Here is a 288,358-nt window from a genome sequence, read left to right as displayed (position 1 = left end):
TTGTACTAGAACAGCTTGGCTAGGGGTGCGGCAAGTTCTGGAGCACAAGTCTTCAGTACTATTGCCGGAATATTGTCAAGGCCCATAGCCTTTCCACTTTCCAGAGTCTTCAGCCGCTTCTTGGTATCACATGGAGTGAATTGAATTGGCTGAAGGCTGGCATCTCTAATGCTAGAGATCTCTGGAGGAGGCTGAGATGGATCGCCCACTTAGTATTTCTGGCTAAAGATTGTAGCAAATGCTTCAGCCTTATTTTTTGCACTGATGTGTTGGTCTCCTCCATCATTGAGGATGGGGATATTTGTGGACCCTCCTCCTCCAGTGAGTTGCTTAATTATCCACGAAGCCTGGATGTGGCATGACTGCAGAGCATAGATCTGATTTGTTGGTTGTGGGATCTCTTAGCCCTGTCAATCACTTGCTGCATACAAGTAGTCCTGTGTTATTGCTTCACCAGGTTGACACCTCATTTTTAGGTATGCCTGGTGCTGCTCCTGGCATTCCCTCCTGCACTCCTCATTGAACCAGGGTTGATCCCCTGACTTGATGGTAGTGGTAGAGTGGGGGATATGCCAGGCCATGAGGTTACAGATTGTGTTCGAGTACAATTCTGCTGCTGGTGATGGCCCACAGTGCCTACTGAATGTCAGTCTTGAGTTGTTCGATTTGTTCGAAATCTATCCTTTTTAGCATGGTGGTAGTGCCACACAATGTGATGGAGGGTATCCTCAATGTGAAGGCAGGACTTTGTCTCCACAATGACTCCTACTGATATGTCATGGACTTTTATTCCCTCACCACAGGATTCAAACCCAGTTCCCAGAGCATTACCCTGGGTCTCTGGATTACTAGTGCAGCGACAATACCACTTATGCCATTGCCTCCCCCCACTACCTCCTCCCTTCTGACTTCGATTTCACAGATGCCTCTTCCACAGCAGTCCTTCCACTGCCAGGAACTCAGCTGAACCTGCCTCCTTCTGCTGCGAAAATGTGCCCATGCCGTGACCACCAAATTATATACATCTAGGTCCCACTGAGGTGCATGTCTCTGCACTGGTGGAGGGTGTCGGTAGGCACTGTGATGGGTCGTCCGAGCTGTTTATTTCCAGGTCTTCAATGGAGGAGGTGTCCTCTTGGCTGTAGATGGGGATGTGGATGGAGCTAAGGGACTGGTTGGTTGAGGGTGTTGGTCGCTTGGCAGAGCTCCCTATGAACCAAAGTGGAGATAATTAGTGCATCGCAGCAGAGTCAAAAGCAGGAGAGGTTCTTACAGTTGCTTTGAGAGAGGAATGGTAGGTGCAGGATACTCATGTGGGTGTGAGGAGGATACATAGCATTGTGTGCAATGTTTGTGTGGTGAACGGAGACATGGAACAGATGAGGATGCAGGCTCGAGAGGATATGAACCTCATGGAGATGTGAGGGTGTGTGTGAGAGTTAGAGGTGCTGTCCATTGAGGTGTGAGATCCCTGTGGATGTGCGACGGGTTTGGGAGTGTCTGTTGAGAGTGATAAGGCAATTTACTTATCCTAGCAGAACGGTTGGGAGCATTCATCCTCTTCCTGCACTGGATGCTGACTTCCTCTGTGCTCCAGTGGTGCTGACTGCCCCTGCCAGCATCTCCTAGGCCGGATTGGTGACTCTGGTGGACCTCCTATGGCCAGACCGGGGGTAGAAGATATCGCAGTTTCCTACCACTGCATCCAGCAGGTGCCCCAGAGAGGCGTCACTAAACTTGGGGGCTGCCATCTTCTTTGTTTCCGGGGCCATCTGTCACCAGGAGCAATTCTGGTCTGAAGACATGAAGTAGACATGAGCTCTGGTGCGCTTTAAATATGGTACCTGGAGCGAGAAAGCGCTGAGGTTATGGCATGGCGGGCAGATCTGAGCCCACCGGCCAGTGATCTGGCATGTTTCCTGTGAATAATTTATTAATGAGGCGGGCGTGCCGGGAATGGGACAATACGGAGCGAAAAGCCACCATAGCGGCCGATGGGTAAAACGTCCTTTTTTCCTGCTGGCTACTGCACTTTTTACAAATCTGGGGTGATTCCATCCCTGATTGAATGCAAAAATGAACCTAGCCAGGTCTAAAAAAAGAAGACTGAGCAAAATTAAAAAATGACAAAAAAGGTTGAAAGACAGCAAAAGAATCCATTGTGCAGATGAAAAGCCGGGCCTGATTGGACGTCGAGACAGGGTCAAAGGACCTGGCCAAATCACGAGAAGGCTGAGCAAAACTAAAAAAGGAAAAAGGGCTGAAACAAAATATTGCACGGTGCAGATGAAAATCCAGTCCTGAGTGAAAGCAGAGTCAACAGGGTCTAGCCAAATCAGAAGAAAGTGGAGCAAAAAAACAGTAAAAATGCTGAACTTACTTTTGAATAGGCAGTCATCAGGGAGTGTAGAAAAAAATATGTTTTTTAGAAGAAAAAGCTGCAGGCAGAATTTAAAAATCGTCTTCCAGCAGATTCCTCTACTTTAAAAATCCTATAGCCGGCCAAAACTACTATTTTAAAGAGTTCTAAGTGCAATGAGAGCATGCCAGAACCTGACGAAGCATGGGAAGAACACAAAGAGACAAAAAAAAAAATGCTAGCAGCTGGGATGACATCTTGGAGAGAGAAAAATCTGGTTACTGCACAGATATTCTTAAAAGGGCAACACTTGAAGCTGTAACTACAGGAAAAATCAAACAACCATGGACAGGAAATTGAAACTACCAGGCACAAGTCAGGAGTGTGATGGAACTCCCTCCGCTTCCCTGCATGAGTGCAGCTCCAACAACACTCAAACAGCTCGATGCCATCTGGGCCAAAGCAGCTCACTTGATAAGCACCCCAGCCACAATCATAAATATTCACTCCTCCACCAGTGGCACACAGTGACGGCAGTGTGTAACATCTACAGGGATCACTGCAGCAACTTGCCGAGATTCCTTCGACAGCTCCTTCCAAAATGCGATTTTTACCACCTAGAAGGACAAGGGCACAATGAGAAGACCACCACTTGGAAATTCCTCTCCAAGTCACACACCATCCTGACTTGGAAATATATCACCGCTCCTTCACTGTCTCTGGGTCAAAATCCAGGAAATCACTTCCTAACAGTATTGTGGGTGTACCTACACCACATTGACTGCAGCGGTTCAAGAAGGTGGCTCACCCATCTTCTGTTGGGCGATTGAGAATAGGCAGTAAATGCTAGCAGCAACATCTACATCCCATGAATGATTTTTAACAACATTCACTTATTTAAATTAAGTCCTTTAGCCCTGCTTACCCTTACTTGAAAGTAATGATCTGAGCCCAAGCCTGATTTATTTTGCATAATGTTCTTCTTGGGATCTTCTCCAAACAGCTGAACAGTTAATCCAACCTGCACGATAAGCACCAATAATAGAATGATGTACTATCTTAAATGGGAATAGCTGCAATTTAGTATCAGGATAGCAAAACTGCACTTATCCACCTCAATGTTCCATATGTCAGAAAATTCTGTGCCTTGATCCAGGATTCTCTGGCCATTAGTTCGAAAATTGCTGACTGGGATGAGGAATTCCCTGATTTGTGTTTCCAGTATATCCAATATGCATTAACATCACCTTCATAGGAACAGATGACTTTGGAGCAGGAGTAAGTGATTTAGCCCTTTGAACCTGCTCCACCATTCTATAGGATCATGGCTGATCTGGTTATGGCTCAACTCCACTTGCTGTCTGTCACCCATAACCCCTGATTCCCTTGTCAATCAAAAATATGTCTAACAGTGCCTTTTCTAAATTTAATGTTTCAACCACCACTGCTTTCTGGGGAAGAGGATTCCATATACTAATGACCCTTTGAGAGAAAAAATTTCTCCTCATCTCTGTCTTAAGTTGTACACCTCCTATTCTTCATCTGTGCCCCCTGATTCTAGTCTCTCCCACAAGTGGAAACATCCCCCCTGTATAAGACCACAAGACTAAAAGACGTGGGAGCAGAAGTAGGCAATTCGGCCCATCAAGTCTGCTCCAACATTCAGTGAGATCATGGCTGATCTGATAATCCTCAACTCCACTTTCCTGCTTTTTCCCCATAGCCCTTGATACCCTTATTAATTAAAAATCTGTCTATCTCAACCTTGAATATAGCTAATGACCCAGTCTCTACAGCCCTCTGTGGTAATGAATTCCAAAGGTTCACCAACCTCTGAGAGAAGAAACTCCTCCTCATCTCTGCTTTAAATGGGCAATCCCTTACTCTAAGATGATGCCCTCTGGTCCTGGACTCTCCCAGAAAGGGAAACAGCTTCTCAGCATCTATCTTTTCAAGCCCCCCCAAGAATTTTGTATGTTTCAATAAGGCCGCCTCTCTTCTAATTCTTCTAAACTCCAATGGGTACAGGCCCAACCCATCAACCTCTCCTCATAAGAAAATCCCTCCATACCTGGGATCGACCTAGTGAATCTTCTCTGGACTGCCTCCAATGCCAGTATATCTGGTACTATTAGAATATAAAGTAAGGATATAATGTTGGAATTGTATAAAACACTGGTGAGCCCACAACTGGAGTATTGTGTGCAGGTCTGGTCACCACATTATAGGAAGGATGTAATAGCTCTGGAGGGAGTGCAGAGGAGGTTTACAAGAATGTTGCCAGGTTAAAAAAGTGTAGCTATGAGGAGAGATTGGATAGGTTGGGGTTATTTTCCTTAGAACAAAAAGGCTGAGAGGTGACTTGATTGAGGTGTACAAAATTATGAGGGGAATAGATAGAGTGGACAGGATAAAATTGTTTCCCTTGGTGGAGAATTCTAGAACCAGGGGACATAGATTTAAGATAAGTGGCAGAAAGTGTAGGGGGGACATGAGGAAGAACTTTTTTATGCAGAGGGTAGTGGGTGTCTGGAAGTTGCTGCCCAAGTTGGTGGTAGATGTAGAAACTCTAAACTCTTTTAAGAAGTACCTGGATCTGCATCTTAAGTGCTGTAAGCTGCAGGGCTATGGGCCGGGTGCAGGAAGGTGGGATTAGAAAGGGCACCTGGGTGTCCTCGGGTTGGCATGGACAAGATGTGCTGAATGGCCTCCTTCTGTGCTGTAACTTTTCCATGGTTCTATGGTTCTATCTTTACTTAGATAAGGGGACCAAAACTGTTCACAGTATTCTAGGTGTGGTCTAACTAGTGCTTTGTATAGTTTTAGCAAGACTTCCCTATTTTTATACTCCATTCCCTATGAAATAAAGGCCAACATTCTATTTGCCATAACCATTACCTGCTGAACTTGATTGTTAGCTTTTTGTGATTCATGCCCGAGGACCACCAATTCCCTAAGTGCTGCAGCTTTCTGCAGTCTGTCTCCATTTAAATAATATTCAGCTCCTCTATTCTTCCTGCCAAAGTGCATAACCTCACATTTTCCCACATTATATTCCATTTGTCAAGTTTTTTCTCACTCACTTAACCTGTCTATATCCCTCTATAGACCTTGTGTCATCCACACCACTTGCCTTCCCATCTATTTTTGTGTAATCCGCAAACTTGGTGATAGTACATTCACTTCCCTCATCCAAGTCATTAATGTATATTGTAAATAATTGTGGCCCCCAGCATTGATTCCTGTGGCACTCTAGTTGTTACAAGTTACCATCCTGAAAATGACCCCCTTATCCCAACTCTCTGTCTCCTATTAGTTAGCCAATCCTCTGTCCATGCTAATATACCACCCCCAACACCATGGGCTCTTAGTTTTTTAGTTGCCTTATGTGTGGTACCTCATCAAACACCTTTTGGAAATCCAAATATATTACATCTACTGGTTCCCCTTTATCTATCCTGCTCAAAGAATTCTAATAAATTTGTCAGACATGATTTCCCCTTCATGAAGCCATGCTGAATCTGTTTGATTATATTATGCATTTCTAAATGCTCTGCTGTTACATCTTTTATAATAGACTCTAACATTTTCCCAGTGACTGATGTTAAGCTAACTGGCCTATAGTTAACTGTTTTTTTTGTCTCCCTCCCTTTTTGAATAACAATGAAAGTTTTCTAATCCTCTGGGACGTTTCCAGAATCTAAAGATTCTTGGGAGGTTACCACCAGTGCATCCACTATCTCTGTAGCTGCTGCTTTAATATCCCAGGATGCAACCCATCAGGTCCAGGGTTTTAGCCCCATTAGTTTCCCTAATACTTTTTCTCTAGTGATAGTTATTGTATTTAATTCGTCCCCCTCTTTTGCCCCTTGATTATTTAGTATTGGAATGCTATTAGTGTCTTCTACTGTGAAGTCTGATGCAAAGTATTTATTCAACTCCCCCTGCCATTTCCTGGTTCCCATTATTATTTCCCCAGCCTCATTCTCTAAGGGGCCTATGTTCACTTTGACCTCTCTTTTCTTTTTTATATGTTTAAAGAAGTTCTTATTGTCTGTTTATTTTATTAATTGCTAGTTTACCCTCAATGTTTATTTTCTCCATTTTTATTGCTTTTTTGGTCATCTCTGGTTGGTTTATAAACCTTTCCCAACCCTTTGGCTTACCACTAACCTTTGACACATTGTACATGTATTCTTTCAATTTGGTACTATCCTTAACTTCTTTGGTTAAGCTTGTTTGGTTTACCCCCTTCATAGTATTCTTCTTCCTCATTGGGATATATCTTTGTTGTGGGACATGAACTATTTTCTTAAACGTTTATAATTTTTCAACAACCGTCTTTTCTGCTAAACTCCTTTCCCAGTCCACTCCAGCCAACTCTACCCTCATTTCTCTGTAATTACCCTTATTTAAGTTTAGCACAGTTGTTTCTGACCCAAGTTTCTCACTTTCACACTGAGTGCTAAATTCTACCATGTTATGGTCACTGTTTCCTAGGGAATCTTTTGCTCTGAGATCATTTCTTGAACTTGCCTCATTACACATTACCAGATCCAAAATAGCCAGATCCCTGTTTGAATCCACAACATATTGTTCTAGGAAGCTGTCCTGAATACACCCTATGAATTCTTGCTCGTGGCTACCTCTGCCAATTTGATTTTCCCAATCTGCATGAAGATTAAAGTCACTCATGATTAATGTACTGTCTTTTTTACACACCCACATTAGCTCCTGATTATACGCTGTCCTACAGTATAGCTACTGTAAGGGGTCCTATAGACTATTCCCACCAATTTCTTCTTTCCCTTGTTATTTCTTACCTCCACCCATATGGATTTTATATCTTCCAGTCCAAGATCATTTCTTGCTATCATACTTATTCCATCTCGTATTAACAGAGCTACCCCAACACCCTTTCCTTCCTGCCTGTCCTTTTGAAAGGTCACATACCCCTGAATATTTAATTTCCAGCTTCAATCTCCTTGTAACTACATCTCTGTAGTGGCTATAATAGCATACCCATTAACCCCAGTTTGTGACATTAATTCATATATTTTGTTCTGAATACTGCATGCATTTATGTAAAGAGCCATTAGTTTTATCTTTTTACCATTTTCCCCCCCTTTGACCCTTTTTGCTGCTTTTTTTTATGTTTGTACACTCTGTCCCTTCTTGTCACACTCTTGGTATCATTACCTAAATACCTGCCCTGCAAAGCTGCCATATCCTTTTGCCTTTTAAGCGTATGTATCCCCTCTCTAGAACCCTCCCCTCTTCTATTTATTTAAAGCCCTTTCTTAGTTCTTCAATTCACCAGGACACTGGTCTCAGCACGATTCAAGTAAAGCCTGTTCCACCAGAACAGCTCCCTTCTACCCCAGCACTGATGCCAGTGCCTCTTGAACTGAAACCCATTCCTCCTAGTCCAATCTTTGAGCCACACATTTATCTCCTTGACTCTATTTACCCTATGCCAGTTTGCCTGTGGCTCAGGTATTAATCCCAAGGTTATTACCTTGGAGGTTCTGCTTTTTAATTTAGCTTCTAACTATTCAAATTCTTTCAGCAGAACCTCCTTTCTAGTCCTATCAATGTTGTTGGTGCCAACTTGGATGATGACAAATGGATCTCTCCCCTCCCACTCCAAGTTCCACTCCAGCCCTGAGGAGATGCCTTTAACCCTGGCACCAGGCAGGCAACACAGCTTTCGGAACTCATATTCACGGCTGAAGAGAACAGTATCTATCCACCAAATCATTCTCCCCTACCATTACTACGTTCCTATTTCCTCCCCCCACTTGAATGGCCTCCTGTACCTTGGTGCCATTTTAAGTTCGCTCATCCTCCCTGCAGTTCCCACCCTCAACCACACAGCTTTGAAGAACCTTGTAACCGTTGGACAATTTTAGGGGCTGAGGTTCCTCAAATGCTATCCCTTGGGTCCCCATTTCTGCCTCACCTGCAGTCACACCCCCCTTTCTCTGATCACAGTCCAAGTTTGAATTACCTAATCTGAGGGGCGTGACTGCCTCCTGGAGCAAAGTGTCCAGCTAACTTACCCCATCCCTAGTGAGGTGCAATGTATGCAGCTTGGCTTCCAGTTCCTCATCTTGGATCCGAAGTTCCTTGAGTTACAAACACTTGCTACAGATCTGTTCACTTCTGGATCACCTTGGTGTCCGGCAGACCCACATGCTGCAGCAGCAACACATCACCCGTCCTACCACCACTACTGTATTTTATTCAATTTATTAATTAATTACTCTAGTATCCCTGCTCTTTACTCTTGAAGAATCCCCTGCTCTTTACAATTTATTGTAATGAATTTTTACACTAGCATCAATCTTATGCTTAACAAGCTGCTTTTAGGAAAGAAAAAGTAAAGACTAGAGACCTAAACACAAAACTAAACACCTTAATTTTACTTTAAAGACCAGAAATAGTCACCATTCCTACTCACCAATCTGCTGCTCTCCACGTGCTTTTTAAAATGAACTCCCCTGACTCTCCACGCTCTTTTTAAATTGAACTCCCCTCACTCTCCGCGCTCTTTTTAAAATGAACTCCTCTCGCTCACCACACTCTTTTTAACATGCCTTGTATCTGCCCTACACCCGGATTCTTCTGTACCACTGAGTTCTGCACTGTCTCTCCATGTAAATAGTATACTGCTTTTCTATTCTTCCTGCCATAGTGGACAAATTCACAGTTTCCCACCTCATGCTCTTATTTTTTGCTCACTCACTTAACCTGTCTATATTCCTTTGCAGAATCTCCACCTCACCTTGGCAGTTAACTTTCCTACCTATATTTGTGTCATCCGCGAATTTAGCTACCATACATTTGGTCCCTTCATCCAAGTCATTGATATAGATTATAAATATTTGAGGCCCTAGCACTGATCCCTGTAGCACTACACTAGTCACAGCTTGCCACCCCAAAAAAGACCCATTATCCCTACTCTGCTTCCTGGTAACTAACCAATCCTTTATCCATGTTAATATGTTACCCGCTACACCATGTAATCTTATTTTGCATATTAACCTTTGACGTGGCACCTTATCAAATGCCAAGTACACCACATCCACAGGCTTTACCCTGTCCACAGCCTTTACCCACCTTGTTAAATTCTCAAATGAACTGAGATAAATTAGTTAAACACAATTTCTCTTTCATAAAGCCATGATGACTCTGCCTGATCAAATTATGATTTTCCAAACATAACCTATACAATACCTATATCCTTAACAAAAGATTAGAGCAATTTCCAGGTATTACATTAACTGGCCTGTAGTTTCCTGCTTCCAGTATCCCTCCTTTCTTAAGTAAAGGTGTAACATTAGTTATTTGCAAATTCACTGGAACCTTTCCAGAATCTAAGGAATTTTGGAAGGTTATAGCCAATGCATCTACTATCTCTGCAGCCACTTCTTTTAAAACCCTAGGATGCAAGCCATCTGGTCCTGGGAACTTGTCACCCTTTAGACCTAATAGTTTTGCTAGCATTTTTTCCCTATTGATGGTGATTATTTTAAGTTTCAACGGTCTGTTCACCTCTTGATTTTCAAGTATCTTTGGGAAGTTTTCTAAGTCTTCTACACTGAAGACAGAGACAAAATACTTGTTTAATGTTTCCGCCTTTTCCTTGTTTTCCATTATCAACTCCCCGGACTCATTTCCCAGAGGACCATCACAACTTAAAGTACTTTTTCCTATTTAATACATGTAGAAACTCTTACTGCATGTTTATATTACTAGCTAGCTTTCTCTCATACTCTTCTTTTTCCTTCTTTATATTTTTTTAGTAATTTTTTTGCTGCTTCTTAAAATTTGATCAACTGTCTGACCTACCACTAATCTTTGCATGTTTGTACATTGTCTCTTTCAGTTGGGCACAATCCTTAACTTTCTTATTCAGCCATGAGTGATGAATCCTTCTTAAAGATTCCTTCTTTTTCACTGGGATAATTTTTTTGCTGAGAGTTATTAAATGTCTCCTTAAAAGTCTGACAGTGTAACTCTACTGCTTTACCTTTTAACCTAGTTTCACAATTCACTTCAGCTAGATCCACTTTCATATACTTTATTCAGGTTTAAAACACTGGTCCTTGGTTCACACTTCTTCCCTTCAAACTGAACAAGAAATTCTATCATGTTATGATTGCTGTCACCTAGAGGCTCCTTTGCTATAAGGTTATTGATTGATCATGTCTCATTACTCATTAACAGGTCCAGAATAGCCTACTCCCTGGTTGGCTCAAAAATGTACTGCTCTAAGAAAGAGTGTATAAGATCTATGGACTCATGTTCTTGAACTGGAATGGGACCAACATCCTTGCGGGGAGGTTTACTAGTGCTATTGGGGGAAGCGCTTAAACTAATTTGGCAGGGGGCTGTGATACAGAGTGGAGGTACAGTAAGAGGTGATGCACAGCCAAATATGGAAGAGAAACTAAGTCAGTCTGGAAGTCAGAGCAAATATAGACCTGTTAAGGCGCAAGGGAATAATGCAAGGCTGGGTTGCATCTATTTTACCGCAAGGCATCTTACAAGTAAGGCAGATGAATTGAGGGCATTGATTAACACATGGGAATATGATATTGTTGCTATCATAGAAACATGGTTGAGAGAAGGGCGGGACTGGCAGCTCAATATTCCAGGGTATGTAATCTTCAGGTGTGACAGTTGTGGGGGGGGGAGGGTATTGTAAAAGAGGAGGTGGCATTGCACTATTGATCCAAGGGGTCAATTACCGCAGGAAGGAGGGATGGTATCTTAGAAGGTTCCTCAAATGAGGCCATATGGGTAGAACTTAAAAACAAGAAGGGAGAGTGTACAATACACTTTCCTGGGAGTGTACTATGGGCCTCCAAACAGTCAGGGGCAAATGGAGGAGCAGATATGTAGGCAAATCTCAGAGAAGTGTAAAAATAATAGAGTAATAATAATAGGAAATTTCAACTTCCCTAATATTGAAAAGGATTTTCTGCCCCCATTGCGGGTGGGACCCGCCGCAGGTGAGGCAGTGCCCCAGCCAAAGGTCAATTAACTTGTGGCAGGGCTGGAAGATACCGGCGGCATTGGGGGGGCTGCTGTGGAAAAACCCACCCAATAAAAGGGATAGTCTTAGTGTGAAAGGCTTAGAGGGGGCAGAGTTCTTAAATTGCATCCAGGAGAGCCAGCATGTAGAAACTCCAACAAGAGAAGGGGCGATACTGGACCTAATCTTAGGGAATGAAGCCGTGCAAGTGGTAGAAGTGTCAGTGGGGAGGGTATTTCAGGGATAGTGACCACAGCTCTGTAAGATTTAAGGTAGTTAAAGAAAAGGGCAAAGATGGAGTGGAAATAAAGGTCCTGAATTGGGGGAAGGCTGATTTCAGCTGGGAGCTGGTACTTGTAGGAAAGTCTACATCAGACCAATGGGAGTCATTCAAAAAGGAAATAGAGAGAGTTCAGGACCTACATGTTCCTGTAAAAGTGAAGGGTAGGCCCAATAAGTCCAGGGAATCCTGGATGACAAGGGATTTTGAGGATTGGATAAGGAAAAAAAAGAGGCTTATGGCAGATGCAGAGGGCTGAAAACAGCAGAAGCCCTAGAGGAGTAAAGAAAGTGGGGGGCACTAAAAAAAATAATTAGAAGAGAGAAGAGGGGGTCTGAAAAAAATGCAGACAGGCAAGATAAGAGAAAATCCTAAGGCATTTTATAAATATATTAATGGCAAGAGGATAACCAGGGAAAGAGTGGGGACCATTCGGGACCAAAGTGCAATCTGGGGCCTCGGGCACCTGTAGGGAGGAGGAGTGACAGCCGGACACCCCTGGGTCATCCACTCAGGAATGTCAGAAGATGTCCGCTCCCTCTGAGTCCCCTTTGCCTGTGAGCCCCTCAACCTCATCCTCTGCCTCCACAGAGAGAATAGCTGGCCCACAGGAGGACAGCCAAAGCAAGCTGCAGGTGTCAGGGCAGCACCTAGAAGAAATGGTGGGCCTAGAAAAGTTAATAAATTCTGATTAGAAGTGGTTGCATGGGTGAACAAATTTTGTCACTTTATAATCTGAAAATGTATTCACTTTCATTGAATCACGTGTAAACTTGTCTTTCAGCTTCATTTAGAAACTTCATGAGATCTTCCCTTGCATCCGCCATCCCCCCATTAGCAGTTCAGCTGCACGCAGCTGGACCATGAGTGATTCTGGAGGGAGAGGTGCTTGTGGCAGGGCCTTTTGGAGACCTGTGCAAGCACTGTCCCGTGCATGCGGAGCCTTCATCCACCACACTCATCTCACTGTCCTGAACATTTGCAATGTTGTCTGCTGGGGTTCTCTTTCAGTTGTCCATCTGAGCCGACCTGCACCTCCGCCCACCCACTGATCACACTCCCATGAAACACCTGTGCCCGTCCAACATGGGGCTCCGCTTACTTTTGATTTCTGAAAAATGCTAGTTGTCAACTACTCGTAGACTCCCCCGTCCTTTCCCCTCCCCCAGTTACCCATGTCCTTCCCCCATCACTGTGGGACCCCCGACATCACCTTCCACCTCCCCACCGTCACCTGCCAGCCTGAACACTTGCCATTCCAGGATGTCCAGTTGAATGTGCACATTCCCTACCTTCCTGAAAATGCCATCCCCATCACGTTAACCTCCCCGACATCCTCCTTTCCCACACTCTGGGCCCGTGTCTGCCTCCGATTCCCTACCAACCACCCTCGCCATCCCTTCTACTGTTAACGATGCACCCTTGCCCTCCCAGCGGTTCCCTCTGCCCCCTCTCACACTCACCATTTCCTCCTACCATGCCCACCCTCAATTCGCTCCCCAGGAGGCAGTCATTGACCCACAGATCCTTCCCTTGCATGTTCATCTGGACATCTCCTCCTTTCTCCCTCCTCCACCCTTATTACCCCCTCCACTTACTTCGTCCTTCATCCTTACTTCCCCCCCACCCCCCGACACCTTCACCCCTCCCAACTTCTTACTCTCCCTGGATACTTTCCCCTTTCCAAACTCCCACCTCTCCCTGCGCACCTTCCCCTCTCCAAATTCCCTCCTCTCCCTGGATGGCTTCCCCCTCCTAACGCCCTCCCTTACGTCTTCCTCCCCACTTGCAGCATTCTCCCCCGTTACACCCTCCTCCCTCCATACTTCCTCCTTCCCTGAGACACCCTCCTTCCCCCTCCCAACCTTACCACCTGCGACATCTTCGTCCGCTCACTCCCAACCTCATCCTTCTCGGTACACCTTGCCAATCATCCATAGCAGCCTATGGCCAAGACCGTGATGTTCTGAAGCAGGACTGAAGCATCAACAGAGACCTCCCACTTTCCCAGAGCTGCTTCGCTGCGGAGCCATGTCTGTGAGAATCCACCCAGCATGCGATGCATGCGTTCCTCCAGGGTCTGGCAGCTGTAGGGCTCCAGCACGTTCTTCTCCTCGGATGTCCATGATCTGAACCAGTCCCTACTTCTACACGTCACACTTGTGCATATGCATTCTGGTTCGGTATATTTTCCTGCCAGTGTAATGGTCAATCGGCATGGAGGGATGAATCTGGTCAGGCTTCGCTTCACATTCCATTAGCGGGATGCAAATCCTGTTCACACCCGTCCCCAGTGGAATTTGTGTTCCCGCTATGATTTCACACTGTGATTTCAAGACAAATTCTCACCCCCTGCCTGCCGCCAATGGGACTTGGTGATTCCGCCCTCTAGCTTTTTACCATTTTTGCACTTGCTGACCTTATTTCCTGGTGTGCTCCTAACTTTGTACTCACTGCCATGCTCTGATTATCATTACCCAAATTGCTAATCTGCTCCATTACCTCATTGCTACCCTTTGGCTTACTACATCTCCTTTCACATGATCCTTTCTCCCCACTATTTCGTTTAAAGCTATCTCTACCATCCTAGTTATATGACACACCAGAACACTGGTCGTAGCATAGCTCAGGTTAAGACTGTCCCAAAAGCTCCCACTTTCCCCAGTACTGGTGCCATTTCTCTCACATCAGTGTTTGAGCCACGCATTCATCTCTCTAATATTATTAGCCAATTTGCTTGTGGCTCAGGTGATATTCCAGAGATTATTACTTTTGAGGTCCTACTTTTTTAATTTGGCCCCTTGCTGTTCATAATCCCTAAACAGAACCTCTTTCACAGCCCTTTCCTATGTCTTTGGAGCTACTTAGACCATGACAACAGGGTCCTCCCCCTCCCACTGCAAGTTCCTCTCCTGGCACCTTGCAGACAACACAGCCTTCTGGACTCACGCGCTCGGCTGCAGAGAACTGTGTCTATCCTCTGACTATACAATCCCCTACACTACCACTACATTCCTATTAACTGCCCCTGCTTCAATAGCTTCCTGTACTACAGTGCCATGGTCAGCTTGCTCCACTCTGCAGCTCTCACTTTCAGCCATACAAGCTGCAGGAACCTCATAACTGCTGGAAAATTGCAAGGGCTGAGGCTCCTCCACTTCTACCTTCTGGGTCTCCATACCTGCCTGACTCACAGTCATACCGAGCAAATTGTTGGGGCTGCGGGCTGACAAATCCCCAGGTCCAGATGAACTTCACCCTAACGTTTTGAAAGAAGTGGCTAGTGAGATAGTTGATGCACTGGTTTTAATTTTCTAAAATTCCTTGAATTTGGGGAAGGTTCCATTAGATTGGAAAATAGTGAATATAACTCCTTTATTCAAAAAGGGAGGGAGACAGAAAGCAGGAAACTATAGGTCAGTTAGCCTAACATCTGTCATAGGGAAAATGGTAGAAGCTATTATTAAAGATGGTAAAGCGGGGCACTTAGAAAAATTGAAGGTAACCAGGCAGAATCAACATTGTTTTGTAAAAGGGAAATCATGTTTAATCAATTTATTGGAGTTCTTTGAAAGACTCACATGTGCTGTGGATAAAGGGGAACTGGTGGATGTACTGTACTTAGATTTCCAGAAGGTATTTGATAAAGTGCCACGTCAAAGATTATTGTAGAATATAAAAGCTCCTGGTGTAGGGGGTAACATATTGGTATGGGTAGAAGACTGGCTAGCTAACAGGAAGCAGACAGTTGGCACAAATGGGTTTTTTTCTGGTTGGCAGGATGTGACCAGTGGTGTACCACAGGGATCAGTTCTGGGGCCTCAACATTTTAAAATTTATATAAATGACTTGGATGAAGGAACTGAAGAAATGGTGGTTAAATTTGCTGATGACACAAAGATAGGTAGGAAGATGATGTAAGGCGGTTACAAAGTGACATAGATAGGTTAAGCGAAAGGGCGAATATCTGGCAAATGGAGTATAATGTGGACAAATGTGAAATTGTTCATTTTGGCATGAAGAATTAAAAAGGAGCTTATTATCTAAATGGTGAGAGATTGCAGAGCTCTGAGATTTAAAGGGACCTGGACGTCCTAGTGCATGAATCGCAAAAGGTTAGTATGCAGGTACAGCAAGTGATTAGGAAAGCTAATAGAATGTTATAACTTATTGTGAGGGAGATTAATTACAAAAGCAGGGAGGTTATGCTTCAGTTGTCCAGGGCATTGGTGAGACCACATCTGGAGTATTGTGTATAGGGCTGGTCTCCTTATTTAAAGAAAGATGTAAATGCATTGGAAGCAGTTCAGAGAAGGTTTACTCGGCTAATACCAGGAATGGGTGGGTTGTCTTATGAGGAAAGACTGGACAGGTTGGGCTTGTATCCACTGGAATTTAGAAGGGTAAGTTGCAGCTTAATTGAAACCTTTAAGATCCTGTGGGGTCTTGACAGGGTGGATGTGGAGAAGATGTTTCCTTTTGTGGGACCATCTAGTACCAGGGGTCACTGTTTAAAAATAAAGGGTCGCTCATTTAAGACAGGGATGAGGAGAAATTTTTTCTCTCAGAGGGTTGTGAGTCTTTGGAACCCTCTTCCTCAAAAGGTTGTGGAAGCAGTCTTTGGATATATTTAAGGCAGAACTGGTAGATTCTTGATTAACAAGGCATGAAAGGTTATCGGGGATAGGCAGGAATGTGGGGTTGATGTTACATTCAGATCAGCCATGATCTTATTGAATGGTGGAATAGCCGTGAGGGGCCTAGTGTCCTACTCCTGCTCCTAATTTGTGTTTGTATGTTCGTATACCCTGCTGTCCCTGACCACTGACCAAATCAGAAGACCCTATCCTAAGCAGAGTGACCACCTTCTGGAATAAAATGCCTATGTACCTTTCCCTCTCCCTGGTGTATCGCAGTCTCTGCATCTCAGCCTCCAACTCAATGACTCTGAGCCAAAGCTCCTCAAGCCACAGATATTTGCTGCAGATGTGTTTGCTCTGGATCACACAGATGTCTAGGCATTCCCACATTCTTCAGTCGTAACACATCATCTGCCCTGCCATCTTTTTTGTGTGCTAATTAATTTATTTTCTAAATTAATTTATAACTAACATACTCTTCTACTCCCAAAATGCTTTACTACTAATACGAATAAAACCTTACAATTGCTCATACATTTTATGCATTTCAAAGAAAAAGAAACAAAATAAGAAAAAGTAGTCACAAGTAATCATTTACTTGCTTCCCTGTGACATTAGACTGATTTTTTTCAGAACTTGATCAGTCCACAGAGTGGCTATATGCTTTGCTGCTTTTTCTCACTCTCTCTCTCCCCTCTCTCATGCCACATTATTTCTCGCTGCTCTCTCACTCTCCGTCTCTCCCGTCTCAGGATATTCCACAATTCTCGTTATCTTGACTCCCTTCTCTCTCCCCTTGTCCAGTCCCTTTCCACCTACATCCGTGATTCCTCTGACACCTTACGTCACATCAATAATTTCCAGTTCCCTGGCCCCAACCGCTTCCTCTTCACCATGGACGTTCAATCCCTCTACACCTCCATCCCCCACCAGGATGGTCTGAGGGTCCTTAGCTTCTTCCTCGAACAGAGGCCCGAACAAACCCCATCCACCACTACTCTCCTCCGTCTGGCTGAACTTGTTCTCACACTGAACAATTTCTCCTTTAACTCCTCTCACTTCCTCCAAATAAAAGGTGTGGCTATGGGTACCCGCATGGGCCTCAGCTATGCCTGTCTCTTTATGGGGTATGTGGAACATTCCTTGTTCCAGTCCTACTCCAGCCCCCTCCCACAATTCTTTCTCCGGTACATCGATGATTACTTCGGTGCTGCTTCATGCTCTCGTCGGGACTTGGAAAAATGTATTAATTTTGCTTCCAATCTCCACCCCTCCATTATTTGCACATGGTCCATCTCTAACACTTCCCTTCCCTTCCTTGACCTCTCTGTCTCAATTTCTGGTGATAGTCTGTCCACCAATATCCATTAGAAACCTACCGACTCCCACAGCTACCTCGACTACAGCTCCTCACACCCCGCTTCCTGTAAGGGCTCCATCCCATTCACTCACTTCCTTCGCCTCCATCGCATCTGTTCTGATGATGCTACCTTCAAAAACAGTTCCTCTGACATGTCCTCCTTCTTCCTTAACCAAGGTTTACCACCCACGATCGTTGACAAGGCCCTCAACCGTGTCCGGCCTTCTCCCGCGCATCTGCACTCTCGCCTTCTCCACCTTCCCAGAAACATGATAGGGTCCCCCTTGTCCTCACTTATCACCCCACCAGCCTCCGCATTCAAAGGATCATCCTCCGCCATTTCCGCCAACTCCAGCATGATGCCACCACCAAACACATCTTCCCTTCACCCCCCGGCGGCATTCCGTAGGGATCGTTCCCTCCGGGACACCCTGGTCCACTCCTCCATCACCCTCTACTCCTCAACCCCTACCTTTGGCACCTCCCCATGCCCACGCAAAAGATGCAACACCTGCCCCTTCACTTCCTCTCTCCTCACCGTCCAAGTGCCCAAACACTCCTTTCAAGTAAAGCACTTCACTTGCATTTCCCCCAACTTAGTCTACTGCATTTGTTGCTCCCAATGCGGTCTCCTCTACATTGGAGAGACCAAACGTAAACTGGGGGACCACTTTGCAGAACATCTGCGGTCTGTCCGCAAGAAAGACCCAAACCTCTCTGTCGCTTGCCATTTTAACACTCCACCCTGCTCTCTTGCCCACATGTCTGCCCTTGGCTTGCTGCATTGTTCCAGTGAAGCCCAACGCAAACTGGAGGAACAGCACCTCATCTTCCGATTGGCACTTTACAGCCTTCCAGACTGAATATTGAATTCAACAACTTTAGATATTGAACTCCCTCCTACTTTCCCACCCCCTTTCTGTTTCTTCCCCCTTCCTTTTGTTTTTTTCCAATAATTTTTATAGATTTTTCTTTTCCCACCTATTTCCATTATTTTTAAATCTTTTATGCCCTGCTAGTCTTTCCACCCACCCCCACTAGAGCTGTACCTTGAGTGCCCTGCCATCCATTCTTAATTAGCACATTTGTTTAGATAATATCACCACCTTCAGCACCTCTTTGTTCCTTTGTCTGTGACATCTTTTGATTATCTGCTCCTATCACTGCTTGCTTGTCCCTACAACCACCCCAACCCCCCCCCACTTCTCTCTCCCCACCCCACCACTCCCCCCCCACCTTAAACCAGCTTATATTTCACCCCTCTCCTAATATTCACTCAGTTCTGTTGAAGGTTCATGAGGATTCGAAACGTCAACTCTTTTCTTCCCTGCCGATGCCGCCAGACCTGCTGTTGAGTTTTTCCAGGTAATTCTGTTTTTATACCACAATAGACTTTGATTTAAAGTGGTTCAAAGGTGGAAATGTAATCCTTTTTCTTTGTTCATGGGAAGTGGGCTTCACTGGCTGGTCCAACATTTATTGCCCATCCCTTGTTGCCCTTGAGAAGATGACAGTGAGCAGATGTGTTTGCTCTGGATCACACAGGTGATCTTGAACCTCTGCAGTCCATGTGATGTAGGTACGCCCACAGTACTGCTAGGAAGGAAGTTCCAGGGTTTGATGCAGCGACAGTGAAGGAACGGTGATATATTTCCAAGTCAGGATGGTGAGTGGCTTGGAGGGGACCTTCCAGGTGGTGGTGTTCCCATCTATCTGCTGCCCTTGTCCTTCTAAATGGTAGTACTCATGGGTTTGGAAGGCGTTGTCTGTGGAGCCTCGGTGAGTTACTGCAGTGCATCTTGTAGATGGTACACACTGCTGCTACTGTGCGTCGGTGGTGGAGTGAGCAAATGTTTGAGGATGTAGTGCCAATCAAGCGGGCTGCTTTGCCCTGGATGGTGTTGAGCTTCTTGATTGTTGTGGGAGCTGCACTTATCCAGGCAAGTGGGGAGTATTCCATTGCACTCCTGACTTGTGCCTTGTAAATTGTGGACAGGCTTTGGGGAGTCAGGAGGTGCGTTACTCATTGCACAATTCCTAGCCTCTGACCTGCTCTTGTAGCTACAGTATTTATATGGCTAGTCCGGTTCAGTTTCTGGTCAGTGGTAACCTCCAGCATTTGATAGTGGGGGATTCAGTGATAGTAAAGCCAATGAACATCAAGGAGTGAAGGTTAGATTCTCGCTTGTTGGAGATGGTCATTGTCTGGCACTTGTGTGGTGCGAATGTTACTTGCCACTTGTCAGTCCAAGCCTGGATATTTTGTAGGTTTTACTGCATTTCAACATGGACTGCTTCAGTATCTGAGGAGTCGCGAATGGTGCTGAACATTGTGCATTTATCAGCAAACATCCACACTTCTGACCTCATACCAGAAGGAATGTCATTGATGAAGCAGCTGAAAATGGTTGGGTCGAGGACACTACCCTGCAGTGATGTCTTGGAACTGAAATGACTGACCTCCAATAACCACAACCTCTGATTCCCATTGACTCCAGTTTTGCTAGGACCCCTTGATGCCACACTCCATTAAATGCTGCCTTGATGTCAAGGGCAGTCACTGTCACCTCACCTCAGGAGTTAAACTCTTTTGTGCGTGTTTGAACCAAGGTTGTAATGAGGTCAGGAGCTGAGCGGCCCTGGCGCGACCCAAACTGGGCATCAGTGAGCAGGTTATTGCTAAGCAAGTGGCACTAGATAGTACTGTTGATGACCCCTTCCATTAATTTACTGATGATTGAGTAGACTGATGTGATGGTAATTGGCTGGGTTGGATTTGTCCTGCTTTTTGTATACAGGACACACAAGCAATTTTCCACATAGCCAGGTAGATGCCAGTTTTGTAGCTGTACTGGAACAGCTTGGCTAGCTGCACAGCAAGTTCTGGAGCATAAGTCTTCAGAACCATTGCCGGAATATTGTCAGGGTCCATAACCTTTGCAGTATCCACTGTCTTCAGCCATTTCTTGATATTTCACGGTGTGAAGCAAATTGGCTGAAGACTGGAGTCTGTGATGCTGGAGACCTACAGAACTGGCCGAGATGGATCATCCACTCAGCACTTCTGGCTGAAGATTGTAGCAAATGCTTCAGTCTTAACTTTTCCACTGAGGTGCTGGGCTTCCCCATCATTGAGGATGGGGATATTTGTGGAGACTCCTCCTCCAGTGAGTTGTTTACTTATCCACCACCATTCATGACTGGATGTGGCAGGACTGCAGAGCTTAGATCTGATAAGTTGGTTGTGGGATTGCTTAGCTCTGTCTATCACTTGCTGCTTATGCAGTTTGGCATGCAAGCAAGTAGTCCTGTGTTATTGCTTCACTAGGTTGGCACCTCATTTTTAGGTATGCCTAGTGCTGCTCCTGGCAAGCTCTCCTGAACTCTTTATTCAACCAGGGTTGATCCCCTGACTTGATGGTAATGGTATAGTGGGGGATATGCCGGGCCATGAGGTTACAGATTGTTTTCGAGCATAATTCTGCTGCTGCTGATGGCCCACAATGCCTTATGGATGCCCAGTCTTGATTTGCTAGATCTGTTTGAAATCTCTCCCATTTAGCATGGTGGTAGTGCCACACAACATGATGTAGGGTATCCTCAATGTGAAGGTGGGACTCCACCTCCACAACGGCTGTGCGGTGGTCATTCCTCCCGATGCTGCCATGGACAGATGCATCTGCGACAGACAGGTTGGTGAGGATGAGGTCAAGTGTGTATTTCCCTCTTGTTGGTTCCCTCACCACCTGCCGCAGACCCAGTCTAGCAGCTATGTCCTTTAGGACTCAGCCAGCTTGGTCAGTACTGGTGCTACTGAGCCACTCTTGGTGATGGATATTGAAGTCCCCCATCAAGAGTATATTCTGTACCCTTGCCACACTCAGTGCTTCCTCCAAGTGGTGTTCAACATGGAGGGGCACTGATTCATCAGCTGAGGGAGGTTGGTACATGATTATCAGCAGGAGGTTTCCTTGCCCATATTTGACCTGATCCCTTCATGGGGTCCGTAGTCAACGTTGAGTCCCATGGCAACTCCATCCCGAGTGTATACCACTGGCCGCCACCTCTGCTAGGTCTGTCCTGCCGGTGGGACAGGACATACCCAAGGATGGTGATGGTGGTGGCTGGAATGTTGTCTTTAAGATATGATTCTGTGAGGATGACTATGTTATGCTGTTTCTTGACTAGTCTATGAAACAGGTCTCCCAATTTTGGCGCTAGCCCCAAGATTTTAGTGAGGAGGACTTTGCAGGGTCGACAGGGCTGAAATTGCCGTTGTCGTTTCTGGTGCCTAGGTCGATGCCGAGTGGTCCATCCGGTTTCATTCCCTTTTTGCAATTTTACAGCAGTTTGACACAACTGAGTAGCTTGCTAGGCCATTTCAGAGGGCCTTTAAGAGCCAACCATATTGCTGTGGGTCTGGAGTAACATGTAGGCCAGACCAGGTAAGGACAACAGATTTCCTTCCCTAAAGGACATTTGTGAACAAGATGAGTTTTTACAAAACAATCAACAATGGTTTCATTGTCATCATCAGACTTTTAATTCCAGATTTTTATTGAATTCAAATTCCACCATCTGCTGTGGTGGGATTTGAACCCAGCATTACCCTGGGTCTCTGGAATACCATTACGCCATTGCGTTATACAAGGAAGAATACAGGAAACTGGTGTTTATATCACCTTAGCAAGGCAATGGTAAATTGTAAGTTACCACGGCCTAGCAATGGATGACCTTAAGGATACCCCTAAAACACATGTCAGCTGAATTCTCGAAACTGGGTGACCACCATCTGCACCTCTCAGTATACTCTTTGTTTGAAGGATGTTAACTAAAACAAAGGATGTTGACTAGAAAAAAGGATGTTATCCAGCATGTGTGCTCAACATGCTTCCTGCTTGTTCAGCTCTTTTATGGTATAAATATAGGAATCACACAGTAGGTTTTTTAGATTCGTTGGATTCACTCCAGTGTCTCTCAAGGTAACATTACGGCTGCTGTAGTGCAGTGATGATAGTTCCCCCCTTAATTGGGATTAGGGTATCTCGCCAGGCTCAGCAGCTTTCTACAGGGATTTAAGGTAAATACTACTGTAAATGTTCATGGATATCTTAAACATGTCTCAGTGATGTTATTAAGATGCGAATTCCCGAACAGAAATAAAATTATGCTTACTTTTGCCAGAACCATCAATGTTGCAATTCACATCAAACGTGAATTGCATGTTCGATTCTTTAATAAACTTTGATAAAATTTAGAAAATATATTGTCTCATACAGTTTTCTATAGCCAAACTCAGGAACCCAGCTCTGTACGCTTTTCAGTGGAGAGGTACATTGTTGAGGAGAGATGTCCGGACCCTTATAAGAATCATAGAGGCACAGAAGGAGGCCACTTGGCCCATCGTGTCTGCACCAGCTGAAAAATAAATCACCCAGCACTTGAGGTGCACATCCAGACACCTTTTAAATGAGTTGAGGGCTTTTGCCTCTGCTGCTCTTTCAGGCAGTGAGTTCCAGACGCCACAACCCTTTTGGCAAAAAGATTTTTCCTCATCATCCCTCTAATCTTTCTACCAATCACTTTAAATCTATGCCCCCTAGTCACTGACCTCTCTGCTAAAGTAAATAGGCCCTTTCCATCCACTCTATACAGGCCCCTCACAATTTTGTACACCTCAATCAAATCCCCCCTCAGCCTCCTCTGTTCCAAGGAGAACAACGCCAGCCTATCCAACCTTTCCTCATAGCTGCAATTTTCCAGTCCTGGCAACATCCTCATAAACTTAAAAGCAAAATACTGCAGATGCTAGAAATCTGAAACAAAAACAAAACTGGCTGAAAAGACTCAGCAGGTCTGACAGCATCTGCGGAGAGGAATATAGTTAACATTTCGTGTCCACATGACTCTTCATCATAAACTTCCTCTGTACCCTCTCGATTGCAATTACATCCTTTCTGTAATGAGGTGACCAGAACTGCACGCAGTACTCAGGTTGTGGCCTAAATAATGCTTTATATAGTTCCAGCATAAACTCTTATATTCTATGCCTTGGCTAATAAATTAAAGGGGACTCGACCTTCTTAACCACCTTATCACCCTGTCCTGCTACCTTCAGGGATCTGTGGGCATTCACTCCAAGGTCTCTCACTTCCTCTACACCTCTCAGTATCCTCCCACTTATTGTGTAGTCCTTTGCCTTGTTTGACCTCCCTAAATGCATCACCTCACATTTCTCTGGGTTGAATTCCATTTGCCAATTTTCTGCCCACCTGATCAGTCCATTGATATCTTCCTGCAATCTACAGCAATCCTCCTCATCATCTACCACATGGCCAATTTTTGGGTTGTCTGCAAACTTCTTGATCATTCTCCTACATTTACATCCAAATTATTACCCTATACCACAAAAAGCAGGGGATCTAGTACTGAGCCCTGTGGAACGCCACTGGAAACAGCCTTCCAGTCACAAAAACATTCATCAATGATTACCCTTCGTTTCCTGCCACTGAGCCAATTTATATTTATATTTTTGATCAGTCTGCCATGTGGGACCTTGCCAAAAGCCTTCCTAATATCCATGTAGACCACATCAACTACACTACCCTCATCAATCCTCCTTGTTACTTCCTCAAAAAAAATCAGTCAAGTTTGTCAGACACAATATAAAAGCAAAATACTGCGGATACTAGAAATCTGTAATATAAACAGATAATGCTGGAAAAACTCAACAGGTCTGACAGCATCTGTGGAGAGGGAAATGGAGTTAATGTTGAGACTCTTCTCCCAGTTGTTATCTTTGTTTCTTTCTCCACAGATGCTGCCAGACATGCTGAGCTTTTCCAGCCTTTTCTGTTTTTATTTTGTCAGATATGACCTTCCCTGAACAAATCCATGCTGACTGTCCTTGATTAATCCATGCCTTTCTAAGTGACAGTTTACCCTGTCCCTCAGGATTGATTCCAATAATTTGCCTACTAAATAGTCCAGAGTGACAGGCCTCTAATTATTCGGTCTACCCCTCGCTCTCTTTTTAAACAAAGGTACAACTTTAGCAGACCTCCAAGCCTCCGGCACCTCACCTGTATCCAGTGATGATTGGAAAATGATGGTTTCTTTAAACAGCCTAGGGTACATTTCTTCCCTGCATTGGTGATTTATCCACTTTCAAGGATGCTAATATCCTTAATACTTCCTCTCTCCCTTTGTTTATCACATCCAATGCATCACACTCCCCCTCCTTAACTACAATGTCTTCATTGTTCCTCTCTTATGTAAAGACAGATGGAAAGTATTAATTAAGAACTATACCCACATCCTTCACCTCCCCACATAGGTTACCTTTTTGCTCTTCTATGGGCCCTACTCGTTCCTTAATTACCCTCTTACTCTGGGTGCATTGATAAAACATCTTTGGGTTTGCCTTGATTTTTCTTGCCAATATTCTTTCATGCCCCCTCTTCGCTTTTTTAATTTCTCTATTGATTTCACCTTTCCACTTTCTACAGTCCTCTGGGCTTTCTGTAGTATTGAATTCCCAGTGTCTGAGATAAGCTTCCCTCTTCAGGCTTATCTTACCCTGGAAGCTCCTTGTCATTCTGGGGGCTCTAGATTTGGCCGTCCCACCCTTTTACTTAGTGGGAACATATTTACTCTGAACCTCTTGAATCTCCCCTTTGAATGCCTCCCATTGTTCTGACACTGATTTACTTCAAGTAGCTGTTTCCAGTCCACTTTTGCTGAATCACTCCTCAGCTTAGTAAAATTGGCCTTGTCCCAATTTAAAACATTAACTCCTGTTTTATCTTTATCCTTTTCCATAATTATGTTAAAACTAACAGAATTATGATCACTACCACTAAAATGCTCTCCCACTGTCACTCATTCCACCTGCCCAGTTTCATTTACTAAAACTAAGTCCAGAACCGCACCCTCTCTTGTTGAACTTACTACATATTGGCCAAAAGAATTCTCCTGAATGCACTTTAAGAATTCTGTTCCCTCCATCTGGTTAACCTGGGGGTTAAACCTTGTTAAAGAGGCTACCTAGAAGATGGTAATATTCTCTGGTGGTTCCTTTCCTTCAGGGAGAATTAGATCAGTTCTTAAGGCTGTTTAAGTGTTTGAGGCCTGTCTTTCTCAACCTTAAGTGAGAGTGATCACTCACGGAGTATACCTCATCCAGACTAGTTTCAAAAAGGGGTTAGGATTATAATCCACTTCAATGAGGGGGAAGCTGGTTAGAGGGAGTGGGGAACCAATTGCCAAGGTGTGGGGGCTTGTATGGGGGAGGGGTCCAATTGTGTAGGAGTCCAATTGCGGATCCTGGGGTGGGGGCTTCTAATAAGTGGGAACCAACAATGTCCAACCATGATGGGTGAGATATCCCAAAAGGGTGGGTCCACTTAATGGAGGTGCTAATCATGGTGTAGTGAGCACCCTAAAATGGGATTGTGGGGGCCTAATTGCTGACTGGGGTGGGGTTCTGATTGTGGTGGATACCTATTGTATCTGAGGTTTGCAGTTAGAGTCAAAGAGTCATAGAGGTCCACTGCACAGAAAAAGGCCCTTCAGTTCAGCCTATCAAGTCTGCGCTGGTCAAACAAGTACCTAACTATTCTAACCCCATATTTCAGCACTAGGCCCATATCCTTGTATGCCAGGGCATCGTAAGTGCACATCCAAATATTTTTTAAATGTTATGAGGGTTTCTGCCTCTACCATCCTTTCAGGCAGTGAGTTCCAGATTCCCACCACTCTATGGGTGAAAAAATTCTTCCTAACACCCCCTCTAAACCTCCTGCCCCTTATCTTAAATCCATGCCCCCTGGTTATTGATCCCTTCTCCAAGGGAAAATGTTACTTCCTGTCTACCTTATCGATGCCCCTCATAATTTTATACACATCAATCATGTCCCCCTTCAATCTCCTCTGCTCCAAGGAAAATAACCTCAGTCTATCCAATCTCTACTCATAACTTAAACCCTCCAGCCCAGGCTGCATCCTGTTAAATCTCCTCTGCACTATCTCTAGTGCAATCACATCCTTCCTATAACGCAGATTCCAGAACTGCAGACAATACTCTAGCTGTGGCCTAACCAGCATTTTATACAGTTCCAGCACAACCTCCCTGCTCTTATGTTCTAAGCCTCGGCTAATAAAGGAAAGTATCCCATAGGCCTTCTTAACCACCTTATCTACCTGTCCCACTACCTTAAGGAACTGGTGGACATGCACACCAAGGTCCCTCTGATCCTTGGTACTTCTCAGGGTCCTACCATTCATCTTGTATTCCCGTGCCTTGTTTGTCCTGCCCAAGCGCATCACCTCACACTTATCTGGATTAAATTCCATTTGCCACTGATCAGCCCATCTGACCACCCCGTCTATATCCTCCTGTAATCTAAGGCTATCCGCCTCACTATTTACCACCCCACCAATTTTTGTGTCATCCGTGAACTTACTGATCAACCCTCCTATGTTCAAGGCTAAATTGTTTATATATACCACAAACATCAAGGGACCCAACACCAAGCCCTGTGGAATCCCACTGAACACAGACATCCAGTCACAAAAACACCCCTCAACCATCACCCTCTGCTTCCTGCTACTCAGCCAATTCTAGATCCAATTTGCCAAATTGCCTTGGATCCCATGGGCTCTTACCTTCATTATTAGTCTGCCATGCGGGACTTTATAAAAGGCCTTGTTGAAATCCAAGTAGACTACATCAAATGCATTACCTTCATCTACACACCTGATCATCTCTTCAAAAAATTCAATCAAATTGGTCAGACATGACCTCCCCTTAATAAAACCACGCTGACTGTCCTTGATTAACCCCTGCATCTGCAAGTGTCCCTCAGAATTGTTGTAGCATAATGGGCCATTCCTAAAGGAAAACTTACCGACTGGGACATGGAGATGGTAGTGAATGGTCACTTAGAGGGCTGTCCACCACAGTATAACACTGACAGAGGGAGTGATAACACACAATGAAGCAGGTGAAGATGGTACAATGAGGACATGGCAGTCATTCCAGAAGTTTCAGGGGGTGGGAAATTCCAAAAGGATCCAACCATCCATTATGTTCTGTCCAGTGGCAAGTTGTAGTCAAGCATCACACATGGGATTCTTGAGACAGTTGAGAGGCTGAGGTGGAGAATGATTGTGTGGTAACAGAGAATTTAATACAAGTGAAAAAGCATTTAATACCACATAGTAATTATCCAAGTAGAGACTTGTGACTTTTTTATTTGTTTGTGGGATAAGGGTGTGCTGGCTGGGTCAGCATTCATTATCCATCCCTAGTTACCCTTGAGAAGATGGTAGTGGGAGGCCTTCTTGAACTGCTGCAGTCCATGTGGTGTAGGTACATCCGCAGTGCTGTTAGGGAGGGAGTTCCAGGGTTTTGACCCAGCGACAGTGAAGGAACAGCAATATGTTTCTAAGTCAGGATGGTGAGTGACTTGCAGGGGAACTTACAGGTGATGGTGTTCCCATGCATCTGCTGCCATGGTCCTTCTAGGTGGTAGAGGTCGATGGTTTAGAAGGTGTTGTCAAAGGAGCCTTGGTGAGTTCATACAGTGCATCTTGTAGATGGTACACATTGTGCGTCGGTGTCGGAGGGAGTGAATATTTAAGATGGTGGATGAGGTCTCAGTCAAGCAAGCTGCTTTGTCCTGGTTAGTGTTGAGTTTCTTGAGTGTTGGTGGAGCTTCACTCATTCAGGTAAGTGGAGAGTATTCCATCAGACTCCTGACTTGAGCCTTGGGGAGTCAGGAGGGGAGTTACTCTCTTTGTAGCTACAGTATTTATATGGCTAGTCCAGTTCACTTTCTGGTCAATGGTAATACTTGCCTTCACTCACTGGTCAATGGTAACCCCCAGGATGTTGACAGTGGGGGATTCAGTGATGGTAATGCCATTGAATGTCATGGGGAGATGGTTAGGTTCTCTCTTGTTGGAGATGGTCATTGCCTGGCATGTGCCTGCCACTTATGAGCCCAGGTCTGAATATTATCCAGGTCTTGCTGCATATGGACACAGCCTGATACAGTATCCGAATTTTCGCGACTGGTGCTAAACATTGTGCAATCATCGGCGAACATCTCCACTTCTGACCTTATGATGGAGGGAAGCATCTTAAGATGATTAGACTGAGGACATTACCCTGAGGGACACCTGCAGCAATGTTCCAGGACTGAGATGATTGACCTCCATTTACCACAACCATCTTCCTTTGTGCTAGGTATGACTCCAACCAGTGGAGTTTTCTGCCTGATTCCCTTTGACTTCAGCTTTGCTAGGCTCCTTGATGCCACACTCAGTCAAATACTGGCTTCATTTCAAGGACAGTCACTCTCACCTCATGTTGGGAGTTCAGCTCTTTTTTCCATGTTTGGACCAAGGCTGTAATGAGGTGAGAAGCTGAGCAGCCTTGGTGAAATCCAAACTGAACTTCAGTGAGTAGGTTATTGCTGAGTAAGTGCTACTTGATAGCACTGTCAACATCTCCTTCCATCACTTTGCTGATGATCGTGAGTAAGCTGATGGGGCAGTAACTGGCCAGTTTGGATTTGTCTGCTTTTTGTGCACAGGACATACCTGGGCAATTTTCCACCTTGCCGGGTAGATGCCAGTATTGCAATTGTACTGGAACAGCTTGGCTAGGGGCGTGGCTAGTCCTGGAGCATAAGACTTCAATACTATTGTCAGAATGTGTCAGGGCCCATTACCTTTGCAGTATCCAGTGCCTTCAGCTGTTTCTTCATACAAGAGGAGTGAATCGATTCGGCTGAAGACTGGCATCTGTAACGATGGGGAACCCTGGAAGAGGACAAGATGGATTATCCAACACTTCTGGGTGAAGCTTTACAAATGCTTTGCATTGATATGCTGGGCTCCCCCATCATTGAGGATGGTGATCTTTGTGGAGCCTCCTCCTCCACTTTTGAAGCCAAAGTATTCTTGAGTGTTGCAGGAATGACAACACCCAGCAAAAAGGGTTGCATAGGCCCCTGATGCGAGGTCTATGTCAAAATCTCATGCTGATGACAGAAATCATTTCTTACGTCACTCTGTTTGAAGAATTAAAGAATCCTTACTTGGTGACAATTCTGAACATATGTTGACTGCCTGTGTAAACAACCCTGTGCCAAAATACACAGAATTTATCAATGGAGAGCTTAAATCTTACTTTCCCAGGGGCATTCTTAAACAATTAGGTTGGATGCTCTTCTATGAAATGTGTTCTGGGTTCATCCCTAACATAGCCATTCTGCAATTACTACCATTTCCATTGTAATACCATATCATATCTTTAATACATATGTTTGCAATCAAACAAGATCATTTAAACTATTTAACAATGCAAGCATAATGCTCTTCTGGGAGACTTTAAACCCTAATGGTAAGTGCCTATCATTCATTTAGGTGTTAGTTGAGGTTTAAGGTTAACACTCTTGCCTCTGAGTAAACTGTCAAGGGTTCAGATCCAGAGATGAAATTGAAGCTGACAATCTAAGGGGAGGTGGTGGCATAATGGTATTGTCTCTGGAATACTAATTCAGAGACCCAGCCTAATGCCCTGGGGACTCAGGTTTAAATCCCACCACGGCAGATGTTGTAATTTGAATTCAATAAAAATTTTGGAATTAAAAATATGATGATGACTGTAAAGCCATTGTTGTTTGTTGTAAAAACCCATCTGCTGTCCTTGCCTGGTCTGGCCTACATGTGACTCTAGACCAACAGCAATGGCCCAGCAAGTTGTATCAAACCAAGTCTAAAAGGAATGAAACCAGATGGATCACTCAGCATACATGGACTGCGGCAGTTCAAGCTAGCAGCTCACCTTCGACTTTTTAATTAGGGATGGACAATAAATGCTGGCCTAGCTAAAGACATTCACATCCCACGATTGAATAAAAAAAAAACTGAAGGAACCCTGCACTGTCAGGGACATTAATCTGAGATGCCTCTGCCCTCTGCGGAGGGATCTAGGAACCTGGTACACAAATCAGGATAAATTAGTTTGCAGGTACAACGAGTAATTAGAAAGGCAAATGGAATGCTGTCGTTTATAGCAATAAAAGTAAGGATGTTTTCCTACTGCTGTATGGGCATTGATGAGACCACATCTTGAGTACTGTGTACAGTTTTGGTCTCCTTAAGTTAGAAGCAGTTCCGAGAAGGTTTACTCAGTTGCTATAGGAAAGGTTGGACAGGCTGGGTCTGTATCCATTGGAGTTTAGAAAATTGAGAGGTGATCTTATTGAAACATACAAGATCCTAAGGGGGCTTGACAGGGTGGATGCTGAAAGGATGTTTCCCCTTGTGGGAGAGACTAGAACTAGGGGACAAGGTTAAAAAATAGGGGATCTCCCATTTAAAACAGAGATGAGAAGAAATTTTTTCTCTCAGATGATTGTGAGTCTTTGGATCTCTCTTCCCCAGAGAGCGATGGAGGCAAGGTCAGTGAATATTTTTAAGTAAAGGATAGGTAGATTTTTGACTAACAAGGGTGTCAAAGTTTATCGGGGGTAGGCAGAATGTGGAGTTGAGGCCACAATGAAAGCAATTATGATCTTATTGAATGATGGAGCAGGCTCGAGGGACTGAATGGCCTCCTGCTTCTAAGCCGTATGTTCTGACAGAAAAAGATCCCATGGCACTTTTTCAAAGAAGAGGAGGGAAGTTCTTCCTGGTTTATCAGCCAAAATTTGTCAACAAAACATCACTAAACAGGTTATCTGGTCATTATCAGAATTGTGGAATTTTGCTGTGCGAAAATTGGTTGCAGCAGTTCCAATGTTAGAACAATGATTACAATTCGAAAGTACTTCATTGGCTGTAAGCGCTTTGGGATGTCCTGAGATGCTGAAGAGTGCTATATAAATGCGCAGTTTTTTTTTCTCTTTAACCCTAATGTTTTACTGAACACCATTAAAAGTTGAAGCTAAGTCAACAATATTTTGGATTTCAACTGTGTTTTAAGTGCATCACAAGCTGGCCAGTAGCAAAAGCAAATGTTTCTTATTCATTTTTGCTTAACTTTGAGAACCTGTAAGCCATTAAGAGATAGAGCTTGGCTGGGCTCACAATGCTGGATCTCTGAGCTTAAGGGGGAATCCTCAGCGCTGCCAGAATCTTGGTTTGCTTATCCTTGGGTCCGTAGGGCCACTTTTACTTGGCTTTCTTTCAAACCAATTTCAGACTAATACCTGGTCTTAGTCAGATGAGTCAACCATTTTATTTGTATCAGGTGGCAGATGCTGTTGACAGGAGAAAATACAAATTAGACTTCTTTCAATGAATAACCTTTTAAGGATCCGGCATAAGGATAATTTGAGTCTGCACTTAGTGTAATGTGCCCAGGAGAAGCAGCTGACTTTGGATCTATAATTACGAATTGCCTCTGGGGTTTCCTCCCCTCATGTCTGGGTCTGTTGTAGGGTTAATTAATAGAAATTGATTGCTAGATTAGTCAACTATCATTGAATCATATGACCGCCAGAATGGTAGAAGGAAAATGAGGTAGGCCTCAGTGACTTTTCATTTAGCAGTTTTATGGGCAAGATTTTTCAGATGGCGGGCTTTCCCACCTGCCAGCTGAAGGGTCGGCGAGGAATGCATCTGTGCTGGTACCAGCTGCCCCGCAGCCATTTAATTTTCAGCGGGGTGTTAATTGGCTCAGGATGTGATTTCTTCCCCCATCCAGGGAGGCAGTGCCGCCCTAGAGAGCTGCAGTGTCATTCCATCCAAGTGAGTGACCAGTGTGGTGACCACTGTGGAGACTACAGCCAGAACCCGAAGAAGTGGAGGTTATGGAGGCCAAACTGAAAGTAACTCCAGGATATCAATGGTGCCTGGTTGGCAGGCCCTAGCCAGAGAGGTTAATTGGTTGCGGGGGGAGGGGTGGGGTGGGTTTGAGGGGCTGGAGAGGGAGCTTTAAAAGGAGTATGACCTGGCGGGGTGCCTCCGCTGGGCACAGGGATGATCTCCCTCCTTGCCTGTCACCAACTCAGCCAGTAAAAGGTGCCTGGCTACCCACTTGGCATGGGCCTCTCCCTGCCAGAGGTAAAATAATGGCAGGGTTGGGATGAGGCACTCAGACTGCAATTAATTGGCCACTGAACAGCTCAATAGACTCTAGGGCCTCCATTGCCCGCTGTAAAATTGGAGACAGATTGGGGGCAAGCGAGTAGGTGATGGGGAGGTCTCGCATATGAGGCCCAGGCCCCCCCATTGCCTTCAAACCTGCTGGTGGGGAACCGTAATATTCTACTCATAATATGCTTGGTTGCCTAGGTTCAGACAGCACTAGCAGCGGAGACAGCCTGGCCATAATCCACACCAACAACCTTTTGTGGAAGCTAAGGGTCACATCCAGCTGCTGGTTATAGGCAGGGTTGCCCTGCTGTCGGTGCTGCCCGGCAGGATACCAGTCACGTGTGCTAATTTTCTGCCTGCTAGAGGCAATTGTTGGGCTTCATTGAAATGCCACCAGGCCATTCGGTGCCCAACATATATAGGAAAAGGGCACAGAGGGACTGCACACAGGGGAGGATCAGGTCACCTGCTGATTTGTAGGTAAAGACTGCATGAGAGGGAAAGGGCAATTGAGCAATTGGAGGCTGCAACGTTCCTAGTGGAGGCCTAGCAGAAGAAAACTGTTCCCTCTGGCTCCACAAAGAAAAGGTTTCCATTTACTGTTTGGCTCTCTTCTAATTCCCAACACTTCAGCTGCCATGCATCCCCTTTCCAAGCCTTTTTATGGTATGGAATGAACCAGTGGCATTTAAACGAGGCCTGGCAGTGAAAATTACTGCTGGCGTGAAAAATTAACACATCTTGGAGGAAGCCCGCTCAGTGCTAAAATCCACCCCATTGATTCATAGAAGTTGCTATGTGACGAGTGTGAAGGTAGTCTTGAGCCAGCTGTGAAATAACTTCTCTAATCTCAACTGCACTGAAATTGGAAAACTCCTCTAGCTTCTCCAGCCATGAATTAGCTACAGTTAAAACAGACATGTACTTTCCTTACGCAATTTCAACAGACCGACTTGAGATGAATTGTCCACAAGAGCCAGCTGCTTGTTTGTATTGGTAATCACCCAGGAACTTTCTTGCTGGTTCTTATTAAATCTTGTTAAATTAAGTCAACACTTTGCCCATGTGCGCAATGATGGGGCTACATGGAATTACCAGCATGCTAACCATTCGTATGTACCTGTGCCATTATTAAAGCCCAGGAGCCTTTCAACTGTTTAACTACAGGAGAATTATTTACTGACTGATATTTCCAGGGCCTTTGATGTGCACTATTAGCAGAATGTTGCAGATATTTGTACCAGGTTTCCATTCCATTTGAGCAGTCTTGAGGTCCCCTGTAGGTATTTGTTTCTGTTTTAGATTCAGTACTGCCCAGAAAAGAAAGAAGTCATTTGGACCATCGTGACTGTGCCCGCTTTTTAAAAAGAGCTATCCACTTAGTCCCGCTCCCCTTCCCTTTCCCCATTACCCTGCAAGTACTTCCTTTTGAAATATATATCGAATTCCATGTATCAAATTCCAGTTTGAAAGTCACGATTGCATCTACTTCCACCCCTTTTTTTAGGCAATGCATTCCAGATCATAACAATTCACTGCATAACTCTCTTTCTCGACACTCCTTTCTGATTCTTTTGTTAATTATCCTTCACCTTATTGGGACTCATTGGAAAGATTTTTCAAAGAGCCAGCACAGACACAATAGGCCAAATGGCTTCATTCAACGCTATGAAATGAGCTTGGCATAAAGGAGATGGAATTAGCAGGATGTATGATGTCCTTTCTGCTACCTCTGGTTCATGCAAGAAGCAAGCATACTGTACTCGAAAGAAGGTCAAAGTGTACGTGGCCCACCAGGTTATGAAAAGTCGGTTTCCCATACAGCCTCTGTAAAGTGATCAGCTGTTGTAAGGATCCATTTCTCCTGGAATCGTCCTTTCTTACTTCAGACCTGCCGCGGTTTGGCCTCAAGCTGCTAGTCAATGCCAGTATCCTCCTGCCCCCAGTAGGTACCTTTGTCCCCGTGATCTAAAGTGCTTGGCCATGAAGTCTCAACGTGGGGGATGTGGCTCTTCGCTTGTTATAGTGGCTGGGCTGGAATTTAGAGTTTGGTCTCAAACTCCATAGGAAGAAGTTGAGAAAGTCCACTGACATTACATAAAACTAACAACACAGAAACAGGCCATTCAACTCAACCAGTCCAAGTTGGTTTTTAAGCTTTACACAAGTCTCGTCCCATCCGTCTTCATTTAATGTCATTGACATATTTCCCATATGGCACTGCCATGTGAAAGATTATGACCCAAAAGTCTTGTCACTTATCAAATGGTATAGTACATAGTGTAGGTTTTCCATTTTCTATTTGAACAGAACATATGAAATATGAACATGTGTAGGCCAAGCCACCCCTTGAACCTGCTCCCACATTCATTAAGATCCTGCTGATCATTGACTCAACTAAAGACCATAAGACATAGGAACAGAAATTAGGCCATTCGGCCCATTGAGTCTGCTCCACCATTCAATCATGGCTGATAAGTTTTTCAACCCCATTCTCCCACCTTCTCCCTGTAACCTTTGATCTCCTTACCAATCAAGAACCTATCTATCTCGGTCTTAAATACATCCAATGATCTGGCCTCCACAGCCTTTTGTGGCAATGAATTCCATAGATTTACCACTCTCTGGCTAAAGAAGTTTCTCCTCATCTCTGTTCTAAAAGGTTTTCCCTTTACTCTGAGGCTGTGCCCTCAGGTCCTAGTCTCTCCTACTAATGGAAACATCTTCCTCACATCCACTCTATCCAGGCCTTTCAGTATTCTGTAAGTTTCAATCAGATCCCCCCTCATCCTTCTAAACTCCATCAAGTATAGACCCAGAGTCCTCAAATGTTCCTCATATGTTAAGCCTTTCATTCCTGGGATCATTCTCGTGAACCTCCTCTGGACCCTCTCCAGGGCCAGCACATCCTTCCTGAGATACGGGGCCCAAAATTGCTCACAATATTCTAAATGTGGTCTGACCAGAGCCTTATAAAACCTCAGCAGCACATTCCTGCTTTTATATTCTAGCCCACTCAAAATAAATGCCAACATTGCATTTGGCTTCCTAACTACCGACTCAACCTGTAAGTTAACCTTAAGAGAATCCTGGACTAGGAGTCCCAAGTCCCTTTGCACTCCAGATTTCTGAATTCTCTCCCCATTTAGAAAATAGTCTATGCCTCTATTCTTCCTACCAAAGTGCATGACCTCACACTTCCCCACGTTATATTCCATCTGCTACTTCTTTGCCCATTCTCCTAACCTGTCTAAATCCTCCTTGCTTTCTCAATACTACCTGTCCCTCCACCTATCTTTGTATCATCTGCAAACTTAACCAGAATACCCTCAGTTCCTTCATCTAGATCATTAATGTATAAAGTGAAAAATTGTGGTTCCAACACTGACCCTTGTGGTCACTGGCCACCATCCTGAGAAGGACCCCCGTATACCCACTTTCTGCCTCCTGCCAGACAGCCAATCTTCTATCCATGCTAGTACCTTGCCTCTAACGCCATGGGCTCTTATCTTACTGAGCAGCCTCCTGTGCGGCACCTTGTCAAAGGCCTTCTGGAAGTCCAAGTAGATAACATCCATTGGCTCTCCTTTGTCTAACCTACTCATTAACTCCTCAAAGAATTCTAACAGATTTGTCAGGCATGACCTCCCCTTGATGAAACCATGCTGACTTTGCCCTTTTTTACCATGCACTTCCAAGTATTCTGAAATCTTATCCTTAATAATGGACTCTAAAATCTTACCAACGACTGAGGTCAGGCTAATCAGCCTGTAATTTCCTGTCTTTTGCCTCACTCCCTTCTTAAATAAGGGGGTTACTTTAGCGATTTTCCAGTCCTCTGGGAGCCTCCCTGACTCCAGCAATTCCTGAAAGATCACCACTAACGCCTCCACTATCTTTTCAGCTATCTCCTTCAGAACTCTGGGGTGTAATCCATCTGGTCCAGGTGATTTATCCACCTTCAGACCTTTCAGTTTTCCTAGCACCTTCTCCTTGGTAATGGTCCTCGACTCTCTTGAATTTTGGGGTTGTTACTCGTGTCTTCCTCCGTGAAGACTGATGCAAAGTACCTATTCAGTTCCTCCGCCTTTTCTTTGTTCCCCATTATAACTTCTCCAGCGGTCCAATATCCACTTTTGCCTCTCTCTTACCTTTTATATATACAAAAAAAACTCTTGCAATCTTCTTTTATATTACTGGATAGTTTACCCTCATATTTAATCTTCTCCCTCCTTATTTATTTTTTAGTTGGCCTCTGTTGGTCTTTGTAGGCTTCCTAATCCCCTGGCTTCCCACTGCTCTTTGCCGCATTGTATGCTTTCTCTTTAGCTTTTATTGCTGTCCCTTGTCAGCCATGGTTACCTTGTCCTCCCTTTAGTATGCTTCTTCTTCCTAGGGATGAATTTTTGCTGTTTCTCCCAAATTACTCCCAGAAACTCCTGCCATTGCTGTTCCACTGTCTTTCCTGCTAGGCTCAACTCCCAGTTCTCCCAGTCAATTCTGGCCAGGTCCTTCCTCATGCCTCTGTTTTTACCTTTATTCAACTGTAATGCCGTTACATCTGATCCAGCCTTTTCCTCTCAAATTGCAGGGTAAATTCTATCATATTATGGTCACTTCCTCCTAAAGATTCCTTCACCTTAAGCTCCCTTATTAAATCTGCCTCATTACACATCACTAAATCTAGAATTGCCTGTTACCTAGTGGGCTCCACCACAAGCTGCTCCAAAAAGCCATCTCATAGACATTTCACAAATTCCTTTTCTTGGGATCCACTACCAACCTGATTTTCCCAGTCTACTCTTATCCCTGCTCCCTTGATTCTCTTTGAGTCTAAATATCAATTGATCTCAGACTTGAATATATTCAAAGACTGGGTTTTTCAAAGTCTTCGGGGGTAGACAATTCCAAAATCTTCGCCTCATCTCAATCCTACATGGCCAACTCGATAGCTTGAGGCTATGCCAGGAGGAACAGCCTTTCAGCATCTACCCCGTCCTTTAAGAATTTTATGCATTTCAATGAGATCATCTGTCATTCTCCTAAACTCCAGAGAGTATAGGCTCATTCTACTAAATCACTCCTCACAGAACAACCCTGTCATCCCAGGAATCAAACTAAAGTATCTTTGTTGACACCTAAAGCAGGTATGTACTTCCTTAGGTAAGTAGATCAAAGGTGTACACAGTCCTCGAGGAGCTGGATTATACACACCCCTGCCAGCAGTTTTGATGGTGACTGGCAGAATAAACAGGGAAGTGGTGCCTTAGTGGTACTGTCACTGGACTAGCATTCCATAGATCCAGTGTAAAGTTCTGGGGACCTGGGTTCGAATCCCACCATGGCAGATGGTGGAATTTTGAGTTCAATGAAAAAAATTTGGAATTAAAATTCTAATGATGGCCATGAAACCATTGTTGATTGTTGTAAAAACCCTTCTGGTTCACTCATGGAAATCTGCCGTCTTTACCTAGTCTGCCTACACGTGACTCCAGGCCCACAGTTGTGGTTGACTCTTAAATGCCTGCTGAACATGGGCAATAAATGCTGGCCTAACCAGTGATGCCCACATCCCATGAACAAATAAAAAAAAATGCTGTCATCTAAGAGCAAATACAAGAAACACCAGGTTAACACTGAAACCTGCTTTGTTGGGTTGTTGCTACTCCTGGTGTGCACTGCTTAGATACCATTAAGTAGTCTTATAGAAATTACCAAGAAGTCTTTATGAATGTTACTGAACTATGTACATATTTATAGTAGAAGGTACAGGCATGGAGAGGACTCCATGGCATGTCCTTATAGGTTGCTATCTAGCTCTGCACTGCTGATCTAAGTTCTAGGTCAGATGCCTTTTTACATAACCAGTGGGCAGTACTGCACTCAGTCCCAGATTAACCCTTAATTTACTGGATCCTTCTACTACAAGAAAACCTGCAGAGAAAATTAGACAAAATGGGGGGCAGAGTAAACAGTCTGAAATTGTTGAACTGAATGTTGAGTCCAGAAGGCTGTAAAGTACCCACTCAGAGGACAAGATGCTGTTCCTGGAGCTTACATTGAGCTCAACTGGAACACTGCAGCAGACCAATGACAGATGTGTCAGTGTGAGAGCAAGTTGGGGTGAAATGACCACCATTCCAGTTTAATTCTTAATTTCTTGGTGTATCTGAATATTGGCAGTTTTTTAAAAGTAACATTTACACCTGTCATTTATATCTTCCCAGGGCCCATCTTTTGTTCCTCTACTTGCCTCATTTCTACTTCCTTTGGCTATTTCCACTAACTTTTCTGACAATTTCTCCCATTTTCCACTCTATTACAGGCCCACACTTGAGTTTTGTTTTTCTCCATTCTCTCCTATTTCAATTACTTAAAATCTATTTCATTCTAATGTTGCCCAGCCCTTATGAAATGACCTGAAATGTTGGACAGACCTTAATGGCCTACCTTCTGCCCCTAACCCCCCACCCCCGCACTAAGTGAATTGGGAGGTGGGGGGGGGGGGGCATGTGATCAGGCAAGAGATTGTGGGGTACAGATCCTAATGCCTTCTTGTCTCCCTCCAATTCAGCCTGGGGCAGGAAGACTTGTGGGTGGCCTTTCTGCCCTGAGTCCAATTGAATCTCTTAAATGGTGACTTAAGGGCCTTATTCCACCACCATGGCATTCAGTGGCAGGGGGTGGCATGGCGGGGGGCAGGGGGGGGGTTTGTGGTGGAGGGGGTGAGTGCAGAATGTGCCATGGGGAAGGGTCTCACCATCTAGGGGGAGGGGGGGGGGTGCGGGGGCTGCCTAGCAAACACTGTAGAGTTTGCCATCAACATACCTGTGCCCAATCGAGGGACCCAGTAATGAGAAGGTGGAGCCCTATAGGAAGCCACCTCCTGCCCTTGCTTTTGACGCTCTCCCCCTCCTCGCCAGCAGCCCCCTCTCCATGACCCCCATCTGCCCAACCGATGCTGCCCAGGCAAGTGCCTGATTGGAATTAAATAGTGATGAGATGCCCCGAGAAAACAATATGGGTCTCCAGGTGGGCGGGTACCCCTGTTGCCCAGATTAAATCCCAGCCATTATCTGTTTCCCCCTCCACAGATGCTGCCAGACCTGCCGAGTATCTCCACCATTTTCTGTTTTTATTGCAGCAGGACTTCCTTACTTTGGTACTCTAACGCCCTTACAATTGAGGCCAACTTATTACATTTAAGTTTTATAATCACATTAGCCTTCTTTGCCTCAGTGCTCCTACTTATTATTCAACTCATTAACTAAATAGGTCAGCTTGAGCTTGTACAGTTTAGCCTGTATTCTGTGTGGTATTTTCTACCATTTGAAGGAGTCAGGAAGAGGGGACCAGCTGATGGCATCTAAAAATGATTACAATTTGAGTTTAACTTTTCATTTCATGGTGGATGCTAATTTTGGTTGTTTTTTAAAAGTCGCATTTCTGCAGTGAAGACAGAATTGAACTGTTAACACCTACCGTATTTATCAGAAATAGCTGAACAAACTGGGGCTCTTTCCTGAAGGGGGAGAAGGCTGAGAGTGACCCAATAGAGGTCTTGAAGACTATGTAAGGATTTGACAGGGTGGATGTGGGAGGAAAAAATTCCACTTGTGGGGGGAATTCAAAACCAGAGAACATAAATGTATGATTGTATCTACTAAATCCAATAGGGAATTCAGGAGAAACTTATTTACCCAGAGAATGTGGAGCATCTTACTACAGGAACTAGTTGAGGTAAATAGTGTAGATACATTTAAAGGGAAGCTAGATAAGCACAAGAGGAATGGCAGAAGGATCTGATAAAGTATAGATGAAGAGGAGTGGGAGGAAACTTGTATCCAGTATAAGTGCCAGCATGGACCAGTTGAGCTGCAAACCCTGCCTATTGTGCTGTAGACTTGATGTAATGAAATCAGGTGAACAGTACCTCTTCTGAACCTCAAAGAGGAGCTCTGAGCTAATCCAAGGCAGGTGCTGCTTTTCCCATACTCCTTACTGATTGGCTAATAGTTATCAGGTTTTTTTGTGCACTTGTAGGTTGGTTGTTCAGTATTATTTGCTGTTTTTGGAGGTCTTTGCTGAGTTTTACTCGATGTATTGTTACATTTTAGTAAGCCTTTCCTGATAACCTTACCTGTTATTTCATAACTGCTTTTTTTTTCTCTCTCTCCAAGTCATTTAAGCCTTTGCAAGGGAGGTTTTGTGGCCCAGGGGTAGAGTCCCTACCTCTCGGTTACAACTCCAGATTCAACTAGGACTTAAAAACAAAAAAACTGCGGATGCTGGAAATCCAAAACAAAAACAGAATTACCTGGAAAAACTCAGCAGGTCTGGCAGCATCGGCGGAGAAGAAAAGAGTTGACGTTTCGAGTCCTCATGACCCTTCGACAGAACTTGAGTTCGAGTCCAGGAAAGAGCTGAAATATAAGCTGAAATAAGCTTATATTTCAGCTCTTTCCTGGACTCGAACTCAAGTTCTGTCGAAGGGTCATGAGGACTCGAAACGTCAACTCTCAACTAGGACTTGCTGGCCACAGAAGGTGTTTGCATGCCCATAATCATCCTGGGAGTCCTTCCTTACACCCCTAAAGGGGAAAAAATGTGTGCTTGAAAAGACGCTTTAAAAAAAATCCCTTTGCATCACACTACTGCATCTTACAAGCTTCAGGTTACAATAATTGAGTTTATTATGCGCTCCCAAAAGATTGAAATCCATGCAAGAATTACTAACGGCTTTCGTTATTAACTATGCTGCAACATCTTATTTCAAGGTGACTGTAGCTCCTAGTTTAGAAACTACTCTCGATGCAGAGTACTCAAGAAAACATCTCCTCATGTTTGAAAAAATTAAAACCAAAATATACAAGATTTAAGAAAAACATTTAGATTTCTTTCCATGCAAAACTATTTCTTTTTGCTCTTTCTGTTGCAATTTACTCTGTAAGCAATTACCATGAAGACGGAGTAAGCTACAGATGTTGTTTGCTCACTCCATCAAATCGCAATTTACACCTATTTCTATGTGAAATTTTGCTTCCCTGCACTGATTATTGAAAACCTATCTTCATTCATCTGCACCTAAGTTTTAGTATACATTTGCTTCAAACTCTAGGGGTTCCCTTTTTCCCTCTCCACAGTCAAGTTCGTGACACCAGATTCACAAGTGTGTGGCTTGAACGAAACGACTGGCGAGACAAGTTTCTTCTGATAATTCACAATTGCTTTATTGAATCACCCACAATTCCACAGTACAAAACCCAAAATTTAAAACAACCTATTCCCAGAACCCGACACAAAATCACCATGACTTGGTTAAAACTTACAAAAACACAGGCAAAACACCAGGTCCTGTCCTGAAACCTTAAGAAAAAATCCCTCAGACCAATATCACCAAGATCTGGCTGAAACAAATTACAAGGTATTGGCAAAAAAACACCACGTTTTCGCCCCAAACCTTCACAAAACCCTCAGATCAATATCACTATGACTTGGCTGAAACTTACAACCCCCAACATGGCTGGTCTGTTCGGTGTTGACTGTAGGCCTGAGTCAAGGTGACAAAACTCAACTCTTCTTCTAACTGCAGCCCAAAACCTTCAGGCCAGTATCACCATGATATGGCTGAAAACACTTACAATCCCCAACACGGCTGTTCCTTCCAGTGAGAACTGTAGGTCCGTGAGTCAGGTTGACCCTCCTTCCTGACTGCCGTGCTAAACCCTTTGCTCTTGTCCTTTTTATGATGATCCTTATCGAAATATCATGAAAACACTTCCTGAGGCCATCATGCTGGATGGTTAGTGCTTAGCACCTTCTTTGACCCTTCAAGTATGTTCCAGACAGACCTACTCAGTGCTAATAAAAGCAAAAAACTGCGGATGCTGGAAATCCAAAACAAAAATAAAAATAACTGGAAAAACTCAGCAGGTCTGGCAGCATCTGCGGAGAGGAACACAGTTAATGTTTTGAGTTCGTATGACTCTTCAACAGAACTAAGTAAAAATAGAAAAGAGCTGAAATATAACAAGGTAAAAGAGAGATACAGAAATCCTGTTGGAGAGAAGAGCAATACTTCTTCAAGGTAGACATTCCTTGAAGAGACGTGGCAGTCAATTAAACACATAGATAAGAGCAAAAAAACTGTGGATGCTGGAAATCTAAAACAAAAATAAAAACACCTGGAAAAGCTCAGCAGGTCTGGCAGCATCTGCAGAGAGGAACACAGTTAACGTTTCAAGTCCGTATGTTGCTGATGTTGTTTCCACAACTGAAAACAATGAATCCCACCAAGGTGAGGTATCCCCTGGCTCCAAAGCTGATCTTTATGTGAAAGGTTTCTCTCCTTCTGTGACAAGAGTGAATGATGTTGTCTGGGGCCCTTTGGTTGTGACAATGTCCTCCTTCATTTCTTAATTAGATTACATGAGGATGGTTATCCTGTGTTCACTACTGTGGTGATGTCTTAAATTCCAGCCCTTTTGAGAGTATAAGTTCTGTTGTGATGTTGTAATGTTTGAGATTAACCCCTGCCCCACAATGTAGTCTGCTTCGGTGTGTTTTGTTTGGAGGCTGGGCTTGCATTCACATTATTTGTGTCTGTAGGGGTTTTGGGGTTCTTCCATCACATTTTATACAGTCCAGTTACGGGGGATTCCGATCTCACAAAACTTCCGATGCAACCCTCTCGGTGTCACACCTTGGTGGTAGTTTTGACATTGTGCGTTATGTAAAATGTGAACTATATTTAAACTGATTGACAAAAGGAGAAATGGTGACATGGTTAGGACCTGGAATGCACTGCCTGAAATTGCACTGGAGGCAAATTCAATCATGGCTTTCAAAAGGGAATTGGATAACTCCTAGAGGAGAAAAAAAACTGTGGGCTATTAGGAAAAGGCAGGGGAGTGCAACTAGCTAAGATGCTCTTGCAAAGAGCCGGTGTGGACATGATGTTCTGAATGTCCTCCTCCTGTGCTGTAACTGAGTCACGAGGCAGTACAGAACTTGAATATGGCTGAAAAGAGATACATCTTACTGACGCTTTTCATCTTGCACTCATCAGGACAAATGCAAAAAAGCCAAATTTCAAACAATCACAACAACTTATACTATGGGAGAAGTAGGGTGCTGACTGGTTGACAAAGCAACTCTGATTGGTTGAGGTATTGTCATGGAGAAAGCAACAGGAAATTATAGGCTCCCCATGCTTCTAGGAAATTCACAAAAGAAGCAAGGCTTGAACATATTCCTTTTGTTTGCAGACAACATGTCCCAGTGTATGAATGTATGTCACTTCTAGCAAGTATAAATGAGTCACGTTATGAGCTCAACTGATTATCTTCAATTGGTTGTTAGTGAAACTATTAGTGCAATCAGGATTGTTCAGCAAGTGCTGCCCAATCAGTCTGCTTGTAATAGACAAAGTGCAGACTGTACTTAAGTGTTGAGGACAGGTGGTGGCATAGTGGTAATGTCAGCAGACTGGTAATTCAGAGACCCAGGCTAATGGTCTGGGGACATGGGTTCAAATCCCACCATGGCAGATGGTGGAATTTAAATTCAGTTAATAAATCTTGAATTAAAAAGCTAATCATGGTAATAGTGACCATTGATTGCCGTTAAAAACCCACCTGGTTCACTAATGCTCCTTTAGGGAAGGAAATCTGCTGTCCTTATCTGGTCTGGCCTACATGTGACTCCAGACCCACAGCAATGTGCTAAACTCTTAACCACCCTTTGAAATGGCCTAGCAAGCTGCTACAAAGACTTCAGAATGGAATAAAACAGACAGATCACCTGACATTGACCATAGCATTGGAAACAACAACGGCGAACCCTGCAAAGTCCTCCTTACTAACATATGGAGGCTTGTGCCAAAGTTGGGAGGGCTGTCTCACAGACTAGTCTGAAATAGTCACACTTATGGAACCACACCTTACAGTCAATGTCCCAGGCAAAACCATCATCATCCCTGAATATGTACTGTCCCACCGGCAGGTCAGACCCAGCAGAGGTAGTGTCACAGCAGTATAGGAACAGGAATAGGCTGCTTGAGCCTGCTCCATCATTCAATAAGATCATGGCTCATCTGTTTACGTTTCGAATTCCACATTTCCATCCAGCCCCGATAACCCTTACTTCCTTTGCCTAATATGAATCTATCTACCTGCCTTCAAAGGCATAGAGTTCTAAAGTCACAAAACCCTCTGAGTTTAACTCCGAAGTTTGGAGAGCAGTCAAGAGGAAGTTGGCTTGGGAGTTCTCAACATCGACTCTGGACCCCATGAAGTGTCATGGCATCAGGACAAACATGGGCAAAGAAATCTCCTATAGATTATCATGTACTGCCCTCCCTCAGCTGATGAGACAGTACTCCTGTTGATCGCTGCTTGGCCTCCTCCTGAGGTCACCAGCATCACAAAATGCCAGTCTTCAGCCAATTTAATTCACTCCACGCAATGTCAAGAAAAGCTGAAGGTATGTGATTCTGCAAAGGTTATGGACCTTGACAATATTCCGGCAATAGTATTGAAGACTTGTGCTCCAGAACTAGTTGTGTTCTTAGCCAAGCTGTTCCAGTACAGCTACAATGCTAACATCCAACCGACAATGTGGAAAATTGCCTGCCCATATAAAACAGGGCAAATCCAACCAATCCAATTACCGCCCCATCAGTCTACCCTCGATCATTAGCAGAGTGATGGAAGGGGTCGTTGCCAATGCTTTCAGCATAAGAACATACGAGCATAAGAAATAGGAGCAGGACTAGGCTATTCAGCACCTCAAGCCTGCCCTGCCATTCAATAAGATCATGGCTGATCTGCCCCAGGCCTCAACTCCTCTTTCATGCCAGCTCCTCATAGCTCTCAACTCCCCGATATTTCAAAAACTTTCTCCCTCCTCTTTAAATACTTTCAGTGATCTAGCCTCCACAACTCTGTGGGGTAGAGAATTCCAGACATTCACTACCCTCTGAGAGAAGAAATTCCTTCGTATCTCAGTTTTAAATGAGTGTCCCCTTATTCTGTAACTATGTCCCCTAGTTCGAGATTCCCCCATTCGTGGAAACATGTTCTTAACATCTTCCCTGTCAAGCCCCCTCAGAACCTTGTACGTTTCAATAAGATCATCCCTCATTCTTCTAAACTCTAATGAATAAAGGCCTAACCTGCTTAGCCATTCTTGATAAGCCAACCCCTTCATCCCAGGAATCAGCTGAGTGAATCTCTTTTGAACTGCCTCTAATGCCAATATATCCTTTCTTAAATATGGAGACCAAACCTGTACACAGTACTCCAGGTGCAGCCTCACTAACACTCTGTATAGTTGTAACAAGACTTTCCGATTTTTAAACTCCAACCCCCCAAGCAATACAAGCCAAAATTCCATTTACCTTCTTAATTACTTGCTGAACCTGTATGCTAACTTTATTTTTCATGCACAAGAACACCCAGATCTCTTTGTGCTGCAATTTTTTGGAGTCTCTCTCCATTTAAATAATAGTCTGCCTTTTAATTCTTCCTACCAAAGCACAAGACCTCACACTTTTTTACATTAAACTCCATCTGCCAAGTTTTTGCGCACCCACTCATCCTATCTACAGCCTCTTGTAGATTCCTTATGTCTTCATCAGAACATGCCCTCCCACCTATTTTTGTATCATCAGCAAATCTGGATACATTACACTCTTCCCCCTCTTCCAAGTCATTAATATAGATAGTAAGTAATTGAGGCCCTCAGACTGATCCTTGTGGTACTCCAGTAATTATGTCTTTCCAACCTGAAAAAGACCCATTAATCCCGACTCTCTGTCTTCTGTGTGTTAACCAATCCTCAATCCGGCACTTAGTCACAACCTGCTCACTAACGCTCAGTTTGGGTTCCACCAGGGCCACCCAGTTCTTCATCTCATTACAGCCTTAGTTCAAATATGGACAAGAGAGCAGAACTCTTGAGGTGATGTGAGAATGATTTCCCTCGACATCAGGATGGCTTTGACTGAGTGTGGCATCAAGGAGCCCTAGCAAAACTGAACTCAATGGGAATGAAGGGGAAAACTTTGCACTGGCTGGTGTCATACCTAGCACAAAGGAAGATGGTTGCCATTGCTGGAGATCAATCATCTCAATTCCAAGACATCACCGTAGGAGTTCCTCAGGGTAGTGTCCTAGGCATAGCTATCTTCAGCTGCTTTATCAATGACCTTCCCTCCATCATAAAGTCAGAAGTGTAGATATTAGCTGATAATTGCACAATATTCAGCATCATTTGCGACTCCTCAAATACTGAAACAGTCTGTGTCCGTATGCAGTAAGACCTTGACAAGATTCAGGATTGGGCTGATAAATGGCAAGTAATGTTTGTGCCAAAGAAGTGCTAGGCTATGACCATCTCCAACAAGAGCAAATCTAACCAACGCTCCTTGACATTCAATGGCATCACCATTGCTGAATTCCACGCTATCAACATCCTGGTGGTTACCATTGACCAGAAACTGAACTAGACTAGTCTGTTGTACAAGAGCAGGTCAGAGGCTAGAAATTCTGTGTCGAGTAACTCATTTCCTGACTCCCTGAAGTCTGTCCGCCATCTACAAGGCACAAGTCAGGAGTGTGATGGAATACTCTCTACTTATCTGGATGAGTACAGATCCAACATCACTCAAGAAGTTTGACATCATTCAGGACAAAGCAGTTCGCTTGATTGGCATCCCGTCCACCACTTGCAACATCCACTCCCTCTACCACCGACACACAGAGCATGAGTATGTACCATCTACAAAATGCATTTCAGCAACTCATAAAGGCTCCTACGACAGCACCTTCCAATTCTGTGACCTCGACCACCTCGAAGGACAAGGGCAACAGATGCATGGGAACATCAGCTGCAAGTTCCCCTCCAAGCCACTCACCATCCAAACTTGGAACTATATCGCTGTTCCTTCACTGTCGCTGGGTCAAAATCCTGGAACTTGCTCCAAACAGCACTATGGAAATACCTACATCAAATGAACTGCAGTGGCTCAAGAAGGCAGTTCACCACCGCCTGCTTCAGGGCAATTAGGGACAGACAATAAAAAGGCTGGCCCAGCCACTAACATCCATGTCCCATGAAAGAAAAAAAAAGCAGCCCACGCTTGCAAATGCCAAAACAAAATGTCCACTGTTAGATGTGATTCTGCTATTGGGCAGCACTTGCTGAGCAAGCCTGAGTACGCTGTGATCTGCTCGAAATGTCATTAAACAATCCTCCTGGTCTTTGTTTCTGTGGATATAAAAACTAATGGGCTTCAGAAGGTGGCTGAGCCGATGTTGCTTGCTTTACGTTACACCACAACGTCAAGTTCACGAAGCCTGTCCCTTTCTCTGAGAATGATGCCATAATAATATGACTCATATCATACACTGATACACACAATTTCTAGAAAACTTTAATCATTAACAGTAAGACAGTACTTAGCCTGCCCAGTGTAAAATTAGCAATAAAAAATGAACAGCCAAACTACTGAAAGATCAGTGAAATTCATTGGCATTCATTTTTTTTGAATGCAACTTGAATGAACAAAGCAAAGCATCTTCTCTTTATATTTTTCTGAGGTAATTTCCTCCCCCTCCCCCCCCCCAAAAAAGCCCTTCTTTAAAACATATAACTTGTAGGGTAAAATGAACTTTAAACATTCATATATTGTAAAGTGTTCTACTATAGCCTCCTGACTTTGTTTATATAAAAGCTCAACAACAACAATTTGAATTTAAACAAGTTAAGTCAGAAAAGCAGACACTTGGATAGGATTCATTTGGTTAAATTAAAGAGGCTCTTAAAAGAGGAGAAAGAATGATAGATAAAAGGCTTCAGGGAGAGGTCTCAGAACATGACTGTAAATAACATGGCAAAAGGATGAGGATGCGTAATAGGCCAGAATTAAGGGCACAGAGAAAGGGACAGTCTTCGTGAACTTGACGTTGTGGTGTAACGTAAAGCAAGCAACATCAGCTCAGCCACCTTCTGAAGCCCACTAGTTTTTATATCCACAGAAACAAACACCAGGAGGATTGTTTAATGACATATTGAGCAGATCACAGTGCACTCAGGCTTGCTCAACAAGTGCTGCCCAATAGCGGAATGACATCTAACAGTGGACATTTTGTTTTGGGATTTGCAAGCGTGGGCTGCTTTTTTTTTTCTTTCATGGGATGTGGACGTCAGTGGCTGGGCCAGGCTGTGGGAATAGTTATAGAGCTAGAGAAAGTTACAGGGATCAAGAAAGGTGAGGTTATGGAGGATGGCCCACGTTTTCCCAAATATCACTGGCCATATTGGGCCGGGTTTTTCCTCCCTAGTCAGGTTGCTTGAGTCATGAAATTTCCAGCCTTGTCGCAGCCACCTCAGGACAAAATGGTGTGAAATTCCCTCTGGGGCGGTAGGTGCAAGATGGAGTCAGGCCCGCTGCCCCTGGATACATGTCGGAGGTGGCCACATGGGCTATCGAATGCCGATGTGAGTTCGTTAAAAGACTTTCCTTGGTTCTTTGGGGCTTTCCCCAGTTGTTTTGTTAAATATTAGGACCTCTAGCCCTCACCCCTCTCACTCTACCCACTCCCTAATCCCTATCCATGCTAACTCATACCAATCATGTCCCACTCATCCCCATAACCTCATAACCTCTTGTAGCCCCTTTGCCAATTTAGTATCAACTCATGTTCCCCAGCCACACCCTTTGCCCTTACACCTTCCATGCCAAATAATCCAGTATTCACCATAGGCTGTCCTCAGGAGACATGCTGAGATGAAATAAAGGAAAAGATCTAAATATCTACTGGAATTCGCGAAATAAAGAGGTTCCATGCATGAAAGCCCATTCAATACATTTAAATCCCCTCAGTACTTAGTCCCTTATAAAAACAAATATTTCTATTTGTAACCTGACTTCAAAGACAGCTAATCTTTTAATAACTTTAATTTTAAAGGACAGGGTATTTAAATATCTTAACAGCTTGACAGTTGTACATACCTTCTTTGCCCTTCAAGAGTATTTACATCACTGCCATAAAGTTGTGGAACACATACTCTAGGTCCAGGCCATTCCTAGAGTGAAAATTGGGTCTGCTTTCCCTGTGCACTGAGTTTAAACAGTCCAGTGGATTTGTAATTCACGCTTGTGCGCTTGATATCCTGCCCCCTTTCACCGATCAGTGAAAATGGGATCTGCCATAAATGGGGTGGAGCTTCCATTTCCGAATCCTGTCTGCCATTTTTAAACCGCGGATTCTCAATGACTCCGTGAAAATCCTGCCCATTGTAGTCAGATGCAAATGAGGATACAACGTATACATACAAAGTTTTTTTCCACCATTTGTATCATAACAATGCTGGACTCTGGGAATGCCATGTGTTCCAGGTGTACATGTGACCATCTGGACGAGTTTCAATCACTTGAAGTGCTGAGAGAGAGCTTTTCCTAGCCCTGGGTTTTTATCTGTTTTGTTGCCTCTTGCAGGAGCTGACATGGCTTCAGAAGCCAGGTGGAATAGAGGTGTCAAGTCTTGGTTCTTCAGCCATTATGGTGTGTGGACCAGCTGCCCCTCTTTTTGGAGGTTTGTACTGCTATGTTGTGGTGCCCCAAGGGATTGCGAAGTGATTGATTCTTTCAAAACGTCCCAGTCCCTAATCATGAATAAAAGTCTTCAGCTGCCGCAGAGACATTCAGCTACCCTGTGCCGCTGCAGGCATTCAAGGTCTGCAGCAGTCACTTCCCGCTATTTGAGAGCTGAATTCTTTGGGGGATGTTGCAAATGGCAAAACAAAAATCTTCCGACCTGCCGTCGGCCCATCTGTGCCCACCCCTGCCCCCGCACACACACAATGGCCCCAAATCTGTCCCTTTAACTCTTTACTTCCAACCTCAGCTCCACAAGAGGATTGGAGAGCGGTCTGCGACAATATAGAAACGAGGCCTGACTGGGAAAATGTGTCAGGCTTCAGGCTGATTCCATCAGGCAAGCAGCCAGCTTGCACTGCCTGCTATCCAATGGGACTGATCACCCAAAAACTACAACCTACCTCCACACGCAAGTCTACAGTTGAGAACTGTGGGCTAGCAGGAGATACACTGCAATGGTGAAGGCTATCAAGATTTTTGCTAGTAGAGCTACCAAATGGTTGAACCTCATACTTTGTATCTTTATTGTAGCATTCTTGGCAGAAGTTGATAAAGGTCATATGGCCCATCGAGCCTCCACCGCTATTCAAAAAGATAATGGCTGCATTTCTACATCTGTGGCACTTATCTGTCCTTTCCCCATGTCCCTTGATTCCCTTAGTGCCCAAAAATGCATAGATCTCAGTCTTGAATATTCTCATCAATTGACCATCCACTGCTCTCTGGGTTAGAGAATTTTACAACCCTGACTAAAGAAATTCTCCTCAACTCAGGCCAAAATGGCTGACTCCTTATGCTGAGCCAATGACCCCTCGTTCTAGACTCTCCAGTCAGGGGAAACAGTCTCTCAGACCAGGATTTTCTGGTCCTGCCTGTGACATGCCTTCTACTAGCACGAGTGGAAAATCCCGCCACCAGTATCTAGCCTCCCAAGCCCATTAGTTTCTTGTTTCCCTGTCCATCTGCAGTCAGGAGCCTTTTTTTTTCCCCACTTTCCCCATTTTTCCATTGGAATAAGTGGTAACTTCAACTCGCAAAATTGGGTTAATCCTACAATGGATACGTGTTGTACAATACACTTTTGCCATTTATTTTAAAGATATTTTACATGATATAAAAATACTGATCACAGTGAACTCTTACAGTTGTTAACTGTTATGAACAGGAATGTTGCACAACATTTTGGTGGCAATAAATTAGATATAGATTCATTATCTTAAAAACAAAAATTAGCTTGAAAAGATCTAGACCTTTTGGACATCAGTGTGTCACATGAAGCCCGGGCAAGTTCTCTGCATGACTTGTAGCCTCCAGGCAAGTTTCTACATTGTACGTCTGCATTTTTTTTTTGAAACGTGCAGTATTGGGATTGCTTCGGGCCCTCCTGCGTCTCTGGTGCACTGCTGAATCCAAGATGTAGATAGTATGCATCTTTTTTTTTACACAATGTTCTCCCTCTCGGTAGTAGCATCCATGTGAAAGTCTGACAATGGTTCTTTTGTCACCAAATGACAGTCACCGTCAATAATAGTCAGTGTGCGGTCTTCTCCAATATGTAGGGACACAGCGACATACCTCCTTGCTAAAGTAAAAGCCTTGGCTGCAGCGTCTTGTCCGGACTACACAGGGTGGCCTGTGGCAACTGTGGAATATAAAAGAATCAAGATTATTGCCTTAATTAATCTATTGAAAAAGTTAATAACTCTCATGTTGGGAGGTTTCAATTAGTGCATGAGGACTACACTATATCAGCAATTTCAGGACTGAATGCAATTATTTTATCACAGGGCATGCAGGCACCTTGATCTCGCAAGCTGCATAACAACAGCAATCAAGTATTACCTTTAAGAAAACATCCCAAGGCACTTCAAAGGAACATTATCAAACAAAATTTTATATTGAGTCACATGAGGAGATATTAGGACAGCTTGTCAAAGCGATAGGTTTTCAGAAGCATTTTTAGGAAGAGAGAGAGAGGAAGAGAAAAACAAAGTGGTTTAGAGAGGGAGGTCCAGAGTACAGGCACTCTGCAGCTAATGGTGAGTTTTGAAATTGGGAGGTTTCAGAGGCCAGGAGCGCAGGCACCTTTTACAGAGATTGGGAAGGATGATAACTGAGGGATTTGAAAATAAGAATTAGAATAAATGGAGTCCAAACCGCCACAAAATTGCGATAGGGCTAACCAACAAATATGAGACAGAGCGCAGAGTAGGACTCAGTTACTTGTGCCACAAGGGCTGGATCATTTGGGCAATATAACACCATGTATTACAATTTAGACATTCCTGTTCAATTGCATATCTCTACCTTTGTTCCCTTTATTTAAGGAAATGTCTTTAAACTATCGAAGTGACAAGTGGGTAGGAATGGTCCATCATGGAGACATAGCCAAAATACTCATCTTATTCCCTTACCAAATCACTGTTGGTATAGCAATGATCCCAACATGATTTTATATAGAAAGGAAAAGAATGTGGTTTGGATGCACCACTTTCAAAAGAATATGATAAGCAGAAAATTGGGGTACTTCTGTCCTCACTTTCATTGCTTGAGTCATTAAAATAAAACCACATTAAGAAAATAATAGATCAATGAAATTTGAAATTATACTATCCTGCGATAGTTATCAACACTTAATCCATTTGTCACATTTTTAATGAAGCCTTTATCTATGGTTAATGCTTGTGCAACAGTGACCCTTACGGTGACATGTCTAGGCCAATGACACTGATAGTCTGTTTACTTGTTCACAGACAGCAGATAATTGGTGTTTCATTGCGAAAGCTGCCTGCACAGTATCCCATTCAGAGATGGATGATAGGCAAGCTTGCTTCAGATCCAAATACAGCAAATCATTTTATTTTCCATAAACAAAGTTTCTATCCCTCCAGCGGTGGAGATGATAATATACGTAATTAATCAAGCAAAATATACAAGGGTTTTTCCAAATGTTGTAGTGGGTTAAATAACCAAAAACAGTGGTGCACTGCAATAGGATGTGAGCAATGGGGAAATATGAAATTCATGAAAGGAAGCCTCGTGCTGGCTTTATTCATAATACAGCACTTGACCTGCTTTAAACACTCCACCTTCGTTTGTGCTAGAAACTGCTCCCATTGAGACTTTGCTCCTGTAATGATTGTATGTTTACAGAGAAATCCATTTATGCTAACAGACATTCATTATGCAAAAGATACAGATTGGGGTTACATAAATTGTAGACAGAAATCAGCAGCAGAAGGTTAGAAATAGATTCTGGCTGGCACTGACAAGATCTCGAATTAATTAATCATAAAGTGCATGTCTCCATCCAAAAACATTCCTTTATTATCCATTTATCATGTTGGTTGGAGAATGTTTTCAGGGTGTAAGATAATGATTAATGCAAGGGTTGGTTTTACTCAAATGTAATAAAACATATCATAGATACACAGATTTTATTTTCTATTGTGTACACTTCCATTTTAATATTCACTGATTAACTGCTGATTCATGTTTTGCAGGACGTTTTCTCCAACCTCTAATGTTAAGCTTCTCAGGTTTTGCTGTGCAAATTTGCATTGCATGATAGTAGTAAAAATAAAATATTTATTTGAGTGAGTTGGGGGGGGGGGTGGTGGGTGGGAGAAGCATTCATGTGGATAATCTGAAATTAGAACTGAAAATTCTGCATATATTACCATTTGCACAGTGAGTAGTGCAGACTGGAGCAAAGGGACAGTAGTAGAATGAGTGAGATGGTACAACTTGGCAGATGCAGTTCAAAGTGGGAAAGGGTTAGATCATCGACTTCGGACCTAAGAAAGTTAAATCAGAGTATTTTCTAAATGGCAGGAAGCTGGGAACTATGGATGCGCAGAGATTTAGGCGTCAGCGTACAGAAATCACTAAAAGCTTGTGGACAGGTACCAAAAATAATGATAAAGGCTACTGGAATGTTGGCCTTTATCTCAAAATGACTGGAAGCTATGTTACAGTAATCTAAAGCTCTGGTTTAGAGTACTCCATTCACTTCTGGACACAGCAGTACAGGAAAGATATATTAGCCTTGGCATCTCTACAGTGCAGCTTCATCAGAATGTACAGTTTTTGTCTCCTTATTTAAAAAAAATATATAGTTGCTTTGGAAGCAGTTCAGAGACGGTTCACCAGACTCATTCCTAGGATGAAGGGATAAAGCCAGAAAATGCTGGAAAAACTCAGCAGGGCTGATGGCATCAGTGGAGAGTGAAACAAAGCTAATGTTTCGAGTCTGTATGACCCTTCTTCAGGGCTAGGATGAGGGGGTTGTCTTATGAAGAAAGGCTGAACAGGTCAGGCCTAAACCCATTGGGTTTTGGAAGTTTTTGAGGTGATCTTATTGAAACATATAAGATCCTGAGGGGGCTTGTTAGGGTGGATATCCAGAGTATGTTTCCTCTTGTGGGGCAGACTAAAACTAGGGGACATAGTTTAAAAGCGAGAGGTCTCCCTTTTAAGACAGAGATGAGAAGAACTGTTTTCTCCCAAGGGCCGTTGGCGTGTGGAATTCCCTTCCCCAGGGAGTAGTGGAGGCTGGGTCTTTAAATTTATTCAAGGCAGATTTAGATAGATTTTGTTAGGCAAAGAAGTCAGGGGCTATGGGGGGCAGAAAGGTAAGTGGAGCTGAGACCACAATCAAAACAGTGATGATCTTATTGAATGGTGGAGAAGGATCCAAGGGCCAAATGGCCTACTTCTGCTCCTATGTCCCTATGTTCCTAGGTAGAGCAACATTTTGGGGGGTGGGGGGGGGGGAGAGCCTCCATCACTAGACCTGATGACCAGTCACACCTGAAGGGTTGATTTACATTATGTTTCCCCTATGTTGGCACCATGGCATCATTGCATTAAAACAATTGCAGGCAACAAAAACAATGCAATAGAGACAAAAGTCTCAACAATTGAAAATAAATAAGGAGAGATAAAGCAAATGTGGTAATATGAAGACTGCCCAATGGAACCTTTCATGAGATCAATTTTTATTGGTCCCAGCATTGAGTGGCTTAGATAATTTGATATGTATTTTAATGAAGGAAATAGAATTTGTCATGTGGAAATTGGCTGCTGTGTTTCATAGATTCGAACAGAGACTGCGCCTCAAAAATATTTTTCATTGGCTGCAAAGCGGTTTGACTTGTCCTGACGTCATGCAAAAAGCTACACAAATGTAAGACTTCATCGGAAAAAGTCAGCCAGGTGTCTCTGCTTGTGACTCCAGTGGCTAGGACCACCTATATTGCATGAGGGCTGGTGCAGGCTCTCTGACTCGATTCTGATTCCACATCTGAATTGCATTCACTCAGTCATGAAGATTGACAATTGGGTGAGGTGCAAGAGGCTGCCTACCATCTGTGGAACTGCACACCGGCAATGAGCCAAAACATTCAAGATAGGAAGAAGAGGTAAGAGAATGGACTGAGAGAGGCAGGGGAATCAGATATCACACTTCACTTACTCAGGAAAATACAATTTATTCAGAATTTAATTTTTTTTATCGCTCTAAGGAAAATAAGCTAATGGTGGTGGAAAGCTTACTCCTTACTTCTTGATGCAGTTCGATCTGGGAATTAGGAATATAGCAACAGGAATAGGCCATTCATTCTCTTAAGCCTGTTCTGCCAATCAATTAAAACACGGTTTGGTTATATCGTAATGTCATTTACTCACTGTGGTCTCGTAACCCTGAAGATCCTAGCCAAACGAATACCTATCAATCTCAGTTTTAAAATTTTCAATTGATCTAGCCTCAAAATTGGAAATCATTTCCAAAATACAAAGTATCGCCAACATGAGCTAGTTATTAGTTTTAGGAGCAGCATGCACCCAGAAAATCTTATAAAGCTAACTGCCCTTTACTCATCTTAATCTTTGAAACACGCTATTACCTTTACTGTGGTATTGTCATCATCCTTGTCTTTACTGAAGACAAATACGAATTACTCAGGCATGCTCTCTGCCTCCACCAGGAAAGCTTCTTTATGGTCCCTAATTGACACCACCTTTCCTTTCAGGACTATTGTTTTAAGCAGTTGTATAACAGATATTTGATGTTAATTGATAATAATCTATTTTCATTTGCCTCTCTTAATCCCTGTTTCAGTTCTCCTCCATGTTTTCCGTATTCAGCTTGGCTCTCTATTTTTTAATGCCCTGACACTTATCGTAAGCTTCCTTTCCCTGGTTAATTTTAACCTCTATGGGTGGGATTTAATCTTGCAGCAGAGGGTCCATCCACTGGCTGGAGATTGGGTGGCAATCCTCCACGGCCATTCTGAGATTCCTCCTCAAACTGACTTAGTGCCACTCAGGCACTTACCAGCTGGAATTGGGGTTGTCGCTGTCCTCAATGGGGATTTCCTGCCAGTTTGAGCTTGGCAGCCACTGGTGGTACTGTAGGGTACTGCCCAAACTGCAGGATTGTCGCTGGAGCCTGGAGTGAAGGTAGGGACGGAAGGCTCGTCAGGCCAGTTAGGGCGGACTGGGTGGGCGGGGATGGGCTGAATATTTAGATAGGCAGAGTTCTTCACTCATGCCTCCTGTGGATATCTTTGCGGTGCTGCCCAGGTAGGAAGGAGCACCCAGGCTGCAGGCATGCCTGCCAGGGTTTACTTGCAAGGGTTTATCTCGTGGGTTGCCCACAAGGTGTGGCCCTTGCCTGCTGCTGGCTGAACACCAGCACTGGCGGGATTGCACCCTTAGGTGGTCACTTAAGGGCTCAGTTGGCTTCTGGGTGGGAAGGCTGTCCCTGACCCCTCCCATCCTGGCCTCTCTCAGCCTCTCTTCAGCTTTGAAGAAGAGTCATAAGGACTCGAAATGTTAACTCTGTTTCTTGCTCCACAGATGCTGACAGAGCTGCTGAGATTTTCCAGCATTTTCTGTTTTTATTTCTGCTATACTCCTTCACAATCTGGCAGTGGTAGAGTTGGGAGTCATTTTTGTCAACATCCCTGGCATGACTTGATTAGAGTTGACATTTTGGGTCTGTTAAGTTTACTGCTTTGGCTTGTAACAGGTTTTTTTTAAACTTGGCAGTAGCTACTTGCAGTAAAAGTAATTCTCTGGTTGGCTTTACATTGCAGCAGTGGGTTTGGATAGGGTAATTGAGCAAGACAGCGATTCTAAACCAACTAGCGAAGCAAGGACTGACAGGACTGTCCTTATTTCTGGGACACAAATTTATGATTTAAAAAAAAAGGCTTTTTTTCTCTCTTGTGTGATACAAGCCCTGTTCTAACTGGGACACGGCTTCAACCATGTATTCAATTTTGAACCATAAGACAAGGATTTGCATTAAGGAGATTTGCTTATATGAGACCCTGTCTAAGTACTAGGCCATTATTTGCCCATTCACTATCACTATCCTACATTGCAACAGTGACAGCACTTCAGAACTACTTCATTGGCTGAGAAGTGTTTTGGGATGTCCAGAGGTTGTGAAAGGTTCTATAATTATTTCATTAATTTATTTATATATTTATTTAATTTTATATTTAATCTATATTTGTTAATTCATTTAACATAACTAACTCTTAAATATTTTATTCAACAAAGGTTTGTGAATCTTTGGAGTTCTCTACCACAAAGAGTTGTGGATGCTCCATCATTGAATATATTCAAGGCTGGGATAGACACATATTTGATCTCTCAGGAAATCAAAGGATATGGGGAACAGGCAGGAAAATAGATTTGAGATAGAAAATCAGCCACGATTGTACAGAATGGCAGAGTGCAGGCTCAACAGGCTGTTTAGTCTACTCCTGCTCTTATTTATTATGTTCTTACTCTACCATTATCTTCAAGCCAGAAGACCAACCATTCAATGGCATTGCCATCACTGAGTCATACACCATAAAGTCCTGAGAATCACTATTAACCAGAAACTAATAAGGATCAGCCACACAAATGTCATGTCAGAGACTGGATATTCTGTGGTAAATAGTCAATCTCTGACTCCCAAAGCATCTCTACCATCTGCAAAGCACAATTCAGGGATGTGCTGGAATAATGCCCATTTGCCCGGATGGGTGCAGCTCAAACAGCACTCAAGGAGCTTGATGATATTACAGAAAAGTCATTTTGATTGATATCCCATCCACTTGCTTTCTTCATGCTATTCCTTCAATAGCAGCATGCTGTAGCTACATTGGACGGAATTTTATGACAGCTTGGATTTTACGTTCCCATTGAAACCAATGGAGTTTAGAATAGCTCGCCACGATGGGGCCATAAAATTCTGGCCATTGTGTTCTATTGACAGGATGCACCACAGCACTTGCCAAGAGAGAACCTCCCAAACCTGTAACCTCTACCACCCAGAAGGACAAGGGCAGCAGATGCATGGGCACACCATCCCCTCCAAGTTGTATACTTTCCCAACTTGGAAATATATCGCTGTTCTGTCACTGCCACTTGGTCAAAATCCTGAAAATTCCTATAACAGCACTGTGAGAGCACCTTCAGCACATGGGCTGCAATGGTTCAAGGAGGCAGCCCACTAGAACATCCTGAAGGCCAATTAATGACAGGCAATAAATGTTGGTCTTGGCAGTGATGCCCACATTTTGTGAATGAATTTTTAAAAGAGCATGAAGAAAGAAAATGCCTCAAAGAATTCAATTACAACATTTTTTAACATCACTCTGGAACAAAGCAAGCCTTACGTATGGTGTAAACTGACACAACACTCACCTACAGGTGTGAGGGTGAAACCTCATTCCTTTCAGAAAGCATTTATTTGGAGACTCTGTGCACTCGCAGGCACATTTTACTGGGTTTAAAGGCTGATTCCTTGGACAGCTTTTTTTGCAAATACACTCGCAAGAATTTGCATCAAATTGCTTGTGGGGGCCACATAAGGCGGGATACAGTCTGTTTCTGCACACGCATTGGCACGAGTCCTTATCTAGCTCTTTGTGGCGTCCACAGCTAGTGTGGTGTAGGCCTCCTTTACAGACACACTGACATGTATCCTCATCCAGTTCTTTATTAGGCCCGCAGACGCTGTAGAAGTCGCTGCCTCGATCTGTGAAAGAAATAAAAAGATACGTTCTGTAAGGGAACGGGACCAAATAAACTGTAAAATACTTTAACAAGATTATGCATTTGCACCTTGTGAAATGCTTGGTGCAAGAGAATGAAGGCAAATTTTCCTCTCTCGTGCTTGTGCATAAAACATTGCCTGGGTGGATCTCATATCAGGTGACCTCTGTTATGCAGTTCCCACTATTTAAATTTTCTAGATGTGTTGTGCCCAGATGATTGAATGGATTCAGATGTAGAAACAAGAGATCTATGTCCTTCATAAGGTATGACAAAACATTCACTTCTCCCATTGAAAGGTCCAGTTAGGACAAGAGTCCAGCTACATGGACAACAAATTCATTACTTCCCTCATTCTTTTGAGCGAGACGTGAGTCTTGGCTCCAGAGTCACATTTTCACCTCGGTCTCAAAAGACCGCAGATTCAACCCCACTTGGCCCCCCTTTGCCATGCAAGTGGACATAAAAGATCCCATGGAGCTATTGCAAAGAAGCGCAGGGGAGTTCTCCCTCGTGTCCTGGCCATATTTATCTCCCAACACCTCAGATGATTATCACATTGCTGTTTGTGGGAGTTTGCTGAGCAGAATTTGACTACCACACCTCTCTACATTACAACAGTGACTACATATCTTCAAAGGTTTGGTTCTGAAGTAGTTTGGGGCATCCTGAGGTTGTGGAGGATGCTATATAAATGCAATATTTCTTTTTTTCTTTTTCTTATTCATGAGGAAAAATCAGAGCATATCAGAGGATAAGTATGCACAATCTATGCTTTAATTGGCTAGTTAAAGAACAGAAATAACAGAAACACCATATTATTAAAACCCCAGACTGTTATGGCACTGCTGTTTTTTTATGTTCATTCATGGGATGTGGGCATTGCTGGCTCAGCCAGCATTTATTGGCCATCCCCAATTGCCCTCGTTCAGAGGGCATTTAAGAGTCAACCACATTGCTTTGAGTCTGGAGTCACATGTAAGCTAGACCAGGTAAGGGTGACAGATTTCCTTCCCGAATGGACATTAGTGAGCCAAATGGGTTTTTTATGATAATCAACAATGGTTTCAGAGTCATCATTAGACTTTTTAATTCCAGATTTTTATTGGATTCAAATTCCACCATCTGCTATGCATGGGATTTGAACCCAAGTCACCAGAGAATTACCCCTGCACAGTAGTCCACTGCAGTTCAATCAGCTAAAACTGCTGAGCCTCCTAGGGTAGTATAAACTTACCGATGTATATCCAACCTGGATTACTTTTAGGGCATTGACTTGCATGGTTATTTGTTCTGAGTTGGAAGTAGCCCAGGCCCCAGAGACAGGGTCAATCTTCTACATTCCATGAATGAGCCAGGTTGGATGATACAGTGAGAACTGTGCCTGGGGTGGGGGGGGTGGGTTGGGGACCTATCTTGTTCAGGTATCTCATTCTCAATACTGCAAAATAGGATTGACTAGGATTCTATCTTCCAAGTCCAAGTGCATTGCCTTTGAACCACCTTCCCCCAAAGGAAGATAGTATCTGGTCATTAGACGACTGACAAGGGCTTGTATTAAACCCACTCAGGTATCAGCAGCGCCTCTTTAGTGGCATGGCAAGCACTCCAATTCATCATAACACCTTCTCAAAAGCCCCAAACCAGTCTCAGGCTCCTCCTGAGCTATATGATGCAGATCTGCTTTCATTAGGTTAAAAGGACTGAGGGCAGCTCATGACAGACATCTTTATATGTTCGAGCTGTACAAGTCTAGTGCAATTTAATAAGTATGTGTAGACCAAGCCCTTACCATTATCATGATAAGCCATAAGATCATAAGATGTAGGAGCAGCTTTAGGCCATTCAGCCCATCGAGCCTGCTCCGCCATTCAATGAGATCATGGCTGATGTGATAAGCCTCAACTCCACTTTCCTGCCTTTTCCCCATAACTTTTGATTCCCTTAGCGATTAAAAATCTGTCTATTTCAACCTTGAATATACTTAACGGCCCAGTTTCTACAGCCTTCTATGGTAAAGAATTCCACAGATTCACTACCCTCTGAGAGAAGAAATTCCTCCTGATCTCTGTCTTAAATGGGCGACCCCTTACTCTGAGATTATGGCCTCTGGTCCTAGACTTTCTCATAAGGGGAAACAACCTCTCAACATCTAACCTGTCAAGCCCCCGAAGAATCTTATCGATTTCAATAAGGTCGCCTCTCATTCTTCTAAACTCCAGTGAGTACATTCCCAACCAACTCAGCCTCTCCTCATAAGAAGATCCCTCCATACCCAGAATCAACCTAGTGAATCTTGTCTGGACTACCTCCACTGCCAGTATATTTTTCCTTAGGTAAGGGGACCAAAATTGTTCACAGTATTCTCCATGCGGTCTAACTAGTGCCTTGCATAGTTTTAGCAAGACTTCCCTATTTTTATACTCCATTCCCTTTGAAATAAAGGCCAACATTCCATTTGCCTTCCTACCTATTTTTGTGTCATCTGCAAACCTGGTGATAGTGCATTCACTTCCCTCATCCCTTAATATATAATGTAAATAATTGTGGCCCCAGCACTGATTCCTGTGACACTCCAGTAGTTACAGGCTGCCATCCTGAAAATGCCCCCCTTATCCCAACTCTCTGTCTTCTATTAGTTAGCCAATCCTTTATCCATGCTAATATACTACCCCCAACACCATGGGCTCTTATCTTATTAAGTAACTTTGTGTGTGGTACCTTATCAAATGCCTTTTGAAAATCCAAATATATCACATCTACTGGTTCCCTTTTATCCATCTGCTTGCTACCTTCTCAAAGGATTCTAATAAATTTCTCTGGCATTATTTCCCCTTCATGAAGCCATGCCAACTCTGCTTGATTAGATTATGCATTTCTAAATGCTCTGCTATTAAATCCTTTATAATAGACTCTAACATTTTCTGAATGATGGCTGTTAAGCTAACTGGTCTATAGTTACCTGATATTTGTCTTCCTCCCTTTTTGAATAAAGGTGTTACATTGGCAGTTTTCCAATCCTCTGGGGCTTTTCCAGAATCTACGGATTCTTGGAAGATTACTACCAGTGCATCCATTATCTCTGCAGCTACTTCCTTTAATATCCTAGGATGCAACCCATCAGGTCCAGAGGACATATTGGCCTTTAGCCCCATTAGTTCCCTCAGTAATTTTTCTCTAATGATAGTTATTATATTTATTTCCTCTCCCCTCTTTTGCCCCTTGATTATTTAGTATTTTTGGAATGTTATTAGTGCCTTCTAGACTAATGCAAAGTATTTATTTAACTCCTCTGGCATTTCCTGGTTCCCCATTATTATTTCCCCAGCCTCATTCTCTAAGGGACCTATGTTCACTTTAGCATCTCTCTTCCTTTTTATATATTTTAAGAAGCTCTTACTGTCCGTTTTTATATTACTTGCTATTTTACCCTCAAAGTTTATTTTCTCCCTCTATTATTATTTTTGGTCATCTTCTGTTGGTTTTTAAAACTTTCCCAAACCTCTGGGTTACCACTAATCTTTGCCACATTGTATGTTTTTTTATTTCAATTCGGTACACTCCTTAACTTCTTTGTTTAACCATAGTTGGTTTATCCCCTTCCTAGAATCCTTCTTCCTCACTGGGATATATCTTTGTTGGGAATCATGTACTATTTTCTTAAACATCTGTCATTGTTCATCAACCACCTTTTTTGCTAAACTCCTTTCCCAGTCCACTCCAATCAAATCTGTCCTCACTCCTTTGTAATTACCTTAATTAACTTTAGCACAGTTGTTTCTGACCCAAGTTTCTCACTCTCAAACTGAATGTTAAATTCTACTAATGTTATGGTCACTGTTTTCTAGGGGATCTTTTACTCTGAGATGATTTATTAAACCTGCCTCATTACACATTACCAGATCCAAAATAGCTTGATTCCTGATTGGATCCACACCAAATTTTCCTGGGAAACTGTCTCAAATACATTTTATGAATTCTTGTTTGTGGCCACCTCTGCCAATTTGATTTTCCCAATCTACATGAAGATTAAAGTCACCCATAATTAATGTATTGTCCTTTTTACATGCCCAATACTGGTTCCTTTAATCGTTTAAAAATTCAGAGCTCCAATGTTATGTGTCTTAACCAAGGCAGAGGCTTATAGCTGTATTTGCTCACAAGGTAAATTTTGAATCTCAGGTGTACCAATGTGAGTGTGGAGATCAAGAGCTTCCTATAAGGACTCTAAGAACATCAGCAGATTGGACACCTGGTCTACTCTTTTGCATGTCCCAGTTTCCAAAATAACTACACTGGATGATCCCTGATATCAAATTTCCAGGTCTGCTTTCATCTGAAATTTCTTGTTCTTTTGGCCTGTTAGCAGATTTCAAGTAACTAACACAATACTTCGAGTATCTAATACAATGCTTTCAGTGTCTAAACCCTAAATCTAGAATCCCTTTCTAAACCCGTCTGCCTTTCTCTTGTTAAGGGACAATTTACAACCTCTCTCTTTGATCAAGCTTTTGGTGACCTATCCTATTGTCTCCTTCTCTGGCTCAGTATCAGTTCTTTTTGTCCAGTTACATCCCTGTGAAGCCCTTGGAAGTGCTTTATTATGTTAAAGGTGCTATATGAATGCAAGTAATTGTTGATCTATTGATAGAGAATAGTTGACTCAGTTCTGGCAATAGCTTAATGAGCCTAATTTTCCTGACTGGCATGAGTATAATGTCAACTAGCAAATCTAAACTCTGCAGTGTACAGTCAAGAAAGTTTTGCAGCAAGGAATCTTCCAAATGATTATATAGAATTAGTATTGCTGAAAAAGACATTTTGTTGAAACTTTTTGCCTTGCAGTTATCAGGACAATCACAAGAATACCAATGTCAGGGAAGCAACAACTTTATATTGTATGAGAAGAGAGTGCTGATTGGTTGGCAGGTGGACTCTGATTGATAGAAGCATTGCCTAGGAGAATGCACCAGTTAATCGTGACTGACAGTTAACTGCCAGGTATTGTTTGAAATTTAAAGCAGGCAGCTTGACTATAATGGGTCAAGGCAATGCCCTGAGGAATGAACCAGCTAATGGCTATCTCTTATTTTGATTAGCTGAAACATGCACAATGGCCAGGATTTTGAGGCCAGTGGGCAGGCGCAGTCGACAGGCCTGGGAGCAGCAGGGGAATGGCCCATTGTCCATGATCGGCCCCCGATGACGGTTTCATGCTGGCGGGCCATTTAAGGCTCACCCAGCGGGAAATGTGGCCCCTCACTGGTTGGGAAGGAGTGGGTGGGGGTGGGTACCTGTTGCCATTGGACCCGATGGCTGGTTTAAAAATGGCACAGGTATCCACTGGAAGGTTACCACAGAACAATTTCTCCTCTGCGTCTTCAACATTCAAGTAATGGAGTCGAGGAGCCTGCCATGTCCAGCATCCTGCAGGTTGAGTGGGCTCTTGGCCCCACGCTTTTCGGATGAGTGCTTTGCGGTCCTTCTGGAGGAGGTGGCTACCAGGAGGGACACCCTTGTCCCCAAAGATGGGGGGGAGGAGGCCACCACACGTCACAAAGAGGGCATGTAAGGAGATTGCAGCGCTTGTTGGCAGCCATGACATGGTGCAATGAACAGGGGTGCAGAGCCAGAAGAGGTTCTATGGCCTGCTGTGCTCAGGAATTGAGGGTACCATGTTGTCATGGGTCAGTGTGCAGAAGTGTTAAGGTGTGGTTATTGACGCGTGGACCTCAGGGCTGCCAGAGTCTGAGTGCCAACGGTCAATGGTGCCGGGGCTGGCCAAGGGGGTGCACCCTGTCTGCTTGGTCTGAGTGCCTTGCGGCTTGAGGGCCATGACTTGGATGTGCTCGGCGAGGTGTTCCTCAGCTGGGGTTGGCCAGGCTGCAATGGTGCTGCAGGTAGAGAGTGGACTAATCAACGCTCCTCTGTCCTTTCAGGAGAAGACAGGCCATAACCAATTGGAGAGGTCATGGACAGGTGGAGGCCCATCCAACCTGCTGCTGCTCACCTGTTTCGAGCAGGACACCCTTGAGCTGGAGAGCCAGCACGCTCCATGTACAACTGGGTGTTAAGAGGCTGGGGTGTCAGACGATGGTAAGAGTGCAGTGCACAGAGCTGAGAGTTTCAGATTGTGCAACCTTTCTAGTGTAGTCTCTTCATTGGTGGGAGCCTCAGCCTGGATTCCCCATTGATCATTGAAAGATGATGGCACCATGCTGCAGATCTCCATTGTCTCACTATGGTGCCTGGCATGCACAGTGTCAGTGTGGTGACATTGACTAATGACATGCCCTTGTTCTCCCTTAGATTTGTCAGCACACACTCACTGTCTGGACCCCAAAGGGCCATCCCTAATGCTGCAGGACCACCTGGCATCATTTGCACCTGCATCACACTCGCTCTCTGAACCAGGCACCAGCGCAGATACCAACACCCCTGTGGGCATTAGATCAGTGGCTAGAATGTCGGTGCACATTGGTGAGGGCAATTCATAGAGTCATAGTCATAGAGTCACAGAGGTCTACAGCACAGAAAAAGGCCCTTTGGCCCATTGAGTCTGCCCTAGTCAAACAAGTACCTAACCACTCTAGCGACGTTTTCCAGCACTGGGCCCATAGCCTTGTATGCTATGGCATCACCTCACACTTATCCGGATTAAGTTCCATTTGCCACTGATCAGCCTATCTGACTAGCCCGTTTATATCCTCCTGTGATCTAAGGCAATCCTCCTCACTATTTACCACCCCACCAATTTTCATGTCATTCACGAACTTACTGATCAACCCTCCTACATTCAAGTCTAAATCGTTTATATATACTACAAACAGCAGGGGACCCAACACCGATCCCTGTTGTAACCGCCACTGGACACAGGCATCCAGTCACAAAAACACCCCTCGGCCATCACCCTCTACTACCTGCCACTTAGCCAATTCTGGATCCAATGTGCCAAACTGCCTTGGATCCCATGGGCTCTTAACTGCATTATCAGTCTCACATGCAGGACCTTATCAAAATTCACAATCACTTGAGGTGCAGGCTGAGGCAGCAAGTGCCCAGGGCGCCAGCAGTTGGTGGACAGCTGGGGACCAGGATGATGCTCAGTCAAAAGCTGATGATGAGCCTCTGGAGTCGTCCATTAGGTGGCAGATGCTGGATGTCCAGCGGGATGTGCGGGAGGATCTGGCGGTGACCCGTGAGGATCTGCGTGCCATAGTCTCCGTTGTGGAGGAGTCCATGTGAAGCATGAGCACTGCATTAACCCTCACGGCCGAGTGCACTGCCTCGTCCAGTGAGAGAGTGTCAACTCTCATGGAGGGGCAGCTCCAGGGACAGAATCAGGGGTTCCTGGGGCTGCGCTCGGACCTGCAAGCCCTCACTCAGGCAATGACCTCAGCTAGTCAGTGTCCGTGTGGGAGATGGATGAGGCACCCAGTATCCCAACTAGGCACCCGTTCATAAATGGTAAGCAGGGAGGTCCAGAGCGACCTCACGTTGGCGCATGAGCTGCTTGTCGTCTCCGCAGGTTCCTTTCAGGGCACTCTGGGCAATGGCAGCCGCTTCTCCGCCCCTCTGCCAGTGACCTTTGCATCTGATGTGACAGCGCTGACTGGGGAGATGCCAGCTGTGGCATTAGCCACTCCTTCCCAGGCGGGGCCAGCACTGGCGCCACTGGCCAGAGGACGACCACCAAGGTCATCAAGGCCAACAAGACAGCAGAGTCAGCAGGCTGTCTCCAATGCTGGTGCCAGTGAGGGATGGGGAGTACCAAGATGTAGGACTTGCAAGCGTAAGTTAAAGGCACCATGAGCACAAGAGGGTCAGTTCAAGGTGACTTTCTGTTCATTTATGTTTGGTTTCTATCTCTGCTGGTGTGGACATCAATACCACTAATGGTAATGTCATTATGCAGTCAATGTGACAATAACATTAAATTTGCTTTGGTTCTGATGGCCTGTGTATGCTTCACCTTTTTTCTTTCTGGTAGAGGTACGTCAATATGTAATGCTGGATGTGAGTGGATGGATACTTTATTGCACAGGATTTGAGTGGACTTTGGGTGCAAATGAAGGGGTCATTTCGGACATCTGGGATGGAGGCGGCAGCCCTGGCATGACGTGGAAACAGATCTAGTTGAAGGAGCATGGGATCAAGGCATCCCTGTTGTCCCTGACTCCCTGGAGGTTATCGAGGTCTGTCTCCATGCCCTCAGTATTCTCACCGTGCTCCTCTTCTGACTCACCACTGGATCCATCATCTGTGGCCTGTGCAGCTGCATCAAGATCCTCTTCCTCCAGTGGGCCCCTCCTTGCCAGTGCCAGGTTGTGGAGAGCGCAGCATGCAACCACTATCAATGCACTCGCTCTGGGGAGTATTGTAATGCATCCCCTGAATGGTCTAGGCATCGGAAGTGCACCTTGAGAAGGCCTATGGTCCTCTCTACCACCACCCTTGTGGAGGTATGACTCGTATTGTAACACTTATCTGCCTCTGCTCTTGGGTGGTGGAGAGGCATGATGAGCCACCTCTTCAGCGATAGCCCTTGTTACTCAGCAGCCATCCATCCAGTCAAGGTGAAACACTGAAGAGATTTGGCATCTGGGAGTGTCTCAGGATATACACATCATGGGAACTGCCTGGATACCTTGCACAGACTTGCAGAATCTGCATCGTGTGGTCACACACTATCATGGAGCAGAATCCCTTCTTGTTAACGAAGGCACCCGGCTGACCCACTAGCAGCTTGGTGGCCACATGTGTACAGTTGATTGCACCCTGGGCGCGGGGATCCCAGCAAATGCTGCAAAGCCTCTGGCTCGCTCAGACTAGCTGGCCTTGTCTGTATGGCTGTATGGTAAAAAAAAAGGTAAGTACCCACGTGAACAGAGCTTCTGTCACTAGTCTGATGCAACTGTGGACAGCTGATTGAGAGAGTCCACACAGATCCCCCACTGAGTGAGATATGGTGTGAGGGCGCGATGACATCGGGACACTCGCCCGATGTCATTGTGCGCTATTTTACACTTGAGAGTGTTGGCTGCGCGCCTGCATGCTGAGTGAAAAATTCTGGCCAACACGCGTACATGTTTTTTCTGTCTGCAAAGAATCGGACCCTGTATATTAATATATATCACCATTAACTGGTGCATTCTCCTCTACCAGTCAGAGTCCACTTGCCAGCCACTCAGCACTCTCTTCTCATACAGTATATGGTTGTTGCTTCCTCTGACATTGGTATCCTTGCAATTTTCCTGATGAGTGCAGGATGAAAAGCTTCAACAAAATGTCTTTTTTCAGCAATACTCAAGTTCTATATCACCAAATGACTATTTATGTAAAGTTACATGCACGCTGCAGCACAGAAACAGGCCAATCCATGTCAGCGTTAATGGTCTATTCACCACCACCCTACCATCTTGGCACAATCTGTATTTCAACTCAAGGCCAACATTGAAACTCCAATTGAAAAGATTGAACCAAAATAAAATAAGTTCATGATTTTAGGCATAATGTCATCATAATAGCTCTTAAATTCAAAGCACATGTTCTTCACAGCTCAATTATTGCTTTGTGCTTCTGCGGGGATCAAACAATAGAAACAAATAAAGTAGAACATAACATCCCTAATCGCTGTCAAACAGCATAAAGGTCACAATGAAACGAAAAGCACTTGCAAAGTTAAGAAGAATTTTATTTTTAAAACTTTGTGTGTTCTATTCATGATTAGTAAAGTTGGATCAGCTCTGTTAGACTTCTGCCAAATTCCATCAAGGTGTTTAAGAACGGTTCTGTTACTTGTGAGCCTCTATGATCTTCAGACTTCTCACACTGAGATTAAACCTGTGAAAATGTTTGACATTTCTGGGTCTGCTGCGGCACAAGCCTGGGCTGGCATGCAAATGGCACCGGGCTCTGATTATAATGTGCTTGTCAGTTCCGACTCACATCTCCACACAATGTCGGAGGGAACCTCTGTGCAGGATCTGTTCAGGATCTGGCTGCCCATTGTTTTTGACCGCCATCACTGCATTTCCATTGCTTTTCCCCAGTGAAGCACTGGGATCTTGGTGTTCAATGAAGAAAGACTACATTATCCGGAAGGAACATTCAAAAATCTCATTTTATTTCAGCCAAAGCGTTTTGCCGCTCCCTTGTTAATGTAGCTCACCCACTGCGCACCCCCCCCCCCACCCCCCACCGCCCCCCCCCCCCCCCCCCCCGCCTTGTCCCCCCCACCCCACCACTTTGACTGGGATATATCCACATTACTTAAGAAATCACAGCATGATTGAAACATTGCCCTAATTTTTGGGTCCAAACTGTTTTAAGACAAATTGTTGTTGGCAAGTTTATTTCTGCTGCTGGCTTTTATTCTAGTGAAGGGTGTTGTCACATCGCTGGTACTTTTTTTTCTCTCGTGCGAGCTAATCTGCACCAAACATGAATCTGCTTCTTCATACGTTGTTGTGAGAAGCAATATTTACTTCAGCCAAACTCGTCACATTTGTTTATCTTGCTGCTCATTAAAACTCAAGTAAAAATTGTACCTTTGCAACATCAAGTGCAATCTGCTATGTGATATTAGTTGTGGCTTAGTTGACAGCCTTTATCTCTAAGTTAGAAGCTTCAATAGGTAGGGATGATAATTGAAACATTGGCCTGAATTTTTCAGATAGTGGGGTCTTGCATCCTGTCATCCGAAGAGTCGGGAGCGAAAATATCCTCTGCGATTCTGAGTGTCCCATGGCCAATTCACGCTTGAATGAGTGCTAAGTGGCTGCAGACGGGACTTCCAACCCTCACTCGGGAGGAATTCCCACCTCAGAGAGCTCCTGGCCAATCTGATCGGCCGGCAGCTCTCCAGTCCTTGCAGCGACAGCGCTGAAGTAGACAGAAGAAGTAGTGCAGGAGGACATCGGGGCGCTGCAGAGCCAACTAAGTTTAAGAGGTCCAAAGGTGGGGAGGGTAGGGAAGGCCTGGGTGAAAGGGTTGATCGGGGTCTTGGGGGAGAGGCCGGGGGAGGGGGGGAAGGAGGTGCGGAGGCCACTTGACCTTAAGTGGGGGTGGAGGGGTTGTCGCCCGACTTCAGAAGGGGTCTTCTGATGGAGGCACCTCCACCCCTTCCCACCCAAAATACATCTCTGTTGATATTTAGTCTTCCCCCACTCAACTCCAATCCTCCCGCCAGCCTAAAAATTGAGGCTGGGCAGGAAACTGCCCTGAAGTGGCCAATAATTGGTCACTCAACTGGGGCAAGGCTAGGCTTCCTATCCGAGGCCTTGCCCACCCCAGTGTAAAATCAGTATGTGATCGGGGCGGGCAGGAACCAGAAGGGGATGCCGTCCCTTCAATATCACGCTCCCCGCCTAAAAACTCGCTGGTGGGGGAGTATAAAATTGGCCATTGACCTATGTCCCATTGATGGAAGGTTCTGCTCCTCTGGGTGCCATAAGGAAAGGTGGGCTCAGGTGATCTCCCCAAACAAGCATCGCTCTTCTGGAATGCATGCCTTGTGCTGGGACTTGCCTCTGGGTCCCTACCCAGCAGTGGCTTCTTGCCACCCGTTTTCATTGGGAAGTCAGTGAGCAGGCGTGCCACTGAGGATTGGCTGTTAAGACCAGGTAGTAGATGGTCGGCTGCTGGCACAGGCAATGGAAATAAAAATCGGGAGCGCCATCAAGTTTGCCTGAGACTGCCAATTTGCCATCACCCACAAAATAATTTGTTGCCGAATGTCCTCACCTGTTTTACGCTATCACAAAAGGTCAAGGTTGTTCTTCATTGTATTTAGGTAAAAGAGAAATGGGAACTGAAATTGAGGTGAGCCTGCATGAGAGAAAAAAATGCCACAACACAACCAGAAGGATACCAGCTGGCATATTTACAGGTAGAAGCAGGGGTCGGGGGGGGGGGGGGGGCACATAAAATAGGATGAGTGGCTGGCCCACCGCCTGCCCACCCACCCCCAAGCTGTCCCCCATAATACGGTGGGCAGGTAAGGTATCAGCCAGCAACCCCACCCCCCTCCTTTAGGCCTACTGAGGTCTTTATCCGGCTTGCAACTGAGTTTTCTACCGTGGTGTGTCTATTTCTGCTCTTTGAAAGAGCTAGCGGATTAGTCAGATTCACCTGCCCTTTCCCCGCTACCCTGTAATTTTCTTTCCCCCTTTAAGTATTTATTCAATTCTCTTTTGAAAGTTACTATTGGATCTGTTTGCATCACCCTTTCAGGTGGTGCTTTCCAAATCACTACTATACAAAAAAAAAATATAAATCCTCATGTCTCCCTTTGTCTTTTTGCCTTCAATTTGTGTCTCATAGAATGGTTCCAACACAGGAGACCAATCAGCCCATCGTGTCTCTGCTGGTTCTCTGAAGGAGCAATTCACCTAGTGCCACTCCCCCACCTTCTCCCCGTAACCCTGCAATTTTTTTTCTTTTTAGATAATAATTCAATTCTCATTGAAAACCACAATTGAACCTGCCTTCACCACACTCTCAGGCAGCGCATGCCAGGTCACTGCCACTCTTTTTCCTTACATACTCTATCAAAACCTTCTTGGTCATAGAAGACAGAGGGTAGCAGTGGAAGGGTGCTTTTCTGAATGGAGAGCTGTGACTAGTGGAGTTCCACAGGGATCAGTGCTGGGACCTTTGCTGCTTGTAGTATACATAAATGATTTGGAGGAAAATGTACCTGGGCTAATTAGTAAGTTTGCAGACGACACTAAGGTTGGAGGAGTTGCAGATACTGAAGAGGATTGTCAAAGGATACAACGGGATATAGATCAGTTGGCGACTTGGGCGGAGAAATGGCAGATGGAGTTTAATCTGGACAAATGCAAAGTGATGCATTTTGGAAGGTCTAATACAGGCAGGAATTATACAGTAAATGGCAGAGCACTTAAGTGCATTGACGAGCAGAGGGATCTGGGTGTACAGGTCCACAGGTCACTGAAAGTGGCAACTCAGGTGGATAAGGTAGTCAGGAAGGCATATGGCAAGCTTGCCTTTATTGGCAGGGGTATTGAGTATAAAAGCTGGGAAGTCATGCTGCAGCTGTATAGAACCTTGGTTAGGTCACAATTGGAATATTGCGTGCAATTCTGGTCACCACATTACCAGAAGGATATGGAGGCGTTGCAGATGGTGCAGAGGAGGTTTACCAGGATGCTGCCTGGTCTGGAGGTTATTAGCTATGAGGAGAGGTTGGAGAAACTCGGATTGTTCTCGCTAGAGCGACGGAGATTGAGGGGCGACTTGATAGAAGTTTACAAAATTATGAGCGGCATGGACAGAGTAGATAGTCAGAAGCTTTTTCCCAGGGTGGGAATTACTAGGGGACATAAATTTAAGGTGAGAGGAGAAAACTATAGAGGAGATGTGCGGGGCAAGTTTTTTTACGCAGAGGGTAGTGAGTGTCTGGAATTCGCTGCCAGAGGAGGTGGTGGAAGCAGGTACGATAGTGGTGTTTAAGAGGCAGCTTGACAAATACATGAATAGGATGGGAATAGAGGGATACGGTCCCTGGAAGTGAAAAATGTTTTAGTTGACGGGCAATATGATCGGCACAGGCTTGGAGGCCGAAGGGCCTGTTCCTGTGCTGTACTTTTCTTTGTTGTTCTTTGTATTGTGTATCACTGAGAGTTAGGATGGCAGGTCCACCCTGATTCCCCATGAGATATGGTCCCAATCTCATCCTGTGCTTCTGGGGAATCAACAAGCAATACAGGCGTGCATTGTTCGTGGTCAGTTCAAGGCTGGTACTGTGGCCATGAAATGATATCCCCCGCTTCCTATTAACCAGGTTTCAGTGCAGGATGACCCTCGGGAGCGAGTGAAAATAGCTCCCAATGAAGCAGGATTCATCACAATGGAAATTTCCATTCAACTCACTGCACTGGGGGCTATTTTTGTCTGTTGGTGCCAGATTACTGGGCGTCTGCTTCAAAGTGGTCTGATGATTAAAATATGTTTTCTTTAGGAGGTCTGGTGCTGTGTCCCAGTGAGTTCAGGCACCACTTGTTATAGCAGGGCTTGAGACTCCCCCAGAATGAGCTGTCTGCCTAATGTGGCATCATAGTTATAGGCCAGGTTCCCAGCACTCTCAGTTCCTTGCCTTGGTTATAGTGACCGGCTTGAGATATTTTCCTTTGGTTGCAGTAATTCTGTCACGAACATATAGCTCTCTATGGCCAGACGTTAAGAGAGAGAGGATAAAGCAAAAATTGGCAGTGGGGCTGTTATAACAGCTGCTGCTCTTATGCTTTACTCTCAGCCCCAGCGATATAGCTGAGAAGTACTGAAACTATCCCCAAGCCAGTCAATGCATCTTAGTAAACTGAATCAGACTTACCAAAATACATGAATCAACATCTTACCCATTAACATATCCCTGCTGACAAATAGTTCCTATTCCAAATGGAAGCCTGAGATATTTAACATTATATTCAGCCTTATTGAACTGCCTGATAACTTAAAACAAAAACAGAATTACCTGGAAAAACTCAGCAGGTCTGGCAGCATCGGCAGAGAAGAAAAGAGTTGACGTTTCGAGTCCTCATGACCCTTCGACAGAACTTGAGTTTGAGTCCTGGGACTCAAACTCAAGTTCTGTCGAAGGGTCATGAGGACTCGAAACGTCAACTCTTTTCTTCTCCGCCGATGCTGCCAGACCTGCTGAGTTTTTCCAGGTAATTCTGTTTTTGTTTTGGATTTCCAGCATCCGCAGTTTTTTTGTTTTTATGCCTGATAACTTATCTGTGTGGTATTGTGACCGGAACAAGTTACAAGTACCTGCAGGTGAATTAATGATTTGACTTGACAACTAATCTTGGTGCAAGTTGTGTCAAAATAACTTTTTAGTATTAATTTTGGCAAAGCAGGGCAATCTCCAGCACACTTAAAATAAAGAATAAAGATTAAAATCTTTGGGAAATATTTCAGTAACAGTTGCTAGGGGAAGGAAGGGGGGACGATTTGGATCCAAAAGAAGCAAAATATCAAGGGGGCAGAGCCAGAGGATGAAAAAGGGGTAGCATCAAATCATAAGACAAAAGGGTTTTTTGCAGCGGGTCGGAGGTGGGTAGAGCAAGGGCAGGCCAATGGTGAGAATGAAAGAAAGAAAGAACATGTTAGATTAGAGAGTGACACAGAAGAAAAGGCACCATGGGATTAAATGTCACAGTTGAAGATTAAAGAAAGTTAAAAATAAGATCAAATGAAGAGGAAATGAAAAGGTGAGAGCAAAGCAGCAAAAAAAAAGAAAGTAAATAAGAAGCCTGCAGGGAGCTTAAAAAGAATTTTAACTCTACTTCCCCAAGTTAACGTTATTCTACTTTGGATTATTTATATTACTTTATTATATTGGCCCTAAATTCCCCTTATTCCTTGTGCTTCTCATTTGAACACAAGTATAGGACTTAAAAATATTACTTTTCTAATTTACTCACTAGTTCCTACTAACCAAGGCTGCAGTTAACTGTTTCAGTTAGAGATTGGTGACTGAGGGAGTTTACAGGTTAAATTAGGGTTAAATTCTATCTAAAATCAAGTCTTACTTTAATTTAGTCATTAACTAAAAGTTGCTCTTAGGGTTGGAAGAAGGTGAGTTTTGGTCCAGCCTTAAAACAGGGCTCATGCAGCTTCTGCTTGCAGCTGCAACTAGTTAATTAGATAACTGGCTTAATCAGGTTTACAGAGGCTAGGTTCAAGGAGTATAAAAGTAGGCTATCTTATAGTGCTGACTTTGTCTGCCCTGGAGTGTTGTTTTTGGCTACAGTAGAGTGCTTCAGTTGGAGTTTGGTGACTGAGGGAGTTTGGTGAGAAGGGAGGAGGTGCTCCTTTCTTTTCTACCTTTTCTCAGAAAGAAGAGCTGCAGCCTTGGTAAGTAAGAACTGCTGAGTAAATTAGAAAAGTGTAATATTTTTCAAGTCCTATGCTTGGATTTAACTGAGAAGCACCAGGAATGAGAGAAATTTAGGGCCAATATAATAAAGTAATATAAATAATCCAAAGTAGAATAAAGTTAAGGTAAGGGAAGTAGAGTTAAGGCATAGCAGGGCAGCTCAGTCAAGTGGAATGAATGTCCTTTAATATGTGCGTAGTCATGGACGTTACCGGTGTCCGAGACGACCACATGTGCAGGAAGTGCTCTCAGCTGCAGAAACCTGAGCTCTGGGTTTCAGAACTAGAGCGGCGGCTGGAGTCACTGTGGCATATCCACGAGGCTGAGAGCTACATGGATAGCACATTCAGAGAGGTGGTCCCACCACAGTTTCAGGGCCTGGAGACAGAGAGGGAGTGAGTGACCACCAGGCAGTCCAAGAAAAGTAGGCAGGTAGTGCAGGAGTCCCCTGGGGTCCTGCGCACAAATCTGTTTTCTGTTTTGGAAACCGGTAAGGATGCTGGTTCCTCAGAGGAGTGCAGTCAGAGCCAAGTTTGTGGTACCATGAGTAGCTCGGCTATATAGGAGGGGAGGTAGAAGAAAGGAAGAGCCATAGTGATAGGGGATTCAGTTAGGGGAACAGACAGGTGATTCTGTGGCTGTTAATGTGACTCCATGATGGTATGTTGCCTCCCTGGTGCCAGGGTCAAGGATGTCACAGAGCAGCTGCAGGACATTCTGGGGGAGGGTGACCAGCCAGAGGTCCTGGTCCATGTTGGGACCAATGATTCAGGTAGAAAAGGGGATGTGGTCCTGCAATCAGAATTTAGGGAGCTAGGCAGAATATTAGCAAGCAGGATCTCAAACGTAGTAATTTCTGGATTGCCAGTGAGTACAGAAATAGGAGGATAAGGCAGATGAATGCGTGGTTGGGACAATGGTGCAGGAGGGAGGGCTTTAGATTCATGGGACACTGGGACTGGCTCTGGGGGAGAAGGCACCTGTACAAACTAGACGGGTTGGGACTGAGTTCCTTACGGGTCATTTTGCTAGTGCTGCTGGGATGGCTTTAGACTAACTCGGCAGGGGTGTGTGTGGGAACCAAGAAAAAACATGAGAGGAATACCAGGGTGCACTAAATACTGGGAGGGACAGATAGCTAATATAGAGAATAGTAAGTTAATAGGTAAAGCCAGGGTAAGGGAGAAAGTAACAAAATCTAAATCAGGGTTACTGCGCATGTATGTGAATGCACAGTGTATAGTAAATAAGATTGGGGAGTTACAGGTGCAGATTGCCATGTGGAAATATGATGTTGTGGCAATAACAGAGACCTGGGTCAAAGATGGGCAGAAGTGGGTATTAAATATTCCTGGGTACAAGGTGTTCAGAAGAGATAGGAAAGGTGGAGTGGTAGCAGTATTTGTTAAGGAGAGCATTGCAATGCTGGATAAAAAGGATGTCCTAGAGGGTTCAAGGACAGAGTCAATTGCTAGTGCTAAGGAACAAAGAGGGTGCAATTACATTGCTCAGTGTAGTCTACAGACTGCCAAACAATGACAAGGATGTAGAACAACAAATCTGCAGGGAAATTACAGAGAGATGCAGGCATTAGAGAGTAGTTATAATGGGGAACTTCGATTACCTGAATGTAGGCTGGGACAGTGGTCGTGTAAAGGGTGGAAAGGGACAAAAGTTCCTAGATTGTGTTCAGGAGAATTTTTCTACAGTGGTATGTGTCCAATCCAACAAGAAAAGATGCACTGTTGGGCCTAGTTCTTGAACTGAGGTCGGCCAAGAAGATCAAGAGTCAGCAAGGGAACATTTAGGAGACAATGATTATTGTATTGTATGTTTTAGGATGATGATAGAAAAGGATAATTGGCAATCCAGAGTAAAAGCAATTAACTGGACCAGAGCCAACTTCGATGGGGCAAGAACGGAGTTGGGTCTGATAGACTGGAATGAAATATTGGCAGGAGAAACTGTAGCTGAACAATGGGTTACCTACAAAAAAGAATTGGTTCGTGCACAGTCAAGGTATATTCCATCGAGAGGGAAAGGTAGGGCAAACAAATCCAGAGCTCTCCGGATGAAAAAGGAGATTGAGATTAAGATAAAGAAGAAAAAGTGTGCTTATGACAGGTGTCAGGTAGAAAATACAATTGAGAACCAAGAGGAATAGAGAAGGTTCAGGGAGGAGGTGAAAAAGCATATTAGAGAAGTGAAGAGGGATTATGAGAAAAGACTGGCAGCCAACATAAAGGGGAATCCCAAAGTCATCTTTAGGCATATAAATAGTAAAAGGGTGGTAAATGGAGGAGTAGGGCCAACTAGGGAACTTACACGTGGACAAAGGGGCCATGGCTGAGGTGTTAAATAAACACATTGCATCCATCTTTACCAAGGAGATAGATGCTACTCAGCCCATGGTAACAGACAAGGAAACCCTGTCACTATGAGAGTTCAAAATTGACAAGGAGGAAGTGTTGAATAGACTGTTGGCACTTAAAGTTGACAAGGCACCAGGACTGGATGAGATGCATCCAAGGATATAGAAGGAAGTGAGAGTAGAAATTGCAGGGACACTGGTCATAATCTTTCAGTCATCCCTAGACTCAGGGGTGGTGCCAGAGGACTGGAGAATTTCAAACATTACGCCCTTGTTCAAAAAAGGTTGTAAGGATAAGCCCAGCAATTACAGACCAGTCAGTTTAACTTCAGTGGTGAGCAAGATTCTAGAAACAATTATTCAGGATAGAATTTATCACATGAAAAAATATGAGCTAATAAGGAAGAGCCAGCATGGATTTCTAAAGGGGAAATTGTGTTTAACTAACTTTCTGGAGTTTTTTGAAGGGGTAACATAAAAGTTCGATGAGGATAATGCTGCTGACGTGGTGTACATGGATTTTGAAAAGGCATTTGACATAGTGCCACATAACTGATTTGAGAGAAAATTTATTGCTCATGGAATAAAAGGTACAGGAGCAACATGGATACAAAATTGGTGGAAAAATAGGAAGCAGAGAGTAATGGTCAATGGGTATTTTTTGGGCTGGAGGAAGGAGTTCCCCAGGGGTCGGTATTGGGACCCTTGCTTTTCCTGATATATATTAATGATCTAGGTCTAGGTGTGAATGGAACAATTTCAAATTTTGCGGATGATATGAAGCTTGGGAGAACTGTGAACTGCGAGGAGGATGGTGTGGAACTTCAAGACGACAGAAAAGTTAGTGCAGTGGGCAGATAGGTGGCACTTGCAGTTCAAAGTGGAGAAGTGTCAGGTGATGCATTTTTGTAGAAAGAACATGGACAGACAATATAAAATAAAGTGAGTAATTTTGAAGGGGGTGCAGGAGCAGAAAGACTTGGGTGTATATGTACATAGATCATTGAAGGTGACAGAACAGGTGGAGAGAGCAGTTAATAAAGCATATAGTATCCAGGGCTTTATTAATAGGTACATAGGGTACAAGAGCAGGGAGGCTATGCTGAATTTATATAAGACCCTTGTTAGACCTCAGCTGGAATATTGTGCACAAGGTGCAGGGTTTTGGGGAAAAAGCAGGGCAATGGCACTAGGTCATAATGCTCATTGGAGAGCTGCTGCAGACATGATGGGCTGAATGGCCTCCTTCTGTGCTGTTAAGATTCTGTGAATTTTAACGTTGCTGAAAAGGGAGACATGTTTCTGAAGCTTTTTGTCCTGCACTCATCAGGACAAATGCAAGAATGCCAAATTTCAAATGATCACAATAATTTATACTACTGGGATAAAGGGTGGCGATTGGTTGACAAATCAAATATAGTTGAGGCATTGCTATGGAGAAAGCAACATGGAACTATAGGCTCCCCAAGTTCCTGGGTAATTTTAAAAAGGCACAAGGCTTGAACATACTCCTTTTGTTTGCAGAGAGTGGGTTTTTCCATATGTTTAAGCTTTATGCCTTTTTTGAATTATCTGAGAGCTTGGGGAGCCTTTAGTTCCCCATTGCTTTCTCCATGGCAATGCCTCAGCCAATCAGATTCAACTTGCCAACCAGTCAGCACCCTTTTCTCCTGTGGTATAAATTGTGATTGTTTAAAATTTGGCATTCTTGCATTTGTCCTGACGAATGCAAATGAAAAGCTTCAGCAATATGTCTCTTTTCAGCAACATTCAAGTTCTGTACTACCAAGCAACAGTTTAACAAGAATCAGTAGAGATAAAAAAAACTAGGGCAGATTAAGGGTTGAAAGCAGATAGTGAAACAAATCAGAACAAGGATGTTGTTGTCCTATTGCAGAAGCTGGTATTGCACTGGTATCTGTAGAGTGAGATGCTCAACCAGCAGATGTAAATTATACCTCTAGCTGCTTTTTACAATGAAGATAATGCCAAAGGATCTCTGTGCAACAAACACTCATATACAGACACATTGGTGAATTTTTAATTTCGTAGGAAAATGAGCATCAGAGTCACCACCTGACAATCAAGTTACACTCACCAAGATAATGTGCCCAAAAATGTCTCCAATCACCGAAGAAACAATAACTAAAGGCACCATAAAAAAAATCAAAATTTTGTCAGATTGAGTATAGATGCTGAGGGGGACAAAACTGTATGTAGACATTTAAGTCAGGACAAAGCGTTGACTTGAGTTCATCCAGTCTGTTGTTGTTTCATAAAAACAAAAAACTGCGGAAGCTGGAAATCCAAAACAAAAAACAGAATTACCTGGAAAAACTCAGCAGGTCTGGCAGTTCTGTTGAAGGGTCATGAGGACTCGAAACGTCAACTCTTTTCTTCTCCGCCAATGATGTCAGACCTGCTGAGTTTTTCTAGGTAATTCGGCTTCTGTTGTGTTTTTATGTTTAGGGTGTGCATTTATTTTTTTTTACTTGATTTTGTTTTGTAGATCAGCGCAGGGCCCCAATGTAAACAAAGGACCTGTGCTGAGCCAGGTAGCATCATACCCAACACACTCCTTTTTAGGTACCTGAACAGCAAATGAACCAATAAATAAAATAAACCCACTAACCTGAGTCACTTTTAGGGGGCAGAAAGCTGCTGAAATCATGTTGCATCACACATCTGCATAAAAAACTGTTCCACATGTGATTCTTGGGACAGGTTCTGTTTGGCATCAGACAGCTGTGAATGAAGTGAAGTGGTTTTTGTTGAATGTAGGCAGACAATATTGTGACCACTTGGTTCAACACATATCCATGTTATGGAGTTGTTAGGCTATTAGTACTTATGCACAAAACAGAAACAGCTAAACAGTTTTGATCTTCTATAATCAACAAAATAAGAAAACAGGGGGAAAGCATTAGCAAACTCATCAGTGTGCTCACTGTTCTTCACTAAAATGCTTCACAAACACCTCCATTGGCATAACTGTGCAAATTTGTTTTGTCCAGCTCTTTAACATATAACATTTAGTGAAAAATATTTTACAAATCCTCGAGCAAATTGTAGGTGACCATATCAACCCAATCTAACTCCCATTGACAGCCCTGACCCAACCCAACTCCCAGTGATCACATCAACCCAACTCAACTCCCAGTGACAGCCCTGATCCACCCCAACACCCAGTGACTGCATCAAGCCAGCCCAATCCCCAGCGACAGCATCAAGCCAGTCCAACCCCCCGTGACTGTGCCAAGCCAGCCCAACCCTCAGTAACTGCGCCAAGCCAGCCCAACCCCCAGCGACTGCGCCAAGCCAGCCCAACCCCCAGCGACTGCGCCAAGCCAGCCCAACCCCCAGCGACTGCGCCAAGCCAGCCCAGCCCCCAGTGACTGCGCCAAGCCAGCCCAGCCCCCAGTGACTGCATCAGCCAGCCCAGCCCCCAGTGACTGCATCAGCCAGCCCAGCCCCCAGTGACTGCATCAGCCAGCCCAGCCCCCAGTGACTGCATCAGCCAGCCCAGCCCCCAGTGACTGCATCAGCCAGCCCAGCCCCCAGTGACTGCATCAGCCAGCCCAGCCCCCAGTGACTGCATCAGCCAGCCCAGCCCCCAGTGACTGCATCAGCCAGCCCAGCCCCCAGTGACTGCATCAGCCAGCCCAGCCCCCAGTGACTGCATCAGCCAGCCCAGCCCCCAGTGACTGCATCAGCCAGCCCAGCCCCCAGTGACTGCATCAGCCAGCCCAGCCCCCAGTGACTGCATCAGCCAGCCCAGCCCCCAGTGACTGCATCAGCCAGCCCAGCCCCCAGTGACTGCATCAGCCAGCCCAGCCCCCAGTGACTGCATCAGCCAGCCCAGCCCCCAGTGACTGCATCAGCCAGCCCAGCCCCCAGTGACTGCATCTGCCAGCCCAGCCCCCAGTGACTGCATCCGCCAGCCCAGCCCCCAGTGACTCCATCAAGCCAGCCCAGCCCCCAGTGACTGCATCAAACCAGCCGAGCCCCCAGTGACTCCATCAAGCCAGCCGAGCCCCCAGTGACTCCATCAAGCCAGCCGAGCCCCCAGTGACTCCATCAAGCCAGCCGAGCCCCCAGTGACTGCATCAGCCAGCCCAGCCCCCAGTGACTGCATCAGCCAGCCCAGCCCCAGTGACTGCATCAGCCAGCCCAGCCCCCAGTGACTGCATCAGCCAGCCCAGCCCCCAGTGACTGCATCAGCCAGCCCAGCCCCCAGTGACTGCATCAGCCAGCCCAGCCCCCAGTGACTCCATCAAGCCAGCTCAACCCCCAGTGACTGCGCCAAGTCTACCCAACCCCCAGTGACTGCATCAAAGGGATGGATCTTGACTTTGCGCAATAGTGAATCAACAACCTGTTTCACTTCTCTCCAGTTTCCATCCAAGTCAATGGAAATAGGAAAATGGACAGATGTGAAATGGGATGCCCACTTGCTGTTACCCATTTCACACTGTTGCACAAAGTCAAGATCTACCCCAAACACTTACATGTGTGGACTCATGGTGGACAAGACCATTACTCATCTAGTGGAACAATTAATTTCTGATGCTTATATTCTTGATGCTATTGTAAGTACTGGGTTGAGACGACAAAATGTTTTAGAGTGTTGTAGAGTTAAATCTGCTCCTTTGTTTTTTTTTTCTGATTAAGCAAGCAACCTCAGTCCATGCCTGTTTACAGAGCTCCCTCACCAGCATTCAAAGGCTTCTTCATTTTCTTTCCAAATCAGCAGAACTAACACAAGAATCAGTTCTTTTCTAAGGCTAAAACCCTTTTTTTAAAATTCCAGACAGTCCAAGATGTCCCCATGGAAATTACTGAAGCTTATTTAAAATCAGTTGTAATTGTATTTTTATGTTTTGTCAGCATATTTAGCATGAGGACAAGCTGAGCTATTTTTATTGCGGGCGGTTTAAAATCAATGGTTTTACAAAACAACATCTGAATGCATAAGAGAGGGAGGAAGTGCATTGAGTCAGGTTAAATGATGCCTTTGCTGACAAATCCAGCATACAAACTGCTTAAAATGTGGCAGGTTCCATGATGGAACAAAATGCAGATTTGAGAGGGGCTTCAAACAAAAAGAGCAAACACTAAGTTATCTCACAGCCAATATGGCAAAACAGTATAAGCAAGCTTTAAAGGTAAGCTTTTAACTTATCTTCATGGGGTTCACCCTTAATAAGCATGAATGGCTATCAATCCAAAAGGCATCTTTCAGATTTAATTAATACTTCAGTGCATTTGAGAACTTCAGCACCTTTCAAGAATTTCCATTGACAATAGAGTATGAAAATCAACAATTGCTATGGGTGCTGACCAAAATAATACATTGTTTGGCTTATTCAGCATTATTCTATGGTTCTGCTTAAATTTCATCCCCTACACAACCAATAATCAAAAGATAATTCATTTCTTGAAAGGGATTAAAAGTCCAGTGGAGCTAACATTTGTTCAAAGGACTCTGCATTTTTGTGTAGAAAAATTCCCTCCGTCTCAGGACAACATGCTGTCTTCGTCTAGACCTCAAGCTGATATCATAGTTTCCTGAGCAGAGGTGGTTTTGAATTTGCAAATGGACACTTCCTATCCAAGACTATCCTTCGTATACTTGAAGTCATCTAGGATTCTGCTGTCCATGTCCTTATTTGCACCAAGTCCCATTCACTTATCCACCCTATGCTCATTGAACTACACTGGCATCCAATAAAGCAATACATTGATTTTAAAATTCTCACCCTTGTTTTTGAATCTCTCCATGGCCTCACCCCTCCCGTTCCCTGTAACCTTCTCCAGCCCTGCAATCCTCCGAGATATTTGTGCTCCTCTAACTCTGGCCTCTTGTGCATTCCCAATTATAATCACTCCACCATTGGACTGCCTGGCCCCAAGCTCTGGAATTCTCTCTCAGCCTCTCCATCTCTCTCTCTCTTTCTTCCTTTAAAGCACTCCTCAAAACCTACCTCATTGGCCATGCTTTGGGCCTTCTGCCCTAATATCTCCTATGTGGCTCTGTGTCAAATTTTGCCCTATAAAATTCCTGTGAAGTGTCTTGGGACATTTTATTACGTTCATGGTGGTGTATGTTTTCAATAATATTATTTCTTTTTGTACACTGAACAAATCATTCATTTGAAGATCTATAAATTTACCTCAACTTGTTTTACATGGTATTGACAAGGTAATCATTGTTTTTGTTAATGATACTGCTTGAGAAATAATTATTGGCCAGTGCAGTGGGGAGGAATCTCCTGCTTCTCCTTGAATAGTGCCATGGAATTCAAAAGACAGCCCCTCCAACAATGTCATACTGTCTCAGTGTTGCAGTAAAGTATTAGCCTTAGATTCTGTGCTAAAGGGTATAGCTCACAACCTTCTAAATTGGGTATTAGCCCTGGCTTAGTGGTAGCACTCTTACCTCTGAATTAGAAAATTTTGGGTTCACAGTCCCAGTCCAGTGACTTGAGTGCCTAATCTAGGCTAACACTTCAGCGGAGTGCCATGACACTATTTATAGGTGAGCAGGGATTTCTTCTGTAACGCTGGCCAACATTACACACGCAAACAACACTATTCTTCAAGAAATCTAGTGGCTTCTTCATTCATGTATTATTTGTGGCATCCTGCTGTGTGCAAATTAGTTATAGTGCTTGCATAACAAACAGCAGTGACTGACCTTCATTTCATCTGTATTTTATTTTTTAAGGGTAATTTTTCAGTTTATTTTCCTCTAGTCATGAATCTGAGTGAAATAGTCTTAACTTGGTCATTTGTATGTAGGCTGTGACTAGTGGGGTACTGCAAGGATCAAGGTGCTTGGGCCTCAGCTGTTCACAATCTATATCAATGTTTGGATGTGGGGATCAAATGCAATATTTCTAAGTTTGCTGAAGACACAAAACTAGGTGGCAATGTGAGTTGTGAGGAGGATGCAAAGAGGCTTTGAATAGATTTAGACAGGCTAAGTGAATGGGTAAGATCATGACAGGTGGAATATAATGTGGAAAAATGTGAAGTTATCCACATTGGTAGGGAAAAACAGAAATGCAAAATACTTTTTAAATGGGGAAGGGATTGGGAAGTATTGATGTCCAAAGGGACCTGGGTGTCCTTGTCTACAAGTCACTGAAAGCTAACATGCAGGTACAGCAAGCAATTAGGAAGGTAAATGGTATATTGGCCTCTATTGCAAGTGGATTTGAGTACAGGAGGAAAGAAGATTTGCTGTAATTGTATACAGCATTGATGAGACCACACCTGGAGTATTGTGGTTTTGGTTTCCTTATCTAAAGAAGGGTATATTTGCCATAGAGGGAGTGCAATGAAGGTTCTCCAGACTGATCCCTAGGATGGTGGGATTGTCCTCAGAGGAGAGATTGAGGACACTGCGCCTATATTCTCTAGAGTTTGGAACAATGAGAGGTGATCTCGTTGAAGCATGCAAAATTATTACAGGCTCGACAGGGTAGATGCAGAAAAGATGTTTCCCCTGAGTAGGAAGGTGGGGGGTCTCAGAATAAGAGGTAGGCCATTTAGGACTGAGGAGGAATTTCTTCACTCAGAGGGTTGCGGATATTTGGAATTCTCTACCCCAGAGGCTCAGTCATTGAGTATGTTCAAAACTAAGATCTTTAGATTTATAGACATTAAAGATATCAAGGGATATGATGGTGAGGGAAAATAGCATTGAGGTTGAAGATCAGCCATGATTTAGTTGAATGGCAGAGCAGGCTCAAGGGACCAAATGGCCTACTCTTGCTCCTACTCCCTATATTTCTATGTTCCTATGTAAGTGAATAATTTAAAATCTGGATTGGTAGATTTTTTAATAGCAAAGCATCTAAAAGGATATGGAGTCAATGTGGGTGAATGGAGTTAGGTACAGATCAGCCATGATCTTACTGAATAGCGGAATAGGCATTAACAGACTGAAACCCTCCTCGTGTTTCACTACTGTCACTGGGTTAAAATTCTGTAATTCTCTACCTCTGGGAGTACTTTCAACACATGCACGATAATGTTTAAAGAAGGGATGGGGAATCAGTGCTGTCCTGTAGTTTCACCAATACACCAAATGAAAAATTGTCAGCGCTTTAGCCCTCTACCTAATGAGTGTAGGGAAACAGATTCCTCCATTTCTAAAGCTTTACCAGTCTAGTGATTCCATTTGCAAAGTTAATGATTACATGGACACAATGAGGGGAACTTCATTCCCCAAAAAATGGCTGGATGTGGGTCATTGGGGCCTTTCAGTGTTAGAAGTATGAATTATGACCCCAAGCCACCTCCAACCCAACCAGTTCCACTTTCACCAGGGGCATCATGGGGCTGGCGAATGATCAACCTGCTCCAAGGAGGTTGTTGGCCCTTTAAATATTCTAATGAGACTGTATGTCTCATTTGTATTCACCATTTTAAATTTAACTCTGGCCAGCCAGGTTTCCTGACTTGCCAGCTAAACTGAGGTGAGGGATGTCGGATTACGAGGTAAGTACCTTTCCACTGAACTGATGGATCCAGTGTGCATGCCCGGCCAACCCCTGGCCATCAGATGCCACAAACCCCTGACACTTCCAATCTCCTCAGTCCCCCTCAATGGCCTTCCTCCCACCCCCCACCCCCCAACCACCCCTCCCCACCCCACCGCCCCCCCTCGCTCCCCCCCACCAAGGTTTTTCTCCTTTGTTCACAATTGTGTTTCATCTCACCAGTCATTTCCAGTTCCTCTTTAAGGTGAGATGGTGGCATAGTGGTAATGTTAGTGGCCTAGACTAATGCTCTGGGAAGGTGGGATCAAATCCCACCAGCGGTAGTTGGTGGAGTTTGAATTCTGTTAACAAATTTGGAATCAAAAACTAGTGACCATGAAAATATAATCAGTTTTCATAAAGCCCATCTGGTTCACTAATGCTTCAGGGAAGGAAATCTGCCATCCTTACCTGGTCTGGCCTACATGTGCCCACGCAGAAAAGTGGTTGGCTCTTAACTGCCCTCTGGAGTGGCCTAGCACTCAGTTCAGGAACAATTAGGGGCAGGTAACAAATGCTGGCCTTGCCAGTGATGCCCACATCCCACAAAAGAAAAAAGAGCTAGGAAGGAAGTGTATGGTTACAGTGAAGTATTCACAAATAGAGGGGATTTAATGTTACAATTCTTGGGCCATGCTCTCACTTAACTAGATACTGGACAGTAAAAGCATTCTCAAGACCGTAGGAGATGGAAGGTTTGTTTATGGGAGTGACTGGAGACAGAATTGCTGACAGGATATCTGGTGAAGTATTGAACTTTATAACTGTTGTTATGAAGGTTCATTGTCCTCTATCTTACCAAAAGCCTGATTACAGTAACATTTCCTTTCCTTCATTAAGACTGCCTTGATTTTTTTTTTGCCTTCCCTGCTGCCTCTGCCCACATTTGACCATGTGTTGGTTCATCTGTTTTCAATAACAGGTTATAACCATCCAGTAAAAGAGCAACAGGATTTCGCACAAACATGTTAAGTGTTTGGCCTGCTGGAGTCAGCAGGGGTGTGTTCTCCTCTCCATCCTGAAAATTCAGGCCAATGTTTTTTCTCAGCTTTAATAAAGTTATCTTTATTTCACTGTGGAGAAAAAATGTTATGATTACTAGTGGATTTCAAATTTTCAATTTATGATTCTGATTCATTTGTAACCTTCATTTATCAATGAGTTTGAATTAGTACACCAGACACTGAACCTGTAATACTTTAACTAAGCTGTTTCCTCAGCTTCTTCGTAAATGTATTCTGAATTCATTGAAGAACAGGCTAAAGAGTACAATGCAGTTCAAGTTATTCACTGCTCATACTGCAAAGAGCTTACAGTTTGTAAACGCTGGTATATATGAACTTTGCATAAAGCTACTGTACTTCCAAGTCTAAGAATCCTCATTATATTTCCTGGGGTTACAGTCTTCTAATGCAAGTTAGAAAAGGCAAGATAAATCATGAAATATTACCCAAGGTCCAATTCCCTCCTGACAACATGCAACTAAAATATTAGGTAACAACAACAATTTACATTTATATAGTGTCTTTAATGCAATGAAACACCCTAAGACGCTTCACAGGAGCTTTTTGAAACAAAGGATGAGGCCAAGGCACAAAACTTCAATCCCGAAGAGTTCATCACTTGGAACTTGAGCTTTAATCTATAAAGTTATACAGTTTCTAAAGATTCATTGTTCTGAATTAAATTTCCCCATTGTTATCATAGTAATGGGTATTTTGTTTCAAATTAGCTCTGGCTAATACCACCACTATTTCCCAGACCATTGATTGATAGAGGATATCGGTACTAATTCAAACTCATTGACAAATGAATGTTACAAATGAATCAAAATCATAAATTGAAAATTTGAAATCCATTAGGAATCATAATATTTTGTCTTCTATGATGTCACAGTCTCTCACTTCCCCTTACAAAGTTTATTTTGCCCTCATTCTTTTAAGTTTCCTCTATTTGTACCACAACTTTATTTGGCCAAGCAGTTGTTTCCAGACTCAAACCAATGTTTCACTTTGTACATTAGATCAGAATTGCCTAGTTGACTTTGCATGGAGTCTTTTTTTAAATTCTTTCTTGGGGTGTGGGTGTCACTGGCAAGGGCAGTATTCATTGCCCATCCCTAATTGCCCTTGTGTGACTTGTGGCTTGCTAGATGATTTCACAGGGCAGTTAAGAATCTAACACATTGCTGTGGGTCTAGTGTCACATGTAGTCCAGACCAGGTAAGGCTGGCAGATTTCCTTCCCTAAAGGACATTAATGAATCAGATGGGTTTTTACAACAGTCAATGATAGTTTCATGGTCTCCATTACTGAGACTAGCTTTCAATTCCAAATCTTTTTAAAAATTAATTGCATTTAAATTCCACCAGATGCCATTTGAATGTGTCCCAAGAATGTTAGTCTAGCTCTCTGGATTATTAGTCCAGTAATATTACCACTATGCCACTGTCTCCCCCTTCTGCACTAAGCAAGTATGCAGTTGACTTGAGGAATAAGAGGGTATTCCCAAATATTTTCAGCTCTTTTGACAGTTTAGGTTCCTTTGTCAGCTCATGCTCCTAATTTTGATATTTCTGTTGGAACATAGGAACAGGAGTAGGCCATTCAGCCCATCGAACCAGCTCTGCCATTCAATTAGATCATTACATCAACTCCACTTTCCTGTGCTATCTCCGTATCCCTTGATGTCATTTGTCTCCAGGAGTCCATCAATTTCTGTTATGAATATACTCAATGATTGAACTTCCACAGCCCTCTGGGGTAGAGAATTCTAAAGATTCACCACCCTCTGAGTGAAGAAATTCCTCCTCATCTCTATCTTAAATGGCCTACCCCTTATTCTGAGACTGTGTTCCCTGGTTTTAGACACACCAGCAAGGGGAAACATCTACGTCCACCTTGTCACGCCCTGTAAGAATCTTGTAAGTTTCAATGAGATCACCTCTCATTCTTTGAAACGCTGGAGAATACAGACCCAGTTTCCCCAATCTCTCCTCATAAGACAATCCCACCATACCAGGGATTAATCTAGTGAACCTCCGTTGCACTCACTCCACGTCAAGTATATCTCCTCCTTAGTTAAGGTGACCAACATTGTACACAATATTCCAGGTGAGGTCTCACCAATACTATATACAACTGCAACAAGGCATCTTCACTCCTGTATTCAAATCCCCTTGCAGTGAAGTGCCAGCATACCATTTGCCTTTTTAAATGCTTGCTGCACCTGCAATTTAGCTTTCAGTGATTCATGAACAATGACACCCAGGTCCCTTTGGATGTCAACACTTCACAACCTCTCACCATTTAAGAAATACTCTACCTTCTTGTTTTTTCTACCAAAGTGAATAACTTCACATTTATTCTCATTATATTCCACCTGCCATGTTCTAGCCCATTCACTTTGCCAGTCCAAGTCCTCTTGAAGCCTCTTTACATCCTCCTCACAGCTTATGTCCCCTCCCAATTTGGAGTCATTGGCAAATTTACAATTACAAATTACAATTGGTCCCCACATCCAAATTATTTATATAGGTTGTGAACAGCTGTAGACCTAGCACTAGTCCTTGAGTTACTCCACTTAAAACAGCCTGCCACCCTGAGAATGATCCATTTGTTCCTACTCTTTGCTTTTCATCTCTGAACCAATTCTCAATCCGTACTAGCTTATTTCCCCCAATCCCATGCAGTCTAATTTTATTTACTAACCTCCATGTGGAACCTTGTCAAAGGCCTTCTGAAAATCCAAATACACCACATCCACTGGTTCTCCTTTATCAATATTACTAGCAACATCCTCAAGAAACTCCAACAAGTTTGTCAAACATGATTTCCCTTTCATAAATCCATGCTGACTCTGTATAATTTTACCATTCTTTTCTAAATATCCACGTCACATCCTTTATAATAGATTCTAAATTTTTCCCTACTATTGATGTCAAACTAACAGGTCTCTTCCTCCCTTCTTAAATAGTGGGGTTACATTACTTTTCAGTCCACAGGAACCTATCAAGAATCTAAAGAATTTTGGAAGATAACCACCAAGGCATCCACTATCTCTCTAGTCACCTCCTTCAGCACTCTGGGATGAAGTTCATCTGGCCCAGGGGACTTATCAACCTTCAATCCGGTTAACTTTTCAAGTACTACCTCTTTACTAATACCAATTTATTTTAGTTCCTCAGTTTCACAAGTCCCTTGATCGCCCAGCATTTCTGGGAGGTTTTCTATGCCTTCTTCCGTGAAGACAGACACAAAGTTACTGTTTAGTTTCTCTGGCATTTCCCTGTTCTCCGTTATAAGTTCTCTTGTCCCCACCTGTAATGGGCCCACATATGTCCTAATCTTTTCCTTTTCACGTACCTAAATAAGCTTTTAAAGCCTGACTTCATGGGCTGAATTTTGCCGGTGACCAGGGGGCGGGGCCCGCTCGCTGACGCGTAAAAAGGCGCGGGATGACGTTGGGCGAAACCCCCGACATCACCGCGCCCCATTTAAATCTTCAGGAAGGCGGGCTCACAGCAAAATCAGCTGCGGGCCTGCCGACCTGTCAATGGCCAATTGAGGCCATTGACAGGATCATTAAAACAATTAAAGGACCTGCCTGTCCAACCTTAAGGTTGGAAGGCAGGCCAGGAGCCCCGGCAGGCAATAGAAAAATCTGGGCGTCGCGCTGGGCGGGCCTTAATTGGCCCGCCTGCTTAAAATGGCGGCGGGGCCCACTTTTCCAGCGTGGAACGGCTCCTCGCCCGCTGGAGATGGGGTCGGGCCTGCCCGTGCGGTAGGCAGAAAATTCTGCCCTATGTTTCGCGCTAGTTTGCATTCATAGTCTCTTCCCTTTCTTAATCAGTTTCTTGGTCCTCCTTTGCTGAGCTCCAAATTGCTCTCAATCTTCAGCCTTATCACTTTTCCTGGCATCCTTATGGGCAACATTTTCCCCCCTTCGGTGGTGGGGGGGGGGGGGGGGGGGGGGGGCAGTCCTCCGATCAGCACCCCCGATTTGCCATTTTTCGTGGGTGGTCCAATTAAGACCGGCCCAGCTTGACATCCACACGGAAGCGCTGTGCATGCCCTGTGCGGGCGGTGTGGTGGGGCGGGGTGGAGAATGGCGAATGCGGAAGTGTGCTTCTTCGTGCGTGCGCGTGAAGGAGCGTTCCGATCTCCCTTAGACTAAGTGCTGCCTCAGGGAGATCGGTTCCCAAAGTGAAAAAGTTATTCGTTCGAAAATTTGAAAATGCCCGTTAGAGAAGAGAATCAGCTGCCCAAACCTGGTCTGGATGAGGTTTTATGCTTTCTCAGGTGGCTGCTCCACTAATTGGTTTAACTGCTTTTTGAATAGCCTCAGTAGGCCGTTGACAGGTCGGCGGGTGCACAGCTGACTCGGCTGCGCTCCCGTCAATCTGAAAACGCAAATGATGCGGGATGATATCGGGAGTTCCGCCCCACGTCATTCCACATATTATTATGTGTCGGTAAGCGAGACCCGTCCCCCCGCTCGCCGACAGGAAAATTCTTGCCTATGAGCCATTTTCTTTGATCTAATGCAATCTTTAACTTCTTTTGTTAACCATGGTTGATTTACCTTTCCCTTGGTGTTTGTACCTTAGGGGAATGTATATCTGTTGTAATATTTCTTTAAATACTAGCCATTGCTTGTCTACCATCAAATCTTTTAGTGTATTCTCCCAATCCACCACAGCCAACTTGTCCCTCATGCCCTCATAATTTCCTTTCTTCAGGTTTTAGATCCTAATTTCAGAATGAACTATATCACATCCAAATTTAATGCAAAATTTTATCATATTATGGTCACTATTTCCCAAAGTCTGATTTACAGCAAGGAATAAGCCCTTTCTCATGACATAACCCTAAATCCAAAATAGCCCAATCCCTAGTTGGGTCCTCAATGTCCTGCTCCAGGATTTTGTACACACTCCAGGAATTCCTCCTGTAGAGCATTAGTGCTGATTTGATTAACTCTGTCTATGTTAATTGAAGCCACCCATTATTACTGTATTACCCACGTTACATGCATCCCTGATTTCCTCATTTATACCATGCTCAACGTTAGCACTAGAGTTTGGTGGCCTATGAACTATTCCCACCAATGTTGGCTGCCCCTTGCTGCTTCTTAGCTCCACCCAAACTGAATCTACATCTTGAATTTTCGATCTACGATCCTCTCCTATGAGTATACTGATCTTGTTCCTTATTAATAGTGCTACACCATCTCCTTTTCCTTTTTGCCTATCCCTCCTAAATGCTCAATGTCCTTGGATATCCAATTCCTAATCTTGGTCACCCTGCAGCCACGTCTCTGCAATTAGATCATACCCATTTACCTCAATTTGTGTATTCAAAGCATTAACCTTTTTGTGAATGCTACATGCATTCAGATAGAGTGCCTTTAATTCTGCTTTTTTAACATTATTCTCCATTCTGATCCTAATTGATGCTTGCCTATGCTTTGTACGTCTTCTATATTTCTACAGGGGAGGCATAGACAGTGGTATTGTCACTAAACCAGTATTTCAGCAGACCCAGGGTAATGCTCTGGGAGCCCAGGTTTGAATCCCACCACGGCAGATGGTGAAATTTGAATTCAATAAACTACACGGAATTAAAAGTCTGGTGACCATAAAACCATTGCTGATGTTGGTAAAAAACCCTTTGGGCTCATCAATGCCCTTTAGAGAAGGGAATCAGCTGCCCTTACCTGGTCTGATCTACATGTGCCTCTAGACCTACGGCAACATGGTTGACTTTTAAATGCCCTCTGAACAAGGGCAATTATGGATGGGCAATAAATGCTTGCCTAGCCAGTGACACCCACAATCCATGAACTAACTTTATAAAATGTTCCTTTAACCAGTTTTTCTCCCCTCAAATCTGAGCTCTCTCTCAGGTTCCCATCCCCCTGCCAATTTAGTTTAAACCCTCCCCAGTAGCGCTAGGGAATCTCCCTGCGAGGATGTTAGTCCACTTCCTGCTAATGTGCAGGGCCCATTTGTACCCAAACCGGTCCCAATGCCTCAGAAATCTGATGCCATCCTTTCCTACTTCAGTTCTCCAGCCCATGTGTTCAATCACTCAATTCTCCTATTTCTATGCTTACTAACAGTGGGACTGGAAGTAATCCTGAGATTCTTGCTTTACCTCCTTCCAAGCTCCCTGAAATCTGCTTTCAGGACCTCATCCCCCTTCCTACCTAAGTCATTGGTACTGACATGGACCATGACCTCTGGCTGTTCACCTTCTCCCAGAAGAATGTCCTGCAGCAGCTCCATGACATCTTTGACCCTGGCACCAGGGAGGCAACATGCCATCCTGGAGTCACGTCTATGGCCACAGAAATGCCTGTTTCCCTAACTAAAGAATTCACCATCACTAGTGCTCTTCCCCTCTTCTTTCTCCCCTCCTGTATAGCACAACTGCCCGTGGTGCCACGAGCTTAGCTCTGACTGCACTCTTCTGAGGAACCAATGCCTTCACCAGTATCCAAAGCAGAAAACCAATTAGTGAGTGGGACCTCAGGGAAATCCTGCACTATCTGCCTGGTTCTCTTAGACTGCCTGGCATTCATCCATCCCCTTTCTGCCTCCATGCTCATAGCCTGCGGTGTGATCATTTCTCTGAATGTGCTATCCGCGTAGCTCTCAGCCTCATGGATGTGCCACAGTGACTCCAGTGGGAGCTCAAGTTTTAGCAGCTGGTGACACTTCTACACATCTGGTCATCTAGGTCACTGGTAGCATCCACGACTCCCCAGATACTACAGGACATGCATTCCACATGACTGAACTGACCTGCCATGCCTTAACTTTACTTCACTTAGGTTAACTTTATTTTTCTTTGATTTACTTATATTAACTTTATTTTACTTGGCCTTAACTTAAAACTTACAGCTATTGATAAATGTTGCTAGTAACGATAAATCTCACTAATACTTAACACACTTTATGAGTTGCAATAATCTTGCTTAAAGCACCTCTTTCCCTCATGTACCGAATTCTCAAGTGAACCTAATTCGCTACACACTTGGTCTCTGTCTCACCCAGGCACAGTCTCCTGACTGCGTGCACCTTACTGACTAAACTTACTTACAAACCCTTCCCCTATCGTGGAATGATAGGACGTAGTTTACGTTTGCAATTCCCTATGAGGTGATCTCAGTTTGCCTGCCTGTGAGGAGGTCAAACAGGGGGTGCCCAATTTAACAAAGCAGAAGAGAAAGGATGTCAGGGGGCTAAGAACTCACACCAAATATATTTTATAATATATTATATATTTCCACATGGCTAATTTCTAAAATTTTAAAAACTGGACAAAGACTTTTAAAATGGCTGAAGCTAGATCTGTCTGTGACCCTTGAACAATAAGACCTAATGTGGCAGTTTGCAGGAACTGACATGTCATTATCTCTGAAGAGACCCTGGTGACCCCCTGTGAGATTAAGTTCAAAGAGAACTCCACCAAGGCCATTTACATTTCATAAGCCAGGGCTGGCTAACCACTGCCAATACTTCTGTTAGGGCAAAGGGCCCAGACAATGGGATACACATGCTTTGTCAAATTCAAAGTGGAGAGGTGGGAGTCATGTGATATGACCCCACCAGCTGGTGGAGCCAGTAATATTGCCTTGCGGAGCTGCAAAGCTCAGTCTGCCATCTTTCCATTTACTCAGCAGCAGCACACAAAAGGGACTCTGTCCAGTGTTGAATGCCTGGCTGCATCTATACTGTTTCGACTGGAACTTCTCTATGACCACCTGTAAGACTGATTCACCTCTGCATGCCTATCTCATTATAGAAGACAACTCTATTGGAAAAGTGAATTATAACCCTCTGGGTTTACCCTATCTCAAGTCTGCTGTGGGGTTATTAACAGAAATTGGATCACACCAAAATTGAGGGGTTGGGAAACATGCCACCACTTATATAAGGGGAAGTAAATCAAAAACACATCTCTGTTTATGGACAGGTGATGAGAGGAGAAATCAGGGCTGTTTAAATTAAACCCTTCCTACCCGTAACAAAGAGTGATTGTTGGATCATGTCCAGTTGTCTTCCTGACCATTAGGAAAGACCAGGGAGAGTACACCTTCTTCCGAAGGATTTGGTACATGCATGTCATGGAGAGGTTTAAAACTTGGCCAGAATGAAACATCAGCATAAAAGATAATGATTTAATTGAAATATTTATGAACTGTTTATTTATTTTTAATTGAACTACTTTCACTAACTTATCTGAGGAAGCCTGCCCCATTCTTCAGAATTTTTTGAGGGTATAGTAGGGTACTGGTACTGAACAAGCAACATATAGGATGCCAGGTCATAATCTCAGCATGGCAATCTGTGCAATTGAATACAATACATTTGGTTATTTATGGGTGGAAAACAACCAAGAAAACTGTTGAAATTGCTGTAAAATCCCACTTGGATCACGAATATCTTTCAGCGAAGATTAACTTCTTCCCCAACTTTGGTCTACACATGACTTTAGTGCCACATTATGTGGTTGGCTGTAAGCCCTGATCCTGATACCAGCCAGGAATGGAACGGCTTTGGTTCGGACCTCCCTCTCTACCTTACTTGATTTTACACTCCATTGAAGTCACTGCTTTTGTATAACTCGTATAATTTCTCCTTAACTTACTACTCTATGGCTCTCTTCATAAAATACATAATATGCTGAATTTTTAATGGCTTTATCTATCTGCACTTATACTTTTAGGGAAATGTGTAGTTGAACCCTTGGATAGTTCAGTCCATTAAATGGCTACCCCCATTTCTTTAACTTAAATAAGTTTAGCAGAATGATAGTTTACCAGAATGGTATCTGGACTTGAATGGTTAAATTACATGAAGAAATTACATAAACTAGGATTGTGTTGCTTAGAATTTACAAAGTTAAGGAGTGATTTGGTCAAAGTTTAAGAAATTAAGGAAGACAGATAGGTGGATTGAGAGAAACTCTTTCCTATGGTTGAGGAGTCTAGGAATTGGTGGCAAGACTTAATAATTAAGAACCAGACTTTTCAGGGGTGAAATAAGGACAGACGACTTGCTGCAAAGGGTGGATGAAAATTGGAACTCGCTTCTGTAACCAACAGTTGATGGCAGTTCAGTTGTTAATTTAAAACTGGGATTGATAGCTTTTTGTTAACCTAAGGTATTATGGAGTAAGATTGAATGGTGGAACAGGCTCAAGGGACTAATGGTCTAATCCTGCTCCTATGTTCTTTGCTTTCCTCTCAAAATTTGTAATCTCTCACTTAATCACATTACATTGCTATTTATCTACCTATTCACAGATGTACATTACATATCCCCATTTCATTTATGCTGTTGTAAATGTATACATATATAAACATATGTATAAAATGCTACAAAGTATGAAAAGAGTAAATAATGGATTTTTATGAAGCATTCTCTCATGAATCTCACTGTCAGAATTGTCCAAAGAAACTTTTAAAAAGAAGTAAACCATATTGTCCCTTAGTGATATCATAACAATTGTCTTATTTTCTTAATGGATGGTGCCTTTTCTCACTGGGATCTTCAGCAAAGTTGCCATAGAATGTATACTACAGAAGAACACCATCTGACATCTGGCTCATCATGTCAGTGCCAGCTTTCTAACAGGAGCTCTGCACTTACTCCCTATCCTCAATTCTAGAAAGATGTTCCAAAATATATACAGGGTGATTTCAAAAATATTTATCTTCTCCCCTTTTAAAAACTTTTATGGATTGTTTCATTTCATTACCTTCTTAACAACGCTACAAAAAATAACTTCCACTTCATTCTTTTTGTGATCATCTTAAAATTATGCCTTCAATTGGCTCACTGACCAGTGGAACTAACTCTTTCCATTCAACTTATCAAAACATGTCTTAATTTTGAATAGCTATATTGGTCTTTCATCTTGCTTTTAATGAAAAAAGCCCCAGTTTCTCTAGGCTCCCATCAAAGGTAAATTTTCTTATTATTGGTATCTTGGTGAATCTCTTCTGCACCATCTTGGTGATTCTTGACCTTCCTCCCAAAGTCAAACAACTGAACAGTATGTGATCCACGGCATAGGCCTTTAGTGTTTGTGGGATTGGCAGAATTTTACTGGAAACCCCACAGACATGCATAAATAGGATTCTGCTGCGTATTCTAACCAAAGCCGAGCAAATGATTTTGAGGTGTTTATTATCATTTCTTTTCTTTTGTGCTGTAAGTCATCATCTGTAAAATCGGGAAGCCTATTCTTTTTAGAGCTTTGGCAATTCATCCTCTCACTTTTAAAGACTGTTGGTTTGTAGCTGTTTGCTTTAGTGTTAAAATCAAATTGTGATTCATTTGGCCACCTTGGCTCAGGTACTCTTTGGCCTAAATGTGCACATGAGGGTAATCCAGAGACTCAGGGTAATGCTCTGGGGACTTGGGTTCGAATGGCAGATGGTGGAATTTGAGTTCAATAAAAATCTGAAATTAAAAGTCTAATGATGACCGTGGGCAGAATAAATAAATACATTGAAAGTTCAATGAAACATGTCCCCTCATGTGGAACGTTAAATGCTGGAATGTTAAATGATGCGCGATGATGTCAGGCGTGCATTCTGACCTCATCGCGCTGTCTCACGGCATTTCAATTGGCGGGCACGTGCCTGAGTCAGCTGCGCACCCGCCGATAATTGAAAAGCCTATTAAGGCCATTAACTAGGTAATTAACTTCAAATTTACACTGCCCGTCCAGCCTAACAGTTGGCAGGCAGGCGGAAAGGTCAAGTGGTCCTTTAAGTTTTTAGGAAACCTCATCCACAAGCGGGATTTTTACAAATTACATAAAAACCTCCTTTGCAAAATAAAAACATGTCCCATCTCATGTGACACATACAAATGAGGGGACATGTTTCATTAAATTTTTAATGTATTTGTTTACTTTTTTAACAAGCTCTTCAATCTCCCTGAGGCAGCTCTGTGCCTCAGGGAGACTGAAGCACTCTTTCGCGCATGTACACGAAAGAGCACTGGACCCGAATCTCCCTCCTCCCCTTGACCGCTCAGCGCTACCACTCGCAACCAATGCTGAGTGGACCTTAATTGGCCCGCCTGCATGAAATCGCGGTGTGGAGCCGATCGCAGGCAGTGGTCAGCTCTGCGACCTCTCCTGCAGAGCCCACTTGACCAGTGTAAAATCCTGGCATGAAACCAATGTTGGTTGTTGTAAAAACCCATCTGGTTCACTAATGTCCTTTAGGGAAGGAAATCTGCCATCCTTACCTGGTCTGGCCTACGTGTGACTCCAGATCCACAGCAGTGTGGGTCTTAAATGCCCTCTGAACTAGGGCAACTAGGTCTGGGTAATAAATGCTGGCCTGGCCAGCGACGTCCACATCCCATGAACGAAAAAAAAAATCAGGAACATTTTGCTTCTTACAAGTGCTTGGTTCCTGCCTTTGGTGAAAAGCCAGAATATTGACATCAGGGGAAAAAAATGATATTATGGCTCATTCCCTTAAAAAAAAATGCAACCTTGCAGAGTGACATCTGAGGTGTGATGTCTAAAATGTGATGCATGAACTTACTACTACCAATTATTATGTTTAGAAATAAAATTTTACAACCTCCCCTTGTGGAGCCCGACTTTTAACCGGGGTATCTCCATGTTGTCTTCTTTCAGTCGGGAAAAAGAGAAGCCCTTGGACAGTGACTCTTCCATATGTGCCAGTATCTCTGTCTCACATCTGCTGATGAGATCACAGGGGGCATAAGGGTGTACATCCAGGGCAGGAGTGAAAGGAAGAAACATCACTCTTAACAAGCATTAAGGCATGAGCCTCCCACATGTTCCTGCAAGCAGTGTGTTTGTGGGTTGCTCTCCAAGAGTACAATATGATCAACTGATGTATAATACCACACCCTAGATATTACTTTGAGTCACTGTTAGAAATGCTAAATTAGTTATGGCAGTGTAAATCAGTACCTTTTTGGACAAGGAACTAAACTGGGAAAAAAACAATCTGCAGATTTCCTGATATTTGCAGCCAGACCTGATCCAGACCAAAACCACAGGGTGATCACTGACTCCTCCTGCTTTAGATTTGATATCAAAGCAAAACTAAAGTAGGTCAATATGAGTCACTAGCTCTTCTTTTCATTACTGACAGTTCTTTAAATCCCATGCAAGTTTTGGAGTAAATGGTTAATTAACCACAAGGGAACATGCAGTTTCACGATTTTCAAAAGTTCTTTTGAGACTCTTTCTAAAATTTGCATATAGCAAGACATTGTGAACCAATTAGCCCAGGAAAGCTGACATTTTGATGGCAGATACTTTCTCTACAGGCCTGCTGCAAAGCAGCTTGTTATCAGGCTTCTACAGAGTACTGGCCAACCATACACTGGCTCTAGTTTCTTTGAATGGAAAGTGGACTATGTCCAACCTTATCTGCATTAATCTTCATGCATATCTGCACTTAGCATTCTCACAAACTTTTTCCCACAATTAGCAAGATAGAAGATAAATTCAGAGAGAAGCTAATCAATGAAACCAAGTGAAGTCTGTTATACAAGACCTGACTCTTTGAGAACTGAAGGCTTAAAGTATACATAATTTTCCTTTCATTGTAAGTCAAGAAAAATAATCTTCTGCTGTAACTCTGCTTCTGCATGACCACTACAAACATTGTAATAATATATAAAAGGCAAAATGTATGCATTGTGCATACAATAATCTTCCCCCCCCTCTCAATTTATCCATTCTGGGTTACAGCTCCATTGGTGTCAAATCGCCCTCTGGCACCTCATGGGCATGGTCAATTTTCATGTATGAATCCACACTGAATGTCTTCAAACTGTCTTACTGAGCTTGCTGCTATATTCACCCAATGTCCACACATGCAGTGACAACGAGGGTCACTGACTGCATTTAGGAATAGGAAACCTAGATGATTTTTTAATAACCCAATTATATTGATTCCAAAAAATCCTTTAAGCAGATTTGATAGAGGTGTTCAAATCATGAGGGGACCTGGACAGAGTAGATAGGGAGAAACTGTTCCCATTGGCAGAAAGTTGAGAAACAGAGGACACTGATTTAAGCTGATTGGCAAACGAATCAGAAGTGATACAAATAAAACCTTTTTTAAGCAGCTAGTGTTTAGGATCTCGAATGCACTACCTGTGAGTGTGGTAGGAATATTTAATTATGGCTTTCAAAAGAACTGGATAATTATCTGAAGAAAACAATTTCAGGGAAAGGAAGAGGAGTGGGATTAGCTGAATAACTCTTAGTGGATGTGGTGGACTGAATGGCCTCCTTCTGTACTGTAACCATTCTATGATTCTACAAAGGCGTAACTACGTTGAATGAAAAAACACAGCTCACAGACTTTTTAGTGTACCTCCTAAATCAACACTCTATAGGATTCAATTAAGAACTCCAAACTCTTACCAATGTTTTCAGAACTGACAATCTGGGATACTGGATTAATCTACTAATGTCACCACCAGAATTGTTGCAGTTTAAGGAGAAGGATCACCACCTTTTCAGTGATCCTCCTCCTTTGGAGTACCATACCCTAAGAGGGCATTGGCAACCATGGACCTCTGTTTGATTGGTCCATGATTATACTTGGCAAAGTACTGCAGTGGTTTGCCATTACCTTCTGCAGTGTGGCTGACCAGGAAACTCTCCCATTCTTACCTCCTGCTGTCAGGTATATTAGAAGCATGATAATCAATCTGTATGGCCACATTACAAGCACATCTTCCATGGCCATCAAATCCTGAAGTGGGATTTGAACCCAGAGCTTCTGGGCTAGAGGTAGGGATATTACCACTGCGCTACAAGACCTTCCTTTCAATGATCATACATAACATTTTCAAGAAGGCAAGACAGGAATTTCTACCTGAGCACTTTGACCTGGCAAATCAACAGGCTCTTTGTCTGGCATTGGCAGAAAGTGGGTGGACAGGTGTCTAAAATTACCTGGGTGATTTAACCAGCTGGATCTTACCACTTTCAATTTTAATTTACCTTCTGAGTAGGTTGTAAGGGTAACCGCCTGCAAGTGGAAAGGTTCCTCATCGAAAATTCAGATCAGGGTCCAACGGCACAATCATTTCATATAATTTTATTTTAATTGAGCCTCATAAAAGAAAGGAAGCAGCTGACTTTGTGGATCTGCCCCTCTTCCCATGTGGGGAAAACCATCAGTTTAAGAATCTTATTTGACGAGGCACAGCGAATAACTGCCTAGAATGTACTATTTCAAAAATAAAATTCTTACCAATCCAATGATGTCACAACAATGTTCCAAGTTACGCCCTTACAGATTAATACACAGAAAGCTTAGTAAGAAATGTAGATTGTTTCCTGTTTTCTACATTTCCCAATGTACAAGGTTCTTTGGTAGTTTGGGGATTTACCCAAATAACAAACTATAAGGCTCAGGGAGTTTAAATCCCTCCAAATTGACAGATTGGGCTGTCTCTCCAAGGCACCAAATATAATTTCCACTTTGGCTGCAATCGGCAAACATAGCAACACTTGCGCACAAAATTGTACTAGTTTCCCAAAGTGAATATTTCACACAAGTTTCTGCTCATACACGATTGCATATCGCTGAATGCAAAATCTTTCACTTATCAATGCAATAGGGCAGTGCAATGGGTGTTTCGTATGTTGATTGCGTGGCCTATCTTATCTTGAGTAACTGTAGCCTGACTCAGGTAGGTTATTTCAAACTGCTTTGCTAACACTATATACACGATAGGCTACAGCGATACATCTCGCTTGAATACAGATTGTTTCCTCTGCTCTACAGAGTCTCTGCTGCTGTAATAGTGGCTGCTGATGTCACCGTTACATCATGATACCCATTACCAACTCATTGTCATAACTATTAACCTATTATACTACACAGGAAGTAATTGTTTATCTTTTTTGCCTTCCATTTAGAAGTGTTTCTTGGCATATATAAGAGTGGCAACCTGGTGCAGTTTTATTATTAGCCGAAAATGGGATTATCACAAAAAGGAAGCAGTTTAATAAAATTGCCTACTCCAACACCCATAACTTGAAATCAAATTAATAGGAAGTGACTTTAAATAAACTATACAAAACCATTTATTAGTTTCATTGGTGTACAATGATCAGTTTGTTAGTAAATTCAATATTTAAGAAATTTTAAAATGGACCTATTAGTATTGTGTCTAAAAAGACACAGCTTAATTAGCCTCCTTGATGGGCCGCAACCAGATACAATCAGCATAAACTCACCATGGTGATTAATTTGATCTGGGCACGTGATCAGTTTTGTGGGCAGGGCCACCAGCATAATGCTTTATAAATCAGTGTAAAAGATTGCAGGAACTTGATAGGGTGCAAACCTTGCGATTAAATTTCCTCAACTTTTTTATGCTGGTGTTCCCAATTTAGGGGGAATTGTACATAGTGGAAGATTTATCCTTTGTGTTTTATCTAGAGATGCTTCTGGTGAACAGTTTTGTTGAGGGAAAGGAAGGGAATTGACCCGTCAAACTGGCCTCATTAACATGTATTAGCACCACACTGGAAGGGCACCGCAGATAACAGGAGGGAATTTTACTGGGGCGGTAAGGGCCTTGCCCGCTGGCTGGAAAGCCAGTGAGAGACCAATGTTGCCTCCTCTAGGGAAGGCGAAGAAAATCACGAGCTAATCAGGTAGTTGAGAGGCCATCAGTGTGCCTTCCACAGGATCAGGATCCTGTGGGATGGGAAGTCCCGCCTGCCGATAGCTGTTGCCATAACAGAGCCTGGCAGCTCTTTTGCTTAATGGCGCCACTGGGGAGGTGGTGGCTGCTGTTGGAATGACACCCACCAGAGTTCAGGGTCGCAGAGCGATCTAGGCCCGAGGTAAATAATGGTGGGATGGTGTTTCGCAGGGTCGGGTTTCGTGGGAAAGGGATTTTAAGGTGGTCAGCTTCAAGGGCAGGATGGTGGCTTTCAGGGGGCACTGCCCCTTCTTGATGCTGGGTCCCTTATTCAGGCACTGCATGCCCTTGAATGTGGAACCATCACGCCCACCCCACCAGGAGGCCACATGCTACCCACACAGGTTTGCATGTCATGTTCCACACATGGCAATAGGCCAGCCCAACGCTGGGTTAATACCGCCAGCAGTGGAAAGAGGCTCTTCAATGGGCATTAAGTGCCTGATTAGGGGCCTCAGTTGGCGGTGGGGCAGGAAGACTGTCCAAAGGCTTAACATTCCGCCCACAATTTCTTTATGGTGTTGTGGGACAATTGTAAAAACAGGCCTCAAAGTGAAGGGAAAGCAGTCAGCCATGAAAGTTTCTTGCCAACTCATTTTAAGGCAAGTTATTACAATTAACAAAGGCAAGAGCTTACTCATCCAGAAGGCTGTATATACAAATACTGTTGGGTGGCTGAGTTACACTTCATTGCTTTAGATACTCAGACACCTCTGTCTTTTGAGTTATTTGCAATGCACCATGAACAGCCCTCATGTGATTTGGTGCATGTATTCAAAGCACTTATTCTCACACTACTTAGAAAAATGAGTCATCAAAATGCAATTTGTGTCTCTCTGCAATTGAATTAGTAAAAACAGGGAATGAAGCCATAGAAAAGAATGATTCCACGCCACAAGTGAAATCATGCTGGGAAATGTGTTGGGCAACATTGCCATAGTTTTACTATTTGTTCTCAGGATGTGGGTGATATTACATTGCCACAATGATTGATCATTCTCAGTTGCTTTATAGGGCAAAGGAATCAATCATGTAGTGTGGGACTGTAGTCATGTGGGTGGCAGAACATTAGTGAATCAATTAGGTTTTGTTTTGGCTGTCTTGTGCTTTTACGTTTAACTCATCTGATGCCAGCCCACCAAATTACCAGATTTAATTAATTCAATTTCCCAATTTGCCACGGTGAGCACTTTTCATTCACAACACGGTCAGGTTCATTTCTGCGACTGTCAAAAGACGCGCATCCTCTACAAACACTTCTCAAAGTTAGAATCATTCCGCAGCAATGTTCTTTCCTTTTCCTTGCTGGCACGGTGGGAGTCATTTTCCAAGTTCCCAGCACTGCTGGTGGGGAGTTTTACCCACTGGGTGCGCACATTGGGGACAGTGGGGCGTCATACTGACATCGATCTCCGGAGAAACAAAGGCATTAAGATCCTCCGCCCCTCACCATCACCTATTGATTTTGTATAATTTCAAAGGCACCCGCTCGTCCTCTTGTTGCCTGAGGGGGACCATTATCTTATGTAAGAAAGCCAGCTGGTTTTTATCTGCATGGGGTCTCCATGGCTGAGTCGCATCCTCTCTTCATCTAATGTGCATATAGGCATATCTTTCAGCCCAGGTCACTGGACAGCAATCAGAAGCAGCAACTATTTCATTCCTTTCCATAATCGTGGAGTGACGAGAAAGCTTATGGCAATGCTCTTGCTACCCTAGCTGAAATCAGTCAACTTAGCCCAGGTTGGGGCATGAAGCTGGCCTATACAGCACAGATAACAGTGCAGAGGTTGTGAGTGCTTTACAAGGAATCTTTTACATCCCAAAACCTGTGACCTCCCTCATCTGGAAGGAGAAGGGCAGCAAGCATACGGAAACACCACCACCTTCAAGTTCCCCTCGAGATCACGCCCCATCCCAACTTGAAACAACATCGCCGCTCCTTCATTGTTGCTGTGTCAAAATCCCGCAATTCCCTCCTTAGTAGCACTGTGGAAGCACCTTCAGTACATGGACCACAGTGGTTCAAGAAAGCAGGTCACCACCACCTTCTCAAGGGAAACCCAGAGATAAACTAAAAAGGCTGGCTCTATTTACAACACCTATATACCAAGAATGAAAAAAAAATACAAAACCCAGAAGTAAAATATAATTTTAAAGAAGTGACATACATATTATGGATGAAGAAAGCATAGAAGCTTTATTACAAATGCTACTTGAAGCATTAATGTGTTGGCAGTGAAGTGAGCAACCTTCATAATTCCCCAAAGGAAACGAGAGAGGATGCTTTGGTTAGTTGTGGCCTACTGGGTATTTCTGTATAAAATCCAGACTGGAACCACAACAGCAATGATGTTACAGAAATCCAGAAAACAATAAGGAAAGCATTTTCTTGTTTGTTTTTCTTTAATAAACTGCACTTCTAGCTCAACAGACTGGTATTTTTTTCCCTGCCATGAAATAACTTGGCACAAGCAATCATGCTGTCTAACATGGCACCAACACACTATAACACTTAACCGTGAATGACGTCTTTGGCAGGAAACTATTTAAGCTGCCCCTTTGCAAGTGTTGGTAATATTACACCACAAATGTTTCGCAGAAAGTTGGCTGATGAAAGTTCCAACCTTGCCTGCACTTAATACGCTTTACTCTGGTTGAAACCAAAGTCATAAATCTTGTCCTGTCGGAGCTATGATGATGTAGAGCTGAAGAACAAGCTGCTCCTTTCTGAGCTGCTGAATTACCTCAACTCCACAGCAAACACCCAAGGTGCCTTTTGACTGTCAGGATGTAGGATGGAGCAAAGAAAAACAAGACCTTTGACCCAGCTCAAGAACAAAGACTGGTTTGACCTGCATTGTTTTGCCAATTTGGTGCCAATTAGAGATGAACCTTGTAGTGATCAGAGGACCTTTTACCTCGCTCATTTGTAAAATGTTATACCCATTTCAAATACGCATGCAAGTTAAGGTATAGTCAACGCCAACTTGCATTTGATGTTACCCTTAATGTAGTAAAACATCCCAAGGCTTTGTGTGTAACTGCATCAAGCTGTGTGTAGACTCTCAGTATGCAAACACCAAGTGTCACCACTTGTTGAGGTTCTACTGTCCCCAGCGTTGTGAAGTTTGGGTCTGGCCGTGCTCCAAGTAGTTGGACTGTGCTGTACCACCTATCTCTTGTGGAAAAATTTATGCAGAGAAACACCTTTGACCATAAGTCCATCAGGCAGTGATCTGCACATAATGTCCTAGAGACCCTGCGAGGAAAGAAGATAGTAGATCTTTTTGAATGGTTTCCTGACCAGACTGTCAAAGTCATTTGGAAGAACCAGAACTTTCAAATAAGCATCAAGACGTAGCTTGGCTGGTGGTGAGGAAGGCCCTTCCTGTCAGATCCTTCCTACATGCCCAGAGTCTCACCCCCTCCACACACTGCCCTCGAGGTGGCTGTGGTGTTGAAGAGACCATTGTTCACCTCCTTGTGGAATGTGCCTTTGCAAAGAAGGTCTGGAGAAATAATGCAGTGGTTTTTGTTGAGGTTCATCCCATGCAGCTCTCTGACGCAGGACTCTGTTCCGAGGGACACATACTGAGACAAACATCAACTGCAGCTGGAGGATCATCAACTCGGTGAAAGACCCTCTTTGGTCTGCCAAAAACTTGTTGGTCTTCCAGTGCAAAGTGTTGTCCTTGACCAATTGTTGCAGACTGGCACATTCCAAGGTCCAGGACTACGTGCTGAGGCTTGGGACAGCTGCCGCAGAGGCAGGGAAGGGTCGCTGTCTAAGACCTTTCAGCCACAGTGCACCAAGGGGCTGAGATTTGTGTAGACTCGTTGGGCTGTATGACTCACATTAAATGCATATAGTAAATATTACATGTATCACTATTGTACTAAAGCACTTCAGAGTGCAACATGATCTGTGTAGATAATTTGAATATCTTTGAAATTTCTGTGGTGGCCGTTTTGAAATCTTTTGGGTATTCTATGAATAAAGTACATTGTTGCAAAGAAAACATCCTAAGGGAGTGACATGAGATTAACTTTGGCACTAAGCCACATGGGAAGTTTTCTGGACAGATGACCAAAAACTTAGTTGAAGAGTTACGTTTTAAGGAGCATCTTTAAAGAGGAGAGAGACAGAGAGGGAGAGAGAAGCAGAGGGGTTTAGGAGAGCTTAGGGCAAAGGCAGCTGAAGGTATTGCTGCCAATGGCGCAGCAGTGAAAACTGGGGGCATGCTAGAGGCAGAATTGAAGCAGTGCAGGGATCTCAGAGGGTTATAGGTCTGGAGGAAGTTGCAGAGAGGGACTGGGGTGAGGACATGGAAGGATATGAAAAGATAGACAAGAATTTGAAAATTGAGGAATTGCCAGTCCTGGGGCCAGGTCAGTCAGGATAGGGTTAATGGGTGAATGGGACTTGCTGCCGGCTGGGATACAGACAGCAAATCTTTGGATGAGATGGAATTTATGGAGGTTGGAAGTTGGGAACAGGCAAGGAGGGCTTTGGAACAGTCACACTATTATTATCAAATTAAACCACAAAATTATCATTTTTTAAAATTTTAGTTGCATTTGTCTTGCATTACTGGTTAGAAGACAGTTTCAGGTGCTGTGCTGTATGACATTAAGATCTTGCACCAGAATCTGAGTGAATTCAGATGTAAATGCAGGCCTGTATGCTGGAAGGTATATGTTGTTTGTCTAGCAAACTGCTTGAGGCAGTCAATAATGGTGATGGACATTTCTCAAAGTGGGAGTGTAGAAGAGTGAAACTTTCACACAAAAAGCAGTAGATGTGAGCTCAATTAATAATTTTAAATTTGAGAGTGATGCATTCTGCTAGGCAAGAATTCCACAAGGATATAGATCAAGGCAGGTGGATGGAGTTAAGACAGATCGACCATGATCTCACTGAATGGAAGATCAGGTTTGAGGGGCTGTACTCCTGTTCTTATGACTGTGGGTAAAGTTTCACCTTCACCTCATGGGTGTTAATCTGGTCAAATGGAACTGTTACTAAACCCAACCATTAAAACAAAAGGAACAAATAACTTTTTCATTCTATACTAGGCTCCATCAGATTACTACTAATGTGGTGAAAATAAAAATGTAATCCCTGACATTTAAAAGTGTCATCATGGCACAAGTGGCATTGAGGGACATTACTAAAGTTGCCATTACATTGCTATTAACAACCCTGTTAGTGGATCAGCGCTTGGAAAAGGAAGAGTTCTTACAGAATTTGATTTGCCCTAGGTGGTCAGACCCAAGGCAGCCAATTGCTTAAGAAGAACATCTGACTAATCGAGTTTGTCCATGAGGATGGGCAAGTTGTCCTTTTGCGAAAATGCAGGTGGTCAAAATAATCAGCTTCCGACTTTACCTAATCTTGTGGTCCATGAAATCAGTCAGGAGGCTCAGTAAAACAAATTGCGGGGATCCTGATAAAAGCTGCTTCCATGATCTTTAATACTTAGTCTCACATACAGCAGCCAGCGTTCTGCCTCACTCATGCTGTACAAGTGACTAAGTGACATTAGATCCCGTCAGCCCAGGTGAGTTAGCAGTGACAATCCGCTCTATCCCAAGTACACTGCAATACTTTCAGATCAGGTGAGCAACAAGCCTAGCAAAATATCTGCTTGTCTGTTAGACAGAAAAGTAAAGGAGAGGCTTTGAAGACGAGTCACATGGACGCGAAACATTTACGCTGTTTCTCTCTCCACAGATGCTGCCAGACCTGCAGAGTTTATCCAGCAGTTTCTGCTTTTATTTCAGAAGAAAACAAAGCACCTTTGTTGCCATTTCAATCATTGCAATAGGACCCAGGGAAGTGTGAATGAAGTAAACATGTAGGTAGGAAACGTTTTGAGTATATAGTGCTGACTAGTAACCTTGACCGCCAGCCAATTGGGAGATCACAGGCACTGCCGGAATTTCCTGTCCATTCCTTTGTTGTGTCATATAGGCAGTGCAATCTTGCAAAATGGACCCATAAACACAGGGATGGGGGTGGTGGTGTTGTGTTATTTTGATCTTGGACAATAATATAAAACATCTGCGATTGGTTCGACTGCCCTGGAGTCACAATCAGCCAAAGTGGAAAGGGTTCCACTGTCCCTGAATTTCTGTGGGGACAATGTTCTCTCAGTTTTCCACTGTAACACCAACTGGGTCAGATAATCATAGAAAAAATAGAAACTTACAGCACAGAAGGAGGCCATTCGGCCCATTGTGTCTACGCAGCTGAAAAGTATGCATCCAGCCTAATTCCACTTTCCAGCTCTTGGTCCATAGTCTTGTAGGTTACGGCACTTCAAGGGCACTTCCAAGTACTCTCTAAATGTTATGAGGGTTTCTGCCTCTACCATGCTGTTATGCTGCGAGTTCCAGATCCCCAGCAACCTCTGGGCAAAAAAAATTACTCTTGACTCCCATCTAAATCTCCCACTTCTGGTTATGGACCCCTCATCCAAGAGGAATAAAAGGCTTCCTATCCATTCTATCTGGATCCCTCATGATTTGATATACTTCAGTTGGATCTCTCCTCAGCCTCCTCTGTTTCAAAAGAAACAATCCTAACTTACCAATATTTCCTCATAACTAAAATTCTCAAGTCCAGGCAACATCCTCATAAATTTCCTCGGTACCCTGTCTAGTGAAATCACATCTTCCCTATAGTGCGATGGCCGGAACTCCACGTAGTACTCCTTGGTCTAACGAGCGTTTTATTACAGTTCCCATATAACCCTCAGTTCTTATATTCTATGCAAAATTAGGAGCTCTATGGTCAAGAGCGTATTGAAAAGAAGAATTCCAAAGATTTACAACCCTCTGAGTGAAGACGTTTCTCCTCATCTCAGTCCTAAATGATCAGGCCCTTATCCTGAGGCTGTGGCCCTGCGTTCTAGTTTCCCAAGAAAGAGAAAACAACCTCTCAGTGTCCACCCGGTCAATCCCGTTTGAATCTTCTATGTTTCAATGAAATCACCTTCTAAACTCCAGAAAGCGTAGGCCCAATTTACTAACCCTTTCATCGTAAGGCAACCCTCCTGTCTCAGAAACCGCTTGATTTAACATTCGCTAAACCTCCTCCATGCCCAGTATATACTTCCATGGACATATGGAGACCAAAACTCTGCACAGTACTCCAGATGTGATCCCACCAAAGCCCTGTACAATCGTAGCAATACTTCCTTATTTGTGGACTCCAATCCCCTTGCAATAAAGACCAACTTGTCATTTGCCTTTCTAATTGCTTGCTGTGCTTGCATGTTAACATGCTGCGTAATCCTTGTACAAGTACACCCAAATCTCTCTGCACATCAACATTTAGAAGTTTCGCGCCTTTTAAAAAAATGTTCTGCTTTTCCACTCTTACTTTGCTGTAATTTGTTTCGGAGCTTACAGAAACACTGCCCGAAGCACGAGTGCACATAGATGTTCATTAATGTGGAAATCTCTGTCCATTATTAGAGGTGTTGTTTTAACAGTTTGACCAAAAAGTGCATTTCAGCCTTAGCAACCAAACCATAGGAACACGTCTAAGAAACCCAGGCGGCATTTAAATTTGCACCAGCTCTGAAAGTTGTTTGCTGTGGCCAGGGCCCGAATAACCCTTGATACTATTCATGATGCCGTATTATGGGCTACTCAGATTTGCTAATCATGCTCCTGTTCCCTGGCAGGCAGTATTATATTTTAATGTTGAGGTTTATATTTGAGTTATACTCTGTTAGCATCAAATTTATTGGATAAACCAAAGGCCACTGGTAACTCAGCAGAACGCCAACAAATATCCCACAAAAATTGGACCTTTCTGTCCAAACCAAACAAAGTGGCTTTAGATTCGACATGAGGAAACAAAGGGAAGCTGGCAATACTTTATTTTAAGCATCCAGGAGTACTTGAAACTGCGATATCTCAAACTCCAGAACAATAACATTAGTTTAATCAATGTCAATATTTTTATTTTAGCATAATGGTTAATGCAAAGGGATGGGTTTTACAGACATTGCAGTCCTCGCCCATGCCCCCGGTTAAAAAGCCGGGGTGGGGAGTCCCCCCACAATCCCAATGGCTGCCACACGGTGACTTAACACTGGGTGCAGCGTTACTTGCATTAAGGTGAGACTTCCGGTCCTACTCCGGAGGAAGTCCAGCCACCAGGATGGCTGGCAGTGCTGTAATCCCAGCAACACCAGCCAGGAGTAGTGGCCACTGCTGGTACTACAGACAGTCAAACCATGCTGAGGGATCCAGGTAAACCTGGGGTCGGGGGTTTCGTCAAGGGGTGTAAGGGGAGGGTGGTGAGGGGGATGGATGGGTTAAAAATGCTGACCTTGTTGGGGGAAGCCTCTGGTGGACCCAAGGGCCCAGAAAGAGGTCCTCCATACTTTGCACAACTCCAGTCATGTTGGGTTTCCCGCATGGCATAGGCCTCCCACCTCCATGGGTAAAATTCTGACAGTGACAGGATGAGGCACTTAAGTGATTATTAATTGGCCACATTAGGGACTCAATAGCCACTCAACCCCTTCACCACCACCTCATAAAATGTAATTTTTTAATTCATTCATGGGGTATGGGCATCGCTGGCTGGGCCAGCATTTATTGCCCATTCTTAATTGCCCTTGAGAAGGTGGTGATGAGTTGCCTTCTTGAACCGCTGCAGTCCATGTGGTGTAGGTACACCCAGTGTGCTGTTAGGGAAGGAATTCCAGGATTTTTACCCAGCAACAGTGAAGGAACAGCGATATATTTCCAAGCCAGTATGGTGAGTGACTTGGAGGGGAACTTCCAGGTGGCGGTGTTCCCATGTGTCTGCTGCCCCTGTCCTTCTAGATAGTAGCAGTCATGGGTTTGGAAGGTGCTGCTAACACAGCTTTGGTGTGTTCCTGCAGTGCATCTTGTATGTAGTACACACTACTGCCACTGTGTGTCGGTGTGGAGGGAATGAACATTTGTGGATGGGGTGTCAATCCCAATGGGCTACTTCATCCTGGATGGTGTCAAGTGTTGGGGCTGCACTCACCCAGGCAAGTCGACAGTATTCCATCACGCTCTTGACTTCTGCCTTCTGGATGGAGGACAGGCTTTGGGGAACCAGGAGGTGAGTTACTCGCTGCCTGATTCCTAGCCTTTGACCTGCTCTTGTAGCTACAGTATTTATATGGCTGGTCCAGTTCAGTTTCTGGTCAATGGTAACCACCAGGATGTTGATAATGGGGGATTCAGTGGAGATGCTCATTGCCTGGCACTTGCGTGGCATGAGTGTTACCTGCTATTTGTCAGCCCAAGCCTGAATATTGTCCAGTTCTTGCTGCATTTGGACATAGACTTCTTCAATATCTGAGGAGTCATGAATGGTGCTGAACATTGTGCAATCATCAAATCTTCCTCCAATCTGAAAAACAACCATTTATTACTCCTGGAAAAACTCAGCAGGTCTGGCAGCATCGGCGGAGAAGAAAAGAGTTGACGTTGAGTCCTCATGACTCTTCAAGGGTCATGATGACTCGAAACGTCAACTCTTTTCTTCTCCGCCAATGCTGCTAGACCTGCTGAGTTTTTCCAGGTAATTCTGTTTTTGTTTTGGATTTCCAGCATCCGCAGTTTTTTGCTTTTATCATTTATTATTCCCCTCTGTTTCCTGTTACTCAGTCAATTTTTTATGCAAATGTCTACTTTCCCTTTTAATCCATGACCTAGAATTTTGCTCTCAAGTCTGTTATGTGGCACTGTATCAAATGCCTTTTGAAAATCCATTTACACAACATCAACAGCGTTTCCCTTATCAACCTCCTCAAAAAACTCCACCAAGTTAGTTAAATATGATTTTCCCTTAATGAATCCATGCTGGTTTTCCTTAATTATCCTGCACTTGTCTAAGTGATTATTGATTTTATGCTGAACTATGGTTTCTGGAAGTTTCCCTGCCACTGAGGTCAAACTGACTGGCCTGTAGCTGCCGGCTTTATCCTTGCACGCCTTTTTGAACAAGGGTGTAACATTTGCAATTCTCCAGTCCTCTGGTACCTCCCCTGTGTCTAAGGAAGACTGGAAGATTATCTCTACTGTCTCTGCAATTTCCACTCTCACTTCTCGCAGTACCCTTGAATGCATCTCTTCCAGGCCTGCTACCTTATATATTTTAAGTAAATATAGCAATTCTAACACCTCATCCATCTCAAATTTAAATTATTCTAGTGTACCAGTTATGTAGTAATTACAATTTTATTTAGTGTGCAATATACTTTTAAGAATAATCCTTGTTAAGGAAGATCACATGATTGGTAGCAACCAATAGGAGAGTAGCACGGGCTACCTCAGGAGTCAGTGTAGATATAGAGTTGGAGTTGAAAGTACACATGTAGTTGCTGCTGTGTATATTGTAAATAAAATTAATGTTCCCACCCAACAGGTGTCTGCAGATCAACTCTATCATTAATAGTACAACTCAGCCACGCCACAACAAACTGGCAGCAAGGATGGGATCGGATTGAAGAAAAGAAAACAAGTTAAAAAGAAATCAGCGCTGTACCTTGCAAAGTGATTTTAAATAGCAAGCTCCATTAGAATCTCAAAAAAACACAATTTGGGTGAATTGATCCTTTTGAGCCAATACATAGAATGCCTCACGTTCTTTTTTTAAGCGAACAAGGTTACAGGTGAAGAGAAGAGGTGGCCGATCCTCTTGAGTACTTGTTGGAGAAAAATCTACAGCTTGATTTCAAGCTTCATGGCCCCCAGTGCCCCATATTTGAAGAATTTTGATGAATTGGTGGACCTCGTAAAGGGTCACTTTCAACCAAAGCCCTCAGACACGATGCAGGGATTCAGGTTTAATTCGCAAAATGGAGCCCCGGATGAGAAAATTGCATGCATTGCATTTAAAACAGCTAACAGAACGTTATGAGTTTGGTACGACTCTGAACGATATGCTCAGAGACCGTTTAGTGTGTGGTGTGAAAGAGGACACTATTCAGAAAAGATTATTGTCCGAAGTGAATCTGAATTTCAAGAAGGTGCTAGAGATAGTGCTGGCCATGGAAAGCACAGTAAGAGTTTCAAAAGCAATACAGGGTGTGCAAAATGGTGCCATCCTCCACATCGGGTGGGAAACCTCAACCAAAAGAGGCAGGAAAAAACGAGACTCCGCCGAAAAGTGGGAAACATCCCCCGCTAGCTGAAGAATAAGATAAAGTAACTTAGCAGCGAAATTGAGGAATAATTTTAATAAAGGTGGAAACAATCAGTCTTTTAGCGATGGGCAGTTTAAAAAAATCGAATGCGTGGGACGCGAGTGGCAGCGCTCAGCGCTACCTGTGCAGGCGGGGGGAGGAGGGCGAATGGGCAGAGCACCAACTTGGCGCACGCGTGCCAGTGAGCGCTTCATAATCTCCCTGAGGCACAAAGATGAAGCGCTGTTTAAAAAAAAAATAAAGAAAATAAAAATGTCATAAAACATGACCCCTCACGTGACTCTGTCACATGAGCTGGGACATGTTTTTAATTCAAGTGTAAAATTTTTATTTGCTTTAGGAAACCTCATCCCGCCTGTGGATGAGGTTTCCTAAAAAGTGCAAAGGCCGCTTGGCCTTTTCGCCTGCCTGCCAACCGTTAGGTTGGACGGGCAGCCTAAATTTGAATTGAATTACCTTTTTAATGGCTTTGATAGGCCTTTTAATTGTCGGTGGGCGTGCTGCTGACTCTGGCATGTGCCTGCCAAATGAAATATCGCAGGACTGCGCGATGATGGCAGGGCGCTCACCTGACGTTATTGCGCGTCATTTTACGCTTGGCCGAGTTGGGCGCGCGCCCGCCCGCCGAGCTTAATATTCTGCCCTAAAGTAACGGAAGAAAAAATGTGCGTGTTGAAAGTACTGCCATTAGAATTGTCAAATAGGCAGGGTGGAGCTGTGGCGGGTCAATGAGAGAGCAGGTACAAAGTTGAACAATTAGAACATCAGAATATAATAGGACTGATCTTCTACATCAACTCCACTTTCCTGCCCTGTCCTAATATTCCTTAACAAAAACAGAATTACCTGGAAAAACTCAGCAGATCTGGCAGCATCGGCGGAGAAGAAAAGAGTTGACGTTTCGAGTCCTCATGACCCTTCCACAGTATCCCAATATTCCTTGATTCCCTCAGTGTCCAAAAGTCTATTGATCTCAGTCTGGAATATATTCAATGACTGAATATCTACAGCCCTATGAGATGGAGAGCTCCATGGACTCTCAAACCTCTGAGTAAAGAAATTTCTCCTCTCAGTCCCAAATGGCTGACCCCTTATCGTGAAACTAAGATTCCGCCCCCCCCCCCATTCTAGACTCTCCAGCCATGAGAAACAGTCTCTCAGCATCTAAGATGTCAAAGGGAAAAGGGATTTGGGTTTTCAGGTTCACAAGGCATTAAAGTAGCATTTCCAGCAGATAAGGCCAGAAAGAGAGAGCTAATGGAATATTGGGTTTTACAGCATGAGGAATAGGATATGAAAAAAGCAATGTAATGGTGAATCTATATAAAACTTTAGTAAGACCACAATTGTGGTAGAATTTTCATTTTTGGGTTCCAGAATACGTGAAGAGTTGTGCTATTAGAGTGGGTACATTACAGATTCACTAGAATGTTGTCTGGTATGAGGACCCAGCAGAGGTGGCAGCACAGTAGTATTCAGTCAGGAGGAAAATGCCCTGGGAGCAGTCAACATTGACTCCGGATCCCATGAAGTCTCACTGCATCAGTTCAAACCCCCTACTGATTACAACCTACCCACAGCTGATGAATCAGTGCTCCTCCATGTTGAACACGATTTGGAGGAAGCACTGAGGGTGGCACAGAACATACTCTGGGCAGGAGACCGAGCCAGCCACCTTCTGAAGGACATGTCTGCTAGACTGAGTTTGCCGCAGGCGGTGAGGGAACTAACAAGAGAGAAAAACTTATGAAACATTGTCCTCACCAATTTACAATATTGGTAGAATTGACCACTGCAGAGTCCTTGTACAGATGAAATCCCATCTTCACACTGAGCATATTTTCCATCCTGTTGTGTGATATTACCACTACCACTAAATGGGACAGATTCAGAACAGATCTAGCAGCTCAAAACTGGGCATTTATGAGGTAGTGTGGGCCACCAGCAGCAGCAGCAGAATTATATCTAACCACAATCTGCAACCACATGGCCCGGCAGATCCCTCCACCATTACCATCAAGCCAAGGGATCAACCCTGTTTCAATGAGGAGTGCAGGAGGGCATGCCAGGAGCAGCACCTAGCATACTTAAAAATGAGGTGTCAACCTGGTGAAGCTACAGTTTCACCTTGTGAAGAGTTTAGAACAAGGGGTAATAGATATAAGATTAAATGTAAGAGCTTTTGGACAAAGATCCCCAGATCCATTTTTACACAAGTTATGGAACGCACTACCAGAGACAATGATTGAAGCATTGACCATGGCAACATCCAAGGAGAGGTTGGAGAGTTAGCTGAATAAAAAAGGAATAAAGGGAACTGGGAAGAGAGTTGGCCCATTAATTAGGATTATTGCTCATGTGGAGGATAAACACCAACACAGACAGGTTGGGATGAACAACTATACAAATTTTTTTCTGTGCTATTAGTACATGGATGCATTATGAAATGTCTCTTCCATTCTTTTAAGAAAAACATTAATTTAGTTAACAATGAATGAGGCCGTGTCTGCTTTAAAGTTGCGGAGAAAGAAAGTTTGTTTGGAAGTGTTACAAACTCATATGCTAATATCACACAGCAAGATTTGACCCCCTCCCCCACTGCCAGCCCGCCTGCACCAACCACAGCCCCACATCCCCACCCCAGTTCACTCTTTGTTTCTCCCCTAAATCAAGTGCAATGTTTTGTCTGAAATGACTCTATTGATGAAGATAGGATTCACTATTTATTTAGTTTTATTCCACATTACTGTACTGTACTCTACATGGGAAAGCTCAGGATAAGGTTGGAGGCTCAGGATAATACTCAAGAAGCTTAACACCAACATTCATGAAGCTTGACACCATCCAGGACAGAGCAACCCACTTGACTGGCACCACATCCACAAACATTCATTCCCTCCACCGTTGACGTACAGTAGCAGCAGTGTGTACCATCTACAAGATGCACTGCAGGAATTCACCAAGGCTCCTGAGACACACCTTCTAAACCCACAACAACTACCATCTAGAAGGACAAGGGCAGCAGACAGATGGGAACACCACCACCTGGAGGTTCCCCTCCAAGTCACTCACCATCCTGATTGTAAATATATCGCCGTTCCTTCACTGTCACTGGCTCAAAATCCTGGAACTCCCTCCCTAACAGCACATTGGGTGTACCTACACCACATGGACTGCAGCGGTTCAAGAAGGCAACTCACCACCACCACCTTCTCAAGGACAATTAGGGATGGGCAATAAATGCTGGCCCAGCCAGTGAAGCCCACATTCCGCAAATGAATACAAAAAAGCCAACAGAAGACACATTCGGTAATTCTACAAAATAGCTCCTGTGAATATGTTTGTCTCTGGAGCTATGATTTTTTTAAAAATTCATTCATGGGATGCAAGCCTCACTTGTATCAGCACGTTGCAATTCTTATTTGACCTACGAGAAACTTGCATTTGTTTTTCCTTTTGACAAACCTCTTAATCTTAGTTATTTATGCTGTAAAATATCTATCTTCTTCCTTTGCCGTCTGTGGTCGATCTGCACACAATGTCAGTTGTTACTGAGTGCTCTGGGTACTGTGATACCACAGCAGCAGGATGAAAACTGTCACTGTAGCCTATACTCATACAGCAAATTTAGTACTGTTTTTAAAAATTGCCTATAGCCCTTTGCGGTTCACGATTATACCTGAGCACGAATAGGAAAGAAATTGGGTGAGGTGGTGTGAGGTACACTTTACAGACACTTTAAGGTGCAGAATTATGAAGAAAAAAAAATAAATAACTGAGCAATTTTGATTGATCTGTTATGCAGTGGTTACTGATTAATGAACAGTAACTTTGAAAAAGAATTGAGAGATTTGATAGCTTGGCTTATCTCTAGATTTTGATTTGTTTGATTAGTCAGTTGGATAATTGCTTACCTGATGGGTAAATGATCATTTGCGCCAATCACAATTTTTTTGCCCAATGGGCACAGCATTCTGAAAGTGGTGCTTTTGAGGTCACACTTTCATGTATGGTGGTGGGACAGTTATTTCCTGGAAGCGATTCTTTTAATTTCCTTGATACTGACTCCACAATTACTATGAAGACCTCATTATTGAACATTCCATTCCATTTGTACGGCTGTTTTGTACTGAAAAAGATGGTCATCTCTGTACACTGATAAAACTTACATGGATAAGACATGGATAAGGCTTAAACATAACAGCCCAGAGTGCCCGTTAGTAATGCATGTTGAAAAAATTGTGAGCAACGTGCCAACAATTTCCCAACATGTACTAGCCCTGAGCAAGGGAGCGTGTTGTACTGACAGACTTGGAAAGGCTAGCCTGAATTACATTAATAACCATGATTGCACTTACTCTGAATGGGACGAGGATATGGAACGTCTGATGATGGAGTGGACCTGCCTGAAGAAATCCAGTTTTGACATACATCTGCAGCCCGTGTGATTTGCAACACTGATTGTTATGGGTTTTGGTCTCTGGGAAATTGGTACTGTAATCTCAAACAGCTAGGAAACAAAAAGAATTAGATTAAAAATGAATAAATAAATGAAAAAACAAACAAGCAAATATAACATGTTGACTATCATTTCTATTTACTCTGCAAACCCGTACACAATAAATGCTATTACTGAATTCACATATTGGCTGTAATTAGCAATATGTATGTATGGTGTATGTATATATATATATATATATATAAAACCAAGTTTATTATATATAAATACCAACTTTAATTATATATATGTATATATATATATATATATATATAACAAACTTAATAATTATTTCCTTCTGTTGTTTTTCCATGGATATGTTGGATATGCAAGCACAAACATGGGGTTCATAATACGAAAGCTAAAATCACCACGGCAAATGCTTCACAATCGAATGTATCAATATCTCCGTAAACTTAAGCTCATCCAAAATTCTGCTGCCGTATCCTAACTCTCACCAAGTCCTGTGTACCCATCACTCCAGTGCTCAATTGCCTGTAATTTGCTCCCAATCTGGGAATGCTTCGATTTTAAAATTTTCATCCCTATTTTCAAATCCCTCCATGGCATTGCCCCTTCCTATTTCTTTGAGATGGCTACTTCTCTCCAACTCTGCACTTTGTACATTCCCCATTTCCTTCACCCAGCCATTGCTGGTCGGGCCTTCAACTATATAGGTCTTAGGCTCTGGAATTTATTCTCTAAAGCTTTTCTACTCTCTCTTTCTCCTCCTTTAAAAGCCTCCTTGCAACTTTCTTCTTTTACCAAGCTTTTGGTCACCTATCCTAATGAATCTTCCTTTGGCCCAGTGTCAATTTTCACCTGATTACCCTTCCGTGAAGCTCCTTCAGGCATTTTGCTATGCTAAAGGTGTAATACAAATACAAACTGTTGTCTTTTAGCTTTACTATTTTATCATGTCAGCAATTGATAGTCCAGTGCGCAATTGTTTTTGATAATGATGGTCAGTTTTATGTTTGCTCGGGTGGATGTAAAAGATCCTGTGGCACTATTTTGAAGAAAATCTGGGGAATTATCCCTGCTGTCCTGGCCAATATTTATCCCTCAACCAACATCACAAAAACAGATTATCTGATCCATTGCTGTTTTTGAGAACTTGCTGTGCACAAATTGGCTGCTGCGTGTCCTTCACTACGACAGTTTCCTAAGCACTAAAGTACTTCACTGGCTGTAAAGCACTTTGAGACGTCTGGTGGATGTGAATAGTGCTATATAAATGCAAGTTTTTCTTTTTTTTAAAAATGCCTGTGTATGGTTAGGAGGATACAGATTGGAATGGGATATATCAGCAGTCAAGGGGGGAAGGAAAAGGAAGTAAGATGGTGTAACTGACTGAGAAGGTTTAAGTATATGCAAGGTTATTGATGGATCAACTTCCCCACTGTGATGTTCTGCATAATTGGAACCGTTATCTTGGAATCTGATCCTCATTATTGATAAGCTGAATTTGGCTGAGGTGAACAAATGTGAATCTTGCACGGACATGGATGTGCATACTTAATAGTCTATGACAAGCATGATAAAAATCTATACCTAAGATGAAAATCAAAAGTTAGTGAATCTGGGTTCTGCCTCCCTACATCTCATTCCTTCTTTAAGTTATTCCTTAAATTTTGTCTCTTTGACCAGGCTTTGGCGATCTGTCTTTCTGTGGCCTTATGTGGCTCAGTGTCAATTTTTGCTTCATTATGCTGCTGTGAAGCACCTTGGGACATTTTATCCCATTAAAGGCATTACATAGATACAAGTTGTTGTTGTAAACTGTACCAATTTCTACAGGATATATAATTCCTAAAGCCGAGAAGTCTTTGCTTATTAGCACAATTTTCTCAATCTCAATCATCTAAAAAGATAGATTCGATGGAGAAAGAAAATGCAATTTGAATGCAACTACTCATCTGCTGCTCGGAGCCACCCCATGTTATAAGGGGAAATGTACTTCACCTGATCTATACTACTCTTACACAGTGAATACTGCAGGTAGCATGGTTCAAAGGAGATAAATGTTTGATTTACTTTTACATGATGAGCTTTCATGCACAAGGAATTGAAAGAAAATGAGGAAAGACATTGACAAGTTGACCATCTATTTACCCATGTTAAAAATCTGTGTACTCTGCTCCAATTATTCCCATACCTTATCTCAGCAGCAAACTTGGACGCTTGATTCCACATGTTCAGCACTGTAAATGATTATCTAAAACAGTATGATGCTTAGGGTTCACGAGCTTGCCCTAAATCCCAAAGATAACTAGCTGGTGATGGGACAGGTCTGCTTGACAACCTGGTACTTTCCTATCCTTTTTCCATTTGTTTTCAATAAACCGTAACATTCCATGTGCAGCAAATGCCTAAGGTATATGGAATAGAAAGTTTTACTGGCTCGATTGTTGGGATTCTAATTATTTATAGAGTCATACAGCACAGAAGAAGGCCACTCAGCCCAACTTGCCTGTGATGGCTCTTTGGTAGAGGAATCCAATTAATTCCACTCCCCTGCTCTTTCCTCATAAAGTCATTATGGCACAGAAGGAGGGCATTCAGCCCACTGAGCCCATGCCACCTCACTGTAAGACAATCCAGTCAGTCCCATTGCCCCGCTTTATCTCCTTAGCCTTGCAAGTTTATTTCCCTCAAGTTCCCATCCAATTTCCTTTTGAAATAATTTATTGACTCCACTTCCCCTGTCTGGTATTCAGTGAGCTCCAGGTCAATGCCACTCACTGCGTAAAAAAGATATTCCTCACTTCCCCCAGAGTCTCTTGTCAAAAATATTAAATGTGTGTTCCCAATTCCTTGTACCATCTGCTACAGAACAGCTTTTCTTTGTCTACCTTATCTAAAACTGTCATAACCATGTATACCTCAATTTACCCTCAATCTTCCTTGGTCCAAGGAGAACAATCTAACCCTGTAGCTAATATCCCTCACCCCTGGAACCATTCTGATGAATCATCTCTGCACCCTCTTAAAGGCCCTCACATCCTTTCTAAAGTGTGGTGACCAGAACTGAGCACAATACTCTAGATCTGTAAATATTACCCCTTCAAGCATTTATCCAAAGTATTTAGCTGTCTACAAGTTTGCTTTATTTAACTTTATTGTTGGAAAAAGGAATTTGGAACATTTGGAAGACAGAACAAATCCTTTTCTAGAATAAAACACATGCTCACTAAAAAAAAATGTTGAGCAAATTTCAGTAAAAATTCCGATCTGGTTAAACAAATAGTCGTTTGATAGAACAGAACTTGAGTATTGCTGAAAAAAGACACATGTTGCCAAAACTTTTCATCTTGCACTCATCAGGACAATCCACAAGGATACCAAATGTAAAAGGAACAATAATTTTCAGGCAGAAAGAACATCTACACACATTGCATCTGCTTCAACTAAACAAAATAGGCGACAGCCATTTTCTAGTTCATTCCCCAGGGTATTGCCTTGACCAATCAGAGTCAACCTGCCTGGTTTAAATTTAAACAAAGCTTGGCAGTTAACTGCCAGTCATCAGTTAACTGGTGCATTTTCCATGGCAACGCCTCTACCAACTACAGTCCACTTGCCAGTCAATCAGCACTCTCTTCACATGAAGTATAAATTGTTGTTCCTTTCACATTTGGTATCCTTGTGAATTGTCCTAACTTAAACATCCTGGTATCAATCCTTCCACTCAATAAAACACCATAAGAAAGATACAATACTATTTGTCTATTTATAACTACAAATGGGAGCTAGCTTTTCTTTTCATGTTGTGCCAAAACATAAGTTATGACTTATATTAAGTTGACGTTAGCTCATCCATTCCTGCCGTAGTATTAAGATTTGTTTACAACTAAGTATTCAGCTATTTTTTTCAAAAGTTGGGCTAAGACAAGTAAAATTGGTTGGTTTAAGACAAGTGTATAGCAATCACAAGATTGTCAGACCAACGTTTATTGAACAGTACAAAGGAATGAGTAAAATTCAAGCGCTGCATCTAGACCCATCCAAACTTAAGTAGTTTGATATTTATTAAATCAGAACATTGTACTGTTATATTGTGGCTGCTATATCCTGGCCCGGAGATGTTTTTTTTTTCAGTATTACCTAGCTACAGTGTTGATTTTACCATTAAGCTAAAAATCAATCATACTGGTTTGCAGTCGACTCAGGATAACAGAGTGCATTGCTGTCCCGCCTTTCCATTTTAAAGTTTATTTTGGTTGGGTTTGCCAGTAGGTTTATTGAGTGTAAAGTCTCCAGGGAAAAGATAATGTAATCTGATTCTGATAAACAGTCTATTGCACTTAAGTTTGCATCCCTTTCGAATGAAAGTTTTTCCGATTCTTGCATGCTTAATCAAGAGTTCCTGTCGAGTTAAAGGTATTGTGTCAAGAGTTGCTATCTTTTTCCTGTAGTTCTGGTGCATTTTTCCCAGTTTTTAGCATTACAACCGCTAGTGCTTTTTAATCCAGTCAGTTTAAAATATTGCATGTTTTCCCTCTTTAAAGGAATGTGAGAAAAACACTATCATGTTCCCCCTATTCATTTTATTAGATTTGGAAATTGAAAAATCTTTTACAGAGGTGCTCAGGGTTTTAAGGACATTGTTTCTTTTACATTGGGTCCTAAGTTGAAATCTTGTCTGTCAGTATTTGGAAAGCTCCTTCTGTCTACTAATTATAAACAATCTAAATGAAATAGGCTTGGCCAGTACCACATTCAGTGCTCAACTGATGCAGGCCCTCAGCACAAACGGACTACAAACTGGCAATGTCACTGAGAGTGGTTAGAAGATTGACTGGTGTGGGATTGGAAAAGTACACAGGTACTCTTAAGAGGCTAAGACAAAGTTTTGCCTACATGGATATAGAAGGAAAAATTTGCTGGGCCATGGGGAAAGAGCAGGGGAATGAAATTAGTTGGTAACTCTTTCAGAAGCATGGGACAGATGGCCAAATGGACACTTTCTATGCAGTATTATTGTGTGATCTGGCCATAGTTTACTGATTTGGGAGTGTCTGGTGCGAGCACTGATTAACATGAGTAGGAAAAGTGTTCAATCCCGTAACACAGGCATTGCCTCAAATTAGTCAGAAAAGGTGAGGTTTTGCATTATATACATCTGTTTAGAATATCCTTCCTCAGTAATCTGTTCCAAATGTCCCAATATTATAAAAAACTTATTTTGTATGTAACCGGTTTAATATTTATATATTCCTTTTAACTGTAAATAAAATTGCAGACATTCTACTGTGCATTATTCAGTATTATTCCATCCAGAGGTTGGACACGGCACAGGGACAGATAGGATTGAGGATAGACGTCGTAGGTGTGGACTGGGGAGATGGGGGAAGGGTAGCTATGGTGCACCCTGCCCCAAAGCCAAGGCTAAGCCCTAGGTAAAGGTTGAAAGGTGGATGAAGCAAGTTGAAGCTGAGCTCCTGGTGGTGGGCCCAGGAAGAGTAGTCTGAGAGCAGACATGGGGATCAAACAAGGCCTGAGGATGACAATAACCATGATAGCAATGAGCTATGAGATGGAAGAGAGCAGTGACCAGTGAAAGGAAGTCATTGGGACTAATGATGGGACTTGGTTCCCAAGGACAAATCAGATTGCTGAAAACTGAGGAAGTTAATCGGATGAACACTCCTTCATTTAATAATATGTAACTAGATAGTACACTGCTTAAAATGATCTTTGGCACTATAATAAGCTATTACGCTTCTAATTTTCCGCACATTTCAGGAGGGAACTGAATGACAGAGTGAAGCTTTAAAAAAAAGTGAGCGTACTGGGGCAGAATTTGCATTGGAAACTAATTGCTCCACTCATCTATGTTACTAACTTGCCTATTTTGGTACTGATTAATTGATTCATGGGGCTAGAAAGGGAAGGCAGAGAAACACATTTTTCTCCCTGTATCCTGGTTAGTTCTGTGCATTAAACTCAATGACCAACATTGCAAATATTGTCAAATGCTAGTTCAGTTATCAGTAAAGAGTTGCTTTAAAAGTTTCCCACCTTATTTCATGAAAAATGCTTTTAGTCAGCATGTTGAGCAGCATCAGCACAATTAAAATTCAGTACCACTTTTAGCAGGAGATGTGGCCAAGGCATCAGCCATTAACAGATGGTCAAGAATGGGGAACTAGTTTGGAGAGTTTCTCCTGATGCAGCCTGTACGTGTCTGATTTCATTTTGACATACAATGCTTTGAACTTTACTGAAAAGACGAGGGTCATGTCTTCCTGCTGCCAAGTCAGTAGAAGGCAATGCCTGTGGTTCTCTTGTGCTCAAGTAACCTGCTGTCTATATTTCTGAGGGTGCCATAAGGAATTTATTTTAAAGGCATCCTGAAGACTGATGTTGAATTTTGTCGCTTAATTTCCTTTCTGCTTGCTCACGCATAATAAATTTCACACCGTTTTCCAAAATTAGACTAACATCGAGATATTTTCAGCCTTAGTTGCAAAGTATAGAATTATATTGAATTTACAGCACATTATTAGTCCAGCAACAATACCACTACATCATCATCTCCCAAACTGCTGAGTGCCTACTGTATAGAGTTCCATGATGCTGTTTGGAAAGAGTAACATGCGTTTGTTAGTCTGTGCCTTTGACTTTTCAGTTAGATGACCGTCACACAGGACTTTGCTGTGCCACACACACAATGATTTGCTTAAGCAAGATTATGAGGGTGTGGCTCTCATCCCCCTCCTTATTTACTTTACAGTGAATTGGGAGATGCCCCAAATATTTCATTTTTTCATATCTCTGATATTCTGTCACTCTCCATTACATTGCTTCCTTTATTGCCTAACTCTGCCTTGCCTCAGCACTGCTGCTGAAACCCTCGCCCATGCTTTTGTTGCCTCCAGGCTTGACTATTCCTCTGCTCTCCTGGATCACATCTCATGTGTGTCTGTCTATTGCTGTTCATGCCCTGAAACTTGCTATTATTCTGTTCACTATTTACCATGTTGTTAAGTGTTGCATCATCTGCAAACTTTGAAATTGTGCTCTCTATATCCAAGTCCAGGTCATTTATATATAACAGGAAAAAACAATGGTCCTAATAGTGAGCCCTGTGGGACTCCATTGCACATTTCTCTCCAGTCAGGAAAACATCCGTTCACCATTATTCCCCACGTTCTAACCCTTAACCAATTACATAATTAAGTTACTACCATCCCTTTAATGCCATCTGCTTCTATTTTATGTTATGTGGTACTTGATCAAAAATCAACTTTGTATTTGTCATTTTTTTATCTCTCATATAGGCAGAAACAGTTTTTCTTTAATTCAGATTTGAATTAATCTCCTTGTTTATCCATAGACCCTCAGCCATCAGTATTTCCCTCATATTTTCAGTACAATGCACTTAATGTGTACCTTCTGTATCTCCTGTTTAAATATTTCACAAAACTGATGTACTTTGCTATTCTCCTTCCATATAATCTGGGTTAGGACCCTTTTATCTCACTATAATTTTCCCTTTTCTAGTCAAGTACTCTTTCAACTCCTCGTTTTACTTTTCCTAGTCTTACACTGACTATATTGTGGTCACCGTACCCCAACTGCTTCTCTAACCTTTTGCCACCTACTTCACTAACCAGGCTTTGTGCTTCCTTCCTTGTTGCAGCTCAATGAAGAAACAGTCCTGAATGCAATACAAGAAACCTCCCCTTTCTCAGCACCTTTTTCTATTGTACTGTTACAACTAGTCCAACAGCTATTGCGTTGGCTTCAAGAGGTCATGAACAGCAGTAGTCAGACATAAAGTTGCAAGTTAATGTGGATAAATGATTCACTTTGAGAGAAACAGCATTTAGTGGCAGTATAATCTAAATGATACTATTTTGAGGGGGATAGAAAAGCAAAGGGATCAGGCATGCACAAGGACACACGAAGTAGGAGCAGGAGTAGACCACAAGGCCCTTTGAGCCTACTCCATCATTCAATATGATCATGGCTGATCTTGGGCTTCAAAACCATTTTCCCGCCTGCTCCCCATATCCCTTAAATCCCTAAGAGACCAAAAACCTGCTCATTCTCACCTTAAATGTATTCAATGATGGAACTTCCACAACCCTCTGAAGTAGAAAATTTCAAAGATTTACAACTCTTTGAGTAAAGAAATGACGCCTCATCTCCACTCTAAATGATCGGCCCTTTCCTGAGACTGTGCCCCCGTGTTTTAGATTCACTAACCAGAGGAAACAATCTCTGTGTCTATATTTGGGCAGTGTTTTGTTGTGGTGGTTATGCCAGCAAAATGTAGATGTGAGCAGCATTAAAGGAAAAGTATGACAGAGGAAAGCAGTCAGCAGGAAATAGGGGTAGAAATTTGTCTTGGGCAGTAGAGTAAAATGGGTGGCATCACACCAGCCATCTGTTATACGAATATTATTCCTGTGGGCTTCAATGGAGTTAACTACCTGATATGATGTATAACACTGGCTGAATGAATTTTACACTACTGCCCAAGATGAATTTCTACCTCATTGTCGAGGAAAGTACATCAAGAGATGAACAGCAAATATTCTGGGCAGAGGAAGTCAGCTGTAGGAAAACAGCTAGAGGCATGCCCGTCCACTATTAGGTTAGAGGGAGGAGGAAAGAAATGGATGAAATCTGAATTATGCTTCAGTGAATAAAGACTAAAGGAGTCTTTGAAATAGGTGCAGGGCAGGCCATTTAGCCTATCGAGCCTTCTCTGCCATTCAATAAGATCATGGTTGAACTTCTACCTCTACTCCACTCTCCCAACTAACTCCTATATTCGTTGATGCCCTTAGTGTCTAAAGATTTATAGATCTGTATCTTGGCTGGGGAATCTAGAACACGGTGTTAGGAAATCCATTGATCTGTGTGACCCCCTGGGCATTGTAACATTAAGAAACATGATGTTCCAATGCTGTTACCATGGTTCATGCCCAGTAAACTTGGGCTGAATTTTACGTCCTGTACGCGGGCGCACACCCCACCCCATCGGGCGTAAAATCGTTCGAGAAGATGTGAGGCGAGGGTCCCGACATCGTTGCGTACTCCCACGCCATATTTCGCTCGGCGGGTGGGCGCAAAAGTTGGAAGCACGCCTGCCGACAATTAAGGGGGCAATTAAGCCCAATGGCGCAATTGTCTCCGATTTTTCATGGTCCATCTGACCTCGCGGTTGGCAGACGGATGGATCGGCCAGACGGCCTTTGCATTTCCACCAAACCTCATCCGAGGGCGGGTTGGAATTTCCACCATGGACAGCATTTTTATCAGCCATATTTTCAGCTGGTTGATTGTGATGCAAGGACACTTTCCTTTCAGCTTTTTAAGCCTTTATTTTAACTTTTTCAGGTCTGCAGCTCCCTGACGCAGCTGTGTGCCTTCCGGGAGCTTTCTCGCAGCGCTCACCCGCGCCCGTGGAAACGTCATCGCCCGCCCTCTTCCTGCCCCCCGCCCCCACCCCCCCAACCCTAGCAGCATTGAGCTGTTCAGCAAGCGTTTTACCAGCTGGCTGGTTGTTAGTTGGCCAGCCAACGTGAAATCATGGCCGGGTGCCGATCGCAGTCGGGGGCCCCATTTCCTGACAGCTCCCAGGCCTGCCGATCGCGCATGCCCACTAAAAGCACAATATAGGCCAAGGGTAGGATCCACTGTCAGTGTGCTGACAGGTTCCCTGGATCGAATCAAGGGTCAGTCAGAGAGACAGGCAATTTGAGGCAATCAGCTTCCGAGATCCAGCCTGCAAGTGTGACAGACAGGGGCACGGGCTGAAGTCCCAGTTAAGTTAAAGAAAGTGCTGTGAGCTGCCAGTGCAGTTGGGACTCAGGAGAAGGCCCAGGAGCTGTTTGGTAGCTCCATGCTGTGGAAAAAGGTTAGGGTTAAAAGAAATAGAAATAGAAAATGGTGGAAAAACTCAGCACGTCTGGCAGCATCTGTGGAGAGAGAAACAGAGTTGATGTTTCGAGTTTGTATCATACAAACTCAAAATGTCAACTCTGTTTCTCTCCCCAGAGATGCTGCCAGACCTGCTGAGTTTTTCCAGCATTTTCTGCTTTTATTTCAGATTTCCAATATCCACAGTGTTTTGCCTTTATCTTGGGGCTAAAGGAAACCCAGGGAACCACTCAGGGCGGTTCACATCAGCTAAGAATGGGGTCCAGGAAGCCCACAAGCTGCGTGTATGTGTGCCTTGGGAACAAATTGTGAAGGAAGACTGCTTCTCCCTCTCTCTCTCCCTCTGAATTGCCTGCAGTCCAGAGTGAAGTGTTCACCTTTAGCCAGAAAATTCTCATCGCACAAAACTTAACTGTATTGAAAGCCAGCAAAGCTGAGATAAGCGAGATTTAACAAAGACAGTGTTCCACTGAAAATCCATCTGAAAGCACTGTGATCAGCATTCTGTCAAATTGACAGTGTCAAGACCTTTTTGAACTTTATCCTTTTTATAGTGTTCCCTGACACCAACCTCTGCAGAAACCTTATTTGTCTTCTCCTTTGTTTTGTGTTTGTGTGTATGTGTGTTGAATTTTTTTTTAAAAAAGGGGGAAAATTATTACATTTCTGAATGACAAATTGTATATTAACCTGTTTTGCAACTTGTTTTGAAAAAAGAAGTTTTGTTTCATTCTAAATCAATTATTCTGAATTTATTGAAAGAAGCCTGGTTAAAGTCTCTTTTATTCTGCATCTGGCAGTAGCGAAGGTAAACAATTGGCCATTTTGGTGAGTGAATTAAACATTTACACTATTGCTGCAACCGGTGGAGTAGTGGGGGTAGAGATCTGCACACTCCCCCCATCCTGGATGTAACAATAGCCTCAGGACAAGGGGAAGATCATTTAGGATTGAGTTAAGCAGACATTTCTTCACTCAAAGGGTTATGAATATTTAGAAATCTCTACGCCAGAGGGTTCTGGATTTAAGGTTGAGATCGACACATTTCTGGTCTCTTAGGGAATCAAAGGAGCAGGTGGGAAAATGGAGTTGAGGCCAAAGATCATTCCCAATCACACTGAGTGGCAAAGGAGGCTTGTGGCCTGGTATGGTCTATTCCTGTTCCTGTTATGTTTTTATGATTCACAACTCCATCGTTGAATACATTTATGACTGGGACAGGCAAATTTTTGGTCTCTCGGGGAATTAAGGAATATGGGGGTCGGGTGGAAAAATGGAGTTGAAGCCCAAGGTCAGTCGTGATTTATTGAATGGCGGGGCCAGCTTGAAGGGCCAGATCGTCTACTCTGCTCCTATTTCTTGTGTTCCGCGGTGAAGACATTTCTTCTCATCTTAGTCTTAAACAGAAAGCTGCAGCACTGTAAGTTGCTTTTGGAAGGCAAATGTTTAGACTTGAGGTGTAGGCAAAAGGGCTTGAATTTGTAGCATTGAAATCAATAGCAGAGGTGCTGAAGTTTTCAGAGGCACACTGGAGCATGTAAAATGGAACTTTCCACTTGTGGCTGCAGCATTGAGCTTGATGAGGGGAGATTGGTTTGAATCAAGCTAGAACTAGCTAGGGCAATAGGCTTCTTTTCATATTTCCATTGAGAAAGGTTAACCTTGCAAAACAGGAAAGTTGAAACCCTTATTTAACAATCAAAGAGAGAATTCTGCTGCTTTTTAAGTCTCGCTGCACATATGCCAGTCAACTACTTTATAAAGAAGGTCTATTGCAGAAAGCAAAACATCTGTTATTAACCTTTTCATACTTTCTGCACAAAAGCCGCACATGTTATATACAAAAGTCGGCTGGAGAGCTGCTCTGGGTTAGATTGGTGCCAGCTGCACAGGATTCAGTCTCTGTTCTGGCTTGGGTGCATTTGGTTCCTGTCTCCTTGCCCTACCCGTGTTGAAGGTTGTGTTGTTGTGGATCGGACCTGCCTTCAGCCAGAGAATTGAAGAAGAATAAACACCAAGCTCATATTAAATTGATGCCTTTCCTGGGGTCATTTGTGTTTGTTGTCCACTTAGCTATTTGCCGCGGTGCTGCTAATTCTGAAGGGAGGCCTGGGGCAAAATAAGGAACCAGGGCTTAGAACAATTATATGCCTTTCCGGGGAGAAATAGGCATTGAAGGTTTTACTATGGTGAGTGTGCTTTCAGCATTAGAATTATGGGCTGCTGTGTACCTGTGCCAACCCTGCCACTGCCCCTGCCCTCCTCCAATTGTCTCTCAGACTTACCCATTGTTCCTGACTGGTATCCTATCTGTTCAATCTCTCCACTCTATATCCCACCCCCAACCCTGGAATGGTGAACTGTCTCTGGGCTGTGACTGGCACAGGTATCACTGGCATTATATAAATAAGGTCTGCGGGCCAATTCCTTGTACTCTTGCTGTGGGCTTCCTTGGAGGTATACAGCAATGACTGCATCTGGATCGCTTCTGGATTTGGACGTGATCCAACTTATAGGCCCAGGTTTCCTACAAGGGGGAAGTGGGGTAGGCCAAAGGTAGCATCAAAATTGTTTTAGTAGTAAAACTGCGGACTGTCAGCCATTCATATTCAGTATTTGAGTCCAGCTTGGACAAAGGGCCTTTCACACATCCAAAAAAGTAGTAACAAGCAAAATATTTATTCAGTCAGGTTGAATTATGCAGCGATAGACCAGAGCTTCACTTCTACGATTCCCCAATGGTAAGTTACCAATTTCAACACCTATTAAATTCTTTGCTAATTATATTAAGGAAACCAAGACTTCAATGCATACAGCCAGCAAGTTCCTGAAAGTACTGGTGGTGTGGTATTTTCATGAAAATATTTTACTGAACTGATTCAATTAACGATAACTGCCTGGGGCAGGGGTGGGCGATTATTATTTTCCTTTTGTTACTTGTACTGAGATTCCATATGCAAGCATAGGTTTACATAGAAGCATAGAAACAGAGAAAACAGAAGCAGGAGTAGGCCATTCGGCCCTTCGAGCCTGCTCCGCCATTCATTATGATCATGGCTGATCATCCAACTCAATAGTCTGCTCCCGCTTTCTCCCCATATCCTTTGAACCCTTTCTCCCCAAGAGCTATATCTAACTCCTCTTTGAAAACATACAATGTTTTAGCCTCAACTACTACCTGGGCAGCGAATTCCACAGGCTCACCACTCTCTGGGTGAAGAAATTTCTCCTCATCTCAGTCCTAAATAGTTCACCCCATATCCTCAGAGTGTGACCCCTGGTTCTGGACTCGTCCACCATCGGGAATATCCTTCCTGCAACTATCCTGTCCAGTCCTGCTAAAATTTTATCGGTTTCTATGAGATCCCCCCCTCATTCTTCTGAAATCCAGTGAATATAATCCTAACCAAGTCAATCTCTCCTCATATGTCAGTCCCACCATCCCAGGAATCAGCCTGGTAAACCTTCGCTGCACTCCCTCTATAAGAACATCCTTTCTCAGATAAGGAGACCAAAACTGTACACAATATTCCAGGTGTGGTCTCAACAAGGCTCTGTATAATTGCAGCAAGACATCCCTGTTCCTATGATCGAATCCTCTCACAATGAAGGCCAATGAAGAAGAATTTGCCTTCTTTACCACCTGCTGCACCTGCATGCTTACCTTTAGCGACTGGTGTACAAGGACACCCAGGTCTCGTTGCACATTTCCCTCTCTCAATTTATAGCCATTCAGATAATAATCTGCCTCCCTGTTTTTGCTACCAAAGTGGATAATCTCAGTTTATTCATATTATACTGCATTTGCCTTGCATTTGCCCACTCACTCAGCTTGTCCAAATCACACTGAAGCATCTCTGTATCCTCCTCATAGCTCACCCTCCCACCTAGCTTTGTGTCATCTGCAAATCTGGAGATATTACATTTAATTCCCTCACCTAAATCATTAATATCTATTGTGAATAGCTGGGGTCCCAGCACCGATCCCTGCAGAACCCACTGGTCACTGCCTGCCATTCGGAAAAAGATCCGTTTATTCCTACTGTTTGTTTCCTGTCTGACAACCAGTTTTCTATCCATCTCAATACACTTCCCCCAATCCCATGCGCCTTAATTTTACACGCTAATCTCTTATGTGGGACTTTGTCGAAAGCCTTCTGAAAGTCCAAATAAACCACATCCACTGGCTCCCCCTCATCAACTCTACTAGTTACATTCTCGAAAAATTCCAGTAGATTTGTCAAGCATGATTTGCCTTTCATAAATCCATGCTGACTCTGTCCGATTCTGCCATTGTTTTCCAAGTACTCAGATATTAAATCTTTTAGAATGGACTCTAGAATTTTCCCCACTACTGACGTCAGGCTGACTGGCCTATAATTCCCTGTTTTCTCTCTACCTCCCTTTTAAAATAGTGAGGTTAGATTAGCTACCCTCCAATCTGTAGGAACTGTTCCAGAGTCTATAGCCCAGAATCTCGGAAGATGAGCACCAATGCATCCATTATTTCTCGGGCCACTTCCTTAAGTACTCTAGGATGTAGATTATTAGGCCCTGTGGATTTATCGGCCTTCAATCCCATCAATTTTCCCAACACCATTTCCCTACGAATACTGATTTCTTTAGGTTCCTCCCTCTCACTAAACCCTGTGTTCCCCAACATTTCTGGTACGTTATTTGTGTCCTCCTTTATGAAGAAAAGTACGTATTTAGTTGGTCAGCCATTTCTTTGTTCTCCATTATAAATTCCCCTGTTTCTGACTGTAAAGGACTTACATTTGTCTTCACCAATCTTTTTCTCTTCACATACCTATAGAAACTTTTACAGTCAGTTTTTATGTTCCCCGCAGGCTTACTCTCATACTCTATTTTCTCCTTCTTAATCAATCCCTTGGTCCTCCTTTGCTGAATTCTAAACTGCTCTCAATCCTCAGGTCTGTTGTTTTTTTCTGGCCAATTTGTTTGCCTCTTCCTTGGATCTAACACTATATCTAATTTCCATTGTAAGCCATGGTTTGGCCACCTTTCCTGTTTTACTTTTGCGCCAGACAGAAATGAACAATTATTGCAGTTCACCCATGCACTCTTTGAATGTTTGCCATTGCCTATCTACCATCATCCTTTTAAGTAACATTTATAGCCAACTCACCTCATACCATTGTAGTTTCCTTTATTAAGATTCAGGACCCTAGTCTCAGAATCAACTACATCATTCTCCATCTTGATAAAGAATTCTACCACATTATGGTCGCTCATCCTCAAGGGGCCTCACACAACTAGATTGCCAATTATTCCTTTTTCATTACACAATACCCAGTCTAGGATGGCCTGTTCTCTAGTTGGTTCCTCAATGTATTGGTCCAGAAAAAAACATCCCGTATACACTTCAGGAATTCCTCCTCTACAGTATTGTTATTAATTTGATTTGTCCAATCTGTATGCTGATTAAAGTCACCCATAATTAGAGACATTCCTTTATTGCATGAGTCTCTAATTTCCTGTTAAATGCCATTCTCAACATCACCACTACAGTTTGAGGGTCTATATACAACCCCCAGTAACGTTTTTTGCCCCTTAGTCTTTCTCAGCTTTACCCATACAGATCCCACATCGTCGGAGCTAATATCTTTCCTCATTATTGCATTAATTTCCTCTTTAACCAGCAATGCAATTCCACTGCCTTTTCCTTTTTGTCTGTCCTTCTTAAATACTGAGTACCCCTGGATGTTCCGTTCCCATCCCTGGTCACCCTGCAGCCATGTCTCCGTAATCCCGACTATATCATACCTGTTTACATCTATTTGCGCAGTTAATTTATCTACTTTATTGCGAATGCTCCTGGCATTAAGGCACAAAGCCTTAAGAATTGTCTTTTCAACATTACTTATCCCATTCCCACTATTTTTTACTGAGGCCCTGTTTGATTCTTGCCCTTGATTTCTCTGCCTATCACTTTTCTTATTCCCCTTTCTGTTTTTTGTTCCCCCTCCTCTGACTCCTTGCATAGGTTCCCATCCCCTGCCATTTTAGTTCAAACCCTCCCCAACCAGTCTAGCAAATATTCCCCTAGGACATCAGGTATCCCCTAGGATACCAGCAGTATCAGATTGGCTTTGTGACTGCGGTGTTGCCTTTGGGTCAGAAAGTTGTGAGTTTGAGTCCCACGCCAGAGGCTTGAGCACTATACATTATCTGACACTCCGGTGCTTTACTGAGGGAAAGCAACACTGTTGGAGGTGCTGTCCTTTGGCTGAAATTTTAAACTGAGGCCCTACCAACCCTCTCAGATGGATATAAAGGGTCCTAAGACTCTATTTAGAGGAACAGTGGAGATTTCCCTGGTGATTAGGGACAAATATTTAACCCTTAAGCAATAGCACAAAAACATATTGGGCTGGAACCTGCGACCCTGCCTTCCACCGGGATCATCTGGTCCTGCCGAAAGTCAGTGCACTTTTGGCTGGGCTGCCGAACCTCCCAGCGTGTGTCCCACCATGACAGGGCCAGAAAATCTTGGCCGTTATCTGGTCATTGATCTGAATGTTGCTTGTGGGACCTAGTTGTGTAAAAATTGAAGGCTGTAATTCCTACATTAAAACAGTGACAACCCTTCAAGAGTACTTCATTGGATGTAAAGCTCTTCAAGGCATCCTGAGATTCTGAAAGCCACTGTATAAACCATAAGTCTTTTTCTTTCTTCATGTGGAATGATGGACAGTCTCCATCATCTAGAGACATCACTAAGCAATTTCCTGCAAAAGACGGTATGATTTTTCTTTTATTTACTCATTCACAGGGTCTGAGCATTGCTGGCTAGGCCAGCATTTATTGCCCATCCCTAACTGCCCTTGAATTGGCGGTGGTAAGCTGCCTCCTTGAACTGCAGCATCCATGTGGTGCAGGTATACCCACAGTGCTGTTATGAAGGGAATTCCAGGATTTTGGTCCAGTGACAATGAAGGAACAGTGATATATTTCAAGTCAAGATGATGTGTAACTTGCAGGAGATCTTGCAGGTGGTGGCATTCCCACACATCTGCTGCCCTTGTCCTTCTAGGTTTTAGTGGTCATGGGTTTGGAAAGTGCTGCAAAGGAGGCTTGGTGAATTACTGCAGTGCATCTTGTAGATGTACACACTGCTGCTACTATGTGACGGAGGTGGAGAGATTGAATGTTTAAGGTGATGCATGGGGTGCCAATCAAGCGGGGTGCTTTGTCCTGAATGGTGTCAAGCTTCTTGAGTGTTGTGGGAGCTACACTCATCCAGGCAAATGGGGAGTTTTCCATCACAGTCCTGACTTTTGTCACGTAGATAGAGGACAGGCTTTGGTGACTTAGGAGGTAAGTTACTCGCTGCAGATTTTTAGCCTCTGACCTGCTCTTGTAGCCATAATATTTATATGGCTTGCCCAGTTCAGTTTCTGGTCAATGATAACCTCCAGGATGTTAATAATGGGGGATTCAACAATGGTAATGCCATTGAATGTCAAGGGGAGATGGTTAGGTTCTCTCCTGTTGGAGATGGTCACAGTCTGGTACTTGTGTGGCTTGAATGTTACTTGCATACTTGATGTTGTTATTATAAAAAAATCAAGGGATATAGGAATAGGGCACGATAGTGGAGTTGAAATAGAAGATCAGCTATGATCGTAGTGAATGATGGAGGAAGTTCAAGGGGCTATATGGCCTACTCCTGATCCTATTTCTTATGTTCTTATGATAATAGCCATTCAATGACATGGATCAGCAAGGTACAAATAGCTGTGCAAAGTTTCCATCCTTTTGTAAAGTGAGCAATAAAAATAATCAGTACTTACTGTCTTGCTGACATAAGAAGTGCTGGTGTTCATGCATGTGACTCCTTCACTGTTGCAGCAGCCACCACATCTGTAGACAGACACGCAGGACGGTTTAAAGATGATGTTTGTTGCTGACCCAAATTCTTTCCCCACGTCCAAGGACACCTCCCTGGGCATGCACTGAGTCTTTTTCCACTCAGAATCAATACCTGATTGGGCAGATTCAAATATCACAGAACAATAATCAAAACCTACTTGGGTTAGATGGATGAAAAGCCAATACAGTAAAGCTCCTTTCAATAAACTGATCGTAATGACATTTAGAAGGAGATAAAGAAAGGTTTCGGGTTCTTCTTGTTTCTTTCTTTATTCCTTTACTTTGCATTCAGACGGCTACCGTGCAGCCCTTCACACTTCAACGAGACAGCTTTCGTTTTTTTATTTATTTGTTCATGGGATGCGGGCACCACTGGCTAGGCCAGCATTTATTGTCCATTCCGAATTGCCCTTGTTCAGAGGGAATTTTGAGAGTCAACCACATTGCTGTGGATCTGGAGTCACATGTAGGCCAGACCAGGTAAGGACAGCAGATTTCCTTCCCTAAAAGGCAGTTGTGAACCAGATGGGTTTTTTTTTTACAATAATCAACAATGCTTTCATGGTCATCATCAGGCTTTTAATTCCAGATTTTTATTGAATTTAAATTTTACTATCTGCCATGATGGGATTCAAACCCAGGTCCCCAAAGCAATACCCCCCATCTGTGTAATACCAGTCCCATAACAATACCACTATAACACTGCCTCTCCATTACCACTGCCTTTGGATTTGCACCATAAACACCTTATGTTACTTAATCGCTCCTGCCCTTCATCCCTATCACAGACCTTCCCCTTTTGTTCTTCTTCCCCTCCTCCTCACCACCCTGCCAAGCCCCCCCTTTCACTCGCTCAAAACATTGTTAACTTTCCTCAGTTCTGATGAATGGTCACCCACATGAAATGTTAAATCTGTTTCTCTCCACAGATGCTGCCTGTCCTGAGTGTTTCCTACACTTTCTGCTCTCATTGAATAAAGGTTGGTATTTAGTTCCCACTCATTACTTTGAGAAACCCTGTCACAAAAAAAGCTTTAAAGAAAATTGAACAACACAGAAGCTTAGAATATTGATCTTTTATCCCTGTACGTTGGATAGGAAGAAATTCTGCTCTTGCCATAAGGTGCAAGATTCTAACATGAAGTGAACTTGGATGGTATTGTGAGCATCACCAAAGATTGTCCATAAGTTAGCACGAAAATTGGTCACCAACTCAAATAAATAAGCTGGATTGTAGCTACTAGACATGAAAAAGCATGAGGCTGAGACAGTTGCACTTTCAGGAATGCTGGAGAGAACTGTACTCTGAAGCACAGCACACATATATGCAACTTGCCAAGAATCATCACCAGCAACAGGGTATATATGTATAACATTTATATATACATATTTATACATATATAGTTTGTTAAATATAATTTTATCTACAATGGTTTATATTACATGTGATGAGGTGATGGTGGTACAGTGGCAATGTCACCAAACTAGTAATCCAGAAGAAGCTTCATACAGACTTGACGCGGTAACTCTGTTTCTCTCTCCACAGATGCCGCAGGACCTGCTGAGCTTTTCCAGCATTTTCTGTTTTTAGTTCAGACGTCCAGCATCTACAGTGTTTTGCTTTTATTATAGTAACCCAGAGACCCAGGCTAATGCTCTGGGGACATGGGGTTCAAGTCCCACCATGGCAGTAGCTGGTGGAATTTGAATTCAGTTAATAAATCTGGTGTATAAAGCCAGTCTCAATAATGGTGACCATGAAACTATCATGGATTATGGTAAAGAGCCTTCTGTTTCACTAATGTCCCTTTAGGGAAGAAAATCTGCTGTCTTTTCCTGGTCTGGCCTACACGTGTCTCCAACCCACAGCAATGTGATTGACACTTAACTGTCCCCTGACATGTTCGATTCAGTTCAAGGGCAATTCAGGATGGGTAACAAATGCAGGCTTTGCCAGCAACGCCCGCATTCCCATGAAAGAATGAAGGGTAAAAAGATCTTTAAGCTCTAGTAGTTCTGCTCTGACCTGGGAGTGCAGGTTCCTGACACAGGAGAGTCCTGTTCCCCAGCCCCATTATGTCGCATAAAAAAAAGAAAATGCTGGAAGCACTCATCAGGCCTGACGGCAGGCATCAATAGAGAGAAACAGAGTTGACATTTCAAGTTGGTGACTTTTCATCAGAATGCTGCCAGACGTTGCCTGACCTGCTGAGCATTTCCCGTATTCTTTTATTTTTTGTTTCACGTTTCCAGAATGGGCAGTGTTTCGCTTTTGCCAGTTTCTCTCGCTTCGATGTGCGCCAGCCATTTGTAAAATTACTAAGTGAAACGGTGTCATGGTCTCCGAGTTTCGTGATATTTTTAAACTAAATATTAAATAGTAAATAATTAGTAATAAATACAGCCTTAAAAATCAAATTGACTGATGGGACTTTGGGTTTTGGGATAGGACTAGGATGCCGGGGTCAAATAGGGCTCACGGCGTTGTACTATGTGGGAAACAGTCACTTGGCAGTGATTTACGCCGAGTTGGCCAACCTGAGGGCCAATGGGAAACCCTCTGAAAGAGCAGCAGCCTGCAGTTCAGGTAAGTGAGGGTGAGGTGTTTACCCTCTTGAGGCATCCTCTCTGCAACTTTTAAAGTTTTATTATAAAAAATGGGCCTTAACAGCTGGGCCACCATTGCAGAGGGAAAGCTTCGGTCTCCTGCTGGGAGGCCACCTCCAGGCAGGTGGCTTAGTTCTCGGCGGCCTGGGGGTTAGGAAGGGGGTGCGCCTGCATGCTGACTGGAAAATTCCAGTTGGTCTTTGTCAGTAGGCCTTAATAGATCATTAACTCTCCTTAATTGGCCACCCACCCAGCCCTTCTGCCCCTGATCGCCCACTTTGGGAAAATGCGCTGGGTCTGGGATGGCATTGGCAAACTGGCATGCTGACTAGCAGCGTGAATATTCATGCCCATCTGCCTCTGTACACAACCTCACTACCCAAGTCACAGCGCAATAATATCATCTCCATTAACTATTTATGGCACCCTTCACAATGTTTTGCTTCCTCATTAGTTTTGAATATTTCTCATGTACGAGATAATTTCACGATACCAGGTGCATCTCCACATGATGGATACACATATTTTTGGGGATGTAGTCACAATCCATGCAATGAGAAAAGGGTGGGGTGGGGTGGGCGGGGGTGGTGGGGGTTGTGTAGGTGGAGCTGGGTGGAAATTTTGCGCTAGATTTCTAAGTTTCATAACCCAGTTTACCAGAAAGAAAACTAACACAAGAAATATAGCCAGCTTTGCTGAGTTGGCATTGCGGCCACCAAAACTAATGCCAGGTTTACCAATGCATTGGATATTAGCTTATACTCCTAAGTAAGGTCTGTTCATCATTAGTCTTGATGCAAATATGATGTGATATCTAATATCTTTCATGCTGCAAATTCTTCAAACCAGCATTGTCTAAACAGGCTTCCTAATTCTAATTGATCCTAAATTGATCATGAGTCAATTGTTTCAACAGAGTATTTTGGTCCAGAAACTGGATTACACTTGAGTAGGGGCAGTACGCAACATGTGCCTAAAGAGACAACAGTACAGCCAATGATATTGTTAGGCTCCTTTGTTTGGCTTGGCAAGTTGCGGGCATCACCATGGCCCCAGAGGCAGCGCCCTAGTTACAGGGAAGAAACAAGCTCAGCCGGCATTCCAGCATTAAAGTTATTGGTGGAAGAAGTAGTTCATGTACTGGTGCAATGCAGACTTATGTCAATTTTCTGGGGGCAGACAATGCCATGGGCCACTGCTTGTGCAACATGTGTGGCATTTTTCATTGTTGATTGACAGAAGTGGTGCTGCACGAACAAATTTCTCTCCCATTGCCTGTGGATTCCAGATGAGGATATCCAAAGAGGTTACAAACTGACACAATTAACAACTTCCATGAAAAATGTCCTTTGTGGAGACTCAGGCTCAGGTGGCTGATGCTGCTTTCATCATGAACCATTGGGCGGAATCTTATGGAGCCGATGGGGGTTCCGGCCAGTGAGAGCCCCCCTTCGCCTCTTTTCAAGAGAGCCCACCACATCATATGGCATGCAGGCATTTGACAGGCAAGTGGCAGGCCAATCTGAGGCCAAGGACTCTGGGGGCAGACATCCTTGCCTCAGCACTCAGCAGCATCAGTGGGAAGGTGGTGGCTGCTACCGGTACTACACCCACCCAAGGTCTCAGATCGAGGAGGACCCCGGCACAGATAAGCGGTGGCGGGAAGGGGATCGGAGGGTGAGGGTCATTGCGAGGGGTGGGGAGGGGATCAGCAGCAAGGACTAGGGGTGGTTTTCAGCAGCAACCCCCCCATCCCCCCCAACTCCCCTCAAACCTCCCCTTCCTGATACCAGGTCCTTTGCTCAGGCACTGAGCGCCTTTGAATGAGGGACACCACCCCCAGGAGCCTGGAAACAAATATGTCAGGGTTTTCAGCGCTCCCCACCCGCCGCTGGGCTAATACCAGTGGCAACGGGACGAGGCCGTTAAGTGGGCATTAATTGCCAATCCATTGGCAGCGTGCCAGGAAGGCTGTCCATAGGCCTTCCCGCCAGGGACTAAACTGGGGTGGAGGTGGGAAGATGGCAGGTCCCCACCGGCCATCCTTCCTCCCGATTAAATGAATCCCCCAGCACCAAACTTGCCAAAAGATTCTGCCCATTGTATCTGGTTTCGTTAAAAGCTTAATGAATGCAGCCAGGCTTTTGAAATTTCCTGGGATCAAGCAACAACAAAATCAAGCATTCTGTAGAAAAATATGTCAGGGTCTGCTTGCTGTGCTCCCCACATGGGGAGCCCCTCCCCACCCGCCACTGGGTTAATACCAGCCGCAATGGGATGAGGCCCTTAAGTGGGCCGAGTTGAAGGACATCTTTTAGAACAAAGTAGCAATTTTAGACCAAATACGGGGTGTCAGAGCAGAGGTGGAGGTGGGGAAATAGGTTGCCATTCCTGGAACTCCCTCCCTAGCAGCACTGTGGGTGTACCTACCCCACATGGACTGCCAGTGGTTCAAGAAGGCAGCTCACCACCACCTTCCATAGGGCAATTAGGAGTGGGCAATACATGCTGGCCTAAATAAATAATTAAAATGACTCAGTACTAGATCAATTTTATAGTAAAGAATGGTTACTAATTATTAATATTTAGGTAGACTTTGACTTCATTTTGAGAAGCATTCCTTCAGTGTCACATAATGACTGAAGATGCACATTTCAGTAAACAGCTTCTTCCTGGGGACTGTGTAGACAAAATCATTTTCCACTCTCTAAAGACCAGCTTTTGTGACACATTACTCATCATTCACAGAAAGGAATCTTGTGCTTGCATCTTCCTCTGTTTTTCCAAGTGATTAGTGAGCCTTAAGTACCTAATCAAAAACAGAATTAGCTGGAAAAACTCAGCAGGTCTGGCAGCATCGGCGGAGAAGAAAAGGGTTGACGTTTCGAGTCCTCATGACCCTTCGACAGAACTTAATTAAGTACCTAATGTTGATTTCGTCATCACACTTTTGTTTGGTGTCCAACATCCTGTTTGTATTGGCAACTTGGAGGCTGGTTTAAACCCAGTGAAATTCAGTCTCTCACTGCCAGTGTAAACTCTGCAAGTTTGACACTGTGAATTGATCTTTGGCTTAAATAAATCAACTAACTATGCAGTGAGTTTCATTTCAGAACCAACCTGGAAAATGTAAAGTTTACATTGCATCTTCTATTCTGCTATGCATTTCACAGGGCAGGCCATTGCACTCAACCCGATAGAATCATACAATCATAGAAATTTACAGCACGTAAGGGGCCATTTGGCCCTTTGTGTCTCCATCAGCTGACAAGTACCCATCCAGCCTAATCCCGCTTTCCAACTCTTGGTCCATAGCTTTTAAACGGCATGGCACTTCAAGTGCACATCCAAGTACTTTTAAAATGTTCTGAGGGTTTCTGCCTCTACCACCCTTTCAGGCAGTGAGTTCCAGACCCAGGCAAAAGAATTTCCCTTCAAAATCCCCTCTAAACCTCCTACCTCTTACCCTAAGTCTATACTCGCTGGTTATGGACCCCTCAGCTGAGGGGAATAAGACCTCTCTATCCACTCTATCTAGACCACTGAAAATTTTATATACTTCAATTTGGCCTCTCCTCAGCCTCTTCCACCACTTTGCACGTGCAATCTGCTTTGGCTTTAAAATAAAGTCAGCAAAAGAATATCTTTAGCCTACCCTTAGCCTTTGAAATGGTGCCTACTCAGGTTTTCCACAGAATAGCTCTTTTTTCACTTCAATCTGACAGTTTGCTGGTTAAAAGTTTTAATGCTGAGGGGGAGTACAATTTTTATTATGCACAAAATGATAACAGCCAACATCGCATCTGGTTAATCATTTATATGTCCTGCCCAATATTCCTTGCCAGTGAAACAGAATGACTTTTATTTCCTTCTAGCCAGAAGAGGCTGCAGTTCCATGCTCCTGCCATCAGCACACAGATATCATTAATAGGTTAGTCAGAGCGCCCATTGAGAAGTGGTTAATCATGTGTGATGGTGTGGAGTTTGCATAACCCTTAACTACTCACTTCATATCAGAGCTGGAGAATATGTTTCCGTAAGGAGGACAAAGATGCCAGCTTACCCACTTTATCACAGTGCACACATGAATAGAATCATATCATGGTTACAAGAGAGAAGGAGGCTATTCAGCCCACTATGTCCATGCTGCCTCCCTGCAAAAATTACCCAGCTAATCCCACTCCCCTGCCTTTACTCCCTAGCCCTCCCAATCCTTTCTCTTTGGATAATTATCCAATTCTCTTTGAAAGCCTTGATTAAACCTGCCTCCACCACACTCTCAGAGACAGTGCATTCCAGATTCTAACCACTCGCTGTGCGAAAACATTTTTCCTCATGTCTCCTCTGATTCCTTTGCCAATCACCTTCAATTGGAGTCCTCTGTCTCTCGATTCTTCCACCAATAGGGACAGTTTCTCCCCACCTGCTCTCTCCAGGTCTCTCATGATTTTGAATACCTCTAACAAATCTCCTCCCAACCTTCTCTTCTCCAAAGAGAGCAGCCCCAGTTTCTTCAATCTATCCACGCAGCTGGAACTCCTCATCCGATAAAAGGTTAACGTCAGTTAGCACCAAGACAGAACTGGAAAGATCGGCTGTGCTGCGAGCGTCATCTCCTTTGAAAGCCTAAGCTCAGCTCTGTTCTTGTACCATGAGGAGTTGAACCACTGGAGTGTCGCCTTAGCTCCTGGGCTAAGGAGCGCTGCCAACCTGTGCATGTTTAAAAACCAGCATGATGATGCAGGTCACAAACCCAACATCAACTCACCAGTTTCCCATATCGTATAATACATATGAGATAATGTAATCATAAAATAATAATAAAAACATAATACAGAGCGAGGCTTCATTGTCCATCACAGTAACTCCCGAATTTTGTTTTCATTAATCTACACAGCAGACAATCCAGGCATTGACCATTCTTTGCTTGACAGGCCCTGCCTCACCAAGTTGTTGTTCAGTCTGCCTTCAGAGAGAATGAAGCCAAACCTAAGTGAAAGATACAAATATCTTGTTCAGGTCACAAGGGGGCATTATTGTTACATCCCTGCCTTACGCCACCATAAAAGTAGATACAGGGAAGTGTGAATCGGCTCCAATAAAAAATAAAGTGCCCAGGCCATTTATAACAAGTACCATTCAGTCTAAGAAAGTACCTTTCTAGACATAGATGTGTATCAGAAATGGTGAGTTTCCTGCTCATCCACTGTTACTTAGATGAGAGAGGCATCAAAGTCTCAGAAAATCAGTAGATTAGCAGGTTGCTACTGCATGGAAAATCATCTCCTGGGCTTAACTGAAATAGTGCTCATTATTCTTCTCTTCTTTTACATATGAAGTCAATGGGAGTGAAGATCAGGTAAACACATAGCGAGTTGGCTGATCCAATTTCGGCTGCTTTACATTATCACACAGGGTAGAATCATTTCCTCTTAATAATCACAGGACAGGACCAATTCTGGGTCCTAGCCCCGCACTTGGAGGTCATGTGCTCACTGCCACAATCTTCTGGAAAGCAGCTTTCTAATTGGCCACCTCCACCCAATTAAGCTGATTAAGGGTTCTGAAGGCTGCAGGCCCAATCAGAGGGCCTGCTGCATTGGAAGATTACTATCCCACTATCAGAGGTGGGAGCTGCCACTGTGGATGGGGAATTGCAAGGGCACCCCCATCTTGAGCCATGCTCTGAAGAGGTTTGTAATTTTTAAAAATGAATATTGGCCAAAGCAGCCAACCTCCCCTCTGGAGAGGAAATTGACCAGCAGCTAAAGCCTGCTGATCCATTCAGCTCCAGTTGTGGGGGGAGTAGGGGCAGTGTGGTGCTGGAACTAACAGAGGCCCCACAGACTAAATGCCAATAAGTCCACTGAACCTGATGGGTTGCATTCTACGATATTAAAGGAAGCAGCTGCAGAGATAGTGGATGCACTGGTAGTAATTATCCTTAGATTCTGGAAAAGTTCCAGAGGATTGGAAAACTGCCAATGTAACAGCATAATTCAAAAAGGGAGGGAAACAAAAACAGGTAACTATAGGCCAATTAGCACACCATCTATCATTGGGAAAATGTTAGAGTTGATTATGAAGGATGTAATAGCAGAGCATTGAGAATTACAAAGTCGAATGAAGCAGAGTCAGCATGGCTTCATGAAGGGGAGATCATGCCTGACAAATTTATTAGAATTCTTTGAGGAGGTAACAAGCAGGATAGATAAAGGGGAACCAGTAGCTGTAATATATTTGGATTTCCAAAAGGTATTCAATAAGGTACCGCACACAAGGTTACTTAATAAAGATAAGAGCCCATGGTGTTGGGGATAGTATATTAGCATGGATAGAGGATTGGCTAACTAATAGAAGACAGAGAGTTGGGATAAGGGGAGCATTTTCAGGATGGCAACCTGTAACTAATGGCGTGCCACAGGGATCAGTACTGGAGCCACAAGTATTTACAAGATATATCAATGACTTAGATGAGTCAAGTGAATGTACTATCACCAAGTTTGCAGATGACACAAAATAGGTGTTAAAGCAAGTGGTGAGGACCACACAAAGAGTCTACAGAGGGATATAGACAGGTTAAGTGAGTGGGCAAAAACTTGGCAGATGGAATATAATGTGAGGTTATGCATTTTAGCAGGAAGAATAGAGGAGCTGAATATTATTTAAATGAAGAAAGACTGCAGAAAGCTGCAGCACAGAGGGATTTAATGTCCTTGTGCATGGATCACAAAAAGCTAGCATAAAAGTTCAGCAGGCAATAGGGAAGGCAAATGGAATGTTGGCCTTTGTTTCAAAGGGAGTGGAGTATAAAAATAGGGAAGTCTTGCTAAAACTATACAGGAGTTAGACCACATCTAGAATACTATTAACAGTTTTGGTCCCCTTATCTAAGAAAAGAAATACTGGCATTGGAGTCAGTCCAGAAAAGGTTCACTAGGTTGATCCCGGGGACGGAAGGATTTTCTTATGAGGAGAGATTGAGTAGGTTGGGCCTGTATTCATTAGAGTTTAGAAAAATGAAAGGCGACCTTATTGAAATATATAAGATTCTTAGGGGGCTTGACAGGATAGATGCTGAGAGGTTGTTTCCCCTTGTGGGAGAGTCTAGGATCAGAGGGCATAATCTCAGAGTAAGGGGTCACCCATTTAAGACAGAGATGAGGAGGAATTTCTTCTCTTAGAGGGTAGTGAATCTGTAGAATTCTTTACTGCAGAGGGCTGTAGAGGCCAGGTTGTTAAGTATATTCAAGGCTGAGATAGACAGATTTTTAATAAGTAAGGGAATGAAGGGTTATGGAGAAAAGACAGGAAAGTGGAGTTGAGGATTATCAGATCAGCCATGATTTTATTGGATGGTGGAGCAGACTCGATGGGCTGAATGACCTACTTCTGCTCCTATGTCTTATGGTCTTAAGGTCCCCTCAGTCAGCCACTACTTTGAGTGGTGTTGGAGCTGCTGGCATCCAGGCAAGCGGACAGCATGCCATCACATTCCTGACTTGCACCTTGTGGAGGGGCTCTGGGGAACCAAGAAGCGAGTTACCTGCTGCAGAAATCCCAGCCTCTGACCTACTCTTGTAGCCACAGTAATTATGTGGCCAGTCCAGTTCAAGGCCGGGAAGTTGTGATGAGTTAACGATTTGCACTTCCTTTATTTTTGTCAACGAGATGTCTTTGCCCTTCCTAAGTGTACAGCCACATGCAAAATTAAGAAAGAAAAATCACAGCTGTGGAGTAGATTTGCTGAAGAGAAGCAATGCAGTTAGGGAGCTGTCTGAGCCCTGTATTAATTTACTCCAGTCCCAAAATTCCTGGGGTTTGACCTGCCTATGCAAGTGTGAAGGGACAGAACCCTTGACTGCTATAACTCAAAGCTCGACACTTTCCCACACCCCAGGATCCTGTGAAGAGAGTAGCACAGTTGCAATATGTCACCGGACTAGCAATCCCGAGGGCCAAGCTAATGCTTTATACGTTCAAATACCCCCCTTGGTAGCTCTGCAATTGAAAACTAGCATCAGTAATGGCAATCATGAAAATATCATCAATTGACAGAAAAACCCATCTGGTTCACTCATTTACATGGCTGCAATATGTACTTACAAGAACGTTTCAGCAGAGCATCCCCCTGCTGAAATGTGGTGTGACATAGGGGAACCCCAAGGGGAAGAACAGTGAAAATCTCTTTAGCTCTGAGAGCTTCGTACCACTTGAGAAAAAGATAAGCAATATCCTCCAGGATATTTTTTTTTACCCAAGTATGGTATGGTTTAGGGCTTTTTTTTAAAGGCTTCAACAGCATCTTTGCTGCCATAAGTTCGGTGAGATTTACCAACAGGCAGAATTTAGGGAAGCCCCAGATTTCCTGCAAATCAGCTCATTTGAAGAGGATGGGGGAGGGGAAGGGTGGAAAGAGTGGTTGGGAGGGGCATGGGGTGAACTGTAATTTAATGGGGCAATGCAAAAGGGTAGAATCACTACCTTACAGGGTTATGCCTCAAACTCCTGGCCCCCACTCCAGCAGAAATCATGGTTTCTGTCCTCTTTAGCTCCAGGAATTTTGGGGCTTCAGCCTTAGCATAAATAAAGCCTATGGTGGAGTTGTTTGCTTGATGACCTAAAGTGCCATTTTGGTCGTGCTTGCCAATGTTAGTTTAGTGATTCCCTGGAGAAGCTAAGCAGGGATACTCACACAGCGAACTGACGTTTATCACGCTGATTAATATCGCTCTTCCACAGAACTGGAGCTGACTTTTCTGGCTGGTGGGGGAGGGGGGGTGTGGGCAGAGTGGGAGTGGGCGGGCGCGGACCTGATTGCCACCTGCGATCGGGTCCGCGCCACCATTTTACGCAGGCAGGCCAATTAAGACCCGCCCAGCGTGAATCGCGGCTCCTGAGAACAGCGGGAGTGGGTGGGTCTGAAATGTCCGCCAAGTCCAATGGAGATCCGGCGGCCTATTTTAAAAAGTTGCTGCAACCTTTCCAAAGCTGCGAATTATGGCCAGTGGAAGGGCTTCCCAGAGCGCTGCTGGTGAGCAGGCCAGGCAGGAGGGTAGGGTGGGGGGTGGGGGGGGGGGTGGGGGGGCACTGTGCCTCTTGTTTTTCCAAAGATTGCCTTGCTGCCCTCCTCAAGGAGGTGGCAACACGGTGGGAGGTCCTGGTACTCCAGGATGGGAGGAGGAGTTCCTCCTCCCCCCCCACATGACAAACGTGCCTGGGAGGAGGTGGCGGAGGTGGTGAGCTCCCGCAACGTGGTGCGGCGCAACTGGATCCAGTGCCGCAAGCACTTCAATAACCTGCTGCACTCAGGAAGGGTGAGTACCACGTTGGCATTGGTCACTTAACCCAGCAGGTAGGCTTTCCCACCTTGTCTCCTCCCCCACCCAAGTCTGAGTGTAATGACTGCATTGAATCATTGATGGCATGTGTCCTTCGCTGGGTGAGACAGCAGGTATTTCCCATGCCGAGGTCACCCAGAGAGGGTGGTGCAGAGATGGGTTCTGCCTCCCGCAGCGTGAGATACACTGAGACGCACATTACTGTTTTGGAGGCAACCTGGAGGATCTGCACTGAGGCACAGAGCTGGAACTCCAGGACATGTCAAAGTCAGGGCGATAACATGCTGGAAGGGGAGCTTGAATGTGGCGTGGAACCAATCGATCTGCTGTCCTCTGCACTCCACATGTTTGCACCTCTTTGCTATGGAAGGTTAGACCGTGTGGTGCCTAATGTGTTGTAGGCAGCATTTGGCCAAGGGGGAAGTGAGGGGGACAGGCCCAGCATTTTTGTGTGAGTGTTCGGCAGCAGCGGTGGGATGAGGAAGCACTGGAGCCCTGCAATGTCCCACTCTGGTTGGGGTGGGCCGTCCACGAAGAAAGTCTTGGTACAATTAGCACTGATCAATGCTCTTCTCTCCTTTTCAGGAGAAGAATGCACATAATGCTGCCGAGTGGGTGAGGACTGGCAGAGGGCTGGCACAGTCAGCGATTCTCAGCCATTTCGAGCAGGAGGCCCTAGATTTGGAGAGACGCCATGTGCCCAGGTCCACTGGTGTCTGTGACGCTGGGGTGCCACAGGCAGGTATATTTGCCCAGCAGTGAGATCACTATTGTTCTCCCAGTAGCCATGGCAGTGTTGAATGTTCAGTGATGAAGTTTGCAACATGGCTTGACCATTGCTTATGGAAGGATGAGCGCATAATGATCTGGGGGACAGGGATGCACATTGACATTGTCTCCACATTAACTGATCCAAAGTCCTTGTTCTTCCTTTCAGCATCAGTGGAGCAGGGCCAGGAGGAGGAGCAGCAGAGGCCCCCTCTCCCGCCTGAGGGCCCTGAAGTCTCACCAGCATCACACCATCTCTGCCAGGCAGGCACCAGCACAGGTACTAGCACCTCGGTAGGAATTAGAACATCGACTAGTGTCCCGGGGCACAGCGATGAGGGCACTTCACAGTCACTGGACGGACTGGCAGAGACAGAGTGTGCCCATGGCGCCAGCAGACAGAGGACTGCAGGGGACCAGGCACATGCTCAGTTGGTGCCTGATGATGTGCCTCTGGAGTCGTCCGCGATGCAGCAGGTGCAGGAAATGCGGCCGGGTGTGTGGGAGCATCTGGGGGAGATACATGAGTCTATGCTTGGCTTAGTGCCCGTGGTGGAGGAGTCTACCCAAGCTATCACCGTAGCAATGAGCCTCATGTCCGAGCACCATGCGTCCTCCATGGAGAGAGTGGTGACTCTCGTGGAGAGGCTCCTCCAGGAGACCCATCAGGGTTTCCTGGGGATGTGTTCGGACAAGCAAGTCCTCACACCGGCATTGACCTCAGCTGGTCAGTGCCAGTGTGGGAGATGGCCTGGGCACCAAGTTTCCCAGCTCAGTGCCCATTCATCCACAATGAGCAGGGAGGTCCGAAGTGACCTCACGTCGGTGCAGCAGCTGCCTGGCATCTCTGTGGGCTCCTCTCAGGGTGCTCCTGATGAGGGAGGCAGCTCCTCTGCCGCTCTGCTAGTGACCATTGCATCTGATGAGGCTACGATGACTGGGTAGATGCCAGCTGTGGAACTAGCAGCTCCCTGCCAGGCGGGGCCAGCACTGGCTCCACAGGCCAGAGGATGGCTGCCAAGGTCATCGAGGCCAACAGGACAGCAGAGTCAGCAGGCTGTCTCACAAGCCACTTCCAGCGAGGGGTCAGCACCTAGACGTAACACCCGGAAACATAAACATAAGGCACCTTAAGCACACCACGGGTTTATCACTGGTGCTTTTGTGTTGGCCCGAGATGAGGTCTTTATGAATTGGTTTGATTTTTAACACCTTTTTTATTTTGTTTCATTAAGTTTCTTTGGTTGCAATATTAAATTCAGACATGTCACCATGGCTGAGGTTGCCTCTTTTGTTCAGCAGGTGGATGGTTTCCAATAATGTAATGAGTGTTTTGTGGGACATTCAGCTTTATTAACAAGGACCTTAGATAATGTACCGTACCTAACCAGGCAGGTTTTGCACTTAGTCTCTAATATGGAGCATACAGCCCAGGCTTGTCCTGGAGGTCCATATGTGGTGTGCTAGCTGAAGGTTCATTGGATTAAAGCCTCCTGGGTGTCCCTGCCTCCCTGAAGTATGCCTGGGTCAGCGTCTACCCCCTCAGCATTTCCATGTGTGTGCTCATCCTCGGACTCACTGCCGGACTCATCGTGTGCAGCCGCAGCCACTACGTCCACGTCTTCATCGTCCACTGTGTCCCCCCTTTCCAAAGCAAAATTGTGCAGAGCGCAGCATGCAACCACTATCGGCGACACATGATCTGGGGGGTACTGGAGTGCGCCCCCTGAGCGGTCCAGGCATCAGAAACGGATCTTGAGAAGACCAATGACTCTCTCCACCACAGCCCTTGTGGAGCTGTGGCTCCTATTGTACCGCTGCTCAGCTTCTGTTCTTGGATGGCAGAGAGGCGTCATGAGCCACCTTCTGAGGGGATAGCCCTTGTCACCCAGCAGCCATCCATCCAGCCGGGCTGGAGCACTGAAAAGCCCCAGACCTGGGAGTGTCTGAGGATGTAGGCACCGTGGGAGCTGCCTGGGTACCTTGCACAGACTTGTAGAATCAGCATCCTGTGATCACACACTATCTGCACGTTCATGGAGTGGAAGCCCTTCCTGCTGATGAAGGCACCGGGCTTACCTGCTGGCGCCTTGATGGCCGCATGTGTACAGTCTATAGCACCCTGGACACTGGGGAAGCCAGCAATGGCCGTGAAGCCTTTGGCTCACTGTGCCTGACTTGCCTGGTCCCAATGATAGAGGATGAAAGTCAATGCACGCCTGAACAGGATGTCTGTAACCTGCCTGATGCAAGTGTGGACAGCTGATTGGGAGACACCAAAAATCATCCACTGACTGCTGGAAGGAGCCAGAGGCATAGAAGTTGAGGGCAGCTGTGACCTTTAGAGCCACTGGCATGGGGTGTCCACCCACACAGTTCACGGAGATCTCAGGCCTAATCATCTGACAGACATAGTTGACTGTCCCCCTTGACAATCGGAGCCTCCTTTGGCACTGCATCTCAGTCATATTGAGGTAGCTGCTTTGCTGCCTGTATACCCTGGCAGCAGGATAGTAGCATCTTCTGTGGCCCCTTCTGCCTTGGACTACCTCTTGGCCCTGCACCCCTTGTGCCTGTGCCTGACCTCCCAAAGGTGGTTCCCCTGGAGGCTCCTGGCCTCCTCCCCCTTCTAGCCCTCCCTTCCTCCTCAATGCAGGTGCCTCCAGTAGACAGTTCAGCTCCCATTTCCAGGCTAAGGGAAGGCTTCCTGAAACATGCAGGCTCAGAAAAGATTCCTCACTGCAGAGTGCTGACCTGAAGCTTGTGAGTCCAGACCAAGCAGCTGGTGTAGGTTTTGAAGTATTGCAGATCACACAGGCGAGTATCAGTAACTTTGAAACATCAATATTTGACAGAGCACACTCACGACCCCACTGAGCCCTCTTATCCTGCCCGTGGATGAGGTTTATACAAACATGCCCTACCCACCTGCCCATTGTGCCCGTGCGCCGACACGAAGATTGAACGGGCACAAATCCCAGCCGATTGGAGCGTCAAGGGCCTTAAGTGGCCCATTAATTAACAGCGGGTGCGCATCGCAAATCAACACGTGCCCGCCCCATCAAATGTCACGATGGCGTCACTTTACCCACGTGCACGTGGGTCCCAGCCTTGCACGCCAACTGGAAAATTCTGCCCCTGATGTTTAGTGAAAGGCAAAAAAAAAAAAACAATTTTCTGGAAATCCTTTTTGCCAGCGAGTAAATGAAAAAAATTAACCTTTCTGACCTGGATCCTATGTGAAAGCAGATTGGGTGATTGTGCCTATGGATTTGGCCGCATCTTCCCATGTTTATAAATTTGATTTTTTGAGTGTCTAGACACAGTAACAGAACAAGTTGATTGAAATGTAATTTTGGACAGACTCAATGTAAAGGAATTCTTTTCTGGATCTGTACCCAAAGATTTGGAGCATCTGGGTGACCAGGAAATCATGAGAGGCACATCCAGCATCAACAAACTGGTTACCCATTGTAGATCGTGTCTGTGGGTGGTTTATAATGGCCTTTCCGATATTGCTCAATTCACATCATTACCCAAAGTTAAAACAATCCCATGGCACTATTTTCAAAGAAGCGCAGGAGTGTTTTTTCCGGAGCCCTGCCCAACACTTGTCCCCCAGCCAACTTCACTCAATAAAGTTTACAGAAACATTATTACATTGCTATTAGTGGGAACTTGCTGTGCTCAGCTTGGTGACTGTATTTTCCTATATTACATCATGTGGCTACATTTCAAAAGTAATTCATTGGCTGGAAAACGTTTTAGAATTTACTGAGGTTGTGAAAGACATTATATAAATGCAGAAAATGCTGGAAAAACTCAGCTCTGAAGAAAAGTCACATGGACTCGAATCGTTAGCTCTGTTTCTCTCTCCACAGATGTTGCCAGATCTGCTGAGCTTTTCCAGCATTTTCCGTTTTTATTTCAGATTTCCAGCATCCCCAGTATTTTACTTTTACTATATAAATGCAATTCTTTTCTCTTTATTTATAGATTGCGACACAGTGACTTAGCCTAGGAAAATATCTTTCTGCAGTATATTTGTTATTATGACATTTACAATGTAATTCATACTTTAATTTCTATTATCTTCCTTGCTAAGACTATTTCTTCAATTTGGACTGTTAAACAATTATAACATGCATTTATGTCCTTGCAAGTCCTGTGCTCATTCATATCCGGTTGGATTTTATGGCCACAAATCAGGCACTGCCCCACCCCACCCAACAACCCTACGGGAATGTAAAATGTGGCATGATGACATCAGGTTGGCAGTATGACATCGTGACGCCAGTCTCAGAAATTACAGTACTTCCACGTGGGTGCACCTACACCACAAGGACTGCAACAGTTCAAGCTCACCACCACCTTCTGAAGGGCAACTAGGGATGGGCAATAAATGCTGACCCAGCCAGCGAAGCCCACATCCCGAGAATGATAAAAAAAAATAAGCGGGTGCTGAGATTGGAAGCCTGCCCACTATTATGAAATGACTAATTAACAAGCTATTGAGCTTACTAAAGAGCCACTTGTGCACAATTTTTTTTGCCATCCGTTGCGTTTTTTGGGTGCCGGGCATGACAACGTTTACGAGTGCTTTATGCTGGGTATACTGAGGCAGCACAGAGTGAAAGAAAAGTCCTGCCACCAGGATCCATGTAGCAGCAGATCCTGCTGGTGAAGGTGGCAGCATCTGTATGAGTTTTGAGCCCATTTATTGACTTGTTTGAGCCTTCCATAAAAAAATTAAGATAGATTCAGAGAGCAGGCAGCCTTTAAATTTGTAGCCGTGACCATTTTCATTGCCACATGAGCTCCCAGCTTGGACTCCTGATCGCGCACAAAGCCCCCACCGCAACCCCCCCCCCCCCCCGTACCACCAATTTGCCCCCTTCCTGCTGGGCAGCCGCTAATGGACCGTCTGACGCTTGATTCAACAATCTGCGATGGCAAGGGACGGAATCGCGCAGACCACTCACTTTCCATTCCACCTCCCTCGCCCCACCGAACAAATGCAAGATCCAGCCCATTGTTGCCTTCTCCTTCAGTTCTGCTTTAGGTTATGCAGGACCAGCTGACAGGTCTTCAGAACCATTGACAGGCAGATCATGCTGCCTGTAACATGGCTTCTCACCTGTCCCTTTGTCCCTTCCCTATATTCAGATGCTGTTCTCCTGCAGCAACAATATTCTGTTCCTTCATAGCGCAGTTCACAAGCAAAATCCAGCATCTGCTCACGAAATCTGATCACATAGCCACTGGGGGAAAAGTATGGTGTTCCGCAGCTGTGTTAACAGATGTTTTGACTTTTATACTAGACAATTGGCCCGTTGACTGTTCCAGAAGAGTTAAAAGGGGTCATCATTACTGTTATTATGTTGTATTGGCCTTTTTTCCTCACTCTGTGTCAGTGACTGCGTATGTCTTGTGAACATACAAATTTAGAGGAGGCCATTCAGCCCCTTGAACCTACTCTGCCGTTCAATAAGATCATGGCTGATCTGATTGTGGACTCAACTCCACATTCTGCCTACCCCTGATAATCTTTGACTCCCTTGTTAGTGAAGAATCGATCTACCTCTGCCTTAAAAAATATTTACTGACCCTTTTTCCACTGCTCTCTGGGGAAGAGAGTTCCAAAGACCCTCTGAGAGAAATAATTTCTCCTCATCTCCATCTTAAATGGGAGACTCCTTATTTTTAAACTATATCCCCCAGCTTTGGTCTCTCCCACAAGGGGAAACATTTTTTCAGCATCTACCCTATCAAGTCCCATTAGGATCTTATATGTTTCAATAAGATCACATCTCATTCTTCTAAACTCCAATGGATGCAGGCCCACCTGTCCAACCTTTCCTCACAAGACAATCCCACATCCCAGGTATCATTCAAGTGAACCTTCTCTGAGCCATTTCTAACACACTTATATCCTTTCTTAAATAAGGAGACTGTACACAGTAAGTCAGCTGTGGCTCAATTGGTAACACTATCATGTTTGAGTCACAAGGCTTTGTGTTCAAGCTCCACTCCAGACTCCAGTCTGGAGACAGTCCAGTGCAATACTGTGGGAGCAGGTGCTGCACTGTCAGAGGTGCCATCTTTCAGATGAGACATTAAATTGAGGCCCCATTTGCCTGCTTGGATGGAAGTGAAAGATCCCCTGGCATTAATTTGAAGAAGAGCAGGGGAGTTATCCCTGATATTCTGGCCAATATTTATCCTTCAAAAACAGATTATGTGGTCATCATGAAATTGCTGTTTATGTAAGTTTGCTGGCACAAATTGGCTGCATTTCCTACATTGCAACAGTGTCACACTTCAAAAGTACTTTATTAATTATAAAGCATTTTGAGCCATCCGGAGGTTGTGAAAAGCCCTATAAAATTACACATTCTTTTCCTCCCATTCGTAATGGAGCAAGTGCTTCAAAACCACCAAATGCTTATATTTTATTGATGGGTCAAAATTAACAACAAAAAGTGGGCATTAAATCAATTTTTGACAAAGTTAAAAAAGGTTTCAAATACTATTCTACACGGAGCTATGTAGAGGTCAGGGTGACCCTCTAAAGAGCATATCATACATACTACATTACTAACTTCAAAGGGATTCAAGGGATGTGTAAATCTTTCAAGAGTACCTTTTTGCATTGTATTTCTCTGGCTGATCTTGCCATAGGAACAGGAGTAGACTATTCAGCCCTCTCGAGACTGTTCTACCATTCAATTAGATCATTGCTGATCTGTATCTGATCTCTACCTAGATTGATTCCTGTGATGAGAACACTGTTCTATGAGGAGAGATTGAGTAGACTGCGCCCATATTTTCTGGAGTTTGGAAGAACGAGTGGTTATCTCATTGAAACGTATAAAATTCGAAGTGGGCTTGACAGGGTAGGTGCTGAGAAGCTGTTACCCCTGCCTGGGGAATCTAGACCAGGAGCAGAATTTTCCCACCATCGGAAGGGGGAAGTTCAGGAGCGGGCGCGTGGGGGTGTGCCTCCTATCCCACCACTATTTTATGTGGGCAGGCCAATTAAGGCCCGCCAGCGTGACGTCTGCAAGGAAGTGCTATGCGCTCCCTGTGCGGGCAGGGGTGGGATTCCCTGAACTGAGAGTGCAATCTTTCACGCATGTGCATGAAAGAGCGCACTCATCTCCTTGAGGCTAAGTGCTGCCTCAGGGATATCGGCTCCACAATAAAAAATCTTAAAAACAGAAAGAAAATTATTGCCTGACATGTCCCCTCATGTGACACTGTCACATGAGTTGGGACACCCCTGTCACTTTTAAATACACTTTTATTAAACTTTTAAAAACCGGCATGAAACCTCATCCCGCCTGTTGATGAGGTTTCATGCTTTTTCCAATGTCCACCAGGGCTCCAGGCCTGCCCACCAACATTAAGTTTGGATGGGTAGGTCCAGTAATTACTTTAATTACTTTGTCAACGGCCTCAATTGGCCATTGACAGGTCGGTGAGCGCACAGCTGTTTCGGCTGTGGCCCCGCTGACCTGAAAATTGAAATGAGGTGGGGTGACGTCGGGAGTTTCGCCCGACATCATCCTGCATCATTTTACACGTTGGCAAGCGGGCCTCGCCCACCCCCCCCCCCCCCCCCGACCCCCCCCCCCACCACCACTCGCCAACCGGGAAATCCTGGCCTAGGGGTCATAGTCCCATGATAAGGGACCAGCTACTTCACACCATGATGAGGAGAAATTTCTTCACCCAGAGGATTGTGGATCTTTGGAATTCTCTAGCCCAGAGAGCTGTGGACATTCAGTCATTGAGTAACTTCAAAACTGAGATTGACAGATTCTTAAGCACTGTGGAAATCAAGAGATATGGGGGTAAGGCAGGTAAATGGAGTTGACATAGACATTCAGTCATGATTTTATTCATTAATGGAGCAGGCTTGAGGGGCCTATTTCTTATGTTCTTATACCTGCTTTGGTTCAATAAACCATGCTTTAACAAAAATCTCTCAATCGCCGTTTTGGCACAAAATAGCAACTGGGGTAGTTTTATTTTTATTCATGGGATGTGGGCATCACTGGCCAGGCCAGCATTTATTACCCATCCCTAGTTGAGAGGGCATTTAAGAGTCAACCTGTGAGTCTGTTATCACATGTAGGCCAGACCAGTTAAGGATGGCAGATTTCCTTCCCTAAAGGACATTAGTTTGGATGGGTTTTACAATAATCATTTCATGGTCATCATTAGACTTTTAATTTCAGATTTTTATTGAATTCAAGTTCCACCACCTGCTGTAGTGGGATTTAAATCTAGAGTATTACCCTGTGTCACTGGATTATTAATCCAACAACAATACCACTACGCCATTGCCTCCCCCTGTTAATGAAGTTGATTAATATATCCTGTGGCAAAGATAGAAACACTGGTACATCTCTTTATGCAGGAACTGCTGTGAGCTTAAAAGAGGTAACATCTAACCCTTCAAGGCCCCATGCATAACCTCAAGTAAAAATTAAACATCATTAAGCTTTAACAAAATTACAACTTTCAATCAATCAAATATTGATTCCAATCCAAAAGGACTTATCAAGATATATTTCATCATATCTCTAAGGCTTTTGAGACATTACCTAAAAAAGCAGACACAGGTATGAAAGTATTTTCAGAAGAATGTGGTTGCAACCAGCATGTTTGCTCGATACCACAGCCTTACTCTGAAATGCTCCAACATTGTGTCTTACAAGGTTCTTCTGTAACTTCCTGGCTTCATTGAAAATTATGGGCTGCATTTTACGTGCCTCTACAATGGGTGTTTTTGTTGGGGCACAGGCGCATAAAATAGGACTAAAATAGGTGTGTCCAATCCACGACTTTCCTTCCCCGTCCCCGAGCTCACCCCCATAATACAGGGGTGGGCTAGGGGGGGTGGTGGGTAGGTGCCGAAATCGGCAGCCCACCTCTAACACTTAAGTAAATAATCAAAGGTCAATTGGGCTTTTTAACAAGCCAACTGATTCCCAAAATATGCCAGCCACACCATAATATGGGTAGTCGGGCAGGAGTGGGCAGGCCGCTTTATAAAAAAAACTTTTTGAAAGGGTGCAGGGAATGGGTATTATCGTCTATAGGGCAGCCCCCCCCAAGATAGTATCGGCCCCTCTTTCCTACCCACTTGCTCCATAAAACACACCACCCCACCACACACACACCTGCCCCCCACCCCCCCGCCAAGCCCCTCTCCCTAATCTGTCCAAACACTCCCTGCTCAAGGCCCTAGACCTACCTGGCTCCTGGATCCGTGGGCCTCCTTTTTGGGCCTGCTTGCAGTCCCAGCAGTAACTACTAACGCGGTCTTGACGCTATCATCCAGTGAGGGGCGGAAGTCCCACACTAGCCCTATTTAGCTCGCCTGCAGTGCGTTATGTCTGTGGGGCAGGCTGGCATGGAGTTGGTCGGCTGCATGCCAACTTTGCTTCCGGGGAGGGAGATCCGTCACGCACCCCCCCCCCCCCACCCCACCAACACACCCCACCCACCCCCCCCACACCCCCCCTCCCCCATCCTCCCCCACACCCCCCCACCCCCACACCCACCCCCCCACCACACCCCCCCACCCCCACCCCCCCTACCCCCACCACCTCCCACACCCCCCCCCCAACCCCCCACCTCCCTTCTTCACCCCCACTACCTCCCACCCCTTTTCCCTCCCCAATAGTATTCTGCCCTATGGGTTCCTGGTACTTGTTTCCGAGGTTAGGGAACCTTTGCCATCTAGGAAAAAACATACCCTTCGAAAACACTGAAGCAAAACTGACATGGGCCAGGAACTTCAGCAAGCTGTCTGCAGGGTGGCGATTCCCCCCCAGGCATTATAAATAGAGGTGATTGCCTTCAGGGGCAATCTGCATACCCTGACTTTGGTTATATGTATTTGTGGATCAGATTTTAGAACGTAGCTAGGTTTGGACAGGGTGAATTTATTGAAGCCCATCTTATAATGGGAAAGCATTTTGTTGAAAAGTTTGAAATGGCGCTGAGGAAAACTTTCACCTTCAAGATTGTGACTTACTTTTTAGAATCTCAGGGTTATAAAATGTTGCTGCAAACGTCACAGGCTCCTCCGTTACTGTTTCAAAGCCAGCTTCCCTGTACTGTGGTCGGCCTTTCATCAACTGACATTTTAACATTTTCCAGTGCTCCGGGTAAAATATCGTCATGAGTTCATCCACACTGGATACAGACCGCAACTGATGTTCCAGTTCACTGCTCATATGACCCTGGAAAAGAACACACAGAGCGTCAGTACACAGGCAACAATTCAGATGTGGTGATGCTTGAAATTAGGGCAGCAGGGTGACCCTGACACACACATTCACAAACACTTGACCACCGCGGCAGTCATTCGTCACTAGATCTGTGAAGTGCCATTCCTGGATCATACATTTTGAGGTAGATGGTCCTGAGTTATTCAGCAGTGAACGGTCTTTGTATCACAATGGAAGGAATTTAAGTGAGGAGCCTGTTCATATGCTTGATAAGATACAAAAGTCATAAAAACAAACAATTTGTGCACTTCAAGAGAGAACACAAGGGGCAGATATATCTGTAGCAATTATGTTACTGGACTAACAATCCTTGATGTCTGGATTAATATTCCAAAAAAGTGAGTTCAACTCCCACCGAGGCAGTTTGCTGAATCAAATCCAGTTCGTAAATGAAATTCATGTTCAACAGAAGCAGTTACAGTTGAAATTGGAGGAGGGATAAAGTAATTAAACCATTTTGTGTTTTAGTTTTAGTAAAGATATATTTTGCTTTTCTGGTCAAAAAAGGACAATAAATAGTGTTCCTCATGATTTTATCCTAGAAACAGTAAACAGAGGAAACTCTATTTCTTCATTTTTTTCTATTTCTTTCACTTAGCATTTTAAAGATAAATATGTTAAAAAATATTTTATAAACTGAAATTTTAAGAATTCATTGTAATATATTAGTAAAGTAATATATAAAGATGCATACAGTTATTCAGGGAACTGAATTATTTGAGTGCTGGATTTCAGAAGGCAATCTAACCTAGAGGCAATGTTTTACTCAGCTAGATGACTAGATATAGAACCAAGAGACAAGCGTTTCAAATTAAGTCAAGAAGCCCATCATTTTATTTATTGTGGCCTTCCATAATCTTTGTAGCAAAGAACTTTGGATTTATCTGGATCAGATTCAAACAGTACAAAATACAGATGGAGTCATGACATGAGAATCTCAAAATCCCAAGACTGTTCCGGGAGAACCCCAGTAGGCAAATTCCTCTTGCTCCACCAAAACCCTGTAAGGAAATTAGCCACATAGCCTCTTCTAAACCCGGGGAAAAATGGAACGCAGATCTCTTTCCTATCCTGCTATGTGTTACATGGCACTTGTGTCATTGGCCAGATGTCTGATTTATTTAACAAGTCCAGAAATATGCCAGTAGATTCTATTAAAATGGTTGTAATTAAATTTTATACTTGTCCTAGGATGTTGTACTATACCTGCCATGGACACATTGGGCAGAATTTTGCCCTGGATGGGCGGGCGGGCCCCACCGGCTCGGCGGCGGGTGGGCAGCCGATCGCCGCCGCCGCCGCCGCCGAAACGGGCCCCGCCGCCATTTTAAATGAGCAGACCAATTAAGGCCCGCCCAGCGGGCTGCCCAACGGGAAGCGCTATGCGTTTCCTATGCAGGGGAGGAGGGATTCCCCAACTGTGAGAGTGCGCTCTTTCACGCATGCGCACTAAAGAGCGCATTGCTCCCTGAGACTAAGTGCTGTCTCAGGGTGATCGGTGAAAGGTTTATAAACTTCAATAATAGAAGAATAAAAAAATTATTAACATGTCCCCCTCATGTGACAACGTCACACAAGATGGGACATGTTAATAAAAAGCACAGAAACTTTATTAAAGATTTTCTAAACAGAAATGAAACCTCATCCCGCCAGTGGATGAGGTTTCATGTTTTATCAGAAGCCCGCTGGGGTTCCTGGCCTGCCCGCCAGCCTTAAGCTTGGACGGGCAGGTCCTTTAAGTGGCTTAATTATCCTGTCAATGGCTTCAGTTGGTCATTGACAGGTCAGCGGGCGGACAGCTGATTTCGCTGTCCACCCGCATTCCTGAATATTTAAATGGGATGGGATGACGTCAGGGGTTCCCACCGACCTCATCTCACGTCATTTTTGTGTTGGCGAGCGGGCCCCGCCCCCAACTCGCCGACGGAAAAATTCTGGCCATTATACTTGCCTTGGGACATGATAATGTACTTGTCCTAAGGCTAAGCAATTTATTATTCCTTGGCATTGCTAGTCATAAGGCAGGGTAATGCATTTGCCCTGGGACACTATAATGTACTTGGCCTGAGTTACTGTAATTTCTATGTCTGAAGGCATTGTAACATATGGTTCAAGGGATGTGGGACTTCAGTTACATAAATAAATTGGGGAATTTGGAACAGCTTTCCATGGAGAAGAGAAGGTTGAGAGGAAATTTGATGGAAGTGTTCAAAATCATAAGGGGTCTGGACAGACTAGAAAGGGAAGACCTGTTCTCATTGGTGGAAGGATCAAGGCTGAGAGGACACAGATTGAAGGTAATCGGCAAACGAGGTAATGGAGACACGAGGAGAAATTTTTTTTGCGCACCGAGTGATTAAGATCTGGAATGTGCTGCCCAAGAGTGTGGTATAGATAGGTTAAATCGAGGCATTTGAGAGGAAATTGGATTATTATCTGAAAAGGAAGAATGTGAAGGGTTACGGGGAGAAGGCGGGAGAGTGGCACTAGGTGAATTGCTCATTCAGAGAACGGCGTAAACATGCTGAATAATCATCTTCTGTGCTGTAACAGTTCTGTGATTCTGTAATAGGTGTCCTAAGGCACTGAAATGCAGTTGCCTTAGGGGGTTGTAATATACTTATCCCAGGGTCAGATAGTTACAGATTTGCCCTTTGTTGAACACATTAAACACAGAGCAACAAAAAATGGCTTGGATTTTGCCCTCGTCAGGGGGGCTCAGTGGGGGCGAGAGGGAGTGATCGGGAAGCCGACCACCGCCCGCGATCGGGCCGCGACAGTGATTTCAAGCTGACGAGCTAATTAAGGCCCGCCCAGCGTGAAATGCGTGTTGCAGCGCTCAGTGCTGCCTGTGTGTGTGGTTGTGTGTGTGTGTGTGTGTGTGTGTGTGTGTGTGTGTGTGTGGGGGGGGGGGGGGTTGCCGGCAAGCGGAGAACTTCACACGTGAGCGCTGGCAAGCGCAGGAAAAGCTCCCTGAGGCACTGAGCTGCCTCAGGGAAAGGCAGAGTTATGAAATTAAAAAATAAAGAATTTTAAAACGCTGAAAACATGTTCCCTCACGTGGGCATGTTACTAATGAAAAATTAACATTTTTATTTTATCTTTAATTGCTACTGAAAACCTCATCCTGCCCAAGGATGAGGTTTCCTAAAAAATGCAAAAGCCGCTTGGCCTTTTCGCCTGCCCGCCAAACGTAAGGCATGTGCAGACCCCACCCGAAATATCGCGCAAGAGCGCGATGACATCAGGACACTCACCTGACATCATCGCAGGTCACTTTACGCTCGTTTGGGTCGGGTGCGCACCCACCTGACCAGTGAAAAGCTCTGGCCTAAGATAAAAGCAAAATGCTGCGGATGCTGGAAATCTGAAACAAAAACAGAAAATGCTGGAAAGCTCAGCAGGTCTGGCAGCATCTGTGGAGTGAGGAACAGGGTTAACCTTCCGAGTCCATACGACTCTTCTTCAGAGCTCTGGACTCGAAACGTTAGCCAGATTTAAACCCTCTTTGGAAAAAGAAAATCCACATCATGAGGATCATTAGAACGTTGAGGTCAGTATGGAGTGCCATAGCTTCACTGCTGATGGTAAAAATCTGGGCCAAAGTATCCGAATATAACCCTAATTTTATCCTCTCTACTTACATCTATCCTCCTTTGCCTAATTAAACAGGAATGCCTGGGCTAAAGATATCTTCACCAGTTATAAATGCTGATGCCTACTAATCAACAGGAAGTGAATGGTGAAGAGGCTATGGCTCCCTAATGCTCGTTCCATGGGAAAGCCTTGGCCAATCAGAGTCGAATTACCAGTCAGCACCCTTTACACCTGTAGCACAAATTGATGCGAACTTTTGAAATTTGGCATTATTGCAATTGTCCCGATGAGTGTAGACAAAAAAATGTTCAGCGACATGTCATTTTTTCCGCAATATTCAAACTATACTGCTGTTTTTACTGCTCGGGTCGTAACCTCTGACTAGCGTCGGCAAGTGCTAGCCTGCAGAAGGTAGAAGAAATAAATACCCACATAACTGGTCTTGAAAATAATGTTGACACTTCCAATCCTCGCAGGCACCAGCAAAGCCTAGATCCAGCGTATTCAAGGAGGCCACACCTTTTTTACAACACTAGCTGCCATAAAGCAGGTAAGTTTAAAGGGTCAGGGAAATTGACAGGCCAGGGGAAGGTAAGTGTCTAAGGTAAATAGAAAGGATTTTGGGGGTGCCCGAGTGTTTGGGGGTGTCTGGGGGTTAGGAGGGGGTAGGGTGGGGGTTGAGTGGTACGGTGGTGTGGGGTGGGGTGAGTGGGGTGGGGTGATCTGAGGTCTGGGGGGCAGGGCAGTGTTGTAAGTCCGGTTTGGGGGGGACGGGGGCGTCCAAGGCTGGAGGTTGAGGGAGTTGGGCCGAGGTCAGAAGGGTCTGAGCTGGGGTGGGGGAAGGGGTGGGGATCCGAGGTTGGAGGGGCTCCAAGATTGGGTGGGGTCCAAGGTCAGGTGATGGGAGGCCAATGTCGCGGGGGTTGGGGTTGGGGGTTGCTGGGGGAGGTGGCCCAATGTTGGGGGAGGAGGGAGGGGAGAGGGGTTGGGGGAGTCCAAGGTCGGGGGTGGATTGGGGAGATTGAGGGTGTCGGAGGTTCGGGGTGTCTGAGGTCGAGGGGTTGGGGGTTGGGGAGGGGTCAGAGGGGTCTGAAGTTGGGGAGGGGAGGGGGGTGGCGTTCCAAGGTGGGGGGATCTGAGTTCAGGAGGAAGGTGGGGTTGTCAGAGATTGGGGGAAGGGGTCTGAGGTCGGTGGGGTTCGAGGTCAGGGAGAGGGATCTGAGGTGTGGGGGAGTCTGAGGTCAGAGGGCTTGATGGTTGAGCTGCTCGAAGTTGAGGGGCTGGGGGTGGGGGGTGGTTGGGGGGTTCCAGGTCGGTCTCGGGGCGGGAAGTTGGGGTGGGGGTGTTGGAGGTCAGGGGTGGGGCCCCCTGGGGTCGGTCTGGGTCTTTATAATAGTTACTCAGATGTTAGAAGAGATTTTAATTCTGCTAATTCAGCGTGAAAGGCGCGCTGAAATGCTCAGCGCTGCCGGGGTGAGGGGGCTGGGAGGAGCGCGAGCGCAGAAGCCTGCACGTGCGCAGAGGAGCAGGTACTGAAAGCTCCCTGAGAGCTGCCTCAGGGAACTGAAGAACTGTGAATCCCAAAATAAAAATTTTAAGAGTGATAGAAACCTGTCCCCACATGTGACCTAGACACATGAACAGGGACATATTAAAAATGACATTTAAAATTTTTTAATGTGTTTTTTTGATTACTGTTGGATGAGGTTTTCTAAAAAATGCAAGGGCCGCCTGGCCGATTCGATCGCCCGCCAACTGTAAGGTTGGACGGGCAGTGGAACGTAGGTAGAACTTAATGGATTAAAGGCCTTGATAGGCCTCTTAGTTGTCGGCGTGCTGCTGACTCTCGTGTGTGCGCGCACCAACCGAAATATCGCGCGAGTGTACAATGTCGTAGTCTCGCTCGCTCGCCCGGCATCATCGCACGTTATTGTACGCCCAATCGGGTCGGGCACACGCCCCCAACCCCCCCCCCAAACCCCCCCCCACCCCCCGTGGACATAAAATTCTGCCCAATGTAAGGACCAAAAGATGTAATGGAGAAAATAAGAAGACTCAGCTTGAGTAATAACCAGGACGTGATGGGCGTGAAAAGTAGGTGAGGAAATTGCAAACGCAACAGTCATTTTCTTCAAAACTCTGGGTTCAGGAATTGTCCCCTTGGATTGGAAAATTTGCTCTATTTTTAAGAAGAGTAGAAGAACCAAATTAAGAAACTATAAGCCTATCAGTCTAACTCCTGTTGTAGGATCATTATTCAAGTCTGTTCTCAAAAACGGAATGACTCCCCACTTGTACAAATATAAATTTAGCAAAGAGAGCTAGCATGGAGTTGTAAATATTAAATCATGTCTAACATGCCAGTTGAATTTTTTGAAGATGTTACTAATGTGGTCAGTATGGACTTGCAAAAGGCATTCGATAATTTTCCCTTTAAGAGATTGTTAACAAAAATGAAAGCACATGGAATTGAAGGCAACCTATTGTCATGGTTAAGGGATTATTTAGGAAGCAGGAGAATGACAGCAGGGATACATGGGTATGTACTCAAATTGGCAGCATGCACCTCATGGTGTCACTCAGGCGACTGCAGTGGGGCCTCAAGTTTTCAATGCGTTTATAAATTAACTTGACGAAGGAATAGGGAGCTGTATATCCAAGTTTGCTGATGACATTGAGCAACATTTTCCTCCCGTCGGGCGGGAAGTGCGGGAGCAGGCGCGGGAGGGGTGGGGGGGTGGTGGTGGTGGCCTTCCGATCGGCGCGCCCCTGGTTGGGGAATCACAGTCCTTACAGGCTTCCCGACCGCTCCCGCCAACACCCACAGAACCCACCCAATCGCGGCAAAATCCTGGCATCTGTTTATTTACAAAGGTATTCAGCAGCTACACTTGTTTGCTTTCAACTCAAACTCTCTCTCTATACTGCAGATCCTAACTATAGACTACTGATCACTGAGGTAGCCCATGCTACTCTTCTATTGGATACTAAGATCATGTGATCTTCCATTGTAACATTCTTCTTAAAGGTATATTACACATCAGATTACCACAGTGACACAGTCAATAATGTAGATGGGAGCAGAATTTTGCAAAGGATGTTGATGAAGTGAGTGGGAAAAACTGGCAGATGGAGTTCAATGTTGGCAAGTGTGAGGCCATTGACTTTGGACTTAAGGAAGATAGGTCCGAGTATTTTTTAAATGGCGAGAAACCAGGCACTGTGGAGAAGCAAAGAGGTTTAGGGGTCCAAATACAGAAACTCACTCAAAGTTAATGAAAGGTACAACAAAATAATTAAAGAGGCCTATGAAATGTGGCATTTATCTCAAGGCACCTGGAATACAAAGGGGTGGAAGTTATGTTACAGTTACATAAAGGTTTGGTTAAGTCCCATTTAGACCACTGCATTTAGTTACAGGCACCAAAACTCAAAGGATATAACAGCTTTGGCGAGGGTACAGCAAAGTTTCTCCAGTATGATACTTTGGTTTAAGTGATTAAATCATCAGGGCAGATTACATAGTCTAAGGTTGTAATCCCTTGAGTACAGAAGATTAAGGGTTGATCTGATTAAGGTGTTCAAGTTGACTAAGGTAGTTGATACGGTATATAGAGAGAAACAATTTCATCTATTGAAGAAATGCAGAACAAGGGGGCATGACCTTAAAATTAGAACTAGGCTATTCAGGGAAACACTTCATCACACGAAGAGTAGCAGAAACTTGGAACTGTCTCCCTCAGAAAAGCTGTTGAGGCTAGGCTCAATGAAAATTTCAAAACTATGATTGATAGGCTTTTGTTAGGCAAGGGCATTAAGAGTTCCCAAAGCAAGATACATGTGGATGAAGTTAAGGTACAAATCAGCCATGATCTAGCTGTCTGGTGGAACATGCCTGAGGGGATGAATGGCCTACTCATGTTCCTCTGTCCCCAGAAGCTCCCTTGTTGTGCTTCTATGCAGTAACGCAGCATGACTTATTTCCACTAATCTGCGTGCCTTGTCCAAACATAAGAAAAGAAAGAACTTCAATAGGAAGCAAATTGCTCTAGCTTTGAGGGTGAAGGAATAAGGCTATTAAAAAAGTTCATGTGACGTACTACAAAAATAAAGACAAATGTTTCCCACTTTCATTTTGTTACGGCCGCCTGTAGAAAAATTAAAAACCAATGCTGTTTAGCATAATTCATGTCCTGCAGAGATAAACTGCACTTAAAGAAACTTGGCAAAATAATTCTGACCACCTTCAGCAACTCCATTTTCACGAAGGGTAATGGATGCTAGGTCAGAAGCAGCCCATCAATTTGCTCTTCTATCAAAGATTAGGCTGCACATTTGTGGAGGAAGGAATGAAGCATATGACATAAATCTTAGCCAATTATTAAATAATGAAGCAATTTGTTTTAAGGAATTGTACTGGAATGTGATGATGTGGCTGTCAAATTCATTTATATACCCGTCTGAGTGTTTAATCTGTTTTAATCAATGTTTTCTCTTTATCAGACAAGCAAATCTACTTTGGTTATAGTTGGTAAAGTGTTTATAACTTCCAGCTGTTGGATATGGGGAAGCGGAGCTACAAGCTGAGATAACATCAGCCCAAACAACCTCCATGAACCTGACGGGAAATATTTTATACCCAATAGTTATTTTTCAATTAATCCCAAACTTGTCCTTGATTGTCCCAAGGTCTAAGATAGTTAAGATATTTCATAGCTGAATGAAATAGTATTCATTTCAGGACTAGACTCAGGAATTTTCAACCTGCATTTTAGATCACCTAGCAACCAATGTTTTCTGTATGCTAAAATAACAGGGTTGGAAGGTTTTGACTATGGGTGGAATTTTACGATGGTGGGATTTTATGGTCCCACTGAAGGCAATTGACTTTTGCACAGCTCGTTGCAATTTACAGCCCCACCCCCGCCATGACAGGTCCATAAAATTCCACCGTCTGTGTTCCTTCCTAGGGCTGGAACAAATTTTCATATCTTGCAGTTCCACTTTCCTCCAAACCACTAATTGGGCTCTAGACCTTAACTCTTCCATTTGAAAAGGGTTTGAACAAAAACGGCTGCTCGGCAGCATTAACAAATGGGCCTGTGGTGCGCGGCTCTTTTCTTTAGCTGCAATCCGGAGCAGTGAATTGTGAGTAAATTTGAAAAGAACTGGGCGAAGCAGTCCCAGTATAACTATTATGCGTTCATTTGAGAATTGTAATTGAATAATAGCAAAAGGTAATTTAAAACCTAACAGTGGCAGCACGCTCGAATGCATGTTCTTAAGTCACCTCAAAGGTCAAGAGATGTGATTCAGGCATCTCGGGCGGTGGGCATCTTAGTATGGCTTAAATTTTGTAAAATCAGGTTGTTCATTTCTGGATACCAAAGTCATTTAAACTGCATGTAAATCACAGTATTTAACTGCAATTTAGGTTCAGTCAAAAAAAAATCATGTGCTGTAAACCTCAACTATCAAAAGAAGATCTATTATATATGTAGAAGGGATTCTTCGATAGCTTCTGCCCTGTAATTAGCTAATCAGACCCTGGCTTTCTGTTTCACCGCCGGCTAAGTGATACGTTGCTGGCAGAAGTTTAGGTCTACAATGGAATGGCTGGAGCAAGAAGTGCCAACTGACAGAAAGTCTTCCCAGAAGATTACAAAACTCATCCCTCTTCTAATAGTATACCAGAAATGCACGCCGCAGCAGCAGAACATTATAATCTGGTTACCCTTTCAATGTGGCATTATGGTAATAACTGCAATGTAGAAGCACCTCATCTTTGCCAAATGTTCAATGCATGGGCTCCTGTAAAATGTAATGGATTTAATTAACAAGGGTATGATGGAACCACAATTACATGAGGGCTTCATAACCAGCAGGCTGATTCTAATCAACAGTTGCTGCATTTAGATCCCTGGCACGTGGAGGAACGCACGCCAATAATATCTTCTTATTGGCTCTTTTGGGTTTTATTTTCCAGCAAGATACATCAGCAACCAAACTTCCACTTGATTGGTGTTTTGTATTAAGGTCACTTTGTGTATGGAAATTAAATGCTGCTTACATAACACAAGTAGAGATCATCGTTTTGCTTCCACTATCTCTCAGGTATGGAAAGCAGCTTTAGACATTATATTCAGCAAATCAAAAAGTCAGATTTAAAATATTTGAAAAATAGTTTGAGCCATATGAATCAAAAATCCCAGCTTTCCGGTCTGCGATGAGTTATTTTGTTTGTGGAAATAAGAAACATAAGAAATAGGAACAGGAGTAGACCATTTGGCCCCTCGAAACTGCTCTGCCATTCAATAATTCATGGCTGATCTTCTTGTGTTTCGATTTCCACATTCCCATCTAACCCCAATGACCTTTGATTCCCTTGCCTAACAGGGATCTATCTAAAACAAAAACAGAATTACCTGGAAAAACTCAGCAGGTCTGGCAGCATCGGCGGAGAAGAAAAGAGTTGACGTTTCGAGTCCTCATGACCCTTCGACAGAACTTGAGTTCGAGTCCAGGAAAGAGCTGAAATATAAGCTGGTTTAAGGTGTGTGTGTGGGGGGCGGAGAGATAGAGAGACAGAGAGGTGGAGGGGGTTGGTGTGGTTGTAGCGACAAACAAGCAGTGATAGAAGCAGATCATCAAAAGATGTCAACAACAATAGTACAATAGAACACATAGGTGTTAAAGTTAAAGTTGGTGATATTATCTAAACGAATGTGCTAATTAAGAATGGATGGTAGGGCACTCAAGGTATAGCTCTAGTGGGTTTTTTTTTTATTTTATATAATGGAAATAGGTGGGAAAAGGAAAATCTTTATAATTTATTGGGAAAAAAAAAAGGGGGGAAACAGAAAGGGGGTGGGGATGGGGGAGGGGACTCACGACCTAAAGTTGTTGAATTCAATATTCAGTCCGGAAGGCTGTAAAGTCCCTAGTCGGAAGATGAGGTGTTGTTCCTCCAGTTTGCGTTGGGCTTCACTGGAACAATGCAGCAAGCCAAGGACAGACATGTGGGCAAGAGAGCAGGGTGGAGTGTTAAAATGGCAAGCGACAGGGAGGTTTGGGTCATTCTTGCGGACAGACCGCAGGTGTTCTGCAAAGCGGTCGCCCAGTTTACGTTTGGTCTCTCCAATGTAGAGGAGACCACATTGGGAGCAACGAATGCAGTAGACTAAGTTGGGGGAAATGCAAGTGAAATGCTGCTTCACTTGAAAGGAGTGTTTGGGTCCTTGGACGGTGAGGAGAGAGGAAGTGAAGGGGCAGGTGTTGCATCTTTTGCGTGGGCAAGGGGTTGTGCCATAGGAGGGGGTTGAGGAGTAGGGGGTGATGGAGGAGTGGACCAGGGTGTCCCGGAGGGAGCGATCCCTACGGAATGCCGATAAGGGGGGTGAAGGGAAGATGTGTTTGGTAGTGGCATCATGCTGGAGTTGGCGGAAATGGCGGAGGATGATCCTTTGAATGCGGAGGCTGGTGGGGTGATAAGTGAGGACAAGGGGGACCCTATCATGTTTCTGGGAGGGAGGAGAAGGAGTGAGGGCGGATGCGCGGGAGATGGGCCGGACACGGTTGAGGGCCCTGTCAACGACCGTGGGTGGAAAACCTCGGTTAAGGAAGAAGGAGGACATGTCAGAGGAACTGTTTTTAAATGTAGCATCATCGGAACAGATGCGACGGAGGCGAAGGAACTGAGAGAATGGGATGGAGTCCTTACAGGAAGTGGGGTGTGAGGAGCTGTAGTCGAGATAGCTGTGGGTGTCGGTGGGTTTGTAATGGATATTGGTGGACAGTCTATCACCAGAGATTGAGACAGAGAGGTCAAGGAAGGGAAGGGAAGTGTCAGAGATGGACCACGTGAAAATGATGGAGGGGTGGAGATTGGAAGCAAAATTAATAAATTTTTCCAAGTCCTGACGAGAGCATGAAGCAGCACCGAAATAATCATCGATGTACCGGAGAAAGAGTTGTGGAAGGGGGCCGGAGTAGGACTGCAACAAGGAATGTTCCACATACCCCATAAAGAGACAGGCATAGCTGGGGCCCATGCGGGTACCCATAGCCACACCTTTTATTTGGAGGAAGTGAGAGGAGTTGAAGGAGAAATTGTTCAGCGTGAGAACAAGTTCAGCCAGACTGACCTCATCTCCTCTGGGGATCTCCCTCCCACAGCTTCCAACCTGATAGTTGCCCAACCTCGGACGGCCCGCTTCTATCTCCTACCCAAAATCCACAAACAGAACTGCCCCGGTAGACCGATCGTCTCAGCTTGCTCCTGCCCCACAGAACTCATTTCTCGTTATCTTGACTCCCTTCTCTCTCCCCTTGTCCAGTCCCTTCCCACCTACATCCGTGATTCCTCTGACACCTTACGTCACATCAACAATTTCCAGTTCCCTGGCCCCTACCGCTTCCTCTTCACCATGGACGTCCAATCCCTCTACACCTCCATCCCCCACCAGGATGGTCTGAGGGCCCTTAGCTTCTTCCTCGAACAGAGGCCCGAACAATCCCCATCCACCACTACTCTCCTCCGTCTGGCTGAACTTGTTCTCACGCTGAACAATTTCTCCTTCAACTCCTCTCACTTCCTCCAAATAAAAGGTGTGGCTATGGGTACCCGCATGGGCCCCAGCTATGCCTGTCTCTTTATGGGGTATGTGGAACATTCCTTGTTGCAGTCCTACTCCGGCCCCCTTCCACAACTCTTTCTCCGGTACACCGATGATTATTTCGGTGCTGCTTCATGCTCTCGTCAGGACTTGGAAAAATTTATTAATTTTGCTTCCAATCTCCACCCCTCCATCATTTTCACGTGGTCCATCTCTGACACTTCCCTTCCCTTCCTTGACCTCTCTGTCTCAATCTCTGGTGATAGACTGTCCACCAATATCCATTACAAACCCACCGACACCCACAGCTATCTCGACTACAGCTCCTCACACCCCACTTCCTGTAAGGACTCCATCCCATTCTCTCAGTTCCTTCGCCTCCGTCGCATCTGTTCCGATGATGCTACATTCAAAAACAGTTCCTCTGACATGTCCTCCTTCTTCCTTAACCGAGGTTTTCCACCCACGGTCGTTGACAGGGCCCTCAACCGTGTCCGGCCCATCTCCCGCGCATCCGCCCTCACTCCTTCTCCTCCCTCCCAGAAACATGATAGGGTCCCCCTTGTCCTCACTTATCACCCCACCAGCCTCCGCATTCAAAGGATCATCCTCCGCCATTTCCGCCAACTCCAGCATGATGCCACTACCAAACACATCTTCCCTTCACCCCCCTTATCGGCATTCCGTAGGGATCGCTCCCTCCGGGACACCCTGGTCCACTCCTCCATCACCCCCTACTCCTCAACCCCCTCCTATGGCACAACCCCTTGCCCACGCAAAAGATGCAACACCTGCCCCTTCACTTCCTCTCTCCTCACCGTCCAAGGACCCAAACACTCCTTTCAAGTGAAGCAGCATTTCACTTGCATTTCCCCCAACTTAGTCTACTGCATTCGTTGCTCCCAATGTGGTCTCCTCTACATTGGAGAGACCAAACGTAAACTGGGCGACCGCTTTGCAGAACACCTGCGGTCTGTCCGCAAGAATGACCCAAACCTCCCTGTCGCTTGCCATTTTAACACTCCACCCTGCTCTCTTGCCCACATGTCTGTCCTTGGCTTGCTGCATTGTTCCAGTGAAGCCCAACGCAAACTGGAGGAACAACACCTCATCTTCCGACTAGGGACTTTACAGCCTTCCGGACTGAATATTGAATTCAACAACTTTAGGTCGTGAGTCCCCTCCCCCATCCCCACCCCCTTTCTGTTTCCCCCCTTTTTTTTTTCCCAATAAATTATAAAGATTTTCCTTTTCCCACCTATTTCCATTATATAAAATAAAAAAAAAACCCACTAGAGCTATACCTTGAGTGCCCTACCATCCATTCTTAATTAGCACATTCGTTTAGATAATATCACCAACTTTAACTTTAACACCTATGTGTTCTATTGTACTATTGTTGTTGACATCTTTTGATGATCTGCTTCTATCACTGCTTGTTTGTCGCTACAACCACACCAACCCCCTCCACCTCTCTGTCTCTCTATCTCTCCGCCCCCCACACACACACCTTAAACCAGCTTATATTTCAGCTCTTTCCTGGACTCGAACTCAAGTTCTGTCGAAGGGTCATGAGGACTCGAAACGTCAACTCTTTTCTTCTCCGCCGATGCTGCCAGACCTGCTGAGTTTTTCCAGGTAATTCTGTTTTTGTTTTGGATTTCCAGCATCCGCAGTTTTTTTGTTTTTTTCTCGGGATCTATCTAACTCTGCCTTAAAAATATTCAATGACCCCGCCTCCACCATCTTCTGAGGCAGAGAGTTCCAAAGTCACACAACCCTCTGAGAGAAAAAAAATTCTCCTCTTCTTTGTCCTAAAAGGGCGACCCCTAATTTTAAAACATTGCCCCCTAATTCTGGACTCATCCACAAGAAGAAACATCTTTTCGACACCGACCTTGTGAAGGCCATTCAGGATCTTTTACGCTTCAATCAAACCACCCCTCACTCTTCTAAACTCCAGTGGAAACAAGCCCAGTCTGTCCAACCTTTCCTCATAAGACAACTCCAGGTATCAATCTAGTAAGCCTCCTTTGAACCGCCCCCCAATGCCTTTACATCCTTCCTTAAATAAGGAGACCAAAACCACACACAGCATTCGAGGTGTGGTCTGTCCAATGTCTTGTATAACTGAAGCGTAACATCCTTACTTTTATGTTCAATCCTTCTCGTAATAAAGGATAGCATTCCATTAGCCTTCTTAATCACTTGCTGTACTGGCATACTAACTTCTTGTGACTCATGTGCTAGAATACCTAGATCCCTCTGCATCTCAGAATTATGCAGCCATTCTCCATTTAAGCAATACTCATTCCTGCAAAAGTGAATGACTTCACCTTTTCCCACATTAAACTCCAATTGCCAGATCTTTGCCCACTCACTCAATCTATCTATATCTGCAATGTCTTTATGCCTCTTCACAATGTACTTTCTAACCTACCTTTGTGTCATCTACAAATTTAGCTACCATGTAGGAAATAGCTGGAACTTTACAATTAAGAATGTAAGAACAGTAGGAACATCACCTCCTCAAGCCTGCTTTGGCCTTCAGTTCGATTATGGCTCATCTGTACCTCAACTGCATTTGGTTTTCTCTCGACACTTGTCTCCATGTGCCTTGACATACTTGACTAACAAAAATCTATTGATCTCAGTCTTGAAAGCTCCAGCTGATCCAGTATCCACAGCCCTTTTTTGTTTGGACAGGGGGAATGGGAATTCCCAACTTCTACCATTTGTGTGAAAAAGTTCTCCCTGATTTTCCTCTGAAATGGTCTGGCTCTAATCTTAAGGCAAAGTACCCTCAATCTTGATTTCCCTTCAACAACACTGGATTTTGGAAGGGATAAGAATCAGCTAGGCTTCCTACTCCTGATCCTTATCTCCTGACTCTTGCTTCATTGTCTAGGTGAGAGGGAAACTAGTCTGTGAGGAACTCCAAGAGCAAATAATGTCAATTTTGGGATAGGTTATCATTTTCATCGCCCAACGGCTATGCTCACACGGAAAAAATGGTCACCTCCAATTCTTGTAGAATTGTATCCCAGCCTTCTGAAGAGGAAGCGAGCCAATTGGGATTGGGATGTTGATAAGGTGGGAAAGAGGTGGAGTTCTTCTGAGATGACCCAGCAGTTTAGCTATCTGTAATCCGCCCCAGTTAGTCTGAAGGTTTGTAATTCCTAGCACTCTACAAAGGTGCCATCCAGAAGTCGCTGACAGCATCTGGTGAGGTGAAAAACTAACACAAGGGTCTCCCAGCGATGAGGGATGGAAAGCTGGTGCTAGGTCAAGCAGCCTCAAAGTGGGACGTGCTATACACATGATTTAGATTCAAGAGGGTGATGGCATGGTGTCAAAATTTTCAATTGTTTCCACACTGCAGGGGGAGGAACTAACAATGGTGAAGGATTGCACAAAAATACAGGAAGGGAGACTGAATAAAGGAGAAATATTTGAAATGGTGAAGTGGTTTATTGTGGTAGTAGGAATAAAGAAGCTACATTTCTTTGAAGCTAAGAAACCATGTGGGGGTAGAAGAGCAACAAGATCTGGGAATATAGATATACAAATCATTACAACTGCCCACAAAAGTTGATATGGGTATGAAATGTTCAAATGAATGAAGTTTATTTCAAGAGCGATAGAATTCAAAAGCAGAGCTGTCGTGTTAGGTTTTTATGGAACCTTAGTGAAGTTTTGAAGTCCTGTGAATATTTAGTCCCTATGCTACCAAAAGTGGATATTGAAGCTCTGGGGCAGCATCTTCTGGTCGGCGAGCGGGGGCAGGGCCCCCTTGCCAATGTGTTAAATGACGCAGGGATACGCCAGGCGTGCGTCCCGATGTCACCCCATGTCATTTAGATTTGCAGATCGGCCTATTAAGGCCTTTAAAAAATGAATTAAGATAATTAATGGACCTGCCCTTCCAACATTAAGGTTGGTGGGTAGGCCAGGAACTCAGGCAGGCTTCAGAAAAAACATGAAACCTCATCCACGGTTGAAACATAGAAACTAGGAGCAGGAATAGGCCATTCGGCCCTTCGAGCCTGCTTCGCCATTCATTATGATCACGGCTGATCATCCAACTCAATTACCTGCTCCCACTTTCTCCCCATACCCTTTGATCCCCTTCGCCCCAACTCCTTCTTGAAAACATACAATGTTTTGGTCTCAACTACTTTCTGTGGTAACAAATTCCACAGGCTCACCACTCTCTGGGTGAAGAAATTTCTCCTCATCTCAGTCCTAAATAGTCCACCCCATATCCACAGACTGTAGCCCCTGGTTCTGGACTCCCCCACCATCGGGAACATCCTTCCTGCATTTACCCTGTCTAGTCTTGTTAGAATTTTATAGGTTTCTATGAGACCCCCGAATTCTTCTGAACTCCAGTGAATACAATCCTAACCGACTCAATCTCTCCTCATATGTCAGTCCCACCACCCCAGAAATCAGTCGGTGCACTCCCTCTATTGCAAGTACATCCTTCATCAGATAAGGAGACCAAAACTGCACACAATATTCAGGTGTGGTCTCACCAAGGCTCTGTACAATTGCAGCGAGACATCCCAGCTCCTGTACTTGAATCCTCTGGCTATGAAGGCCAACATACCATTTGCCTTCTTTACCGCCTGCTGCACCTGCATGCTTACCTTCAGCGACTGGTGTACGAGGACACCCAGGTCTCGTTGCACATTCCCCTCTCTTAATTTATAGCCATTCAGATAATAAAGTGCCTTCCTGTTCAATAAAAGTTATGGACATGTCCCAACTCACGTGACAGTGTCACATGAGGGGACATGGCAGGGAATTTTTTTTTTTGAAGTTTTCAACCAGAGCTGATCTCCCTGAGGCAGCACTTTGCTTCAGGGAGATCTGTGCGCTCTTTCACGCGAATGTGCGAAAGAGCGCACTCCCGACCGAGGAAATCCCCCCTGCCCGCACAGGGAGCGCACAGTGCTCCCTGGCAGACATCATGCTGGGCAGGCCTTAATTGGCCTGCCCATGTAAAATGGCCACGCACCCCCCCCCCCCCGACCAAGGGCGGCAGTCGGAAGGCCACCCACCCGCGCCCACTCCCACACTTCCCCCACCGACAGGGGGAAAATGTTGCCCCTGGAGAAAGTGCAGAATAAGTTTACATGGATGTTACTAGAACTGAGAATAAGCAACTATTGAGTCGCCAAGGATTGAAAAGAGACAATGAAAAGATAATTGATAAAAGTGAGTCCAGCACAAGGCGGCACAAATATTAGATAGCCATTAACTGTCGCTGGGTCCTTCACTGTCGCTGGGTCAAAACCCTAACAACACTGTGGGTGTACCTACACCACAGGGACTGCAGTGGCTCAAGAAGGCAGCTCACCACCACCTTCTCAAGGGCAATTAGGGATGGGCAGTAAACACTGGTCCAGCCAGCGATGCCCACATCCCGTAAGTGAATTAAAAAATACCAATATCAGATAAAGGATTTTGGAGGAATTTCTTTACACAGAAAGTGGTGGGAATGTGGAACTTGTTACAGTATGAAGTGGTTGAAGCAAATAAGCACTGTGGCATTTAAGAAAAGGTATGATGCTTACATAAGGGAGAAAGGAATTAAGGGATACAGAGTTAGGGTGTGAAAGAGTATTTGGAACAGGACCTGGCTCAAGTGGAGTAAATAAACTGAATGATCTGGTTACATGCTGTATCTTTTCTGTAATCTTACATAAACCTTCATCCACCTGCTTGTTAAGTGTTGGCATTTTCAAAAACTCTCTTATGTTCTAGGTATTTTAAAAATTTAACATCTCAGACAAGACACAACTTTCCTTCCAATGTTCTAGGGAGTGCTTCTACTCACTCAGTTCGCTAGGTCATTTTTTAATAATCTAGAATGGACTGAAAGGATGGCGGAAATAGATTCAATACTAACTCTCAAAAGGGACTTAGTGATATGCTTGTAAAGAAACATTTCCAGTGCTATAAGGAAAGAACAGGGAAATGGAACCAATTGGACAGCTCTTCCAAAAATCAACAGACACAATGGCTTGAATGGTCTCTTTCTCTGCTGTATGATTCTTTCAATTCAGGTCTGCTCACTGAGCTTCTCTCCCTATGTTCTAGGGAGTGTTTTCATGCCTAGGGAATCAAACTAAGATGTTCTATTTTGATGTTTTCAGGTGAACTGAACCTTAGAAATGTATGGGAGATAAGGCACCATTTTCTTTTTGGATATTACAGTTTTGCCAAAGCCAAATTCTGGAATTGTTGGAGACCAATGTTTCAGATATGTCTACAAATGGTATAAAGCTAATTCTGCATTTATGCTGAATCTGGTATTATAATGATGCTGGTCCAGATCTAGCTGTAACGATGATGGCATCCAAATGATACTGGCCTTTGTTAATGCACAAATCAACCCACAGCTGGCGGTGAAGAAGAGATAACCCATGAATTGTGAATCATTGCAATTTTCTAGCCAATATTTCTGAGTCCACTGTCAGATTCACAAAAATTGCACCTCACTCTCATCCTCCTTGTTAGTTTCATTTGTACAGTAACTGCCCATAAAACCCACAGAAAGTTGTACAGTGTAAATGTATTTCTATTGATGTGATAATTGTTAATGATTGCCAATTAATCTCACTGGCCAGTGAGATTCAGGTTGTGAATTGTTGCTGGAGATTTTTTTTTAAACTTCCAACTTTAATTTTTTTAAAATTACTTTTCCTATCTGTCTTTCCCCCTCTCTCTTTTAACCTAATCTTTCTTTCCCTCTCTTTATTTCTCCTTCTGTACCTAATTGGACATTGAATTCACTCACTTGAATTCAGTTGCCTTCTTAATTCCTCCTCTGTTTAATTTCTCAATCCTTAAATCTCATCAGACAAGGGTTTCTTCCATTGCTCACCAAAGTTCCTGATGCTACATTGCTCATGCCACGGCATTATCAGGAACTTAGTTAAAATCTAAGCGTGCATGAGTCTAACAAGTCTAATATGGCATGTAACACAATGCCTTGCTCCAGCAAAATCTGGGCCTTTATGTGCATCCAAAATTTTGGATAGAGAAAGGCCAAAGTATGTGCATCCTGTTCCAAAATGTTGACAAAGAGCTAAATCTCTTTGTTAAATACAACAAAGTGAATTATCTCAAGCTAGGACTCCGACGAGAGCCGTACAGGATAAGTAATTATAGAATTATGGGTGCATCGCAGGAGCCAAAGAATTGTTGGGAAAAAGTGATGGATCGATGGTTTTTAATCCAGCCAGTTTGTGTTCTATAAAAGTACTCAAAGTTGCCAATTACCTTATTATATGCTTCAGTCATCAAAAAAAATCAGTCTGATCTGAACCAAATGTGCAGCTGGTTAATTGTGAGATATTTTAAAATGAAAGGTTGCTTTGTGCAGAAAAGGAGAAAGTATATCATCCTCACTAAAATTCGGGGACTTTACTTACACATTTAATAATAACTCTTCAAAGATTTTGGTCTAACACTGTGCTCCTTATCATCTCCCAGACATTATTTCTAATCATTACTTTCAAGGACTTGAGCAGCTGTCTAACTCTATTTTTAGTATTTTCTACAACACGTGTGGCCTCCAGAATTGGTGGTTTATGGCACCTATGAGTGAGCAAGCAGCAGAACTTTCATTGCTGCTGGATTTAATTACACAAAGAGGCATAAGATTGCTAAGCACAACAGACTTGCCACATACATGTCAGCTGGGTTCTGCAACGGTTCAGTGAGCTTCCACAACAAGCCTCTGAGCCTCACAGAACAGGTAGATCCCAGCCCATGGTGAGGTCGCTGATCCGTGTTAATACTGTGATTGGCACTCCTGGATTAGGGAAGGGGTAAATCGGCCATGGTTGCTGCTGCTGATAACTTTCCAGCTTGCTCACACTCGGACGTCTGGTGAGGGTTGGCAGCGGGCTCATTTATAATGGGCAAAGAGATGCCGACATTTAGAAAAATCATAGATGAAGTAACCTGAAAGACACCATATCAATGCAAATATTTCTTTCTGTCAGTGATTATAATAGACACAATCAGTTCTCAACTCTGTTCTGCTGAACTATAACACAAAGCGAATTCTAGCCTCAACAAGCAGTGAGGAATTTGTTTTACATTGCAGTATGGCATTATCCCACAGTCAGAAAGAAATAAATATCTAGAGCCTCTCATGTCCTCTCATGTCAAAGCGTTTTGCAACCAATGAAGTGCAGTCCTTGTTGTAATGTAGGAAACATGGCTGTCAAGTTTGAGTACAGAAACAACACCGTGATAATAACCAGATAATCAGCTTTTGTGATATTTTGAGATAAACATGCCCATCTTTGAATAACGCCATGGGATTTACATCCATCCAAGAGGTCAGACACAGCCTTGATTTGACACCTTGCACTCTCTCAGCACTGCTAGGCAGTGTCAGTCTAGATGTTGTGCTCAAGTCTATGAAGTTGCACCTGAAGCCACCACCTTCTGACTCAGAGGCAGGAGTGCTATGAGCTATGGTTGATATCTGAAGAATGTCCCTAAGGTTAGTAAGTATGTCCTAATGTCCCCTTAGGGGGCTTGGTAGGATGGATGCTGAGAGATCGTTTCCACTGGTTGGTGAGTCTAAAACATGGGGACACAGTCTCAAGATAAGGGGCCAATCATTTAGGACTGAGGTATGGAAAAATTACTTCACTCAAAGGGTTGTGAATCTTTGGAATTCTCTAGCCCAGAGGGTTGTGGATGCTCCATCGTTGAATGCGTTTTCGGCTGACAGACAGATGTTCAGTCTCTTAGAGAATTATGGGATATGGGGCGCAGGCAGGAAAATGGAGTTGAAGCCCAAGATCAGCCATGATTGTACTGAATGGTGGAGCAGACTCAATGGGTCAGATAGTCTACTCCTGTTCCTATTTCTTATGTTCTTACATGACTCTGTGCCAAATTATGTTTGGTATTGCTTCTGTGATGTGGGATGTTTCACTATGTTAAGGGGCTATATAACTGCAAGTTGTCATTGTACTTAAGCGCACATTCCAGAATATTAAAATAAATTACAACCTGCATCATACTCCTTTGACCTGGTGCATTCCACAGATGATATTTCCATGACCTCAACAGATCAGGAATTGCTCAGTTGACTATCTTCGCCAAAATTTTAATATTCACATGTACACTAAGCTTGATACTTAGCTCATTTTTAAATTAATTAAATCAGAATAGCCTTAATTACTGAGGGAAGGAATTTACCGCATTTATTTGAGGGCAAAATTCTGGGGATGTCTGCTTTTCCAAATAGCATCAGCACTCCAGTTCTAAGATTAAAGTTTAAGTTAATAATATACTTAAATCTCAATTAGCCATGCCTTTCAGCATTTTAAAAAACCCGATCATAACCCCTCTTAACCAGTCAAACCAGATTCAATTCCTCAAATCTCTTCATGTGTATAGGTATTCATTTCCCCAAATTATCCTTGTCATTTTCTCTGAATTACCCCTTAGCGAGTTAACATTGTTTTAAAGCTGTGGTGTCCAAAATGGTTCAGAATATTTCAAACATGACCTTACTCATTATGCTGTACATTGTAATTTTTAACATTTGCTTTGGGGTCATGGATGACACTGAAAAGAGATGGCAATGTCTCAATTGTAGATCCATGAAGAACCACCATGAAACTTTAATAGAAACAAAAAGTGCTGAAAGAACTCAGCAGGTCTGGCAGCACCAGTGGAGAGGGGAACAGAGTTAACGTTTCGAGCCCCTATGACTCTTCTTCAGAGCCCAAAACTTTAATCAGTCTTCTATCTTAATTTACTGGTGGATGTACTTCGAGCATTTTCTGCTTTGAATGCATTATCCGACATTTCTCCAGAGAACTATGAGAAGCTGGCAAGTTACTCATCCATGGGAAAGTCTGAATTTGCCTTCAGCTGATGATGTCAAATGTTCATTTTGCAGAGGATATCACTGGGAAACATTCAGGAACTGGAACCATAACTGATATTCACTCTCCATATTTCAAGAGTGTAGAGGGGCGTTGAAGGAAAAGGAAGCATCCCATTGCTGAAAGGCTATCTTAAAGATAAACCTTTTCCCTTTTTTTGGCTTGTGACCACAATTCTCCAATCTTTCTAACCATGGCCTCCTGTGTTATTGGAACTGAACTTAAATGTCAGGGATGGTGACTCCTTCCAAATGGAGTGGAATGCTGTCGTTTATTGCAAGGGGAGTGGAATTTTAAAGCAGGGATGTTTTGCTACAGTTGTACAGGGCATTGGTGAGACCACATCTAGAGTACTGTGTACAGTTTTTGGTCTCCTTATTTAAGCAAGGATATAAATGCATTAGAAGCAATTCAGAGAAGGTTCACTCAACTGATACCTGGGATTGGGGGGTTATCTTATGAGGAAAGGTTGGGCAGGTTGGGTCTGTATCCACTGGAATTTAGGAGAATGATTTTATTGAAACATATAAGATCCTGATGGGCTTTGATAGGGTAGATACAGGGAGGTTGTTTCCACTTGTGTGAGAAACTAAACCAAGGGACACAGTTGAAGAATAATTACGTCTCCTATTTAAGACAAAGATGAGGCAGATTTTTTTCTCTCAGAGGGTTGAGTGTCTTTGGAACTCTCTTCCCCCGAAAGCAGTAGAGGCAGGGTCAATGAATATTTTTAAGGCTGAGTTAGATAGATTCTTGACTAACAAGGGAGTCAAAGGTTATCGGGGGTAGGTGGGAATATGAAGTTAAGGGCATAATCAAATCAGTTATGATCCTATTGAATGGTGCAGCAGGCTTGAGGGGTCTATTGGCCTACTCCCATTCCTAGTTGGTATGTTCATAGTTGCTCCTTCAGCTCTTTGGTGTGAACATAGCCACAGTCGTTTGGACTTTAGGCTGAACTTTACACCAGCAGAATTTACAGTCCCTCTGTAGTCAATGGAGTTTAGAATGGCTCGCAGCAATTTACAGACCCGTCCTCATCCCGATGGGGCCATAAAATTCCAGCCTTTAGCTGCCTCCCTCATTCTCCTGCTGGCTTCTCCTACTGATATCCTGCTGTTTCCCAATTAATTCCAAAGCCATGTCAGAATCACCACAGTTGTGCAGAGGGGGAAACAAAAGCACCCTTCTCACATCCTGATTGAGGCTTGTTAATGTTATGTTCTACACTGACAGCTTAAGTTATATGAACCATATCCACTGGGACATAAAAATGGATAGGATAGGAAACCAGTGTATGAACCCATCCCATTCAATTGCTTGCCAGCTGGCTTAGATTACAATTACCTCATAATTTTAAAAAAATTAACATTAGTGTATAATATGCAGAAGCATTAGAGTTTCCTTTGCTTTTCTTTCTCCAAATAAACATTTTAACTGATCTTTTTTTGTGTGTAAAAAGCTGCACAATGCTCTGCAAGCTAATTGATTTACAACATAAGGTAAATTCACTGACCCTGCACTTCTAGTAGGATACACAAAGGGAGTATGGATTGGAGAATTAATGCAGCAATGTTGCAGCCAATACTCCCTCCAAGAGTAGCTAAATAGGTGAATTTACCCAATATATACAACCAGGCATGCTGGATATATTTGTACAAGAGCAGGACCTGACCATCTGAGTTTTGCTCATGTAGATTATGATATCATCCTATATGACTCTGACTGAATTATTGTCTTGCAATCCCTGCCAACTCATCATTATTCTCTATCTAATCTCAAACAAGCTGGCAAAATTAGAGATTTTTATCAGTGATATTCAAGAACTTGCAGATTGGTGTCTATTATTTTCTAACTCAGGGTAATATTAACTGAACCAACAACCAACATTGTCACCTTAATTCAATTGATCGTTTCCTCCAGTCCTATGAACTTACAATCTGTCGACCTTCCTGTAATTCTGGCTTTTTGTGAATCCTTTACTTCCTTCTCCCCACTATTATGGCTGTTCCCTAAATTGTCTAGGCCTAAGCTCTGTTATTCCCATTTTAAATCTCTTTGCTTCTCTCCTCCTTTAAGCTGCTGCTCAAATCTTACCTCCTTAATCAAACATTTAATCACATGTCTGAATGCTTTCGTCTTTGGCTCAGTGTCAATTGTTTGTCTGTTTATAATTGTGTGAAGTACCTTGGTTGTGTTTTGCTATGTTAAGGTGCTAGATAAATTCAAGTTGTTCTGGTTGAGCCAGAAAATTGTGGGTTCAACTCCTACACTGAGAGATCAGCACTCCAGTGAGGGAGTACTGCAGTGTTGGAGGTCTTAGGGCAAAATTTGTCTTAGGAAATGGTGCATTACAGATGAAGGTGAATTGGCCATCAATCTCACACCCCTGTCCAATTTTGGAATCCAGCCAAGCCCAAATGACATTCACAATCCATCGACATTTGGATGAAATGTTAAGCCAAGATCCCACTCGGCACAAAATGAAAGTATTTTACAGTACATCGTGTTTGAACCCTCTGCTAGAACAAAGACTGAACATAAGAGATCCTATGGCACTACTGGAAGAAGAGCAGGGAATACAGAATTTCCCAGCCAATATTTATTCCTCGAGCAACATCATAAAAATACAGATTAACTTGTTCATTCACTCAATGTTTATGAGTCCTCGCTGTGCATCAATTGACTGCTGGATTTGCTGATGTCACAACAGCATGCCTACATTTGAAAAATGGATCAGCTGGCTGTAAAGTACTTTCAGACAATACATTAATGGATGATTATATACAATATATGCCTGTCTGCATATATTGGGTAAATTCACTGTTTTAGCTTTTACAGCAGTGGCTGCTCTTGAAGGGAACATTGGCTACAACATTGCCGCACTAATTCTCCAACCGTACTCTCCTTGTTCTTAGCTCCCTACTAGGAGTGCAGGTGGGAGGGAATTTACCTTATAATGTAAATCAATGACCTTCTTTCTTGTTCCAGCTGCAACATGCCAGGAGGATATGTGGGTCAGTCACCTACCAATATCATTCCATAATAAACCACCAGAAGGATCAAGAGAAATGGTCCACTCCTCACCTCCCTTGAATAGCATAGCTGAGAATGGGAACTTACTGTGTGCAAAATCACAGGCGTTTTTTAACACAATATGCTAGGCTACAAAATCTGTTTGTTGTAATCTTGGAGGTGCATTTAAGTAATGGGAACAGCATGCAGTTCTTCAAATAGCATCAATAACCATTCAGTTCAATGGTATTTTGTACTGGACAGAACCATCAGCTACATCTTTTTTATTCTAGCCAAGCAAGCTGACACCACATGTCTCGGTGGTGGTGGTGGAGGTTGAAGAGGAAGATGGTGGGAGGTGGTGTTGGGAGGCAGGGGTGAAGGAGAAGAATTGCTATAGTTCCCATGTAGCAGCTTCATAAATGCAAAAAGAATGTGTTTACAATGTCGTTGCAAATGCCACAATTCTTACCTCCATTAGAGCATCAGCCACTTTTAAAAAGTCATTAGTTTTAGCTGGGGAGAAGTACATTTTAAAACATGTCCATTTGAAAGAAAAACCAATTCCATTCTAATAGTAATTATCTTTCTGGACAGTGAGCCTACTTTGTCTCATGAACAAATGTCTAGTGGAGAGCACAGTGAATCATTAAGCAGACCATGCATGGCTTACAATTCACTGCAACCAATGAGAAATGCAAATTAAGGACCATCTACATCCTGCTGTCCTCAAGAATCTTAACAAATACTCCATTTTAAACACTGCTCTCTGCCAGCAGAACCAAAAGCTCATAAACTACTGTAGTAAAAATGTCCACATTAGGCAAGCATGCTTTAATTCCTTCATGAAGGATAAATTGATTGCTGGAAAGAAAAGGTAGACTTGTGTTTATACAGGGGCTTTCACAACCTCAGGACATCCCAAAGCAGATTGCAGCCAATGAAGCACTTTTAAAGTTTTGGGCACACTTGTTAGGTAGGAAACAAGACAGTCAGTAAGTGCACATCAAGCTCCTACAAAGAGCAATATGATAACAATCAAATGATCTGGTTTAGTGATCTTGATTGAAGGGTAAAAGTTGGCAGCAGTACTGAAGAGAGCTCCCCTCTGCCCTTCTCTGAGTAGCCTGACCAGAAAGCTAGACCAGACACTATAGGGCAGGGTACTTCTTGGATGGTGTGTGATTACTCGCCCACCTCTTGGCCCCTCTTCGCAATGCATGAGGCTCAGATCAGAAGTGTAAAGGAATACTCACCTGCATGGGTCAGGAAAAAAAAGCATGAAGCTTAACATCATTCTGCACGAAGCAGTACGCTTGATCTGCACCCCAGGATTCGCTTTCCAACACTTCTACCATCATTGCACTATGACCTCTATCTACAACATGCATGGTAGCAACTCATTAAACTTACGTTGCCAATGACTCCCAGTCCCATGACCTTTACCATTGAGAGGGACAGCAATGTGATGGAAACATCATCACATCTGAGTTCTCCTCCAAGTCACACATTATCCTGACTTAGATATTTCTGGTCATTCAGGGTGAAACGAGAAGCCCATTGCGGGAATACCATCCGCACATGGAGAAGGCCCATCATCACCTTCTCAAGGGATGGCTAAGTTATCTTAAATTAAAAAAGCATAACTCAGGCTGACTGAGATTCAGGGCATAATTTTGGAAACACTTGAAAGGGTAGGAAGCAACTGTAGAACAAACAGAGGAGTTAATAATTCAGACGGAGAAATTTTTGTTAGTTAAGGGTTTCGAGGGATAGGGATCAAAAACAGATCAAAGGATTTGAGGCACAGGCTCAAGGGGTTGATTGGTCTGCTCCTGTTTTTATATTCCTAACTGTTCTTTCTACAGATATTGGCTGACCAGCTAAGTGTTTTCTGGCATATTTTGCTTTTTAGTGAAAGTTATCAGTATATTGCTTTCTGTATACATTGACGAATAGGTTTCCTCAAGTGACTGCAGTAGCAAGGGATCTTGCAGTAAAAAAGCCGTGTCTTCCACTGAGACTTTGACATAGACACAGCTTGCCATTTAATTATCTCCTTATGCCACGAGGTGGCAGTTCAGATACATGGCTGACACTCAACTGAAAGTCTTACACTTCAGATCAGTCGACTGTTAACTGGTTGAGCCACCTGAGCATTTTCCCTCCCTACCTATGATGACATAATAACCATCTGCTTTAAGCATTCAAAGCAAAAGATCACCCGCTGAGAAAATTGCTCACGGCGTAAACAATTCCTGTGATGTAAATCATATCCCATGGCAATCTGATTCCACAAAATATCCCATATAAATAGTTGTTGATACAGATCACAAAGGGTCTTGCTGAGTTAGTTGATCATCGCTGAGGTAGCCGTAGTTACATTACATCGGCCTTAGTATATATGAGTTTCAGTTGAGGCTCAGTGGTATCACCCTTGCCTTTATTTGGAAGGTTATGGGTTCAATTCTTGCTGTGCGTGATTTGAGCACAACACTTGCCACTTCAGCGCAGTGCTGAGACAGTATAATGAGGTCATTTGGTTGAAAAGTTAATCTGAGGCAACATCTGCCCTCTCAGACAGACATAAAATAAATCACACAACATATATTTATGAAAAGCAGGGAAGTTCTCCCTTGTATCCTGGCTAAAGTCATGGAAAAAAGAGATTACCTGGCAGTGTGTGGGACCTTGCTGTGTTCGAATTGACAGCTGTTTCCCACATCACAATAGTCATAACACTTTATTGCCTGTAGTGTTTTGGGGGCATTCTGAAGTGGTGAGAGGTGCTATATAAATGCAAATCTTTCTTTACCATCACTGTTCAGAAATCCCTGTTGGTGGTGCACAAATTAGAATGTCAACAGAGGCCAGGATTGAACTCAACTGTGACATTGATGAGGACAGCAGTCCTGCAAAACTGCCCTTTTCAAGGAACATTTAACAAAACCTGATGCTGTACATCATCACGGAGGGTAAATTAGGCTAACTCAGACACCTGGGAATTACAAAATTTAGAGTCAGGCTGCCAGGTATACCAAACCTACCACTTTCAACAATAACCAAGTCATTCTGGCACCAAAGGTGCCCTTTCTTTTAATTCATATGATTCACACTCTAACAACTTTCCCATTTCTGGTTAGCTGTTGATTTGTTTTCAAGAAACTTGCCTTGGCAATTTTGAGTGGAATTTTCCTCTTTAATCTGAACATCATTGTTCCACTGCCAGGAGTGAGACAAATGCACTTGTTCCTTACAGCTCTCTAGCCCTGGCTCAAACCAGTCTGTAGAATTTGGTGTGATGTGAAGTACACTAATTTCTTCAAGAGTACCACTGCCAAATTTTAATTTAAGTTTTTTTTTTCTTTTGAGCTGTTTTGGAATGAGGATTTCTGGACACTGTTCAAAGTATGCAGCAGTTTGCAATACCACTTTTGAATTTAAGCACCGAGAACCCAGTTGAAAGTTCCCAATGGTGGCTGCTGCATCTCTGGTCCTATGTAACCCTGTGCATTTTAATTGCCAATGTTACCTGTTAATGTTATTCTCCACTGACGTAACAAATTGTGAAAACAGTTCCTCAGACGTACAATGACCTATCCTCACAGCAACATTCTTGTCACAATTAGTCACAACTGTCGCAAGAAGTGGAGCGACACAGGCTGGAGGTTGGTGGCGGGGGATGGGCGGTGAGGCTGCACGGCACACTTTTGCACAGAAGAGCAGTTAGACACTGCGTGGTTCCCCCATCACTTGTGTCCTGTGTTACCCGTCTTGTGCGTCTCCCCCTCTTCCCCTCCACCGCGCCCTCCGCTGTTGCTTGTGTATTGACCCTTGAGGGGAACGGATGCAGTGAGCAAATCAGAAGTGTGTGACGTAATCAGGATTCAGTTTGGTGCTGTAATGAAGGTAATTAGGCTGCTTCTGACCCCCACTCATGGACCTGCTGAAAAACACACCTTACACGCATCACTTGGTGAATTTGGATGTTGTGCAACCATAATTGCTTGTTCTTCTCCTTTCAGTTGCATATTTAGTTTCCTGATGCAGCTTCAGGGCAGCACGTCAGAGTTATAAAAACAAACATTCTCAATGTTCCCAAGTACGTGTTGCTGCACGCATCCACCCCTAAAGATCTCTAATGGGAGCTTGTGGCATGAACATGATGGTTCCAAACCATATTACAGCCAATGAAGTACATTTTTCAAGAGTAGTCAATGTTGTCATATAGCCATTTTTCACACAGCTAACTCCCATAAATAGCAATAAAGGAAGGTGGCTGTGGTGAGTGGAAGCAAATCATTTAAGCCCAGGACACTGCTGCAGGGGTCCCTCAGGATAGAGTCCTGGGCCCAACCATCTTCAACTGTTCATCAATGACCTCCATCCATTTTAGGATCAGAAATAGGTATGTTCGTTGATGATTGCAGAGTGTTCAGTACAATTTGCAATTCATCAGATACTGAAGCAGTCCATGCCCAAACGCAGCAAGACCTGAACAACATTCAGGCTTGGGCTAATAAGTGACAAGTAACATTTGCAACACCCAAGTGCCAGGCAATAACCACTCCAACAAGAGAGAATCTAACCATCTCCCCTTTCAACAGCATTACCATCACTGAATTCCCAACCATCAATATTCCAGGGTGGGAATAGTCACCATTGACCAGAAGCTTATTTAACCAGTCATATAAACACTATGGCTACAAAAGCAGATCAAAGACTTGGTAATCTCCAGGCAGTAACCCAGCTCCTGAATCCCACAAGTCAGGAACATGATGAAATATCATCCACTTGCCTGGAAAAGTGTAGCTCCAACAACACTCAAGAAGCATGACACCACCCGATACAAAGCAACCCACTTGATCAGCACACCATCCTTAAACATGCACTCCCTTCTGACTGGTGCACAGTGGCAATAGTGTGTACCATCTACAAGATGCACCCCGCAACTCATCAAGGCTTCTTCAACACCAAATTCCAAACATACAATGTTGATTGTTAAAAATCGGAAACATTAGGTGGATAGAAAAGGAACAGAGGCTTATGGAAAGATTTGAAAAACTAGAGGTGAAACAAACTGTGAAGAAACATAACTAGAAATGAATGACTGGAAAGAAAACCTACACATTTCCTAACGTTTTAACCAGATGCAGGTTTTTGGAAGCAATTTGTTTCTTTTCATATTGCTTTTAGAATCATGCTGAGAATGAGTTCCACTCCCACTGATACAGGCATAAATCTTCCTGCCTGAATGTTCAGAGGCAGCCTGAAGGCAAAGTGAGGGGCTAACTGTAAGAAACTAGGGACGAGAATTAAAACTGTATAGGAGAAATGCAAACAAAAAGAAATGCACAAAGGTTCATGCAGAATGAAAAGAATTAATGGGAACACAGGAGAGAAAGAGTTCAGAACCACCAGAGTAGCAACAAAAAACATGTTCCCCTTAAGCTATAAGGATACAATAATATTAGAATATTGCTGGGGAAAAAACAACAATAACAACTAACTCCATTAACTAAAAGAAAGATATAGCATCTCAGGTCATCCCCCAAAGTGCTTTACAGCCAACGAAATACCTTTGACATGTAGTGACTGTTGTAATGCAGCAAATGAAGCAGTCAGTTTGTGCACAGCAAGTCCCACAAACAGCAATGTAATAAAGATGAGATATCTGCTTAAGTGACAGTTGAGGAATAAAAATTGCCTAAGATACCTGGAAGAAGTCCACTTCAGAATAGTGTCAAGGGATTTTTCACGTCCATCTGAGAGGTAAGACAGGGTCTTGTTTGGACTTCTTATTTGAGAGGCAGCATCTCCAACAGTGCAGCACCAGGGTGCCAGCCTACCTTACATGCCTAGGTTCCTATAATCGGACTTGAATCCATGATCACTCTGACTCAAAGTTGAGTGTGCTACCTCTGAGTCACTGCTAATGTCTTTACTGGAATGAACCCTCATGAGAAGCTTCAGGGCTGTGGGTCAGAGCTGAGCTGGACTAGGAAGGATGTTAGCAGGTGCGACAGGAAATCTATCATTAATAGCAGAGGGAGGCAGGGAGGGAGAAAGGGAGGGATAGTGGATAGTAGACATTAGAATTTGAGTGGTGTTGATATGTGAAAGGGCACAGGAAAGCTGAGGAGGGTTAATATACCATGGTGACAGTCACATAGGAGACAGAGGCTAGAGATGGGCAGTAGGCTGAGAGTACGGAACAGACAACTGTAGACTTTCAAAAGTGGAGCAACTACATCCATTTTGGAATATGTGTCTGAAGAGAAGCCTATCTGACATGGTTCATATACACAAACCTGAGGTTAAGGGTATTCAAGAAGGGAACAGGGAGAAGGGATATGCCTGAGATCAGCACCAGTGTTTAAAAGGAGTTTTCCTTTTAAAGTGTTTTTTTCGATGTCTTGTTGACTGAGATCTAAGCAGGAGGAACTGGAATCGGAACAGGAGAATGCTAAAGCAGGAAGTGAAAGTGATATGGGAGGATCAAGCAGTGGCAGTCAGTTCTAGCATCCATGGTTCCATTCCCGTGTAGGAAAAAAAATGAGTAAGTTCACAAAAGCAGCCAAGGTATCTATTTCCAATAATCCCTTCTTAACCTCAATTTGAACATGTGTCAGACATTCTATTTAAATGTTCGTCAGGCCCTTGGCAGTGATCCTCAATCTGATGCAAAAATAAAGATGAACCTTTCTTGCAGTGCCAGGTGCAGTTATGCCCCCACCCCCAAATATTACTATTAAAGCTATGCAGGCCATGTCAGCCCTGTCAGAAGTTGATGAACAGAGCTGTCAGAACAAGGAATGCTGCTCTACTGTTTCTGTGCAACCAAAGTCCTCTTCACGTCTCTATCACATAGAAATAACACCTATAGCAGCACAGAATTCCAGGCTAGAAACATTCTCTGATTCTATGATTCAATATAAGCAGTTCTCCCCCTGTCTATGTGTTTGCGTGTGTGTGTGTGTGTGTGTGTGACTATACAAAATCTTAATTATATTTCTATCAATATACAATTTAGCATGTTAGCTTACTGATCTATTTATGGGGCCAGATTTTCAAAGTGGGGTCAGGAAACCAACACCTGGATGAGTTCTGGGTCCTGACTGTATCTTAAATGCATCACTAATGCAATGTTATTTTTGGATGCAAATGCCTCAGTTGGATGGGAGGTGAACTCAACACCCAATTAGAGGTGCCGAGCAGCTCCAGGATGTGGGAGCTGTCTGACTGACACCAGCGACAAAGGCTGGTGGCAGCCATGTTGGGGGCAGCTGCTGCCTTGGTGTGGAGAGCAGGCAACTCATCAGAGGGTCGGCAGGGTAAATACTCAGGAATGAGGATGACCGAGCCAAACTAAAATCGTGTGCACCTTCCAGCTCAGGTTACCGAGTGCTCCGTAAGCTTCACCGCCAAATGGAAATCTTTTTTTCTGTCACAGCACTGAACCTGACTGCTATGTATTTATGTGCACCGGACTGTTCATGTTCGATCGAATCAGATTTAAAAGATGTGTTCCAAACCACCCCGGCCCCTTAACATGTACCCAAAAGAGCTTAATGGGCCATTAATTGGTGGCAAGCAGGTTCCCCATTCCCCACCCTCCACCAAACCTTTGACGCCCACTTGAATGCCGATTTTCAAATAGCACCCACAAATTGACAATGCACTTTACATTGTTTAGGCTTAGAAGGACACCTTGGTAAACCCTTGATCTAATTATTTGTCAAAAAAGTCAGTGGGGAACTCACCATCCTGCTCCAGACAACTGTCCCACAACCATTTTGAGTTCTGAGGAGCATTAATTGAAGGAGGTTGTCCTTACGCCCTGCCCGCCGCCCCCCCCCCGACCCCCGACCCCCGACCTCCGACCTCCGACCTGAGGAAGAAGACACGCCTTCGAGAGCTACTGGTCATCTGATTGGCTGGCAGCTCTCTGGTCCCAGCAGTGCCCACCAGACGTGGTGGCCATTGCTGGAACTGCATCTAGTCCCAGAAAACAAAGAACCGGGAGCTGGATGAAAGGAAAGTTAGGGAGTTTTAAGCAGAGCCAGGAGAGGTGGTCTGGGTTGGTGGAAGGCTGGGTGAGGAGGGGAGAATGGGATGTGTTATGATCAGGCAAGGATGGGTCAAATGGCTTGCTTCTCTTGAATATAACAGCGTTTTTTTCTGAAAAGGATGTACTTGCCAATTCAGTGACTGTTTCATTGTTCATGCAAAAACAGTCAGTTGGACAGGATTTATTGAGTTTAATGAAAGGAAACATTAGCTTTGTAGTACTTAACCTAGTCTAAGTAAAAATAATAAAATACTCTCCAAGTTTCACGCACACACACACTCGAAGTTCGCACACACACACACTCGAATTTCACACACACACACACACAGACACACACACACACTTGAAGTTTGCACGCACACGCACACACATGCACACGCAAACACAGCCTTGGTCCAAACATGGACAAAAGAGCTGAACTCCAGAGGTGAGGTGAGAGTGACTGTCCTTGACACCAACTCCTCACTTGACCGAGTGTGGCATCAAGGAGCCTGAGCAAAACTGGAGTCAATGGGAACCAGGGGGAAAACTCTCCACTGGTTGGAGTCATTCCTAGTACAAAGGAAGAGGGTTGTGGTTGTTGGAGGTCAGTCATCTCAGCTCCAGTACATCACTGATGGAGTTCCTCAGGGTAGTGTCCTCAACCCAACGATCTTCAGCTGCTTCATCAATGACCCTTGTTCCATCATAAGGTCAGAAATGGGGATGTTTGCTGATGATTGCACAATGTTCAGCATCATTTGTGACTCCTCAGGTGCTGAAGCAGTCCATGTCCAAATGCAACAAGACCTGGGCAATATCCAGGCTTGTGCTGACAACTGGCAAGTAACATTTGCACCACACAAATGCCAGGCAATAACTATCTGCAACAAGAGAGAATCTAACCATCACCCCTTAACATTCAATGGTATTACCATTGCTAGATCCCCCACTATCAACATCCATGGAGTTACCATTAAGCAGAAACTGAACTGGACCAGCCATATAAATACTGTGGCTACAAGAGCAGGTCAGAGGCTAGGAATCTTGCGACGAGTAGCTCACCTCCCAACTCCACAAAGCCTGTCCACTATCTAGAAGGCACAAGTCAGGAGTGTGATGGAATACTCTCCACTTGCCTGGATGAGTGCAGCTCCAACAAAACTCAAGAAGCTTGACACCGTCCAGGGCAAAGCAGCCGGAATGATTGGCACCCCATCCACAAACATACACTCCCTCCACTACTGATGCACAGTAGAAGCAGTGTGCCACAAGATGCGCCGCAGGAACTCACCAAGGCTCCTTAGACAGCATCTTCCAAACCCATGACCACTGCCATCTAGATGGACAAAGGCAGCAGACAGATGGGAGTACCTGGAAGTTCCCCTCCAAATCACTCGCCATCCTGATTTGGAAATATATCGCCATTCCTTCACTGTCGCTGGGTTCAAAATCCTGGAACTCCCTCCCTAACAGCACTCTGGGTGTACTTACATCATATGGACTGCAGCAGTTCAAGAAGGCAGCTCACCACCACCTTCTCAAAGACAATTAGGGACGGACAATAAATGCCGGCCTAGTCAGTGAAGCCCAGATCTCTTGAATGAATTTAAAAAACACACACACCATAGAAAGGCAGTGAGGTCAGGGGCGGTATTTTTTCTATTTGTTCATGAGATTTGGGTATCACTGGCTAGGCCAGCATTTACTGCCCATCCCTAATTGCTCTTGTTCAGAGGGCATTTAAGAGTCCACCACTTTGCTGAGGGTCGGGAGTCACATGTAGGCCTTCAGATTTCCTTCCCTAATGGGCATTAGTGAACCAGGTGAGATTTTGCAACAATCAGCAGTGGTTTTGTGGTCATCATCAGACTTTTAATTCTCAATTTTTATGGAATTCAAATCTTGCCATCTGCCATGCTGGGTCCCCAGAGCATTACCCTGGGTCTCTGAATTACTAGTCCAGTGATAATGCCACTATGTCACCACCTCCCACCGTAAAGTCACCAGTATAATTTTACAGGTTACCCCCTCCGCCCGCCCCCACCCCATCCCGGCCCGGACTGTAAACCCACCTGTGGGGGACAGGAAACTTCTGCCCAAGGAGATATTTGACCAAAACCTGACAAAGGAGAAACCTTAAAGGAGGAAAGTGAGGTAGGTAGGTGGCTACAGAGAGGGATTTCCAGAACTTAGGGCCTAGGCAGCTGAAGGCATGACTATCAGAGGACCAACAGTTAAACAAATGTAGCCAGTGGGGAAGAACTTCAGCTTGTACCCAAAAGAAGCAGCGAGTCAGCAGGCACAGTCTGTACCACCCCGGAGGCTTGAGCCAAAGTTGGAATTGGGCCTCTTTTGGTCCAATGCAGCCAGCTGCACTTGGGCATCCAATATAATTCGACAGTTGGGGCCTGATGATTATAGGGCAACTTCAACAGCTAACAGGTAGGTCTTGGAAAGGTGAACAGACTTAACACTGCTTCAAGCCCATGAGCTGCTTGCCCAATGCAGCATCAGGTGAGATTGAACCCCCTCCCTCGTGCTTATCTCATGCACACCCATTTTTCAGGCGTGAAGCAGGCAGCCGGGAGCTGAATTCCTCCCCAAGTCAGTTAACCATAATCCTGCACTAAATGGTTTGCCAAATGTTCCTTAGGATCACTTGGACAGCACCTGCAAAATCCACGACCACCACCATCTAGAAGGACAAGGGCAGCAGATAGATGGGAACAACACCACCTGGAAGTTCCCTCCAAGTCGTTCACCATCCTGACTTGGAAATATATCGCCATTCCTTCACTGTCGCTGGGTCAAAATCCTGGAGCTCCCTTCCTAACAGCACTGTAGGTGTACCTACACCACATGGACTGCAGCAGTTCAAGAAGGCAGCTCAACACCACCTTCTCAAGGGCAATTAGGGATGGGCAATAAATACTGGCCCAGCCAGTGACCCCCACATCCCATGAATGAATAAAAAGAAACAACTTTGAATATGGTAACCTCTCACCCTGTTACCTTTAATAACAGTGATAAAACTCCAACTGGCACCAATTGCCATAAACAGTATTAAAGAAGGAAAAGGCAGGTAAGACATTGTTTGATGAAGCACTTGTCGAAACTGTAACTGCTTTTTCCAGATGCTGACTGGTCCGCATCAATATTTCTGACATTTTCTCCTGTGATTTCAACTTTCTGCTGTTCCTGTGTGAAAATTCTTGCCACACGCTTGACCAGCATTTGTTACATGGTGCAGTCTCTTCTCAGGAATTCCAGGCACCTGACCCACTTCCCTCGAGTTCCACACAGCTAATATGATGGTGAATTGCATAACATCACAGAAATTATTAAGATGCCTTTTGCACATATTTCCCATGGATAACACTAATTTTAAACCATTTATTTTTTTCCCCAAGTGATATAGGTCACACAATGGGAAACTGTGCCGCATCCTGTTTAATAATAAGGACGTTGATTTTGAGACCCATTGACCTCGTGGGCCAAAGGTCACCCTAATTGTTTTCTTTACTGTACCATTGTTTTGGTGTTTTAACTTTTCAAGTACCTTATTCCTCTTTGTTTGCTTTTTAATTAAGAGTAGTTTCAATTGTTTGCAAAGATTATGTCATATTTGTATGTGTAATTATTGCAAGCTTCCGAGAGTCACATTGCATTAAGTCCAAATCAAACCCTTGATTGACAAAGGGAGGTGACTGAACATTTAGCTGTTAATCATGATTCACTGTGAATTGGCTCACATCCTTCAATGAAAATTTTTTTCCAAGACATGTCTTTGCAGTCACTGCTATTCTACATGGTTTCACTTGAAACCTACTGCAATGGGCGAGATGTCATTCATATGTCTGACACCAGACTCCCGAAGCAAATTCTGTACTTGGAAATTAGTCGCGCCAGGAGACTCCCGGGAGGGAGTGGAAGTGCTTCACAGATGTCCTCAAAGCATCACTGAAGAGATCAAACATCCCCAACGGGTCATGGGAGTTACCTCGTTTGTGACCAACGGATCGAGAGATTTTGCCAGGAGAGCGCAGAGGTGAAGTCGAGGCACAAACCTTCAAACAACCCATCTACCTTAAAGCGCCACCGGCGCCACATGTGTCTGCAGATTGTGCATTGGACTTATCAGCCATTTCAGAACTCATCAAACCAGAGTGGAAGCAAGTCTTCCTCTATCCCGAGGGACTGCCTAAGTAGGAAAATATTGCATGTCATTAAGGTGTTACAAATCAGATATGAATGATCATTATTAAACTCAGTCTGTTGGGCTCACCCACTTATTGAATAGTTTACTTCCTTGGTTCAGGCAGGGTCCTCTTGCTAACATTTTGTTTTAAAACCAATCCCCCAAAGCTTCAATCACAAACTAAAGCAAATGAGAGAGAAGGGAATGGAGGGTTATCCTGCTAGAGTTACTTTAGGAAGGATGAAAGGAGTCTCAGGTGGAGCATGAATGCCAACATGACCTGGTTGGGCCTAATGGCCTGGTTCCATGTTGTATGTTCTATGCCATTCTATATAATACCTACCCAGTTATGTTTGTTTACAACAAAAACAGAAAATACTGGAAACACTCAACAAGTCAGGCAGCATCTGTGGAAAAAGAAACAGGGTTAAAAGTTTCAGGTTGACGATCTTTCATCAGAAAGTTCCACCGAAAGGTCATCAACCTGAAACATTGGATTGAATTTTCCTAGTCCTGAGGAGACAGATTTTGAGGTGGGATTGGGAACAGAGCTACTGATTCCCATGTTGGGGTGGCTCCACAACACAATGCCATCTCCAGGTGATCTTGCTGGAGGTGAGTCCTGACTGGCATTGGCTATCCAACTGACAGTGGCAGGCAGCCAGTTTTGCTCAACTAAGTCTCCGCTGGGGGGGGAAATGGTGATGCCATTGAGATCTTCTCAATAGTGGATGGGCTCCTCACTGAGGCCATTGCCTGTAGGCAGTCTCCCGATGGCAAGCTGGGGAGACATCAATGTCTCCTTTAAATCTCCACCACCCAGGCCGCAGGTGCCAGAGGGCTATGTCTGTGGCCACATGCCATTCTCTGAAGGTGCTCCCCCTAACAATGGTGGCCTGACAGCTGTGGTCACCCTTATATTTTTACAATTTCATAGTTCTTCAGAGAGCGGTTCCACCTTGAGGCACACTCTCGATCCCCTGCTTGCCTTAGCAGTGCCCATCTCTCCCAGTGGGGCTGCTGGCTGGCATGGCTGTGAGGCCTCTTAATGAGCCTGCTGGTTCCATGGTCCACCCACTGTCCTTAACTGACTGTGGCCAATATCCCACTGCGGCTATTTCCGGATTCCCAGTCCAGAATAGAGGATGATGTCAGGATTGCAACCCAACCGAGAAATTGAGCCATTAACTCTATTTCTCTTTCCGTAAATGCTTCCAGGCCTGCTGAGTATTTCCAGCATTATCTGTTTTTATTACAAATTTATAGCATCTACAGAATTTTGGTTATTTGGAGGTAGTTAACCGACAGAGGCTTTAACACAGAGTGTGAGCCACAGATCCCCTACTGTAGTGGGAGAAGAATCTCATTCTTAATCTTGACCTACACCAATCAATGTAATGGAATTTAAACTGAAGGGTAATATATAGCTTCTTTATAAAGTTAAGACCCACACTCCACTGATAAGAAACACCTTTCTTCAAATACCACATTTGTTCATGATGTCTGCTTAAAAAAATCTTTTCTGATCTAACAGACTAGCAATGTGACATTCTCCTCCTTCCTCATGGCAATTTATGGTTATAGTATTTAATAATGATAAATCCAGTTTACTTTTTCCTGTATGATCTTAATTGCCTCCCTTGCACTTTACCCCTTATTACACATTAGTCAGGTGATGATGTATTTTAAGCAGTTCCCTTATGTGCTGGGATTTTTAAGGCTCCATGGAGATTGCTGAATCCATAGTTGACCGAGGAAAAGGATTAAAAACTTATTTTTGCTCAGAGCAGTTATCTCATGAACGTTGTTATAACTTTTCAACAGCAACATCAGAAAAGGATCTGCGCTATATATGTTTATATCTGGCGGTAAAACAGTACCACAGGTTCACCTGGAATTCATTATATGAGCTGCCAAAGATTAACATGAGCTACTGCTCCCTAGCAATGCTGGCCACAGACCCCTGGAGGAAAGCAATCACTTTGGCTGGGTTATGTGACTATGAAAGGAAACCACCACTGTGACCACAGACCTGAAACAGAGCTGCCTGGATCCCGTGAGAGCTCTAAAAGGAGCTTAGCCTTGCAATAGAGGGCGTGGAGCAAAAGTGTCTGTGAAGCTGGGGAGATTTGAGGAAGAGGGAAGGCTCATGTTGCAACAGAGGTTAGGAATAGATTTTCAGAGTTGCCACCCAGACGCTAAGCCTAGGATGGACATTCTTCTGGGACTGAGAGGAACATATCTCCCTCCTGTCTGCAATTCTTTACATTAGTTTCAATGATAGAAGGAAATCACAGCTGATGCTCTGTAAGGGGTGTGCTAGCCTCCTGCCTGTGAAATTTTCCATTCTATCCTCCCTCCAGCAGACTCCAGACTTCACAATGAAGGTTAAAGACAAAGCTCTACCCCATTAAGTACAGATGCTGATTATATCCACAAAGGACAGGTTTACACTTATTTAAAAGTCTTTTTTTTCATTCTTGAGCTTTGACCTTCTGCAGCTCAGTCTTATTAAGCCTCCTGATGTTCCCAGCATCTCAGAGGCCCCAGGGCTGGTTCAGTCCAGGCAGGGTTGTCTCTACATCAGGAGATAATTGTTCAAACCTCATTCTAGAAGTCTGGTCCTAATCGAAACCAACACTTCAGTGCACTAGTCAGAAGATGCTACAACAGAAGAACCTCAGAACCTGAAATAGAGCATTCAGCCCCTCTGGCCTACTCTGCCATCCAATAAGATCAAGGCTGATTTTCTCCCTCAGCTACACCTTCCTTTCAACAGCTTTAAATTGGTGACAGTTTCCTGGAACAATATGTTTTAGATCCAACTAGGGATGAAACTATTTTAGATCTTGTATAGTGTAATGAGCCACGACTAATTAGTAATCTCAGAGCAAAAGATCCTCTGGGCAAAAGTGATCATAACACAATTGATTCCATTTTGAATTTGAAAGTGACATACTGGAGTTCCAAAATAGAATCTTAAAATTAAACAAAATGAATCACATTGGTACGAGGGGAGACATGTCTAAAGTTGATTGTGTAAATAACCTAAAAAATATGGTAGTAAGTAAAAATTGAGAAACATTTAAAGAAGTGATTCAAAATTTTCAATCAAAATGCATTCCATTCAAAAAGAAAAACTTAGTAAGAAGGATCCATTTGCCCCTTACAAGGGAAGTTAATGATAGTATTGGATTAAAAGGAAGTTTATAATGCTGCAAAGAATGGCAGTAAACCCAGAGATTAGGAGCATTTTACAAACAAGCAAAAGGTGACAAAAATGTTGATAAAAACAGAAAAAATAGAATTAGAGTAAACTAGCCAGGAAGAAAAAAAACTTAAAAAAAGCCTGTAGGAGCTTTTACAGGTATATAAAAAGGAGGAGAGTAGCTAAGGTAAATGTTGGTCCTTTTAAGGCAGAGACGTGATAAATTATCAAAGGGATTGAGGGAATGGCAGAAACATTGGACAAATACTTTATCCTTGTCTTCACAGTAGAGGATACAAATTACATATTAGAAATAGAGGGCAACCAATGGACAAATAAGAGTGAGGAACTTATTTTAATAGCTGGAGACAGTGGCACAGCGGTAATATCACTGGACCAGTAAGGCCAGGTTAATGGGTATAGGTTCAAATCTCAACACAGCAGCTGGTAGAATTTAAATTCAATCAATAAATCTGGAATTGAAAGCTAGTCTCAGTAATGGCAACCATGACGCTATCATTGATTTTTGTTAAAAACATCTGGTTCACTAATGTCCTTTAGGGAAGTAAATCTGCCATCCTTACCTGGTCTGGCCTGCATGTGGCTCCAGACCCAGAGCAATGTGGTTGACTCTTAACTGCCCTCTGAAATGGCTTAGAAGGCCACTCAGTTCAAGAGTAATTAGGGATGGGCAACAAATGCAGTGATGCCCATATTCCATGAAAGGATAAAGGAAAAAAAAAAGCAGAGAAAAAGTATTAAGAGAAACTTATGCAACTAAAAGCCTACAAATCTCTACGACCTGATGGTCTACATCCAATGGTTTTAAAGGAGGTAGCAGCAGAGGTAACGGATGCACTGGCTATGATTTTCCAAAATTCCTTAGATTCTGAAGGTTGGAAGTTAGCAAATGTAACTGTTACTATTCAAGAAAGGTGGGAGGGAGAAAACAGGCAACTGCTGGCCAATTAGACTGACATCAGTCATTGGGAAAATGTTGCAATCTAATACTAAGCAAATCTTAGCAATATCTTTGCAAATCATTGTGTAACCAGACAGAGTCAGTAAGGGAAATCGTTTTTGACAAATGTACTGGAGATTTTTTAGAGTGCAACTAATGGGCCAGGATTTTATAGTCGGCATGCAGGGATGGGCCCAACATGCTGGCATGTAAAATGACATGCGCTTTCGTTGGGCACACATCTCAACGTCTCGCGATGTTTCATTCAGCGGGCACACACCGGAGTCGGCTGCATGCCCGCCGATAACTAAAGGCCTATTAAGGCCATTAAGGAGCTAACTGATTTCAAATTTACGCTGCCCGTCCAACCTAACGGTTGGCGGGCAGGCGAAAAGGCCAAGCGGCCTTTACATTTTTTAGGAAACCTCATCCACGAGCAGGATGAGGTTTCCTAAAGCTTTCACAAATTGAATAAAAACTTTTTATGGGAAATAAAAACATGTCCCATCTCATGTGACACAGTCACATGAGGGGACATGTTTCATTAAATTTTTATTGCTTGTATTTATTTTTTTCAAATCTTCAATCTCCCTGAGGCAGCTCCATGCCTTAATTAGCCCGCCCATGTAAGATGGCGGTATGGAGCTGATCGCGAGTGGCGGTTCCCCCGCCTGTTGCCGCCCAGCTCGCCCGACACAGGAAAAATTCAGACCATGGTGTAGATAAAGGGGAATTAATAGATGTAGTGTACTTGGATTTTCAAATGGCATTCAATAAGGTGCCACACTAAAGGTTAAAATGGAAATTAAGGCTCATGGAGTTGGGGGATATTAGCACGGATGGAAGAGCGGTTAATAGATAAGAAGCAGAAAGTAGGGATAAACATGACATTTTGAAGTTTACAATTATGGGTAATCAGTGAGGCAATGCAGGAAATAATTGAGGCTGCAGAGGTATGGTTTTTGAGGTGAATAAGGAAGATATCTTGGACAAGTGACACTATCAATAAAGAGGTGCCAGTAAAATCTGGAATCAAAGAACTCTACTGACCAAGATCAGGAAGAGACAGTTGGAACTTCTTGTGCACATAAAATCATGACATAGAAAGTCTGATCTGATGGGAAAGATCGATGGTAAAAGAGATCGGGGTAGACAAAGAACGATCTTCTGAAAGCGCCTCACAAACTGGATGAATGCAGCACCAATGAAGATGATCCACGCCTCAAGAGTAAAGTTAACATGGAGGTCCATGGTCACCAATGTCCTCTTAGGGCATGGTACCTGAAAAGAGAGAGATTACCATCCCAAAGAGACCGAGTGTAATGCATCCAAGTTTGCTGATGATACAAAGCTAGACGGGAATGCAAAGCTGTGAGGAGGACAGAAAGAGATGCAAAGAGATAGGCAGGCTAAATGAATGGGCAACAAGCTGGCAGATGGATTGTGGGGAATAGTGAGTTAAGCACTTTGGTAGTAAAAATGGAAAAACAGAATATTTTTAAAAGGCATGAAAATATCTAAATGTTCAGAGCGACCTGGGTGTTCTCCTACAATGAAACCAGTAAGTTAGCATATAGTACAGACAGCAATTAGGAAGGCAATTGGCATATTGGCTTTTATTGCATAGGGATTAGAGTACAAGATTAAAAAAAGCTTGCTAAATTGTAAAACAAAAACAGAATTACCTGGAAAAACTCAGCAGGTCTGGCAGCATCGGCGGAGAAGAAAAGAGTTGACGTTTCGAGTCCTCATGACCCTTCAACAGAACTATGATCTTGTCGCAGAGACAAACAAAACTTCTTCAAGGTAGGCATTTCTTCTCCACTGATGCTGCCAGACCTGCTGAGTTTTTCCAGGTAATTCTGTTTTTGTTTTGGATTGCCAGCATCCGCAGTTTTTTGTTTTTATTATTGCTAAATTGTAGACGGCTTTGGTGAGATCACACCTGAAGTACTGGGCACAGTTTTGGCCTCCATATCTAAGCAACTGTAAGGAAAGGGTTAGTGGATTGGCTACAATTTCAGAGCAGTGTTGGTTATGTGGAAACTGGATGAGTGCAAAACTTGCTAATTATGTGAATATTTGTTCAATGGATGAGACTGCTGAATTGAATCGAACAATTGAATTGGATAAAACTGTTAATCAGAGCAAACTGGTTTGAGTCAGTGGAAGCTGATTAAAATGAAACAGGTAGTCATACTCGGACAGACCATAAGACATAGGAGCAGAAATTAGGCCATTCGGCCCATCGAGTCTGCTCCGCCATTCAATCATGGCTGATAACACCACTCTCCCAGCTTCTCCCCATAACCTTTGATCCCCTTACTAATCAAGAACATATCTATCTCCGTCTTAAATACACTCAATGACCTGGCCTCCACAGCCTTCTGTGGCAATGAATTCCAAAGATTCACCACTCTCTGGCTAAAGAAGTTTCTCCTCATCTCTGTTCTAAAAGGTCTTCCCTTTACTCTGAGGCTATGCACTCGGGTCCTAGTCTCTCCTACTAATGGAAACATCTTCCCCACATCCACTCTATCCAGGCCTTTCAGTATTCAGTAAGTTTCAATCAAATCCCCTCTCATCCTTCTAAACTCCATCTAGTATAGACCCAGAGTCCTCAAACGTTCCTCATATGTTAAGCCTTTCATTCCTGGGATCATTCTCGTGAACCTCCTCTGAACCCTCTCCAGGGCCAGAACATCCTTCCTGAGATACGGAGCCCAAAATTGCTCACAATATTCTAAATGTGGTCTGACCAGAGTCTTATAAAGCCTCAGCAGCACTTTCCTGCTTTTATATTCTAGTCCTCTCGAAATAAATAACAACATTGCATTTGCCTCCCTAACTATCGATTCAACCTGCAAGTTAACTTTAAGAGAATCCTGGACTGGGACTCCCAAGTCCCTTTGCACTCCAGATTTCTGAATTCTCTCCCCATTTAGAAAATAGTCTATGCCTCTATTCTTCCTACCAAAGTGCATAACCTCACACTTCCCCACATTGTATTCCATCTGCCACTTCTTTGCCCATTCTCCTAACCTCTCCAAATCTTTCTGCAACTTCCCCACCTCCTCAATACTACCTGTCCCTCCACCTATCTTTGTATCATCTGCAAACTTAGCCAGGATGCCCTCAGTTCCTTCATCCAGATCATTAATGTATAAAGCGAAAAGTTGTGGTCCCAGCACTGACCCCTGCAGAATTCCACTAGTCACTGGCCGCCATCCTGAGAAGGACCCCCTTATCCCCACTCTCTGCCTCCTGCCAGACAGCCAATCTTCTATCCATGCTAGTACCTTGCCTCTAACACCATGGGCTCTTATCTTACTGAGCAGCCTCCTGTGCGGCACCTTCTGGAAGTCCAAGTAGATGACATCCATTGGCTCTCCTTTATCTACTCAATGAGTTGCCTCCTTAAAGAACTCTAACAGATTTGTCAGGCATGACCTCCCCTTGATGAAACCATGCTGACTTTGCCCTATTTTACAATGCACTTCCAAGTATTCTGAAATCTCATCCTTAATAATGGACTCTAAAATCTTACCAACAACTGAAGTCAAGCTAATTGGCCTGTAATTTCCCATCTTTTGCCTCACTCCCTTCTTAAACAGGGGGTTACATTAGCAATTTTCCAGTACTCTGGGACCTTCCCTGACTCGAGCGATTCTTGAAAGATCACCACTAACGCCTCCATTATCTCTTCAGCTATCTTCTTCAGAACTCTGGGGTGTAATTTATCTGGTCCAGGTGATTTATCCACCTTCAGACCTTTCAGTTTTCCTAGCACCTTCTCCTTGGTAATGGCCACCATACTCACCTCTGCCCTCCGACTCTCTTTAACTTTGGGGATGTTACTCGTGTCTTCCACTGTGAAGACTGACGCAAAGTATCTATTCAGTTCCTCCACCATTTCTTTGTTCCCCACTACTACTTCTCCAGTGTCATTTTCCAGCGGCCCTATGTCCACTTTCTTACCTCTCTCTTACCTTTTATATATCTAAAAAAAACTCTTGCAATCTTCTTTTATATTACTGGCTAGTGTACCCTCATATTGAATCTTCTCCCTCCTTATTTCTTTTTTAGTTGTCCTCTGTTGGTCTTTGTAGGCTTCCCAATCCCCTGGTTTCCCACTGCTCTTTGCCGCATTGGATGCTTTCTCTTTAGCTTTTATGCTGTCCCTGACTTCCCTTGTCAGCCATGGTTGCCTCGTCTTCCCTTTAGTATGCTTCTTTTTCCTAGGGATGAATTTTCGCTGTGACTCCCAAATTACTCCCAGAAACTCCTGCCATTGCTGTTCCACTGTCTTTCCTGCTACAGTCATCTCCCAGTCAATTCTGGTCAGCTCCTCCCTCATGCCTCTGTAGTTACCTTTATCCAACTGTAATACCGTTACATCTGATTCCAGTTTTTTCCTCTCAAATTGCAGGTAAATTCTATCATATTATGGTCACTTCCTCCTAAGGGTTCCTTCACCTTGAGCTCCCTTATCAAATCTGCCTCATTTCACATCACTAAATGTAGAATTGCCTGTTCCCTAGTGGGCTCCACCACAAGCTGCTCAAAAAAGCCATCTTGTAGACATTCCACAAATTCCTTTTCTTGGGATCCACTACCAACCTGATTTTCTCAGTCTACCTGCATATTGAAATCCCCCATGATCACTGTAACCTTGCCTTTCTTCCACGCCTTTTCTATCTCCTGGTGTACCTTGTGCCCCACATCCTGACCACTGTTCAGAGGCCTGTACATAACTCCCATTATGGTGTTTTTACCTTTGCAGTTCCTCAACTCTACCCACACAGATTCTACATCATCTGACCCTACGTCATTTCTCGCTATCGATTTAATTTCATTTCTTACTAACAAAGCAACCCCACACCCTCTGCCAACCTGCCTATCTTTTCAATAGGATGTATATCCTTGGATACTTAGCTCCCAGTCCTGATCCCCTTGCAGCCATGTCTCCGTAATGCCCACCACATCATACCTGCCAATTTCAATCTGCGCCATAAGCTCATTTACTTTATTTCGTATACTGCATGCATTCAGATACAACACTTTCAGTCCTGTATTTCCCGTCCCCTTTCTCATTGTCGTCCCTTTATCTGTGCTTGAAGTTAGATTCCTAGCCCTTTCCAAACAATCTGACCTATTTTGTGTTCTGGAGACTTTAATAGCCTCTCCTGGACTCCCCTTTCTTTTCAGTTTTTTCATAATTTTCCATGAAGTTGAATCCAACCCCCCCCCCCCCACCACACACACGCTAACCTGCTGCTTTCTTTGCCATTAGTCATACTTCTTGGAGTTTTACCCTTCCCTCCCCCCCCTCACCCCCACTCACCACCACCACCACCACCCCACCCCCAGCACTTTCTAGTTTAAAGTCCTCTTGACCACCCTATTTACCCTTTTCACTAGAACATTGGTCCCAGATTGGTTCAGGTGGAGACTGTCCCAACAGTACAGATCCCTCCAGTTCCAATACTGATCCCAATGCCCCATGAAATGGAACCCCTCTTTCCCGCACCACTCCTTTAGCCAAGTGCTTACTTCCCTTATTCTCAAGTCCCTATGCCAATTTGCACGTGGCTCGGGTAATAATCCGGAGATTATAACCCTTGAGGACCTGTTCTTTAATTTAGTTCCTAGTTCTTGATAACCCCTAAACGGGTCCTCTTTCCTACTCTTATCTATGTTATTTGTCCCGATGTGGACCACAACAACTGGATCCTCCCCCTCCCTCTCCAATATCCTTTCAAGCCAGTCAGAGATGTCCCTCACCCTGGCACCGGGCAGGCAACATACCATGTGGGATTCTTGATCCTGCTTACAGAGGATGCTATCAATTCCCCTAATGATAGAATCCCCTACAACTACCACTTGTCTTTTTGCTCCCCCCTCTTGAATGGCCTCCTGTGCCATGGTGCCATGGTCAGCTGGCTCATCCTCCCTACAGCCCTGTTCCTCATCCACACAGGGAGCAAGTACCTCGTACCTGTTGGACAAAGTCAAGAGCTGAGGGTCCTATGTTCCTGAACACAGGATCCCTCTACCTGCTTCACTTGCAGTCACACCCTGCTGACCCTGACCACTGACCGAACTTGAGGTACTTAATCTACCGGGTGTGACCGCCTCCTGAAACAAAGTGTCCAGGTGACTCTCCTCCTCCTAGATGTGCCACAGTGTCTGGAGCTCGGACTCCAGCTCATCAATTCTGAGCTGGAGTTCCTCCAACAACCAACAATTGCTGCAGATGTGGTCAGTGCGGCTCGCAATGGGATCTACCAGCTCCCACATCATACAGCTACAGCACATCACCTGCCCAGCCATCGCGACTTGGATAATTAATTTGTTAATTAGCTTTGCAGTGTTTTTGTTTCAAATTTGGTGCAGATTTCCTACCAACCAACCAGGTCACAGCTTTCCTGTGATGTCACTTTTTCAGTTTTGGCTTCAGTTACTCTGTGCCCTGAGGTCACCGCTCCTGTAAAAAAGTCCTTACATGGTTAGGTCAACAGAAGACAGCTTGGGAATATGCTAACCAGCCAACAGCTGATATGCACCCAACCAACCAATCCACATCGATAAGAGGGTTGTGCATGAGCTCTTTCAAAATCTATCTTCTTTATATGGACCCTGAAAAGAGACCCACACAGGAGTGCTCAAGAAGAAAGACAAAATATACTTGTCAATGGGAGAGTGCTCAAAGAAAGAAGGCAGAAAAGATGTTTCAATGGGAACAGCCCCAGTGAACCAAGCAGGAAGATTGCATCAAAGTTCACTCCTAAACAACCTACGGTCATCTCAGATTGACCAGCTGAGGGATAACTGTATGATTTAATTGAAACTGTTTTGTTTAACATTCTCAATAAAGCCATTGGATTTAGTGTGAGATTGTGTCAATTGTAATTCTTGGTCTTCGAATTTAAGGAAGGGGTAAAATCACCCACTGAAGTATATATTTGCCATTGGAAGTGGTTCACTACATTGGTTCATTGGATGGGAGGGTTGCCCTTTGATGAGAGACTGAGTGAACTGAGCACTCTTTGGAGTTTGGAAGAATAAGTGGTTATCTCACTGAAACATATAAGATTCTGAAGGAGCTTGAGAAGTAGACACTGAAAAGTTGTTGCCCTTTGCTGGGGAATCTAGAACATGGGGGCACAGCCTCAGGATAAGGGATCAATCGTTTAGCACTGAGAAGAGAAGAGATTTCTTCACAGAGGGTTGTGAATCTTTGCAATTGTCTATCCCATAGGATTGTGGATGCTCTATCATTGAGTATATTCAATACTGCTATAGAATGATGTTTGATCTCAGGGAATCAAGAGATATGGGAGGCAGACGGGCAAGTGAAATTGAGGCAGAAGATCAGCCATGATCATATTGAATGGCTGGCAGGCTTGAGAATCTGTATAGTTTACTCTCTTGTTCCTATTTCTTATGTTCTTAGGTTCCCTTGATTCCTTGATATCCCAAAAGAAAACTGCCAATCTCTGTCTCAAATATACTCAATGACTGAGTATCAACAGCTCTCTTTGGGTAGAGAATTCCAAAGGTTCACAATGGTTTGAGTGATGAAGCTTCTCCTCGTTACTTCTAACTAGCTGATCCTTTATTCTGAGACCATGATCCATCACTCTAGACTCTTCAGTCAGTGGCAACATTCTCCCTCCCGCCAGTTACCCTGTCAAGCCCCTGAAGAATTTATATGTCTCAATGTTTCTGTACTGTAAGCAACGTAGGCCTAGTCTACGCAATAGAGTAATTCCCAGTCTGCTGAACCATTCCTTTGGTAAGGGGGGCCAAAGTGTTCACAGTACTTCACAATCATTCATGTGAAGTGGGCATCACTGGCTAGACCAGCATTTATTGCCCTTGTTCAGAGGGCAGTTAAGGGTCAACCACATCGCTGTGAGTCACATGTAGGCCAGCAGATTTCCTTCTCTGAAGGGCATTAGTGAACCAGATGGGTTTTTACAACTTTTGACAATGTTTTCATGATCATCATCAGACTTTAATTCCAGAATGTTACTGAATTCAAATTTCACCATCTGCTGTGGTGGGATTTGAGCTCAGGTCCCAGAGCATTACCCTGAATTGTTGGACTACCAGTCCAGTGACTAAACCTCCACCACCTCCTCACTGGGCTCACTAAAGCTCTCTACAAATTGCAGTAAGACTTCTCAAGTCCTTGCTGACTCTTCCTGTGGCTTAGTTGGATGTTAAAGTCTCTGTGGCGCTATTCAAAGTAGAGCAGCAATCAACTGTTCTCTAGGCATAAAGAAAAGCAGATTAACTACTCATTTTTATCTGATTGCACTTTGTGCAATATTGCTGTGTGTGAAATGCCTACCACATTAGCCTTGAACAACGACCTTTGAAAGTAATTCATTGTCTGTTTAAGTGAAAATCTTTCTATCTCTCTATTTGGCCTTCATGGGGAACACAGAATTTGTTCCCATTTTTGTTTTCTTTTTCATCAGACTCAGAATTTGAGTTTAGTACGATGCACAAATCTATATCCACAAGATTGTAACTCTCAGTTCAGGCTGTGTGATCTCTCCTTCACATCATTCACATCTCTGCTGCCCTTCCCCCCCTTATATGTCTCTATTTAAAATCTGTCTTTTTAACCCCAGCCTAAGTTTTACCTCTTCTCATCCAGCTACAATCACAGGCAAAACATCCATGTTATTTTCATACAAGGTGAGAGCAAATGCCATCCAGTGGCAGGAGGCAAGATTACATCCAAGGCAGTACAAGTGATGCCAAATAAAATTTAACATAACCCAAACCCTAAGTCCACCGTATACCTGATTCTATTCTCAAGGGTAAGGTGCCATACAAATAAAATGGGGCTAAATATTAACCAAAATATCTAATTAGTGAGTGAGAACTTTATTAAAAAGACCCTGAGTCAATGCCAACATTAGAGTAGTCGTATTGTAAATTGAAATTGTTGGAAATACTCAGCAGGTCAGGCAGCATCTTTGCGCACATACCCTCAAAGTGCTTGCTTCATCAGTATGGATATTAAAATTAGAATGGTACAGAGATTAGCATTTGCCCTCTGCATGGATGACAAATCCCCCTTGACAAATTTGTTCCATATTCCACTTCCTCATAACGTAAAGAAGAAAACACAAGGGCCTGAACTGGTGGAGTTGCAAACTTGTGGATAAAGATTTGAGCATCGTGTTAACCTTAATTCTGAGTCTGATCAAAAGGAAAACAATAACAGGAACAAATACTGTGTTCCCGTGAAGGCCAAATTAAGAGATAGAAAGCTTTTCACTAAAACACACAATGAATTACTTTCAAAAGTTGTTGTTCAAATGTAGGCTCCATATCATAGAGTTGCTGCAGTCAGAGGCACTGGGCCTGAAGATCCATGAGACTGGCAGAGACACTGGGCATTCCGCTCATCAGTGACCTCCAACACTGATCCTGATGGAGTATTTGGGCTAATTGGGGAGAGTCCTTATTTGTAAGGTCACAAAGATGCCCTCCTGCCTGGTGCCCAACACCAGATCCCAGGCATAGACTCCAGGGCATCTCTCTTTGGGGAAAGGAACAAGATATTTTTAAAAGATGGATAATCTTACCACTATATATGTTGTGGGGACTGGGCCTTATCATTGCCACAACTGGAGACCACTTAGGTCATTACTTTCATTTCGTTGTCGGTAACAACCTCCAGTCATACGTATAAAATTCATGGAGGGCTTGATGGGCTAGATGCTGAGAGGCAGTTTCCCCTGGCTGGAAAGTATAGAATTAGGGGTATCAACTACTTGTGCCCTAAAGCTTGGGCGGAAGTTCCTGGCCAGCACAGACATCAGAGGATGTAGGCTGAACACTCGCTGTGCTCACTAAACACACATTATAAACGAGACAGCCACGGTCTGTTTAACTACCAGGGAACAGACAAATTTCTATCAGCCAGAAAAATAGTTGACAACACACCTTAAGCAGTTTCCTTTTTAAAAGTCTCCCTGGTAAAGCAATCATGAAACAAGTCCAAACATGAATAAGTTCTATACTATTTAATTCTCAGTTTTACTTTTCTTATAAATTGTGCTGTATGACAGGCAATAATATTTATAAAGCATTGCCAGGTACTGCATTACCAGTTAATTTTCCTAAATTTATTCTTGGGATATGGGCAACATTGTCATGGATGGCTGCATTGTTTGCCCAGCTCAATCAGCCCCGAGAGACTTACTTTATTGTGGCGCCCATGTTCCAAATAATGTTAAGCAGAGAATTACAGGACAATGATTGAACAATGTATGTTCAAGTCAGGGTGATGTGGGACTTAACTTGCTGCTGTGTTTTCTGCTATGCAATAATGGCTACAATTCAAGAGTTCTAGCTCTTCATTGGCTGTAAAGTGCTTTAGGCTGTCCTTAAGTCATGAAAGGCACGGTAAAGCTTTTCCTTTTGGAGGGGAACCTGGAGTTGGTGGTAGTCAGTCATGCTATGACACTTTTTCCCTCATCTCTTTCATTGGCCTGGCACCTCTTGCCAGGATTGTTGCATTGCCATCTGGTGAATAATTCTCAAGTGCTGACAGAGCACAGAAATGATTCAAATTAACTCACTTATGTTATAGTATAAGAACCTCTTTTGGTCTCTCAGGCTGGCCAGCACCCAATATGGGGCAGAATCACATTACCGGCCTCTGAAAGTTGCTATAATGTAACAATAGTTATATCTGACTACCAAATGCAAATCCTATTCTGACACCTGTAATGAGATCTCCTAAACACTTATAATTAAGGGATAAGGCATGAGATGTATAAAGGCAACTCGGTAAAGATTTCCTCACTATATAAACTATAGTTTTGGCCATAAATGGATTTAATTTCTTCTGTGCACCCTTTCAAGCACAAGTTAATACAACCCTGTTTTGGATTTGCACCCTTTGCATTAATGCAGTCCTGGGATCCATTTGCGTCAATGGAACTGATTGATTTAATGTGCTCAAACAGTGAGCTCCAAACTGGAGTCTGAGGACCCCTCAGGGGGTGAAATAATCTTAAGTGTAAGATGGAAAGGAAAGGATTTTGCAAAGCAACTGGGGTGTTTCACCGAAATCACTTTATCTGCATTATCCACAGAAATGACTACAGGAAGTGGCCCAGAATAAGTGAATGAGTGGAGGCAGAGGAGGGTTGGTATGCAATGGGATCGATGTTGGGCCACCACATGTGAAGAGGGGAGTGCACATGGTGGAGTGCTGACAGGAGCATGAAGGCTTACAATATAAATACTATCTAGTTGTCTCTTGATTTCTGCTGACCTTGTATTGATCATTGGAGCAGAAATGACTGAACGGGTTTAAAGTACCAGTGAGCACATATGGATAGGCTACTAAATTTCCCAGCTACTGCATCTATCAAATATTTTCACTGATGCTATAGTATAATTTAAATGGAGTTGTCCATAACTACTAATCCATTTGAAAAGGGATGCATTAACCAAAAAGATTGACAACAACTGAGCCAGCAATAGGATCACAAAGGATTAAATTAAACCCACACAAGTTCTGCTTAATATTCATTTTTTTTTCTGTTGGCTTGGTGATATGGTCTACTTATAATTAGATGTCACATCTTCAGCTTTAGAGATCTGATGTAGATCATGAACTCCTAGAAGGCCTATCACTACACTTATGCAGTGATGGATGACAGTCCAGTGTGGATTTCAATTCATTTTTGCAGTTCCTAACATTAAGTTAAGCTTTGCTTTTCATTCCTAGATCATCAAGAATAAAACATGCAACACTTTAGTCCTTGCCTGAAAGCACCATTCCAAGTCAGCAATTGAAATTTTTCATGAGGTGTTAAGTAATGATCAAAAAACTTCAACACTCAAACTTCACACCCCTTAGTCATTGCTATGTTTGCCTGGCTTTAATCCACAGACAGTAAGGAATACAGGAAGATATTTTCTCTTGTAGCCTCAGTGTTAATGACATTGAAAATGAACATTTCTGGTGTTTTTCATTTCTGACATTCAAAAAGGCTGCAATTGTAGCTTTGCCCGAAGTAAAAGTTGGGGAAAAAAATCATCTAGCTCCATTAATGGCACTGCAAACACATCAGAAAATCTTTCCTCTACGCTTTGTGAGATTTTAGATCAAAAATATTGGCCCTGAAAATCCACACTCAACAGTGGACCCATGACTAATCTGAGGGAAGGTTGGAGGATTTTGGAGGTAAGATGCAAATGTGCTTCTGCAATGGAAGTGGGAAACATTTAAGAGATTTCAGGTTAGGTCCAAGGCCTGAAAAGCAGAGAAGAGAAAGTCAAGATGAGATTTGATGGAGGTGTTTAAAATTCTGAAGCTTTTCGATAGAGTAACTAGGGGGAAACTATTCCCCAGGGTAGAAGAATCGATAGCCACGATAACCAGAAGGCACATATTTAAGGTGGTTGGGAAAAGAATCAAATACAACATGTAGGAAAACAATTTACACAGTGTGTTGTTGTGATCTGGAATGCACTGCATGAAAGGGTGGCTTGGACACAGATTCAATGATAACTTTCAAACAGGATTAGATAAATACTTGATGGGGAAAATGATTCAGATGGCAGTGGGATTAGAACCAGCACAGACACAATATGGCAAATAGCCTCCTTGTGCAGTGTATCGTTCAAAGGTTTTACCATTTCCAGCGGCAAAGTAACAACTACCGAAAGTCTAAACAAAGAGCTGTGTTACAAAAGTCAGTGCAAGCAATAAGTAGCATCAACCACCCACATGTTTTGGCAAGGTGTCTGCAATAATTAACCAGCGTTTACCAGTTGGCTGCTATCACTAAGGACCCCAATTTGGGCAGAACCACAAGATAGAAGTGGAATCAGCATGCACATTTCTTTCACTGAAGAGTAATCCTCCTAAATTCTGACTGGTCGTTTCTCGATCTGGTGATTTAATCCAAATATATGAACATTTCAAAAGGAGCCACATCAAACATGTTAACTTTAACACTGGATTGACTGTCACAAGACAAGTCTGAAATTTACCCCATATTGTTTTTTTTAAATATATAAACTAATATAAATGGAATAAATAATAACTGCTGTTAGTTTCGTAGACTGGGTGCATTCCACTTGATGACAGTCATACAGTTCATGAAGGTCAGTAATGTGCAGGATTTTAAGCTGATGCCACAGGTCAAGTCTATATAGGCTAATTAACCTCCATGGTCACAAGGGGTATTGTCACCATATTGAGGAGCTGTTCATTTGACTGAGTGCCCGCTCTATAAACTGTTCACGTCAACAGCTCAAGAAAAGCCTGTGCAGCACAAACTGGCTGTTGCGAAGTCCAATTGCTGTGAGTTATTTGTTTTCTTTCCGAAGGTCTTGTCAAGATCTGAAGGTCTTTGTTGTCTCACACAACAAAATTCAGGACTGTGGAGGCATTTAAAATAACGGAGCATGAATATAAGATATCGTGAATAACTCCAGTAGGGAACTGGGGAGAAACTCTTTACCAGGAGTGTGATTAGAATGTTGAACACACTACCACAAGTAGTTGAGGTGAATAGCATCTTAGGGGATGTTAGATAAATATATGGAGGGGGAAAAAAACAGAAGGATATAATGAGATGAAAATGGGTGGGAGGAGCCCCCTGTGGTATATAAGCAGTAGCTAGCAGACAGCGTTTTCTTTATTATTCTTTCACAGGACATGGGCATCACTGACTAGGCTAGCATTTTTATTGCCCATCCGGAATTGCCCTTGAGACGGTGGTGGTGAGCTGCCTTTTTGGACTGCTGTAGTCTGTGGGTTGAATGGCCTATTTCTGTGCAGCAAATTCTATGTGGTCCTTAGGACACTTTCCCATGTACAACTCAATGAGGTAGTGAAGCAGCATTGTCCAATGCGAGGACCATTAGCCACATGTGCCAAATTGGGAATCCGGATATTGCTAATTACATTTCCGACTAGTAAATGAAAATGAGTAATGGACGCCATCCTGGGACATGCAATGTCAATGCTAGTATTCGCATGATGTATGCATGGTGCACTTTAATCTTTTTGTGCATTTGTAAGTAAATGAAAATGTGTGAGAACACATTCTCAGCAATTCTTAATGTGCAACAGTGACTGCGCTTCATATTCTGTAAAGCACTTGAAGCCTCCTGAGGTCATGAAAGGGTCTATATACATGCAAATCTTTCTGTCAGTCACTCTGATAAAGTCAAAGTAGTGTTTGAAAACACTGGACAGAACTTCCAAAGCAGAGTCATATTAAACTTGAAATGTTAACCCTGTTTCTCTCTTCACAGATGCTGCCAGACCTGTCAGAGGCTCTTCACTTCGATGCTTTGTGGTGCCCTGAGCTCCTGTAAAAGTTTGATTAGGAAGAACTCTTTCTTCATGCTTCCTCTCCTTTCAGTTCTTCCTATTATGCAGAAATCCTGTTCATGTTTCAATTACTGTTGACTTTTCAACTGTTAACAGACAATGTTTGGCAAGCCGAAGGTCTATACGAACATAATTCAGCAGAAAGTAAAGATTTTTTTAATGAACATTATGCAAAAATCAACAGCAAAATTCTGTACAAAAACATACTGCTAAGCACAATAAAGTCTAAAAGCTCTTAGCCATTTTAAGACCTTTATTGCTAATAGAGGACTCACTCTGATAATTCCTTAATGAGAGAGTAAACTCCATACCAATCTCAACCTAAGCAGGTGTAAAACGGCAGCAAACTTCATTTAAAAGTACAAGAACATTTAAATGGTTCGTTATCAGTGACAGGTGGTTGAAAAGATCTGCCAGTAAATTGTGCTTGGCATGAAAGTGTTGTAGACCTCATTACAATGATTTTATCCAGAATCTCCAGTGTCCCGGTGCCTGTTTCACTTCTGCACTACCAATCTTTGCTTCGGGAGAATCCACCCTTACTTCAGCCCGGCCACTTGTACTGGACCCATTGGTGTTAACGTGGGCTGTACGAAGTGAACAATAAACCAAATCGCACTTCTCCAACAGGAACCTGGCATTCAAAATGCTACCAAATCATTGAGGATCATCACTGTGCAGTCAGCACTATTCCTGCAAACTGTGGATATGATACTAATGACTGGTGATTAAGTAACAAATGTAATCATTCCTTAATAAGAACATAAGGACATATGAAATAGGAGTGAGGGTAGGCCATTTGGCCCATTGAGCCTGCTCCGCAATTCATCAAGATCATGGCTGATCTGATTGTGGCCTTAATGCCATTTTCCCGCTTTTCCCACATAACCCTTGATTCCCTCGTAGGTCAAATACCTTATAAGCTCAGCCTTGAATATATTTTATAACACAATCTCCACTGCGTTCTATGGAAGAGAATTCCAAAGACTAATGATCCTCGGAGAGAGGAAATTCTTTCTCATCTCCATCTGAAACGGGAGACGCCTTATTTTGAAACAATGCTCTCAAGTTCTAGAAACATCCTCTCACATCGACTCTCTCAAGCCCCTTCAGAATCTTATATGCTTTACCAGGAACTCCTTTCATCCTTATGAATTCCAATGAACCTGCTCACCCTTTCCTCATAAGACAAACCTCTCATCCCCAGCATCAAGCTAATGAACCGAATGAGGTGAGAATTATTGATAGGACAGCTGGGTGGAAAGTTTAATACGCTATAAGCATTGTCTTTGTCTGTCGATAAATGGTCAATGTTAAGGAAACAGTCGCACTAATCACAGGCAGTATAAGTGATGCGGGCTGTATTTCATCAGTCACTCTACTGTTTCCAAATTTTGCCAAGGTTCAAAGGTTGGCTTCTGTCTGGCACCTAAAATAGTTGCATGAGTACCAGGATTTTGAAGAGCAGGGCATGCTATCCCAATATTCAGAAAGTGAGTGAGACATTAAGCAGGAGTCCTGTGCTAGCTATCCTGATATCTGTTGCGAGGAAATTGCTTCAGGCGGTTTTATCTCGTGTTATCAAAGTTCACCTAGAGGCCCTTAGCTGTAGCCAGTATGGAGTTAGCACTATGTCATGTCTCACAAATCTCACGGAAATTCTTTCAGAGGAAACTAAATCTATGGGTGTGAACTACCGAGTTAGATGTGAATTAGTTGGATTTTCAGAAGACATTTGATAATGCTTTGGAAGCGAGCCTTTCGAAGAAAGTTAAGGATCACGGCAGCAAATCAGCAGGCTGAACTGAATTAAGTTAAAAAGTTCTGTGCATTTATAAAGCATCTTATTATATCTCAGAAGCAGCTCAAAACACTGTGTAGACGGAGTGTTCCACAAGCATCATAGTTTTAAATCAATCAGCATTGTTGGTATAGTTAGTTGAGGGAGAGTTGAATCAGTTAATCTGTTTGGTGATGATGGTTAAGGGAAAGATGTTTTTCAGCACACCTGGCAAACACCTTACTCTTTTAGGTCCCAAGTCCTCTTGTGGGGTTTGAACCCACAACTCAGCTTAGCAATAACAACATCTTGCATTTATACAGTATAATGAAATGTCCCAAGGAACTGTATCAAACAAAATTTGACACCAGATACATTAGATTCTGCCTGGGTCACTCGGCTCCTGACCTCATTACAACCTTGATCCAAACTTGGACAAAAGAACTGAGCTCGTGGGGTGGGGTAAGAATGACTGCTCCTGACATCAATGTACCATCTGACCAAGTGTGGCATCAAGGAGCCCTAGCAAAATTGAAGTCAATGGGAATCAAGAAGAAAGCTCTTCACTAGCTGGAATCATACCTAGCACAAAGGAGGGTGGCTATGGTTGTTGGAGACCAATCATCCAGGATATCACTGCAGGAGTTCCTCAAGGAAGTGTCCTCGGCCCAATCATCTTCAGCTGCTTCATCAATGACCTTCCTTCCATCATAAGGTCAGAAGTGGGGATGTTCGCTGATGATTGCACGATGCTCAGCACCATTTGCAACTCCTCAGACACTGAAGCAGCCCATGTCTAAATGCAGCAAGACCTGGACAATATCCAGGCTTGGGCTGACAAGTGGCAAGTTTGTGCTATGCAAGTGCCAGGTAATGACCATCTCCTTCAAGACAGAATCTAACCCTCTTCTCTTGTCATTCAATGGCATTACCATCACTGAATCCCACACTATCAACATCCTGGGGGTTACCATTGACCAGTAACTGAACTGGACTAGCCATATAAATACTATGGCCACAACAGAAGGTCAGAGGCTGAGAATTCTGTGGCAAGCAACTCACCTTCTGACTCCCCAAAGCCTGTCCGCCATCTATAAGGCACAAGTCAGGAGTGCGATGGAATACTCTCCACTTGCCAGGATGAGTGCAGCTTCAACAATGCTCAAGAAGCTGGACACAATTCAGGACAAAGCAGCCCGCTTGATCAGCGGCCGATCCACTACCTTAAATGTTCACCCCCTCCACCATCAACACACAGTCGTAGTAATGTGTACCATCTACAAGATGCTCTGCAGCAACTTGCCAAGGCTCCTTCAACAGCACCTTGCAAACCTGCTACCTCGACCACCTAGAAGGATAAGGGCAGCAGATGCATGGGAGCACTATCACTTGCACGTTCCCCTCCAAGTCACTCAGCATCCTGACTTGAAACTATATTGCTGTTCCTTCACTGTCGCTGGATCAAAATTCTGGAACTCCCTTCCTAACAGCATTGTGGGTGCTCCTACACCATGTGGACTGCAGCAGTTCAAGAAGGCAGCTCACCACCACCTTCTCCAGGACAATTAGGGATGGGCAACGTATGCTGGTACTGACAGCAATGCCCATATCCCGTAAAAGAATAAAATAAAAGGACAGGTGATGAAAAGTTTTGCTGAAAGAGGTAAATTTCAAAGTGCATCTCATAGAGAGAAAGATAGAGAGTTAGAGAGGTTTAAGGAGAGAATTCATGAGTTTAGAGCCTAGGCAGCTGAAAGCACAGCGGTAATGGTGAAGCAAAGAAAATCAGGATGCACAAGAGACTATGATTGGAGGAATGCAGAGATCTCAGAGGGTTATAGGGCTGTGGGAGGTTACAAAGAAAGGGAGGGTCAAGGCAATGAAAGGATTTGGAAACATGAATGAAGCACATTGAACTGGGAGCCAATGTAGATCAGTAAGCATAGGGACGATATGTGAATGGGATGTATGAGTTAGTACATAGGTAACAGAGTTTTTGATGAGCTCAATATTATAGAAGGTGGGAGGTAGGGGGTCTGCCAGAAGTGTATTGGAATAGTCAAAGAATGCGTTAACAAAGGTATGGACACTTCAACAACAAATAAGCAGAGGCAGAGATGGAGACAAGCAGTGTAGCAACAAGAAATTTCTACTTCACCGTATGTAACTCCAGAGGATCTTACATTCAAAAGGAAAATGAAGCCCTGGAGATAGATTAAGAAAGAATGGCAAAGGCGATTCCAGGTTTCTGGGCTCTAAGCTATGAAGATCGAGATTCACTGAACACAACCCATTTTGTTTCCCTGCAAAAAAATTGAGGCGAAATAAAATTCAAATACATTGTTTTGTGAGCACAGAATTAAATGGCATGCATATAAATTGTACAATCCATAAGCAGGATCATATATATATATATGAAGAATAGCATATTTTCCCCATAGACTAGTGCAGAATTGATCTCCAGTATTTATGTGACTTATAGTTTCAAAGGCACTGGTTTAAGAATAGATAAAATGATTAAGTACTGAGGAATTGTTCAGTGTGTGGAAAGTAAAGGAGCAAGGCCTACTTGGATCATAAAGTAGAACTACTGAATGGTTACAGTACAAAAGGAGGCCATTCAGCCCTTCATGCAGGCTCTCCCCAAGAGGAACTTAGCTAGGCCTACTCCCCATATTTTTTCTCTTCAGGTAATTGTCCTTTTCCTTTTGGAAAGCCACTATTGAATCTGCCTCCACCACACTCTCAGGCAGTGATATCCAGATCCTAAACACTCAGCACATAAAAAATGTTCCCTCATGTTGCCTTTGGCTCATTTCCTATTCTGCGTCTTCAATTGGTGTCCTCTGGTTCTCCACCCTTCAGCCAAAGGGAACAGTTTCTCTCCAACTACTCTGTCCAGGCAACTCATGGTTTTGAACACTTCTATCAAATCTTCTCTCAACCTTCACTTCTCCAAGGAGAACAGCCCCAGCTTCTCCAGTCTACCCATGTAACTGCAGTCCCATGGTAATATTGTGTTATGAAAAGCAAGTGGTAAAGAATGAATAGCATGTAAAGGTTAGGCATCTATAAATGGGCTTATGCCTCCAATATAATTGCTGCCAGGGTAATTTTATACACATGTGTTTAAGTAATTGCATTGCAATACTGCAAAGGGCATTATCACCCTATTAGAATTGGGCACTGCTTAATTTTAGGCATCTGTAAAACACCCTTGACTTTGTGTGGCAGTGTAAAATGGATGACCCAGAGAATCAGCAACCTGTTTTACATATCACCCAATTCATTAGCAATCGTTCTACACAATCACACAACCTACCCCATCGATTCAAGATAACGAAAGGTGGACTATTTCGAAAAAGTAGCAGCAGGGGTTCAGGGCTAGGATGGAAAACAATACATAACTCATTAATATAGCCAGAGCTGTCTGTATCATGAGGCTTTGCAATTGCACAATCGGTAGTATTTTAAATCTGAATTTATTCCCACTAACACAATAAAATGCATTACTGCAAATCATTATTCCCTGGAGCAGTGATAGAGAAGGAAGGAAGTCTGTGTCACTAACAAAATAAAGTCACTATTCATCACGGAACATGACGGAATCCACCTGTTACCTGACAGTATTTTGGCAGTTATAAACCCAAAAATTCCAAATGGTTACTTCAAAAGAGCAGTTTTAGAAAACAAGTCAACTCACAGAATCCAGGCTGTGGGCACTGATTTCCTCTAATCACACACTCTTGGGCACATTTTTCAACAGCAGTCAACTTCTTTCTTGCCACTCCCTCCATTCCACCATGGTGTTGGCTTTAGATAGCATTCCCCAGTGCACTGAAGTTCCTTCCCCAGCACATCTGCATTATCATCTCCATCCTACCCAAAGCCCCTTCAACTCCTCTCCGCTCACCATGTTTTCACTTCTGCCCTTCCTGTTCATTTTTTTGGTCTGGGGCCTTGGTGTCCAACCATGATCCCCTAACCTGGCCGTAAGCATTCTGAGGTTCTCTGCAACTGAGGGGCACTGCAGAACATAACTGTTTTCACAATTCACTCCATGGACAAAGATTCCAAATAGGTATTTCAATTCTCTAAGCTCCTACCCTGTTGATGATGAATAAAAGTTATTCTGCATTGTAGCTGCTTGATACAGTGGCCTAGTGGTCATCTCACTGGGCAAGTAATTCAGAGACCCAGGCTGATGCTGTGGGGTTAGAGATTCAAATCTCACCATGGCAGTTGGTGAAATTCAAATACAATTGATTAATAAATCTGGAATTGAAAGCTAATCTCAGTAATGGTGACCATGAAATCATCATTGATTGCTGTAAAATCTCACCTGATTTCCTTTAGAGAAGGAAATCTACTGCCCTTTCTTGGTCTGGCCTACATGTGACTCCAGAACAACGACGTGGCTGAGTCTTAACTGCCCTCTGAAATGGCCTGACAAGCCATTCAGTTGTACCAAACCCCTACAGAAGAAGTTGCACCACTTGTACCAAGGCAGCTCATTGCCATTGTGTAAAAGACCATTAGACATGAGCAACTACATGCTGGCTTTGCCAGCGATGGCCACACCCCGTGAAGGAATAAAACAAATGAAATAATTAAACAGAGCACAAGGAGCTGTCTTATCATAGGCTGGTGTCCTAAATAGTAACACTGAACCAAGCAATGTGACCTCTGTGAATTGCTGATGCCATGTTAGGTGGTTCCTCATGAGCACCCATTGATGGTATATTCCTTGCCTTGGATATTTGCTTACCATGCGTCTATACTTTTCATCTTCTTTTTCTTCAGTTCTTTGTCCAAAGTGGGGGTCCCACTCACAGATCTTCACCATGGATTGGGTAAGGAGGCAGCCGAAAAGGGGATCAAATCCGGTGCTTTCAGCACCAATCTGATCCATACTTTTCTTTATTCATTCATGGGATGTGGGTTTCAATGGCTAGGCCAGCATTTGTTGCCCATCCCTAATTGCCCTTGAGAAGATGGTGGTGAGCTGCCTTCTTGAACTTCAACAGTACCTGCAGTGTGGGCACACCCACAGTACTGTTAGGAAGTGAGTTCCAGGATTTTGACTCAGTGACAGTGAAGGAATGGTGATATATTTCCAAGTCAGGATGGTGAGTGACTTGGAGGGGAATTTACAGGTAGTGGTGTTCCCATCTATCTGCCCTTGTCCTTCTAGATGGTAGTGGAAATGGGTTTGGAAGGTGCTGTTGAAGGAGCCTTGGTGAATTCCTGCAGTGCATCTTGTAGATGGTATACATTGCTGCTACTGTGTGTCAGTGGTGGAGAGAGTGAATGTGTGTGGATGTGGTGCCAATCAAGCAGGCTGCTTTGTCCTGGATGGTGTCAAGCTTCTTGAGTGTTGTGGGAGCTGCACTCATCCAGGCAAGTGGGGAGTATTCCATCACACTCCTGACTTTGCCTTGTAGATGGTGGACAGGCTTTGGGGAGTCAGGAGGTGAGTTACTCGCTGCAGGGTTCCTAGCCTCTGACCTGCTCTTGTAGCCACAGTTTTTATATGGCTAGTCTAGTTCAGTTTCTGGTCAATGGTAACCCCCAAGATGTTGACAGCAGGGGATTCAGTGATGGTAATGCCATTGAATGACAAGGGGTGATGGTTGGATTCTCTCTTTCTGGAGATGGTCATTACCTAGCACTTATGTGGCACAAATGTTACTTTCCACTTGTCAGCCCAAGCCTTGATATTGTCCAAGTTTTGTTGCATTTGGACATGGACTGCTTTAGTATCTGAGCGGTAGTGAATGGTGCTGAACATTGTGCAATGATCCCCACTTCTGACCTTATGGTGGAGGGAAGGTCTTTGATGAAGCAACTAAAGATGACTGGGCCTAGGACACTACCCTGAGGAATTTCTGCAATGATATCTTGGAGCTGAGATGACTGACTTTTAACAACCACAACCATCCTCCTTTGTGCTAGGTACGACTCCAACCAGTGGAAAGTATCCCCCCTGATTCCCATTGACTTGGCATCCAGCTCCCCAAGGAATCTGAGTTCCTGAGACAAAATGCACTTTTAACATGCACATTGCAGTCCAGAGCTATGAATTGTGACAGTAGAGGCTCCATTTTCTATCCATCACATGGCTGACCAGGAATCTCTCCCACTTCTACTCCCTGGCATTAGCATGTGCTGGAAGGATTTTACAGACAGATACCCAACCCCCTTGGCCACATTATTAACACACCTCCCTTGGCCATCAAGTCTTGTGGTGGAACTTGAACCTGGAGCTTCTAGTTCACAGACAGGAACACTACTCACTGCACCACAAGATTTCTATTCTTTTCATCACTGTGTTTAAATAACTTACGTAATCCCACAGCTGCAAACATGATAATTAGACTGTCAGTAGTGTGTCAACTTGTTACCTGTGGACGATTTATAAGAACTATGGGATAGAAAAGAGTATTTTAAGACATTATTTGTCTTAAACAGGGCCTGAAACTCTATAGGAGAGCTGCTATCTGTGCATCTGTCCTTGTACTGTGATACTATTATTCATCATGCCAAAACTGCCATCATGTATGTATTGGATTTGTGCAATTACCTTGCCATAATGGGAGACACTTAATCTGACACTGGATTAATTGATCTTATCTTTGCTTGATATCTATGGAGCTGTCAGCTGTTGCCAATTTGGTTTCTTTATATTTAAGGATTGTTCATTTCACTCCTGCAAGATAAAAGTACCTCTCTCTATCAACACTGCTTGTAGTCGGTAATAAAATCAAATTTAACCAGTCATGTTAACATTTTTAAAATTGCTGGCCAGGCCAGCTTTTAGTGCCCATCCCTAATTGCCCTTGTTCAGAGGGCATTTAAGAGTCAATCATATTGCTGTGGGTCTGCAGTCACATGTCAGCCAGACCAGATATCCTTCCCTATAGGCATTAGTGAAGAGATGTGCGTTTACAACAATGGTTTCATAGTCACCATCAGACTTTTAACTCCAGATTTCCCCATCTGCTGTAGTGGGATTTGAACCCAGGTCCCCAGAGCATTACACTGGGTCTTTGTTATAGCAGTCTAGTGACAATACCACTATGCCCTCATCTCCCCCACATTTCTCTAAATGCCATATTACAAAGTAGTAATATTAGGAGACTTACATTTTCAAATAGTCATTTGGTAGTACAGAACTTAAATACTGCTGAAAAAAGAGCCATGTCAAAGCTTTTTGTCTTGCACTCATCAGGACACTGCAAGAATACCAATATAAGGCATTCATGTGACGTATTCTGATGAGTGCAAGACGAAAAGCTTTGACATCTCTTTTTCCAGCAATACTTATATTTCCGCTTAATCAAGCCAGCAGTGTACTTATTCACCAAATCTGTTATGTACTCAGAGAACTCAGCCTGGATTTGGAACTCTGCAACTTACAAGAAGTTTAAATTAGTAACACAAATCTAATCAGCTTGGCTACTGGCAGTTAAAAGGCTGTAGGTTCAAGTTTCATTACAGTGTCAGCTCACACAGCATTGCAGTACCGAAGGAGCACTGCTATGTTGGAGACACCACCTTTTGAAGGACACATGAGGACCCACCATCTGTTGTCAGGCCTTGTTATTCAAAGGAGAGCAGGAGAGGTGGCCTGGCCAACATTTATCCCTTGAGGAACATTGCCAAGACGGATTAACTGGTTACGGTATTTAACTTCTTGCTAATTGTAGGAACTTGCTGTGTGCAAATCTGCTGTACGTAGGCCATAGCAACAATGAGTACCCGGAAAAAGCAATTAACTAGAGTGAAAGATGTAAGTTTATCCTTTCCTTCGACGTGCTGGCAGAGCCTTTAATGCAGAGGCTTTAAAATATCTTCTGTGGGTGCCAGTTCAAGACCATGAAATATCACTGTGCATGTCAGAGGTGAAACTGGGCATCCCACTTTATTGTCCATTATACAAAATACCCAATGTTTAGTTTTATTGAAGTAGATGATATTGACTATTGAATGGGGTGCATTTGATAAGGTGCCGCATCAAAGATCATTACAGAAAATAAAAGCGCATGTTGTAGTGGGTAACATATTAGCATGGGTAGAAGATTGGCTGGCTGGCAGAAAGCAGAGAGTATGCTTAAATTGGCCTTTTTTGGATTGGCAGGATGGGACGAGTTGAGTCCTACAGGGGCCTCAAATTTTACGATTTACAGCAATGACATGGATGAGGGGAGTAAAGACATGGTAGCTAAATTTGAAGATGACACAAAGATAGGGAGGAAAGTATGTTGTGAAGAGGACATAAGGAGGTTGCAGATGGATATAGATAGGTTGAGTGAGTGGGCAAAGATCTGGCAAATGGAGTTTAATGTGGGAAAATGTGAAGTTATTCACTTTGGCAGGAAGAACAAAAAAGCAGAGTATTACTTAAATGGAGAATGGCTGCATAATTCTGAGGTGCAGAGGGATCTAGGTGTTCTACTGCATGAGTCACAAAAAGTTAGTATGCAGGTACAGCAAGTAATTAAGAAGGCTAATAGAATGCTATCCTTTATTACGGGAGGGATTGAACATAAAAGTAAGGATGTTATGCTTCAGTTATATAGGACATTGGAGAGACTGCACCTCGAATACTGTGTGCAGCTTTGGTCTCCTTATTTAAGGAAGGATGTAAATGCATTGGAGGCGGTTCAGAGGAGGTTTACAAGATTGATACCTGGAATGAGTGGGTTGTCTTATTTGGAAAGGGTGGACAGACTGGATTTGTTTCCACTAGAGTTTAGAAGAGTGAAGGGTGATTTGTTTAAAGTATACAAGATCCTGAACGGCCTTGACAAGGTGGGTGGCGAAAGGATGTTTCCTCTTGTGGGTGAGTCCAGAACTAGGGGGGCACTGCTTTAAAATTAGGGGAAGCCCTTTTAGGACAGAGATGAGAATTCTTTTTCTCTCCGAGGGTTGTGAGACTTTGGAATTCTCTGCCTTAGAAGGTGGTGGAGGCGGGGTCATTGAATATTTTTAAGGCATTGGGAGATAGATTCTTGTTAGGCAAGGGAATCAAAGGTCATTGGGAATGTGGAAATCCCAACACATTCTTATTGAATGGCGGAGCAGGCTCAAGAGGCCGAATGGTCTACTCCTGTTCCTATTTCCTATGTTCTTATGGCCGGTGACTGACATGATATCGCTTGTTTGAATCCCTCAGCCATGTTAGGATTACAGTCAAACTACACTGAGGATATGGCATTGATATAAAGATTCTGATCTAGTTCATTTTGGTACAAAAGGGAAAATGAAGCACTTGTGGAGCACAGCTGAAGATGGAAATGAAAACTGCTGGCAATAACAACAACAAGCTATATTTACATTGAGCCTTTAATGTAATGGAATGTCCCAAGGAACTTCCCAGGAGCATTATACAACAGAGTATGAGACCGAGCCACATTTGGTTAGGTGACCAAAAGCTTGGTCATAAGTATGTTTTAAGGAGTGTCTTAAAGGAGGAAAGTGAGGGGGAGAGGTGGAAGGTGTAGGGAAGGAATTCCAGAGATTGGGGTCTAGGCAACTGAAGACCAATGGTGGAGGAATTATAATTGGGAATATGCAAGAGGCTAGAATTCGAGGCGCACAGCTATCTCAGAGGGTTTGGAATTGGAGCAGATTACAAAGATAGAGAGATGCGAAGACACGGAGAGATTTGAAAACAAGGATGAGAATTTTAAAATCAGGATGTTGCTTGACCGGGAGCGATTGCAGTTCAGCGAGCATGGTGGGTGGTCACCGGGGAACGGAGCTTGGAGCAGGATTTTTGGGTCGTCAGGCGGGGGTGGTGGGTGGGCCCGGGATGGGTCGGGAAACAGGCCGCCGCCCGCGATCGGCCCCCAAACGCGATTTCACACTAGGTGGCCAATTAATGGTCAGCCAGCCTGAAACATGTGCTGAAAGGCTCAGCGCTGCTGGGGTGGGGGCAGGAGGAGGGCGGGCGTTGAAGTCTGCGTGGGTGCAGGGGAGCGCACAATGAAAGCTCCCTGAAGGCAGAGAGCTGCCTCAGGAGCTGAAGAATTTTAAACCCTTAAATAAAGATTTGGAAATGCTGGAAAAAAAATGTCCACGCATCAGACTCGCTTCATGAACGTAATGGTTATAAAAATTCTGTCAAAACAGTTTTTAAAAAATTAATATTAGAAATCTCATCCCACCCATGGGTGAGGTTTCCTCAAAAATCCAAAGGCCACCTGGCCGATTCGCCCGCCCGCCAACTGTAACATCGGACAGGCAGCGAAAAATCACACTTAATTAATGCATTAATGGCCTTAATAGGACTCTTAATTGTCGGCGAACACGCTGCCAACTCTCGCCCATGCCCACCAACCGGAATGGCGCGCGAGTGTGCAATGATGTCAGAACGCTCGCTATTTCTCACCCATCGGGTCAGGGACGCGCCCGCCCACGGTACCTAAAATTTTGCTTTTGATGTGAGTTGATATGGCCTCAGGTTTACAGAGGGTAAAATGCCAATCTAAGGGTAACTGCTGAAATGGCTAGAATGAACTAGGACTGCTAAAAGGTCAATCAATTGTCTGGAGGTGAGGGGTAAAACCGCACTCTTCATAACGATTGAAGAACAGAAATGCTGCATTAAGTAACCATGACTGGATCTTGAGAATAGATATTGACCAGACAAAGCCTTGAAATATAAACCTACCAGACAAGCACAACCTCCTTATCTCTCTCAGTGTACACCCACGAGAATCCAGATGTCACAACTGGGTCACATATGTTACAAGCAGAACAATAAATCCTGTAGGATTGCTTCCTGTGGCAGACAGTACAACTCAAAACAAGGCTGTTCCCTCACCAGCCATCCTTCAAACACACCTTGAACTTCTACTGGCTAACGTCTCCCTTGTAACCAAGCGTAGGCAGTATCTGCTAGTGAGTTCAGGCAACAGGCCAGCCCTTAAACAATTGGACCTTTATGGCCTAAATGTTAGTTTTGTAGTTTGCATTGGCTGAAAAGAGAATGCAAGTCAACATTGTAATTGGTGACAGCCAAGCAATCTTTTCAAGGGTGTGACATAAAAGGACCATCAAGCACTTTAGAGTTTTATTTCAAATTTCTTTCTGTGGCTCTTTCATATTGACATAACAATGCCATGTGATGCCAGAAAGGAAGTGCCAACACGATGATGGAATTTAACAAACCGTTCTTCCACTGCCATGCTAACTATTAAGTACAGGTTTTTAAATTCATTTACAGGACGCGGGCGTCGCTGGCTAGGCCAGCATTTATTGCTCATCCGTAATTGCCCTTGAGAAGTTGGTGGTGAGCTGCCTTCTTGAACTGCTGCAGTCCATGTGGTGTAGGTACATCCACAGTGCTGTTAAGGAGGGAGTTCCAGGATTGCAACCCAGCAACAGTGAAGGAACGGTGATATATTTGCAAGTCAGGATGGTGAGTGACTTGGATGGGAACTTCCAGATGATGGTGTCCCAATGTATCTGCTGTGCTGTCCTTCCCTAGATGGCAACAGTCGTGGGCTTGGAAGGTGCTGCCTAAGGAACCTTAATGAATTCCTGCAGTGCATCTTGTAGATGGTACTCACTGCTACCACTGTTCATTGGTGGTGGAGGGTGTGAATGTTTGTGGATGTGGTGCCAGTGAAGTCAGCTGCTTTGTCCTGGACAGTGTCAAGCTTCTTGAATGTTGTTGGAGCTGCACTCATCCACGCAAGTGGAGAGTATTCCATCATAATCCTGTCTTGTGCAATGTGGATGGTCGACAGGCTTTGGGGAGTCAGGAGGTGAGTTACTGGCTGCAGGATTCCTAGCCTCTGACCTGTTCTTGTAGCCACAGTATTTATGTGACTAGTCCAGTTCAGTTTCTGGTTAATGGTAACCCCCAGGATGTTGATAGTGGAGGATTCAGCGATTCAGTGAGGAACTCCTGCAGTGATGTACTGGAACTGAGGTGATTGACCTCCAATAACCACAACCATTTTCCTTTGTGCTAGATATGATTCCAACCAGTGGAGAGTTTTCCCCCTGATTCCCATTAACTCCAGTTGTGCTAGGGCTCTTTGATGGCACACTTGGTCAAATGTTGCCTTGATGTTAATTGCAGTCACTCTCACCTCACCTCAGGAGTTCAACTCTTTTTTCCATATTTGAACCAAGGCTGTAATGAGGTCAGGAGCTGAGTGACCCTGGCGGAACCCAAATGGAGTGTCAGTGAGCGGGTTATTGCTAAGCAAGTGTCGCTTGATAGCATTGTTGCTGACCCTTTCCATCACTTTACTGATGGTTGAGAGTAGAATGGTGGGAAAATAATTGGCCAGGTTGGATTTGTCCTTTATAGGATATACCTGGGCAATTTTACACATTGCCGGTTAGATATGTGGAGTCCATTAACTCAATTGTCTAAAGTGTGGTGCAGAACACTGCCGAGGGCACGGATTCAATCCCTGTACTGGCTATGGCAGGGAAGCTGCCTCCTTGCCTTGCCTCCTGCTTGATGTGGAATGGTGTCCCTCAAACTATAATCACCTCTCCCTCTCTCTGTCTAACAGAGAGAGATGCCAACGGACTATAGCTAATTACCTAAATACGGTACAATACACAGAGAAATTCTTCACCACTACCAATGGAAAAGGGTTCATAAAACATAAACTAATCATATTTAGCACTGTAAGAACATTTGTTCGCGAGTGACTATATATTCTGTATTTTCTTGCCCAGTGACTCATCAGTCAGCCTTTGGGTGAGACACGAGGGCATGTAATTAATTTTATTCGATCTTTGCCTGGAATCTGAGAGGTCTGTCTGTGTGTCTGAGAAGTGACCGGTTTGCATCTCAGTGAAGATATAATTTAATTGCCTGCATGTGTGGATGCTTGATTCTTAGGTTGAGATGTTTGAACTGCTGCTTGTGGCTCAGCCTGGCCCCACTACAGGTGAAATCTGATATTTGAATCTATCACAATCCACTAGATAAAAAGGATGCAAGGTTGTTCCTTCAGCCGTTTCCACATTCTCTTAAACACTATCCTGGAATTCTGGTTCAGCATTCTCACATCTACCCTTTGGTTGTGTATTCAGCACCTGTTGCTTTAAGTTGATTGTATCCACGTAAAGAACCAAGAATTTAATATTTTAAGTGCTTCTCACTTGAAACGTTAATTCCTCAAATCTCTCCACAGATGCTGGCTCCCTGTTTTGTTCACCCTGCACTTTCTTTACAGAGAGAGTTGCGTTATTACTACTCCTTGGACACTAGAGTTCAATACAATTGAAACAGCTCCTTCAGTAGTTCAGTGTATAAAGCCTCTTCATGTTATATATTGCTGGGAAGATTGACTGCCATTTGTCACCCTGATTACTCCAGCCTTAATTACAGTGGAGTGGACGGTCAAAAATTATCAGCAGCCATTCCATCATTTTTCATGTCTTAGTCTAGGCACCCAAGGCCTGGGCCAGAATTTTCTGTTTGGCATACGGGGGTGGGCCCCACATGCCGACACGTAAAATGACCCACGGTGACGTTGGGCATGCGTCCTGACATCACCGCGCATCATTCCTGTCTTCCATTTGGCAGGTGCACACCGTAGTAGGCTGCACACCCACCGAACTGTCAAAGGCCTGTTAAGGCCATTAATAAACTAATTAACCTAATTGTCAGGGCTGCCTGCCCAACCTTAAGGTTGGCGGGCAGGCAAAGAGCTCAGGTGGCACTTTGCATTTTTCATGAAACCTCATCCATGGGCGGAATGAGTTTTCATGAAGGGTTTATTAAACTAATAAATATTTTTTGAACATTTGATAAACATGTCCCAGCTCGTGTGACGCTGTCATATGAGGGGGCATGTGTCAATGATTTTTAACTTTTTTTTATTTTTATGTTTGAAACTGAATATAATCTCCCTGAAGCAGCTCCGTGCTGGGCTCGGGGAGATTTCTGCGCTCTTTCGTGCCAACTCTCCCTCCTCCCCCCCGCCCGCATAGGTAAGCCCTCAGCCCACCCACATAAAATGGCAGCGTGCAGCTGATCGCGAGCTGCGATCGGCTCCACGCCCGCTCCCGACCGGTCCGCCCGACAGGGAGAAAATTCTCCCCCTGATTTTAACCGGGCAAGCCAAAAAGCCCCCACCCTCACCACTCCACCCCACCCATCTCGGCAGCATGAGTCCCAGCCGAATCTAACCCCCAAGGCCTTATATGCCAGTGAGCTGCTCACCCTAAACAGCGGGCTAGAGCAGAGGTCAGGTGCTGGTGGTCAAACAGTGTTGTGTTCTGGCACTGACGCCCTTTGGCATATTCTTATCTATGCTGCTGGTGTGCCTAAAGGTAGCCTACAGAGGGTGGCTACTTACATATCAGACTAATGGAAAGGTGTTCAGCCTAGCTTGCCTGAGATCCAAGACAAAAGTGCACCAAGTCCTCATTAGAATTGCTTTATGCTGACAATTCTGCACTAACATTCCGTACAGGGGAACCTCTGCAGCTGCAGATGAACAGACACTCTCATGCCTGTAGAGTTTGGTTTGACCATCAGATCAGGAAGACAAATGTCATGATCCAGGACGTTGCTGCACTGAAATCTTTCAGGGTTGACAATGTGACACTGGAGGTTGTTGATAGCTTCACATATCTACGCTCCGCAATCACCAGCATTCTGGAATCAGCATCACATAAGCTGTAGCTGTTATGTCCAAGCTAAGTAAGAGTGTGGAACAACAGCAACCCGACTGAGAACATCAAGCTTTGAATCTAACAACCTGCATCCTCAGTACATCCCCTGCAGTGGTGAGACCTGGGCCACTATGACACAAGCAGGAGAAAGTGGTGAACAGTTTCCACCTTCACTGTCTCAGACGTATCTTTATCATCTCTTGGTAGGACAATATTACCAAGTCAGAGACCCCTGGGGTGTGCTAATTCCATCAGTGTGCACTCATTGCTAAGCCAATGATGACTACGCTGGCTTGGCAATGTTCATCAGATGGATGACAGCTGTGTACGCAAAGACCTTCTGTATGGCGAACTGGCCTCTATGTCACAACCTCCTGGGTGTCCATACCTCTGCTACAAGGATACTTGCAAGCGAGATATGAAGACGGTGGATAATGACATAGACTACTGAGCGACAGTCATCAGCGGCCATGACCTCTGGTGACTAACTGTTTGGAAGGGCATTGGAAGAGGGGAGCAGAATTGAAAAGCTCAGCTGGCTGAGAAGAGAAGCCAGAGAAAGCAGAGTCCAGCGAATCGTGCACCTTCTCAGCCCACTGTTTTCCTCTGCAACAAATGCAGCAGAGACTGCCTTGACAGAGTGGGGCTCCTGTGCCACACCAGGCGATGCTTAACACAGAGCTGACCACTACGACGCAAACCATCGTCCTACAAGGCTGCCACCACCATCTCCTTATGGGATATATTTTTGGTTCAAACAACTGCGGAATCAAACCTGTTGGAGGCAATTTTCCTCTATATATTAGATGCTAAAAAGACTCCAAGCTGCAATACCAGTTTAACCTGCTTTTTTCACATGACGCCATCTTAAGAAAGGAGTTGGTGCATGCTAGGCATGGTCACGCCGAGGATATTAAGGCCATGGCTGACAATTAGATTGCCTGCCCATGCTCATGAAAGAGCCTGCATGCCATTTTGCTGACTGGTGCGTCAATTAACGATCTACAGGAACCGGCGGAGCAGGAATAAACAAGTCATTGCTAAGCATTCCAAGTGCTACTTAAAGCCATGCTCAGCTTTCACTGTTCATTTGCTGCTGGATTTAGGCTAAGTTTGAAGAGAACTTTTGGAACACACCAAGAGGCTGGGAAACTTTGTCAAGGTTTTACCAAACTTGATCAACATTTTGCCTGGAAATTAGGCACATAGGACGTAGGAACAAAGCAGGAGTTGGCTATTTTGCCCTTCAAGCCTGGTCTGTCATTCAAAATGACCATGGCTGATCTGATTGTGGTTTCACCTCCACTTTCCTATCTGCCCCCATAATCCTTGACTCCCTTATCTATCAAAAATCTAGCTAAATCAGCTTTGAATAAATTCAATGGCCCAGCCTCCGCTGCTTTTTTGGGAAGAGAATTCCACAGACTAGTGGCCCTCAGAGAAAAAAGAATTCTTATCTCCGTCTTAAAAAGGAGACCTCTTAAAAATGTAAACTGTGTCCCCAAGTTCCAGTCTCCCCCAAAAGAGAAAACATCTTCCCACTATCCAGCCCATCAAGCCCCCTCAGGATCGTCTATGTTTCAATAGGCTCACCTGTCATTCTAAACTCCAATGGTAAAGGCTCAACCTTCATCCCAGGAATGAGTCGAGTGAACCTTCTCTAAACGGCTTCTAACACAATTATATTATTTTTCAAATCAGGAGACTAAAACTGCACACAATACTCCAGATGTTTTCTCACCAAGGCCCTGCACAGCTGCAGTAAAACTTCCCCACTTTTATATTCCATTCCCCTTGCAATAAACACCAACAATCCATTTGCCTTCCTCATTGCTTGCTGTACCTGTGTTCTAACTTTTTGAGATTCAAATACCAGGACACCCAGATCCCTCTGTACCACCAAGTTTTGTGACCTTTCTCCATTTAAATGATACCCTGTTTTTCTATTCTTGCTGCCAAAATGGACAAGTTCATATTTTCCCACATGGTACTCCATCTGCCAATGTTGTCCCACTCATTCAACCTGTCGATATCTCTCTGTAGACTCTTTATGTCCTCTTGACAACTTACTTTCCTACCTATCTTGGCGTCATCAGCAAATTAGCTACCATGCATCTGGTCCTTTCATCCAATTCATTGATATGGAGTGTAAAGAGTTGAGGGCCCAGCTATGATCCCTATGGCACTCCACTAGTTACGTCTTGCCAACACAAAAATGATCCATTTATCCCGGCTCTCTGCTTCCTGATAGCTAACCAATCCTTTATCCATGTTAATATGTTATCCCCTACACTATGGGCTCTTATTTTGTATAGTAATGTTTGATGTGGTGCCTTCTCAAATCCATTTGGACACCATACCTACAGGTTCCCCTTTATCCACCTTTGGACTTCATCTTGCAAAGGATCTCCCTTGGTGTGGAGGAGGAGATGAGGCCAGGTCGAACAGTACCTTTTGCATCGTGTTTCACCCTTTCATCAAAATAACCCTCTTTATCTTTATATGAAGACGCTGATGGATATCACACCTTTATTCTTTTTCTTGACACGTAATTGAGTTGACCTCCAATTCCACAACAATCTTCTCCAAAAAAAACTGTTGTTTGTATGCTTTTCTTAACACAAAACAAAGGATGAGTTTGGGAAAGGCTGCTCAGCATCTTCCTTGTACCAACTAGCCCATCCTTTGGGAAACACTGAATAAATGTTCCCAAAATTGAACCAAAAGAAACTCTCTACATTTCATCCCTTTGGTCTTGGCCCACTGCTCTTTACAGGCAATCCCTCCCTGACCTCGCATCAATGACCTGAAACACGGGCAGAATTTTATCAAATGCAGGGTTGGAGGCGGGGGAGGGGGGAAGCTGGTACAATGCTGAAGAGTCACGTTGGGGCAGCTGTCAAAGTAAGCCTGTCGCTGGGTAAGTTTCCCAGCGGCAGGAACAGCAGCGTCTCAGCTGCCTGTTGAATGGAGGCAAGCTGCCAAATGGAATAATTAATGGCCCAGTTGAGGGCAATTTTCCCAGGTGTACTGCTGGTCACCCCGAAACCACCTCAACGACGAGGCCTCTGTTGCCCCAGCCCAACATTACCCATTAACTGCGTCTCTCACTCTCCACCGATGCTGCCTGATGAACTACTGAGCATTTCTTGTGTTTACTGTTTTTCTTTCAGGTTCCCAACATCCGCAGTATTTTGCTTCCTATACTAGACCTTGTACATCCTGCATACATTTTTTTATACTTGTATTTTTAAAATCAGGCAGGGAGCGAGATTCCGCCCCATTATATCAAGTTTGGAATTAGGTAGAAGGCTTTGATGCTTATACCCATTAGAACTGGGGAAGGGGTCACTAACTGAGCTTGATTTTCTGGTGTAGTTTCAGAAATAACACCTTTCCCCCATTGCTTTACCTTTGAGGAAAGGAAGGCTGATGTAGCCATCCTTTCAGGTAAGGATTCCAGCCAGAATTGTTAATAATTTTTGTAAGTGCTGTGGCCAGTGAATAACCACTTATCCTTTAGTCAGCTTAGCACAGCTTCCCCATGTCAACACTTCAGTTTTGCTCATTAGTGGCTCATTAGTGGCTGAATTCAGCTCTTGTTTACTCAGCCCTCGTCAGCTCGCTGTAACAGGTCATTTTCCATCCTGAGTGAGTGTTTGTTTATTGGTTGAGAGTCTTGTGACCTTGTGAACATTACGTTATTATCGCATGACATTGGGTAAGAGCATTTGGCTTTTAAAGTTTATTACAAATCATCTTTTTGGAGAATTTTTTTTTTGTAATAATGCTGACTCCAGGGAACACAACGCTTATTATTGCAAACTTCAAGGCCCCGAGGGAAAGAAGAAGGATCTGGTTTTACCTTTTCAAGCTTCCATTTACAAAACATCGGCACTCAGCAAATGTACTTCGTAATGGAGAGAACATAGGATTTAAAGCAAAAGCTAATCTTTGCAATTAAGGATAATTGTTAAAAGTTAAACAAGGCACCGCAATAATTAGTAAATATAGATTTTTATATGTATTTTGAAGGCTCAATGAGATCTTTTGAAATCAGATGAAAAATGAGCTAGATTACATATTTTAGTACACCGGATGTCTGTGTCTACATAACAAGAATTGATTGCAATTCAGTTAACTCATTGCTGCAAAGATCGGAACAGGGATAGCCAGTCAGCCCCTTGAGCCTGCTCTGTCTTACAATTTGATTATGGCCGATCCATACCTTAACTCCAGCCAACCTGCTTTGGCTCTGTAACACTTAATGCTTTGCTCAACAAAAATCTATCAATCTCAGGTTTGCAATTTTCAGTTGATGCTGCCTCAGCCATTTGTTGGGGGAATAACATTGGGGTGCAAGGAGAGATCCAGGTTTCTATCACACTTTGGGCAGAATTTAAAGCCCACCCCCGAGGTGAGTTTGGGGGCAGGCAGCATTTAATCAGGCTAAAGGGTACGGGGTGGGGGTGATGATCCCCCTGATTAAGTCTGGGGCGGGAAGGCACATGGGTGGCTTTCCTACCCTGACACCAACTGAGGCCCTTAAGTGGGCACCTGATGCTCATGTAAGGGCATCATCCCACTGCTGCTTGTATTTAACGAGCGGCGGGTGGGCAGTCACCACGCAGAAAGCCCGAAAAGCTAAACCTTGTCAGGTTTGCTTGCAGGCTCCCACGGGGAGGGTTCCCTTGTTGTCAGGCACTCAATGCCCGCTCAAGGGACCCAACATTGGGAAGGAACTGAGCTGCTGAGAGCCAGGCCCCCACCCTTTTCATCGAAACCCACTCCCGCCCTGCCCAGCCAACGACCCCTGCCCTGCGACCTCCAATGCACACTGACTAAACTGTGGCCTGGGTCTCTGACTGATCCTGGGTCTCCAGTTGGTGTATTGCCTGCAGCTGCCACTGATCCCTTGGCGGCGCTGCCTGCAATGGAGAGCTACCAGCCTCTGATTGGCTGGAAGTTCTTGGGGGCTGGATTTCCCGGGGCCCTTGATCTGGGGTAGGTCCACTGCTAGCCATGTAAGTGCCTGACTGGTCCTTAACATGGCGTGCCTTCCCCTAAGGAGGTGGCACAAGGCTCTCACCCGTCACCTGGATTCTGTTCTTTGCCTGAGGAAGTGCTTGTTGACATCAGTCCTGAAAGGCCTAGTTCTAACCTTAAAGCTATACCCCTTTGTGCTGAACTCCCCACATCACAGAAAACAGTTTCTATCTACACACCTTATCAAATCCTTTAAACATCTAAAAAACCTTAATTGGATCACCTTCTAATCTTCCATACTCAAGGGAATATAAACCTATTCTAAAGCTAAAGTTACAACAATGCCTAGTGTCAGCTGTGACTCAGTTGGTAACACCCTAATGGCATTGTAGATGGACTGCAGCGGTTGGAGAAAAGGCAGCTCACCACCAACTTCTCAAGGGCAATTAGGGCCGGGCAATAAATGCTGGCCCAACCAGCGATGCCCACATTCCGTAAATGTGTTTAAAAAAACTCTTGCCTCTGCAGCCGAGATGGGACAGTCCAGTCTCAATCCAGAGCCAAAACACAAAAATTATGGCTGACACTCCACTGCAGCACTGAGGGAGTGCTGCAGATGTCAGAGATATCATCTTTTGGATGAGATGTTAAACTAAGGACCTATCTGCCCTCTTAGCTGGATGTAAAAGAGCCCATGGCACTACTTCCAAGAAGAGAATGACGTTATTCCCAGTTGCCTGGCCAATATTTATCCTTCAACCAACATCACAAAGACAGATTATCTGCTCATAATCACATTGTTGTTTGGGAGTGCTTGCTAAGCTTAAATTTGGCTACCATACTTCCTACATTACAATAATGATTCGAGTTCAAAAGTACATCATTGTCTGTAAAACACTTTGCAATACGCTGTGGTCATGAAAGGTGTAGTATTCAGTTGTTCAATTCTTGTGTTTTATACCTCAGAGATGTGCAGAGATGAACACAAGGTTCTATGACTGAACAAGGGCTCTAAAATGTCTGCTCTCTCATGCTTACAATGATCACAGTTCCAGTGCGCTGCACAAACATGGCCCTAGGCAGGTTCACATTTGACATAGCCAAAGGCAGAGGCCTTATGAGGGTAAACCTTTTTCCTTAAGCTTGGATTCAGACGTGAAGACCCCACCAAAGCACACATCAATGTGAGCGATGACATAGATTATACCAATGCTATCCTTCCTTATTTACCAGATTTTGGGAGATTAAGGGGAACTGTCATGCTCCTCGTCAATTCCACCAGTTTCACAGAATTTGAGAGAGTTTGCAATCCCTGCTGCACCGCTGCAGTCCTTTTAAAAACCTCGTGATAAAGAGGAAGAACTGGCATGCAATAAGCTTGCATAGTTTGCTGACAACTGCATTGCACGTGGAACTCCAGCAGTTATCGAAAACGCTACAACAGCATGCATTGCTGAAGTATCACAGGAGCTAAAAGAGACTGGAAGAAAACAGTAACATTGACCAATATTGACTCACCACAGTTAATGTTGAACCTAGACATTGTGCAATGCAGAAGTGGCAAACTTAGACAATGCGTCAACCTTAAGGTGGTCGACAAAGCAATCATTCCAGACAAGAGTCCGCTTCTCACGAACAAGAGCTGTCAGCATCATTTCATGACTTCAAAGTATTCACGAAGCTCAACATGCAATGAAGCTAGCTCCAGATACCACTAGCAGAGCAAAGCCGATATTTTACAGCTTTTGTTACTCATGAAGATGTGTTTCAGCACCTCAGAATGCCCTATGGACTATTCATGCATTTCCAATCCTGCTAACGTGAAAGAGTTGGCAAGAGCTATCACAAATTCATTCCTAAGTATGCAGCTTTCACAGACACTCTTTGGAAGCATTGTTCAAAGGTCCACAATAGGAATGGGCAACCACACAGCAAACAGTGTTTGACACATCAAAGGTGAACGTAACATCTCCACCAGTCTGCAACCTACATGTGGAAACATAAGTAACAACAGATGCATCAGGAAATTCAATTGGAGCTGTACTCTCACAGTACTTTAAAGGAAAGGAGCAACCAATCGCTTATGTGTCAAGCCCGTTGTTGCAAGCTGAACAATAATCTGTATTTACTCTGTGAGCATTGGCACATATTTCTCTATGCTAGAAAGTTCACTCTCCGCACCAAATACCAAGCACTAACCACATTGGTAGCCATGCCAGGATCTCTACACAGCTACAGATGGAACTGCATCCTTAACAGCAACCTACACCACATGGACTGCAGCGGTTCAAGAAGGCAGCTCACCACCGCATTCTCAAGGGCAATTAGAGATGGGCAATAAATGCTGGCCCAGCCAACGATGGCTGCATCACATGAACAAACAATATAAAAACTTTGAGGTTGAGTATCTTGCAGGTTCATGCAATCAAGACTGTGCTACTATCACAGACAGTATTAGCGACAGCGAAACGACTTATGACATTAAAGACTACATGATTGCAATGATTTTGCTCGCGATCATAAATCTTTCTCCTCAAGAGGAGTTGCAGGCAGGATTGGAGACAGACAATGTGCTGCAGAAAGTAAGTCAGTGTCTATTTGCCTTATTCAGTAATGGGATCTGGCCATCGCTGCCTAGGCCAGCATCTATTGTCCATCCTCAGTTACCCTTGAGAAGGTGGTGGTGAGCTGCCCTCTTGAACTGCTGCAGTCCATGTAAAAACCTCGTGATAAAGAGGAAGAACTGGCATGCAATAAGCTTGCATAGTTTGCTGACAATTGCATCGTACATGGAACTCCAGCAGTTATCGAAAACGCTACAACAACGTGCATTGCATTTTGCCCTTGAAGGATGTCTGACTGTTGTTAAGATGAAACAATGATCCCTTGAAGCAGTCTGATGGCTAGCAATAGAGTGCCGCATAGAAACTGAAAGCTTACACAGTCAGTGAAAACTTGTTAAATACCCCTGCTCTTCTTGAAAAGAGAGCCATGGGCTCTTTTGCATCCAGCTAAGGGGAAGACAGGGCCTTAGTTTAGTGTCTCTTCTGTCAGAGATACCTCTGACAGCTTGCAGTGGAGTAATGGCTGTGATTTTGTACTGCACCTTCACAACTAACCCATGGCCAGCAAAACCATGGCAATAATTCCAAGTAGGTATTTTTGAAGAAGTGCAAGCAGCCCCTAAGAATCAATTTTTTTTTGTTGCATGGTGTTCGTGATCTACATAGCAAATGGCTGGAAATCATTACAGCAAATTTGGTCATTCACATTCTAGACAATTTGTTTACAAAATGGAGTTTGCTGAAGACTATCATTACAGACAATGGACCGCAGCTTGTTTCCAGTGAGTTCACAGAGTTCCTGGTAAGCTATTGAATTCACTGCCATCTGACATCATGCTACAACCTGCAATTGAATGGTGGTGCTGAACGATTCAACAGGATGATAAAGAAAAGTCTGAGAGCTCGTCCCTCAGAGGGTGGAAATGTTCGAACAGTCCATTCATATCCTACTTCATTCATATCCATTCATCCCGCACTCGCTGACTGGAAAGACAACAGCTGAACCTATGACTGGTCATAACTTTTGCATGCCACTGACCATTCTTAAGCACAACTATCCATTGAGAATGCCAGAGTGAAAGCAGAAGAAATTGCAGAGCAATAAGGTAAAGCGAAAGTGTACTTTGACAAGAAAGCAAGCGCAAGGGAACCACGATTTGAAGTTGGAGATTGGTTTCATGTCAAACGCCAAATCACAACCACAAGCTCACATCATTTCCATCAGGTCCAAAGCAGAACAAGCGGGAGCTCAGTACCAATGCTTATCTGTTGGATGACAACAAAAATTGGAACGCGAGATGCTTGATTGCAAATAAGCCAAGATATTTCAAGAACAGTGATTATGAGGATACATTTCCTTTTACGATGTATGACCACTATGCTGATCATCCGTCCCATCCAGTTGATCATGCAGAGCCACAATCTCGCATTTATATACCTTAGCACCATCATCAGTAACCTTCACATCTCACCTTCATATTTCTGCACTTGGAGTGAACGGAGAGACTCTGGTCCCTAAAACGACTTGGGGCAGAATTTTACGCCTCGCAGGTGGGCACGCATCCGACCCGATCAGGCGTAAAGTCACACGAGATGAAGTCGGGCGAGCATCCCGACCTCATTGCGCACTCGTGTGATATTTCACTCGGTGGGCGCGCACAAAAGTCGGAAGTGCGCCTGTGGGCAATTAAGCTCATTAACGGCCCAATTGAATGCAATTTCTCATGGACCGTCCAACCTCACAGTTGGCGGATGGGTCAATTGGCCAGGCAGCCTTTACATTTTCGATGAAACCTCATCCAAGAGCGGGATGAAATCTCCGTTAGGAAGTAAAATAAAAAGAAATATCTGGGGACAGCATTTTTATGAGATGTGCTTTTAGGTGCTTGATTGTGCTGCGTGGATGTTCATTGCAGCAATTTTGTGCTTTTTTTTTACTATTTGCAGGTCGGCCTTTCGGGAGCTCTCTCCAAATGCTCACCCGCGCTCATGGTGACATTGTCTACCCCGGTAGCACTGAGCTTTTCAGTGTGCGATTCACGTAGGATGGCCGTTAATTGGTCAGCCAGTGTGAAATTGTGGCCGGGGCTGATTGTGGTCAGGGTCCCATTTCCTGACCGCTCCTGGGTCTGTCGATCGCAGCACCCAACGAGGGAAAATTTCAGGCCTTGACGCACATATTTTAGCTGTTCATGATGGTTCTATTTAAAAAAAGGTTTACGAGGGGGAAATGATGCCGTATTCAGTTGTTCAATTGTTCACTGTTGATTATGTGTATCTGTTGACTCTTCTCTGTTCTGTATGCCACTAGTCAAGCTTGGGTTTGGTTACAGAGAGAAAGAGAAACGAAACTGAAAGCAAGGAGCAGCAAGCTGTAAGCATGAGAGAGCAAACATTTCAAAACATTGAATAACGTTCAGACATAGAAACTGGTGTGTCATCTCTATTTATCGCTGAGGCATAAAAATAGGGGAAAATATAAATGCAAGTCAAACTCTGTGAAGCAATCTGAACGCAGGGTGAAACAACATGGGTGGGATTTTCTGGCTCCCATCTGCCCTGGGGATCATCTAGTCCTGCCGAAATTCAATGGACTTTTGGCTGGACTGCCAAATATCCTGTGGAGTCTCCTGCCACAGTGGGGTCTGAAAATCCTGGCTTATATCAACACCAGAGGGTAGAATTTAGCTTAGCCTATTTTGGGCACCAAATGCCTGTAGTAAAGGATTTTTGTGCCTGAAGATCAACTCACTTTTTGGCCCTCCTTATAATCATAGCAGTCATTGTGGGCATCGTCCAAGCAGCTTAGTGACCCACGTCTCCTTTCCAGGGTTAGAGGAGCTGCAAGGAGCACGATTTGAACAGTGCGAGTCAGATGCAACCACAACATTTTTGTTGTGGAGCTAGGCTGCAGCGTCTACTGGCTCCCACAACAAAACATTCTGGCCACAGTTGGCACTCCTGCTTCATCCTGGCTCCAAGGTTAAGTTAAAACTAAAAGCCTATTTGTTTTCCCCACAGCCTCTTGCGGTCAACTAAATAAAGGGACTGCTGGTTAGGCTGCTGTTGAACTGGGAAAACTAGTCTGAGCATGCTGGCGGATGTTCTGCCTAGTTAGTCACAAATGTTCACAAGGTCACAACTGTTCTAGGAGGTCACAAATACTCCAGGTGGGCTCTGAAATAGGCTTAGGAGCCTTCACTGCAGATTTAAATTGGGCATACATCAAGGCATCTCGGGGACTGTGGACCCTATTTGGAAACCTGTGTTGCATATCTCCAAACTCCTTTGCTCCATCATTGGAGGCTGTGCCTTCAGTTGCCCAGACTCTTAGGAAAGAGAGTTAGAGAGGTTTAGAGAGGGAATCTGAGAGCTAAGACGTGCCTTAAACCCTGTCTCTTCGATTGATTTTTTCGGTTAGTCCCAATAAATCTTTATGTAGCTTAGTGTAAAATTTTGTCTGACAACACTCCTGCAAAGTGCCTTGGGATATTTTACAACATTATAAATACAAGCTGTTGTTATTGTGGCAGGGATGAAAATAATTTAGTACTGCACAGAACCATGTCTGGCCTAATGCAGAATAGTAAATGCAATCACACGTTATTACTCATACCCTGACCCTCATTGATGGTTGAGAACTATCCATATGGTGGATTGACAAGAAGAAAATCCCGCAGTGCGTGATCAGAACATGCCAACAACCGCCAAACAGCTCAACATTGAGCATGGATTGCAGCAGATGCTTAGAGAGGAGATCGTGTTAGTACTGAAGGGCAATTAGGGATGGGCAATAAATGCTGGCCTAGCCAGCGAAGCCCACATCCCATGAATGAATAAAAAAAATCTCCGTGTTTCACATCCCAAAGAGAAACAATATCAGGACCTTGTCCCTAACATTAGCAGAATCGTCTTTACAACACTTGAGTTCAGGGCACAGATTTTAAAAGTAAAAACTCAATGAGCCCTCATTCCCGCCTGCACCTGCTTCATAAGAACACCATCTCCATGAAAGGAGCATATATAAAAAGTGTTTAACTAATGATGTGTGAGTTCATATTGTGCCTCTTAAAATGACATTTATTGCCACAGAATAATGCAAATATAAATCTGTGTCATTGTCAGTGCACACTATATTGGAAATAATAAAAACAGAAAATTCTGGAAACACCCAGGAGGTGAGGCAGCAGCTGTGAAGAGCGAAACAAGGTTAACATTTTAAATCTGAGCAGTTCCAACATTTTATGCTTTTCTCTCAGATTTCCAACACCCTTGGTGTTTTGCCTTGGTCAAAGAAGCAATAGGCTGACTGGAGTCTTTAACTGAGTGCCGTGTGAAAGAATAACATCCTAAAGTAAACTTTGAGAATATTTGTGTAGTTGTCTCTGCACATTTCAATTAACAGTGCTTGTGTTTCTAAATCAGAAAGTTGTGGATTTAAGCCTCGCTCCCAAGATTTGAGCTGGTAATTAGCGCAAGATTGAAGGAGTGCTGCTTAGTTGTAAGCGCTGCCCTTTCAATGACCCATCGGCACATTAAGATCCAAAGGGACTATGCGGAAAAAAAGGGCCGGGTGTTCTAACATCCTGTCCAGAATAACTGGTCAATACATTAATTTCCATTTGTGAGACGCAATGTACAGGATGACATAATACTTGCCTTCGTAACCTTTACTGCGCTTCTAATTAATTCCAACATCACAAGAAATATTTTTTTTCTCTCTCGTTTTGACCATCAGAACACAGTAAATGAACAGAGAGCAACACCCTCAGTTTAATAAACCTGCTGAAAGTGTGTCTTTCCTCAGCCTTTTTTTCCCACTTGGTTTTATTGCTTCCACATTTGGCCTCACGGTGAAGACTGCAAATTCCTGACATGTTACCCTTTTCCCCTACATTCTGCATTCCTCTCTAATAAAGAGCATTTCTATTTATTACCGCCGTTAAGCCATTAGACATGAAAAGAACGTTAGGGCACTTTAAAGTAGAGATTAGGTGAAAGAATGCCAGCGTTGTGCCTCCTTTTGTTTTAAGACCATGCGATTTTAATTTATAAAAAATAGTTGGCAATTTGTTGCCAATGTGTGTGTGGAGGAATTGTTTTATGACTGTTAGAATGCAGGCTGCATTTTACACTTTATAATGCAACTTGGGTTCTCCTCTCAACTTTGCATTTTCCCTCAGTTTCAGGACACCTACTCATCCTGGGTACTGTTCCACAAGCTACCACTGGCCTCCTTCAACCACAGGGGGAGGTAGGGTTATTTAGCCTGTGCATTTACGTTGCAACTGGGCTGTCAGGACGGGTTATAGCGTAAATGCGGCTCCAGTCTGGAGTCAGGGTCCAGTCTGTCAGCCAAATGTAATCGGGTGAGCCTCCCTGGAAGAGGGATTTGCACTCACATCACAGAATCACAGAATTACACAGTGCAGAAGAGGCCCTACGGCCCATCGAGTCTGCACCGGCACGTGAGAAACACCTGACCTACCTAATCCCATTTACCAGCACTTGGCCCATAGCCTTGAATGTTATGACGTGCCAAGTGCTCCTCCAGGAACTTTTTAAAAGATGTGAGGCAACCCGCCTCCACCACCCTACCAGGCAGTGCATTCCAGACCCTCACCACCCTTTGGGTAAAAAAGTTTATCCTCATATTCCCCCTAAACCTCCTGCCCCTCATCTTGAACTTATGCTCCCTTGTGACTGACCCTTCAACTAAGGGGAACAGCTGCTCCCTATCCACCCTGTCCATGCCCTTCATAATCTTGTACACCTCGATCAGGTTGCCCCTCAGTCTTCTCTGCTCCAACGAAAACAACTCAAGACTATCCAACCTCTCTTCATAACTTAAATGTTTCATCCCAGGCAACGTCCTGGTGAACCTCCTCCGCATCCCTTCCAGTGCAATCACATCCTTCCTACAAAGTGGCAACCAGAACTGCACACAGTACTCCAGCTGTGGCCTCACCAAGGTTCTATACAACTCCAACGTGACCTCCCTACTTTTGTAATCTATGCCTCGATTGATAAAGGCAAGTGTCCCATATGCCTTTTTCACCATCCCACTAACATGCCCCTCCGCCTTCAGAGATCTATGGACACACGCCTCAAGTTCCCTTTGTTCCTCAGAACTTCCTAGGGTCATGCCATTCATTGAATACTTCCTTGTCAAATTACTCCTTCCAAAGTGTATCACCTCACTCTTTTCCAGGTTAAATTCCATCTGCCACTTATCTGCCCATTTGACCATCCCGTCTATATCCTCCTGTAGCCCAAGGTACTCAACCTCATTGTTAACCAACCAGCCAATCTTTGTGTCATCCGCACTCCATGTTGCTTCAGTCAGCTTGGGCCTCAATACCTGATTTACACGTCCAAGTTCAGCGGTGGTGAATTTCGGATGGGCAGTAAGCCTGTGAAGCGAGATGAATAGCAGCGGATGATGTTAGGACTTGGCTATGAGTGACGGAGAGTAGAAAGACTGACTCCTCCAAACTGCAGAATATTCTCATCTTCATGTCCTTACAGCTTGTTTGTTACTCCATGGGGCAGAATTTTCCCGTTCCCCCGTGGTTGGGAGGGGGGGGCCATTGGGCTGTGGTGGGAGACAGGAGAGGCCTGTAAAATAGCCAGGAGCCTCATCGGGAAGGCTCCCAGTGCATTCCTGCTAGCAGAAGATGGGAACACGGATTGCATTCTACACCACGAAGATGGGTGGTCAATTGACGTACATAAGGCCCAAATTAGGGGCAAATTAGAGGGCCCACTGGTATTGGGCCAATGGCGGAGCACCCCATTTGCCATTCGCAGAAGCCACCAGGTCACTGGAACCTGCCCCCTCTACAGTAAGCCAGAGGGCCACTGGAACTAGAGGTTTCATCTGCAAAGCGGGGGCTGTAGGCAGCCCTCTTGGCCCCAACAAGATGTCAGAGAGAGTTTCCCTTTCGATCCAAGGAGCCAACTGGCTTGTCCCTTTTGATTAATGAATTTAATTTTACCCCTCTGAGGGCGCCGCTATCCTGAGGTGTCCTCAAAATTACCACCTGCCTCAGCAGTAGGTCTGTGGAGGTTCTAGAACTGCTGGCCCTCTCATTGGGCCAGCAGCATTGGAAGCTCCACCCCCTGCCACCCTTAATTGGTTGGCGAGTGGGGAGGTGCCCAATTAGGAGGCTACCTCTGGGAAGATTGCTGAGCCAGTCTTGCTAACAGCAAGTGAGGGCTCGCCCCCCGCCCCACCTTGATCCCGTTGTTGGGGGCCCCAAACCTCTGAAAAAATGCAGCCCAACATGTCTGAAGCCAGAATAATTGTAACAGCCTTGCACGAACCCAGCCTAATCATTGCCTGACCTTCATTCATTTCATTTTATAACATCAGCCACTGGACAATGGCCAGACTTGGGAACTCTGCTGATTTTTCTTCCTTCTAATCCAGAGGGGTCAAGGCAATCATTACACCTCCTGCTGCTGCCAGACCAGTGAGCCAATAATAGTGAAAAATCAGCCTTTGAGCCTGGAGCTTCATTACAAGATCACAGAGTGCTTACAGCACAGACAGAGGCCATTTGTTCCGTCATGTCTGCACTGGCTCTCCGAAAGAGCAACTCACCTAGTGCCACTCCCCCGCCTTCTCCCTGTAACCCTCCACATTCCTTTGCAGGTGATAATCCAGTTCCCCCCTGAGTGCTTTGATTACACCTCCCTCCACCACACTCTCAGACAGTACATTCCAGATCCTAACCTCCCACTGCGTGAAAAAGTGTCTCCTCATGTCTTCATTGCTTCTCTTGCCAAATAATTTAAAGCTGTGTCCTCCGGTTCTCAATCCCTCCTCCAGTGGGAACAGTTCCTCCCTATCTACTCTGTGCAGACCCCTCATGATTTTGAATACCTCTATCAAATCTCCTCTCAACCTTCTCTTCTCTAAGGAAAACAGTTCCAGCTTCATGTTATAGAGCAGCCCAATACTGCAGCATTTAAAACGTGAAGGCCACTTATCTATTAAGGGGATGTTAGCTAAGAACTGGAGGGGGAAAGGAATAGAAGGTCGAGCTGATAGGGTTAGATAAAATAGGATGCGAGGATGCTCATGTGGTGCATTAACATCTGTACAGGCCAGTTGGGCTGAATGGCCAGTTTCTGTGTTGTAAATTTGATATCATTCTCTTCAATCCCTTCAATCCAGGACATCCATTTTAGTGATGATACTGTGTGTGTATAACCCATGTAAGTGTTGAACTTTATATAAAGTATTGTTTTCCTAGGTGCCTTTCTGAGCCTCAGTAATACCACGATGCAAACACTATGAGTTGCACATGAACATGGCGTTAGCTTTTTCACATAGGATTTTGGAAAGTCCACCCATCCTACTCCCCTCACCCCTCCGCCCATGGTGTGGAGAAGCTTGGAACAAAAAATAAAGATTCTGAGAGTGGCCTGACAAACTGACAGCTGTTTCCCCTCCAAACTGTTTCACTCTAAGTAATATTTACAGTTAGAGCAAAGAAAATACCGCCAGCGCCTTTCACAACCTCAGCACGTCCCAAAGCACTTTGCAGCCAATGACATAGTTTTGAACTATAGTCATTGTTGTAATATAGAAAATGCAGCAGCTAATGTATACCCAGCAAGCTCCCAGAAACAGCAACATGATAGTGCTCAGATAATCTATTTTGGTGAGGCAAGACACCTCTTGGGCAGGATACCAGAGATAACTCTCCTACTCTTCTTCAAAATGGTGGCAGGGGATCTTTTATGTCCACCTGAAGGAACAGATAGAGCCTAGAATTAATGTCTCATCCAAGAGCCAGCTTCTTTGGCAGTGCACAGATCCTCAGTTCTGTACTGGGGCGCCAGCCTAGGTTATGTGCTAAAGTTTATGGATTGGAACTTTCAGCCCAGGATCATCTGAATGACATGCAAGAGTGCTGCCAACTGAGCCACAACTGACTCTGTTGGCTGAATTTAATGGACTTTCAGAGTGGGTTAAGAGGCGGGTGTTAGCGGGCCAGAGAATCAGGACTGAAGGCGGTGCGTTTGGTGCCTTTCCAATGCCATGTCATTCTATCAACAGTGAGGAAGGTGAAGGATGGCCTACCCACCCAGAGAACAACTGAGGCAATTAAGTGGCCAATTAAGGGTCTCTTTCCACCGCCGCTGTTTGGATGGCCCTCTCCCGTGTAGGAAGGCCTCCCTATGGTCTTGGCAGGTTGGAGGTGGTAGGTTGGGGGGGGGGGTGCGGGGAGGAGGATGGGGGGGGGGGAGGTGGGGTGGGTGGGGGTGTGTGGGGTAGTGGAGCCTTCAAGCATACGGCGGTCCATGGAAGGGTCTTCCAGTGTCAGTGGGCCTCTGCAATAACAAGCAACCCCTCACCTCCCACCTGCCCTCACCCACCACCCTCCCATCCTCACTGGGACCTCCCTCACTTGTCATGGAGACCCTGAGCCCATTCGCCTTGGTTCCCAACCCCCGTGCTGCCGAGGAATGTGCAGCCCCAGCAGTGGCCACCAACCCCACACCCCACCACCGCCCACCCCGAATTGGCTGGCAGCTCTTGGAAGTGAGGTCTCATCTCTTAAAGGGACAAGAGCCCCGATAGCAGCTCATTATCTGCCTGTTTGCCAAAGAATCCTATTGGGGCTCCCCAAATCCTATTGGGGCTGGGGTTTCTCCCTGGGTTTACAGCTTATCTTCAGGGCCATCACTGTACCAACAAAATCCAGCCCCATTTAACTTTTATGCATTTTGATTCCAGGATGTTTGTGCACGGCATGTATGCGTGCATGTGCGTGTGAAGTGAAGAGGGTGGATGGCGGAGAGCGGGCGCAATAGATTATTGGGCAGGCTGTGCGCCCACTAGAAGTAATGCATGTTTAATGCTGAGATAATTGGTCAGGGTTAAGTGGGAACTGATTTTAATTGCTGGGGTGTCTGTTCCTGTCTGGCTTCATGTAGTGACAGCTTCACCTTCGAGGGTGAAATGTCTCTTTGGGCCTTTGTAGCAGATGAAAGCCGATTGTCAGTGAGTCTGTGAGATTCAGTAAAATAGCCACGTGGGCACGACTGTCATTTGGAACTGGGACAGAAGTCGAGCTAATTGCCCAAAAGTATTGTTTGCAAAGAAGGTCTGGAATGATCACAAAGGCTCAATACGTCCACATGATTTCCCTGACAAGGGAGGAAGATTTTGGAATGAGAATAACAATTTCACTGTTTAGAAAAGGAAAAGACTCCAATGCTACAAATCAAAAATTTGTACTTTTGTCAGAAACCTGGCTCCAAAACAGTTAAAACACATTCAAAATTGTAAATATTAACTTTTACAGAATGCCAAGGTCACAGGGCAATCTAAAAGAGATTGTATTTTTTCCAGGTGAAACCTTTAAACATGATTCGAGTTGGGGGAAGGGAAGACATTTATAATTTATGTGCCAAGGAAATATGTCTGTCTGCTGATTGCATCAAATTATCTTCCAGCAGTTTATAAAGCGTCTAGTGATTGGATAGGCAAAAGCAGAGTCTAAAAATAATGTACACATACGCACCCCCACACACAAATACACGCACATGCACATGCACGCCACCCACCACACACACACACACACACACAAAACATGTCACATGCACACACATATGCCCATACCACACACACACACACACATGACACATGCACACACATATGCCCATACCACACACACACACACAACACACACACGCACGCAAACACACACAAAACATGACACATGCACAGACATACGCCCATACCACACACACACACACACACAAAACATGACACATGCACACACATACGCCCATACCACACACACACACATACACACATGCACACACACACACACACTTGCACCCCCACAACCCCTCACCATACATACACAAACATATTAAACAGAAGGACACACAACAAAACAAAAAACAAAAAGCACACACATTCAAACATTTGCAGTCCTCAACATTAGCTGCATAATCTTTATGTTTGATTAAATTACAATAGCCTTGACTTTATGCAATGTTGTTTTAATATTAGAAAATATTTTCTTAAATTATCCTGACAGTCAAGATTGGGGGGTGTGAATGCACCATAATCACTTTACCATGCTTCCCCCACAAAAATAAAAAGGTCAAAAATGTGCACTGCAGAAAACAGAATAAGTACATATCTGAACATGTTATTAGACATTTATCATCTTAAGGTGAATACACATTCTGAGCTATGCACCTGCATTTATAGAGCACCTTATTTTGTTGATATGTCTTAAGTGTAGAACACACTTAAGTTAATTATTTTGAAGTCCAGTAACTGTAAGAAGTACATTAAAATGCTGGCTAATAAAAGGCATTCTTTCAAAATATTAAACTGCAGCTATTATTCATTCTGTCAAATTGAGATTTCTGCTTGGAATACAAGCTATTGCTAGAAACTGAGTTTCCGCAAACACACACACATGCACACACTCTCTCTCACATACACACACACACACACACACACACACACACTCTCTCACACACCCATGCGCACACACTCTCTCTCACATACACACACACACACACACACATACTATCTCACACACACATGTGCACACTCTCTCTCTCACATACACACACACACACTCTCACACACACACTCTCTCTCTCTCTCACACACACACACACACACGCTTTCATATATTTATGGTCTCAATTAAACATGCTCACCCTGGATAGCATCATTATTAACAGCTTGCCACAATTCCATAAAGTCTCCACGCCACCTTATCTTGGAATTTGGGCAGTACTTCAAACTTTCACTTCCTGCCAATGATATAATAAGAATACATTTGAAGGTGCCTTAGTGGATTCATGTCTCTCTGGTTTTTATTTAACGCACTGCCAGGGAAATGATTTAAGTAATTGTACCTGCATTTTTCCAGCGGTTAATTGGAAAGAAGTATTAAGAAGATAAAATGTTTTCTACAGCGAGTTGCTGTGATCTGGAATGGACTACTTGAAAGGGTGTTGGAAGCAGATTGAATGATAGCTTTCAAAAGGAATTGGATGAAAACATGAGTGGGAAAATAATCCAGGAAATGAGTGGGGCCAATTGGATAGCTTTTTTCAAAGAGCCAGTATAGGCCTAATGGGCCAATTGCCTCCTTCTGTGATGCATCATTCTATTCACTGTTGACCTAACTGTCATCCTGCTGCTGCTATCAATTTATATGGTTTTGCCACCTCAATCTCATTTTGCAAAACTGAATGAAACTGGGCATACAAAAGAAAATGCACAAGCAGAAACCACCTTCCTGACTTGGCAGTCACCAAGAATGTAACACACATGTTCAAATAACAGGTAGCTAAGAGTTAGAATGAATAAAGAGCCACCATTTGTAACTGTTCCAATTTCAAACAATTCCAACAATTAAATGTAAAAGGAGAATTTGATAAACATTTGTAAGGTATTAATTTAAATACTGGGCATGGTGATACCTATCACTATAGATCCAGCTACTTGTGTAATTAGGAACACAGGAACAGGAGGAGGCCATTCAGCCCCTCGAGTCTTTTCCAGCATTTAATTAAATTATGGTTGAATTGTATCTTAACTCCACCTACCCACCTTGATTCCATCTTCTCTTTCATGCCTCATGCCTCACAAAAATCGGTCAATCTCAGCTTTTACATTCTCAGTTGATTCCCCCACTCCGCCACTGCCCCCACCCCCCCCCCACCCCCCCCACCCCCCACCCCCCCCCCCACCCACCACCACCACCACCGCCCCCCCCGCCCCCCCCAACCACCCCCCGCCCAATCTCAACAGCTTTTTGGAAGAGGGACAGTTTCAGATCTCCAATATCTTTTGTATGACTGAGTGCTTGCTGACATCACCCAATGGATGCTCTGAAATGAACTGCCTCTTGTTCCGGGTTCCCCCACCAGAGGAAATAGCTTGATTTTCTATATCGAGTTGAAGGAGGGCAGAATCTGGAATGCATTGGCTGCAAGTAGGTGCAATATTAACTTTCAAAAGAGAATTGGATAAATACTGTTCTTCAAAAGAAAAAGGTTGCGAAGCAATGTGGGGGTCAGGGTTGGGGGTGAGGAGTGTGGGGGAGGGTGGGGGGGGAGGTAGGTGTGGGGGGTGGGGTAGTGGCAGAGTGAACTTATATAAATAACTCTTTCAAAGACCTGACGCAGACATGATTGGCTAAATAGCCTCCTTCCGTGCTGTTAGATTCAATGAACTCAAGCATTTCCGAAGCATTTTTACAGTTCATGTAGTGAAACTGATATTCTGGCAGACGACCATCAGAATGAAGTGGTGCCAGACATTCAAGAGTGCTACAGGTCACTGCAACCTTTTGTCCGCCAAGTCTACTTTCCAAAGACCTCAGAGAACACTCCAGTTTCATTGTACAAATTAAGTACAGCGTTCAAAACTAGTCATTTTAGCTATGGAATGGGATCAAGCACCAAAGGTGATGGTTTTGACAAAACACCAACTTATACATGTGTGGATATGAATATTAACAGTGGAATTGAACAGTGGAATAGTAAAAGTTGCTCCTCGCCAACTTCCTCCCATCTTCGCCTGAAAGTATTAATTCGTTGTAGGGTTGCGATCCAGAAGTGCTGGAAAACCTCCAGCGTCTTACCCAGAACCGTATATATGGGACTTGACAATAACGCTCAAACCTAGGGGCAAAACCTGCCTTCACACAGAAGTCATGCTTACGTCTAGCAGGAGTTACTGGATAATGATCAGGAGAAGCTCCAGTTGCTTTCCGCTTTCTTAAGCTAGGGGCACTGAGGCCCAGTGCAGAGCCTGTACCACAACTATGGCATCCATCTTGACTTGGCTGCAGCCTTTGACACGGTTGACCACACCATCCTCCTCCAATGCCTCTCCAATGGCATCTAACTGGGTTGGACTGCTTTCGCGTGGTTCCTTCCTTACTATGTAACCTTAGCCAGAGCATCACCATCAATACCTGTTCTTCCAGCTCTCATACTGTTACCCTCTGGGAAACAAGGATCTATCATCTACATGCTGCCTCTTCGCAACATCATCTGAAAGCACAGCATCAGTTTGCACATGTACGCTAAGAGCACCCAGCTTCACCCCACCACCAACGCACTCAACTCCTCAATTACCTCCAAATTATCAGACTGCTTTTCTGACATCCAGTACTACATGAGCAAAAATGTCCTCCAATTAACTGTTGGGAAGACTGAAGCCATTTTCTTCAGTCCCCGCTACAAACTCCATTCCTTAGCTACCAACTCCGTCTCTCTCCCTGGCAACGAGATTGTCTGAACTTAAAGGCAGCCTTCTAACTCATTAGCTGGTGCTTTGCACTGTGGTGGCCAACTCTGTATTAAGCATCGTCTGGTGTGCCTCAGGAGCTCCACTCTGGCATGGCAGTCTCTCCACATTTGCTGCAGAGGAAGACAGTTGGTTGAGAACGTGCACAATATGCTGGCCTCTGTTTTCTCTGGACCCTCTTCTTGACCAGCTGAGCTTTTCTGCTCACCTCTTCCAATGCCCTTCCAAACAGTCAGCCTCCAGAGATCACAGCCACCAGCGACTGTCTCCGAGTTTTCAGTGTCAATGGTCACAATTTTCACCTCTCTCATGGCGTCCCTTGTAGCAGAGATAGGGGTGCTTAGGGGGTCATGACCCAGTGGCTAATCCATCTTACAGAAGGTTTTTGGGTATACGGCCATCATCCCTCAGATGAACATGGCTAAGCCAGGGCAGATGTTATTGGCTTAGTATTGAGAGTATGCTGATGGAATTAGCATGCTCCAGGACCTCTGCCTTGGTGATCTCGAACTGCCAAGAGATGCCAAGGATACATCTGAGACAGTGCAGGTGGAAAATGTTCAGCCTTTTCTCCTGTCTAGCATATATTATCCAGGTCTTGGGCCATTTGTCAATATGATGCTGATGGTCAATGCCCTATAGGCCTAAGAGAATCTGCCCATTTGCCACTGAAGGTATTCCTTGGTACGGAACACCAGTGCAGCATTGTCAGTGTACAGCAACTCTCTATTGGGGACTTGGTGCACCTTTGCCTTTGGAATTCAGTCCAACAAGTCAGCTCTGGTTTGTATGTAGCCACCACCTGTAGATGACCTGAAGGCATATCAGAGCAGCAAAAGAAAGAATAGGCAACAGTGCCGATGCCAGAACATAGCCCTGTTTGATCCCATTGTGGATCTCAAGTTATTCCCATGTTGTCCTGTGATAACTGGCCTGTTGTTATGGAATGAGGAGATCATGTTGAGAGCTTCAGCAGACAGCTGATTTGCTCCAGGAGTTTAACTAGAAAGTCTCTGCTCATTCAACATGGTTGAATGCCATGGTGAGATTGATGAAGGCAATACATAGACATCTCCCTTGTGCACAGCATTTCTCCTGTGGCTGCTGGACTGAAAAGATCATGTCAATTGTAGACCCTCCAGTTCTGAAACCACTCTGGGAATCAGGATAAATGCGTTCAGCCGGGGTGCATTGTCTGACAAGGGCAGCACGGGCAAATATTTTTCCCATGATTTTCAGCAGGTAGGTGTCTCGATAGTGGTTGCAAGCGCTGCAGTCACCCTTGTTCTTGTACAGGATCACAATCTTTGCATCACCCATACTCTGGGGCACTGCCCCCTCCCTCCAGCAGAGGCAGAAAACTTTGTGTACATGCTGCAGCAGTGCCTGTTTCCCATGCTTGTTGTCTGCACCATTGGTATCATTGACCCTGAGATGAGCTGTCAACCACGTTCCACGCCATCACTAAGATTAAAAACAAAAAAACTACGGATGCTGGAAATCCAAAACAAAAACAGAATTACCTGGAAAAACTCAGCAGGTCTGGCAGCATCAGCGGAGAAGAAAAGAGCTGACGTTTCGAGTCCTCATGACCCTTCGACAGAACTTGAGTTCGAGTCCAAGAAAGAGTTGAAATATAAGCTAGTTTAAGGTGTGTGTGTGGGGGGGGGCGGAGAGATAGAGAGAGAGAGAGGTTGGGGTGGGGATCTGTTGTTGTAGGGACAAACAAGCAGTGATAGAAGCAGATCATCAAAAGATGTCAACGACAATAGTACAATAGAACACATAGGTGTTAAAGTTAAAGTTGGTGATATTATCTAAACGAATGTGCTAATTAAGAATGGATGGTAGGGCACTCAAGGTATAGCTCTAGTGGGTTTTTTTTTATATATAATGGAAATAGGTGGGAAAAGGAAAATCTTTATAATTTATTGGAAAAAAAAGCAAGGGGGAAACAGAAAGGGGGTGGGGATGGGGGAGGGAGCTCACGACCTAAAGTTGTTGAATTCAATATTCAGTCTGGAAGGCTGTAAGTTCCCTAGTCGGAAGATGAGGTGTTGTTCCTCCAGTTTGCGTTGGGCTTCACTGGAACAATGCAGCAAGCCAAGGACAGACATGTGGGCAAGAGAGCAGGGTGAAGTGTTAAAATGGCAAGCGACAGGGAGGTTTGGGTCATTCTTACGGACAGACCGCAGGTGTTCTGCAAAGCGGTCGCCCAATTTACGTTTGGTCTCTCCAATGTAGAGGAGACCACATTGGGAGCAACAAATGCAGTAGACTAAGTTGGGGGAAATGCAAGTGAAATGTTGCTTCACTTGAAAGGAGTGTTTGGGCCTTTGGACGGTGAGGAGAGAGGAAGTGAAGGGGCAGGTGTTATATCTTTTGCGTGGGCATGGGGTGGTGCCATAGGTGGGGGTTGGGGAGTAGGGGGTGATGGAGGAGTGGACCAGGGTGTCCCGGAGGGATTGATCCCTACGGAATGCCAATAAGGGGGGTGAAGGGAAGATGTGTTTGGTGGTGGCATCATGCTGGAGTTGGCGGAAATGGCAGAGGATGATCCTTTGAATGCGGAGGCTGGTGGGATGATAAGTGAGGACAAGGGGGACCCTATCATGTTTCTGGGAGGGAGGAAAAGGTGTGAGGGCGGATGCGCGGGAGATGGGCCGGACACGGTTGAGGGCCCTGTCAACGACAGTGGGTGGAAAACCTCGGTTAAGGAAGAGGAGGACATGTCAGAGGAACTGTTTTTGAATGTAGCATCATCGGAACAGATGCGACAGAGGAGAAGGAACTGAGAGAATGGGATGGAGTCCTTACAGGAAGCGGGGTGTGAGGAGCTGTAGTCCTCACACCCCGCTTCCTGTAAGGACTCCATCCCATTCTCTCAGTTCCTTCGCCTCCGTCGCATCTGTTCCGATGATGCTACATTCAAAAACAGTTCCTCTGACATGTCCTCCTTCTTCCTTAACCCAGGTTTTCCACCCACGGGCGTTGACAGGGCCCTCAACCGTGTCCGGCCCATCTCCCGCGCATCCGCCCTCACGCCTTCTCCTCCATCCCAAAAACATGATAGGGTCCCCCTTGTCCTCACTTATCACCCCACCAGCCTCCACATTCAAAGGATCATCCTCCGCCATTTCCGCCAACTCCAGCATGATGCCACCACCAAACACATCTTCCCTTCACCCTCCTTATCGGCATTCCGTAGGGATCGCTCCCTCCGGGACACCCTGGTCCACTCCTCCATCACCCCCTACTCCTCAACCCCCTCCTATGGCACCACCCCATGCCCACGCAAAAGATGCAACACCTGCCCCTTCACTTCCTCTCTCCTCACCGTCCAAGGACCCAAACACTCCTTTCAAGTGAAGCAGCATTTCACTTGCATTTCCCCCAACTTAGTCTATTGCATTCGTTGCTCCCAATGTGGTCTCCTCTACATTGGAGAGACCAAACGTAAACTGGGCGACTGCTTTGCAGAACACCTACGGTCTGTCGGCAAGAATGACCCAAACCTCCCTGTCGCTTGCCATTTTAACACTCCACCCTGCTCTCTTGCCCACATGTCTGTCCTTGGCTTGCTGCATTGTTCCACTGAAGCCCAACGCAAACTGGAGGAACAACACCTCATCTTCCGACTAGGGACTTTACAGCCTTCCGGACTGAATATTGAATTCAACAACTTTAGGTCGTGAGCTCCCTCCCCCATCCCCACCCCCTTTCTGTTTCCCCCTTGCTTTTTTTTCCAATAAATTATAAAGATTTTCCTTTTCCCACCTATTTCCATTATATACAAAAAACCCACTAGAGCTATACCTTGAGTGCCCTACCATACATTCTTAATTAGCACATTCGTTTAGATAATATCACCAACTTTAACTTTAACACCTATGTGTTCTATTGTACTATTGTCGTTGACATCTTTTGATGATCTGCTTCTATCACTGCTTGTTTGTCCCTACAACCACACCGCCCCCTCCCACCTCTCTCTCTCTCTTTCTCTCCGCCCCCCACACACACACCTTAAACCAACTTATATTTCAACTCTTTCTTGGACTCGAACTCAAGTTCTGTCGAAGGGTCATGAGGACTCGAAACGTCAACTCTTTTCTTCTCCGCCGATGCTGCCAGACCTGCTGAGTTTTTCCAGGTAATTCCATCACTAAGATTGTTCATTTCCACCTCCGTAACACTGCCTGACTCTGCCCTGTCTCAGTTCATCTGCTGCTGAAACTCCCATCCATGCCTTTGTTACCTCCAGACTTGACGATTCTATTGCAATCCTGGACAACTTCCCATATTGTACAATTCGTAAACTTGAGGTCATCCAAAACTCTGCTATCTCTGTCTCAACTCACACCAAATGCTGTTTACCCATCACCTGTTTGCTTGTTGGCCTACATTGGCTCCCGATTAAGCAAAGCATCAATTTTGAAAATCTGACGATTATTTTCAAATCTCTCCATGGCCTTCCCTATCTCTCCAATCTCCTCCAGCCCCATAACCCTCCAAGATATCTATGCGCCGCTAATTCTGGCCTCTTGAGAATCTCCGATTTTAATCGCTCCATTTAAATTTTCAGGAAGGCAGGGGAACAGCGCGATCAGCTGTCCGCCCACCGACTTGTCAATGGCCAATTGAGGCCATTGACAGGATAATTAAAACAATTAAAGGACCTGCCCGTCCAACCTTAAGGCTGGCGGGCAGGCCAGGAGCCCCAGCGGGCTTCTGAAAAAACATAAAACCTCATCCACTGGCGAGATGAGGTCTCATGTCGGTTTTTAAAAAGTTTATTAAAGTTTATGTGCAATTTATTAACATGTCCCATCACGTGTGACGTGTGACATTGTCACATGAGGGGGACATGGTAATGATTTTTTTCTTTTCCTATTTTTAAAGTTTGAAAACCCTTCAGCGATCTCCCTGTGGCAGCACTTAGCCTTGGGGAGATGTGCGCTTTCATGTGCATGCGCGAAAGAGCGCACTCTTACATTTGGGGAATCCCCCCCTGCCCGCCCGCACAGAAAGAGCTTAGCGCTTCCCGCCAGACATCACGCTGAGCGGGCCTTAATTGGCCCGTCCACATAAAATGGTGGCGGGGCCCACTTCTTTGGCAGGGATCGGCTCCCCACCCGCCAGAGATTGGGTCAGGCCCGCCCGCCCGACAGGCAAAAAATTCAGCATCTTATCTTTACTGGAATATGCTGGCCCTGTACTTTCCCTATTTCTTTCTTGAATGAGTCCCACTGCTCTGACGCAGATTAACCTAAAAGTAGCTGCTCCCAGTTCACTCTGGTAAAATCATATCTGATCTTATTAAACTGACTGGCCTTCCCCCATTTTAGAACTCTGCACTCTGGCCCATCCTTGTCCTTTTCCATAACAACCTTGAATCTAACGGATTTATGATCACTATCCTGCAAAATGCTCCCCCACTGATACATCTACCACTTGCCCGACTTCATTCCCTCTCTTGTAGAACCGTTTACGTACTGGCTTAAAAATCTCTCCTGGATGCATTTTAAGAATTCCGCTCCTTCTAAACCTATCACACTACGACTAACCCAGTTAATTTTGGGGAAGTTGAAATCCCCCGCTATTACTACCCTATTACTTTTACACATCTCTGAAATTGCGAGGTAATCTGTAGTGATCAACTCAAAGATTAAAGTGGCTAGTTTTACACAATTTGAAGACAGCACAGAAATGAGTTACTAACTCGGCTGTGTTTCTTCACAGCTGCACAAGCTCTAGTGATAGACCCCACTCATTGCCATCATGTGCGCCCTGTCAGTGAAGTGCATCTCTGTCAGTAAGATTTTGGGAAGTTCATCTTTAGTACAGTTAGAGGTTGGCAAGATGCCAACGAAGAGGAATTGCACTTCTGAAGATATGAAAGTTTGGTTTTCTCAAAAACAGTGCGGCGTGTTGATTTAATAAGCAGCCTCGTGCATCTGATGATGAGAGCACAACTTGCTGTGGAATGTTCAGAGGCCCAGTGCTTCCTCACAGGGGGAGACGGGAGGATCAAAGAGGAAAATCAAATTCCTCCTCATCCACTTCCTGAAGGGAGGAAAGGAAGCGGGCATCAAATAACTTCCCTGGAAATATGTATTCACAACATGTAATTCATGTTTTAAAATTAAACAATTCATCTACCCTCCCTTCTGCTACTTTCCGAGCAATTGCAATAAGGGTGAAGCACAAGTTCGCCATAAATTCACCCAAACTTTCCTTCATTTTATGTCTCCAATCAGCATCCAAATGCTGCACAACTGAAATTATTCAAGATAATCAAGGGAACTGACAAAGTAAATCGATGCAGGTCACTCATTCCGACAAAGGATATCACTAGGAAGTAGCAACTCCAGGCCAATCCAGGGATTGAAGTGCATGACACAAGTGGGTTCATAGAACAACTAGAGATATTTTGCAGTGAGAATGGGTTAGGTGAATGGTGAAAGATGGGTTAGTGTACTTAACAGTGGCAGGCCTATTGGGTCTCATGCCCTTTGCCTGATCCTACATATTCTTATGTTCTCATGCACTAATCTATGAAAGTGGTCTAGATTCTGAAAGTCACAATATTGAAAGCTCTCCCATGTAATCTTTTCAAAATGTGCAACTGTTGAGACAGCATCCACGCATCAATAACCACGTTGCCATCCTTCCAAAGAAGGCATTGATCAAGAACATGAACCTCAGCTGTGCTTACAGTTTAACAAGATCAACGAAATTTGTTCAACTCAACAGGGGCCTGCTGTAAATGGCTGGTTTGCTACTTTAAAACCGCAGAATAGTTACTATTATATCAAGAAAAAGATAGTAGCGAGAGCTAAAGAAGCGTTGGAGAAAGGTTTAAAACGAAAACAAAAATTGCTGGAAAAACCCAGCAGGCCTGACAGCATCTGTGGAGGGAAAGACAGAGTTAACGTTTCAAGTCCGTATGACTCTTCTTCAGAACTAGAGAAAGTAAGGAACGAGAGGAAGATTTGATCTCCACATGTCAATAAAAGTCCTAATGTACAGAGCAGTTGCCGTCAGGACACTTCTGTACTGGGGTGGAACCTGGACTGTGTATCAGCAACACATAATAACGCTAGAGAAATTCCATCAGTAATGCCTCTGCCACATCCTCTGTATTCAATGAGATTAATGTCAAGCAAAATCCAGTATCCTTTTTGAAGACAGAACCACAAACATTCAGGGAAAGTCCATGCAAAATCAACTTTGATGGATTGGAAACAGTGTCAAAACCGTTTCCCTCGCCAGGTCCTGTTTTCTCAAATCCCAAATGGCCAGCGTTCCAGGGGAGGAAAAAGAAAATGCTTCAAAGACACTCTGAAGCTCTCCTTGAAGTGTGGCAGCTTTGACACCAATGGCTGGAAGGAGGTTGCTACCAATCATTCAAAATGGCGACAACTTGTCCATCAAGCTGTATCCCGCTTTGTTGTCTTAACGATGAGGCAGAGCAGTGGCAAAGCAGGAAAGGAAAGGAAGAAAATCCTGCACTCTGGATCCCAAAACTATGTGAGACATCTTGCCCCATGTGCTCAAAGACATGTAGGTCGAGAATCGGCCTGCTCAGTCACATGAAGATTCATGGCAGAAACTGGTGGCCCTGAGTAAATGTCATCATCGAATTGAGGGATAGACGATGATGATAGAGCACTTTATTTCTTTGAAGTGTAGTCACTGCTGAAATTCAGGAAATACAGAAGTCAATTTAAACACAGCAAGGTCCCACAAACAGCAATGTGATAATCATCACATTGGTGCTGTTGTTTGAGAGGCAAATACTCGCAAGGATACTGTGGAAGACTTCAATGCTCTTTGAAATAGCACCATGGTGAGATTTTATACTTGTACTGGACCTCGGTTCAACATCGCATCTGAAAGACATGATCTGACAGCATAGCACTCCCTCGGTACTGCGCTGAAAGTCTAAACTATGATTATTGTGCTCAGGCCTCTTGAGCCTACGACCTGTCTGACTCTGAGGTGAGAGTGCTACATACTGAGCTAATGCTAATTTTAACACTTTACTCTGCTCTTTATCCCTGGGGTCCTGACTGGTACAGAGCTAGAATGTGAGGGTTGTAAACCAAACAACTCAAAAACTGACCTCAATATTGTCACAGTGAACAGCAATGGAATGAAAAACTGCAAAACTGCTAAAGGATTAACTATTTGATTGATTGGTTTCCCAACATAGCAGCAGGGAATTGCACAGGGAAAATGTCACCTCGGCTTCCTTCAATCCTCCCGTCAAATTTGAAACAATGAGTGATTGTGCAGCAGTTGTGGAGCACTGCATCTGTCCTGAAATAATAACTGGTTACGTTCTGAATTCGTCATAAAAGTCAAGCTATTATAGCACACGTGGTCAGGGTTGAAGTCCCCATTTGTTTAAATCAGTGCTATTTAATACTAAACACCAGAGATAGCCTTGTCACTAGATTCCAAATATATCAGTCACTTCCACCCACTCACCAATCTCGCATGCGGTCAATCAGTTCGCAAGGTAAATCCTTGGGCATACATTGGGGTGGGGGGGAGGGGGGAATGGAATAACACATGATTTGTCCTAAATGACCTTGTGCTGGATGGATTGATGTAAAACCGTTACTTAAAATGTCATTCCGAAGTCAATTACCAATGCCTCTTACATTCTGATGCCTGTATCAACATCACAATGTGACAACCCGTTTTATGGTGTTGACAGTCTTCCATAAATAAAATGAGGGACATGAGTTGAAGATTTAGCACCATCAATGTTTTTTAGCTTTAAGAGTTATATTTCCCCATTCCCACTCTGCAACTTAGAAATAATGTAACATGACAACAGTCGCTGCTCCTCAAAGCACTACATTGTCTGCAAAGTGTGGTCAGATGTTGCTAAGAGATGTGGCAATGTGTGCTATAAAGGCAAAAAAAAAGCCATATCTAACCTAAATTCCTGACAATGCTGCTCCTTGCTGGGATAAGGCTTGAAAGATGCTTGTTCTTCCCACTCATTGCCAGGTCTTGAGTGGTCAGCTCTCATGGGTCAATGCTTTTCACTTCTGCAAGGAACCTTGGCTGGTGACCATCCTTAGCGGGGAAACCATGGGCCGTGTGCCAGCAATTTCTCATTTGTACAATCAGCAGCCAAGGTTCCCTGCCAAAGCCGTGCATTTTAGAAAACTACCCCCCCAACCCACCACCACCCCACCCCACTCTCAGTGAAACTTATCATTTGATTGTGGGACTAATGGGGCCTCACAGCACACATGCTAAAACAGCGATGGAAGCAGGGATGATCAATGATTTCATAAGGAAATTAGGTGAAGCATTTGAGGGAATTAAACCTGGAGGACTATGGGGATAGAGAGGGGAAATGGGGCCAATTGAACAAAGAGGAATTCAATGGGCCGAATGACCTCCTTTTGTTTTGTGATGACTCTATTTAGATCCTGTTGATATCCAACTTCCCACAGCAGCATCACTGGATAGATACTGGGCCTGGAAACCTGGTTAAATTTTGCCATACCTGAACTCAAGAGTGTAAAAACTAATTCTAGCTCTCCAAGCCCCAGCACAGGTAGGAATCTAACCTGCCAGATTTCTGATGTGTATGGCCCAGTTTCATTCTGTGCTGGGTGTTTAAAAGCCACTTCACGGGGGTAAGTTGTTGGAAGTCATCTTATTCCAAATGAGAAAATTGGAAAAAGGCAGCTGATTGAAAGCAAGCCAATACAGTTTGATACACTAATCGTATCTATAATTCTGCCACAAGATGACTGTTTTTAAGCAAGGAATACACACTTGCTAATAGTAACACCAGCATTCGCAGACAGATTAAATTCTCATTAAATGATCCTTAAACAGCTTTATTCACATTTCCACTGTGATGTGAGGTAACAATTACCGTTAATGATTGGTTCCATGTTAAGCCTTGATTTTTAAAACATGTAATACATGGCTTTAATATAAATAATGATCTATTTGCACCACAACCTTGTATGTGGTATGGATGAAGATTTATGTCTGAAAGTGGGACATGTTAGTGCAAGAGAATGGGAGGCTATCCTACTTCAAGAAATTCCAGGGACCATGTAACATGGCTATATGCAGAGTCAAAATCTTTTGACTCAGCCCTAGTATTCTGCCTTATTGCTAAACCATACTGCACATGTACCAAGGTCCTATTTACCTGCTGAAGAGGCCATAAGAGATCCCATGGTATTAATTTGAAGAACAATAGTTGAGTTCTCCCCTGAGTTCAGACTCATATTTATTGCACAACCCACCAAGAAATACATTATCTGGTCATTGTGTGAAGGAATGCAGCTATAAATATGAAGCTATAAGATAATCCAGGCATAAATATGGAGTTATAGGAATAATATTGTTACTCTTCTGTGAAGTAGAGATTAAAAATTAAAAGCAGAGTTAATCTGCTGGATGAAAGTAAAAGGCTTAAAAGGTTTCATAAACATGCCTAAGCATAATTGTGTGTTCAAGGACAACACCACCCTGTAGCATAGAATATGGTATATCATCCAACACAAGGCAAGAAAAAAACAGGAACTGGCCTATACATCACTTCAGCAAGACATTCGTAAATCATAACATACTACAATCTAACAATGGACAACCTTGTTAAGTAAATCTTGGAAACTGGGTGTTTCAAGGGAGTCCCCACTGTCTGCACCTCTCAGTATCCTGTTTGATTGAAGGATCTGGACGAGAAACAAAGGATGTTGTCCAGGATGAGTGCTCAACGTGCTTCTTGCTAGCTTAATTCTTTTTGGGAATAAATATTAGAAGTACGCAGTAGGATTTTTAGATTTGTTGGATTCACTCCAGTGTCTCTCAAGGTAAAGGTAGTGTAGTGTAGTGTAGTGCACTTTAGTGTAGTGATGATAGGTCTCCCCTTAACTGAAATAGAGGTATTCTTGCTAGACTTGATAACTTTCTTCTCAGGATTTAAGGTAAATATTACTTTAAATATTAATGGATATCTTAAATGTCTCTGTAACATTAATAAGACCTGGATTCTCTATTAGAAACAAGATTATACTTACTTTTCCTAGAATTGTCAATGTTGTAGTTGAATTCCCATCAAACGTGAAGTGCACATTCGGTTCTTTAATAAACTCTTACAATATTTAGAAAATATGTTGTCTCATATAGCCTTCTGTATCCTAACTCGAAAACGCATCTCCATACACCCTTCATTGGAGAGGTACATTGTTGAGGAGTGATGCCCGGACCCTTATAATGTCTGGGTGGTTATACTCTAGCTAAAACATTTTAAAAATGCTATCTGGAGGATGGTAATATTCTCTGGTGGTTCCTTTCCTTCAGGGAGATTTAGACCAGTTCTTCAGGCACATTTATTTGAGGACTGCCTTTATCAACCTTAACTGAGAGCGATCATCTGAGGATGATCATCCCCACTTGCCTGGATGAGTGCAGCTCCCACAACAGTCAAGAAGCTTGACACCATCCAGGACAAAGCAGCCGATTGATTGGCACCACAGCCACAAACATTCACTCCCTTCACCACCGACACACAGTAGCAGCAGTATGTGTTATCTACAAGATGCATTGCAGAAATTTACCGAGGCTCCTTCAACAGCACCTTCCAAACCCATGACCACTATCATCTAGAAGGACAGGGGCAGCAGATAAATGGGAACACCACCATCTGGAAATGCTCCTCTAAGTCACTCACCATTCTGACTTGGAAATATATCACCATTCCTTCAATGTCGCTGGGTCAAAATCCTGGAACTCCCCTCCTAACAGCACAGTGAGTGTACCTACACCACATGCAGCGGTTCAAGAAAGCAGCTCACCACTACCTTTTTAAGGGCAATTAGGAATGGACAATAAATGCTGGCCTAGCTAATGAAGCCTACACCCCATGAATGAATTTTAAAAAAGTATGTCTGATCCAGAATAGTCCCAAAAGGGAGCTAGGATTATAATCCACTTCATTATGACATTGCTTCTTGTGGGACCTTGCTGTTCTCAAATTAGCTCCCCAGATCACAACGGTAAATATACTTAGAAAGACTACATTATTTGCTGCACGTCATTTTGGGACATGCTGAGGCATGAAGGGTGTGAATATAAATGCAAGCCTTTCTTTATAAGTAAGGGATTTCCATCTCCCACACAACAGTGCACATTGTGACCTCCAGGGTGAGATTGCCGATTTACTGCTAATTATTGTAAAATTGATTTTGGGTTCATAAATTTGAATTTTGGTGCCATTCCTGTACTTTCTCTACTCAAGGCTCTTCAACTCTTCAGATTTTCCTACAGCACATGGTTATTCTTTTCCTTTGATGTAATACTTTCAACATACAATATATTCCTTTTAATTTGAAGGCCACGTCTTTCAAATGATTAATTTGCAAAGACAAAAAAAAACTTAAATGCTGAGTTAATTAAATTTCTTCATTCAAAATACTGGATAATTCAAATGTTGCTGTGCAATGGATGACTTTGAATGAACAGTAGACTGCATTGTCTGCATTACATAGAAGAATTTAAATTACAGCATATAGGAGACTTTTTCATCCCTCATGCTTGCATGGGTATTGGCTCTCCGACCAGGGCTAACATTTGTAATTCCATTTCCCAGCTCTTTTCCCATCTCTCTTATTACTTTGTCCAAGAATTCCAACATTCAGTATTTGAAGTACAGTTGTGGAAATGTGTACAACTACAAAATACTTCATCACTAGCAGTATTTTTTTTTAAATAAACTAAAAGAAATACAAACTCCTCACTTTAGGGGCTAAACTCTGACTGTGATCCTCAAGAGATTAGAATGAACTTGTTGTTTGCCAAAATGGAGTTACTGGAGAGGTTGATCACATTTTTAGCTTTAATGTGCAGTACTGCTCTACAAATGAATTTATTTCCAGACACAAAACCTTGTGATTTTGAAGGTCAGAAGTTACATAAATGGAATGCTGATTTTTAGTGACCTTCAGAGCTGTGATATGCAGGGAAGGAAAAACCACTGATAATCTATGCTTCCTCAAAGCGTGCTAGTTTTCTTACTGGAGAAGTGGGATTTAGGATAAACTGCAAAGTGCTTTCACCAATATTGGGCCTGTTGAAATTGGCTTTTTGAAGTAATGTTTGAGAAATTAGACCACTTGTCACTTTAAAACTATTTAGAAACTGCTGAGGTAAAGAACTTCCTGAACTTTGGATGACATACATGAAGTGCAATTCAATGTTGAGAACAGCAGGATATGATATCACCCGGTGTCAATTCTACTACAAGTGCACTTTGTCTGAATACTAATTAACCTGCCGAAACATTTTTTAGCTCTTAAGACAAGTCAGGGCCCAGGGCTACTCACATGCCAAGACAATGCAAGACTCTTGCATTAGTTCAGTGTACAACATACGCTGTACCTTCCACAGTGAATTGTACAATATTTATGTAACAAACTGGATTCAATGCAAGCAGCCATAAAACTATAACAATCAGAAAGAAAAAAACTTGGACTTATATAGTCCCTCTGAGGGAATCCCAAAGTGCTTCATAGCCATGAAGTACTTATCAGCTGCAGCCATTGTTATAGTGTAGGAAATCTGCAGCTAATATGCAAATAGCAAGGTGCCATAAATAGCAGTAAGCTTTAGTGATGGAGGTTGAGGGAAAATATTAGCTAGGGCACTGAGGAGAATTCCAGCTTGCCTCTTTTCCCATAAAATAGTGCCATGGGATCTTTTGCATCCACCTGAGATTGCAATCAAAGTCTTGTCATCCAAAGGACAACAATGCAGTGCTTCCTCAGTACTGCACTGGAATGCCAGACAAGTATATGTGTTCAAGTCTCTGGAGTGGCACTTGAACCCACAACCTTCTGACTCAAAGGATGTGGTTGGGCCATAGCCAATATTAAAAAAAATTAAAATAATACCCTCCTTCTGTTCTCAGGCATCATTCCCAGAAGGGTGTTCGAGGATTCTCAGGCCTGTGGAGACATATTTCTTGAATGATCCCTTGGAAAGGCATGAGAGTATCCTGGATTGAATTCCCCATTCTCCCTGTAAGGACACCAACTCAGAATCATACCCAAGACAGTCCAGCTACGTTCGCTAAGGTATGCTAGAGTAGTGAGAACCAGCAACTCTTTAGCGCAATAAGCAGTTGAGGCTAAGTCAATTGAAAATTTCAAAAAGGAATCAATAGATTTTTGTCTGGAAATGGTAATAAGGGTTAAGGAACCAATTGGGTAAGATGGAGTTAAGTTCAGGCATGATCTAAATAAATGACAGAGCAGGCTCGAATGGCTAAGTAGCCTACTCCTGTTCCTATGTTCCTGCAGCCTGTGATACTTCTGCCAAAAACTGCTTTAAATAATTTCCTGTACAAGTAAATATGAAACTTCAGTGCTTGCAAGTTGAGACTGCAACCTAGAGAAATTGCATTGCACAGCCCAAACAGTAATTTTAATTTATAAAACACTCTCAAAATGATTACACTCTCAGTGATACAACTTTTCTATTCTTGATACTACATTTATTTTAAAGCTTGTGTGCCAGTGAAGCAGACCAATTTAGGTAAAGGCATGCACACACTTTTCACTTAATGGATTTAAAATGTTATACATTTAACATAGTAAAAGGCCTGTGATATGATTCTCACTGGCAGTAATCATGGCAGGGCTATCTATACTTTAAATAAACTAAACAACCCACTGTATTGATAGGCAGGACACATGGCTTCTGATATCTTTCCCCATCATTTTTCAATACTAATTGTTGGGTTTGGAAAGCAAACTGGTTGGAGGGAAATAAAGATTTGCATTCAAATAGCATCACACATGACATCTCAAAGTGCATTGCAGCAATTAAAGTACCTTTGAAGTTTTGTCATTAATATAGCAAACGTGTCATCCAATTTGCGCAAGCAAACACTGTGATAATAACCATATCATCAATTCTAGTGATGTTTGGTGTGGGATAAATATCATTTCAAAATACTACAAAATGGTTCTGACTTCACACTGTCACTAATTTAGTCATGGGAATGCACTATTAGAGACATCAGCACCACTAATGGGTTAATGTGGCAAGCATATTAAGTCAGGGGCATGGATACTATAACCAAGCTGGCAAATAATCATGACACTCCAGATTATGTAAACGAACCATTATCTCCTATACTAACTGCGGTCATAGGTCGTACACTAATTGGGGTTAATAGCTACAACACACGAAGATGCTACACAGCCCAAGAATTTGCTAAACCGTGGGTGATACGAGCCTGCTGCTCCATAAGAGCCATGAACAACTGCAGTCTGTCCGAAAAATGAGCGCAAAATCCAATAACAGTTGATTTGCATGAATTTGTTCAAGGAATGGGTCAACACTGAATCACTTAGAGCCATTTTACAGCCTTAGAGGGATTCAGTGTTGACGCATTCATTGAACCCCAATGTAGTGGCTAAACTAAAAGAAAGAACTGGTTAAAATATCAAAGAATACAGGAGTGCTGATCAATTTTACTAGGCTGTTAAAAGCAGAACCACGACTACAATTGCAAATGAAAGCTCACATCAGCATCTTAGCCATGGTCCCAAAGGGCTATAGGCATCTCGCTCCATTAGAGGGAGACAATTCGTTGGCAACTCAGAGCTTGAGGGGCACCACTCCACAAGCTTGAGGCAAGGAAAGGATCCAGGGCTGCCATGAACTACCACAGCCAGTAAGGGGACTGAACCCACGCCAATTGGTATTACTCAGCACAAAAACAGAATTACCTGGAAAAACTCAGCAGGTCTGGCAGCATCGGCGGAGAAGAAAAGAGTTGACGTTTCGAGGACTCGAAACGTTAACTCTTTTCTTCTCCGCCGATGCTGCCAGACCTGCTGAGTTTTTCCAGGTAATTCTGTTTTTGTTTTGGATTTCCAGCATCCGCAGTTTTTTTGTTTTTATCTATTGGTATTACTCAGCATTACACTCTAGCCATCCAGCCAACTGACCAACTGAGAGCTTATACAAAACCTTAACTTTAACTTCATTTGCTATTATTCCTTTGAATTTGAACAACACTTTAGTTTAAAAAGTACCTGTGGTTGCTCTTCTAGTTTTACAATACCTACATCAAATTTAGACGCAAAATTTAGATGCACACTATGAAGTTGCGCCAATCATTTGCAGGCAATATCTTTGACTTACTTGCTAATCGTTCTCTTCATCACCCAGTTACAAGGATTCAGAAACTCTTGAGGCAGAATTTTACACCGCTGGGATTTTACAGTCTTGCCGCAGTCAATGGACTTTTGAATGGTTCACTGCAATGTACAGCCCTGCCTCTGCCATGGCAGGGCTGTGAAATTCTGCCCTTAGTGTGACACCATTGCCCATTTTAGATCATTTTTACTGAGTTGTTTATATTTATTTCATTGAAAGCGTCCATGCATTCCACCATGTCGGTTATAGCAATTATGGGGCAACAATGATCAATGGTCAGGATTTCCCGGTCGGCGAGCAGGGAGGCGGGGCCCGCTCACCGACGCATAAAATGACACGGGGTGACGTCAGGCGGAACTCCCGATATCACCGCGCCCCATTTCAATATTCAGGTGGGCGGGGGCTCAGCCAAATCAGCTGTGCACCCGCCGACCTGTCAATAGCCAACTGAGACCATTGACGTAGTAATTAACAGAATTAGTGGACCTGCCCGTCCAACCTTAAGGTTGGTGGGCAGGCCAGGAGCCCTGGTGGGCTTTGGAAAAAGCATAAAACCTCATCCATGGGCGGGATGAGGTTTCATGTAGGTTTTTAAAAATTTAATAAAAGTGTGACATGTCCCAACTCATGCGACACATCAGGCGACATGTCAGGGAAATTTTTTTTTCTGTTTTTAACATTTTTTAATGTGGAGTCGATCTCCCTGAGGCAGCACTATTGGCTCAGGGAATTCCCCCCCACCCCACCTGCACAGGGAGTGCTTCCTTGCGGACGTCACGCTGGGTGGGCCTTAATTGGCCCACCCACGTAAAATGGCAGCATGCCCCCCATTGGGGGCGCTGATCGGAGGCGTGTTTCCACGTGCCCGCTCTTGAACATCCCCCCCCACCCACGACGGGGGGAAAATTCTGCCCAATGAGTTTTTAACCTTAGCTGCAATGGCACAATTAAAGATTAGTAGATATGGATACCATTGCACAATGTTGATCAAGTTCCATGCACCGCTTATTTAATAACATACTTCATCACCATCATTGCACTCAATCCAGCAAAGTTCTGTATTTTCAGGTCTGATCAAAATAACTACATTATTCTTACAAAAGAAAAATGCTCCCAAAGTTGGAAATCTGAAATAAAAACAAATAATGGAAATGCTTGACAGGTAACATCTGTGAAGAGAGAAATAAAGTTAATTAAAGTTTTGGGTGAATGACTTTTTATCATAACCAGATTACTCAGCAAAAATGATTCTCACTTGTCAGTGTTTGATAATCTTTAAATGCCTATTTTCAACCTCACCCATCCAACAAGAGACTGACTGGGAGAAATGTTGGTTATGCACCCTGTCCAATTTTACTCTCCAATGGATAGGGAGTAATATTCGGCAGGGTGTGAAATCCATTCCATCAGATCCCATGGACTTTCTGCCTGCAAGTTAGATTAAAACTATCCTCAGTATTTGTAAGACATACATTGAACAGATGATGCTGTTGCCATTGTTATATATACATTTGGATCAGGATGCTTCATGGATGTTAGCTGTTTTGCGGGGAGAATAAATATTAAGTAATACACAGGGGCTGGCCTTCTATGTCTGGGATCTCACCTAATTGGGTCCTTATCCTTAAGGTGACTCGAGCAAATGGGGCTGAACTTTCAATTTCCCATTTGCTTCTAGTTTCTTCCGTAGTGACATACATAGTAATTTGAGGGTGTCATCTTGCATAAGGACTCAAAACTGCTTAGTATCTTCCAACATTAGGTGCAGTTTACATCACTTTGACTAACCTATACCCCAAAGACACTTCATCCAGATATCAGTGGGCTTCATCACATCATGCTGATAAGGAAAGTTGGATTCATCTCTGCAATTTTAGGATACTTAACATCAATCCTTTTTGAAATTAATTTTAAAAGGATTGTTTCTATCTATAAGATATTGTAACTATTCAGTAACTAAATTGCCCACGTGATATATTTTAACACCACCATAAAGGAATGAATCAACTGCCAAATAAAACAACTTTATTAGCATGACAAAGATTGGAAAACAAGTAGGAACTATTACAAGTATATGGCTTCAACATACAATTTACCATACATTAATCTTTCCTCATGTAACAGTAAAAGTATTTAACAGCAAGGTGTGGTTTGTTACTGAATCTCTTATATATAATGGTTTTCCATGCCCATTAAAGAGGCAAATCACTCTGCACAGCAGGAGTTTTGACAATGCCTTCATTTCCAAAAAGTGCCTTCACCGCATTAATAATAAATTAACAGCATACTTATGCTGAAACTTAAGTTCTCCTGTTTTACATTGGCCCAGAAGTCACTGGTGCAGGGCACAGTACAGTGAAATTGATGTTTTAATGCACCCATCAGCACATTTATCTTTGCACTGCAAAGTGCTGTAAGTGAGAGCTGATAAGTAGGTTATCAGGGCATTAAGGACCTCTTCAGCATCAGGTCCAATGCTTTATCTGCGTAACCACTGAAATCAAAGGATGGAGAAAGGCTAATAAAATGCTAACTTTTATTATTAAAGGATGTTATGCTTCAGTTATACGGATCATTGGTGAGACTGCATCTCGAATACTATGTGCAGTTTTATTAAAGGAAGAATGTAAATGTGTTGGAGTCAGTTCAAAGGAGGCTTACTAGATTGATACCTGGAATGAATGGGTTGTCTTATGAGAATAGGCAGTCTGGGCTTGTTTCCACTGGAGCTTAGAAGAGTGAGAAGAGTAAAGTATATAAGATGCTGAATGGTATTGACAAGGTGGACATGGAAAGGATGAGTCCAGAATTAAGGGGCACTGTTTTAAAATTAGGGGACCCCTTATAGTACAGAGATGAGGAGATTTTGTTTTTCTCTCAGAGGGTTGTGCAACTTTGGAACTCTCTGGCTCAGAAGGCAGTGGAAGCGGGGTCACTAAATATTTTTAAGGCAGAGACAGATTTTTGTTAGGCAAGGGAATCAAAGGTTATCTGGGGTAGCTGGCAATGTAGAACTTGGAACACAAACAGATCAGTTATGGTCTTATTGAATGGTGAAGCAGGGTTAAGGGGCCGAATGGCCGACTTCTGCATCAATTTCGTATGTTCATATGCTCATAAAGGAACAGAGTGAATGATATAGAAACTAATAGGGTGAATTAACATCAAATCAGCTACAGAAAGAACAATAAAGAGAGGGAAGGAAGAAAGTGGGTTAAGAGAGAGAGGAAACAGAAAGGGAAAGTGAGAAAAAAAATTACAAGATTAAAAATCTTTAGGAACAATTTACTACTTTCAGGAGTGAGACTCCAACCCACAATTTCACTTTCTGTTTCTGGGCCTCCATAGTTCAGTTCCATGTCAGGACCACAAATCATGTCATTACAACATGAATTGCCAGTTCTAAATGGCTGTTATGAGATTTATATGTATTAATGGTGTAAGTCCAGCAATTCTAGGATATGCAACAAGAAAGCTCACAGCGAGAAGGTAATTAGTGTGGTTATGGTGAAGTCAATGGCAAATCACCCAGGAGGATCGGAAACCATGGTCTATCTCTTCTTCACCACAAACTGCTGGGGTTTTTTAAACACTAATAATGGTGGCCATCATTAACTCCTCATTGTATTTCTGGCAATTTCTGGGCTATTACATTTAGTAAAGGAAAAATAATATCTTTCTCTGCTATGAAATTAAGAATGTTTATTTAAACCACCAGCAAAGTTATTCCTGGTCTCTGCAGCTCCTTATCTTTTTTTTTAAATCAAGGAACTTGGCTTTTCATTGTAGTTGAAAGATAAGTTTGTGCATTTAATAAGATAACGTTAGTTCCCCCAGTCTGCTATCATCAATGGTCAAGTAGCAACAGAAGTCACAGCAGCTATTGTCACAATAGTCACAACTGCCTAGGATAGTGTAATTATAGATTTGTAAAAATAGCTTTCCATCAGCTTGGCAGGCATCAGCCTCTTTAGGAGAATACTTCCCTTCTTTGCTTCTCTTGTGATACCCAATTAAGAAGTGCTTCAGCAATAATGATGGCTGTATGTATTTCTCTGAGGCAGAAACTATGTATTCATGCTGTGCCATGATTACCACAGCAATGGATCCACATGCTACCAGTTTTGTTTGGCACTTTGGTATATTTGTCTATTATTTTTCACAATGGCTGGGGAAGGTAAAATAGTAGGCCTGGTAGGCCTGATTCAACTGTCAAAATGCAGTCAAAATGTGGAGTTTCCTGTGACAAGATTACAATGTAATACTGTCAAAATTTCAATGAGGTACAAGACTGCAATGTGTTACCGTTACAGGTTCAATGAGGTACAAGATTGCAATGTGATACTGTTACAGGTTTCATGGGGAACAAGACTGCAATGTGCTATGTCAGAGCTTTCATGGGGAATAAGACTGCAATGTGATACTATTACAGGTTCTATGGGGAACAAGACTGCAATGTGATACTGTTACAAATTCTATGGGGAACAAAGACTGCAATGCGATGCTGTTACAGGTTCAATGGTGTACAAGACTGCAAGGTGATACTGTTACAGGTTCTATGGGGAACAAAACTGCAATGCAAAACTGTTACAGGTTCAATGGTGTACAAGAGTGCAATGTGATACTGTTACAGGTTCAATGGGGTGCAAGGCTGCAATGTGATACTGTTACAGGTACAATGGAGTACAAGGCTGCAATGTGATACTGTTACAGGTACAATGGAGTACAAGGCTGCAATGTGATATGGTTACAGATTCAATGGGAAACAAGACTGCAATGTGATATGGTTACAGGTTCAACGGTGCACAAGACTGTAATGCGATACTGTTACAGGTTCAATGGGGTACACGACTACAAAATGATACTGCTACAGGTTCTATGGGGAACAAGACTGCAATGCATTACTGTTACAGGTTCAATGGTGTACAAGACTGCAATGTGATACTGTTACAGGTTCAATGGTGTACTAGACTGCAATGTGATACTGTTACAGGTTCAATGGTATACAAGACTGCCATGTGAAACCGTTACAGGTTCTATGGGGAACAAGACTGCAAAATGATACTATAACATGTTCTATGGGGAACAAGTCTGCCCTCTGATCCTGTTGCATGATAAACAAAGATAGAAGGAAGGATAGGAAGAAAGAACTTGCATTGATACAGTGACATACCAAATTACTACACAGTCAATGAGTTAATGTATTTAAAGCATTGTTACTGTTGCAATATAAGAAAACACTGCAACAACTTTGCACACAGCAATATCCTGCAAAAGTAATGAGACAAAAATTGTCAGTTAATATATTTTGATGAGATTGGTTGAGGGGCAAATACTAGCACTCCATCAGTGCTGAGACACTTAAAAATATCCAGATAGAACGCTGCGTTCTAGACTTCATAATGTATGAATACATTTGTTGATCTTTTACGGCATAATTATATTTTTTGACAAGGGATGCAATTATCGTTTGGCAAACTCTTTTCCCATTTGTTTACGCACACAACCGAAAGGTGTGAATTACATCTAATTATTTTACTGCATCATTCACACCTAACATTACCATGGAAAAAATGCCATGTGACTTTTCTGTGCCCCATCTCTTTTTATAAAGAGAATGGCTTGCCAAACCATTTTCATCAAGTCAATGCTCTTCTCAAATTTTGGCTGTGGAATATAGAGTTCTGCAGGTGATAATGGAAGAGAGAGAGCAAGCAATGATGAAAAGTCAGAAAATATAAGAGTTAAGGCTGACAGTTAGACAAAATTAAACTGGCAAGAGAAAAGCAATCAGCTGAAAGGCAATTGTGAGGAAAATACATATGCAGCTGGCAGCGAACAACATCAGCAGGGAGGGGTTAAGGCTTTCACAGTAGTGTTGACAAATGTTTTCAACTGGAATATAGTCTGCAAAATGCCATAAGCACAACATCTGTATTCTACAATTTTTTAAAGGATCTGGACATAATGTTTTAATCAGCTAAGCAGACGATTTGACTGAGTTACAGTAGCCCATTCAGTGAGTGATAGCGCCCTCCAGCTATGACAGCAGAAAGAGAACTCTTTTTACCTTTCAAAACTGAAAAAGCACATCTTCAGCTCCTCATACTTTTTTAAAATGTGCAATTAGCCAGTTAAAACGTGCCACCCTTTGTCCACTTTGTATACATACATTGTCTGACACCTACTCTGCTTGCTTGATTTCTCTGCTTTTGTGCCCCTAAAGCTTCTTACTCTCTCCCCTCTCTTCCTGAGGCTGTGTGTTTGTTGCAGGACTGTATCTCTGTACCTCCTTTTGAAACTTTAATATTTCTGGTTAGTCTTCAGCAGAGCTCAGTTCAAACAGAGAACCACTACCTCAAAGCACTTCTCTCACATTTTAACTGAGTCAATCTCTGATGGAGAGCCACCAGAAATAGTTCACCTTCCTTATATATAAAGGTGTGATTACCATACCATCCCAGAGAAGCAGCTCCTGCTACCGACAGTGCCCTACCAGTTTAAAAAAGCTTTATGTTTAAGTGGTTTTGACAAGCCTGTCTGATTTGGTCTGACTCTGTGTATGTCTCTCTGCCTTTGTGTGGGCAATTATGATTTTGTGTCGCTTTCTCTCTGTTTTATCTCTGTCACTTTTCACCTGCTTTCCCGTGTGTATATGACAGTATATGAGGTGTATATGTATGTACATGAGGTATATTTTTAAGTCACTGACTTACCGTTCTATTTGCACATCTCTCTCTCTCTGAGATCTCTGCATTGTGGGAGGTTTTTTTGTGTGTGAGAGATCTGCCTATGTGTGAGATTTCTCTGTATGGGATCTGCATTTGTGTAGGTGTGCATCTGGATGCTATCTCACTCTGTAAGTTGTCTGTGGAATTTATAGACGTTTCTGCTTTTTCTCCTCCTGCCCTGTCTTTGTGCTCTCTTTCCCCTTCTCTCTTCCTGTGCCCTTTCTCTCTGTGTGTAGGTGTCCTCTCTCTGCCCGTGCTCATTCTCACTCTCTGTATGCTTCAGTGCAGATCCTCTCTCTTAATTTGTGTCCATCTCTGTCCACTCCCCCATCACCGCGTACCATCCCCATCCACACCCCACACCCACATCTGTCGTCTCCCGGTGTAGATACACTCTCTATCTGTTCTCACCCCCTCCCCTCCCTCCAGCGCCTTTAACTCATTGCCCTGACAGTGACAACCTATACACTCTTAATTAAGAATCGTCAACTCATAGATTGTCTTAGTTTCTCCCCTATTTTCTCTCTCTCTCTCTCTCTCCAGAACACCAGTGGATGGAATTCATTTCGGTAAATCTCGGGGGTGCATTACATTTCTCTATTCCTTCCCCTTCCCTGTTGCTGTTCCCTCCTCCAGTTCGCGACACACACACAAATATTTCTCCTTTCTTTAAAAAAAAGCGGAAAAATGCCCCCATGCTTCTGTCCTCTCATGGGCTGAGGAAGGAGCCTTACCGATCTGGTTCTGATTTATAAATACCTGCACTTCACATTTGTATCTCTCACTCTTGAAGTTATATAATGTCTATTGTTGTAAACATGCGAATTCATTGTGAAAAAAAAAGTTGTGACAGATCGCTTGACTTCGGCCGATTTGAAGCAGAGAGTTCTCCATACATTTTTAATCTGCCACTTCATAAATTTCTTCAAGAACTGATTATAATGTCGAGAGCGATGAGATCCGCGCCCCCGTCTGTTAGCAGCCTGGGTATTTCCTTTTTTTAAAATAAACTGAAACCCTCTGCCCGTCTGTATGGAGAGGCTACAGGAAGTTTCTCTGTTGTCGCACGGACACCCACACGGACAACATTCGCCATCTCAACCAGCGAATAGTCTCAGGGAAACTCGAGGCACAATTCAGTTAACACCCAAAGCAAAGCCTCCAGACCCCCCAGCCGCTACAAACAGCTTGCGGCTCTGTTCTTTCTCTACTTAAGAGAGCGGCCGGTTCTGCACATTCTAAAATTCTACATATGCTAACTACTTTATATAAATATATGCACAATGTAATCAAATGTTATGTATGTCTTAAAAGTTACACTTACGTATTAAAAGGTTATATCCGTATTAAAATAGCACATATATATATACTGAAAATTCAAATGATGCATTAAAATGTTACATATATATAAAGTTGCACAAATGTATTCAAATTGCGTGTATATAAAATGACAAAGTGTATTCAAAGATGTACTAAATTGTTATACACACTAACATTACATAAAAGTGTATTAGTCAGCTACAAAGTTAATCTGTTACAAAGTTACGGATAAGTTGCATATTAAACGTGACATAAAATGGCATAGCTATGCATTAAAAATCTGCCTGTCTATGTATGTTAGAGAAAGCTCGCAAACTGCCCCCAGCTCCCCCTGCCCTCAGATTCCGTGCCAGTAACAGCCGCCTGATCGCTCGCAATGAACCTCCTGCAGCACTTGTTAGAAAGTGAAGGTGATCCCTTGTTGAACAGTAGCAAACCAACACAACCACCCCCACCACCCCCCACGCCCCCCCCCCCAAAAAAAAACCCTTACCTTCGCTTCTCCCAGGTCCTGATAATCATCGTAATAGTCTTGGCTCGGTTCGTAAGCGGAGTCCCTTTGCAGCAAGGCGGTGTAAATCAGAAAGAGAGCGATCTTCAGAATGAGCATCTTTGTGCTGGGATACAACATAAGGCGGCGTTTCAAGCGGCCGTCCACTGCAATAATAATAATCCTCGGATCCCTTGCCTTTTCCTTACGGATCAAGGTAGAAAGGAAGGGGGGTCGGCGGGTAGTGAGAATAAACCCCCCCTCCCCCAAAAAAAGAGAGGTACTTAAGGTTTCGCAGGTTCTAAAACCGCACGATACGTGATGCTTCCCTGGACGGTGGCGCTAGCTGGATCGTTAGTTTCAGCGGAAAGTGACACTTCTTTGTAGGAAAATAAAGTTTATCCACGTGTTGCCTGAATAAACGGAGCTTTCACTGAGGGAACATCGGCGATCGGGTGAAAAAGCACTTCTGGCTGGTGGGTGTCAGAGAGCCAAGGAGGGAGGTATGGCATGTTTAAATGTGCAGACAGCTCGGAGTTCTCCTCAACCTTTAACTGTAGCTCAATCCCGACACAGACGAGGGTTGGATTTGATCCCCCGCTACACTATTTATATAAGGAGTTTGGCAGGGAATACGAGAGAGGGAGAGAGAGAGAGAGAGAGGGACACGTGCACATTTGAGCTGTACACGACCAGGAAACAGGTCTGACAATCCCCACGTGGCTACAAAAATAATATAAAATGCACATGTCAACTTCTGGCCTGTATCTTCCCCCAGTCTGAAGCTTTGACAGGTCCCTCCAGGTTGCACGGGGGTGCTGGGGCTTATTATTTTTCACTAGTTGTGGCAACTTGGAGTTATCAGCTCCAATGCACACTGAGCACCATCAGAATAATTCTCCTGCTCTTTAAAGCACTGACCATAAAAGAGGGGCCTTGCATTTATATAGCACCTCTCATCACGTCAGGATATCCCAAAGAGCCTTGCAGCCAATAATGTACTTCTAAAAGTGTAGTCACTGTTGTAAATGTGGAAAAGGGGAGGCAGGGGGTGCTGTCAATTTGCACACAGCAAGCTCCCACAAACAGCAATGAACAACTTCCAGGTCAGGGAATTAAGATTTGGCTGCCTGAGAGTGCGGTGCAGGCAGGTTCAATCAAGGTATTCAAGAGGGAGTCAGATGGCCATTTGGAAATAAACAATCTGCAGGGTTATGGGGAGAATGCAAGAGAATGGCACAAGGTGAAATGATCATTTAGAAAGCCAGTGCAGATGCGATGGGCCAAATAGCCTCCTTCTGCACAGTAACAATTCTGCGATGAAATAATGAGCAGATCAGCGATTAGTGATGGTGGCTGTGGGAGAGAGAGCTCCATTACTCTTCCTCCAAACAGTGCCCTGGGATCTTGTACATCCACCTGAAATAGCAGGTTAAAGGTCTCATCTGAAGGAGGGCACCTCGGACAGTGAAGTACTCCATTAGTATGGTAGTCAGCCTAGTACAGAGTGAGCCTAGATTACGTGTGCCTGTTCTTTGGGTAAAAATCTGCAATATAGGGTGACTCAGCAAGACTGAGATTTCTGAATATCCTTAACTGAGCTGGTATAGTCTTTAACATGCAATAATAAAAAGAAACATTCTTTGGATGTGGGAATCAATGGGAGAGAAGAACATTTATTGTCCATCCCCTAGATGCCCTGAGAGTGATTCAGTATTACGCCTCAGAGGGCAGTTAAGTTGATCACACTGGTATGGAAGTCACATGCAGACAAGACCTGGGATGGATGTCTGGTTTCCACCCCAAAGGGGTGTTAATTAGGCTTTCACAGCAATTCAACAGCTTCATTGGTCGCTCTTAATGACACCAGCTTTTTATTTCCAGATTTATTTTTAAAATCAGGACTAATCTTTGAAATCATGACGTATTGTAGAATGACAGACAATTTTCATCTCTGTATTCTGAATAGCCCTTTGGATAGCAGCATGCCCTACAGTATAGCTCATGCTTTCTGGTGGTGTTCTGGCTGTGTGCTGCATTTCATGGAATCATCCAGCACAGGGTGAGGCCATCGTGCCTGTACTAGCTCTTTGAAATAACCTTTCAATAAATGCCCAGCCCTTTCTCTATCTCCAGAGACCTGTATATGTTTCTTTTTAAAATAGACATCCAATTCCATTTTGAAAGTTACCATTGAATTGAATTCGGGCTTATCGATCTGTTAAGTGGATCAATCTCTTCCATATATTTCAATAGAGATAAAAATGATCCTGCACCTAATTGGTTGCCGTGTTTTATTAACCTATTTCTATGTTCATTATTTTAATGAAATTGATAACTGCTTTTAAAAGGTTGACACCCCTGTTAAGTATCAGTGTATTCATTCAATCAGAAAATAATAATTCATCATCACTACAAGAGTACTTTCTTTCTGTCCTCAGATGCTTTAGATTTATTTATGATCATTTTATTGTTTATTATTGGTAGATCTCCTGCAGCAATGCTCAAAGAATGAGGACAAGGTGGGGCAATGGGCGAAATCTTATCAACAGCATCCCTGGACCAACAGCAGGACCACTTTTGAGTTTGAAACCCCACTCCCTACACAGCCTGCCCGAAAACTGCTCTTTATCAAAGCGGAACAATTAACAGCTCCCCGACCAATTAGGCAGCCTGTTGACTCATGTACCCATGCTTCAAAATCACCCTCCCGAAATGGTGACCTTCCCTTCTCACCATGCAAACCATTATGAACACTCATACCCATTTTCTCTCCTTGTAGGAGAAGAGAGCACAGAACTTGGTGAGAGGCAGCGAGCCGGCTGGGGGTGGCTGTAGCCCTCCAGTGACAGGCAACTTATCGGCCACTGGCAATGCATGCCCACCTGCTCCACCAAGAAGGGGGCCTTGTTCCAGAAAGTTGCAGGTGTCAGCAGGGGCCTGCCGTGAGAGCCTGAGCATCCTGAGGCACTAGTGTTCAAACATGTCGGGGGCGGGGGGCTGGACTCTGTTCCGGTGGCCTCATCTCCTTCCAGCTCTATCTCAGTGTCCATCCCATTTCCCCAGAGGTAGGGCGTGCGGTTGAAGAGAAGGCAATTGGTGTCTCTGCTGGTGTTGCTCCTGCTCCTGCTGGCAGTGGTGTGGCCTCTGCTCTTTCCCCTCAGCAGAGGTGGAAGGTGGAATTGCAGAAGCTGCTCCCATGCCCTGGCAAAGGCTGGCAGCAGAGAAATGCAGCTGAAAGTGAGTTAAGTGCAAGAGGGATAAAGTAACCTCAAAGAATTTGGCAATCACCTGTCAAGCCGGGATAGCAGAAGTACTTTGGACAGCAGCGCCTCACCTGGCCATGGCTGGTGCTCTTCTGTTTGATCAAAGACTTTGCAGCTTGTCAGTTTCACTGGTAGGTTCCTGAGAAGTTGGGAAATGCATTCCATGGCTGGGAAATACAGAATTCAGGGCTAAAGCACCTCATAATTAAAAAGATAGGAAATAGGAGCAGGAAAAGGCCATTCAGCCTTTCGAGCCCGCTCTGCCATTCAACGAGGCCATGGCTGATCTCCTACTTCAACACCATTTTCCTGCACTATCCCATATCCCTTGATGTTTTTATATGTAGAAATCTATCGATCTCAGCTTGAACATACTCAATAACTTCTGGGGCAGAGAATTCCAAAGATTCACTACTCTCTGAGTGAAGAAATTCCTCCTCATCTCAGTCCCAAATGGCCTGCCCTTTTTGGAATTCTGACCTAAATGGCCAGAAATTATTTTTTCTCTCAAAGGGTCATGAGCCTTTGGCACTCTCTTCCTCAAAAGGCAGTGGAAGCAGAATCATTGAATATTTTTATGACAGAGGTAGATTCTTGATAATAAGGGGGGAGGGGGTGGGGGGGCGGGTGCTGGTGAAAGGATATCCAGACTAGATGTGATTTTGAGCTTACAATCAGACTAGCCATGATCTTATTGAATAGTGGTGCAGGCTCGAGGGGCCGAGTGGTCTACTTCTGCTCCTAATTTGTATGTTTGTATGCCCTTATTTTGCAACTATGTTCCCTGGTTCTAGACCCTCACCTTCCTGAATCTACCCTGTCAAGTAAGAATTTTATATGTTTGAATGAGATCACCTCTCATTCTTCTAAATGCCAGAAAATAAAGGCCCAGTCTATTTAATCTTTCCTCACAGGACAACCCCTCCATCCCAGGAATTAGTCTGGCAAACCTTTGTTGCACTCTCTCTCTATGGGAAATATATCTTTCCTTAGGCAGGGAGATCAAAGCTGCACACAATACTCCAGGTACAGTCTCACAAAGGCTCTGTATAATTCTAGTAAGACATCTTTACTCTTATACTTAAATCCTCTTGTTATAAAGACCAACATACCATTTGCCTTCTTAATTGCTTGCTGTATCTGCATGTTTGCTTTCAGTGACTCATGAACAAGGAAACCCAAGTCCCTTTGAAATTCAACATGCCCCAATCTTTCACCTTTTAAGGAATACTCTGTATTTCTGTTTTTCTTACCAAAGTGGATAACCTCATATTTCTCTACATTGTATTCCTATGTGGTAGGGACTGTGGGTTTAGGAGGTGCTGTCGAAGGAACCTTCTTAATTATTTACCCAACAGATCCAAGGGATTTCCCTGCTTGCCTTCAATACCAGCCTGGGAAAAGCCAGAAGTCAGGGGGAGGTAGTGGCTTAGTGTTAATGTCACTGGACTAGAAATCCAGAGGTCCAGGCTAATGCTCTGGGGAAATGGGTTCAAATCCCACCACCACAGCAGCTGGTGGATTTCAATTCACTTAATAAATCTGCAATTGAAAGCTAATCCCAATAATGGTGACTATGACTGATTGCCATTAAACACCCATCTGGTTCACTAATGTCCTTTAGGGAAGGAAATATGCCATCTTTACCTGGTCTACCAGGACTTTACCTGGACTCCAGATCTGAGCAATGTGGTTGACTCATAGCTGCCCTATGAAATAGGCTAGCAAGCCATTCAGCTCAAGGGCAATGATGGATGGGAAACAAATGCTGCCCTTGCTTGGTGATGCCCATGTTCCATGAAAGAATAAATAAAAATTGGAATCCTGACTGATGTCACTTTCCAGAACTTTCCCAGCCCACTTACTACAAAACATCTTTCCAATGGCCTGGGAAAGCTCTGCCCTCTGTGTCTAGTGGGACTGTAGTATTATGTGTGGAATGTCTGGGCTTGAACAGGGAGGGAATGTGAACCTGTAGCTTTAGGGGGAAGGAATGAGGTTGGAGCACTGAGGTAAGCCTATGTGGGAGGGGTATGGGGAAGTGTGTATAGATGGAACTGGAGCAGGTCTGGAAGTGGATCACAGGCAGGTTTGAGGATCTAGCATGCAGACAGATGTGACAGTAGTGTGGTGTAGGGCGCAGGTGCCTTAAGTCAAATTCTAAACACAGGAGGGTTCAGATGTCTCTATCCCCTTACATTGCAACTAGAGTTGACGTTTGCCCAGGTATTCTTTTCCTTTTTATTCACAGGGGCTTCTGAGTTCCATTCACCTCAGAATTAAACAACAGCAGCATATCCCAAGGTGCTGCACTGGAGCATTATCAAACAATTTTAACACAAGGCACATAAGGAGATATTAGGGAATTAAAAGATTGATCAAGAAAACTTTTTAATGATTGTCTTAAAGGAGGAACAGGAGGTAGAGAGGTTTAGGCATGGAATTCCAGAGCTAAGGGCATAAGCCGCTGAAGGCGTGGCCACTAATTGTGGAGCAATTAAAATCAGGGATGTACAAAGCACCAATAATATGACAAACTTTCCTGTCCATCTGAAACCTGAGTGGAGAATATCCTGCAGGATGTGTGTGCAGGTTTCCTTCAAAGCAATATGATTGGATAGAAAAAAGTTAGGAGTTGTGCAATAGGATTAATGAATAATAAAAGTAGGAAACAACCAATTACATAACTCTTTATTAGGTAGATGGGGGAGTGAGTAAAGGCAAAGTTTTATTTGCACAGACAGCTGCAGCAGAAGAAAATAATCTGTTCCCACAGAGTGCTCGATGATTTGTTTCTATACTTATAACATTCAAAGCAATCCATAACTAGAGATTTGTACGTTTGCCTTAAATCCCCCTGCTTTTTTTTCAAAGCTATAACTCACGCTGGATATAGTTACACAGATAATGGCAGATTTCCAGCTCTTCGCTGGAATGGAAATTCCTACATGAATCTTGATGGGGAATGTCACGGAGGTTGTAAAATAGAGATTTTATTGCACTGCAATGTGACTGGGCAGAAATAATTTGAAGCTCCGTGCTATAGAATTAACTATTTTATAGATGACTGGATCAATGAAAAATGAACCAACAAAATCTTCATTTTAAAATTCTCATCTTTGTTTTCAAATTCCTTGATGACCTCACCTCCCCCATCTCTGTAGCTTCCTTGAGCAGCCCTGCAATCCTCTGAGGTCCCTGCGCTCCTCCAATTCTTGACTCTTGTGCACCCCACCATTTGTGGTGTGCCTTCGGTTGCCTCAGCCCTAAGCTCTGCAGTTCCTTCCTTAAACTTCTCCACATCTCTATTTCTCTTATACCTTTTAGGTTGCTCCTTAAAATCTATACCTTTGACCAAGCTTTTGATGTTCTGCTCTAATATCTCCTTAAATGACTCGGTGTCAAATTTTGCTTGATAATGACCCTTTAAGGTGCCTTGGATATTTTATTATGAATAGTCATTTGTTAGTGTAGAACTTGAGTATTACTGAAAAATACATTTTGTCAAAGCTTTTAATCTTGCACGCACCAGGACAATCGTAAGAATACCAATCTCAGGGGAAGCAACGACTTTGTACTGTATGGCAAGTGGACTCTGATTTGCGAGGCATTGCCATGAAGAATGCACAAGTTAATGGCAACTGACAGTTAACTGCCAAGCCATGATGTCGAGCGCAGCACTACCATGCACAGGAGCTTCCATTGGGGCTTAAGTGCACTAAGCTACCCTTTGAAATGTTGCAAAACATTGCCATCTGTTACATTAAAGAGTTACAATTTCTACCTGCGTTTTTGAGAGTGAATAAGTGGCTGCACAAGGATGTATGGAATGAAAAGCAAATTATGAGCTGTGAGCTTGGAGGACCGCCGCAACTGCACCCCCTCTAGTTACTTTAATAATGCTGATGGTCCACTCTTTATACAGTCAAGAGTAGTAGATTTGGTGACGCATCTTATGTCTGCAAGCCTTTTTTATGTTGCAGCATTCAACAAACAGATGTAAATGAAAGTGTGTTGGAAAGATGAATGTGCATAAAGGATGAGGAGCATAATCCAAATGCCAAGAACATCAACCATCTTAAATGAATGTGCTGGCATTGCACTTAAGAATTGAATGGGGAACACAATCAGCACTTCGATATGTCTACATTTCATAGAACAAGGTTACAACACTGACATACCTTGCAGAATTAACATTTTGTATCCCCTTTCTGGCGTGGTGTGACAAGTTTGGAAGGGAAGAACAATGAAGAAACTTTGCAGGACAGCTTATTGTTGGTGCATTTGCATCAGCAACATTGCAGAGGTGAAAAATTGTCTTCCTCACCTGTCCCAAGGTTCAACCAAAGGTCAAATTGCATTCCTGCGCTCTGTCACATCTATCCTTGGTGGTCTGCCCTTTTGCTTTATTGCAAGGTATCTGTACCCTCGAAACAGAACCGACCTTCACCACAAGATGTTCTGCAGTTGCACGTCCAAAATCTAGTTCCCTAATGGAGTCATCCTGCCACAAGAAGCAGCAGACCTAAAGTTTCAGGCACAGAAAATCCCACCCTGAACTTTGGCAATCTCACCAGCAGATCATGTGCTAATCAATTGCGGGAGTACTGTAAATTAGCTGACTTCAGATTATGGTGCACAACAGATTAAATATAAAGAGTCTATGTAACTTGTCATCATACTGAATAGTGCATTTACTCACTGACCCTTGAATTGGTCAATAATGTATACCTTCCCTTTTATAATGTTTCTAATAGGCAGTCATTTGTTTTGTAAGCCTAGGTTAAGCTTAGCCCTGGATCTAAACTGGCCCATTCCAAATAAACCTATTAGTTTTGTATACTTTTCATATTTGCTTCTCCTATGTTCACTGCATATACATTCGTATTAGCATTTACATACATACATTGGTCAATCTGTTTAACTTATATAGAACCCTCTGTTTCCTTTAATCTCACAGAACTCTTCATGTGGCCATATAGCTTTGATAATATCAGCAAAATTTAGGTCATTATATTGAAACTACCCTATTCCAAGTTATGACAAACAGTCTGAATAGTAGAACACATCATCAATGGAACTGTACTAAAGCATTTTACATGTATCGTACCTTCTAATTTCTATCGCTGAGCCAGTTTTGAATCTAGTGAACCAAATTCCCGTTAGTTCCATAAACATTAATCTCCCTTAAAAGTTTTGTCTTCCAGAAGACCACATAAATTCAATACAGTGGATTGCCCTTATCGCAGAGTTTAATTGCCTCCACAAGAATTTCACCAGATTTGTGAGGCATGACCCATTGCTACTAAAACATTGTTGCCTGCCCTTTATTGCCTCTGCACTTAGGTAAGCATTGGTAGAATTCCATTAAATGCTCTTGTGCTTTTTATGCCCAGTACAAATCTACTTCAAAAGTTGTCGGACCAGTACAATATAAAACATTACCATAACCCTTTAGACTTGGTGTCCCCTGTTCTGGCTGAATTGGTAACCTTTAAATTGTTTAATTTCATTGTCTATTGCCGTCTTACCCTTTCTAATACTCATGCATTGAAATTCAATGATACACTCCTGGACTACATTTTATACTGGAGCTACTGGTTTGAGACTAGTAGCTGCCCATTAATTTCTACCAAAGCAGAATTCTGACAGCATTGCTTGGCTCAAACCTGGCTGGAATTTTAAATGCTTGCTAGTTAGGCAAGAACTTAGCATTGGCCTGAATACATACATCAATGCAGAGCTGACTTCTTGTAATTAACAAAGCAAATGTTTAGACAACTGTGACAGTAGTATCACTGGCTTTCTAAACATGTAACTTGAGGTAAAGTAGGGATTCAAATGCACTACAATACACCCATGATGTTCAATGGACTTTTACACCATGTCGTGCCAGAATCAGCTCAGCTCCTCACTCTGGATTCACATCGCACATTTAGTCTCAGTGATAATTAAGTGGTGGAGACCAGACTAAAAACAATTCCAGTAGATGTTCCTTTGCATAGAGGAGTTGTACTGGATACGACAGGTAACATTAACCTTCATTGCCTTAACTGGGCTTCACTATAGCACTACCCCACTCTGCGTAAGCGATCTAGTCAGCTTTAGAGAATATCCAAGGTGGGTATGACACAGGTGAAGTGCAGTGTACCTCTCCTTAACTCTTCTTCCTGGGTGATACAGTGGGTTGATGGGCCATAGTCGCAGTCTGTTTCTTTGGTCTCCAAAAGTCACCTTAGGAGCTTTTTTTGTCCTTACAAACAATGCTGACACCACAGAAGGAAAGAATCATAGAAGCTTCCAGGGTACCAAGCATTACCATGCTTGATTCCTTTTTTATGGTTACTAAACATTCATGTAATTGTGGCTATTCTATTCATGAATATTATTGCACAAGAGTAGGGACAAATATGGCCTCCTATTCTA

General features: G+C 43.8%; 1 protein-coding gene across 2 annotated transcripts; it reads right to left on the bottom strand.

Moving 5' to 3' along the window:
• Positions 1-51,530: 51,530 nt before the first annotated feature.
• Positions 51,531-279,288, bottom strand: vegfc (vascular endothelial growth factor c). 2 transcript variants are annotated; one of them, XM_041185274.1, is made up of 8 exons: positions 278,670-279,288; positions 159,376-159,583; positions 136,530-136,720; positions 118,673-118,824; positions 98,970-99,089; positions 80,435-80,547; positions 59,171-59,504; positions 51,531-52,103 (listed from the first exon to the last, which is right to left on the bottom strand). In XM_041185274.1, exons 1-8 carry the CDS (start codon positions 278,805-278,807, stop codon positions 51,983-51,985), a joined length of 1,377 nt encoding a protein of 458 aa, XP_041041208.1. In that variant the 5' UTR covers positions 278,808-279,288; the 3' UTR covers positions 51,531-51,982. The 2 variants fall into 2 exon arrangements, with proteins under 2 accessions (XP_041041208.1, XP_041041210.1); XM_041185276.1 differs by lacking the exon at positions 98,970-99,089 and having other exon boundaries at positions 278,670-279,279.
• Positions 279,289-288,358: the final 9,070 nt, after the last annotated feature.

Source organism: Carcharodon carcharias, chromosome 4 (assembly GCF_017639515.1).
Source record: "Carcharodon carcharias isolate sCarCar2 chromosome 4, sCarCar2.pri, whole genome shotgun sequence".
Lineage (NCBI taxonomy): Eukaryota > Metazoa > Chordata > Chondrichthyes > Lamniformes > Lamnidae > Carcharodon > Carcharodon carcharias.
Note: the sequence above shows the minus strand (reverse complement) of the source record. Positions and strands in the feature narration are given on the sequence as shown.

What these genes read in the sequence shown, in the direction of transcription:
- vegfc (XM_041185274.1), bottom strand. Translation starts at nt 278,807, where the DNA reads ATGTTGTATCCCAGCACAAAGATGCTCATTCTGAAGATCGCTCTCTTT. An exon ending in TAACCCTGAGATTCTAAAAA is followed by an intron (nt 136,721 to 159,375) that starts GTAAGTCACAAT and finishes CTGCCCAATCAG; the next exon opens with GTATTGATTCTGAGTGGAAA. An exon ending in GTCGGGCTCCACAAGGGGAG is followed by an intron (nt 80,548 to 98,969) that starts GTTGTAAAATTT and finishes CTTCATTCACAG; the next exon opens with CTGTCTGATGCCAAACAGAA.